General features: G+C 31.0%; 23 protein-coding genes and 1 long non-coding RNA gene across 35 annotated transcripts; 11 read left to right on the forward strand and 13 right to left on the reverse strand.

The window, feature by feature from the left end:
• Positions 1-1,905: 1,905 nt before the first annotated feature.
• Positions 1,906-23,710, reverse strand: LOC130444874 (SET and MYND domain-containing protein 4-like). The gene is made up of 3 exons (XM_056780212.1): positions 23,116-23,710; positions 16,854-17,803; positions 1,906-4,977 (listed from the first exon to the last, which is right to left on the reverse strand). Exons 1-3 carry the CDS (start codon positions 23,497-23,499, stop codon positions 4,656-4,658), a joined length of 1,656 nt encoding a protein of 551 aa, XP_056636190.1. The 5' UTR covers positions 23,500-23,710; the 3' UTR covers positions 1,906-4,655.
• On the forward strand, positions 17,980-49,549 carry LOC130444877 (succinate dehydrogenase assembly factor 3, mitochondrial). 3 transcript variants are annotated; one of them, XM_056780216.1, is made up of 3 exons: positions 17,980-18,469; positions 48,975-49,230; positions 49,312-49,549. In XM_056780216.1, the coding sequence occupies exons 2-3, from the start codon at positions 49,057-49,059 to the stop codon at positions 49,495-49,497; spliced, it is 360 nt and encodes a 119-aa protein (XP_056636194.1). In that variant the 5' UTR covers positions 17,980-18,469; positions 48,975-49,056; the 3' UTR covers positions 49,498-49,549. The 3 variants fall into 3 exon arrangements, with proteins under 3 accessions (XP_056636194.1, XP_056636193.1, XP_056636192.1); XM_056780215.1 differs by lacking the exon at positions 17,980-18,469 and adding an exon at positions 44,213-44,779; XM_056780214.1 differs by lacking the exon at positions 17,980-18,469 and having other exon boundaries at positions 48,705-49,230.
• LOC130444876 (cathepsin B) lies at positions 47,955-51,283 on the reverse strand. The gene is made up of 6 exons (XM_056780213.1): positions 51,138-51,283; positions 50,832-51,075; positions 50,665-50,762; positions 49,598-49,798; positions 48,357-48,621; positions 47,955-48,302 (listed from the first exon to the last, which is right to left on the reverse strand). Exons 2-6 carry the CDS (start codon positions 51,073-51,075, stop codon positions 48,100-48,102), a joined length of 1,011 nt encoding a protein of 336 aa, XP_056636191.1. The 5' UTR covers positions 51,138-51,283; the 3' UTR covers positions 47,955-48,099.
• Positions 51,284-51,397: 114 nt separating this feature from the next.
• On the forward strand, positions 51,398-52,231 carry LOC130445069 (elongin-C). The gene is made up of 2 exons (XM_056780563.1): positions 51,398-51,734; positions 51,834-52,231. The coding sequence occupies exons 1-2, from the start codon at positions 51,520-51,522 to the stop codon at positions 51,973-51,975; spliced, it is 357 nt and encodes a 118-aa protein (XP_056636541.1). The 5' UTR covers positions 51,398-51,519; the 3' UTR covers positions 51,976-52,231.
• Positions 52,232-52,940: 709 nt separating this feature from the next.
• LOC130445070 (RNA-binding protein 34) lies at positions 52,941-55,022 on the reverse strand. Its single transcript, XM_056780564.1, has 5 exons — positions 53,950-55,022; positions 53,693-53,835; positions 53,366-53,607; positions 53,210-53,302; positions 52,941-53,098 (listed from the first exon to the last, which is right to left on the reverse strand). The coding sequence occupies exons 1-5, from the start codon at positions 54,840-54,842 to the stop codon at positions 53,027-53,029; spliced, it is 1,443 nt and encodes a 480-aa protein (XP_056636542.1). The 5' UTR covers positions 54,843-55,022; the 3' UTR covers positions 52,941-53,026.
• Positions 55,023-55,093: 71 nt separating this feature from the next.
• LOC130445695 (reticulon-4-interacting protein 1, mitochondrial-like) lies at positions 55,094-58,222 on the forward strand. Of its 3 annotated transcripts, XM_056781506.1 has the most exons (8): positions 55,094-55,382; positions 55,619-55,856; positions 55,914-56,059; positions 56,127-56,282; positions 56,338-56,627; positions 56,687-56,920; positions 56,981-57,170; positions 57,231-58,222. In XM_056781506.1, exons 1-8 carry the CDS (start codon positions 55,335-55,337, stop codon positions 57,429-57,431), a joined length of 1,503 nt encoding a protein of 500 aa, XP_056637484.1. In that variant the 5' UTR covers positions 55,094-55,334; the 3' UTR covers positions 57,432-58,222. The 3 variants fall into 3 exon arrangements, with proteins under 3 accessions (XP_056637484.1, XP_056637482.1, XP_056637485.1); XM_056781504.1 differs by having other exon boundaries at positions 55,120-55,382; positions 56,981-58,222; XM_056781507.1 differs by having other exon boundaries at positions 55,128-55,382; positions 55,607-55,856; positions 56,981-58,222.
• Positions 58,223-58,411: 189 nt separating this feature from the next.
• On the reverse strand, positions 58,412-75,743 carry LOC130445694 (protein 4.1 homolog). 2 transcript variants are annotated; one of them, XM_056781502.1, is made up of 14 exons: positions 75,325-75,743; positions 73,254-73,404; positions 72,874-73,021; positions 72,499-72,793; positions 72,319-72,434; positions 72,026-72,248; positions 71,687-71,859; positions 71,136-71,281; positions 70,198-70,377; positions 64,004-69,721; positions 63,167-63,388; positions 62,595-62,702; positions 61,669-61,878; positions 58,412-60,094 (listed from the first exon to the last, which is right to left on the reverse strand). In XM_056781502.1, exons 2-14 carry the CDS (start codon positions 73,389-73,391, stop codon positions 59,915-59,917), a joined length of 7,857 nt encoding a protein of 2,618 aa, XP_056637480.1. In that variant the 5' UTR covers positions 73,392-73,404; positions 75,325-75,743; the 3' UTR covers positions 58,412-59,914. The 2 variants fall into 2 exon arrangements, with proteins under 2 accessions (XP_056637480.1, XP_056637481.1); XM_056781503.1 differs by lacking the exon at positions 62,595-62,702 and having other exon boundaries at positions 75,325-75,644.
• A 621-nt stretch (positions 75,744-76,364) lies between these two features.
• Positions 76,365-77,505, forward strand: LOC130445250 (deoxyribonuclease TATDN1). Of its 2 annotated transcripts, XM_056780807.1 has the most exons (2): positions 76,500-77,124; positions 77,182-77,505. In XM_056780807.1, the coding sequence occupies exons 1-2, from the start codon at positions 76,572-76,574 to the stop codon at positions 77,487-77,489; spliced, it is 861 nt and encodes a 286-aa protein (XP_056636785.1). In that variant the 5' UTR covers positions 76,500-76,571; the 3' UTR covers positions 77,490-77,505. The 2 variants fall into 2 exon arrangements, with proteins under 2 accessions (XP_056636784.1, XP_056636785.1); XM_056780806.1 differs by having other exon boundaries at positions 76,365-77,505.
• A 730-nt stretch (positions 77,506-78,235) lies between these two features.
• On the forward strand, positions 78,236-92,952 carry LOC130445255 (uncharacterized). Its single transcript, XM_056780813.1, has 20 exons — positions 78,236-78,547; positions 80,103-80,615; positions 80,677-81,093; positions 81,255-81,527; positions 81,596-81,811; positions 81,871-82,175; positions 82,230-82,420; positions 83,229-83,479; positions 83,584-83,826; positions 84,549-84,636; positions 85,252-85,500; positions 86,714-86,897; positions 86,954-87,148; positions 87,219-87,514; positions 87,572-87,774; positions 87,853-88,036; positions 88,164-89,111; positions 89,773-89,976; positions 90,040-90,405; positions 90,468-92,952. Exons 2-20 carry the CDS (start codon positions 80,112-80,114, stop codon positions 90,665-90,667), a joined length of 5,517 nt encoding a protein of 1,838 aa, XP_056636791.1. The 5' UTR covers positions 78,236-78,547; positions 80,103-80,111; the 3' UTR covers positions 90,668-92,952.
• LOC130445183 (putative transferase CAF17 homolog, mitochondrial) lies at positions 92,790-95,413 on the reverse strand. Its single transcript, XM_056780723.1, has 2 exons — positions 94,200-95,413; positions 92,790-93,468 (listed from the first exon to the last, which is right to left on the reverse strand). Exon 1 carries the CDS (start codon positions 95,247-95,249, stop codon positions 94,215-94,217), a length of 1,035 nt encoding a protein of 344 aa, XP_056636701.1. The 5' UTR covers positions 95,250-95,413; the 3' UTR covers positions 92,790-93,468; positions 94,200-94,214.
• On the reverse strand, positions 93,048-93,449 carry LOC130445262 (cysteine-rich DPF motif domain-containing protein 1). Its single transcript, XM_056780824.1, has one exon. It carries the CDS (start codon positions 93,447-93,449, stop codon positions 93,048-93,050), a length of 402 nt encoding a protein of 133 aa, XP_056636802.1.
• A 7,948-nt stretch (positions 95,414-103,361) lies between the features above and the next one.
• LOC130446049 (uncharacterized) lies at positions 103,362-133,932 on the forward strand. Its single transcript, XR_008910105.1, has 4 exons — positions 103,362-103,756; positions 106,289-106,399; positions 108,114-108,187; positions 133,911-133,932. It is a non-coding gene; the product is annotated as an uncharacterized LOC130446049 (long non-coding RNA).
• A 16,269-nt stretch (positions 133,933-150,201) lies between these two features.
• LOC130446047 (protein fork head) lies at positions 150,202-155,829 on the reverse strand. The gene has a single exon (XM_056782054.1). The coding sequence runs from the start codon at positions 155,470-155,472 to the stop codon at positions 154,180-154,182; it is 1,293 nt and encodes a 430-aa protein (XP_056638032.1). The 5' UTR covers positions 155,473-155,829; the 3' UTR covers positions 150,202-154,179.
• A 12,686-nt stretch (positions 155,830-168,515) lies between these two features.
• On the reverse strand, positions 168,516-171,654 carry LOC130446048 (uncharacterized). The gene is made up of 4 exons (XM_056782055.1): positions 170,524-171,654; positions 170,353-170,447; positions 169,864-170,001; positions 168,516-169,808 (listed from the first exon to the last, which is right to left on the reverse strand). Exons 1-4 carry the CDS (start codon positions 171,217-171,219, stop codon positions 169,625-169,627), a joined length of 1,113 nt encoding a protein of 370 aa, XP_056638033.1. The 5' UTR covers positions 171,220-171,654; the 3' UTR covers positions 168,516-169,624.
• Positions 171,655-171,720: 66 nt separating this feature from the next.
• LOC130446046 (hypoxia-inducible factor 1-alpha-like) lies at positions 171,721-211,142 on the reverse strand. Of its 2 annotated transcripts, none has more exons than XM_056782053.1 (12): positions 210,940-211,142; positions 198,009-198,196; positions 197,334-197,491; positions 196,684-196,869; positions 195,735-195,934; positions 195,524-195,630; positions 195,286-195,430; positions 181,699-182,060; positions 177,839-178,059; positions 177,107-177,455; positions 176,663-177,015; positions 171,721-173,939 (listed from the first exon to the last, which is right to left on the reverse strand). In XM_056782053.1, the coding sequence occupies exons 1-12, from the start codon at positions 210,975-210,977 to the stop codon at positions 173,643-173,645; spliced, it is 2,604 nt and encodes an 867-aa protein (XP_056638031.1). In that variant the 5' UTR covers positions 210,978-211,142; the 3' UTR covers positions 171,721-173,642. The 2 variants fall into 2 exon arrangements, with proteins under 2 accessions (XP_056638031.1, XP_056638030.1); XM_056782052.1 differs by lacking the exon at positions 210,940-211,142 and adding an exon at positions 204,987-205,286.
• A 126-nt stretch (positions 211,143-211,268) lies between these two features.
• Positions 211,269-218,725, forward strand: LOC130446050 (integrin alpha-PS1-like). 2 transcript variants are annotated; one of them, XM_056782058.1, is made up of 4 exons: positions 211,269-212,544; positions 212,888-214,571; positions 216,956-217,346; positions 217,434-218,725. In XM_056782058.1, the coding sequence occupies exons 1-4, from the start codon at positions 211,757-211,759 to the stop codon at positions 217,808-217,810; spliced, it is 3,240 nt and encodes a 1,079-aa protein (XP_056638036.1). In that variant the 5' UTR covers positions 211,269-211,756; the 3' UTR covers positions 217,811-218,725. The 2 variants fall into 2 exon arrangements, with proteins under 2 accessions (XP_056638036.1, XP_056638035.1); XM_056782057.1 differs by having other exon boundaries at positions 216,956-218,725.
• A 2,098-nt stretch (positions 218,726-220,823) lies between these two features.
• Positions 220,824-221,709, reverse strand: LOC130444905 (MIP18 family protein galla-1). Its single transcript, XM_056780269.1, has 4 exons — positions 221,522-221,709; positions 221,385-221,464; positions 221,146-221,329; positions 220,824-221,089 (listed from the first exon to the last, which is right to left on the reverse strand). Exons 1-4 carry the CDS (start codon positions 221,625-221,627, stop codon positions 220,989-220,991), a joined length of 471 nt encoding a protein of 156 aa, XP_056636247.1. The 5' UTR covers positions 221,628-221,709; the 3' UTR covers positions 220,824-220,988.
• A 58-nt stretch (positions 221,710-221,767) lies between these two features.
• On the forward strand, positions 221,768-222,564 carry LOC130444906 (ARL14 effector protein). The gene has a single exon (XM_056780270.1). It carries the CDS (start codon positions 221,918-221,920, stop codon positions 222,383-222,385), a length of 468 nt encoding a protein of 155 aa, XP_056636248.1. The 5' UTR covers positions 221,768-221,917; the 3' UTR covers positions 222,386-222,564.
• An 881-nt stretch (positions 222,565-223,445) lies between these two features.
• LOC130444904 (deoxynucleotidyltransferase terminal-interacting protein 2) lies at positions 223,446-224,816 on the forward strand. The gene is made up of 6 exons (XM_056780268.1): positions 223,446-223,705; positions 223,764-223,802; positions 223,859-223,939; positions 223,996-224,291; positions 224,349-224,513; positions 224,571-224,816. The coding sequence occupies exons 1-6, from the start codon at positions 223,657-223,659 to the stop codon at positions 224,775-224,777; spliced, it is 837 nt and encodes a 278-aa protein (XP_056636246.1). The 5' UTR covers positions 223,446-223,656; the 3' UTR covers positions 224,778-224,816.
• Positions 224,817-225,211: 395 nt separating this feature from the next.
• LOC130444909 (coiled-coil-helix-coiled-coil-helix domain-containing protein 10, mitochondrial) lies at positions 225,212-226,296 on the reverse strand. Its single transcript, XM_056780273.1, has 4 exons — positions 226,056-226,296; positions 225,805-225,971; positions 225,523-225,747; positions 225,212-225,439 (listed from the first exon to the last, which is right to left on the reverse strand). The coding sequence occupies exons 1-4, from the start codon at positions 226,091-226,093 to the stop codon at positions 225,426-225,428; spliced, it is 444 nt and encodes a 147-aa protein (XP_056636251.1). The 5' UTR covers positions 226,094-226,296; the 3' UTR covers positions 225,212-225,425.
• Positions 226,297-226,483: 187 nt separating this feature from the next.
• Positions 226,484-229,929, forward strand: LOC130444908 (40S ribosomal protein S19-like). 2 transcript variants are annotated; one of them, XM_056780271.1, is made up of 4 exons: positions 226,484-226,714; positions 226,934-227,007; positions 227,068-227,207; positions 227,355-229,929. In XM_056780271.1, exons 2-4 carry the CDS (start codon positions 226,937-226,939, stop codon positions 227,606-227,608), a joined length of 465 nt encoding a protein of 154 aa, XP_056636249.1. In that variant the 5' UTR covers positions 226,484-226,714; positions 226,934-226,936; the 3' UTR covers positions 227,609-229,929. The 2 variants fall into 2 exon arrangements, with proteins under 2 accessions (XP_056636249.1, XP_056636250.1); XM_056780272.1 differs by having other exon boundaries at positions 226,691-226,766.
• LOC130444902 (centrosomal protein of 164 kDa) lies at positions 228,264-241,813 on the reverse strand. 2 transcript variants are annotated; one of them, XM_056780264.1, is made up of 13 exons: positions 241,521-241,813; positions 241,212-241,323; positions 237,265-237,500; positions 236,921-237,208; positions 236,436-236,855; positions 235,696-236,276; positions 235,356-235,639; positions 234,619-234,837; positions 234,391-234,552; positions 233,478-233,679; positions 233,231-233,408; positions 232,822-232,995; positions 228,264-232,430 (listed from the first exon to the last, which is right to left on the reverse strand). In XM_056780264.1, exons 1-13 carry the CDS (start codon positions 241,573-241,575, stop codon positions 232,147-232,149), a joined length of 3,195 nt encoding a protein of 1,064 aa, XP_056636242.1. In that variant the 5' UTR covers positions 241,576-241,813; the 3' UTR covers positions 228,264-232,146. The 2 variants fall into 2 exon arrangements, with proteins under 2 accessions (XP_056636242.1, XP_056636241.1); XM_056780263.1 differs by having other exon boundaries at positions 236,436-236,864; positions 241,521-241,674.
• LOC130444903 (pseudouridylate synthase 1 homolog) lies at positions 237,731-239,312 on the forward strand. Of its 2 annotated transcripts, XM_056780267.1 has the most exons (4): positions 237,734-237,837; positions 237,929-238,315; positions 238,376-238,955; positions 239,012-239,312. In XM_056780267.1, exons 2-4 carry the CDS (start codon positions 237,937-237,939, stop codon positions 239,307-239,309), a joined length of 1,257 nt encoding a protein of 418 aa, XP_056636245.1. In that variant the 5' UTR covers positions 237,734-237,837; positions 237,929-237,936; the 3' UTR covers positions 239,310-239,312. The 2 variants fall into 2 exon arrangements, with proteins under 2 accessions (XP_056636243.1, XP_056636245.1); XM_056780265.1 differs by having other exon boundaries at positions 237,731-238,315.
• A 1,338-nt stretch (positions 241,814-243,151) lies between the features above and the next one.
• Positions 243,152-246,484, reverse strand: LOC130445370 (malate dehydrogenase, cytoplasmic). The gene is made up of 6 exons (XM_056780960.1): positions 246,249-246,484; positions 245,606-245,885; positions 245,300-245,547; positions 245,080-245,239; positions 244,803-245,012; positions 243,152-244,333 (listed from the first exon to the last, which is right to left on the reverse strand). The coding sequence occupies exons 1-6, from the start codon at positions 246,252-246,254 to the stop codon at positions 244,236-244,238; spliced, it is 1,002 nt and encodes a 333-aa protein (XP_056636938.1). The 5' UTR covers positions 246,255-246,484; the 3' UTR covers positions 243,152-244,235.
• Positions 246,485-254,681: the final 8,197 nt, after the last annotated feature.

The raw sequence follows: 254,681 nt of genomic DNA on the forward strand, positions 1-254,681 counted from the left end.
GAATTTACTCCTTAAGAATCGATTTGCATATATAAGGGGCCCGGTATGAGAAAAATGTGAGGAGTAAAATCTATCGATGAATGATCTCGTTACGTTTTTGGTGCGCACCCTATGATGCGCAACTTTCTAATTTGTCACTGTCAACATACTTATATTGCTGTTTTTATTATAAATGTCAATGATTAATATTGTTATTGTGAAGTTTTAATTTTTATCATTGTGTTCCGCTAAAGTGAACTGAAAGTATTTTCAAATAACTATGGCAGAAAGAGGTGTAGATGATATTGCCGGAACATCTAACAAACACGTGGTTGCAAGGTACGTTATAATTCATGTATTATATGTATGAGCATGTGCAATTTGTATTTATTAAATATTTTAATAATTATCGATGTAGTTCATATAAATATATATTTGAAAACAGCACATAAAATTAGATAATCAACCCAATATGAATTATCGAGCGCATCCACATAAAATAGAAAATTTCTAACCTAACCAAAAATTAATTTTTTTGTCGATGTCTATAAATTCTTCCACGTTATTATGATTTATTTTATAAATAATTTTTAAATATTAACAACTGTAGTAGATAATTCGATAATATTATCAGAAAAATCGACAATATTTGTTCATTATAATAATGTTTTTATATAATTTTCTTTCGAAAAGTTATTTTTTAGCTTATTTAAATAATTTTCATGTACTATTTATTATTGTATGTAAAAGATTTTATTATTATAATATATAATTATCTTTTTATAACCATTTTTGTTAATTATTAAGATAATATTATATTTTAAATAAAAAATTAATTATAATAATTTTAAAAAAATGTTTATAAAAACCTCTTTTTATCAATTTTCTTAAAGTCGGTTAAAATTTACCCTTTTATACAGTATCAATCTTTTTTAAGTTAAATAAACTCTTTTTGCGTCTGGTTAGACTATCGAACTTAAGGAGTAAACTCCAGTCGTGCATCGGAGCTGACACACACAATTTTTTTCAGAATACCAGATGCAACATTAAGAATAAAGAGAAAGTGGCAGTGAGGAGTGAAAATTCAAAGAAGGGAAAAAGTAAACAGAAAGTTGAGAGTAATAATATTACAAATCTGGTTATATTAATGGATACTTGTTTATGAATTCCACTATTGTTAATATTACTCTTAATCGACAATTTTCCTATTATGGTATGCGGCTCGGAAGCCAATCCACTAGTGCGTAAACACAATGAAAATAAGTCGATTCTGTTTGTAACTTTGCAAGTCTTTCCACATACAATTATGAAACCAGAATTAATAGCTCTTTCACCTTCAATAATACTTCGAGATGACGGAGCTGCATCAGTATAGTTACACAACGTTTTCCAAGACGGTAACAACATTTTTATCACTTTTAATAAATACTAATCAAATATAAATATTAAAATCAACGCTAATCGTCGAAGCCTTGCGGCAGCCATATTTGTTTTGATATAGCAGCGTCCCTTTGCACGCGGTGGACGTTTTCTTTGCCAATATACGATTTCTACGCTACTGCAAACTCTTGCACTATAAACTTCGCCATTGCCGACAGGAAAGCATCATTCTGCGTTATGCTACAGCCATATAAACAGAGCTGCTATTATTTGTTTCTCCCGCCAAATTTGAGTTGCGAAGCGTGATTATTTTCCTGAAAGCAAAAAGGAATAGTGCATCTTAAATTATAGACGATTGAACCAAGTGTATACTGCATGAGTGATGATATGCTTGGATTATGCCGGAAGTTTAAAGATGGCCGAAAAATATGCATGATAAACGCAGCTTAGGATAAAAGTTACAGACTACGTTATTCAACCAGTTGACAGAATGGTTAAAGATTTTCGTAGCCTCAACATAACTACCTTATCTATTGAGTTTCACGATTTTGTACTCTATCATAAGTGAAAATTTAGGCAAGAATTTTCTGCTTATTTGGCCTTAAGAATTTAGACATCATCCCAACATGTTTGGTTCGTCAAACGACGCCGTTTGCATTTGTACTGTTGCCTCGTAGTAAGTACAGAATCGATCAGCCTGCTGACTGTGAGATACGATTAGTGATTCGGCTTTTGACAGCAAAGACGTGGGTTTTCGAAATGTTACAGTTTCACAAACTGTGCACATGCTGGGTGCCAGACTGCTTTTTGAGAACTGTTTCACTGTTAACCCTTCTTTTGATAAAAGAGAAAATGAAAGTGAAGAAAAAGATCTATGGTCCGGGACATTTATCGAGGAAAAGAACAAGAAACAATTTGTTGCAATATGGACGATTTGGGGATCCAGAATAGCATCTTAATTATCTGTTAATGAATAAGGAAACATTTCAACAATTGCTTAGTATAGTAGGATCAAGTAAAGTCAAATTAGACCATAATCGTGGCTGTTAGTCTAAAGTGAATTAGTATATTGTTTGCTATTTTTCATAAAATATATTTGATGCAAAAAATTAATGGATATGGATTTACACTTTATAATGTATGGATTTTAATAAAACGAAATTACATTATTATTTACAGCACAATTAGTAATGTTCCGTTCTTGTTGTGTTGCATTATTGCATAAATACATCATACATTTATTACAACAAAAATAAGCTACATGTAAAAATTTGAACAATTTCGTAAATTTTTGAGGTGGCCTGTTTTCGCTGGCGCGCAGTGTAGCTAAAACGATTCCGGACAGGGCCTGTGCACTGGAATAAGAGAAGCTTAGGACGATTTTCAACGCCATATATGTTATCGGTTTACATCTAAAAGCTTACCAAAGCAACCAAGATTATTGAATGAACAACGTCCATCTTGCACAGGTGTTTGATATTGTTTGTTTATTAGCTATTTGCATTTTTGTGCATTTGAAAGTTATTATTTGTTGCGAATTGTGCTGTCGTGTTTACTTAGTCAATATGAGTAAACGAGAAAAAGCCTGCTGTGTACCAGGATGCACGAATAAGCAAGCGATAAGGTGATTTTTACTATTTATCAACATAAAAATATTTAAATTGAAATCAAGTTCATATCTATACGAGAATAACCCTTTTCTTCTTAACTTCATTAATTTGTATTTAGGAAATCATTTTGTTTAATGATTTTATCCTTATTTTACTTTTTTTATAGACATTCCATTCCTACGAATGAAGACGTTGGCAGAATTTGGTTGCAAAGAATAAATAACCCCAAATTAATGCTTGCAGATACAGTATTATCATCACATAGAATATGTGATATTCGTTTTGAACCAATTGGTACAAACCCCAACGGCAGGTTAGGTTAGGTTGTACAAACAGAAACACTTTTTAAAGACGCCAACATCTCACTGTTGACAGTCCTAAGCCTGCTAAAGTGTGAAGGAAAATTTTTTGTTTGTGGATATAGTTACAAAATGTCAAAAACAAAATAAAAATTAAAATAATCATCCTGTGTTTCAATATTGCATCTACCTATATCTTATATAAACCATTTAATTGCGAAATTTAGATGGTCGTACCTGGTTGTCACATAAATTCTGAATGAAACCAAAATATTTTACAAAATACTTCATTTAAACAGTATTTTTATTTCAGGTACTTATATTTTCTTGTAAACAACAATATTTAAATTTGAAATGTTAGCAAAATGAAAGTAGTTTGCATAATACTTTAGTTTCATTCACAATTTGATGCGACAACTAGCTTCGAGCATTTAAAATTACTCGAGTTATTTTCAAATTTCCCGCGAAATTAGCATGGATATGAACCTTAGATCAAATCTTTGATACGCAGCCAGTCCCTTGAAAAAATCTCAATAATTCATGAAAACGCTATATATTTCTTCAATTTCTTATTTCTTTTGATATATTAAAGCAACTAAATGTTCTTGATTTTAAGTCTCTTCCGTTTTAAAATTAGTTTGTTTAATAATTTTTGGAAGAAAGATAAAATTTGACGTTTCGACTTTTCTGTGATTTTTTATCAAATATCATATTTTGATATTTTGAAGTGAATTGTATCGAAAACTTTGCCAGCTATATTATGAGCGGTTTCTTATTGGGAACGTGACAATGAAATACCAAAGAGTAGACTAATTTTAATGTATTTTCCGAGCTTTCGATTACTCATCGACTCATCGACTGAGAAATAATTAATTAAGATTTGCGGTGGTTTTGAGTTGTATAAATTCTTATAAAAATTTTAGATTCATAGAATTCAAAAGTCAATATTCAAAGTGACGTTGATAGAAATATTGAATAATTGAAATATTTCGAAAGCTCGGAAAATATATTAAAGTTAGTCCACGTTGGTGTTTCATTGCCACGTTCCCAATAAGAAACCGCTCATAATATAGCTGGTAAAGACTTGGTTACAATTCATACACCAAAGTAGATTTTGAATATTGAATTTTGAAAGTTATCGGAGCTGTGATACTAAATTTTCAAGGTAATTGGAGCTGTGAGGGGTAAATGATACAATTACCATTTGTTACAATTATTATTTACCCCTAAAAAACTAAAAATTGTTTTATTTTTTCTATCATTTGGATATCTCCATTTCAATTATTACCGAAACGACTTGAACTGGATGTCATAATTATTACTTTGCCAGACTAATTCTTTTAATTTAATAATTTTAATATGTTTAATAGTTATCCTTTTAGATATTTTATTTTCTTCTAATATTTCCTGATAACGCATAACATTGCTTCAGGACTTCTTGCATTTCAAAAAATAATCTGTTCGGTTGAATTGATTCTAATTGTTTAAATTTCGGTAGAAGTTTTCTAATTATATTCGTCGTTATTGTTTCATCTCCTCTTCTTAGTTGAACGATATCTGTATCAGTTACTCCTGTATCATATTTTAACGCTGGTAAATTGTGAAGTAGGGGCCAATTATTCTCACACACATAACAGTTGCACTCGAAGTAATATTGCTTTTTTAAATTAGTTTTCCGGGTTTCTTTGGGCATCAAGGCAAAATGATACCTATAAATAAATGAAAAAATATTTTATTGAAAAACTCTTTTTACCTTTTCTTCTCTTTACGTTAAACAATAAAACAAAAAAAAACTTCTCTTTGAGTAACACAATAAAAATAATTAATTAATTTAATTGTTTCAAAATGTATTTGTAAAAATCCTTGCACGTCAAATTTTTTGAATTTAATTCTACAACCAACATTTTGGCAACAGTGTCAACATGTTATCTGTTGCGTTCTTTCGTCCATTGCTGACCTAAATAGTTAAGAATTCTGAAAAGCAATCTTGACCTTTCATCGATTTAAAATGGGTTCCATATCATATGTGCTAACAGCTTCTTAAAATCAACTTTTCCTTCGTTAGTGCTCAAAAAACTTGAAATTTTGCAGGTGGTGAAAAACATTTGCTTTCGCAACTTTCGGTATGTAAATGAATACAGATCGAACAACTTTCAGATGGCGTCGTCTAAAAAAGTATTTGCTTAAAATGAATGTTTAATTCGAAGCTAATACTTTTTCGTTCTTCTGTACGTATGTAAAATGTAGCAAATTGAGCCTGCTTGAGCGACCGACTCTCGTCGCCTACGCTCGACCAAGCTCGTTTGCTAAATGTTAAAAGCCGGATAAGCCGGACACCGTTTATTTTGGCCGGACACCATTTATTTTAGCAGGACACCGTTTATTTTGGCTGGACAAGCCGGACACCGTTTATTTTAGCCGGACACCGTTTATTTTAGCCGGACACCGTTTATTTTGGCCGGACACCGTTTATTTTAGCCGGACACCGTTTATTTTGGCCGGACACCGTTTATTTTAGCCGGACACCGTTTATTTTGGCCGGACACCGTTTATTTTGGCCGGACACCGTTTATTTTAGCCGGACACCGTTTATTTTGGCCGGACTCCGTTTATTTTGGCTGGACAAGCCAGACACCGTTTATTTTGGCTGGACACACAAATAAAAAGCCTGCTTTATCCGGACGCCAGGCAAGGCTACACACATTTACCATTCGACACATGCAGTAAAATTGCTTTAAAGATTAAAGAACATCCCGATGTCCTACTCCTTCCCTTAATCAGTTAGAATTGACCAAGTACATCAAATACTTTGCATTTACATGTACCGGGTGAGTAACTAAGAACGGCCGTCGGTCATCTCAGGAATGGTTTATATTATTGTAAATTATTTTTAGGTCTACCACTAAAGGGCGTATTTAAAAATATAAAATTGAATAAGCAAAATGTTTTAAAATATACTCAATTAAGTGGAACTTTATATATTATAAACGGATTTTTCAACAAATTCTGCACAATTTTCATTCCAGAAGTTTTTGTCTATCTCTTTAAATAAGAGGTGGGAGGATGTGGGAACCTTGTTATTAAAAAATTCCTTCAAGTCTAACGACACAAAATGATCTGAATAATTTAATTAACAACGTAAATAATTTAAATTGAAGGTTGAAAATTTTAATTAGGTTATGTCTACTGAATTAAATTAATATTAAAGTAGCGAAAACCCCAAGTCGATTTATTTTTTCTGTCCCGAGATATCTTATGAAATGTGTAAATGGCGAGAATTTTTCTTTCGACGTCTATCAGGCTGATTTGCCCATATGGAAATCAAAAATTATCTACAGATAAGTATCTAAGCATGTAAGGTCTGGAGATCTTAGTGGTCAACTAAATAAACTTCCATGTCCAAGACACATGTCAAGTAACGTTTGATCTAAAAAATGTCGATCAAATATGGAATAATGTTGTAAGTATATATTACGACGAATAGCCAATGGTATGACCTCTAAAAGATGTGTCAATTCGTTTCTTAATAAGTCTAAGTTTATTCGTCCATTAAATGTTTCATTAAAAAAATTGCCCATTTATTTGTCCGCCTAGAAACCCGTACAATATATTTACAGACCAACAGCCCTTATTTTGGACCTCCTGCTTCGAACGGAGATACGTTTCGGACCAGTAGTGCGTATTATGGCGATTTACTAGACCTAGCCACATCTGTTCACAAAATTCGTATATTTCAGAAACGTCCTGTAGCATAATGACGATATCAAAATCTCGAATCTTCAGATTCTGGTGTAGAACTATATGTTATGGGTGCAATTTAAAATAGTATAACAAGTTCAAGACATACATAGGCCGTGAAGCCGGCCCTGTCCCGATATAATGGAATTCTAAAATTTAGCTGCACGTTTGATATACTTTTTATAAAAAGCGGCGAGTTTTTTCTTATTATTTTGTTTAGAACTAATTCCACAATAACTAATATATATGAAACATCGCCTTCTAGCATTCACGTTGCTATTAAATTGCTTAGAATTAATATATTTTATATTGCTGCAAAGAAACTCGTTCAAACATCAAATAAATAATAATCGGTTGAGCAGAACTGTACTTACAAGCTTCTTTTCATAATAAGGTTCCCACTCTTTTTTGAAGAGACTAAAATTAGTGAAATGAAAAATGCGCAAAATTCGATTCTTGTAGTAATGAACTTAAAATTCTGAAAATCATTTCCACGTGTTTTTCGGGGCCACTTTTGCTATAAGTTTTTTCGCCTGAAGCTGTAATATAATCTGTTCATGAGATACGGATTACGGCCGTTCTTAGTTGCCTTAGTTGTTTATGAACAAAGTTAATCACTGAGGGGTCTCAAAAAACCATTCAATTATAAGAAGTCATGTGAAATTGGAGAATGTCGACATTCACCGGTGGATCTATTGGTGTATGTATACGGCTCCACAAATAAATATCTAAGCATGTAAGGTCTGGAGATCTTAGTGGTCAGCTAAATAAACTTCCATGTCGACTTTCAGGTGAATGTCAATAACACCAAATACATCGATAAAAGATCGAATATTTCCTTACATTTCTGTACATTCGGACCCTCTCCGATGTATGGCGACAATCACAGATATTCTCTGCTGGACATCGAAAAGAGAGGTGGTTTCTGTTGAAATTAAAAGCAACATACCTTTGGATTACAAATGCTTTGACCTTTTAAAGATTAAAGGCGGATAGAAGTTAATTGTACCCTTAAAACCAGTAGAAGCGAATATCGGTACGATGTTACCAATGAGGAGTTGTTCAGTACACTATATGAAACTCATACCAGACTAGGCTACGGAGGAAGCTCACGTATGCTTAAAGAGTTGCAACGTCGATTTTATAGATCTGCAGGGGCCTAAGGGAGCTGAAGAAATAGCGTAACACTTTCTTCCAATATTTTTAACATTTGGTGCACCAGCAATATTGTAAACAGATAATGGTAGATAATTTAGTAATCAAGTCATATCCGAAATATGCGCTATGTGAAAAAATGTTAAGATAGTTCATGAAAAGCCTTGTCGCAGTCAAACACAAGGATCACTTGCGAGGACCAACTAGGATATACAGAATATGTTAACTGCATAGTTTTCATTAAAGCGAAAAGAGGAATAGCATCTACTCTTTTTCCTAACGAAGAAATTGCAAATATCTAGATCAGGTATGGGGAAACTTTTTTCTTCGCGTGCCAATTTTTGTTAATGAAATATATGGCGGGCCAAGTAGCATTACATTATATACTAAAATAAGAATATTGTTTTAATTTTTCTGAAACACTAATTTATTATGAAATATTGAAAAATAACATTTTTAATTGCAATTAATTGAACTCAAGTAAGCTGCGGAAGTGACATGTGGAACTGTTTTTGTTTCTACATGACTTCATCACGATCCGGCTCCATTGTGATGATGAATTTTTAACAATGAAAAAAGGAGGTCATCCGAAAGCCTATTACGAAGACAATTTTTTCTTAGTTTCATTACTTAAAACGTTTGTCCGCACAAATAGCTTGTACCAAACATAGCCATTATTTTCTGGGCGTGGGAAACTACATTTGGGTATTGTGTCCTAGATGAGGATAAAATCCAATTTGCTGGTGTTCAGAAATAGTTGCTTCAAATGGGTAGACGCATCTACTCGAGCTTCATTTTCGGTTTTCGCTCATATACCCGTCCGCGCTCGCAATGTTGTTTTATGTGCGACGTGTACTGCCATTACTGCCAATTGATAATAATGTAATTTCGGATAATAAGAAAGCTGTACTTGATTTTTGTTTGATGGTCGCGGGCCGGATTTCAACGCTTTGCGGGCCGGAGACGGCCCGCGGGCCGTACTTTCCCCATCCCTGATCTAGACTGAGGAACGACTAGAAGAAATTGTCAATACTTTTGATACTGAAGAACAGCTTGTATGAAATTGATAATAATTCTGAGAAAAATTTGAGTAGTAGTCATACCGAAAACCATATTAAAATGAAAAATATTAAAGAGTACCCTCAAGCAGATTTACACACATAATTAGTTTGTAATTTGTAAAGAAAAGTACTTTCCATGGATAAGATTTATTTTCAAAAAAATTCGTCGAGAGAAGCAGATGCAGCCAATTCGAGAAGCGGGTAAGACTGTTATTATAAAACGAAGTGGTCCACAAATAAATGTAGTGCTTTTGTACAGTTCAAAGTGTCGTGATGTGTCATTCGATTCGTAATGACATGTAGAAAGTTTTTGAAATAATTGTAGATGCGTTCGCGAATATTACAAAAATTATAAACAATTAAGTTAAAAAGAAGAGGTTTGGTTTTTTGCTTATATCTCAAAAACTATTTGAGATATTCTTCACTTGTCATAGCTCCCGGAACTGTAGGATTAATATTTATAATTTTTATCGAGGGCTGAAAATGCGTCCAAAAACGGGTACTCGGGTTAGCGCAAGCCACACCCTCTTCGAACATTTCAACAAAAAATATTATTTAACCTTTTCACTGCTAGTATTACTTTTTAGATTTATATATTTCTTTAGAATGCGTTTATGGGACTATTTTAATCAGTTGCAGCAGTCAGATGATGAAAATCTTGCGCCCGACTTCAGGTATTGTCTGCAAGCAAAGCCGGGAAAGTTTCACTGGCCCGACTATAGAAGGGCGTCGCAGTGAAAGGTTTTAAACAAAATTAATATTGAAATTGTAATTAGAAGAAATTTAGGAACTAGAAATTTAGTCAATATTTCGGACAAACACCAAACGACTATGAGAATGTTCGGCGAATTCGCGCGGTGCCTGTTTTTTATAAATGGCAGACGAGATTTTGATGAAATTTTTATTATAGAAGGCGGTTTATTACAGTATTTCTTTTAAATAATTCTGTTTATTTATTTCTTGTGTTTCTTTTTCTTTTAGAACTTTGTAGAATTCTATTTGTTGTATATAAATAAGTTTATGCAGCGCAGTAAATTGGTTGGCTATCTAAATATCTGCGTGAAATTACAAACAAAAGAAATGAAAAACCGAAGATTTATGGGCAGAAAAAGGCATGACAATATGCAGATCTTAGACGGTTTTGTCGATAATAGTTTGTAGTTCTTCAGAAACAAAAACAGGTTAAAGGTTACCATTGACTACATGGATGCAAAGGTTTTTAAAGGCTGGTTTGAATAAGTAGTTTGGATGAAAAGGCTTGCAGGGTCAATGCATCCTATCATATTAGGCGATTGCATACATATCCAACGACGGTGGATAAAAAAGCTGTGATTAAAAATGGTTCACCTCGATTAATACAGAATGTGATTTGAAATTGTCGCAAGCAAAACTATTAATTTTAGTTACTAGAGAAACACAACACTCAGTAATACGTTTGCCACCTTACAATTTTGAATTTAACCCTATAAAATCAATATGATCTCAAATGATAAATCCACGTTGAAAATGGAAGATGTTGAGTTATTATTTATGGAAGCTATGCAACGTGTTACGAACTAAAATATTGACGGTGGTTTTTGATTTATAAATAAATGTTCTCTTCAAATGAATGCGGTTAATTATCTAAATATTATTACAAATCCTACCTACAATTACTTTTGATTTCCTTATGAATTAATTTCAGGGAATCTAACTGAGTACTACCTACATAATTCTTTTATCTGTTTTACCATAATGGTATCATAGAGTAGGGGGAGTCCGGGAGAGTTGAACCGCTTTTTACATAAAAAATACATTTATTTTTCGCCATAACTTATGCTAGTGAATTTTATTAGAATTTCAATAAACTTTGAGATATAAGTTAAATATCCTCATCAACTGGGGCACTTGAACCGGGGCATAGAAAGAGTTGAACTTACTAGATTTGGAGGTCATTTTCAGCTTGAATAATAATTTCAAAATAAACAAAACGACAAACAAACATTCTTGTACTTATTTAGTATAATTTGGCATAATTTATTAGTCTCAAAATTATTTTAAATCAAATAAGAATAATAAATTTAATATTGTTCTGAAAACGTAGTAAATGAAATCATCGATATTTCTGTATGCCCTACCTAAAGTTCATAAATATACTCCGTATCTACCACAAAAAAAGACAAAACCGCATTTTACGTTTGATAAACAAAGCAGCAAAGATCTTTCATGTCAGGATTCTCTTTAATGTTATCAAAAGAACTATTAATACATCTTTGTTATAAAATTCTGTATAATTACCGTAATTCTTATTCTTACTTTTCCCTATTTCTTATAGATATATTGGCTTTTCCTATTTTTTTTGTTTCGCATCTTCTATCTGGAAAAGACACTCTGAAACCAATCTTTCCCGGCAGAGTTATTTCTTGTCCAGCTGCTAGGAATGATTTTTGAATTCACTATCGCAGATTAAAATACCAACTGCATTGTTTGTTTCCAGGTCAAACCGAAAGGTATTTTAATGTACAGTAATAAATAATTAACAAGTAGTTTCTTTACGCTTATTGTAAATATCTGCGACGCTATTTACTGACTGTTTTTTCTCAAAATTTATGAATTTTTATTTCATAAATTTTGTATCGAATCAATGTACTTCTTATCTATAGTACGAGATTTGGCTATTTAATAACGAGACTGGTTACGAAACAGGGTTTTATTAGAAAAATTATTCTACATTCGAATGCTCCCCTTCAATATACTTGAATGTACGTTTTCCTCACAAAAATAATCCAAGACCTAAGAAGTTTCGTGTCCAAAAATCTGCTGGAAAAGTTCTTGTTTCAGTTTATTGGGTTTGCCATGGAGTAATCATGATTGATTTTTTGGATAAGGGTAAAACAATAACTGGAGATTACTATTCGACATTACTGACTACTCTACAGGAAAAAATTAAAGAGAAAAGACGCGGAAAGCTATCCAAAGGTGTTTTGTTTTCACAGAACAACGCCACTGCACACAAATCTCATGTTGCCATGAAAAAAATTCGTGATTTAGGGTTTGAAATACTAGAGCACCACCCTTATTTACCAGATCTAGCTCCTTCCGACTATTATCTCTTTCCTCGACTGAAAAAAACTTTAAAAGGTCGTAAATTTTCTTCCAACGAGGAGGTAATAAAAGCTGTGGAGGTCTGGTTTGCAGAACAAGAAGAAACATTTTTTTTCGAAATGTCTAGAGACGTTGCAGGTTCTCTGTAATAAATGTAACCAATTGAGAGAAGAATATGTCGAATACTAAAATATTTTGACATTGAAATTTTGTTTGGTTCTATAGTAGGCTAAGAATTTTTCAATATATCCTCGTATACAAACTTTTTCAATTCTGTCACCCAACCAACAACCTCCATTATTAAAAGAAGAAGAACTGGCACTAAATTAACCGATATTCCAAAAAATATATTTTTTAATTGCGAACTGTTCCTCTGGTAAAATATTAGTAAGGAAAACGCAAAAAGAAAATATGGAAACATGTTGCGGTAAGGTAAAGCCCAACATTTAAATGAAGAAATTGAGGTTCCAGGAAAAATATTATGAATACAGAATTAAAAATGAAATTCCAGAACTTTTACAGGTTTTCTAGAACGCTTAGGAACGATGATACGCAATAAAATTTTTTGAAATAGTATATAATCTGTTACAATTGTCAGGATCGCATAACTCTAGCTTTATATATTCGACTATTATTTAAAAAAAATTACGGGGACGTTTTCCTCACAAAAATAATTAACTTGAATAAATAACTGAAAAAAGTCCGAAAATTTTGCGATTTTATCAGCACCAGCCTATTGGATCTGCAAACTTGTCCACACACTAATGTTACCATTCTGCATACGATATCTCGCTATTAAATAAACAGACTGGATATTCATTATCCTACATTCGAATGCTCCTCTTCGATATACTCCCCTACCCTATTGGTTTCAAACCGTTACTGCACGAAGTACGGAGCTATTTGAGATAAACCTTTGGCTCTGACGGAAAGGTCTCTTGATACAAATTATTTGATCTAACATTAATTTGAATTTAAAAAATCTCAAGGTCCTATTTCCGATAATTAAGTGGGCGCGTCTCGGCACGCTTTCCGTCAGTGATGAGTTCACCTGTGTAGCGGGTAGCCTAACTTCGTGACTTACCTTGTAACTAATTCGTTGTTGATTCCAAGACCGAAAAATTAAACTAACAATCAAAAACGGCATTTTCAAAAAATGTAATTGTGTATATTAATTACGTTAACGATTACTTAAAATCATATACATATTTCACCTTTTTTTATTGTCAATCAAATAAATTTGTTATAGGAAATATAATAAATAAACAACCTTTTAAGTTAAAATTATATTTACAGTTAACAGTAGACTCATTTACTAAAATTAATATAAGAAGATTTATATAAATTGAATTAAAATTATATTTACAAACAATACACTTATGTACCACAATTACAATTCCATATTTTTATGATAGTTTACGAAACAGTCAACTAAGTACAAGGGGGGTTTATTTGCACAGGCCGGGCCGGGGTTTTTCTCTGGATGACATTTAAAAAAAGGCACACTTTCACTTGTCCGATTTTAAAACGGTAAACAGCGTATTGTACACTGTTTCTTCGAAAATCACGGGAGTACAAAGCTGAGTTCTTTGGTCGTAATGGATAGTTTGCAGTTGTATAGTGAAGGGAAACAAGCGCGTCTGCACGCTCTCCGCCATTGCTGAAGGGAAAGGAGAGCGTGCTGGCACGCGCACCGTCAATGGGTAAGGAATCGAAGAGCGCGCCGGCACGCTCTCCGTATTGAATGGGTTAGATACCCAATGCACTACTCGTTTTTTACCCCACCCGTCTAGGGGGCCCTCTAGGCGCGCAGTCTCCTTATTTAATAGACAGATCTCGTATACATGTTTGAAATTTTTCCAATAAGAGCGCCTCCTTCAATTTAATCTCTTGCATTTTTCAATTTTGTTTTTGTATATTTTTTCATGTAGGACGCACCATAATAAAAAATATAAAATTGAGACACTGAAAAACATTTAACTGAAACTACGTTTATAGATGTAAGAAAGGGAAACACGAACACTGAGTATGTCTCCCGCATCCACCATCGTGCAAGGATCCTGCTCACGTTAGTTATACAATTAGCTTATAGCATACAAAAACACTTCAAATTACATTTATCTTATAAAAGAATGATAGTAAAATACAATACGTACCTCAATGAACACGACAGTAATCACAAAAATACTCAGATTTTTTAAAAATCACTCCTCAACACGTAACACACGTTTACATTAGAATTGCCAAATACTCGTAAAACAACCATGATGCAAAATAGTGATTGGCCGATTTAACGTTTCGATCAAATTAATTTAAATACAATTTTGAATGATGGTTCAACTCTCCCACCTCGGTTTTCCCCTATGTTAACAGAGTTAATAGTAGAAAATCATTATAATCGGTTATATTTCTAATTTAGCTTTGACAAACTGGACTAATTTATAATTCTATATAAAACATTTTAATGCATCTAAATGTTTTTGATTTTAGGCCTCTTCTGTTTTAAAATTAGTTGTCTTAAATAATTTTAGAAAGTTAGATAGAAAAAAATTGACGTTTCTACTTTAAGGCTTTATCAAAATATGATATTGACACTGACAATTTGCGTATTGTTGAAAATTGATCAAATTAACAGCTGAACCGACTTATCCCTATCACACACTATTTTGTTTATACTTTATATAGTCAATGTTGGTAACTATGTTTATATTAATTTTTAAATTAGTTAAGTTGGCAGGCGATAAGCACTCTTAGATATGTTTAAGTGATAGTATGACATAAAAATTGTGACAGTAAAACGTGTTCCAATTTGTAATTTTAAGAATTTCTAAGTATTGAGCAACAATCCGACGATTGTTCGACAAGAGTTTTGTTAATCAAAACAAGTATCATTTCTCGACAAAGAACCCAAACCCACTGAAAATAACAACAGGTTATGGACCCAGGGCAGCTGTGAAAGGGTTTCTTTGGAAGTCAGGACAGGATAGCAACCGCAAAGTCGAGAAAAGCAGTCCAGAGAGTCAGAACCAGCACGGTCAACGTAACTTATAAATCAGCGACACCGGAGCAGCCATCGCACAGCAAGATAACGTTGAGCAACGTACACGCAAGTAGCTTTAAGTCAGAAAATCGCCACAAAAGATTGTGAATTCGTTTTTTTTTAATTTAGAAATTGTCAGAAGTCAGTCAAATTGTAAAATATAAAGCACAATAGTAAAAGTGTACCAATTTGTAATTTTAAGAATTTTTAAGTATTGAGCAACAATCCGACGATTGTTCAGCAAGAGTTTTATTAATCAGAACAAGTATCATTTTTCAACAAAGAACCCAAATCCATTGAAAATAACAACACGTATTTATATCAATCAATACTTGCATCGTGAACATCAAGATAAAAATAAAATCAAAATAGAAATTAGTTCGAATAAGCAAAATTCATTTTTCCTTAGTCCTTACATATCAATTATGTAGCAGTAATTAATTAAATTATTTGTAGTTTTATTAGAATTTACAAAATAGAACTATAAATTTTACTTAAATTATTTGAGTCTTTCTTATCATTTATAGCTTTTTCGTTCATATGAATTTGAACCATTTCTAAAAATTCTCTTTTTCGTGTATTAGATTCCGTTCCAAGAATTTCTGAGTCTTTATAATTGAATTTGTTTTTCTGATATTCCATGGTTCGTTAATGCAGTTTTATTTTATATATCGTATTGATGACCTTTTGGTCTATTTTCTAAATACTGAGATGTTTGCCCTATGTAGACAGCGTCAGAATTAGTACAAGGCACTTGATTATAATATTACTTCTTTTGCTTTTTGGTGTTTTAGATTTTAATTTAGTGGAATATTTAGCTAGAGTATTATGTCCTTTATGGATTATACTAATATATTTATTGCAATAATTCGATAATTGTTGGGAAAGTCCTCGTACATATGGCAAGGAAAAATGTTTTATGTTCTGATGATTCGTTTCTGCTTTGCTTTTTAGCTGATTGTAATATCTGTTTATTATTTTTTCACTAAATTAAAATCCTGAAACACCAAAAGATAAGTAATATTATATATCAAGTGCCTTGTACTAATTGTGTCGATGTCTACATAGGGCAGACATCTCAGTATTTAAAAAATAGTCTAAAAGGTCATCAATCCGATATAAAAATAAAACTGCATAAACGAACTATGAGATTCCAAAAAAAAACAAAGAGATAGAATTTTTAGAAATAGTTCTAATTCATAAGAACAAAAAAGCTATAAATGATAAGAAAGATTCAAATAATTTAAGTAAAATTTATAGTTCTATTTTGTAAATTCTAATAAAACTACAAATAATTTAATTAATTACTGTTACATATTTGATATGTAAGGACTAAGGAAAAAATACATTTCTATTTTGATTGATATAAATACGCAAATTGTCAGTGTAAATATCATATTTTGATAAATAAAAGTCTAAACGTCAATTATTAAAAAAAACTAATTTTAAAACAGAAGAGACCTAAAATCAAGAAGATTACGTACTTGTCAAACTAGTGAAAACTTACCCATAATTATCAAAGAGTTGTTCACCTTTGTGGATACTTCTAATAGCTCTTAAAACAACAACATTTCCATAACAGTGTCTAACTACGTTTGGATTACAACTATGATTAAACAGACTCAAAAACGAAAAAGCACCAGCACCTATTTCTTGGGCTTCAAAATAATCGTCTTGATTTTGATGTAACTCTGATATTTCGTGGAAATTACATGGAGCAATTTGCAAATGCCTTAAATATAATTCTTTGAAAATGCTCTCCTCTAGTACTGAATTGAAGAATTTCGTGTGTTTATGTATTAAATTGAAAACAATAGCTGCTGTCGTGGACCTTTCAAATAAATCAGCTACCGTGCGAGACTGAGTATTTGAAATTAAATTGTGAATTTCCTTATATCTGTCGGACCTATAAAAACTTTCCGATTCCTCATTAATATGACTAATTGAACTGTAACTGTTTTTCACCGATATGGCTATTTTTAGAGGCAAAAGCTTCAATTTATCTAAATTCAAATTCCGCAAAGTCTTTAATATTTTACATTCGTATACATGATAGATTTTAGCATTTTTTTGACATTCTATGCTACAATATAGTACCTGCGTGCAATTCGGGCATGGTAACAGGTTGTAGCAAAGTTTTAAGCATTCGTGACAATGAGTGAAAAATTCTGAAGCTAATACATGACAGAACGGTTTTTCAACAGCTAGAACGTCACCGATTTCGATGTTTTCTTTGGCTACTACGTATCTGCCTTGCACGTCTGATATTTCTATTTCTAAAATGTTCGAAGCGCTTTGAATTGAAGTTGATTGGGAATCTTTTGGTATTACAGGAATTTGTTGGAAATAATGTATTTTTTCATTGGTTGTCTTTTTGGATTTAGCGATTTCATTCCTTTTAATGATCTTCGGCTGTAATTCTTTTGGGTAATTGTGGTCTAAAGCTGTTTCAATGTCCTAAAAAAATGTCAGATTCAGTAGACAAAATAAAATTTTCAATTGTGATACAATCATCGATTATTTTTCGATTAATCGATAATTTTGCCCAACACTAACCATAACTCCATAATAAGCTGTCGATAACTCAATGAAATTTAATTTTATACAACTTTAATTTGGAAACATTATTTGGCATTCAGAAAGTAAATATGTTTTCTCTGTGACACTTTGAGACACTAGCGAAATTATCTTGTGTAGCTCTGGGATTTCTTTAGTATCAAATCAGAATCATTAAAACACCCCGATTTTTTCACTTCACGTGCTTTTAATAACGTCATAAATTGCCTTTACAAGCTTGCAATACCTATTGCTACTCAAATGTATGCTTTCGTTTTAAAAATGATTCAATCCAAATTAATTACGAAAACAAATTTACATAAATAAATTAAATGAATCATCATCTTTAATATAATGTGTGTGTGTTGGCAATATATATTATGTTTGCCTCTTGTGAATAGTTTGATGAACTTAACTGTTACAAAACGTCAAAAAAGTAGATAATGATTATAGCGATTTACGTTAATTTAAAAGTGTTTCCATAGGAAATAATTTGAAGAATTCAAGTTGGGCAATCGCGGGGGCCATAAAATAAAATAACACGTTGCAAAACTGCATCTATTGCAGGTAAGTAGTGTTGTTTTGGATATTTTTATTACTTTAAAATTTGAAATAATTAATCTAAAGGCTACTGACAATAAATGAAATAATCGCGTCAATACTATATAGGTGAAATCGTTCAAAAAAGGGGCCAATTATTTATAAACATTGTCCAAGGCGTTTCCGAGTAGTTAGGGCTCTTGATGGTCGAAGCTCACCTTTTATTTATGGATGAATTCCAGAGGTATGAAATAATTATCTAACTGGAATATTAAGAATCCGTGAATGTTTTACTCCATATTATTAATTCTATTTCCTCCTAATGTCTGTCTAATACTGCTTTGATTTATAATACAGTCTGTTTTATCAAGAGCAATGAGAGTTTGGTAGATTTCGCGAATGTTGTGGACTGTGATTGACTGTATGGATGAAAGAAAATCAGTACATATGGCAAAATGTTTATGGAGAGGAGGGATAAATTTTGAAGCTTGAAGGATACTAAATAAATCACCAATGTAAACACTATACGTCGAAAGTCAGTGGTAAGCCACCGTATGAAATAATTATCTAACTGGAATATTAAGAATCCGTGAATGTTTTACTCCATATTATTAATTCTATTTACCCCTAATGTCTGTCTAATACCGCTTTCATGTATAATACCTCTTTCTTCATATCCTGGTAATTATTATTGGATATTATGTCTCTATTACTTTTTATATTGTTTCTTCCATTATCGATTCATTGTAATTCTTTGAAGTATTTATACAAAATGAGTTTTACTCTTAACAAATTCCAGAGAATTATTCAAAACTGGTACGTGACTTGGGGTTCAGAGGAGGTGAAACTAATGTGTGTGAAATCATAATTCATATAATTTCTTGATGACTCATGGATACTTATACGCAGTGCGTGGGTACCTACTTTTATTGTTTTTACTGAATACCGAGATAGAATATAATATATTTTATTCTGGGGTACTGAATTTAGTACTTTGATTATTTACCGTACTAATTCACCAAGCGCATATTACTCTCTTTGTCATCCGAATAATTTTTCATTTTAACTTTGTGCCTCTCGTACGTTTCCTGTATTTGCCAAATTGTACTGTAGTACAGTGGTGCCAGAAAAAGAAAGACAGCAGCATTATTTTGTTAGTTTTTTATACATCAGATAAAAAACTATTAAACAGATAATTTTTAAAAGTCTGAGAAATTTTGGTCTGATATGTTTAAAAATTAGAAATTTTTGCATGGTATTTTTTAATATCCGTTCTAATTCTGATACCTTTATAATTAGAATTCATTATGAAATAATTATATTATCAATCTTTCATCAAAGATGATACGTAAAAAAGATAAAAGTAAGAACCATGCAAAATACTTCTATGAAAGTATTTTGTAAAAATGTAAAAATGTCTCATGGAACAGTGTTTCAGGTTTTGAAAAATATATTGATAATAATTGAAATTATGTATATGTGTTGGACTCTGAGCAAAAATGAATTCTAGTTTTTAAACATTTACTTTATATATTTTTGGTTCTTAGAAATATTTATTTAAAAGGACTATTATATTTTAATTTATTGCTTTTAAGTTTTTAGAAAACACATTTAAGACACATTGGTGCAGTTTGAATGAAAGGCCGGTATAGGCTTGATTTTATGACCTCAGGTACATGACTTGTAAAAACGACTGTTTATCCTTATACCAAAAGTATAACCAAGCACTATGATCTTTGTTCAAGAAAACATGTGTTTTTACTTAATATAGTCTAGAGTTGGACCTTGAAATGAAATATATTTTTAAATAGTTAGTCTACGACTGAACTCTGTCCTGTGACGACTCTTGAAAATTGATCATAAAAATAAAAGATTCATAGTGAATCAATATATCAATCAATATATATATATATATATATATATATATATATATATATATATATATATATATTTATTTCAAGTTAAATTATATATATATATATATATATATATATATATATATATATATATTTATTTCAAGTTAAATTATATAAATCCATATATATAACTTCCTATAATACGTTTAAGCAACCTTCTGTTCTAACAAAAATAAACTTAAATGCTGTAAATCATTTTTTGAAGAATTTTTCTTCGGGTAACAGCACAAAAATCACTGCAAAACTGATTTGATACGAGGATGTATCCATATCTAGTTAGTCTAGACCAGTTTCATGCATAAACAAAATATTGCGTTACCATAGCAACGAACAATAACTTATTAGAAGTGTTAGTGTAAAGTTTGACGTCAAAAAAGTAAACCAGAGTTACGCAATAAATTAAAAGAAAAAAGATGTCCACCGAAATTGTGAAAATCGAAAAATTGGAGTATCGAGCCATCATCAGCCATCAGTACCTGTATTTAAAAGGGTTGAGAAGTAAGCAGATTTACGAAGATATGCTTAATACCCTTGCTCCGTTTGCAACCGTGAAAAATTGGACTACAAGCTTCGAAAGAGTTAAATTTTCCATTGAAGATGATGACCGATCAGGAAGGCCAGTTTCTGTGTCAGTCCCCGAAAATATCGATGCAGTTCTTAACATGATTTTATCAGACCGTCGAATTGGGATAAAACGGATATCTGAAGCACTGAATATTTCATACGAACGCGTTCATCATATAGTTCACGTTAATTTGGACATGAGAAGAAATGCTGCAAAATGGATCCCTAAATGTTTGAATGTTGACCAAAAGCGTGCAAGGGTAGAAGCATCGCGTTCGATCTGTGCTCGATTTGACTTCTTAAACCGAATTGTTGCTATGGATGAGACTTGGGTACATTTCTACGATCCAGAAACAAAGCAACAATCGATTGAATGGCGACACTCTGGTTCTCCAAGACCTAAGAAGTTTCATATCCAAAAATCTGCTGAAAAAGTTCTTGCTTCAGTTATTTGGGATTGCCACGGAGTAATTATGATTGATTTTTTGGATAAGGGAAGAAGACTAACTGGAGGTCACTATTCGACAATACTGACCACTTTACGGGAAAAAAATTAAAGAGAAAAGACGCGGAAAGCTATCCAAAGGTATTTTGTTTTTGCATGACAACTCCCCTGCATACAAATCTCATGTTGCCATGCAAAAAATTCGTGATTTAGGGTTTGAAATACTAGAACACCCCCCTTATTTACCAGATCTAGCTCCTTCCGACTATTATCTCTTTCCTCGACTGAAAAAAACTTTAAAAGGTCGTAAATTTTCTTCCAACGAGGAGGTAATAAAAGCTGTGGAGGTCTGGTTTGCAGAGCAAGAAGGAACATTTTTTTTGAAAGGTCTAGAGACGTTGCAAGTTCGCCGTAATAAATGTAACCAATTCAGAGGAGAATATGTCGAATAATAAAATATTTTGACATTGAAATTTTGTTTGGTTCTATAGTAGGCTAAGAATTTTTCAATATATCCTCGTATACAAAACTTTTTCATTTCTGTCACCCAACCAACAACCTCCATTATTAAAATTAAGAATTGGTTCTAAATTAACTGATATTCCAAAAAATATATTTTTTATTTGAGAATTGTTCCTCTGGTAAAATATTAGTAAGGAAAACACAAAAAGAAAATATGGAAACATGTTGCGGTAAGGTAAAGCCCAACATTTAAACGAAGAAATTGAGGTTCCAGGAAAAATATTATGAATACAGAATTAAAAATGAAATTCCAGAACTTTTACAGGTTTTCTAGAACGCTTAGGAACGATGATACGCAATAAAATTTTTTGAAATAGTATATAATCTGTTACAATTGTCAGGATCGCATAATTCTAGCTTTATATATTCGACTATTATTTAAAAAAAATTACGGGGACGTTTTCCTCACAAAAATAATTAACTTGAATAAATAACTGAAAAAAGTCCGAAAATTTTGCGATTTTATCAGCACCAGCCTATTGGATCTGCAAACTTGTTCATACACTAATGTTACCATCTGGCTATTAAATAACCAGACTGCTTATTCATTATCCTACATTCGAATGCTCCCCTTCAATATACTCCACTCCCCTCGCCACACACCTCTCCATACGTTTTTTCAATTGATCGAAGCAGTGCTGGAAGACAATCATCCGGATGCTCATTCGATGATCTGTATGCACAATTTGGTTGATTTTGGTTACTGTTTCCGAAGTTGGAACAGTCGAAGGGCGATCTGGGTGCTTGTCATCTTCAGGGCTCTCTAGGCCTTTATTTAAACGCTTACACCACTCAAAAACACGCGCACGAGATAGAGAATCGTGTCCATAGGTTTCTTGCAACAATTTATAGCACTCAGTCGAAGCCTTTTTCAATTTAACGAGAAATTTGAGATTGATACGTTGCTCCTGTTTTTCGTCACGGGAAAAATACCGCTATTGCACAAATACCATAATAGTGACGGAAACGTGTTTTGGGACGTGCATAGACAAGATATCTAGATACCCAACGCACTATTCGTTTATTTATCCCACCCGTCATGTAAGCGCGCAGTCTCGTTATTTAATAGCCAGACCTCGTACGTTATTATTTTATGTGAATTTGAACTATTGAATTTATTCTAAATTGGCGACTCCTATATTATATCAAGTCTGTTGTCGCTAATAACATTTTGGTTCAGTGGGGACGATATAAAATTTAATAAAATAACGAAGATAACCACTTACCTTTATACATTCTTCATATAATTCCAGTTCAAATAATACTGCGGATCTGTTTGCTATCGCTTTTGGATAATGCTCAGAATTTTTCTCGGCGTACGCCAAACTACTGGTGTATAAATCTAACGCCTCTTTCAGTTTTTTTTCTTTAAATTTTTGATTTCCATGTTCTCTTAATTTGATAGCAACTTCGTTTCTTTTCTCGTCGACAATTAATCCAGGTAAAAGGTTATATCGTTTTAAAAGCGCGTACACAAAAGATACCTTCTCTGAACAAGAAGATATCTTCGAAAATTCGTCTGATACATGTTTAACTTCGTTGTCTATTTGAATATTTTTTATCAAATCTTGAAATATGCCTTGAATAGTACTATTGTTGTTATCTTTCATACTTTTTCTTGTTACGTATTTATGTTATCAACTATTTTTGTATTTCACACTTCCTAAAATTACGTTGTAGATAAGATAAAATTGAAGTCATATACATTAGGTGTTCAATTATTTGTTTTATTGCTTTTCATTGGAATGTTACACAACATCACAAACTGTTTATAATCACTCGAATAGTTCAACGTCTTGCCTCCAGTCTATTTAAAACTCTATTTCTATTTTAGTCGATCAGTCGTATATCAATACTTTACGTTAATAGCGCTGTTGCCGTTTTATAGATCGCTTAAGCAGAATATTACTTCGCTGCCCGATAGTCTAGTCCTTATATAAAGTTATATTGAAATTTTGCATAGATTCCAAAAATTTAATAAAAACCACAGCATTCCGTTAAAAATAATGAAGTTTGGGTCCACTTTCGGTATAACCGGAAGTTTGAGAAAACCGAAATTATTTTAGCTGAAACGAGCATTTCGGAAAACCCATGAAAAGCTAATTTTCGGAACACTAGTCGTAGTACTTTCCTATATGCATATCGATTCAGCTCGTCGTGAAGGACCCTGTAAACTTGTGGTTACCTTTGCTTTAATCAATTAATTTGTTCTAAAAATGAGAAGAGAAAGTAAAACTAAGAAGAAACTTACAAAAAATATGTAGGGGAATACCATACTGTTGAGAATTGATCAATTGACAGCTGACCCGAACCGAACCCAACCCAACCTTGACCCTATCCAACTTCACACTATACTATTGTTTTATATAGAGTCAAAGTTGGTAATTATGTATTCTAATGTATTCTGATTTTATTAAAAATTAGTAGGCGACAAGCACCTTTTGACAGTTTCATGTAATAGTGACACAAGCAAAAAGAAAGGCGAAAGAAAAACGTGCTCCGAAATTGTTATTCCGTTATTATTGTTATTTGAACGCACTTTGAAATCCTGTTCAATAAATCGAACATTGATCAAGATTGGACTCAATTTATTTGCAACTACAAACCCAAAACCCACTGTAAATTAACAACACATACATTATTCAAATAAATGGAATATGATAAAATATCTTCTTATAAATACTTTAGAGTGTCTCGCGATTAGTTTTATTTGCTACTAGCTTTTACCCGCGGCTTCGCTCGCATCGAATCCATTAAATAAGTATCAGAAATCATTATAATAGAAAAGAACGAACTCCGTAGCTGTAGAATGTAGAAAAATTGCCAAAAACCTACAAAAATCCATAACTCCACATTGAATGAACACGCCTAGCTCCTCTACAACTCAACCGATTTAAGTGTTCAAAAACTCAAAAGAAAGAAGGTGTTTCAGCGAGTGTTCTTAAATCAAAACGAAGTTTTTATCTTGAATAGAATCTGACATATTGAGGATAGAGCGTGTGTATATGAAAAACTCCCATAAGTAATGTACAGGGGGAAATCGCATTTGAGTATAACTTGAGAATGGTGAAAATTAGATGAAATCCGATGGTTGATGGCTGTTCTGTGCATCAATACCTTTCATTGAAAAAAAAAATTAAGCAAATCGGTTGGGTAGAACGTCTGAACGGACTCGAGCACGAAGCACGAAGTCGAGACATACTATCGCGGCGCTGTTCACGTGCAATTTCTTGTTCTTCTTCAGTCCTTTCATTTGCAGTATTTCGTATTCTTCTTGCATCACGGCTTTGTCAGGAAAGATTCGATCGTCTTGGTCGCGGCATTATTAATTAAACTTCACTTCACCTAAAAACTCAAATTTTCAACCATACCGAGTTTTATAGTTCACTTCACTTTTTACGAATGGGCAATGGCACTATCATTACATTATAATTGTTAATTATTTATTTAATAGAAATAGTTTTATTATTGATTTCTTACAAATATCAAATTGTCATCCATACGTCATTACATATCTGTCATTATACGTCAATTACATAGCTGTCATTTGCGTTTTGTTATTCCAAGTCTGATTCTTTTTTGTTATACCACGTTTTATAGTGACTGACGTTTCATGTCAAGTCACACGGGAATGCTGTCGAACGGGATAAAAAGTATCCTATGTCCTTCTCCTGGCTCTAAACTACATCCCTGCCAATTTTCAGCTAAATCGGTTCAGCCGTTCTTGAGTTATAAGTGGAGTAACTAACACGACTTTCTTTTATATATATATATAGATTTGGCCTGAAACGTAAAAAATTAAATTTGATAGAATACTACAATATTTATAGGGGGTAAATTTAGCCTCATCCTATCTACGGATCTGAATAACCCCTGGCAAATAAAATCAACGTTAGACATAAACTAATTTGCAGCTTTTTGGGACCCTGTGTTTCAAGCTGAAAGATTCTAGGAGGCAAAACAATATATCAGAAACAACTTATTGTACAACATAAAACTCGTGGATAATGCTTTGGTTAGCAGGAAGTCTTTAACACTATAAGAACGACCCGACGTAGAAGCCAAGAATCGCAATAATATTGGTCTACTCTTTGTATTATTGTATTGTATTATAATATTGTACTCATTCTGAAGACAGGAAAAAAATATTAGTTAATTTTACAGACCCATATCTTTAATCAGTACCATGTATAAATTACTTTAACAAAATAACCGAAAACAGACTTGTTTGGTAGCTAGAACTCAGAAAATACTAAAATAGACTGAATTTAGAAAACTCACAAATTCAATCGACTATCCTTTTTATCATACAACTAGACATACAGATTTCTCCCATTCTGGAATCAAAGGCTGATATTCCACCGCCAAGGCTGATTAAATTTCCGATAATCGACATACGTTTAACTTTTTCTAACGGAAACCTCCATACTCCATTCAGAACATTCACTCGAAACTCTCTATGTGTTCTAAGATAAAATATACACTTTCAAATGAAGTTAGAAGTACTGTTGTCACCCTTAAACCATCCTTATTATATACATTACCCGACGTGAGCTGTGTACAGTGTACAACAGAAATATATGCCTACAAGCCTTGATACAAATTCAATCGTTAAGCCTACAAAAAAATTTGAAAACAGTCTTTTAAAGATCCCTTAGTTCTTTGAATAATATTTATACAAACAACCCTCTGAAGCTACAAATGAAGAATCAACTGCATCTACTACAAAACAACGTCTTGGATGTTAGATTTATATTATGTGCTCTCTCATCAAGGAATAAAAGGAAACGGAGATGTTAACAAAGATCAAAAGGAGCTTTATTATGTAGAGATGTACGAGGATGTATTGATATCTAGATAACCTAGACCAATTTCATGCATAAACAAAATATTGCGTTACCATAGTAACGAACAATAACTTATTAGAAGTGTCAGTGTAAAGTTTGACGTCAAAAAAGTAAACCAAGAATTACGCAATAAATTAAAAGAAACAAGATGTCCACCGAAATTGTGAAAATCGAAAAATTAGAGTATCGAACCATCATCAAGTACCTGTATTTAAAAAGGTTAACAGGTAAGCAGATTTACGAAGATATGCTTAATACCCTTGGTGATCAATGTCTTTCGTATGCGATCGTGAAAAATTGGACTGCAAGCTTCAAAAGGGGTAAATTTTCCATTGAAGATGATGACCAATCGGGAAGGCCAGTTTTTGTGTCAGTCCCCGAAAATATCAATGCAGTTCATCATATAGTTCACGTCAATTTGGACGTGAGAAAAATTGCTGCAAAATGGATTCCCAAATGTTTGAATGTAGACCAAATGCGTGCGAGGGTAGAAGCATCGCGTTTGATCTGTGCTCGATTTGAAAACGATGTAGACTTCTAAAGCCGAATTGTTACTATGGATGACACCCGGGTACATTTCCACGATCCAGAAACAAAGCAACAATCGATGGAATGACGACACTCTGGTTCTCCAAGAAGTAAGAAGTTCCGTGTCCAAAAATCTGCTGAAATTGAGTAATAATTATTGATTTTTTGGATAAGGGTAGAACAATAAATGGAGATTACTATTCGACATTACTGACCTCTTTAAATTAAAGAGAAAAGACGCGGAAAGCTATCCAAAGGTGTTTTGTTTTTGCAGGACAACGTCCCTGCACACAAATCTCATGTCGCCATGCAAAAAATTCGTGATTTAGGGTTTGAATTACTAGAACACCCCAGATTTGGTTCCGTTCGACTATCATCTCTTTCCTCTACTGAAAAAAAACTTAAAAGGTCGTAAATTTTCTTCCAACGAGGAGGTAATAAAAGCTATGGAGGTCTAGTTTGTAGAACAAGAAGAAACAGTTTTTTTGAAAGGTCTAGAAACGTTGCAGGTTTGCTGTAATAAATTTATCCAATTAAGAAGAGAATATGTTGAGTAATAAAATATTTTGACACTGAAATTTTGTTTGGTTATATAGTAGGCTAAGAATTTTTCAATATATCCTCGTATATATATATATATATATATATATATATATATATATATATATATATATATATGAAGTGAAGTGAAAATTAATATACTCATATCAGTGAAAAGGCAAAATTGAGATATAAAGTGGCCGCATATATGCAATAACCGTCCAAAACTAGATCATACTAAAATAATTATGCACAAGTATTTATTAAGTAAAAATGACAAACCTATAATCATCAGATGTACTAATGAACTTATTATAAACCATATACTATTAGAATACCCATTATACACATCGCAAAGACAACAATAAAACTGATTTTTGTATATTTATGCCTATTTTAAAACTATAAATTTAGTTTTCGTGTATGTTAAAGCATAAGCTCCTTTTTATTCAGCTGTGCTCTACCTATTCGTTCACTTTTTGGTAGTTCTAAATTGTATTTGTATATTTATTTTCCGTAGTTCTATAGCTGCGAGGTTGGAGCTTAGCTACAAACGATGACAGGTGCACCACTTATTATCAACTTAGTCATCATCATTCCGCTGAGCTCTTTTAATGTTTTTGGGACGTGCAATTTTGACAGTAGTATGTCTCTCTTCAGGCTGTCGAAAGCTTGTTTGAAGTCTATAAATAAAATGTGGATATTCATATCTTGATCGTAAGGTTTTTCTATAATTTCATTTAAAATATGAATAGCATCTGTTGTTGATCCCCGGGCGTAAATATTGATAATATTCTCTAAGATGACATACTCGTATTAACTATGGAAGTAAAAATCTTGTAGACCGTATTTAGTAGGGTGACAGGTATGTAATTAGCGCACATTTTTGGATTTCCTTTTTTGAATATGGCTTCACTATTCCATCCGTGTTGCATTTGTTTGTTTTCCCAAACTAACTCTATTAATTGGTGAAGTCTATTCAGTAGTTAATTTTCACCTCATTGGCGATCCCGTCTGGTCCTCCTGCTTTGTTTATTTTCAATCTTTTAATGGTATCCTCTAATTATTTAAGCATTGGTGGTTGTTCTTCTCCGTCTATTACGTCTATAAAAACCCCATCTGTATTCACACAATTTTCTCCTAGTACATTTTTAAATTATTATTCCCAAGCCCTGCTGTCTACCTCCACTGTAGCTTTTCTCCCATTTGGATGATTAATATATTGATAATTTTTTAAGATGTTTTTATTGTTCTTTTTTAATTTTCACATTATTTTGTTGATCCACACTTGTTGATTTTGCTTTTGTTTAGCTTTGTACTTCTCTTACTCAGTATTTTATATTTTTGATAATTTTCCATTTTTTTGTTGCTACCATGTTCTTCTTGCCATTTTCTTTTCACAAATAGCTATTTCGCAGGCTTCATCAAACCATTGATCTTTCTTTTGTCAGTTTTCTAAATTTCGTCGCTTTCCAGTAAAAGTGCTTTACGGTTATGCTTTTCCCAGGCAAAATCCATATTTCTCAAAGTGGTCCATAAAAGTTTTTTAGTTAACAACGGAATACTGTCATCCTGGCCAAGCTCCATTAAAATCTCATCTAGGGTGGGCATTTCTCTATTAAAATCAAAAAAAGAGTGAACTTTTCTTCGAATTACACTTTTGGTGTCTTCATCAAGGACTTTTACTGGTCTGCCTGGACTTGTGAGGTTCCACTTGGCCTGCTATCTTTCTCCCCCGCAATAATTTAAAAACGGTGGACTTTCCAACAGTTTCTTGTACAGTAAATTTCGGGTAATCGTATTTTATGCAATCGTATAAAATTTAAAATAATAAGTTTTTCTTTCACTGATAGAGGAGAATTATTGGAACATCTTTTCGTTGGTGTCGCCACTTTATTACTAATCTTATAATACTGTGAACACTATTTACTGCTTAACAGCAAATACTGATGCGTTAAACTGAACAAATATACTTATAAAGGTCTAAAAATTTTGGGTAAGGTCCCATTGCCCTTACGGCTTACGGCGCATGGTTAAGCCGAATCTGAAATAGGGTTGGAATTAGGCAAAGGTTAAACGGTACATGTTAAACGCAAAACGTAACTGTATAATCTACTACCTAAGTAATCCCTACACAATATTTCAAGACAGACATCGAAATTGAGCCGAAGTGGACGGAATTCCCCATTTTATTGTTCTATACCTTTTTGAAATAGACTATAGTCGAAACGTCAATTTTTATCTATATCTTAAAAATTATTGAAAAAAAACTAATTTTGAAACAGAAGAGACCTAAAATCAATATATGAATAGATTTGTGTGATGATCAGATTTTTACCCTGTAACTTTATATTCAGATCAGTCAAGTGTTTAATCATATCTATCAAAAAGGCACAATCAATCCACCAGTCATTGTCATAATCAATTGGTTTGCCTTTTTATAACATTAGAGCTTGAATAGGGTCACGTAATGCAAAAAATTTCTTTCTATAATTACTCCTCGACTGAGCCATCGGCAACTTTCAACATACAGTTTTTAATAAAATCACCATCAGTGAAAGGTTTTGATCTTTTCGCGATTTCTAATGCACTTGGTTTCAGGGCATCTTCGCACTCTGTATTAACTTAAGTAAACATCGATTGTTAACCTTGAAGTTTGAATTTTAAAGATGACAATATGTCGATTCTTTTTTTTTAGTGTAACAATCGAATTTTGACTTTTGAATCGTATCATAGTGTCTTGCAAATTAAACTCCTTACAAACAGCAACTATTCGATTACAAATCAAACACAGTGGTTTACCTCTTCACCATTCTACGAGAAAATATTCAATTTCCCATTTAGACTGAAAAACTCTGCACTCATTATCAAATTTACGTTTTTGTGACATTATGCGAAAATCGTAACAATTATGAAACTCGACACAACAATTATGAAACGCGACACAACAATTATGGATATCGCACGCACACGACACAAACAAATGCACAATATCTTCACAATCACTACTTCGTAGTACAATTAAAATTCTTCTCCAACCGTATCGCTTCGATTACTCGACTCAACTGACTCAAGTCGCGCCGACGCACTAGTTTTATATCGTTAGGTTAGGAAGGTTCTAGTCTAGACTCGAGGCTCGTGAAAGATTCTATAATTCTCGACAAAAATAATAGGATATTCCGCTTGCTGCTAAAAGATGGCGATAATGTCTTTGAGAGTACGAGTATTTAAAACATTTAAAACATAGAGGAATCGAATGCAGTCTAAAAGTTCTAAAAAACATGATTCTCCTCTCTGTAACACATTGTGATCGCGGGCCTTATTGATACGGCCCAGAGGCCAGAAGCTGCCCGCGGGCCGTATCTTTCACATGACTGCTCTAGAATATAACACCTTAAATTTTATTATATTGTTTCAGAAGAATTTTACTCTTTGTTTGTAACAAAAAACACTCTTTCATAGCCTATGAAACTAAAAAGTGAAAAATACGAGGCATATTTTTTAAGTAAGTACCGTTTTGCGATTCCGCCGCCGCAACTCCAAGGTCGGCGTTCCGCACATGCGCGCTGGTTACCTACACCTCTTGTCTACGCACTGACGCCATAACAGTCTGATTCTTCATTGTGTACGTTGTTTACTGAGTGTTTAAGATGCCTCCGACAATCGTGAGTCCCACCGATTATGAAGTACGGGCTGTTATACGATTTCTTAGTGCTAAAGGCGTAAAACCGATCGATATTCACCGTGAGATCTGTGAAGTTCACGGACAAAACATTATGAGTGATCGTCACCCAAAAAAGTTTAAGCAAACAATTTCTGCCCGGAAAATCATATGCACAGTTTTTTGGGACAGAAAAGGAGTATTGGTAGTGGAGTTTCAGCCTCGTAATGACACAATCAATGCAGCGTCTTATTGTCTTAGATAGTTTTAAAAAATTATAAAACAATAATACAAGTACTTTTCATTTATTATTGGTTTAAACCTATTATAGAAATTATTTTCAACTTTTTAGTTCGATGTGCTTCCAAAGTGTGTTTTTTTGTTTTTGAAACTATATTTATTTTTTTCAGTCTGTTAACGGTATTTATAATTGTCGTAACTTATATAAGTTTTATGAGTTGTTATTAGTAATAAAAGTTTTTAAAAACAAAGTTGTTACTACAACCATTCTATAAAGAATATTCTTTGTACAATGCTACAACATATTTAGCAGGATATAGGTGAAGAATGAAACAACAGGTATTTATTATATAGTTTTGCATTCTATTTATTTGAATTCGATATGTACCAATTATGTTTACATGTTTTAGAGGCTTTGTTATATAAATATTTTTGGAGTTTACTCCTTAAGAATCGATGTGCATATATAAGGGGCCCGGTATGAGAAAAATGTGAGGAGTAAAATCTATCGATGAATGACCTCGTTACGTTTTTGGTGCGCACCCTATGATGCGCAACTTTCTAATTTGTCAGTGTCAACATACTTATATTGCTGTTTTTATTATAAATGTCAATGATTAATATTGTTATTGTGACGTTTTAATTTTTATCATTGTGTCCGCTAAAGTGAACTGAAAGTATTTTCAAATAACTATGGCAGAAAGAGGTGTAGATGATATTGCCGGAACATCTAACAAACACGTGGTTGCAAGGTACTTTATAATTCATGTATTATATGTATGAGCATGTGCAATTTGTATTTATTAAATATTTTAATAATTATCGATGTAGTTCATATAAATATATATTTGAAAACAACACATAAAATTAGATAATCAACCCAATATGAATTATCGAGATTATTGACTATTGTAAAAAGTTTAATGTAAAATATTTCGTCGATTAGTTATAATAAATTTATGAAATGAATAAATTGATTAAATATATATTTATATATGTATATTATTTTCATTAATTAACAAATTTACCCTTTTATACAGTATCAATCTTTTTTAAGTTAAATAAACTCTTTGCGTCTGGTTAGATTATCGAACTTAAGGAGTAAACTCTAGTCGTGCGTCGGAGCTGACACACACAATTTTTTTTTGCTAACATACTGAATCCTAAAAATAATCGTCTATTCATAATTAAAGTGATAGTAGTAGAGATTACTAGTATTAATACAGTATTATCAATTATCACATATCTAGCCGTATAAAATATTTAATTTTAATCAACATAAAACTTTCATTTAACAATATTTATTATCGATAAAAAACTGGCCAGTATTTGAAGGTTGCTAAGAGATGAAAATCACATTTTGGAAAACAATATTTAGTTAACGGCAAAAAATTTTTAAGAATAAATTTTTGTAGTTCATTTGAAAATGAATGTTTGTTACTCAATAGGTATAAAATCATAAATCAATGAGGGAGAATTTCTAAAACAAATTTGTTTCCTAAAATTTATATAAAACTTATGTAAATTCATGTGCCAAATTTCATCAATAAACTAAGGTATCTAATGAGTACAGGTAGAAAAAGAAAATAATTCCAATCAATTTAGTTGTCGCTCAAATTTTTTAAAAACATTAAAATTTCTAATGGGCTGAAAATGTTAGGCTGATATTTTTGGGTCAAATGAATAAATATTGCACAAAGACTTACAATTGGACTGTTTGACGCGCGTTTCGATAACCAAGTTATCGTCTTCAGAGACTGAAGGCAAACATGTAGTTGATCTACGAAGTTGACTGTTTTAACTTCACTCACTGAATACGATAACTTGGTTATCGAAACGCGTAGACAGTGTAGTCTACTGTTGCAGATATTCTAGTCTAGCTGAAGCCTATAATCAATATAATTGTCATTAGAGAATTAACAACAGTTGTAAGACCTATTTTCTAATAAATAACAGATTTTGAAAAGCTAATAGCATATTTGTCAACAGGTTAATAAATATTCTCTGACGAGAATATATGATTTTTATTACAAAATGAACTTTTCCGCATTTACCAAAATGTGCAGAAATAAACCAGACTCTAATAAACTATGATCCTTATCATATTTGAATTAGCACACCTACTAAAATCTTGAATTAAACATAAAACATTTTTAGATTGAGAAATGGAAAGATACACTAACAAATAAATAAGAATAAATCATGAAAGGAAACATATAGTCCAGCATCGACTAATAATTTATTTTTGTCTGTCTTCAGATTGTGCAACCATTTTCTACGTCGCAAGGGTTTTTTTTATATGTGTTTGAAAACTTTCAACAGTGTAGGTTTAGCTGTTTGTGGAAAATGTTGAAAGCCAATAGGAACATCATCTGGCCCTGGGCTGAAGTCATAAAATAAAGTAATGAATCCATAAAACTCATTCTTCACAAGGGGCTCCATATTGTTAATAAAAACTTCTTTTAAAAACAGCATCGCTATATTTTCTAATCTGATTTGTATCCCAATATTCCCCTTTTTTTTCTCCATATAGTACTAATATTAGTAGAGTTATACATGTTTAATATTTGCCCAGGCGAGATAGCCCAAAAATCATCATTTTGCATAATTTTCCACGTGCAAAACTTTGTATTTCGGTGGTGGAAAGTATGTACAATGACATATCTTTATCCGTGGTCTGAAATAATTTTTTTTCATTGTCAAAAACACCTATATATGTCGAATTTTAAGGCGATTTCTCATTTTTTGCTTATAGCTCTGTTGCTGGTGACTTTACATAAAAAAAGTTGAACCCTTTTTTTCTTGACATTAAAAGACCTACAAAAGTAGACGTTGCACGTTTAAAAATATTAATTAGTTCAAGAGACAAACCGAAATAACAATGACTATTGTTGTTTCTAGATAAAAAATTATAAAGGAGTTTAGTTATTGTCATTGAGTCGTGCCATTGTAATCGTGCCAAAATATTCTGCACTATCGGAAAATGGTGTGTGCAAAAGCTGGAGATTGTACGTTCAATGGTTTAATGACTTATAAACAAATTAATAACAATAAAAACAAGTTTGGTATATGCGTTGAACGTGGTTGTACTGATTTTTTGATTAGTAGATTTCATTATTTTATGTAAAAAGTCGACGTTCACTTATAAAAAAAAGCCGTGAGCAGCAGAGCTCCATCACGAAAGTCGAATTTTTCGTCAAATGAAGAATTTAACTAATACACAAACAAATCTTTCCATAAAATGAATTTCTTGGAAATTATATCAATTCTCAATCTTATTTCTTTGTATAGAAAATTTGCTATTCCTCAATAACTTTTCAATTCACAAGTTAACTCTCTCTCTCTCTCTCGAATAAAAATACATAATTTCGATAGACCCGGTGGTCTCGAACCCTCTTGTTCAATTCCAATTGACAACAAAGAAAAAATTGTCATAATGACAAGAAATTTCGAAAATGGGAAGTAAAAAAAATCACCCTAGCAACGATCATATTCGTATTATTCATTAAATAGGAAGCGGTCCAGTTCAACAATTACAACGATCAAAATGATTTCGGGCGTTTTGTGCTAGAAGAACTGAAGAAGAAAACTTTGAACTTGAGAGAGACAATTCTTCAACATCTCCCCTACTTGCATGCGAAGTTCGAACCCTCTAGTTAAACTTTTTCTGGCCAAAAAATAAGAAAATATAACAAAAATGACCATAAAATGGAGAGAGGTGGAGATGGAAAGTTTCGACCTAATTCTCACAACTAATTGAACCTACATGTGAAATTTCATTTTTCAGTCGCTTTTCGTTTGACCTGCAGAGGTGAGCAAAGGTCAAAAACAACTTTTTTTGCACTGCGACCCCTCTAAATATTCATTTGTTTTCAATCAAACTCTAATAACATCAATCCGCCGCCAAAAAAGCCATGTATGCTAATTTTGAACCAAATCGGACCCATAGCAATTGCTCGAAAGACGAAAATAAGAATTGTTGTTTCAACAGATATATAGATATATATATAAACTACAGACATTCGAAAAACCATCATAATCCTGTTCAGGAGGTCTCAAAACATGGGAAAAATGATGTGCCCCCCATTTTTCTTCTAGTCATGCCTACCGTAATAATGGAATTTGGCAATCAAGGGAATTTTTTTATTCGAAATCCCCTCAGTTGCAAAATAAAATCTCGTGCGAATATGTCTTTTTTTCATAACTTTTTGTAACGTAGATCGAAAGTGCATAAAACTAGCTTTCATTTAAAAAAATAAAATTTGAGTTTCGTTGAAAAACCACGGAGATACAGACCGGAAAATTGAAAAATTGACTGTAAAACAAATTTAGCCAGTTAATGAAAAAAAAATAACCCAAAATTTTTTATTTTACTTTTAATTTGATATCTCGCCACGATAAGAATTTATTGCATAGCCAAAAACTACTAAATTTCAATTTGGCTAAGAGTCCAACAAATTTCATTCATTTTCATTTATTTGAATATAAAAATAAAAATAGCATTATATGAGGAATGAAATATGTTTATAACTAATACCCATACATTTGTTAATACAATTATATCTTACTAATATTATTTTTATTAATAAAATTACAGTTAATAACAGCAAATAATAATTCATGCCTTTCATTATACATATCTCAATACCTATTAATTCAACTTAGTTATCTATTTTCGTTAATAAATAAAATCAAGTTGTTTATAAGTCATTAAACCATTGAACGTACAATCTCCAGCTTTTGCACACACCATTTTCCGATAGTGCAGAATATTTTGGCACGATTACAATGGCACGACTCAATGACAATAACTAAACTCCTTTATAATTTTTTATCTAGAAACAACAATAGTCATTGTTATTTCGGTTTGTCTCTTGAACTAATTAATATTTTTAAACGTGCAACGTCTACTTTTGTAGGTCTTTTAATGTCAAGAAAAAAAGGGTTCAACTTTTTTTATGTAAAGTCACCAGCAACAGAGCTATAAGCAAAAAATGAGAAATCGCCTTAAAATTCGACATATATAGGTGTTTTTGATAATGACAAAAAAATTATTTCAGACCACGGATAAAGATATGTCATTGTACATACTTTCCACCACCGAAATAAAAAATTTTACACGTGGAAAACTATGCAAAATGATGATTTTTGGGCTATCTCGCCTGGACAAATATTAAACATGTATAACTCTACTAATATTAGTACTATGTGGAGAAAAAAAGGCGAATATTGGGATACAATCATATTAGAGAATACAGCGATGCTGTTTTTAAAAGAAGTTTTTATCAACAATATGGAACCCCTTGTGGAGAATGAGTTTTATGGAGTCATTACTTTATTTTATGACTCCAACCCAGCGCCAGATGATGTTCCTATTGGCTTTCAGCATTTTCCACAAACAGCTAAAACTCCACTGTTGAAAGTTTTCAATCACATATAAAAAACCGTTGCGACGTAAAAAATGGTTGCACAAACTGAAGACAGACAAAATAGTTATTTTTCTACGACCGTGTGTTTTAACCCACTTTCCCGCACGCATTTTAGTTTTGAAAGTGTCACTTTCCCGCACTAGTGCGGGAAAGTAAATTTATGTAAATTTTGACCTTATAAGACAGTTTTTTACTTTGGAGGTTATAACTATTGTTACTACAAGTAAATAAATATTTACGAAATAGTCCATCAAATAAAATTTAAACCTTTTCTAGCTTTTTGTAGCATTTTTAATTTTTTGAAAATATAAAATAATAAAGATATTTTTTATATAGCCTTGTACATTCTTCAAAGGAGTGTCACAAAACAATTATCAAACCACCGGGGTTTGATATCAGCTGCTATGACAACCCAGGCGTGTAATTGTTACTAAAACGTCAAAGTTGTTCAAAACGTCTTGGAAATGATCGAATATGTGGAATCTTCTTCTAAATTAAACCACATTAAACCAAATAACTCTACTGGACTGGCCATTCTTACTAGTCTACAGAATGCAACAAATTATGTTTTCAATATTATTATTTATAATACTTAGTAGTTTTTAGTTAAAGTTTTGTATATTATTATGTTTGTTGGAAAAAAATAATTTTTGAAAAATGGGTCGTTTTATATACGGTAGTAGAAAAAATAATGTTCCTAACTAATGAGTAAAGTGTCTTTCCGCACTTGACCGCTTGCCCGAACTCCGGTCCGCGTCGTTCGGGACAACTGCAGTCGCGTGCGGGAAAGTATCACTTTCCGCACTTGTTAGGAAAATAAATTATTAGTCGATGCTTATAAACCAATATCTTGAACCTGTAATTGTTACAAAGAGAAATAATTACAAATTTGTTTGGGAACTAGAATGTAGTTATGATAAATTGCTTAATCTTCGACCTCAAAACACGCAAACATGGAACACCGTAGGAATCAGTAATCAGTTCAACTTATCACAGCGGTCAATGTCATCACTAACATACATAAACTAATAAAAGTCAGAGTGTACATGGATTGCCTAGTTATGTTGAAGTTGAAGTATGTTGAGTTCAGTTAAAGTAAAAGTGTACTTATGGCTGAACTGAAAGAGTTAATATTTATGGTTATGTTATGTAAATACTTACCAAATAAATTAATATTGGTAATAGTGCCAACAGATGTCAAGTAAATTTACATAGTTGAAAAATTGCAAAAATTTGTCCCAAGACTTCTATCTTATTTCAATGTAGAAGTGTACATAAAAAGTAAAAATCTACCAATCATAAAATCAATTCCACAATTACGTATAAATATTGCCTGTAGCAAAAACCAAATGCATCATTTTAACTACAACAGAGGTGGAATTAAATCCCAGTATCAAAAGTAACATTTAAAGGAATCAAAATTAAATCTTTATATTGAGCAACTAAGATTGTCCAAGCTACAAACCTTTCATCAGGAAGTTTCTAAATATATCATACAACTAGACATACAGAAGCTTAGAACCCTTTGGAGCTATAAATTAAGATCGAAGTGCATCTACTACAGAACAAGAGCTTGGATGTCAGGTTTTTATTGATGCCTTCCCATTAAGTCATACAAGGAAACGAAACTGCTGACAAACATGTAATGCAGATTATACTGAAGTGAAAGCCTACACCAAAATGAAACTTTTGATGTAGGCTTTAACGTTGGCAACGATCATGTCAACAATTAAGACTGATAGGAAAGGGAGGCTAAAGTTTTGCGTGTGAATAGATCTTAAATGTAAATTGAATGGTTTCCAAATGAACAAGAGTGTATTTTTCATACCAATAGCATATAACTGCATAACTGAATATATTTTCTAATTCTAATCGACTTTCCCCTTCAATTAAATCTGTTTTACACTATAATGTGCCTCCTCCCGTTGGTTTTGACATAGAGATACAAAAAATATTCACATTACCTTCATTATACGAAAATAACTGAACTTTTGCAGTGTTTCTTATTTTGGGATCTGCAGTGTTTCAAATTTTAAGAAACACCCGAATTTCACTACTCAGTTGTCAACTAGTTGGCTGACATAAATCAACAAAATGCATTGCCTTATAAATACAATACCTTTGTAATATTTTTTAACTTTTCTATGGGATAATGAGAACAAAAAATCATCTTCAAGTAAAAATATATTTTTAATTATCTATCTCACTCTTAAACCACAAGGAATACATAAAATTTTTATTAAATAAAGGTACAAATAAAATAAAATTTTAATATACTGAGGAAAACCACAATGAGTAACAAAATTATAGGTAATAGTAATAGGTGATATTAGTATCAAGTCGTATATGAGTCCATAGCAAAAGTTAAACCAGTATGCAGCAAGTTGTTTACAGAGTAGAAGGCACTTTCCAATAAATATTTCCTCAAATTATTGCGGAATGCGGTTAAAGATGATATCGATTTGATTTCAATTGGCAAGTGATTGTACATTTTTTTGCATTGTAAAATATTGAGCCGGTAACTAATTCTGAACATGGAGTAGGTAGGTGAAGGTCGTGCTCCGCGTTCCTAAGTGGATAACCGTGCAACGATCTTTCTGGAGAAACGTGCTTACGAATTAAGCAAACGGATTCAGAGATGAATAAAGAAGAAAGAGACAGAATTTTTAATCTTTCAAAGAAGTGTCTGCAGAGTGCCCTACTGTTTAGCCCTAGTAAATATCTAACAGCTCCCTTCTGTAGTTTGAACATTTGCTTGAATTGAGTCGCACCACACGTAACCCAGGAGACAAGGGCATATCGGAGATGTGACTCAATAAGGGCATAATAGACTGTTAAGGAGCTTAATTTTTTTAATAAGGCGGCAATATTTCCATTTCCATTTCAAGGATTCAAGTGCCCATAACAAGCCCTAAGAATCGGATTAGTCATTTAGAATCACGAAAATTCTAAGCAGCAAATTTCCTTCGAAATTCGTTCGGAAGGGGGGGTTACTGGTAATCTAAATTCAAAAAGTAAAGATACTAGACTTGTTGCTACATCAGCCATCTTGATTGAAAGGAAAACTTTAAATAAAACTTGGAACATAGTACTTAATCGGGAGAATGAAAATTCAATAACCAATACGGATGATTTTATTTCGGAAGATATGATTGAGATAATGTTGAAGATACAAATATGCCAGGATTGTGATAATGATGATATCAAACAGTAGGTCACTTGTGACAGTAATGATCAAGGCTTTCAGATTATGTTGGATGACGAAATCATAGAAAATATACTGCAGATAAATGAATAGCAGGAAATGCAAGAAGATGAAACTGAAGAAAATCTAGACGTGGAAAATGATGTAGGACCACTTCAGGCTATGGAAACAGCTTTCAAATAGTTTGAGAAACAAACTGTGAGTTTACTACAGTTGAAACGATTTCGTTTAATAGCAGCAATGAAGAGAAAATTTAGCTTACGTCAAATGCCAATTACCAAATTAAACTTATTATTAAATTATTATTTTTTTTCTATTTCAGTTTAACGTGCCTCGCCAGCGCTGGTCATTGGCACACAAAAACAATCATAAGTTAAATAGAGGACTGTGACAAAATCTATTACAATGCATAAATTAATTATATTTTCTTTTATAAGCTTGGTAGCTTTAAGAAACTCCACGAGTTTCCTCGTTTCCATCGGGCAGTTAAGTGTCTCCTTGAGGTTGGTTTTCATATCAAACTGTTGATATGCGATAGAATATTCTCTGCAGTCGGTGAGGATGTGTTTAACAGTCACAGGAACTTGACAACTTCGGCAGACAGGACGACTCTCTGACGACATGAAATAGCCATGAGTAAGTTTCGTGTGGTTGATGCGAAAGGCGAGTTTACATCGTGCGAGCTAACGGGTCAGTTGAGACGGCAAGTAACTGTATACCAGCTATTGTTAAGGCGAGTTTACACGGTGCGAGCTAACGGGTCAGTTGAGACGGCAAGTAACTGTATGCCAGCTATTGTTACCGTTTAAATGGATCCGCCGAGCTACTGTCTCTTCAAGGATGGGCAGCTACTGAATGCGAGTAATTGCAAGATTTTTTGATTTAACTGGCTACTTGCCTTCCCCCACGAGACATTAAGCCAGTAGCTCGCATCCTATTCGTTTAATTTGAATGGCGAGTACAGTACCTTGCTAGACAGTAGACGCGACGCGACGCGACGGCGCGCTCGCCGAACTTCTTAAAATGACGCAAGCTCACTGCCTCGCAGAATTTTGATACCGTACAGCTACTTAACTAGGTGTAAACGGGTGAGCAACTGCATATTTTGGTCCCCACTCGCCAAGTACAGCTACTGTTCACTGACCAGCCCAGCAACTGGTACTGTGTAAACTCCCCTTTACCGTTTAAATGGATCCGCCGAGCTACTGTCTCTTCAAGGATGGGCAGCTACTGAATGCGAGTAACTGCAAGATTTTTTGATTTAACTGGCTACTTGCCTTCCCCCACGAGACATTAAGCCAGTAGCTCGCATCCTATTAGTTTAATTTGAATGGCGAGTACAGTACCTTGCTAGACAGTAGACGCGACGCGACGGCGCGCTCGCCGAACTTCTTAAAATGGCGGAACGTTGGAGCAAGCTCACTGCCTCGCAGAATTTTGATACCGTACAGCTACTTAACTAGGTGTAAACGGGTGAGCAACTGCATATTTTGGTCCCCACTCGCCAAGTACAGCTACTGTTCACTGACCAGCCCAGCAACTGGCACTGTGTAAACTCCCCTGAAGTCTTCTTATTGTCACTGCTTCTCTCCTATTCCTGTAGTACTCTTGCTCAATATATTGCTCCAAGATTTTTTAATGAAGTGTTTGAATTTAATCTTCAGATGAGAGAGACTGTTATATCAAAAACAATAAGAGTTTGGTAGATGTCAAGAATATTTTGGACTATTGGATGGTTGGAAAATATGGTTGCGATTGACTGTATGGATGAAAGAGAGTCAGTACATATGGCGATATGTTTATGGGGAGGAGAAATATATTTGAAAGCTTGAAGGATACTCTATAAATCACCAGTGTAAACACTACACGTCGAGGGTAAGCGGAAAGAACTTATGAGCTCGTGATTTGTAGTGACTGCGCAACCCTCACCGGATTCAGCTTCGGAGGCATCCGTATAGAGAATTAGGTCGAAGGATTTTTTATGCAGAATTTTCAAGAATGCTTTCTCTACAAGGACGCTAGGAAATTCATGTTTATTGTAGATGGTTAGTGAGGTATCTACTATGAGAATATTTTTTATCCAAAGGGGAGAAGAAGGCAAAGAAAGTGGAAAGGTCAACGAGAGGTTGGTATTTTGGAGTAGAGGTGTGAGCAATTGAGGGATTGAATATACAGTTGTTCGTGAGTCGTTAGGTACGAAAGTGGTGGTAAGTAGTAAATGGACAGGATTAGAATGATTGGAAGATACTTTAGCAGCATATGACAGGAGTAGAGATTGTCGTCTTAAGAATAGTGGTGGCTCATTAACTTCAACATTGACCAAGACAAAGGCGAAGAGCGATGTTGTGTACAGAGTTCAATAAGTAAGTTTTAGACTTGGAAGCGGACATATAAATAAAACAACCATAGTCAAGCTTTGAGCGTATGAGAGCTCTATAAACTCTTAGCAGTATAGTTTCGTTGGAGCCCCATTGAAGGTGGCTAAGGGTTTTAATTATGTTCAGCCTCTTTAGGCAAATGCCTTTTACATCATGAATATGGTGATTCCAGTTGAGTCGAGAATCAAAAGTCATATCAAGGATTTTCACAATAGTTAGAGGGGAGTTATCAAAGAAAATTTGAGGTGAGTGAATAGATGTTCTTCGAGAGAATGGATTTGTTTCGGGAAAATGATAATCCTAGGTAGGAGGATCTCTCTTGTAGTAGATTTATTGCGTTTTGGAGCAGTTGGCATGTAGAGGGGATGTATTTACCATGGCAATAAATGATTAGGTCATCAGCGTATTGGACATATTTACGGGAGATGGGAAGTTGTCACAGCTCAGTTATTACGAGGATAAATAAAGTAGAGCTTAATACTGAACCGTGAGGGATGCCAGTATTTTGTGGATGAGGAAGGAAGAGCTTACCGTTTGCGGAAACCCTGAAAATTCTATCAGTTAGGAAATTATGGATGGATGATAATATGTTACCATGTAGATTGTATTGAGTAAGTTTATTATGTATTGGATATAGATTCAAAAGCGCCTTCAATGTCTAGAATAGTTGCAATGACGTCCTGATGGTTATTTAAACAGAGGAGATATTTGTTTGCAATCGTATGTCGATCGATTACGTCGAAAACCCGATTGTGCATCGGGAATAAGTTTGTATTTTTCAAGGAACCATAGGAGTCTTCTATTGATTATTTTTTCAAGGAGTTTGCAAGTAGTGCAAGTGAGGAAGATTGGACGGAAAGACTTAGTGGATGATGTGGATTTACCTGCTTTTTTAATTGGAATGATTATAGAGTTGCGCCATGCATCTGGGAACTGGTGAGTATTCCAAATAATGTTATAGATGTCAAGGAGCTTGGAGAGGGACGAGTCGCATAGTTTTTTGAGAAATATATACAGGACATCATCAGGACCGGCAGCAGAATTTTTGCAGGACGATAGCGCGAATTTTAGTTCATTTAAATTAATAGGAGCATTGACAGTCGCAATATGGAGAGGATTTAGCTGGAGTGTGGAGGAGGGCTGAATATGTGAGTTATGGAAATCGGATGCCGGATTATGGATGCTGAAATTTTCCTTAAAATGTTGTGCGAGTTTGTCAGAGATTTTTTGGCTGTCGGTGATAAGCATTTCGTTAGATAATAAAGAAGGAATTTTGATATTAGTTTTTTTGCCTTGGATTTGTGCAATTTTTTTCCAAACTTGACTGGGGTCTGTATTGTGGGTAAGGGATGAAGTATAACTTTGCCAAGCAGATTTCTTACTTTGCTTGACAATAAATTTAGCTTTAGCTTTAAGCTTTTTATGTACAATAAATTTTCTTTGTATTTTGTGACCTCTAAACATATTAAGAGCATGTTTTGATACACGTATGGCATTCGCACAATCCGGACTCCACCATGGAACAACCCTACATGCCGAGGAAAAGACCGTTTTACCAATGTGTGCCTCTGCAGCCGCAAGTATGCTCTTAGTGAACATATCTAGCGTATCGTTTATATTCGTAGAAATGATCATGATGCTTCGGAGAGAGAGGTAAACTCGGGCCAGTTTGCATTTTTTATTTGCCAGAAGCTTTTGGCAACAGTTTCTTTATTATATTTATTGGATATATTAATAGGAAAGTGGTCGCTATCATGTAGGTCATCGGAAACTTGCCAAGAAAGAGAAAGTGCAGTTTTAGGGTCACAGAAGCTGAGGTTAATAGCAGAAAAGGAACCTGAGGGGATGTTAAAGTGAGTTTTGGATCCAGTATTTAACAGACAGATACCAGTTGAATTTATGACTTTTTCTATTGTGTTGCCTCTTGTGCGAGTTCGGGTGGCGCCCCACATGTGCATTAAAGTCTCCAACAAGAATGTATAGTTGGGGAAACTGACGAATTAGGTCTGTTAATTCTTTTTCATCGAGGGGGTGATCCGGTGGAATTTATATACTGCAAATGGTAAGTTTATTGGGGCACAAAGTAGTGACAGCTACTACTTCAAGGTTTGTTTATAATGTCGCTGGATACAAATATTGAAGTACCGCCACTGGCTTTTATGCAGTTGGTACGGATGTAATGATATCCTTCAAAGTTTCTCAAATTGCGTTTATGATCAATTTTGAAGTTGGTTTCTTGGAGACAAAGGAAGTCAGGTTTGTGGGAGGAAATGATTTTCTGAATTCTTTCTAGTCGACGAGGATAAAATCCATCGCAGTTCCACTGTACCAGGGAGAATGTACTTGTTCAGAAGAAAGAAGAGAGAGTGTGTATTTACTGAGATAATGTCAAGGAGTCAGTGGTATTTCCATCATCAGTAATAAACATTTCGTGAGGAGTTTTTTGCTCGGGGTGAAGTTTAAATTTAATTTTATTGATTAGACGTGTAATACGGTTTTTTATATTAGGATAAATTAGAGACAAATCCTTCAGAAGAAGGGTTGTGTCTATTGAAGCCGATTGAAGTCGAATTATATCAATCATTATATATTTGGGTGAGTTTGCATTTACTTTTGTCAGATATTTTCGATTCACATCCATTGAAACCGATTGTCACTTTGTGCTGATTAAAAATTTTTGAAGTCTATTTTCGCCTTAGAAATTTTCAATCAACACAAAGTGACAATCGATCTCAATTGGATATAATGGATGTAAATCTACAATATCCGGAATATCTGGAAAAAAAGTGGGAAAAAAATGTGTGTGTATGCGCATGCATTCTCTATCCACTCAATCACATCCTCCTTTTATATTCCATTGTTTTCAAACGAACATTCTATGTTTGTATTAAGATATTATATTCCTATCATAAATGTTAAATTCTTTGTGGTTCTAAAAATAACCGTTCTACTTATTTATGAAGGAAATAAGAAACAAATGTTTGTTTCGTCGAAACAAATTTTTTTAATTTTCGGTTTAATAATTATAATTATGAATCATTAAATCATTAAGGGGGGAAAAGTGAAGAAAAGTCGTGAAAAATGGATTTCACGAAAACCGTTGCTCAAATTCGAAGCTGATGTGATTTTCGGAATCTCCATGAGAAAAAACATGACACCACGTGTTTTGTTCGATACTTTCCTTTTTCTGATGTGATTAGATAGCTGATTTTAAAAATTTCAAATTTGCTTATAATTGATTTAGTCTCACCCTTAATGAGAGGCAACCAATCATACACAATGTTTAGAACTGGTTGTTGAACACGAAAAAGACTATTAATAATTTCCGGTATCGCGGCAGGCGGCGACAAAATCGAGAAATCATAGAATAAGTAAAAAGATTGAGATTTCATTTCAAAAAATTTTATTTTATCTATGCGTGTCGTATAACGGGTTGCGGATGACAGGCGCTACAAAAGCACGTGCGTCCTCTGTACCAGAATGTCCGAACCACATTTTAAATTCCACACAGTTCTCACCATAGAGAGGAAAGTTTGTGTCTTGTCGGGCAGATGGCGGTAGGTGAATCAAGAAGAGAAAATTAGATTTTCACGAAAACCGTTACTCAAATTCGAAAACTGATGCGATTTTAGGAACTTCCGTGAGAAAATACATGATACCACATGTTTTTTCGATACTTTCTAAGTATGCCATTTTTTCAAATTTTCAAAGGTTAGGTTGATTATAAAATGACAATGACAATGAAAAATTTTTTGTCTCAGATTTTGCTCGAATTTTGCACGGGGGGTATTTTGGTATGAGGATCCCGGAAAAGCTATCAGTTCCCTCGAGAAAAAATCATTAAGCCAGGAAAAGTGAAGAAAATTCATGAAAATTGGATTTTCACAAAAACCATTGCTTCCCCTTCCACTATATAGGTATCCATCTTTCAAATTTTTTGCAGATGACTGAATAATTTATAAAAAAATTCTGACTCAAAAAGCGAAACGACAACTACATCCAAAAAATCATAACTCACAATTCACAATTTTGCAGTAAACTTTGACTTAAATATAATTTAGTATTTTTTATTTGCATTTTGAACATTTTTGGAATATATTAGGTAGGGATTTTTAAAAAATACATAATTCGGATAAATTTATCTTCGAGAGCAGGCAACCAACCATACACCTCATTATCGAACTAGTTGCCCCGAATTACCTAAATAATTATAATTGCTAGATTTTGAACGATTTCATACTCGTTGTTACTATTAAACGCATATAAAATATATATTGAAATAAAAGTTTACATATTACATTATTATTATAGGAACAATTCCGACTGACTGATCAGATGGATAAATTTATTTAAAATTTTTTACCTCATCCTTAAGAGCAGGCGTACACCGTAGTGTAGAATTGGTTGCCGATTTACACGAACATCTAAATAATTATAATGTACTTTAATAATTATTCTATTTTATACTGGTTATTATTGATATTAGAAGTTGATAAAATATATTGAAATGATGATTTAGGCTGATTGACAATTTCGAAAATAACGATTAAAAGTAGGTAGTAAAAGTAGAAAATTTCAGTTTTGCCCTCAAAAAAAAAGAAGAATAATTAAGGGACAACGAAATTAATACAGAATATAATAATAAAAATGTCTTGTGTTAAATATTACAGATCCAGGCAAGGGGCGTTGATTGAAGACATTATTAGAATACGTAAAAACAATAAAGAAAAAATCTAAATACATAAGGAGGCATATAATGGTAGTTAATAACTAAATATTTCAATATTTTTCCGATTTTCAATTAGGATGATGTATGTAGGTATATTTTGGTTTGTCGCATACACTGCGACCCAAACAATTTATTGTATCCCCCTTTCTCTCAGTTCCATTAATGTCACACCTTTTAAAAAATCCACAATGTGGGATGACTTTTCGAGATAATGTGGATAGAGGTTGCAACAAAATATGGCAAATCTAGCGTTTAAATGTGTCCGTTGAATCGGAGAATCTCTCTTGAATTTGGTTTTAATCTTTACAAAAAGAAAGGAATCAATCGAAAATTGAAGCAGCACAATATATATATATATATATATATATATATATATATATATATATATATATATATATATATATATATATTATATATATATATATATATATATATATATATATATATTATATATATATATATATATATATATATTATATATATATTATATATATATATATATATATATATATATATATATATATATATATATATATATATATATATATAATGAGATATTTACTAATATCAAAGATCTACAAAAATTAAAAACACAAGATACATTTGAAAAATGAAAACTATACAGATTAATTTATATAGTTTTAATAAAAATATTATTTGGGTAGTCCGGCGACGATACCATCTTCGATTCCGCAATGATCCTTTCCTCGTAGAATTTTAAAAGTACCACGGTCTCCCCAATCGGAATTCCAAGAATTCGCTACCAACCAATAAGGAGTATTTCTTTCGACTCCCCAGCCAATAATACGAATAGCATGACCTCCCAAAAATGGGCCTGTCGTGTGCTGATAAACTCCTACGAAATTGTCGTCGTAATTCTGAGGAAATCTATTTTATACCGAATACTCACCACTTTTATAATTAACGAAATCGGCGTAAACACTGAATGCTCCTTCTACGGGTCCATTCTTTAAAATTTCAGTTTGGATTTGCTTTTCGTCACTGGATATGGAATAAGCGGAGGCACCGAAATGTTTATCTTTGTTATAATTGATTTTGTACGATCCTTCACATTTCTGTACACACCTCGGCGTTTTGCCTTCAGAAGCATCACAAGCCGGTCGTGATCCGTTAACGTGATGTTCACATGGAGCTATTTCGTATGGTCTGCATCCCTAAAAATCATTTCATCACCCAATCATCAACATTTGGTAATTTAATTTTTATCGCAATATTAATTTTGAAATATTAATGACTTGCATTGTACAAAAGTGTGATTAATTTCCAGGGAATAAATAATATTTGGCGCACACTTTATCATATATATACATATTGCCTACCTTCCATAATCTAATCAAAAAAGTTTGTGCCTTTATGTTATACGGAAACACCGAATGTAATTCTTATATTACACCGGAGCAAAATTTCAACAATCTCCTCTACACCATAGAATTATACCAATAACTACTCTATTTGACAACCGAAGTTAACTGTCATCACATAACCTAAACAATGTTTTATTATGTAGATACATAGGGAAGAGAATTTGAAGAATATTATGTAAAGTTGGAATGTAAATTATTCGTCGAAAATAAAATTTCTCTAAAGGCATGACTTATACGCACGTCCAACGAGTAAGAATTTTATATAAAACTATATTGAAATTACACAGAAGTTTACCAAATGAATTGCAAATTATCGGCACTAACTATGCTAGAGAAGAATTCAAAAGACACAAACGATGCAGTCGGAACGAGGCAAACATTTTTATGAACGAATGGACGGTATGTAAAATTTTTCATCAATTTTAATGCATTAAAAATCAATACTAGTTTTGAAACGATTAAAAGTTGTTACAATTTTAGAATTATGCAATAACTTTGGCTAAACAGTTAGGTCTGAGAGGTCCTCAAACAGGCTCCAAAAAAATCGGTTCTGCTCTGGCTCCATCGGCGCTAGATCAATTACGTGATGATCAGATTATACAATTGTACGAATTGAAGGAGGAATCTTCGAGAGCCAAAAATACGGAAGGAACTGTTGAGACATAATCAAGAAAAATAAATACAATACTGTAGAAACGGAAATAAATTATTAATCGATTATTAATATTTTTTTTCTACTGCATTGCAGATACCAGTCTCTACTTACTTGCTTAGTACCGTATTGCCCACCCGAGACCAAACCTTTCCTGACCCAATAGTGCCACGCTGAACCAGGAAAACCACCATTACAGCCCATTCCACATGTATAGCAACAAGATACTAAGTCATCTGCAGAAAAGTGGAAATTAACGGTACCGTTCGAATGAATACATACTCTATCAGACATTGCTTCTACCGCTCCAAATGCCTAAATTGAAAAAGTAAATAAATATAAAGATCCAATGATTTTCAGGTTACAAGACAAAACAGTCTTTAAATCCTATATGTGAGAATCCTTATAAGGAAAATTATAAATTGCTCTATGTTATAGAGCTTTAAAATATGGTACAATTCTCTCTAAATGATCAATTTTTTTAGAAATTTCTCATTTAATCAAATCTAAATCAAATTAGAATTTAACAAGTCAGAGAAATTGTTAACAGATTAATTGGAAGTTGGTTAAATACAAAATTTCATCAATAATAAGCTGAATTTTTTCGTTTCTTTTTAAATTTAATTATAAACTGGTAATTTAAATGGAATTAAATGGAAAAATATATTTTACATTACATATTTATTACGATTTATATTGTAGTGACAAAAAAAAACAAATAAAGTTTGGTCATTTATAGAGATATTGTTTTGAAGAAGCCGAATTTTTGAACTTTGACTAACAATCAAGAATTGAAACATTTTTGGAGTTTAATTTGAAAAAGTCAGTGACATAAATTATCAAAGTTTTCAATTTTGCTGATTATTCAAACAAAAATAATCTGCGTATTTATTTAAAAGTAATGAAACACTTTATCTTTATAGGCAGTGAAGTAAACAACACATGTTTAATCTTTTGTTGCTGTTTCATTGTTGATAACAAACAGTTAACAACTTGGTAATTGTTACTCATCCTTTTATCAAATTATTTAAAAAATTAATTTGAAACGACTATAAATCTCGATGAATATGATAAAGAAACTTAAATAGTTCGATCTCTAATAACTTTAATGATTTCGAACTATTTTATCCTAAATGAAAGAGTAGAGTTGAATTTCAAACAAAATGCGAAAATACAATTACCCAACAAGAACCGCACGACCCTTGATCTCTTATCTCTTGAATAGTTGGGCAATGAGGCCATTGAAGGCGAGCGTCAAACTGTGAGGGTATCTCAATATCTATAAACAAATAATATTGAATAACGATGGAAACATTTGCGAATCAAATTAATATGAGCATTAGCTAACCTTCCAAATTGTGTACCTTCACTGCAGGCATATAATTTTTGTAATTAGGTAGAACACCCATTAGTTTGGTAATATAGGACATTGGAATGTCTCTAGCGAAATTTCTACCGGCTGTCCATGTTGATTGGGCTTCGTTAATCGAATTGATGAATTTGTCCGATAACGGATGCATGTCCTCTTCGAAAACTGGTAGCATTATCGCAGATGCTATCTGCGGAACCGCCAGAAATAGTATAAATAACATCTGTAAACATGTTTTACATTAACAATAATAGTAAAATTATTCGAGTAAATGCATCTACTTACATTTCTATTACCAAAAATTGACTGGTAATATTCACTTAATTCTTATCAACTATAACAAAGCTTATAGCGATGAACGTTTGATTTTTAAACAGTTAACCTTGACCAACAATTTATATACTTACTACTTAATCAAAACAAATGGTTTTAGTATTACTCCGAATAATGTGTACACGATGTTTACTCCTTCAAACTACGTTATTAATTTTTATTTTTCGAACGCGTCTTCGAAAATATTTGACTTTTGAAATGACAGATCAATTTTAGGTTAGATTTTGGCGTCGACATCTGTCGTCAAATTTCCAACTTCGATATCTGCAAATTTTCAATTTCTTTCACTTGATTCCAAAAAGAAATTATCAATTAATTAACAATTATAAAAAAAATGACAGACCCAGCAACAGAAGTAAATCAAGAAAGAGTCTACGGAGGATGCGAAGGACCCGATGCTATGTACGTAAAATTAATTTCATCAGATGGCCATGAATTTATAGTTAAAAGAGAACATGCCCTTACTTCTGGTACAATTAAAGCAATGTTGAGCGGTCCAGGACAATTCGCCGAAAACGAAGCTAACGAAGTTAATTTTAGAGAGATTCCGTAAGTCTTACAATCTTTCCCAATAGTTTGACCTATATCTCCTATTTCACTTCCTTTTTTTTATTGAATAAACAGCTTCAATGGCTAATTTTATTTCAGGTCTCATGTACTTCAAAAAGTCTGTATGTACTTCACATATAAAGTTCGTTACACCAACAGTTCCACTGAGATACCAGAATTCCCAATAGCTCCTGAGATTGCTCTCGAATTACTTATGGCTGCTAACTTTTTAGACTGTTGAATTTATTTATTTGTAAAAAATAATATCGGGAATTCATAACTCTCAATGATATAAGGATATATTTACTGATGATTATAGGTTATAACATCTTTTCAATTATTTATCTAATTTCTACAATTAAAATGAAAAAATTTTGGTTAGGTTAGTATAATATAATATTTGGTTTTATTATTTCTTGGTTATGATTAACTGAATTCATATTGTATCTTGAAAGTGTACTTTTAAATTTAATAAATTTCCATCAAAAAATCTCAAATTGGTTTTGTTTTCTAAGTAAAAGGAGAGTATAATTTTTTTTCTAATTGTCGTCAAACTAAATAGTAAATGATCATATCTTTTATTAGTAGAATAACATATTTCAACTATTACCTAAATATATAGTTAATATGTATTAACAATTACGAAAATAGTGTTTTGAAAATATTTCCATCAATAAATGAAACACTAGAGTATCATATTATTTTTCTGAATAAACTCACTCCAGGTCAACTAACTGCCATTATAATCACTACATTGAAAACGAGATCCTCTGCAGTGTATTTCTGTTTATTCGTGATTAATTCTAAATGGATTTTCACCAATAAATTGAGTGATTTATGAGATTTTTGTGAATCAATTGAAATTTGGCAATAACAAAGTAAAATTGTTCCTCTTTTATACACTTAAAAACAGTTTTTCTTATCAATTTTTTTATAATATTTTATAATAATAATCTTTAACTGAGACACTATAATTTAAATGTTTATCAAAAGGTTCAAATTTGAAATATCTGAATTTATTTCTACTTTCTCTAGAAACTAAATTTATTATTATAAACACTTAAAACAACTAAAAATACAGAAAATTTGGGACAGACATTTATAATTAAGTCATCCCTATAGAATATATTTTTTTTTGTGTAAGGAGCATTGAAACTGTTACAATTTGTTTTGAATTACCACAGGGACCAAATTAAACTGAGTTACTATAGTATTATCATATATTAAAAAAAAAACGATTTATTAACAAATAAAACACGTCAATAAGAAATATACCTTTTAATATACCAAAATCATTTAGAATTTGGAGCAATTTTCTTCACCTTTAGCTTCTTCTTTAAATCTCCTTTATTCACTTTAAATTTCTGCAATCAGAAAATAAAATATTGTGGATTGATAAATTATATGGCTCTAATTTAATTTTTAGTCTATGCTAGATGAAATATAAACAAGAGTAAACATCAATGGATACTCACCTTATTTTTATTATTTAATCTAATACCTTGGAAATTACTGCCCGTATCATCACCACTTTTCTTTTTTCGCATATCCATACGCCTTGTGGCATTCTGGAAATTGAAAATAAACATTAATTAACAACATAATTAAATCGACATTATTATTTTACTTACAGACTGATTCTCTTTCTTTTTATTTTTCTTTGCGGTATTTACACTTGACAGTTTAATTCTCAATTCCCGATCACCAAGTTTCACATTTTCCAATTCGAGAGCTAATTGTACAGCATCGGCATCTTTGAAATTGACATAGCCAAATCCTTTTCCCATACCGGTACGAGAGTCTCTGACAATTCTAACAGATTCTATCAAACCACAAGGTTCAAATAATTTCCATAACTGCTCTTCTTCAGCTCCTTAGAACCCAAAGGAATAATAAATATAATTAATACTTATTTAATATTCAAAAATATGTATGACATTATAAAAAACAACACTTACGGAAATTCAAATTTCCAACAAATATTGCCTTGCACTCATCATTTTTTGTAGTAGAACCACACCAACGAACACACAAATGGTGTTCTTTGAAAACATTACCATTTTCTTGAACTGCACTTTGAGCATCTTCTTGTTTAACAAATCTGTAAAAAATAAAATTTAAGATGAATTAGTTACCTATGTTGAATCTGTTAACTAATAAATTTAGATAGCATTTGAAATAATATAGTATATCTGATTTGGAAATTAAATATTACCTGATAAAACAAAAGATACTCTTTCTATCGGGATGAAATTCTTTTTTGATGGCAGCCACTTTTTTGGGTATTTTTGGATCAGAAACGGGTATACCTCTAAACCTTAATGTCTCGATTGGTCCATATTTTTTAAAAACACTTTTGATATTTTTCTTTTTACAATCTATAGGAACATTTCCTACATATACTGTTCTCAGCAATTCTTCTGGATCTGGGGTTATTTTAACTTTTTTTTCAACCTGTTTCCCATCACTTACAATTTGATCTCCATTTTCTTGTTCTGCATCACTATCAACTATACTATTTGCAACACTGTTTGTTGATAATTTATCTTTCTTTGCCTTCTTTATTTTCAGATTACGTTCTAAACTACCTTTTCCATTTACTTGTTCTTCTTCTTCGCCATTATCTGATCCATTTAAATGGCTGCTAGTTGATAATTTTGTTTTCTTTACCCTATTTTTTTTTGGACTTGGTTCTGTAGTATCCTCTTCATTAAATTGTTCTTTTTCACTATCAAAAGTATCATTTGATACTTTTCGTTTTTTATCTTTTTTTATATTGGAAATGATTGATGAAATATTCTCTACATTCTCTCCTTGTTGACAATCACTCATACCATTTTTTTCTTTGCGTTTTTTGTTCCTCTTTGTTTTCAAAATAGGTTCCGAGCTACTCACTTTATCATCGTGTTCATTTATATTATTTTTACTAGTTGATAAGCATTTTTTCTTTTGATTAGCGTCTCCCTCGTTTACTTGTTTGATATCCAACTTTTTACCCTTACCTTGTTTCTTTTCGTTTAGTTTGACTGAAATTTTCTTGACTTTAATTTTATCACCAGTGTCGTTGCCCGTTATTAAAGCAGCTATACTTCCTACAGTATAATCCATCACAAAATAAATATTTTGACCCACGTTTTTAAGTTTACACGAGAGAAAATATAAACAGAGGTTAAGTTTTTGAACTATGCACTTCTTCTTTTTTCTTCAATATTAAATTCTTTTTTTTACTCCCCTATAAAGTCTTCTTTTTTATTTATAATATAGTCCTTTTTTATACATTACATAGTCTTCTTTTTTATACATAATATAGTCTTCTTTTTTGATATTATGTTCTTCTTTTTTTAAATAAAATAAAGGTTGGATGTTCATTTGTCAAATATTAATTATCCTCTATGGAATAATAACCTAAATATAAATGAAATATTATAACCCCAAATATAGGAAATGAAATTATTTCAAATATTAAGATTTGTCGGTATATTTATACATGATTATTTATTTAAGGAACACTTATTTGGGTTAATGCATGAGCACACCGATAGTACAAATTTAATTGTGAACGTTATTGTTATGTAATTTTTAAAGTTTAAAGGACAAAAAATGGATGAAATTTTATTTAGAGGTTCACAGAGACTAGAAGCTATACAGGTAGAATAATTACTAGAGATATTCTCTAGTTATATTTGAGGATTTCATTCTATGATTATACTGTAAATATTCTTTTCAATTTTGACTAATATTGGAATCATATAAGAAACTTTGCATAAATTTCCTTTGAGTGACACTCAAACCAAGTTTTGTTGTTGTTTTCTGTTACTTCGAGGTTTATTGGAAAACCCCCCTTTGATTTACAAAAGTAAAATGATGAGTAGTTTTGTTTTTAGATCCAAAGTAGAGTTCTTACTACTAAAGCGAAAGAAATCTTTGAGACATACATAGCCCAAGGAAAATTGTATTTAATTGAAGCTTGGAATAATCCACACATTTCCCACATTAAAGTTGGTGTTACAGAAGGATCTATTAGATTAATTTCAGCTACTAATGAATTTAAAGAGAAAATAATTATGTTCATGAACCCTAAACAAATGTATCTAGCATTTTTAAATATCTTTGGAAAAAAATGTAAGTGTAGTAAGATTCTATGTTTATTTAGAACAACCATTATATTATATTTTGTAGGGACCTCTAGAGATATATATTTTGCTTGTGGAGGATTAATTATTGGGGGAGTTGTAGGATTGTCCATTGGTATAGTGTACCATAAACGAGAACCAATTCTAAGATATATGCAAGCCATCCATTGTACTAATTATTTGGGTGCAGAGGTTTGTATACGCATATGGAAAAACAAACACAAAAGAAATTACAATTATTACCAATCATATTTTCTAGTCAATCACCGTTGCAGAAGATGCGTTTGCTCCATACGAATGTATCAATAATAAAGTTCTAGTTAACGTCAAAGCAGCTTCAATTCAATTAATTGACATTAAAATATGCAAGGGATACGGGAGGAACTTGAGAAGGATTTTACAAAGAATGTATTCAGTAAGTGAACTTATGACGAGAACTGGACAAAAATGCAAATAATTTTACATTGTAGCAATCAAATTCAGACTTACCCATCATCCTTGGGAGAGACTGTACAGGAATAGTTACTGACATCGGTCCAAAAGTTACTAGATTAGAAGTAGGAGATGAAGTATGGTTGACTGTACCTTTTTGGATGCCGGGTACTTTGTGTCAGTCGGTATTAGTGGAAGAAAATAGAATCGGAAGAAAACCAAATAATGTTGGATTTGAAGGAGCTTGCAGTCTTCCTTATGCTGGTAGTTTAGCCCTGTCAGCATTAGTAGAAGCTCGTTTAGATTCAATGAATGCAGGAGGAAAAAAGTATGTTGTTTCATAAAGATCATAAATTTAATAGTTTTTATAATTTGAATATTTTATAGGGTTCTTGTGGAAGGTGGTTGCACACCTGTAGGATGTGTACTCGTCCAATTACTCAGCCAGTGGAAAGCATCAGTTACAGCAACTTGTTATAAAAGGGCACTGCCAGTAGTTAAAGCTCTAGGAGCTACAGACATAATTGTACTTTACGATATCTCCACTCCCACAGACAAATTTGTACCTGATAATAATCGTAAAGAACAGAACAAGGCATTTATTGAACAGTTAGAAAATAGGTGAAAGTTTTTTATTTGCAACTTTTTTTTTCATTCGTCATTTGTGATATTCTATTGTAGGGACGAACGTTTTGACATAATATTCAGAACTGGTGCAGAATGCGAATGTACAGAAGAGGAACTCGGCGCGTTTCTTAAGACTGAAGGTGCCTTTGTATCTACTCTACCTCCTCCCATAGATTCAGATTCCTACGGAATATTTAGAAGATTTTTACTTTATTTATATATCAATATAAAATATAAATTGCAGGTGAGTGATATTTTTAAAATACATCTTGTATTTTTTGCATTTTCATCTCATTTTTTTCAGAATATTCTCAGTTTACCTATAAACACTTACGATGAAACGCATTTGTGTAACATTACTTTAGATAGATTATCCGAATTGGTTGAGGACGGTTACATACAAACGGTCGTAGATAAAATCTATCAACCACAAGATATAGAAATAGCCGTAAATCACATACAGAATCCTAATTCTATAGGCAGTACGATCATAACGTTTAGGTAACAATTAAAAAAAAATGATTTTAGATGTTTGTAGATCCTATTTTACAAAGAAAATGTCCCGAAAAATTAAACCTACCCCTTTCCCGATCTCTTCCATGTGAAATTTTATTGGAAATTTAGTTGCCGAATAAATTAACTATTTCAAAAGGTATTAAATATATACAAGGTGCGATTGAAAGAAATGAAACGATTTATTCTATTTAAAATAAAGTAAATCTGTAATATCAAATTAAAATTAATTTCAAAGACTCTCATCTGTTCTGTCGAGGGCTTTTCAATTTCGGGAGTGCTATAAAAATGTCTCCCTTGTAGTACGTGTTTTATTTCCTGGATGATCTAAAAATTGATGTCACAGTTATTCCTTTTGGAAATGTTTTTGAAGTGGAATGACTCACTTCTATTTTTAAACCACTCATGAACAGTTTTAAAATTTTGATATTTCATGAGAGTCTGGCATATTTTTTTTATCAATTTATGTATTTTTTTATCACACCTCACAACAAATTTGAACTCAGTCGTTCTTACTCTTCTCTTCTTCACCAATATTTTCACTTTTTCTACTTTTTGTAATTATTAAACGTATTTATTTAATAGATAATGTTAAAACAAATACTGAGTGTTTCATTAATAGTGTGAAATATTACAATTGTTGAATAATTGTGAATACAAAATATTAACATAAATAATTAAAATGTGGCTCCTTACTGAATTTTATTTAAAATTTAAAAATTTATTTATATGGTGCTATTTTGTTGTTTACTGTACACGACAATAAAGTTTTATGAAATGATATTTTACTTGTTTAATATTTTCCAAAATCATCCCACAAACGATTAATTTGGAGATTATGCTGACCACAATATATTGAAAGAATGTTAACAAACAGATTAATCTTCATTATTCACACACACTGTGTATATATGTGAACAAATCCAGTTTTTGATGGAATGGACGTGGCAAGAAGTACAAGGAACGTGTGATTTATTCAAACATCTTTATTCAAATAAAATTAAAAAATAAAACAAATGTGATTTATGTATGAACAACTATAGCTAAAAAATGATGAAGCAAAACACTATCATAAGAAAAAAATGCTATTCATAATCAAAGAAAATACAATATGATATAAAAGTAAATAAGTGCATCTACTTTGAATAATAATAATAATACCACAAAGACATTTATTTATATAAGTATATAAAAAAAATAATAATAATATAAACTTAAAAGTATATTTTTTTCCAATATCAGCAATGAAAATATCAATAATTTTGACAATAAAAAAAGGACCACCTCGTCCATTAAAAATGATTTAATTGGACAATTAAATAAATCAAAAACCACATCGACACATCAATCTGAATGGACAATTAGTCTCGAGGCAATAAAAAATGTCATGGTTAATAAACGTTTTCAAACATTTACAGCTCAACAAAGTTCCTTTAAAAAAAAAGTATGATCCAGGCCGGTATTTGCGATTTGCAAAAATTACAAAATGTTATAAACCATCCGAACAATGTTCTTTAAATCGGTTTCTTTGGTAGGATGAACGTTTTGATAGCTGAGTTATCATCAACAGAGGTATCCCGAATTTATCAGTTTCTGAAGATGATTTAATAATACCAAAGATAGTTTTTGAAATTGTAAAATCCGGCCTGAAATCGATTCAAAAAAGAAAACGAAATACAAAATATCAGACTTAATTTTGTCGCACTTGTCATTAGCTATGAAATTGTGAAACAAAAGAGGTCCCTTATCATTCTAGTCCTAGCTGAAAAATATAGCTACCGCAAGTTTTTTTATAAATAAAAATTTTTTCAAATATTAACATCTTATTGATAAACACTTTATTATCAATAATATTATGGAATGTGGTTAGACATAGAAATTTTTTAAGCATATATTTATACATATATATATATATTATTTTTTTTATTAGTTGAACACATTTTGTTGTTACTGTTTTGAGATTCGTAAAATTTGTTTAAGCACCTTACATATTTTGCCGTAGTATGCACGTATTTTTTTTGTTTAAATTGATCAGCAAAGCATCTCTTAGCGGTGCGAGTGTCTTTAATGACTCGATATCTATTTTTAAATAAAACACACATTTAATATTAGAATTAAATAAGTTAATAATATAAATTAAAAAGAAAAGTGTTTGACACGAATAAAAACAAAAATCTTATCTATTATACCTGCCCAAATCGAAATATACACAATAATTAAAAGAGCAACTTGTATGATAAAAAAAGAGCTCAAATGTTAAAAGAAGCAGATGCTCTACAAATAGATCAGTTTTCGGATATAATATTTTACCGGTTTGACCATCATAAATGTTCTCAATCCGAAAAATGTTCTATTACAATTTTATTACATTTAGTTGTGCTAATCATTTGGGAATAAAAAATATTTAATAAAAAGTGTACACTATATATATATTATAATAATAATAATAATATAAAAAATATTGCTACACACGCATTACTGTGTAGTTTGTTGTTGAATCTCGATTTTCTCCACCGTCATATCGGGATTCATAGCTGTCGCTTCTTGTATAGCTTCCGCTAAAGCCTTATCGTGATCGATTGGATCGCCATCAGATTGAATCGTTATCTTTTGTTCTACTCTAGTCTCGACCACTCCATCTCTTTCGGTTTTATACTAAAAAAAAAGAAAATAATGTAAATTCAACATTCAATTTGGACAATTTTCATTTCTATCATTATTAGCATTTAACTAAAACCAATCCATTAAGAAAAAATAGAGAATAAAACTTATGAATAGTTAATGAATGAATAATATATTTATATATATATATATATATATATATATATATATATATATATATATATATATATATATATATATATACATTATTATGGTATGATAATGTGTAATGTTTATTTTTATAAATTTTTTTTTTTAAATAAAATCAGATTTTAATTTGGGCGCCATTAATAATTATTTGAATTTCTTTATTTTATTATGTTATTATTATTTTTTTGTTATTCTCAGGGTATTATATTGTGAGGTCAAATTAAAAAATTTTATTGCGATAAATTGTTATGGTTATAAGGTCAGATGATAATAGTCTTAAGACCGGGTCTGTTCTTTATAATGAATAAAATATTCAAAATATACAATTTCTTAACTAGCTATTACAATTATTTTATTTTACAAACATTCATTCATTCATTCATACTCGTAATTACATTCATAAAACTAAATTATATGGAAATGTGAACTCAAATATTATATACTAAAAGAAATACTTAAGCTTAATAGGACAGTACCTTAAGTGTTTGTTATGTTGTATTTTTTTTTTAAATTGGAAATTGTTACGGCCTTGCAGAATAAACGGATACTCCGCTGTAGTTCCACTCCTGTTCTTTTCCTTTTCACAACTTCTTTATCTTGGAAATTGTCCCTTTGTGAGTATTCTCACTTATTTCACTTTATTTACTTTATTTAATTGTTTTCACTAATTTCTTATTACTACACTTATACAATTATTAATTATCAATCCTTTGAATATTTTATGCCTTTTTTATCAAGATTTTAATATTTTAAATTTCAATTAAAATTATTTTTACTCTTTTCTTATCTTGCCAAAAAAAATTTCTTTTTTTCCCATTGTTGATTCTTTTCTTATTTGTTTTTTTTTTAACCAATGATATTTATTTTAAAAGTTAGTTACTAAATTGTCATTTCTAAATTTTTAAATTATTGTGACTTTATTCAAATAATATTATTCTATAATTTCTTTGTTGTATTTATTTAATTCCTATGTTATTAATTTTATTATTGCAGTTGTCAAAATTTTTATATTTTATCATTTATAACCTTAAAATTTATGTTGGTATGTCACACAAATTTTTGAAGTTGGTGCTCCTGTTTTTATCTGTCAATTTATGGATTAAATTCTTTGATTATACAGGATTTGTCAAAATTAAATAATTATTTAGAATATAGTGTTGGCCAAAACTTAATATAAAGAATGTTATTTATTTTATTGTGATAAACTGCTCTAAGTTGGATATATTCATACCATAACAATATATATATATATATATATATATATATATATATATATATATATATATATATATATATATATTAATAGAAGAAAAAATAACTCAAAATTGCTTCTTCATTTGATTCAATTTCGTAAAAAGGGGGAACATTATATCAAAATATATAATTTTTTCTTTATTAAAAATACATGTTGTACTCACGGTTATTGTTTCCACAGTTCTAGTTTTGGAACTGATTGTTTGCGAACTTATTATTTCACCCGTAGCGCTGTAGGTTCCATCTTCAGAAGTCAAATTAACTTTGCGTGCTTCCGTTGCCACCACGGGTACGTTGGTCGTTGAATGAATAATTGTGGGATCTCCCCGATAAACGATACTTTCAGTTTGTACTATACCTTCAGGTATGTTATCCTAAAAATTCGGTTTTTTAATAATAATTACAAAAAATCATTGTACATTGTTTTTTTTTAATTACACCCTATAAGTATGATTCATTTAGAGTGATGTGATATATTCAAAAAATAATGTAATTTAATGATTAATAAATGGGGTGGATTTTTATAAAGCGATTTATAAGTGTAAAGTATTTTATAGAAAAAATTAATATAACGAATTTGACATAATATTAACGGCGAATATCATACATATAGGGTTAAACAAGTATATCAAATAATGTTTTTATATGTACACGAAGAAATGTGACTGAATTAATTAAAATTATGAATGCAATTGCAAAACATTAATGGAAAATGATACTGAAAGGTGATTTGATTGATTAATATTTGAATTTATTGATTACTACAATTAAGTATGAATAATAAATTCTGAAACATAGAAATATCAAATTTTATAACAAGATTTGAATGCTAACGACTAAACTATTATACTAATACTCTAATTCAAGCCAGGATATGCCAGAAAAAAAATCATGCTGCTTTCCAAACGAAAATAAAAAATCACGCAAAACATGCTTACTTACACTTTTTACAATTGTTAAAATTTATAAGAAACTTCTGATATCGTTGTAAACGCCATTAGATGATTATTTTTTTAATTAGAAAGGGATTTTTTTTCTCAAAAACATCAGAAGTTTATTGATATCGTTAGGTATGACGTATATACTCTACCTTGTATATGGGACTGTTGTAATAGGGATGATTCGGATCATCTGGTGGATCGATGGGTGTGCCTGAGTCACCTGAACTAGTCGAACTAACGCTGTCTCGTCTGCCCAGCTATATGATGTACGTATAAGCCATGCAATTTGTTAGAAAATGAACGAAATAAGAGAAAAAGTTTCGGTTAAATCGATTGTAGACGTTGCCTAGTGTTTATGAATGTACTAACAGCTATAAATAATTGTTATTAATAAAGTTTCGATTGATTCCCTAATGGAAATTTAAATAGATTAGATTATTTCCACAAATTATAATTACACATCAGAAAATGAAAATAAAAAACTACCTATAAAATGGTATGAAAGCTGCTCTTCGTATTCTCAATTAACTGTTTCCGGGTATTAAAGGAAACGTAGAATTTTGTGCGAAGAAGAAAATTTATCGAAATAATGTCAACATCAATTGAATTCAAATTTCAGCAACGTATCAACGAAATTTTAAATCTCAAATCCAAATAAAAAGTTATTGAATTTTCTTTCTTTCCTCAATCAAAAATAAAAAAAAATAAAAAAAATATTAACCTGATCTCCACTAACAACCGTACTGGTAGTTTTGACTTCTTGTGTGACGGTTCTTTGTTCTTGTCGCGTCGCACTCGATGTCATGGAATGTGCCACGGTTTTTTCTTCTAGTTGTTGGGTACGAGCGTTCGTACCCAAATCTTCGTGGGTGGTTGCCGTTCTGGTTGTGACAGCTCGAGCTGTCACGAATGGCGATTTACCATCGTCACCAGGAACGTCCGCCTTAATTTCGATCGAAAAATAAAAATAAATAAAACAAAATAGGGAAACAAAAAAGGAACATAAAAAAAATTAAACGAAACAAATTAAATAATAATAGCGTGAGTTTATGTTAAAGCCTCTGGACCTTTTGTATGCATATCGAAGTCTACTATAACAAAGAAAATATAAATTTTTTGTTATCAATATTTTAAAAATATATAGGGTGTTTTGATAATTGGCACCAAAAAAATTGAACTTATTTTAATTTTGACAACTATATATCCTCATTAATTTTGGAATAAAGGCTTTGTGGTGACAAAGAAAATTTAAAACAAAAAGCAACTAAAATCTTGACCATTCAAAGAAAAAATAAAGGAAAATATAACAATTAACAATGATAATATTAACAACTGAAAAAGAAAAAAAAATAAATTTAAGTACAAGCTGAAATTATTTAGTAACAGAATTTGTGTTAATTTTTTTTATTTTGTACGTTTGCAGTTAAAATTAAACTAGTCCGAAAAAAAAGGCTCCAACTTGTAAAAAGGACCATTTGAGACAAAAAAAAAAAGAAAAAAAAAACAAATTCTGTTACAAATTAAATCGCGAAATTATCCTTTCGTACGAAGTACTGACCTTATTAACTTGTGTCGAATAAGTGACTTCTCCAGTTCTTCCGTCTTCGACTTTTTCTTCGACGTTATGCGTAAGGCCGTCCTTATCTTTGGTGACGGTCTGTTTGGTCGTCGTTTTCACTATAACCGGAGTGCTCGGTCCTCCTTTTCTAGCGCCTTTCGGTATTTTCAAATTGGCGATATCTTCCAAATTATCCGCCGCGTATTCGTTCAAATCGTCGTCGCTACTATCATCTCCCGAAGAACCGTCGTCGTCGCCGCCGGTTCGATCGTAAGTTTTTACTTTGACTTTCGTATCTTTGAGATCTTTGAAATGAGTCGGATCTATTTGGGCGTAATTTAAAATAAGTTGCCCCGTAACGGGATCCCTTTTAGCCGTTTTGGGATCGATATCGCCGGTTCGTGGATCGATGTGACCCCATTCCGTATGTATTTTACCGGTAACGGGATCGATTTCGCCGGTAAGGGTTAAGACTTGCGTTACTTTGGTGGTGGCGCTCTTAACTAGAGGATCGTCGGGATCTACTTGAACGATTTTTCCCGTTTTCGGATCGACCATGCTATAAATGTATACAGTTTGAGTCGAAACGTTTATAATTCTTCCGGTCTTTTCGTCGAATTGACAATCTTTCGGATCGATTTCTTTAACTTTACCTTGGGGATCGTTTTGCGCTATAAGGTAGATTCTAACTATGACGAATTTTCCGGTTTTCGGATCGATTTTTCCGTATTTCGTATAAATTTGTCCGTTTTTCGGATCGATTTCCGAAGCCGAATATAATGGTTCGCCGGTCGTATCATCGATTCGAGACGTTTTAGTGAAAACTTGATTAGTTTCCGAATCGATTTTTACGTTATTCGGATCTATTTTATTTATTTTGGCGATAGTACCGGATTTCGGATCGGAATGACCGTACACCGAAACTATATAACCGGTAACGGGATCTACGTGACCGGTAACGTAGACTTCTTCTTTCGTAACGGGATCGTCGTAATCGTAAATCCATACTTGATTACTCTTCGGATCGATTCGGACTTTTTTGTCGTCTTTTCTAACGATTTCTCCCTTTTCGTCGATTTTCGGATCGTTAATAAGTACGGCGACTATACGACCATAATTCTGATCCGGTTTTCCGGTTTTAGGATTGACGTAACCCCTAAACGAAATATGCCCGGTGGAATGATCTATCGCGCCTTGTTTAACTTCCGAACGTCCTGTTTTCGGATCGGTATAAGTTAAAGTAGCTTTTACCGGATCGATCTGACCGTATTTGGAATCGATTTTATGAGTTACGGGATTGTAAAGTCCGTTCGATATATCCGGTACGAGATTTTTCGTATCGGCGACGGTGTTCTTTTTGGGATCTAATTTTCCGGCGAACGTTACTATTTGAACTTCGGGTTCGATTTCGGATCCTAATTTGATAATTTGACACAGATCCGGATTAACGGTATCGCTTTTGGGATCTTTTACTCCGGATAAAACGATTACGTTACCTTCTTCGTCTACTTGAATCGGTCTAATAATTTGAGTTTTACCGCTTTTTGGATCCGACGAAATGATTTGTAATTTTTTAATATTAATCGTACCGTATTTGGTTACGATATCTCCGGTAGCCGATATTTTTTGAGCTTTAGAATTATCCATGTGGCCGTTGTTTACATCGATTTTTCCGGTAAGCGGATCCTTTTTCGCCGTTACTGTAGTAATTTCTATAATCGGATCGTTGTGACCGGCTATACTGATTATTTGTCCCAAGGAATTATCGATTTTTCCCGTTTTCGGATCGCCGACGCCGCTCGAAACGATAATTTGACCTTGTACTTCGTTAACATGCGCCGATTTAGCGTCGACTTTACCGGATTTGGGATCGTTGATGATTATTTTACCGTTTTTAGGATCGATTAGTCCATATTTGGATTCGATAAGACCGGTATCGGGATTGAGCAAGGCGGTCGTTTGTTCGATTTGTCCTTTATCGTTATCGATCTTACCAGTTTTCGGATCTATTTTAGTTGTAATAACGGTGATCCTTATAATCTTTTTCTTCGGAACGGGGGCCAAATTCGGTTCTTGCGCTTGTTTTAAACCGACTATCGAAAATATTTGTCCCATATCGGGATCCGTTTTGCCGGTATTCGGATCGGTTACCGGACCGCCGTTTACGATTATTTGACTCGTAATCGGATCTACTTTTCCTTCGACGATTCGACTATTTCCGGATGAATCTTTTGTTATTAACGAACCTGTCGTCGGATCCAATTGACCGTATTTAGTTTCGACGAGACCGGTTTTAGGATCCAAGATTCCGGTTATGTGTTCGACGTTACCGTTTTCGGTATCGACGCCACCCGTTCTCGGATCTTTCTTTCCGGTGATTACCATAATTTTGACTATCCTGTGTTTGGCTATGGGGTGAAGAATACCCTTAGTTACGATTTCTTTAACGGGAGAAGCGGGGGACGCTTCGATTTGTCGATAATAATCTTTTTCGGAAGGTTGTTGAGACGTTACAGAATCTACGATCGGTTCGGTTATTTGAACCGACATCAATCTACCAAAATCTTTTTCCATTTTTCCGGTTTTGGGATTGTTGAAACCGCCTTTGAATAATAATTCGCCGGTATTAGATTCGACGTTACCCTGTCTAATTTCGTATTTGCCTGTTTTCGGATCGATAATAGTTAGAGTTTCCGATATTGGATCTAGATGTCCGTATTTAGTGTAAATTTTGTTTTTGTCGGGATCGTAAAGTCCCGGCGTTGTATCACATTCGGAATTTTTCAAATCGATACTATTTTTCTTGATATCGATTTTACCAACGTAAGTTTTTATTTGAATTTCCGGATCGACCTCGGGACCGACTTGAATGACGTGTACTTTGTTGTTATTACCGTCGGCAGTAGAAGGAACGATGATATTATCGTCTTTATCTATTCGAATGGGACGTTCTTGTACCATACCCAATTTGGGATCCCTCCAAGTTATTCTCATCGATTTCAAATTGACGGTACCCAATTTGGTAAGGATTTCCCCGGTTTGCGGTATAATTTTTCCGTTGGATATTTCGGTGCGACCGTTTTTCAAATCGATTATCTCACCGGTTTTCGGATCTCTCGTCGCGGTGATTGTAGTTATTATTACGGCCGGATGTTGCGGATCGACGACGTTGATCACTCGAGATAAACCCCGATCGATTTTACCAGTTTTACTATCTACGACGTTATCGTCTATATAAATTTGTCCGGTATTTTCGTCGACTTTAATAGGTGTAACTACGGATTTTCCGGATTTTTCCTTGGAAACGAATTTCTTATTTTGCATATCGATTTTTCCGTATTTGGATTCGATTATGCCGCTGATCGGATCCGCCGTGGCGGTCAATTTTTCCACCGTTCCTTTATCTGTATCGATTTTACCGGTAGCGGCGTCTTTTCTTCCAGTTATAATCAAAATTTTGACGATTCTCTTTTTAGGTATCGGATGAGTGGCGAGTAGATTTTTAACGGGAGTCGCCTCTTTCGGTTCGTACGAAGCGATATGAATTATTTGGCCCTGCGTTTGATCCTTTTTACCAGTTCTCGGATCTATAATCGGCCCGTTCACGAATAGCAAATGTCCGGTGATCGGATCTGTTTGTCCTTGAACGATTTCCTGTTTACCGGTGGCCGGATCCAAAATGGTGATTGTGGCTTTTTTTGGATCGATCAAACCGTATTTTGATTCGATTTGTCCGTTCGGCGTTAAAATTCCCGCCGATTGATCCACGTGACCACGTTCAACATCCAATTGATTTGTTTTCGGATCTTTTTTGGCGGTTACCGTTAAAATTTTGATAACTTTATTTCGTCCTTTATTAGTAGTCGGTATCGGTGCTTTGACCGGAGTTATTGGCGCGCTTCTTTTATCCGGTTTATAAGGCGCGGTACTAACGGAAGGATCCACTTTAGGTTCGCTAAGTTCGAATTTTATTACTCTGCCGTAGTCTTTATCGATTTTTCCCGTTTTCGGGTTGACTAAACCTTTAAAAAGTATATCGCCGGAAGGTTCTCTGTGTCCTTGCCTAATTTCGGTTTTTCCGGTTTTCGGATCGATAAACGACAAAGTTTCGTGTATGACGTTAACGATACCGTATTTGGTGTAAACTTTGTTGCCTTCTTGATCGTATAAACCGATCGATTTATCCGGCGCCGAAACGAATTTCGGATCTAGTCCTTTTTTATCGAGTTTACCACCTTGCGACGTAACCACTATATCCGGTTCGATTTCAGATTCGATTTGAAGGATCTGACTCAAGGTATCGTCTCTAATGCCGGTTCTCGGATCTACAACTCCGTTTAATATAATTACGTTATCGTTGACGTCGAATTGTACGGGATGTTCTTCGACTTTACCGGTCTTCGGTTCGCGACTTATAATCTTTTTATCTTTAACGTTAACGGATCCGTATTTCGTAACGATAAGATCGTGTTTTGGATCGATTTTGCCGTTGGTGGTTTCTTTGTGCGCTTTTGCGGGATCCAATTGTCCCGTTTTGGGATCCCGCGGTGCCGTTAATGCCGTTACCGGTACGACGGAATCGCCTTGTTCGGATATTTTGATCAATTGTCCCAAACTGTTATCGATTTTGTTCGATTTCGGATCGATGACGCCTTGCCTGACTACGAAATGGCCCAAATTACTATCGATTTCCACGGGGTATTGTTCGATTTTACCGCTTTTCGGATCCTTGCTAGTGATAGTACTATTAAAGGGATCGATTATTCCGTATTTGGAATCGATTCTACCGGTAGCTGGTTCTAATATGGCGTCCAAAGTTTCCGTGTGACCTTTTTCTGCTTCGACGCGTCCCGTTTTAGGATCTTTCTTCGCCGTAGTCACCGTAATTTTTATTAATCTCTTATTCGGCGGCGCGGTAAGTTTATCGGTAGTACCTCTTGTTTTCGGTTCGTAAATGGTTATAATTTGACCTAAATTCGAACTCTTCTTACCGGTTTTTGGATCTATAACCGAGCCCGAAGTTATTACAATTTGTTTCGTGATTGGGTCTATGTGTCCTTGTACTACTTCCTTTTGACCGTTTGCAGGATCGGTTATAATAATGGTACCGTTAGATGGATCGATTAAACCGTATTTGCAATCGATCAATCCGGTATCGACGTTTTGTTCGCCCACCGTTTTATCGACCGTCGCCGTGGTAACGTCAATGTAACCGGTTTTGGGATCCCTAGTACCCGTAACGACGTACAAAGTAACCGGTTTCGTTTTTTTGGGTGTCGCGACCGAACCCAATTTGGGTGCTTTTTGCGTCGAAGGCGGAGCTTGGTGAGAATATTGCTCGCCTTCGATAAAAGCGGCGCTATCCGCTTTGGGATCTTTAAAAAGTTCTTTTTTAAGTTTGCCCACGTCTCCGGGAGCGTAATTGAATGCGGTCGCTGTCGCTCTTTTGGTAGGGGAATGAGGCGTTTCGTTCGAACCCGTAGGACTCGAAGGGGAACCCGGTTTTTCGTAACTGAAACCTTGCGCGAAAGGTTTTTTCGGCGTTACTTGATCTTCCGTAGTTTCGTAATCGTATTCTCTAGTATATCCCGGCAATTGCGGCGAACCGACAGGAGGACCGCCACTTTTTTCTTTATCGGGAGTAGCTGCGATTTTTTCTTTCTCTTTTTTCTCTTTCGGAGATTTTTCTTTTTTGGAACCAAACAGAAAACCGGGACTCTAATACCATACGAAAAAAAAATACATGCACATTAATAATAACACATGCAAAAAATTAAATAAGGAATATTCCATTTGAACAATTGGAATTTAAAAAAAAAATTTACAAATCATAAACAATATTTAAACTTGTACATTTTATAAAATACAGAATTACCATGCTTTCTACTAAAATAATAATAATGAAAAGGTTATTTTAAAAAAACCCTTGGTATGTATGTTTCGACTTTTTGATATCCTAAGTATATAAATGTTTCACATCTTTATAAGTATTCCAATATTATAGCGAATGAAATTTTTTCAAATATAATAACTACTAACATAAATATTTCTAGTATAAAAAAAAAGTACAAAGATTATTTTTAACTAAGTATACAATTAAATAACAATACTTAATAAACTTTCAATAATCAATTTAAATGTTTTACAACCCCGGATTTTAATAAATCTAAATCTCTTACAACAAATTTCCGTACCTTTCCTTTGTCCTTTTTGTCTCGAGGTGATTTATCGCTTTCATTGCTGGTATTCAATTGGGAATCGTCTCCGTTTTGTTGTGGAGCATTCAAATCTCTATTTTCTTTGTCTTTATCATTCTTTTTGCCGAACAAACCGCCGGCGGGTAGTACGGCGACACCGCCCACGGGCTTCCCTTTCTAATCGAAAAATAATATCAAACACACAAATGTAGCTAAGCGAAAAGTATTTTAAAATATCTATTATACGCTACACAGAAGCTCAAGTACTAAATTACTCAAAAACAAACGTTTTTCAAAAAAAGCTTTCGAAGTAATCCAACAGTTATAAACTTGATTCGAATTCTAAACAAAACAAGTTAAGTTCTTATATTTTATTTCCTCGAGGTTACGAGTAAACCAAATTTATTCCAATCAAGTTTAACCACAATACCATTAACCAAAAAAACAGAAGGTTTTGTAAGCGTACGTTTAGGAAGCTAACAAAGCCAATAAACTACGCGAAAAAATTAAAATGTATGCCGCAGTTAAAAACAAAAATGTTCAGCGTAAAAGTGAAGAGACCTTTTCATTTTTCGCTGCCTCATATTCTCCTTCTAAAGAACTAGCCGAACTTCCAGATTTTACAGATCCCGAACTTCTGTTCCTAGCAAGCTAAGTGCAAATTGTTAAGGGGAAAATAGATAACAAATTGTCTATTCATTAAATCAAAAATAATCCAATATCCGGATGGGTTTTCAATTAAAACAGAACCGGATCCGAATTATTTTTAAATCGTGAATAATCTCGATAAAATTATTCACGCCTTACGAGGGTTGTACTATCGTTTTTTGTTATTGATACAAATAAATTTATTAAAAATAGGATTAATTAAATTGAAATAAACAAAAAGTGCAACTTTTGTGTAAAGTACTCTCAACATATAAAAATATCTGTACCTTTTCTTTTTCTTTTTTCTCTTTAGGTGACTTAACGGTCGCCGGTGTTTGATTGTCTATATCCGGTATGTATTCGGGTGGATGAGACATAGTGTGTCGTTTATTTGATTCATTAAAATCGTCTTCGGGTCGTAATCCACCTAATGCTGAATTAAAAACACAAATCCACACATTAATTAACTAATCTCTCAAGATAATCGAGAAAAATAACTTTTTTTAATGAATTATTAAAATTTTCCTATAATTTTCAGTCTGAAATTTGAGAAGAAGCCTTACGTGAAAATTCAAAGAAATCCTATTTATATTCAATCAATTATAAGCTGCTTTCCTTCCATACAGTTGCAACTTCTTGACTTGTTTGATTTCATAAAATTGCACTAATGTTGTCTTTTTTTTTGATCATTATTACTTTCTCAATAAATTTAATTTCAGAAATTTTAATACATAAATAAAATAATGATTATCAATAAAGTTTTTGATATAATTTTCTGGATATTATGGTGAAAAGTTTAACAAAAAAAAAATAGACAAAAGGACATTTTACTACTTACGATCCATGCTGCGAGAAGTCAATCGTTTTCCAGTTAAAGAGCGTTCGAATTGTGGCGCCGGACGATCTATTGGAGTTTTTCGGGTCTCATAATGAGTCCGACCGGAATATCTGAATTTCGAGCCTAATTTCGGAAACAGAGACGGTTTTTGATTAGTTTCTGGTGACATCAACCTAAAAAGGAATATTATATATTTGTTTTGATTTCTTAGAACGTGAAATTTAGTACGTATTTTACCATTAAAATCAAAAAATTGATCTAGTTGTTCAAATCAAAAGACATCTACGAAATAATTGATTGAGATCCGCTTCAAATAATAGTAGAAATTAAAATTGTTACCTGAAAAATGTATGATGTTCCACGCAAGTTTTCCAAAGTTTTTTAGCTGCTCTATGATTGGCCAATTTGAAACCTATCGTCGATTCGAATTGCTCGAAATCACCCGGACGTATCTTGATGTAGAAATTGTGGCGTTTGTAACTGATTTTTATAATTTTCGGCCAAGCGAACCGATTTATACGGAGCCTGTCTCTATAGACCAACAATCCAGAAGCGCAGACACCTGTAATATACCCATTTAGTAAATACTCACTAAAATTTAAAAATATAATCAATAAAAACCGGAAACTTACCCAACATAATGTCAACACCTTCCGAATCTTTGGCAGGATGTAAATCAACTCCGTACATGGCTAATTTCTTAGCATTCTCTAAATAATGTAATTCAGCTTCAGCTGGAGTTTGACCTCTATAATCAAAAAATTATTTACTCATATTCAAAGAAAAATTAAACAAAAGGATAATATACTCACTTGTGAGTCCTGTGCAACTCCATAACTTTTTGTTCCAAGTCCTGATTTTGATTTGGTGCAAATTTGAATTCGCTCAAATAATTCTTACCCATATTTTCGGGATCGTAATCCCCCAATTCGGATTGGACGAGGTATGATCCCAACAGCGCGTGGGTGACAAATGAACACGGTAAACGATTATTTAAAATATCATTTCTGATTTGAAGACACAAATGGTAACGGGTAATGTCCTCTTGTAATTGCGCCGGATCCGGTGGATAAAATTTAACTTCAAAACTGAACATCCATGGTTCAACTAGAAATTATAAAATTGTAGTTGAATAAAAGCTTCAATAATTGGAAATTAAAAAAAAATATGAGGAAAGGAATGGTTACCTCTCATAAATTTGCTTATTCTTTTTTCCAAATCAAGCCAATTTCTAGGATCATGTCTGTCTGAATAAACCAATCCAAAATAATCTTTTTCTATTAAATTGATAGATTCACATACTTTATCCAGTAACTCTTTTCCTTTTGCTTTCCTCTGAAAATAAAATTTTTATTCAACTGTACATGATAATAGCTAGAAGGATGAAACTCCAGTAGGCCTAATACTAGAAGCCTTCCCAACATACATAAAAATGCTTCAGAGATGAAACTTGTGGAAGTAAAGAAAAACTTTTCAACTGTAATTAGTGTGATATAAAAAAATATTGCCACTAACTATTAAGTTCAATAAAATAAAAATGTTTCTTCTTATATAACTTATCACTTACATCAATAACTATGGGCAAAATGGAACCATCAAGCATTGTAACTTGCGCTGTTGTGCTTCCACTACTACGGGTAATAGTGGAAGACTTTTTTGTAGAGAGAGTATCATTATCAACTGCCATTTTTTTATCCTCAGGCATCGTAGCCTTTTAACTGTAAAAAATATTTAAATTTGAAATTTTATATATTAACCATAAAATATAGTTATGTCTAATAATAGTTAGAGCTCCATTGAAACTTCTTATATAATATAGTTAAAATAAAACTGAATTAAATGCTCATCCTAAAAATGAACATGACTAATCCAATGTTCTGTTACAATGATTATAAAAGGTCATAGGATCTCATTAGAAACGTGAATTATATAAATCAACAATGATTGTACATGTTTTGATCTAAATAATCTGATATTTTACAATAAAAATTTAAATTTTTATATGTTTTTATTATTTCTTAAATAAGCCCTTTGAAAATTAATGAGCTCAAATTTCTCCTTGACATTAATATGTGATTTTAAAGACAATTATCTCATTTAGAATTTGCTTTACACCAATTCTAAACTGTGATGTTGTAAACAAATTACTGTTACACTATTATTATTCCTCGTCCTCGTATATTTTATGTCAGATTCATAAAGTGGACTAATAATGATATAGACAAACACACTTTCAAATTTATTACACTCTTTTTCAAGCATATAAGTTGTCAAACTAACCCCACGATACACAATTGTTTTTGGTTTTAATTTAATTTGCCATATTCACATTTATTCTAATATTCCTGCTTTTACTACTACCCGTCACCAAATCTCAACTTTATTATCCAATTTAACATGCTAAAGCTGCAAATAGAATTACCTTAGTTAAAGTGATATTGGTTCAATTTAATATTTACCGGCTCTATTGTTTTCTCCCATCTTTTGAAACCAAATTTCATAACATTTAAAATTGAATTACATCATCGAAAAACATACGAATTTTATTATAAACTATGATAATTTTTAATGTCATCGTCTCCCAATTACTCACCAAGACTACAGGAATTTATAAATATGTAATTTGAAGATAACTTTCAACAATTAGTAACAAATTAATTCATATCTATATTTAGATATAAGTATAATGTTTATTTAATGTTCTTTTACATTCTTTTGCACACAAGGTGTCTCATCAATAATGAAATTTAGGTGTCTTTAATCACTGGCAAATTAATTCACATAAATTATTCCCATCAAATATTTAAATAAATCTCGGTGTACTGCATGCAGATAATGCAAGTGTTTTTGTGAAAAGTGGAAAATAACACACTAGGAATTAACTACCTGGGAGGCTAAAAACACGATAATTTGTTTTTTGTCCACTAATAATCACACTATTTCCTATGAAAGAGAATCAAATCTCAGTAAAATTAATAACAAAATTACTTTAAATAGTTTTCTATATTTTATATGACCCATATATTGAAATGACAATAATCAAGTGCCAACACCCATTTACAAGCATTTAAAATCAATGTTATATATTAAAACTAAATAAACGGAATTCCAACTTAGATTATTTAAAAAAATTAATGAGTTAAAGGCCTCACCAGATTTCCTCCTCGGTAAGAATAGAGCGTTTAAAAGGGCATTTGCTTCATTGACAAGTAACTTGAATCACCATGTATAAAAAGCTTTACTATGACCTACTTGTAATCAAAACTAACTGGTATTGAAGAAAAAAAAGAAAACTGTCTATTTCTTACAATAACACTAAATCTATTTGGATAGTTAGTGAGAAAATGGAAAGTGACTTCTAACTACATTGTAGATTACCTACCTCTAAATTAATTAACGGGATTGAATGGTTAGTGAATAATTTTCGAGAAACTTGTACTTTTCCAACGTAATCTACTTACAAAGAATCACTAAATTCCGAATCAGCAGATTATTTAAGATAAATGCAAACAACAATTATCTTTCGATGAAAAATATTGTAGACTAACAACTAATTGTTTTGTTTTGATTTAAAGGTTATATATTTTCGTTAATTCTTCTAGTTTTTATTATCCGTATGATATCAATGGAATGCTTACCTATCAAAAAGAGATGTTATCCATAAATTTATCGTTATTTTATTATGGAAACGGCACACACATTCACAGCGAACTGGGATGGGCCACAAACCATAAACAACAAACGAACAAACGTTCAACGAAGTTAAAACTGACTCTCAACAACACTGAATACCCAATCGTTACTACATGAATGTATTTTTAAAAAATAATGAAGATTTAAAAATGTAATATTTAATAATAATTGCGTGCATAATCTCTATTAGAAAAATAATAATCACGTTTTTATTGCAAAAATTGCTTTTACATTACGATCTACTTTTCGATCGCATACTCAAGGCGTAGGAATATATTTTATTAGAGGATAAAAAGCAGAAAAATTACGTCATGTATATATATAAAGAAATGATGGTGTCACACCCATGAATATGGTTTTTATTATGTTGTATTCTTTTTCTAGATTATAATATACCTATGTTTATATTAATATGATATCCCTAGTAATTAACAGTCGGAATTTCAAAACAAACAAAAGAAAAACGTGCTTTTATGTTATAATTCCGCAAAGTCTAAATGAATTACAGGGCGATTCATCTGAAATATTAAATAGCGATTTGTTATAGTAATGATATAATACGCAAAATATAAATGATACTGCTAAATTACCAGCTATTCAAAATTTTTATACGAAAAGATTAAATTAACAGATACAAACAATAAATATTTAAAGAAACACTGTATTTTCCTTTGTATTTAATAACATTGTTAACGAGCAAAATAATTAAAGGGAGATTAATGATAAAGTAAACAAAAGATACATAATTAACCGCCAAACACCTGAAATAGCAAATAATTATCAAAATAATACAATGAACCCATCTGAGTACTGAAAATTTACTCTATGTTATGAGATTTATCTATGGTGCTTGATTCGGATAAGACACTAATAAAAAAGAAGAAGAGTTTATCAATTATCTAATTTCTTGAGGTACACCCATAGTGATATTGCCAATAATAAAGTAATATTTCTATGGGTATTTCGAGCTGCTTTGTGTATTTCATTAATATTAACCGAAATAGCTTAGTCTCAGCTACTGCATGAACTAGGCTTTCTAAATAATTTCTCTATACTCCTTAATTTGTCTATGTTGTCTAACTTTATTTTATGTCAATAAAAAAGTAGAAGAAAGATAATTATGTCTAGCCTCAAATTTAGTTAAGCCGTAAAAAAATCGTTTTAATTAATTACATATTTAATTTTGAAAACAATGTCAAAACTAAGAAAATATATTGATATCGGAGCCAACTTAACGGATACTATGTATTCGGGAATATATAACGGCAACAAAAAACACGAACCAGATTTATTGCAAGTATTAAAACGAAGTTGGCAGTCTGGATTGGATAAAATTATAATAACCGGTGGAAACTTAGAAGAAAGTAGAAAAGCATTAGAATTAGCGATTACTAGTGAACATTTGTATACCACAGTAGGGTGTCATCCTACAAGATGTAAAGAATTTGAAGAGCACAGAGAAGGAGCAAATTCATATTTAGAAAAACTCAAAGATATTATAATTACAGGAGGTAATAAAGTTGTAGCCGTAGGAGAATGTGGTCTTGATTACGATCGATTAAATTTTTGTCCCAAAGACATTCAACTGAAATATTTCAACCTTCAACTCTCTCTAACAAAAACATTCAATTTACCCCTATTTTTACATTGTCGGAATGCAGCTGAGGATTTATACGCAGTGTTAGTAAATTATCCAGGCGTGAAAGGAGTTGTACATAGTTTCGATGGATCTTACGAAGAAGCCTGTAAGTTTTTAGATTTGGGTTTATATATTGGTTTAAATGGATGTTCTTTAAAGACAGATCAAAACTTGGAAACTGTGAAACTATTACCTAGTAATCGAATTTTATTAGAAACAGATTGTCCTTGGTGTGAAGTTAGACCTTCTCACGCTGGGTATAAATTTATTTCTAAAGAGAATTTAGTGATGCCTACAGTAAAAAAGGAAAAATGGAATCCGGAGCAAATGGTAAAGAGCAGAAATGAACCATGTAATATAAGACAAATATTAGATATTGTAGCAAGTATTCGAAATGCAAACATAGATTTATTGTGTGAACAGGTATTTGATAACACTATGGAATTATTTTTTAAAAAGGATAATAAATGATTGTGAATATTTCGAATCTATGTCTTTCATTTTAAATGCAACAAACAGATCAATTAAAATAAACCAATAATCCTAATAATAGAATGTGGATAAGTCATCAATAGAAGAATCGAATGCAAAATAGAATTTCACTAAGAAAATAGAACACTGTGATAAGTATGAAATCTTTTTTTAACTATCTTCAAATTTACTTGTTCTGTCGATGGAAATATTGTCTACATGATAGTAAATTCAAAACCTCACTATATTTGAAGGTATAGCAATATTTCGAATTTATCCAAGGTATTACCTTTTAATGACATTACTTCTGGGATCAATATATTAGTAATTAAATTAACAATTCCAACTACTAAATTGACATGTTTTAGAGATTTGTTGTTATTATAACGAATTTAATAATATATTTAAATATTGCAAGTGACAAATAACAATAAACTCTAACCCTATTTATAGTTATCGGCCTCTAGTACTACAAGTCAACAGTCCCAAGCTGTTCACATTGACATTTGACAAGACTAATAATTTCCCGCTTACAAAGAGGGATAAATTGGAATTTTTAAGGATGTGAAAATCTAAATACATATTAATAATAATCACTACAAATTATCCTGTTTTCTTTGCTGTAAAGAGTGGAGAGCGACATCTATCGACTCAACTAGTTAACTTTGTGAGGTTGCACCGTTGCCAATATAAGTGAGTCTTTGAATTTTTTGACTACTGCTTTTAATTTGGTTGGTAAAAATGTGTGCTGTGTTGCTGTGCATTGTTGGAACAAAATTTTTATAAAATGGCTGGTTATCATGCAAAAATTATATGTAATTTGTGATCTACATTTCGGAAACAAGTTGCTTATATTATTTTTGTATGCTTAAACTCTCAGTGCGGGTTTTATAAATGTTTTACTTCGTTCAGATGTCGCCTAGATGGGTTGTGTAATGTAGAATCCGAATAGGTTTAGACTGGTAGTGATAAGAACGTCTAATGTTTTTAGTTTAAAATCTCAAATCAATTCTCTGGATGTAGCTTTCAATCATTTAGATATTCCATTTTTTTATTTTGTAAGTATCCTTTGAAAATGTATTATGCATTGAAATCCATACTGGGTTGGTTAAGTATCAGCTATTTCAACCTTTTACGGTTGTCAAGATAGAAGTTTAGACGATTTTTTCAATGTTTTTAATAATTAGAAATAGTTCACAGATACTACCAGTTTTATTTATTTTAACGAGTTATTTATTGAATCTAAAAATAAATTTTTTATCTGTAGTTTTGATTCCAATATTTCCAGCAATATTGTTAATAACTATATTTTGATTACGCTATATATCTTGAATAAATGTTCCTGATTTTCATCTATTTTAATAAATTTACGTGTTTCACCTCAATTTCGGCGAGTATGATACAGTCCGAAATAGAGCCGAAACGAAAAAATATTGCTATGAACAAACAACTTATTTTTCAAATTACACCATAAATGAAAATCTTTAATTGAAGATTATGTATATCATTGAAGGCTGTAATAGTAGAAAATTTGAAAAGAAATTATTGTCTGGGAATCAAAAGATTATGTTGAAAGTATTTTTGTTTCTCTCTAAATTTATTTGTTTTCTTTTCTTCCTGTTCCTTCCTCTAGACTATAACCTTGTTAAAAGCTATTAGCTTTCATAATGCTTCCTTTTCCTTTCCTTCTAATATGCCAGATAACAAAAGTATCAACTCAAGAATTATTTATTTTTTACATTCAATTCAGTATGATATAATATTATCATTAAGTGTGAGTTGATCCCCTAATTGAGTCTACCTACTATTGGACAATAATTTATATGTAACTTGTCATTTTTTTCTTAGTTTGTGTCAAAGGATGGGCTCTCATATATATATATATATATATATATATATATATATATATATATATATATATATATATATATATATATATATAAATATATTTTACTGAAAATGTGGTTTGTTGATAGAATTTTGAATTTTACTGTTCTCTTTTGAACTGTAGAACCGTCCTGACAATCGAAAGGATTTTGGAGTGAAATTACAACATTAATTGTCGATTTTTGAAAATATGTGTAAGATAAAAATTACTTGCTAATAATCCATAATCAAATAAAAATCAAAACTAATGACACTGTGAAAAATTATCTAGACAATTATTTATCAAAAAAATCACTGTTTCACTAACACCTTTAATATTAATGATTTTTAAATGACAATTCATTAATAATCTTTGTTATTAACTATAATAAGCTGTTCCACAAAATTTTGTATTTGTTTATTGAAAATGGAAAATTTTGGAACTATTTAATGTGTGTAGTGATAAAAATGTTGATCTATTAGTTAATAATTCCAACAATTCCTTTATTAAGAATGATGAATCGTAAATTATGTTTAGTATTGTTTATATCATTAAGCAATTCAGTTTACTTAAATAATGTGAACAAATATATCAAGAGTACAGGGTATTGTAAAAAGATTTATTGTACTACTGCATACCAAAAAAGGTAATCCTATAAAATTTCATGTATCTTGTGAAATCTTATTCAGTTATAACAAAAAGTAGGAATGAAATATAGCCTTAATATAAGAGATTTGTTTTTACAGACACAAGGTATGCAGACTATGGACAAAATACCATTGAAAAATGAGCCTTCGTCTGAAGTTAATCATCCAACAAAATTACATCAAGCACTGGAAATATGTTTTGTTTGCGGCAACAGAAATCAACCGTACATATACTATTTAAACTCCAGGCCCATACCAGACAAACCTAAAGAACCGTATTTTCCATTTTTGGAGTCCCACGAACCTCCATTAGGGCACATATCGAAAAATGAGTATTCCGTTCCAGCATGTTACTTGTGTTATAAATTATTGATCGAACAATGGGATACTCACGAGATGACCTCAAGACCTCATTCAGAAAGACTGTATTGGCTAAAGAGGGCAGACAATGGACCATATACCGGAGCCGATATGGGAATGCAAGGGGAATATGCTGCCCAGGTTCTAGGTTTAAATAACGAAGGTATACCACCACAGGTTCCTCAACAAAGGCCTACTACTACCATCGTTAAAGAGGAGGGCAAGCTAAAGATGGGAGGAAAACAAATACAGGTAATTCTCACAACATCGCCAAACTCTGTTCAATGACCTAATTTAATTACACACATCACAGACATCAACAATATCCAGAAATAACATCGATACAACATCATCGGAAATCGCTTTGGATTTGACTCATTCTAACCCTTTACCGTCGTCGTCGTCGTCGTCATCGGTGATTCAATCGGTGCCTGTTTACGCTCACAGTCAAAATTCAAATTCGTCCTCCGGCACGGATATTTTGGATTTGAGCATGCCCGACAAGAATTCCATGACAGAAGTATGTTATGTGTGCGGAGACGAATTTAAGAAAGGCAGTCTCGACTATGTGGCGTCAAAAAAAGATTTCGATTCGCCGCTTAAACCTTTTTTTCCCAGTCTAATCGAACATCCGAGACCGAGCAGGAGTCGGCCCATCGATTCCGCCGGTAGAGTACAGGCGTGTTTTGATTGTCAACAACATCTCCTCAAACAATGGCAAACATTTCAGGTAAATTAAATCATGATTACTCATTTTTGTTTTTGAATTTTTTTTTAATGAAATAAAACGGGATATAATTTTAATTTTGAATTGTGCAAATTTTTCTTGAGGAATTCATTATATAAACATCGAATGATTAAATTGAATAAATATTTGTGGTTCGATTGTAGGCTCAAGGTTTACCTCATGTTGAAAGAAACTACACTTTAAGGAAAAGACAGAGCTCTACTTTAGATACCACGACGTTTATATGTTATACATGTTCGTTGGAGTATCCTTCTAGCAGTATCCGTCTCTTATATTGTTGTCAAAATTCTGAAAAGGAACCGTATTTTCCGTTTATTTTAACCTTGAAAGCGCCACCCGGAGCAAGTCCCATCAGCCCTCAAGGGATGGTCCAAGTCTGTTCTATTTGTTACAAGTCAATTCCGCATAAACACCAGGTAAATATATATTTTTGTACGTGATTTAATATACAGCTTGTCCCGATTCCAACGTGTGTTTTATGTAGGTATTCGGAGGTGATCCGGCTGCCATAACCGGTAACCACGTGTCCGTCAGCGATATCATTTTACATAACAACAATACCTCGAGGCCCAGTACTGTAAAATCGCCAGCAAACAGTGCAGGATCTGACATTAGATATAAACCGTATGACATCAGTTCCACAACTACAGTCGCCAATAAGAAAAAACAAGCAGTTTTAGAAAGTCGACAAAACGCTAAAGTAAGTAGAATTAAAAATTAAAAATTTGCGGATTTATTGAAATTTGTTCATTTTAGCAGGTAGTTTCAACTCGAACTACGTCTCCTTCGCCAGATCTAAATGGTCAATCAGGCAATCAAAATTATCGTTGTTACATTTGTATGAGTCTCTATCCTCGTACCCAGATGGAATGGGTCAGTACATCGGCGGAAGGTATGAATTCGCACGCCATGCATTTCCCTTGCTTAACTAGAGTATCGAGATCGTCGGAAAACAGTTGCATGGATTCGCATGGCAGAGTTTTGAGTTGTACGAAATGCGTCAAACATTTATCCCAACAATGGGACACTTTCGAAGCCGATAGAGTACCGCTCGAACGAAGAAGGTACTCGTGAGTGTGTGTTTAATGTAGTGCTTAATATAAAATCACTTTTTTTAGATACGATATTCCCGTACAGGAAACTGCGTCAAACGGAGATCAAGGTATTCCGACCCCGCCCAGTACGAATAGTGATAGAACGGTTTGTAGTAATAGTAACCCGGCAACATCGGGAAGTAGCATATATTGTTTTTTGTGTGGATTACATTCAGAATTTACATTAGCAAGAGTTATATACGGTAAACCGCAAGGTAAGTTCGATCTACTAAAGAAAAATCAAGTTTTAAGCTATCTTTTGTTTTATTCTTCAATCCACTCCGATTTTTCTTTTTTTTTTTCTTTATGTTTCAGTGGAGACTTCTTCATTTGATTGACATTTCTTTACTTAGACCAGTAGTCCCCGGAAAACAGAATTGAAGAATATTTTAGGTGCAGTAGCAACTTGAAATTCAATAATCGATTTTTGAACGTCGATTTTATGGGAATATGAATTGTTTTCTTCTTCCTCAATTAATCAAATAAAATACAATAACAGTCACAGTTAATTATTTTTCCCTTAACAAAACAAGTTATGTAGTCACAAAAAATGTTTTCTATTTTGCCAAAACTACGTTCTGATTCATAAATTTCTGTTATTTTATTATTGTCTTGTTAATTGTGAGCTTTAACCTTTGTGAGAGCCCTCTAAACATGAGCTCTTAAACTCTGGACTGTCCAGAAGCATCTGTTCCCCGCAGTAACTTTTTTTGTTACGTAATTATCTTGAATTATCAAGATATTTGAATTTATGGCACACAGGAGAGCGATGTTCTCAAACTTGGAACGTGGTTTGGGAGGTCTAATTTGATTCCTCTTGCTTTAGCTACTCGCTCGAACTCCTCAACTGCTCCAGATAAATCTCCAGAAACGCAACAAAATTCTAATTTTTAGTGACAAGTACATTCTGTAGCTTCTTCTAGATCATTCAAAAGAGCTTCTGAAATCCAGCAATTGACTGGGTCTATAATCCAAATAGGAGAGGACGTTATATTGGAATTTAAATTTGATTTTTTTTCGCAGGCCGTAATGCTCCATATTTTCCAATATTGTTGAGTCACAAAAGTCATCCGAACGCCGAGCAATTGAGGGAAGACGGTTCCGCTCTAGTGTGTACTTTCTGTTATCACAGTTTCGTCAATCAATGGAGAAATTATGAAGCGCAAGGATCGCCAGCACCGGCGGATAAACGAGAATACAACACGCACGATTATAGGTGTTACGTATGCGGTATTTTTACTTATAGGAAGAGAGTAAGGGCTCTACTAATAAAGGTAAAAGCATTTAATCGAATTATAAAACATACATCACTACAAATACCTACGACATTTAACAGAATTCTATTGTATTTTTACTTTACTTGATGGTATTTTTCTAGGATTTTCCTTTCTTGAAATTCCATCCGCAGCCGGAACATTCGTTATTATTGGAAAATAGTGAATACGCCGTCGTTTGTTTGGATTGTTATGAAACGCTTAGAACTCAGAGTTTGGAATACGAACGATGGGGTTTACCTGTAGATAAACGTCAATATAATTGGATAACGCAACCTCCACCTCCAGAAGATAGTCCCGAAGCTATGGTCGCGAGATTACCGAGCGGCCAACGGTGCGACAAAGTAGTAAGTTTTCTTGTCAATTTCATTGAATATTCATAAGAACAATAAATCAACACATAACCTATCCTTTTTTTCATTAAATCAATCGATTATAAAAATATTGAATTATATATCGTCGATAAATAATTTCTATTTTTTAAACTATAATCTCATTTGTTTAAGTCGGTCCTGTTTACCGGCAGCTTCATTGACAATCTGAACGTTTTATGGTGAAAAAATGTTTTTCGACCTTATATACTGTATACATAAAGTCTAAAGTTTGAAAATTTTCCTCCCTTGAACTGTGACGTATGTAAATGTAGCTTTATCATGTTTTTAGTCCTTATTGCACGTATACATATCAACTAAAACTTGAAAATTTTAAAGATGGGAGTTCATTAGCAGTGGCTTTCTCCCACCCAATTAGTACAGGTCCGGTTCTAAAGTAGTATTGTTCTTGAACATAATTTTTCTAATAAACATTTTTTATATTTGGATTTGTGAAATATTGTTAAATAATGAATTATAAGAATAAAAAAAACAAAGAATTTATTGAGTTCAATGGATAAATCAAATGAATATTTATCCATTACCGAACGGTAATTATAAGAAAAAAATGCCTCACAGCCGTACCAAAAAGTAGTCCACGGATATGAATAACAATATTTTGAACACAAAATGATTGGAATAAGGCTTAGGGAATATTTTTAACAAGATCACCGACTATGAGTGTCTTATTTCTTTAGGTACCTCCGACGTTTGTAGTTAAACCAAATAAAAGAAACCATTCTCCAAAAACGGTAGAAAAGAAAATGAAATCTGAAGTACGACCAGGTAAGTTTTTTATTTAATTCAGTTTTTTTGTTATAATTTTCTTCTCGATATATTTTTCATTGAAAAACTTTGAATCTACGAATGTTTTGCCTAACAACTGGCCTAACTCGATACCCTCACCCTCGCATATTTCACCCTTTCTCCCCTTTTCGGAACAACGGGGAGAGTTTATCGATAATGCGCAAACGACTAACACGCCCAAAATTTTTACAGAATTGAATGCATTCAAATATGCGGTTATCGCGCGACAGATCGACCTTTTATTTTTCTTTATAAATATTAAATATTTCCGAATCGAATCGGAACATTCTGTTAAAAATATATGGAAGTAAAGTGTTTATCTTTTCTCGATTATTACCGAATTGAAGGTATTTACTTACACAATATTTTTAATCGAATCAAAATTGATTCTTGACAATATTTTATATTAATAATAACGAATTTTTTGTTTAAAGTATAAAATTTAATTGTATCTTAATTTTATATGAATGTAGAGATAAAAATAGGATCGAATTTAATTTACAGAATTATACATTAGCAGTTTTTTTTCTTTATGAATGTATACATATACGTATCGGTGCGTGAATGACACACATCTTACATGTTAATTTTCAGGGGTAGCGAGCAGTCCGAAACTTTCATCTGCCAATAGTTCGACGAAACCTCGAACGACGACCGGGCACGCGGTATCCGGTCCCGGACCGGGTAATCCGAATCAGTACTCTCATTCGTTTGCCGCGGCTTTGCGCAATTTAGCGCAACAGACTGTACCGAATAGTACCGCATCCATAGACCAGTCCACCTCTGCCGCTTCCGCAGCAACTAATCAGACCAATTCTTCCGAAACTCTAAGAAGAAATTCAGGTAATTTGGATTTTCCTTCATTCTCCTTCTTTTTTTTCGTTTATCGTTTATCCTATCCATGACTTTCTGTTGTTCTTAACTTTGTTGTTAATTTTTTTGCATGTTTATATATTTTGAATTCTTCTCCGAATCGTGAACGTGTACTATTTCGAATGGAAAATACCATAGAAGTCGACGATTGTTGCAATTTCTAAATAATTTTGGTTACGGGCTGAAAATATAAAGGAAAATTCTTATATTTTCTTTCGAACAATCAAATTAAATCGACAGTGAGAGAAATAAAAAAATAAAGATATAGAAAATGAGATAAACTTAACAACTCGAATTGAAACTTCTTTTATCTGTAGTATCAGAAATGGTTTCTTTCGTCTTGTGGAATGACACATTTGTGCTGGAGTTGGCCCTTAATCAGCTGTCTTGTCTACCCTTTTAGGGCCAAGTAACAAGTCCAGTAACAATTCCATGCGAATACGATTTTCTTTTTGTCTAACAATTAAATTTGGAGCTTTAACCCCATCTCATTTGCAAAATATTTGTCGTAATGACTTAGAATGAACAAAATTTGTCCACTTTTCGTACATTTTTATCTTTTTCGATATGAAATTACGTCCATTCACTTCCTTCTGCTTAATGTAGTCAATTACTCTTTTATACTATTCGGAAACATTTTTTAATGTTAACAAAATCAGATTTTAACATTTTGCGAGCTTCTCTACTACTTTTTTCAAGTTAAATTTAAACTAATGCTATGTTCAAGTGATTCCTGCTATAAAAATTGATTTACTGTATTTTTTTTCACACCTATGACACATAAAAGCATAATTATTTGTTGGCGCTTGATAATCGATTTTTTTTCAATATTCTGGAAAATTTCAGTACGTTTCTTTTCTATTTTCTCCATTTTTCTCAACATAATTTGTACAACTACTCAATTTTTTTTGACCTTCTTGATCATAATCTCGTATTTTTTTTCAGACATTTGCTCTTATCCATTTTTCCAACCGCATCTTTTAAATTTTCTGTCTCTCGCTTTATGATATTGGTTCTTTATTTCTCATTAAATCTTATGCTTATCTGACTTTCAAAATTGTTTCTTGTGTTTCGGTTCCATTAGCAAACGAATGAGAGTCCTCTAAAATAAAATTTTCATTTATGGCCATTAAAACGTGCTACTATCGAGTGTATTTTACATTATTTTAAATTAATTTTCTAGGCGGTGTTCAATTATCTGACAAAACGAAGGGATCCATGGACGTACCTCCGTTTGCTTCTCCGAGCAGTTCGACGTTACGCAGTTTCGAACCCCGTTTACCGACTAACCACGTCGATAGGTATCCAGCTACCTCTATACCAGATTTAAATCGAAGTGGCTTTCAACCGTATCGACCAGAAGATAGGTAAGTCGTGATATATATAATTTATTACATATTTAGCATCTTGTTATTTATTTTAGGTTACCGCATCCTCCCCTTGGTTTAGATATGGCGGGATATCCCATGTATCCCGGTATGTCCTTACCTTCTTTAGAAGAACAAATGTATTACGAAAGATTGGGAGTGTTGAGATCACCTTGGCCTCCGATAGGTCATCCCTACATGCCCGTATATGCCCTTCCCGGAGCAGGAATGCCAATATATATGCACGAAAGGTAATTTCGGTTTTTATTTTGTTGGTTGGAAATTTCGATTTAATTAAACAATCTTTTGAATATGTGAAAGGTTGAAAATGGAAGAAGAACATCGTAGATTGAGCGTACAACAACAAAAGGACGATTACGTGGATCGCGAAATACTCGAGAGAGATATGCAGCTACAAAGAGAAATAGAACAAAGAGAAAAAGAGAGAGTTCATAGGGAAAGAGAAAAAGCGCAAGCTCGTATACCTCCGCATCTTTCGACGCCGCACATTTCGCCACAAGGACTGATGATACCGTTACTTCATCCTACCTCGATGCTACCGCCGCCTTCTTCGCTCGGTATGTCCGCCGCCGCCACTCGACAATCTCCTTTGATAGGTCAGTATAATAATCATTCGAAAAATGATTTTCATTGTATTAATCATTTAATTTTAGGTTCGGCTTTCGTAGCCCCGCCGAATCCTACACAGGGTTATTCGATACCTCGTTCGAGTCCTTCTTTACAGAGACATTCGCCTATGAGTTCCAATTATACGCTTAACCTCAGTCAACGACAAAGCCCCGTGATACAACCTTCAGGACCTATGATCAATAGTATGAATTTAACGTCGGCCGCTCGAAGCAGCACCCCTACGAAGGTACTTCTTATTTGTATTTCAACATATTTTATCTTTTATTTTGTTTTGTTTATATAAAGTCACTTTTTTGATAATCAGGTATCTCCGAAGTCGAATACGCCGACGCCTAAATCGAAAAGTCCGGCTGCTGTCGGTGAAATGACGGGACACGTTAAAGAAGCGACGACAACACCAACCCCCACCTCATTCGGTAATAGTAATAAAAATTTAGAAGAAAATACAGATACGAAAATGACTGAGACGACGATTAGGGACGTCGGGGGTACTGCCTGACCTTCTGCTACTGTCGTACAAAACTACCGGAATAATTCAACTTTAGGTGAAGTTGTCTTTTTTTTTTTCTTTTGTGATTATACGAGATATTAAAACTGTTTTCGTATTTGTTTTAGTTAGGAAGTCAACGATTACGTCTTTGAGAAAACCCGAATTGAATAAAAGTACGGAAGAAAATAAAAAATTGATGAATTTCAGTATAGAAACTATCGTCGGAGAGGAAAATTTATCGAAAAAACTTCGTCTCGATAACGATAATATAGAAGACGATAGAAGTACGAAAAACGATCGGCTGATGACGAACGATTTAAATAAGAAAGACGTAGCGACGACGACGACTAATGTTGTAATTGGTAGAAATGATTTCGAGTTTCACGATAATAATGATTCCAAAGTGAAACACGGTCTCGCTCCAATCGCCGATGTGAACAAAGTACCGAATCACACGTGTAGTCCTCAATTGCCGATACCGTCGCCTAATTATCCGGTACAATCGAGTACTATTACTATTACCGCTGCGGCTGTCGCTCTAGTACCAGATAGTCACAGCACTTCCTTACCTCAAAACGCTAGTCAAAACAAACTTGAAATAATCGAAAAAAACGGCACTGAATTCACTAATAATAATAATAAATTGTCGATACGTTCTATTCGACGAGAAAAAATAAAAGAATGCACTTTTACAGTACTAAATATACCGAACGTAACTATTACTTATAATAATAATAATAATAATAATTCAAAAACCATTGCAGCTAAACGTCAAAGACTGAGTAAGATCGATTTAGCTATTTTAAAAAGGAACAGAAAGAAGAAAATCAAGAAAACGAAAAAAATTAGGAATAGCGATAAGATAACGACCACCGAATACGGCGTTACAATTTACGGTTATTCAGATTGGTCGGATAGCGATAGTTCTTTTTTTAGTTCGGATAGTGATGATGATAAAGACGTACATGTCGATCTTTTAATTAAGAGCGGTCCTCCCCTTCGCTTGGACGCCAATTTGGAAAAGATGAAATTCTTTAAAACCATCAATTTGACTACACACACCATGAATAATTGTAAGTATACAATTTTCGGTCCTCATATACTTTATTTTGTAGTTTACTGACGTTGTTTTGAACACAGGTTCCAGTTGATACAACTTTCAATTTCAGTAGTTTGTTGAATTTATTTTAATCCTTTCACCTACATTATGAAACTAGAAAGTTTGATGCTCTGGCTACGCCTCGTTTTTTTTTAACACGCTTAGGAATCAACTGTCTGACATTGGGTGGATATATATTTCCCTAATTTTCCACATTTTCATTGAAAAATAATTTTCTATTAACGATTTTTTTATTTACTTTTGATTCACAACTAGATCATTGATTTCAGTTTTTGTTTCTTGTTTTTAGTATTTTTTTTCTCCCACTATTATTTAGGTAAAAGCATCTCTAGAACTCCGTTTGTCCTTTGTTTTCATTCTCCTTTTATCCATTTTTTCTACTCTTTCTGATCCTTTACTACTGTATTTATTTGTCGTTTTGTTTTTCATCTCTTCCTCCTTCCTGTGCTACTTGCTCGAGCAAATTTTTCCTGTGTCTTCCTTTCCTTTTCTTACTTCTTCCGATTCTGCCACTTCTCCTATTAGGCTTTGTGGTATTCCTCTCTTTACATATCTGTACCTGTTCATCTTCGTTTTTCCTGTCTATCTGATTAACTATTGATTTAATTTTTCAGTTTTAGAATTACGAAAATTGGAAAGGAGAAAATGGCTCGATCCCAGTTTAATTGAAGAGATAAATAAAGAAGAGATTGCGTCCTTAAATTTGCCAGTACCTTTGAAATCAACATTGACTGTGAATATGTTGCAAAATTACAAAGCTAAAAAGGGTTTCTTTCAATTGCTCGGCTTGAAAACAACCACCCGAGAAGACAAACAAGGTAAATTCTGATTATTTTTGAACCAGTTTTTAAAAAAATCTTCAACCAAATCGTCAATTTTAGCACTGGAGAAAAATTGGGCGGAAGTGATAAAGGATCGCTTAAAGAGGAATTGTGAATCGTCAGTTACGAAATACGCAGAAAAACTAAATAAAAAAATGTCGGGATCCGCGAAAGAAAAAATATTTGACGATTTAATATCGAAATTGCCTCTGGTACATCAATATAAAACCGAGAAACGAGAAGAGACGATTCACTATAACAACACCCTTACGTTGTCGAAAATATTATCCCAAAATCAAAATTCTCCTAAAAATGATAAGTTCGAAGGTTCAAAAGAAAATATATGGCTAAAGAAAGAAGATTGTAATAGATTTAAATGGCCCGGAGTGTTGGAGATCATCGAAGCCTATAAAAGGTATTCTAAAGGTAAAAGATGAGAATGTTTTAACAAATTAAAAATGACTTTGTATATATAAATATGTATTTAGATCGAAGCGTCCAAGCGAATTATCTGAAAAAGCGACGAACCTATGTGACGGAAGAAAACTTAAAGAGACAACGCGAAGTGAAATTCCTCGAAAGGAGACAGCGAGAATTACGATCAATTTTGTTCAGGAGAGAAAACGATAAAAAAGAACTACAACGTAACATCGACCAATTAAAGAATTGCATAAATTCCTTTCGGTAACATATGTTGGGGGAAAACAAAGTCAAAAAAAACGATTGAAATTCTCTTTTATTTTTTCTATTTTAATAAAGAAAATTTTTCGTTATTTTCGAAAAAGTCGACCAAAAGAAGAAGGTAAAAAAAATAATGAACAGTTTCGATTTTTGTACAATTTACATTCCGATATAATTTTTTGTTAGTTAATTATGTTTAATTATTTGAATTGTACAAAATTTGTTGGAAAAAAAATCTTTTTTTCACTGTTCATTCTACTTATGTTGAAAAATGTGATACATTGATTTATTCTGTTGTTCAGTATTTTAATTATTGGGTGACATTTTTTTTTGTAAATTTGTTATTGAGTAGTAGTGAGTGTATATTGTAAACTGTAGGATTTTTTCTGTGTGATTTTCACATTTAATTTTTACATAAAAAAATATAATTTGCAATTTATTTTTGGGTAAAATCATTTGGGATCTTAAATTTAAACAATTTTCATTGTATATCAGCGAGAAAATCTCGTATTATCTTAAATTTTTATTTATTTATACTCCATTACATTACACGTGGATAGTGAAGGATAAAGTTGTTTAATTCTCTCACAACTAATGTTTTTATTAAAATGAATCAATAAATAGCCAAAAAGACGTTGATTAAATAATTCAACACACTATATTTAACAACGTACATCAAAATTATTGGATTATTTTGTTTTGATTTGATTTGTACCAATGGTTCTGATTTTAAAATTCTTAGTTGAAAAATTGACAAATTAGTTCAAATTAACCTGTCAAAGTTTTCAATTATTGAACATTTTTGTTTTCAAGTGCATCGATTAGTAAATCTTTGAACATATTATTCTTCTACTAAATCCTAACATTGACGTTACATTGTTCCTGGTGGAGACTTATCAATATGGTGGATGTAAATTTGAACAACTTTATCCTATCAGCATAACTAATCGTTTTTTCATTAATTATTTAAAAAATAAGGAAAATTATTGACCAAACACTCGATTGGTTATTTTTTGTATGATATGTAAATATACGTTTCACAATTTTACTACATACTGACATACGTATTAAAAAAAGATTTTACGTACTATTTTTATGTGTACATATTTATTTTATACATATGATATAAATAGTGTAAAAAATGCTGCGAATGCTATAATAAGGATAGAATTATTGTTATTTTGTTCCCGAAGATAACAGAAATATTGTTCCTATTGAAACTAATTGGAAATTTAATTTTTATGTTTCAATTATTTAATTTAAACAATTCGTTTGGAAAGCACAAATTTTTTTATGTGCGGTAAGACTTCTCTACAAAGAGATTGTTTGTTATAATTGTATCTACAAGATTTATTGTTAATAACCGGTTACGAACCTAGTCTTTACCTCAAAACCAAAATTTTTATTTTAACAAGTTTACATAAAAAACGTCAATATACATTTTCTTATTATCCTTAATATAGCATATATTAACTTTTAAATGTAAATTATTACCTTGGCTGTCAAATAGCATATACATACTTACTGTTTTCCTTTTTTTTGTTACCTTATTTTATAGGATGTTTAAATTATTTTGTCGCGTATTATCGACCACCGGAATAATATTCAAATTCACAAACTGTTCTTGTAGCTCTTGTAACGCTTTAGTAAAAAAAATCATTTCGAGGTTTCGTATCTTTGCCAATACAGAATTTTTGTGAAACCATGCAATTTTCATATCTCCCTGATAGCTCAACAAATAAATTCTTATTCTTTCCATTAAAAAATCATTTTAAATTGAGAAAAGACAACAATATTTTTTGATATCCTCCACCCCGAGGCTCTTTTTGATAACCAAGTTATAATCTTTGGACACCTATAAACACGGTTCACCTCTGAAGATGATAATTTGGTTAATGAAACGGCCGTGGTAAATAAAGTGAATGTGTTCGATTTGAAATATCGATTGGAATTGTTGTACCACGGATGGAAAATCGTTAATTTTTTTCTTTTCTACATAGGGAAAAATGAAAATTGGTACTTATAACTTTAACATTAGGTGGTACTTATATTTATTATTTTTGTTTTCTGTATAAACGATTTGGAGAGACGAAACTTACAATGCAATGTGTTTAATGGAAAAAGTCGAATTTAACGTTTCAAAAGCTGTTTATTATATTATTTTACGGGTGTTTTAGTTAAGCGCAAGTGAAAGTGGTGTTCACTTATTCTGTGATAATGAAGTAATTTTAACATAAACACTGTTTCTAGCATGACAAACTAAATAAAATAAAAAAACATACTTAAAGTAAATTTGTCATTTTTTTCTCTTTATTTCATCTACATTCGACGATACAATTTAATCAAGTCCAACTTTTGATTACAAATAAAAATTTCAAATACAACCGTTAAATGATTTTATTCAACTTTTCTCGAACACTAATTGGAAAATTTTTAATATCTTGTTTAGCGCATTTAAGGCACAATGTCCCCTCGAAATAAAAACTGCATTTATTATCTTTACAAACTGCTTTTCTACATTTGATACAGTGAGCACCCAATATAATGATTTTCCCTTGTTTAGGTGGTGAAAATGGATCTTCTATAGTATAACTATCTTCTAATAACAGATAATTCTTAAAACAAGACGGGTTTCGGCCGAAATACTCGTAGGGTGTTCTAAAGGAACAACTAAAACACTGGAAATATTGGGGTTCCTCCATTTCGGTGGTACTGCCAGCTTCAGTCTTGAAAGTACCTGAAGTTGACGGCCCTCCTTCATTTTTTTCGGTAGCTAATTTTGTATCCATTATAGAACTTTACTAACATCTAAAAATTAAATTTATTAAATATTTTTTATAATTATTAAAATTATTTTCGTTGTATAATAAAAAAAATCTGCCGTGCATTTATCAATAAATAAGTCAGTTTGGTTAAAAGTTAAAACTGGGGTTTTGAAAAAATTACTAAACTACATCTACAAAAATATTCTAAAACATCCACGCAAACTGCTCAATATCCATTAAGGGGCAAATACAAGCTGCATTCAGGGACTATGATGCAAAAGTCTACCGAATAACAAACTTCTAATCCACACCCCCAAAATGCAGGTTTAAAAAACTCTTAATTGTCCAGTAGTCTCATATGGGGGTGAAACGTGGATATACAACAAAGAAAAATTGAAAGAATTGAAACTAAAGAATCTGAGCAACATCCTACAAAATCGATATATTGTGTTCATTTCTTCTGAGTTTGAACAATCCAGTGGTTTGGGCATATTCAAAGTATGGAAGACTCCAAAATGCCAAAAAAGTTCTGAATGGTGAAGTGTACAATACAAGAAGAGGGAGACCAAAAATGAGATGATCTCCAGTAAGGGAAGGCTACATGTGCCACAATGTAAGGTAAGATACAATACCAGGCTCAAACCACCAACATAAAAACGTAATAAAACTGAAGTGAACAAAAATGTTTATTTTTAAATTAGTGTAGAGTCCATCAATCTTATTTTAAAACGGAACTTTTAATTCTTATTCTCATGATACCGTACAATAACTCACCTAAAAGTTATATTTTCAAGTCTTCTGTGCTCCAAATTTTTCTTTGGGTAGTTCTAAAGGCCACCAATGAGGTCTCCAAACTTTAGCTAATTCATCGCCGACTTTAAATTCTCTAATTTCTAATACAGTTTCGATTTTTAACAACGCCAATCCTAAATTTTGTTCAATACCTCTTAATTTTCCTAAATTTATTTTATCAATTTTGATAGTATTTTCATTTGGTAACAAACTTGGTGCCCTTTCAAATAATAATGGCATTAAACGCTTCCTAGTTACACCGGTGTGATGTGTCCTAGCCGTTAGTTCTTGTCCGAGGTAACATCCTTTATGAAAACTAATGCCGTGTAAATAATCGCAATTCGATTCTAGAGGAAAACAATTCCCTACCGGTAAATCTTCAACACCTTCACCTACACCTAAAGAATAGCGAAGTACTTTATAATTTTCTGAACAATTAGGTGAACTAATTTGTGTTGAAACAGATAGATCTTTTTCAAGTTTTACATCCAACTTTGATATTATTCTACAGCCTAGATCAGTTATTCTGGGATCTTTGAACATCAATATATCATTACCCTTTTTAATCAGTGTCGATTTTAGAGGCAGGTCTAATTCGGTATTATATTCGGATTGTTCTCGTGTCTTTCTAATGCAATCACTTTTAAATAAAATGTGCATTTTATATTCATTATTTAAACTTACAATATCAATCTTTTTTCTAACTCGATACATTCTTAAATGTTTCATTAATTGTTCTTCAATTTTCGTATCACATTCTATTAGGTACACGTCGCTATTATCAGTTTTATATACAATGGCGTCGAATAAAACCCTACCTTTGGTATTTAGAAATAATGTGTACATTGAACCACCAGTACATTCACTCAAATGGGCTAAATCATTTGTTATAAGACCTTGTAGAAATTCTTTCGTTTCGTTACCTTTTACTTGAAGGAGGCCTCTATTTTTTAATGGTTCTAAAATAATCTTACTGGCGATATTAGAACACCGACGAGCATTGATATTTAACGACTTTGATAATTTCAACATTTTCTAATGACATACCAAATGAAAGTCTATATTAACAAAAAAATGTTATTGAAAAAAACACTAGAGATCTATTTTAATTACAATTCGTAGATTGAATTAAGAAATTTACTCACGTATAAATCAATTCTAACCTATTAAAAATAGTACTTCTTCTCTTTTAATATTATTCGGATACGTTTATTTAGCAAGTCAAAAGTATCTTACAAAATAGATATTACGTTTGTATTTTTAATAAAATCAAGTTATTTTACTAATAAATTAAATAAACTATCCCTCTATAGGTAATTGTTAGTAATGGTTGCGGCATTTCAATCCTGTATTATGAAAATTGTGTATATGATGTTGCCTATTTATTAGGCGTTACCGCCGCATCTTTTATTGTTTTATTAATTTTTTTGTATTAAAAACGTTGACAACGGAAGTAGAAATCGAATTATCGCCTACTCTCAATGATATATACACTCTTTGACCAAAGTAATGTAAATCGTTGAAATCAGCCGCCTCCGTTTATCTTTATTTTCATCTGTAATATTTGATAATTGTCACAACAGACATCACTCTTTAAAATTTTTGAAATAGATTCGAAATGCGAAACGCCAGCGATATTTTTTGTTTAAATGAAGATCTCACGGACGGTAACGAGATGTTTTCCATTAACGGGTCATGTCCTATGAGATTAAGACGACGACCGATACCACAACAAAACGACTGCTTCGAATACGGCCGTTCGAATATCGATAAATACGAAGGCGGTGATGCTGAAACCGAGCGAAAAGTTATAGAAACTTTAGATTTGTCAGAAGGATGCCCCGATCAAGATATCGATAAATCTGATACACCGAGGAGTGTACTGAATAGTACGAGACCTCCTAGTGAATGTAGTGCTGTTACCGATAATAATAATCCGGATATACCGGAAAGTATACAACAAGATAGAACTCCGAGTGAGTTCAGTGTAATCACCAATCGAAATGAAAAACGAAATGGCGGTAATAGAAAAACGAAAAATGTTCGAAAAAACGAACCAGATAATGTATCGATTTCCAATATGTCTCGTAATCCACTCACCGGTGCCGGAATGGAAATAAAACAACACCGAAAACCGAAAAAAGGACTTGGAAATAAAAATGATAAATGGGTTTGGTGATTACACTTTATTTATTCTATGCTATTTTATTGTACGTATATTAAATATTATTTTGATTGTATCGAGTTGTTTATATTTCATTTCGAATAAACAAAAGAAACGAGCTCGGAATTTTAGCCAGGGCTCCAAATTCCCTGATACTTTATACGTCATTTTCTGTTTTCCGTTCTGACGCGCAAACATTTTCGATATCACCGATAAGATATATCGTGTGTCGTTTTTAGAACTAGATTGTGGTTAGAATATATCTATATAGGTAATATCCAGAACGTAAATTTTTCAGTAATATCCATTTGACACGTGACCTCTGTTTAATGGACGCGTACACGTGGCAACATTATGTATACCGGAAGTGATACTTGCGATATTCATTCCTTTTGTTTTCCGGTCAAATGACAAACTACTTTTTTTTTAATTATTTATCGAATTCAAGTAATTTTCATATCTAATAATACAGAGTAAATTAAAAGAAATAACGTTGAAATTCGATTTTATAATAACATAATTAAAATAACGTTTTTCCTTTTCCCCGTAGATCTCGAGTTTATCTGTTAGGTAGTAATAGTTAATAAATTCTCCAAATGATAATTTACATATATGTGTACTTTTTTGATTAGCATATTAGAACAAATACGTTTGTATAAATAATTAACATTTTCAGTTAAAGATAATTATTGACATAGATCGAATTATGACTCAATTTGCAACTCGGTATACTTACATACAACAATATCGTGTGCCCCCCCTTTTTTTACTTTCATCTGATTATTTTTTGAAAATTGATTTATTCGTTCAACGCTCTGTATAATATATTGTACAATTTGCGATGGTTATACATCTATTTTAACGTAATGCCTTTGCAAATACGAGATAAAAATTTTATTGTATTGAATATTCTTAGTTATCCTTCGTTCCTTTCAGCAACATAATCCAGTTTGCGCTGGAGATTAGCGAATCCTTAAGCGGTACCCGAAGGTACCGAACTCTATACAAGGATATGTGAACGTCTTGATACTTTTTGTTACTGTATCTAAATAGATATTCATAGCGGTGGATGAAAAATTTTGAATTCGCCACGGGGAATTTGCGATTTATGTTTTTTTTTTCTTTTACATTTATTTGGATCCTTTCGTTGAACGATTTTCGTTACATTTTATTTTCGCCGAACCGGATCATTTATAAATACGATTAATTGTATACGAGGGTTGCTGCTTAAGTTATAGGATAGACAAACGAAAACAAATATTTAAAAGGTGTAGAAAAACGTCGATTTCTCAATTTATTTTTGATCTACGGGATTAAGAAGAAATCATTGGGTGCCAAACAAGGACTTTACAGCAGATGATCCATCAATTCGATGTTTTAACTGTTCAAAAACGTTTTTATTTGAACTGAAACAACTTTTTTGGATTTGACTGGTCTTGAAAGATCCATACAATCGATTGTTGTTTAGTTTCGGGTCCGTTTGTATAAATCTATAATTTGTCGCCTGTTTCGGCATTTTTTTCAAGAGCTTTTTTGTCAAATTATGACATGATGATCTTGCAACATCAGTTTACGATGTTTTTTGGCACAATGGCCGATTTTGGACGCGACGTACACCACAAAATTTTTTCAATTACACCGAGGAAAGAAAATAAATAATAGAGAAATATAAACATTTTAAACTGTCAACATTGAGGTGTGAAAGAGTCACTACAAAGTCACTCCAGAGCGTCCCTAAAGTGTTTTGCAGTCACTTTCACTACATGGAACACTCAAAACGCAAATTTCGGTATGTAAATGAATACAGAACGGACAACAATCAGATGGCGTTGTCTAAAAAACAATTTTGTACTTATGAGACACGTTCGAAATGTATTTAAAAGTTTTTGGCATCGATTCTGTTATTGTTGGCGAAATGGAGTCGTAAATAAACGACACGTTGGAAATTAACCAACGGAATAATGCAAACAAAGAGGCACACATACGTACACACAACTTTATGATTAATTTGTGATTTTATAAAGGATGTTAGTTGAAAAATAAATTACCTTATCATTGATCAAACATAGTAGAGAAGATATACTTATACCTACCAACGAACATTCTCTTGTAAACAACTGATACCCACCGCTATCTCGAATAATAAACTGAATTTTTTTTGGTACATACTTTTCCAATGTTATGACCCTGAAATTACAATAAAATTGACACGACTACGATTTCCGTGGCGTTTGGATTCGACTATGCTGTTGTAAATCGACCCAAAATAAGTCGAAAATGAAGAATAAAATTTTTCGATATCTCGCTTCCTTTTCGAGATATTCATACTTGAATTTGGAAAAATTTATATATATCAACCTAACCTAACATTTTCGTGGTGCACATTGAGTGTAAAAAGTTCAAAAATCGTGAATTTTTTATAGCCCAAATTGTCTAAAAAAATTTTATTTGCCTGAGGATTATTATAGTTTTATTTTATTATAATTTTTTTTCTTATGGGGGGCTTCGCTTCAATTATAAAACAAACGAAAATAAATAACTTTTGAAAGCATTCAGAACGGAAGAAGGGATATTTTTACATTAAATTACTAATTAAATCTTCAAATTATCATCAAAAATTTTTTTTATTTCATAAATAATGAAAAACAACGGACAATTCTTAATGAAAAACATCAAATTATTCATATATTTATCGTATGTTAAGTTCTATTCATCACTTGATAAAAGTTATTAAAAATGCCTCATTTTGTTATAGAAATTTGTTTTTTTTTTCAATATTGAAGTAAATAATATAAAAATTAAATAAAAAATCTTTTTTTTTTATTGAATTACAAGATCCATATTGAATTTTAAGTGAACGCCATCTGTTGTATATATAAAGCGAATTTTGAACCAACGTTTGATTATAACTTTAAGTATCGATATCTTGAAAACGAAGCGAGATTTCAAAAAATTTCATTCAACATTTTCGATTTATTTTGACCTAATTAAGCAAAATCTGCTGTTAAATGGCCACGGAAATCCTATTCTCCCCATAAAATTGTTATAAAAACTACACTAGAATTTCCGTTGAGAAGCGTGTTGTTCGAGAGAAATATGCCAATATGGATCCTCATTACGCGATTTCCTTTCGTTTCTCGTTGCCACGTCCATCGTCTGCCTTTATCCAAGTGCAAATCGCTCCGCACATTCCTCATAGTTCATACACGTCCTGGTTGAAACTTTCCTACTAGAAAGTATAGTAAAACGTTTTTCCCAAGGGCTTTTACACTAATTCACTGTGATATTCCATCGCGTTTCTCCCTCGGAGAGCCCTACTTCCATCATGAACATCCCCCGCCAACTTATTGATATCACAGTCTTAGTTGCGATGCTACACCTGCAGAACTTCCAGACGACACAAATAGGTTTACCTATAGGACGTTCCTATATCCACAAGAAATAAACAATAGTTGCTATAACTGATGTACCGCATTTTGAATATTCTCGGGGTGAGATAAAAATTAAAAATTACCCTTCCAGATTGTCTATATTTCTATCTAATCATTACCATGTCAGCCCTTTTTGTATCTAGAATACAAAGTTGTAACTAACGTATATATTAAAACTGTATTTTCACTTTCCAAACCATTTTTTCTTTTATAAATCGCTGAGATTGTCAAACTTGATAAATTTTTGGTTGTTAAAACTTTGCAGAGAGTTGGAAGAGATTCTAATAAATCAAAATTTCTGGTAGTCGTTTCATTTTTTGTAATTCCTTTATATAGGTGTCAACCATATCAAAACATCGACCACGACATTCAATATTTAAGCCATTAATCGATGTTTTTGTAAGTTCTTAATGTATTCTCGTGTCATTATTGCGATTGAAAATCCATAAAACTGAGTGTTCCATGTAGTGAAAGTGACTACAAAACACTTTTGGAACGCTCTGGAGTGACTTCAACCACTTTAATGTTGACAGTTTAATTTCGATGATATAAATATTAATAACATTATTTTTTGAAACTAATTAATAGATTAATATCGACATTGCAAATATCATTAAGTACCTAATATGTAGTGTTCAATAAATAAAATATTTATAATTCCTTATTATTTATTTTCTTTCCTCGGTATAATTCAAAAAGTTTTGGATCTTACGCGTCGTCTAAAAAATGTTGTGTACGCCGCGGCTGAAATAGTACCTTGTTGGACTCGTATGTTGCTCGTCTCGCAATTTTAAGACTCGACCAACAAAGCAGCACTTTCAGTCCTTGGCATACAAATTAATTGTCCAAGAATTGTCTAGGTGTGTACGATTTTTGGGCCGTCGTTGACACGAGCGGTTGGCATCTTCAGAAACAAGAATCAGTTTGAGACTATTAGCGAACAACTTGTAGTTGTGTGACCCTTTTTGTAAGGGCATTGCAGTGTTTATGCCTTGAGAACGAAGGATCGGTCTCACCTAGAGTAGAAACTAGTTCAGCTTTCGTTTTGGTTGAGCTAAAGCCTTTCAAATAAAAATATTCCATCACATAACGATGTTTAATTTTTTCCATATTGGTTGCCAAACAAATACCAAATCAATACGGAGTTTTCAAACTTGAAACATATTCTGTATAGATCGTGTACGTTCTAAGACAAAAGTGGAATTTTTCAAGCTGCTACTGTCATTTTTAGATCGGGTTAAGTACTTCTGGAACCATCCTCGTATGTTGAAACGAAATAAATTACTAGGTGCGAAAACGTGCAAATATTTATGCGAAATATTGTTGGTAATGAGTCAATCATAGAAAATCAATAGTTTTTATATACATAGATGTATAAACAAAATTACCTGTCTCAATAAAATGACACAGACCCCTCTTTGTGTGCGCGTCAAATGTTGACCAATCTTATTTATACACATAAAAACTCGTGTAGTTTCTGTTTGGAATTTCTCTCTCCTCGTTATTATGTACATCAGATGGAATTTATTCGGTTCGGTAGGTAAATTTGCGTATGGTAAACTGTGTTAAATAACAATAATAATAATAATAAAAGTCAAATATGCGCCACAAACTATGATTTGTTTAAATAAAATATATATTTATGTTTATAAATTTAACACAAATATTTGATTATTTTCTGTTATATCGAACAATATACGTTGTTATCAATGATTTTACTGTTAAAATATACGGGCGCGGGTATTTTTAAACACATTTAGTTAATTTTTTACCAGTTTTCATATTAAAAAATCTTTGCCTTCCGTCATTTCTTATCAACGGTAAAAGATTAGGTAGAAGAGTTTAAACGAGACCGAAGACTGCATCGTACTGGTCGACCAAATGAGGTTAAGAATCGAGAAATGTTAAAAAAATGCACCAAGCGGAACTGGGTAATCGTCGACTGAAAGTGCGCGAGGTAGCAAACATATTAACAGAAAATTTAGACATGAGACAGCTGTAGACAAGATGGATGCCGCGTTTGCTCAGAATGGAACAAAAACAAGCTTCGCGAAGATGTTTCCATCGAGTGTTTGCCAATGTTTTACAGTAATAAATCCGTTTCATAACCATAGATTGAATGAGGGTTCATCACATAGAAAATAATAATCAAAACAATGGACTGAAAAGGGAGAACCGGCTCCAAAGAAGACAAAGATCGTTCCATCTGCAGGCCAAATTATAGCGTCGGTTTTTTAGGATAATTTCTATTGACTATATTGAAAAAGCAAAAACTATCAACGGTGAGTATTATGCGAACTTATTGAACGAAAAAATCAAGCCAAAACGACCGCATTTGACTAAAAAGAAAGAGTTGTTTGTACCAGCTCCATATCCTTTATTGCAATGGCCAAAATTAACGAATTAAAGTTTGAATTGCTACCTCATGCTCCCTATTCGCCAGATTTATCCCCTAAGGATTATTTTCAATGATCAACAATGATTACGTTTCAAATTAAATATATTTTTTCCCAAAATTTTCGTGTTTCTTTGTTGTGCCGGGTACTTCTGGGACCACCCTCGTAAAAATTTGCGCACTCGTAATACAATTATGAACAAACATGATAAAAACATCAGAAGATTATTATCTTTTGATCTGCCTACTTTTTATAACACCCTGTATTTCTAAAAATAGTTTTATTTATACAAGTTGCAATAATGACATTCGATGATCAATATTTTGAAAAAAAATTACGACTGACGATATATTTTTAATGAAATCAACGTGTGTACGTACGTACTTTAATGTATCGAACGATTTTGCGTGTAGATTTATAATTTGTACCCTCTGCTATTTCCCTGTCTCATAATACTGAGTAATAAGAAAGTCAAATAGAAATGGGAAGAAGTAGTGCCATTAAGGCAGCACCAGTGTCTTAGATCTTTAGATATATCATATTTAATCGGCTTACCTATGGAAATAATGCTAAAATGAAAGTTACTATTTGCGCTTAATATTCCTAGAACAAACTTTCGGTTCTATTCTGCAACTGCTTCGAGTAAAATTATCTTAGAACTAGCAAACATTCCGACCACTTAAGTTTCTTTCGAGTATATTCTAGTTCCTAAATAACTTTGCTATTATGATTTTATTGCAATCAGATATTTTTAAATAATGTAATTTTTTGTTTTCCAAACATTTTATCCCGATGACCTATTTACTCAAATGTGTTGTGAGTTGTCTATCTCGAATTATTTTAGAGCCAATGAGATCATTGCATGTAAATCATCAACTGTATCATCCTAGATCTATGAAATCGATTGAGACAACTGGTTATTTCAATAAAAAAATGTGGATATCGAGAGTTTTTTTCAATAATATTAATCAAAGACTTTTATGAGTGAATTTTTTATAGTAACAGTGGATTACATCGTTTTATTGGAATAAAATTCGACAATTAGATCTTTTATAACCTGTTCGTGGATAAGTACGATATGTAAACATTCCTTTTTAATGTGTGAACTATATTGATTTATTTTTCTTAACATACGAATTAACAAATAAGTTTTGTTGCTAAAATAGGATAAATTCGTAATATCAGTTGACTTTGAAAGTATAAGCTTAAAAAATGAAAGTTTTTTAATATATAATTTTATTTTATTGATCTAAATAACGTTTTAATTATTTTGTGTAGGAATAAAAACAAATTCGTGCAGATTTAAATTTTTTTTAATTTTATTTATAATTTCCACTAAATCAAGATCGCAGGCGATAGATCGATAACCCTATTGGTCGATATTAAAATCAATTGTCATTTGAATTTCCTTTGTTCCTTAGTGGGTGCTTTGTGTAGTTAGGTAGTGGTTGTGCAAATATGGCTGTACTTGATTAATTAATTATTGTTATTACTTGTTTATTAGTGTTAAAGTGTGTGGTTTGGTTAAACAACAATGAATTATCTTTGGTAAGTTTTTATTTTATTTATTTAGACTTTTTAATCATAATGATCTTTTTTATTCTTAAATAAAAAGTGCAGTGACGTCCATTTTGATAATTTCTTACTTGCTTCTAGAAATTCCTAAATTACTTATACTGCGGTTAATGTAGTGTAGTTTTTATATTTTATCGTGTAAACAAGAGAATATTTACAGATATTTATATATAAATATAATTAAGTTCAATTGTTAGGAAATTTCATTTTTTTATTTCATAGTTTGGATATGAGATTTTGAAATTAATTTTTTGCTATATACATATTACTGTTGTGTACAAATTAGTAGTCTTACATTGTATTATATGTTTAATTTCGGATAGGGGATAGCCCTACCGATGGATAAAGTAGCAGATTGATACCCCTTAAGGACGTTATTGTCCATATATTTTGATTATCATTTGTTTCTCAGTAGGTGTAGTTATTTAATGGTCATACAAATATGCTAGTTTTCGATTCTCATCAATTAAACATCAATTTCTTTTTATTTTTAAACCGCACTCATCTTTTTATGATTTTTTATTTGCTGCTTTCTTGATATTCTACTTTTTGCGTTTAAAAATTTGTAAATATCACTCATACCTACTGTGCTATTTACTATAAACAGGCTTGATTGATTTAAATTATCAATCATTGTATTTTTGATTGAATTTTATGTTTTATGACTTCTAAATTAAGATCGTCCTGCCGACGGCGACAGGTGCTAATTGTATCTTGTGCTTTTAAAAATTTGTAAATTACTCATACTTCCGTTTATTTATCATAGTTTTATATTATATTTCGTAAACAAGTTAATAATAGGAGATATTCATATATAAATTTTATTAAAAGGTGCAATTTTTAGAATTTTTCTTTTATAGTTTTTATATTAGATTTCATATTTAATTTATTGCTATATATATATAATGTTTTTGATTAAACTTTAGCGGTTAATTAAAATGTAGCGCTCGAATATAAATTTTTTCATCTTTTTTATTTAGTTTCGTTTTTTGTGTCATGAAAACCAAGGTGGCTGTGCCGATTGCGGATGTGATTGTTGTTAGGTACAATTATCGATAACCCTATTGGTCAATAATGACAACTGTCAATTGAACTTCCTTTGTCTTCTATTTGATGTTGGATCTAGTTATTTGGTGGTTGTGCAAATATGGAAGTGCTCGTTTTTTACTAATTAAAATCAGTTTTTTCCTTTATAAATTAATTTTAAAGTGAAATTAATAATTAAAATAACAGTGAATTACTATTGGTAAGTTTTTATTTAATTTATTTTCATTCCTTAATTGCAATATCTAATCTTTTTTTAATTCGAAATGAACTGTGCAGTGGCGGCCATTATGATAATTCACTTTGCGTTTCTAAAAATTTGTAAATTACTCATTGTTGATTATTTACTGAGGTTTTTTATTTTATTTCGTAAATAGGAAAGTAATGGGAGATATTCATATATAAATTCAATTATCAGACTTAATTTTTAGAATTTTTCGATATTTTTCTTTTATAGTTTTGATATTAGATTTCATATTTAATATATAGTGTTGTTAATTAAAATGTAGCGCTCGAATATAAATTTTTTCATATTTTTTATTTAATTTCATTTTTTGTAATTTATGAAAACTAAGGTGGCTGTGCATATTGCGAATGTCATTGTTGTTAGGTACAATTAGGTCAATTGAACTTCCTTTGTTCTTTAGTCGATGTTTGATCTAGTTATGTGGTGGTTGTGCAAATATAGCTGTGTTCGTATTTTACTAATTAAAATCAGTTTTTTTTTATAAATTAATTTTTAAGTTTTTATTCAATTTATCTCCATTCCTTAATTGCAATAATCTTTTTTTACTTCGAAATGAGATGTGCAGTGGCGGCCATTATGATAATTCACTTTGTCTTTCTTAAAATTTGTAAATTATTTATACTTCTGCTCATTTTACTGAAGTTTTTTAATTTTATTTCGTGAACAGAGTAGTAATTAGAGATATTTATATCTATATTTAATCCATAGGTTCAATTTTTAGAATTTTCCATTCTTTTTATTTCATAGTTTTCATGTAATATTTCAAAATTAATTTATTGCTTTATACTTAGCGCTGTTAATTACACCTTTGTAGTGGAACAACGAATTTTGATTCTCTTTTTTTAATTGTCAGTAAGTATTGTGGGTATTAAAGTTGTGATTGTGCAAATATAGTAGCAGTTTTGATTTCCACTAATTAAATATCAATTATTTTCCGTTGTTTTTCAATTTCAAAATGAATATATAATTCAAAAACTGTAGATTACCCTCGGTACTTTTACAAATTAATTTAATTGATAAGTTCAGTTTATTAAATTGTATGAAATGTTTGAGTTATGATAGTTCATGTTAGAATTTGCTAATGGTCTAGGAGCTTTTTCACATTTACGAGAAAATTTTTTCAAAATATTTCAAGTTTATTTTCGATACCATTTTATTTGAAACAATAAAATAATTTTTCAAAATAGATATTTGATTTGATGTTTTTGTTACAGCTCGCGTAATAAGTGATCGTATCGATCGTATAATTAATTTTTTAATTCGAACTTAAACGAAACGAAAAGTGTATAACGCGCGATTCGATAAAATTTGCGGTATGTCGAAAGGTAGGTGAAAAATATTTCAATTTATTTGGAAAGTGATTAAATTCTTTATATATTTTCCAAAAATTAAAACAAAACATATAAAATACTAATAAGTGTCAAATTTTTGAAAAATTCAAACTTATTTCGTTTTCTATATTTTGATGAATATTTTTTGAGTTTTTGTTATTTATTGGGTGTGCTGTTGCAGTGATCAGTTGCTTTTGTCTATTATAGGTTGTTTCAATAGTTTCAGGATTCCCAGGACGAGATATTTTTTTTTCAGGAATTACACATCAAAAACATTAATAATGTTATTTAAATTAAAAAAGTTAAATTTGATAATAATTACTTAGAATATTCAGTAAATTAACTTTTTTTCAAAATTATTATGTTTAATTATGTTATGTTAAACAGTTAGGGCATTGTGGACATAATTTATTTGAGAATCAAATCATTCAAATAAACGAATTTTAGTGAAAGTAATAAAAATAATTTGCATTTAAAATTCATTTTTTAATCCTTCAATAAATTTAATCAAATCAATTTTTTGTTCCAAAAGTACAAAATCTATTTGAGAATATTTAGTTGACATTTTTTTTTGAAAATTTTTTGGTTTTCAAATCAAATTAATTTCCGAATTTTTCATTAATTTTCGTCAAACACTGATAAAATTTGGTTTAATTATTCTAGAAATATATAATCAAAATAGAAATAACATTTATGAGCCATTCAAAATTAACTTTACACATGTTTAATTTTTTTTTTAAATAATCAGGAAGTTGAAGAATTTTTGAAATTTTCTCTGATATATTTCGAGTTTCCAAATAAATTTATTAAGAAATTAATTAATTATAAAATGAAATTACTATGAACACCAGGTGCAATAATATACGTAAATTTGCATGTACAATGAGGAGGAGGAGAAGAAGAAGATCTTGTATTTTTTTCTAGGTACAACGGAGATTTGACAGTCCATGATCGTTGATTTTTTTCTATATTTATGTGTGTCTGATTGATATGATAAAATGAGATCACATGGTTATCCCTAGGTACAATAAGGACTCGTAGTTTTTAGAAAATCTCCTTCAACTTTTCATCATTTTAGTAATTTTTTTGCCAAATCGCAGATCACTCAGAACAGCTCGCATATTTGGGGTACTCGGTTTAACAAGTTTTACTATAAATTAGATACGCGTTCAAAAAATTATTTTTTTTTCTAAATTTAATCAAAATTAGATATTTAAGCTGCTCTCTCTTTCAGATCAGGGAGTAGGCAGATTGAGGCTCTGACACCTCAATTAGACTTTGATTCGGGGATTTAGCACTTGAAGTTTTTTAATTAAAACAAATTATTTTCAATAGAAACATCAAATTTATTCAACTTTTCACTTTTTCGCGATTATTTATCATGATTTTATGTCTTATTTCCGTGAAAATCTTATTTTTCAGTAACTTGTAGACTCGATTATCATTCAAATGACTTTCTGAGTAATCTGTTGAGATTTTCTTTACCTATGAGGACGAGGCTGTTGGGTTAAGCTAATTTTTTTCGGAAAATTAGTTCCTTAGAAACGAGTAACGAGAAACAAGTACAGGCTTGAGGTTACTGTAACGTAGTGGACTAACAAGTCTGTGCTATGGGGATGATTGTGTGACGTATGCCTTAATGTAAGTGATAAATGTAGTACGGCAAACCGCCGCGAAGTGAAAAGTGATTCGTAATTTTCGGTTTCAGTGTGTCGCGAATCGGTTTCAAAGTGATAGTGATGGAAAATGGAAATGGAAAGTCTCCTCTGCGCATGATAATATGTGAGTACAAATTATTGTTATCTATATCATGCTAAAGTGATTTTTACCTCGTTTATAAATATAGGGATTTGAAATAACTATGATCTGATGGTGTTAAATCTGGATAATACGATTGTTAATTCTTTTAGTTCGATGTAGCACCGAATATTTGATATCGATCAATTTTAGTTTTTTCTGTTCTAATGAATTTGTAGTCGCAATTTGAATTATGAATTTTCATTAAACAAAAATAAGTTTCCTTTTCCTTTTAAATATACTATAAGGTATATTTTCTACTTTTTTTTTTGAATAATCTTCAAAGTTAGTTCAGTTACCAAGTAGATAATTATCAACAAATTATGAACCGGATCCGGAACGTACCATTCAAAACGCCCCTCGTAGTTTAATAGACGTGTGTAAACACGTATTCATTAATTTGGGGTATTTTATAAAATGCGCGTTTTCATTATAGAAAAGTGTGTCAAATAATGAATTAAAGTGCTTCATATTACGTATCTAATTATAGCAAACTCACGAAAAATTAAATATGTACAAAAGGTAAACGGAATCTTTGGGATGCGGTGGTGGTGTATAGGTACGTGGAATAAGGAAAATTGTACGAGAACCTGTATTTGTAGAGTATACAAAACAAAAGTATTTCTACCTACCACCCGACAGCCGCGCTCTTTCACTCTCTCTCTATCTCTAAGTTTGGCTTGGAAATATTTGCCGACAGTAATACATTTTCTTGCTAAATAAATTATTTCAGTAAATGTTGGCGTTGTAGAGTGAAGAGGGAGCAAAAGTCAATGTTTGATAAATACCGAAGTGGGATTTTTAAATATTTTCATAACTCTAGCTCCTTTTTTCCTAATTTTATTTGTTAATTCATTTTCTATTCAATCCAATTCATAATGAACGCGAATACAAAATTTACACGTTTCACGTTATACTGTATACCGCGAATTTCAAAAAAATTTTTATTTACGAGGGTCATCTGAAAACTTTCCGTTGTATATTTGCGAATACGTTGAGAGTGTGAGACATTTTGGAAGTTTAGTTTCTGCTTCGTAATCGTATACATGAAGATTTTTCTTAAAATGGAAACAGTCATTAAATAATTGTTTTCTAAAGGCGATTGGTTGACCACCCACTGTATACACCAGATTTAACCTCGAGCGTCTTTTTACTATTTCCTAACCTCGATGTTTCACGTGTATAGTAAACGCCTATTTGAGGAGAAAGGGTTAAAAAGATTAGAGGAAAAATTGTATATATTTAAAAGAAAAAAATAATAACTCTTATATTTTTATTAGATCGGAAACTTTTCAGACAACCCTCGTATCTCTTATTCTCACTATATGCATACGTTTAATCTTTTCTGAGTCTATCGGATTTAATTTTAATAATCTTATCGACAAATCAGCTTCTAGAAAATTGTACGAACATTTTTTTGATTTTCAAATATTCAAAAATCCAACGATCAATTTGAAATTTGTTGATACACACCCTGTAGGGTTCATTCCATTATAAAATTCATTCAGTGGTACTACCTTCTTAACAATTTGACACGCAGCTTATCCTAAATCGTTCTTTTTGTATAATACAAAAGGATACGTTGTAGTCTCGTTTTTATACGGGTATCGGTAATAAATCTTCAATGAAACGAGTACTTCCTGTTGTATTTTATCGTTGTTACCGAATTTATCTTTTTTATTACAATGGAATTTGCATTTTTATTTTCTGCGATAGTTTTTGAAAATTCGATATCTTATAATTTGTCATTAAAATAATAAGTAACAGGTTTCTGCAGCTGGAATTTTTCATTTTGAATTCGTTCTTATAAGATGTGCATGTATCCGCTTACGATATATCTTTGGCATTCTCCTCGTAGACTTTGCTTCAGCACTAAAAATATCACGAGCCATTCGCTATTTAATTTATAAAATTTGTGGTTTTTATTGACTAATTTTTTCGATTTCATGATTTTTTTCTAAAATCGATCCAATACTGTATCATAATAGTCACGGTTTCCACTTCAAACTATCAAAAGCTGATCGATGCCCCTTTACTTGCACCTTTTGACGAATTAGGAAGAGACTGCAGATTCGATCGTCACTCCGATTTCGCGTACCTAGCACCAGGTCCTACTCCTATTTCTTCTGGAGTCAACTCGTAGGACCAGACTCTCTTGGTGTCTTCACAGGTTTTACCTGAACCTCCGGGTTAGTGGAGGACGGCTGGAGGTGGATTCCTTGGCCGCCCCTGCTTGCTAAGAGCCATCAGCTTGGAAGCTCGTCAGGTTTTGTTGTTATTTTTGATCCATTGTTGGGAGAAATTATTTTGTTTAAATATTCACGTGAATTGTTTCAAATTCCGGTTTTCCGTAATGATTTTCAAAATTTATCGAATTGCAACTGCTTCTTTTGGACGTCTTGATCATCAAGCACCATCCGTGCTTATATAGTAACGTTTGAGCTTCTAACTAGTCATTTATGCTCGATTTTCCCGGGGGAAAATTTCTTATAATACTTTTCAACGGCTATTCTGAACGAAATTATCGGGAGGATGAACACTAAATTTAACAGCTGTCGGAAATGTGGTGTTTTTTAAGGGAAAATAAAAATAAGTGATTTGTGGTGACCTCTATTTGTCAGACTGGAAATCAATGCGGAAATTTTGTGATAATCGATAGTTTAATTTTTTTTTTCGAGAATATTAAAAATATTATAAATAATAACTAGATTTGCGCGAAAAGAAAAAGTATATACCGAAGGAAAAGACAAAAGTGAATTGGGGTGTGTTTGTTTAAGAACAATAAATTACGTATGAAAATTATCTTTGTATTTATATTTAAACAGCCACCTCGATATGAAGTCGAGAGAAACTCGACTTTTCGACAAATATCTCAGGAACAATGAAATGAATCATCGGTGTTTACACACGTAAAACCGACTACATTTTATCTCTGAATTTCAGAAATATCAAAAAGTTTTTAGTCCGGTAAAAATAAATTTCTTTTTGTCGAAATATTTCTAATCAGAAAACGAAAAATTATTTTCATGCTATTACACACATACGTTGGATCAAATATCGATTATACCATTTACTATTCGTTTTCAGCTACTAGTCATTATTTAAAATGTCCACTCTTGGTGGTGTGTAGCTATTTTTTCATAATAAATTATCGATTGATTTTTTACATTCAATTATCTACCTCTTTCCCCAATAAATTAACGTCGCGATGAATTGTTAATAATTTGTTGAAGTTGCTTGGTTAAATTGAGTGAATTAATTGTATCAATTATGGCCACAAATTATAAACTTTTTTGTTATCGCTAACCTCCCAATTTTGAAAATTTGAATCGCGAAAATACTGAAATTCTTCGTTAGAATTCGTGGTAATTATCTAAATATCATCCCCCACCCCCTATCGACTTGAGGTTATGGAGGGTAATAAAGAAAAGTGTACTGAGTACAAAAAAATTATTCCAGCCATCGGTCATCCCTTATTAAAAAAATAGAGAGGGTTAAAGGATAAAAATTTGACATTTTCAAAATTACGCGTGTACAAATTATAAATTATAAATTTTATTTTATCATAGAAAAATACATATGGAAAAATCGAAAATTCAATAACTTTTTGTTTATGGTAAAACAGGGTAAAAAAGGATCAAGGGGTTTGACGGGCGATAGGGGTTAACTTAAAAACAATCACCACCTACAAATTCTACCTTCCATAAATTGCAATTACCTCCCTCTAATACTCCCCGCAACCCCAAGGCGATAGGGGGCGGGGGATGATTTTTAGATAATTACTAGCGCCTTTTGTAGTTGATATAATAAATTTCGTATTTTATAACAACGTGACAATTCAACTTTCATTTCAATAAGAAAATTTAATCTGGTCTAAATCGTAAGACTAAAAGTCGGACTTATTTTTTGTTTCTTTAATGACGTCTGCGTCTTTCGAGAACAATGGAAGGGTAACGAACAAAAGAACGTGATACGCGATAACAAACTCGTTGGTTTCAATTGTTTTAACAGTTATCTTTAGCTTCTATTTATTCAAATAAGCACTCAATTAACAGTCTTCGTAAACAATTTCTAATCTATATGTTATTAAAAATTAAATCTCGTTGTTAATTAAATGACGTTGCTATGGAATTCAATTCAATTTTTATTTAGGTTGCGAAACGTGTGCCCATTAATAGGTATATTTTCCAATTATAAAAAAGAACTTATTGATATCGTGTCTTATGTCATTTTTCTCCATTATGATAATTAACTTTTGGAATTACTCCCCTAATAGTCCAGATTTGGTATCGAGTGATTATTCTATTCAAACTAACATGGATCTGATTTATACTTGAAAAAAAATTTCTATTTAGTTATTCAACTTGGTTTTCCAACCACCAAGATCTGCTCCAATCGACTTTTTCCTATTTCCTAACCTTAAAGTTTCACTATGTTTCACTTGTTGGAAAACTAAAATGTCTTCGTTCGTTTGTTCGGTCGGAAACTATTCAGACAACCCTCGTATATATTGTAATAATTGGTTATAAAGTTTGTTTATAATTAATTTTTCATTTTTCTAAAGTAATTATTTACTTAATTAATGCTAGTTACTGGAAAATAATCTCGTATATTAAATTAAATTCACGTGTTGATAATTTACGTGGTTGTTTTGTTCTACACCGTATATTACTAACAAGTAAATCATAATAGTAATTACAATATTATCTTATACTACTAAATACTATAATAAACAAGTCTTTAGATATAAATATATCACAAACAAATCATTAAGTGCTTATATCTACATAGTAAACTTATTGACAAAGTATCTCGTTATTAATAGAGACTCTGTTGAAATTAGCCCTCTCTCGCTAGGTTTATATAACATAGAAGAGAAAAAGAAGAAGAGAAAAAAAAGTGGAAACAATGGCAGTGGTTATTTACGTAGTCAACAATTTGTGTGCTCGGGCAAATAACTAAATATTGGCCCGTCGCCGTTGCCGGTCGCGTATATATACGTACATACATACATACACCGTTTGATCTGTTCAAATTTGAATTTAAGATTAAATTTGTTAGATCCACAACCCACCTGTCAACACTACATGGAAATAACTCAAATATTATTATTTTTACAAGTAAATGTTTATGTTTGCCCAATAGTTCGTGTGTGTTGTGTGTGTGTATATATATATATATACACCTACTTATTTGTCTAAATATTTGATACTCTTTATACTTATTTATTAGTAGTTTTTTTCATTCTATTCATTTATTAATTTATATAAATTATAAACTTTTATTGATTACGACGACGTCAATTTTATATTTTACGTTTTTAATTATTTTAAATATGAAAATATCTATCGGAAAAACTTTTTCATTTTCACTCTAGTTGATAATTTAAAAAAATAACCTTGAAACAAAGTATTTCACTTCGGTGTATAGTTAAATTCGAAAAAAAAATAAAAAAATTTTTTTTGTTAGTATAGAAGCGTTAATGATTTCGGTTCTCGTTGTCGTCATACTTCTAATTGGATGTTTCTCATTCAAGGTAATTATGTAAATTTCAAAGTTTGCTTTTATCATCAACATACCAACATCGCGACTGTTGTTCGATATTATACACCTATGTATATATAGGTACCTACGTTTCTCTCCAAACGAAGTGCTAAATAAAGAACTTATAGCGGCCATCATGACTTGAGGCCTTTTAACCTGAAATAAAGTATATGTATTTCAAATTGGAGATAATTATCACTTCAATAAAAACGCACCACCGCGTCGTACCACGTACCCTCGGGATATAACTTATCGGGTTAACAAACTGTTGAAATTAGTACTGAAAAAAAATTGCATACTACAGTTATCACTTATTTATTTAAAGTGTTGCTTTTTAGTAATTGCTCAACGCGTCGCGTCGTCCGTAACTTCAATATTTCAAGGACAATTATTAAGCCATCTTCAGATGCTGCTTCCTGATAGAAATACCAATCGAACGAATCAAGTAACAAAAGTTATTTGCTATGACGACCTAATAGCCCAAGAATCATTTAAGCATTGTTGCATTTTAATCAAAATTTCTTTGAAAAATAGATATTCGTCAAATATTTCTATTTTTCTTTTGGTCTATTTTAAAAATATTCCATGACAGTTAAATACACTCACAAGCAACAATCCAATACACTCCAGAGCAACTACCGCCATTTCTTGGTCAGGCCATCCTCGTAGATTTTTTAAAATATGGAATTGTTAAAAGAGGGGGTGTGATATTTAAATAGTTTTTAGAATAGAAATTTGAAAGGAAAAATTCATTTCACAATTACCATGTTTTAATTTTAACCACATATCGTAATGTTGGTCAAATCGTAATTATGCGTTAATTTTGTTAAGCAGTGTATTTCCAATTTTTCCAATTTCACTATTTTTCTTTCATTTCAATCTTACACATAAAAAAAAATCAAAAATTTTGTTTCAAATAATGAATATTTCCATTGTTGTTTCTTATCCCAATTTCATATAAATACTTAATTTTCTTTTTCACAGGAAAATTCAATTTTATTATGTTTGTTTTTAAAATTTTTTTTCAATTAAAAGATATACAAAAACACACCTAATAATCGTATTGTTTGATATTTGCAAACGTTTACAAAAATGTTTGCTCGACAATCACCGCATACTAAACCAGATTGATAACTGTACGGCTATTTTTCTTCCTATTTTTTTTTCATTCTTTCTTTGAAAAAAGTCCTTCGTCGTTTAGTCCGACCGCTAACAATGTAACCCCCGTCGCTAAACACATCTAAAATCGCAGATAAATTGGCATCGGAAATGCTGTTAGGATGTTGAAAGTCAACAGTGGTTGAATGGAAAAGCAGGCCCCCGTTAAAAAGGTAGGGTAGGCCAGGTGTCAAAAATACAAAAGCCCGTGAAATCGACCCCACGCCCCATGAATCTTGTCCTCATAATCGTACCGAAGATAAATTGACCTTATGTTAAAAAGCCCATAGATTATGTAATCTCTCTTATATAAACATTTCCGTAGTTTTCAATTATATACAAGGAATTATTATTATTATTACCAGGAATAATTTTTTTACGAGAAAAACCTTTAAAACGTCTACTTTGGTTGTTTTCATTTTTGAAATTCCGTCTACTCGTCGCGAAAATATGAAATTTTGACGTGATACTCATGTCTCATTACATATTTTTTTTCGAAATAATAAGTTACGAGGTGATCCTCATATTAACTCCCAAACCATTAAGAAAAATTGTAAAACTGGAATCATTTTCTTAAATCTAAACAATCCGTCATCAATTTTTTAATACACTCAAAATAAACATTATCGAGTAAAAGAAATGAACAATAAAAAAACCATGCATGAACGGCTTTGACCAGAAGCTAAAGTTCAGACGGGCATGCAGAAATTTGTATTGTATTCATACATCGTTCAATAAAACGCTCAAATGCTCCATTGAACTGATAAAACCGAGAAGGGCGGTACGGCGGTTATAGTGGTATGTATAGAAAAATAAAAAAATATTGTTTTATACTATAGGAAACAAATTATATAGTATAGTAGATTCGTAAATATGTTAGCTTCAAGTCTCTTGAATTAGCCCAAACAAAATTATTCGTTTCAAATATTATTGATTAAATTTGAATATAAATTATGCTGGTATATAACCAATAATGGCGATAAATCAAACTGACCTGTTTGTATCAAGGTGTAGGTACACGTTATATATATACGAGGAAACGTAATATATTAGCATCGAATTGCGTGTATCCCCCCATAAACAGGCCGGGAACATTGTTTGACAAAGCACAATACATGACAATAATCTGTGACAAATTGCCAAGTTGAATGGTTATTCATGGGCCCTTCGTACGTCCGTTCCCATCGATATTACATATATTTCGTAAAACGCAAAATTGGGTGAAACATATCATATACAAGGGTAAAATGAAAAACTAAATAAAAATCGATAATAAGTAGAGAGATTTGGCGAATGAGTAAAATACTTTCATTATCACTTTTTTTTGTGTATACAGGTACCTAAATGGTTTCCTTTTTATAAATATATTTCATATTTGTCACAATAGTTGAATCGCATCTATTTACATCTCGTGTTCTTTGTTAAAAAGCGTGTAGGTGATGTTGTGTTTTGGAATGTTGACTTTAGAATTTCTACGGTGTATTTCAAAAGGACTATGCGCATTTACCGGAAATGTAAAAGATGACACCTACGTCCAACAAACCTTTTGTGATATTTTGAAAAACGTGTGTTTGTGTGACTCTTTTCTCGTATTTACCGATCGTTTCTTTCGAATGATGACATGTGTATTTAGAAAGATTTACGATTTAGAAAACTGAATCTTCATTCATTTAATAAACAATTATAATGTTCTGTATAAGTGAATAACTGTATATTTTGAATGTCAAAAACATGACTCAATTAGTCGTGTGACTGATACACAGATGGCGTTGCCAATGTCAAATTCATATGACGTTTATGATGTACCAAATTTAACATTTCGATTAGTCAGAAAAAAGTGACAGTTTTCAAAACAATTTCTTGTGTTAATTGTTCATGATTTCAAAAGTATTATCCGGACTCTGCTCCTTTGAAAAGAACCGTTTGTTATTGGTTTGCTGAATTTAAACGTAGTCGTACAGACACCGATAATGGTGAACGTTCTGATCGTCCAATTGAGGTAGTTATATCTAATTGTAAATTCAAAATGCGTGAAATAGCTGAGAACCCAAAGAAATCAGAAGGCATGCATGAAGATTTGACCATGAGGAAGTTTTTTTCAAAGTTGGTTCCGCAGTTACTCACAGTCGATCAAAACCAACAACGTGTCGATGATTCAGATCAGTGTTTGGTCATGTTTACACGTCTTACAACAGATTTTTGCGAAAGTGGATCATCATCTGAGTCAATTTCAGCCGGTGAACCACGTCCGAAGCGTCCAAAGGTATAACCATTGTATAAAGAATAGGATAGTAGAACAGTGACAATGTTACGCCATCTAGTAACTTTTACGCTCGTTCTTCATAAAAATGACCCGAAGCTTAGTGCCATCTGAAATAAACAGCACTATTTTCAACAACTAAATTTTTTTGGAAAGATCCGAACTAAATGTGAAGTTTTGTTTATCTTCGAAATTCGAACCGACAGTACATTGTTGCCGATTTTACTTTTTATTGCGAAAGTGACACAAATTACCTATTCGATAGAAATCTTTACAATAGATAGATAGGGCGTATTTTGAAATATCATGTTTCTAATAATGTTATAGCATGTATTGATCTCGAACCGAAAATAAACTTAATCTCAGTACTAATTATTTATCACCAATTTCAATGTATAAAAAAAGATTTTTGTAATGAGTTCGTGTAGCACTAGCAAATGAAACAAATAATTTTTCATTAATCTGTTAATCACTTAAATTTGGGATAGAAAAAAGGATCCATGCACAAAGGTATATAAAATATATATACTTTCGTTTGGTGACTGAAAATATGAATTTGCTATTTCAGAACCTCGGTCACGAATGTATTTTTGAAACATTCATATTTTGATGATATTTTGAAGAGGCGAAAAAATAAGTCCTGGCTATTTTGTATGTTTTTTTTTAACTTTCAGTTGATTTATGTGATTTATCCATTTTCCCCTTTCATCCCCGGAAAAATATTTTTGATTTTGTTCCGCTTTCGTAATATATTAATATATTTGATAAAATCAAAAACAATAACTTATAAAAAATTCTAACTTTACAAATATTTTAAACGTAACGAGATGAAATGTACTAAATGTATCATAATACAATATCGCACTAATAATTGTTGAATTCTTCAATTGTGCAAGATGTCCTTTCTTGAAGAAATGCCGTCGTCGATATTCGGAACTTACTAAATCTATTTGTTGCTTATAATTCTAAAGATACCTAGATGATAATTTTTTAGCATAAAGGTTCTAACAGGTCAGAGGTCGGTTGGGTAATAAAAATCTTATTGCATTACCTAATGCTTGGACTTTCAGTTAAAATTTTGTAAAAATGTTAGATTTTGACATAAACGTCAGGAATCAGGGATTTTTGCTCTGAGGTAATTGGAGCCTTCATATTAGATAACTAAATAAAACACTTAAGTTTTAGTAAATGAATTTATTAGAAAATATCGAACAGGAATATTAAATAAAGTAACAATAATAGACTGAAAGTTTGAAGTTTATATATATTCCTTGCGCATTTTATAGCTATAACATTGTTAGTGAGAAATTCGAATGGCCAACAAATTGAAGTAAAATTATTGTAATTTTAAAACTCTTTCAAATTCTCAAAAAGTTTGTTAAAAAATATGATAGTGTTGCTTCCGAACATTATTCACATTCTAATATTTTTGTTTTCTGGAAATTATTTTTTTTATAACCAGTACCCGACCCATTTGGACTACGAGTTATCAAGAAAATATATACAAAGTAGTTCTTAATTTTGATCACAGAAAGAAATGGACAACATCCACTAAACAACCTGAATCTCCGTTAAAAGACTGTAAAACCCCAAAAATGTAGTACAACATGTAGAATCTACTCGCCATGACCTCTAGATATTCTTGGGTCAAGTTGGGTCACATTTATTATTGAAACACCTACTATAAATAAAAACGTTGATTATTATTGGTTATTCGTTAATGTTTTTGTTGTTGAATATTGGAAATCAAACCACAATCCACACAAATATTTCAATATTCACCTTTTGTCGAAAATATAATCTGTGAATGGACCTTGAAAAATGTACGACAATTTTTTGCATCGGTCTTAAACCATCTTATTATATATAGTTTGTCTAGTTTTTAATGAATGAATTGATAATATTTGAATAATATCTGAGTTCGCATAATAAATTGAAAATGTATTGCCTATAACAACAACAAATTGGATTTGTTGCATCCCACTCGGGAAGAATTTTTTCTATTTTTCCAACAATTTTCTTCTTCAAATTTAATATTTTATTATCTGAAATTTTCCCCGAAGCTATTAAGTACTATCATGGTGAAATTTTTCAATAATGTTGTTTGAGTTTTCAATGCACACTTATCATTTAAATAATAATTTTAAACAATAAATAAACATTTTTTAATTAAATAACCCCCAAAATATACTACAGAACAATTTCCTTGAATGTACCTCGGAAGAAATTGAATTGGTGGATGAATCCGTTTGTTAGGATGATGATTCTTCTTCAACATTTAATGAAGCGAGTGCTTCATTGTCATCTGTTGGTAAAAGCAGTATATTATCATCATCATCCAGTTGACTGTCTGCATTAGCACTTTTAGGTGGCTGGCCTCATTAAATCGGCGACAATATTTATTTTAAATGCAGCTCGGAATGCTTTCACTGTGAATAAATAATTGAAACTTGAGTTAATGATGAGAAGAAAACCATCAAAACTATCAGGTCTGGTCAAATTTCCCATTTTTCAATCTTTGTATAGATTTTCCAATAAAGCATATACTGAGCTTAAAGCTGCTAGCAATTATGGATTCGTATCGCTCAGAACACGATTACAGGGTTTTGTTGAATGTAAACGTTTACTATTCAGGCCATCAAATAAATTGTTCACGGTTAGAACAAAGTTGGCTGTACTTGAAATAAGTTCACCAGTTTCCAAAGATGTCATTAAGGCAAAATAAATACTGTGACTCAACAATTGGGCAGCTAATTTAACCTTCATTTTTTTGAAAGAATTCGGATTGATGTGCTTATCAGTCAGTTTCAATAAGGCCTTTTCTGTTTTGCTCTTTTTATCATTCGTAAACTTTTCGAATGTCACAAAAATATATGAGCGCCCATTAAATATGAAACTATTGTTCGAAAAATTGTTTCTAACGCATTTCAACAGATGGGGAGCATCAAAAAAAGCATATTTTTTCTCATTACGAATAAAATAAGGTTGGTTTTTGTTAACCCCCAAATGCTTTATGAGTTTCTGATTGGTAGTTGATAAATCACATACTATGCTTATAGTGTCTAGTTTTTCCAATGCCTTGGTAATTATACACCATAAAGAAGCATATGACACCACAGCATTCGATACAGTAGGCAATAGGAATTTTCCAGTTGCTATAGATTCCTCTGATCATGAGAACTATAGCTTCACTGGCAGGGAAAGGCTTTCTTCCAAACTCGCCCAGACCTTCGAAACCCTCAATTAAATCTGTTTTCATGTTGTACTCAAGATTCCTCTTAATAGACATTTTATCGAATATCAGAATACATTTCTTCTCGTAAGGCAGCATCGTATCCGCCTTTAAAGTAGGGTGCATAAAAATTTTTTTATCGAATCAAGGTTTGCAACGGAAATTGGCAATCCATGATTTCATTGTTGATATTTCTGGTAAAACAAACCCTTTTTGTCGCAAATATCTGTACGTCTTAGGTCCTTTATAAAATAATGACAAGGCAGTTTTCTTTTCAGATAGTAACCATGGGGATTTCATCTTATGTTGTAATTGCATATTTCACAAGAGATTTTGTAAAATTCGTGAGAGTTCCTTCTCCATACAAAACGTTCACAGAGAGTTGCGCTTTCCTAATCCTTTTTTTTGTAGCTCTCAATTGAGTAATCAGGTTATTGACTTTTTTCCTAGCATTGGTTAGTTCCTTTCTCAACCGTTTATTTTCTTCTTGCAATGACTGCTTCCTATCTCCAATTCCCATAGAACAAGATAGAAGGTTCTGTAATTCTTTCAACCACTCTTCATCTTCATGGTTACTGATAGAACTTTCTGTCATGTCAATGTTTCCGGAATGAATCGGGGCAATAAAATCACTATTTGAATATGTTTGTGGATGTGAGGAAACATTCAATTAGATTATTTGTTCATCCAAATTTTCCATATCCGATTCGCTTTCTTCATCATTTTTGTAGCGGAATAGTACAGCAGTAGTAGGCAATCTTTTAGATTGACTAATATTTTTACTGAAATGTTTGCTTCAGATCAGCTTATTTCTTAGTGATTTCTGGCTTAAGTTTGCCAAAACAGCATTACCTGAAATAAGGAACATCAATATTAACATACATATTTATTGTAATGGTTATAGTAAAATAGTATTTTTTATGTTCAAAAACTTGAATTTATTTAATTTCAATAACGGGCATAAATGGAATAGCGACTAGTAGTACCCTTATTTGGAATTTTCGTCAGAATTATAAAATTTTCCCGAATTGCGTTAAGATAATTTCATACCTGTGTATCATTCTCAAAAACAACTACATATCATTGAAATTTCTTGGTATGCTCACCACAACGGTAAAAACACTCTCATACTTATCTTTGATAAGGATTTTTAAAATCAAACAAAAAAGACCATTCGAAAGAATTGTAACAAAATCAAAAATAAAAAATATACAAATAAGTATATACGTACCGAAGATATTTAAATAATCTGATTTTAATATAAATACTATATTTATTGGCTTTGTATTGAAAGTTACGGATCAATGCGAAAATTTGGATAAGACCAATAAATAAAAAAACTCTTTCTAATAAAGAAAAAAACTTTGTCCTATCAACTACTACTAAAATACCTACTTATAATCGTTTTGTCAGTTTTATCATTGTGTAAAGATATTTATACAATGGTCTCATCCTTACCGATAAGTGTACCAACTAACCCAGGACCGGTCTTGGTTTCACATTGGAGAGCCAAAAGTTATAATAATGGAAAATATTATTTATTGTATTATCTATTTATTCTTTTTGGATTGACCACAAAATAATATAGAAATGATAAAACTGAGCTCATTGTTGAGTTAAATATATTTATATTACTACTGGTACTAATTTAACAAAATGATTTTATTCACAAATCTGTTATAGGCAAATCAAGCATGAGTCATATATTTTTGAAATTAAAACTCATTAAAGTGCAATACAAAAATATATACCATTAAAAATATATCCAAGGCGTCATATTTAATATAGTTATAACATTACAAAAAAGACACCAACTACTACAGTTGAAAATCTAAATTGCTCTTCTCCAGGATTTTTTATACGTAACATTGTTTAAAAATAATTAATTTGTTCTATAGTTTTGAATAGGCTGTCTCTATTATCACTGAAGGAAGTTATGGATAGGTAAATCGTGAAATAAATAACTAACAAATATTTGTTGGGATGATAAATTCATTCATAATGTGCGACTGAAAAAATGTACTTGAGGAGCTTGCTGCTACCTTCAATTTTCAGAAATTATATTTTACAATGAGACCATAAATGCTTACAAAACCATCTGTTTGTTTAATGGTATAATAAAAGCACGCAAAAGGTCTACTTATCTAAACCAAGTATGTATGGTCATAAAAACGGGTACTTACTAGCAAATAAAATTATCTCTTGTTAAATGTGTTTTTTGCAATATATATAATAAAATTGAAACTAAAATTCATTTTTATTGAATGTATTCAACAATCGTAAGATGGTATATGGCATTACTATATTCTTACCCTTAATAGAAACGAGGACAAAAATGGTGATTATATTATGGGGGGACATTACATTGGTTCAAAAAGTCCTTTTTTATATCGAAAACACTTGGTTATGTTTAAAGTAAAGCTCTCAGTACATTTTTTGACAAAATCAAAACGAGTATCTACGACAGAAACGTATTAAGAATAATCATTAGTGATGTTAGTTATTCGAGATAAAAGTGTGCTATATCGCTTAAATTGACTAATAATTATAATAAATAAGCATATCCTCATTAAAAACCTATATGTTTGCCTCGTGAAGGCACGAAACGTCGTATCGAAGATTTGTTGGTACCTACATGTCTATACTAAACTAGTATTTGATATTATTTCATTCAAACATTCTATACTGGATAAAACAAAAGCATAATTTTCATGTATAACTTGAGAATGGAGGAAATTATAATTTTCTCCCTAACTGTTACTATTTTGTCAATCTGTTATGGCATAGAATATAGTATATTATAACCATATTATGATATGTGATAAAAAAACAGTCTATATACATTTGAACAGGTGAAATTTTTGCCTCATTGACAGGATAATTTCCAAATATAAACACACAGACCTTATTATTATGTGCTTAGTTCATAAACATAAAAAATAACAAAAAATACTATTTCAATTTTTGTGAAATATTAAAGTTCAGTCCTTTGTATTCGGTTAGTTGTGTTTAGGTATAAGTTTGAAATATTTTCAAAAATGTTTTATTCTATTCTGTTTGTCTTTACTATAAAGGTAGCTTCTAAGGTTAAATTTAGGTATGATTCAAGTACTTTGGATAGGCTTATAAAATTGAATGAATTTGTAGTAAATCATTGTACTCGTTCAATATGCAATGCGACCATAATACAAATAAACTCATTATCAGAAAAAACTATTGGACGAATTATATTTTATTTGACAATAATTAAATACCTACTTATATTTAGTATTAAACATTTGTAAATAGTCATTTATTCACATTCACTATTTTTTATTCCTTTATGAAAAATAATTCTCTATTAAGAATAACTCACCCGAGTGTAGGTGTCATTCACAGGAAATCAGTACATTTTAATTGTAGGATCTGATCTCTTACTTAGTCCACATTGGAAATAAACCCACTTATTTCCAGCCATTTTTAAAAAAATTAAAAGAAGAAGTGATTATTTGTTATATAAATACATTTTAGTAAGTAGTTCGCTATATATACAGATTTTTTTCGAAAATGTAAGCTGTAGCATTTATATATCTAGCGCGTCTTATAATTTGAATATATTAACTAAAAGAGTAGTGATGTATATTAATTGTAATAATATTCACTTACCTTAAAAATGAAATATATATCCAAGTTCAAAGATTCTCAAATAAAAAAATAATCCAAATGCACAACCAACGAAACTAAACAATAACACAACGAACACAATACAATAATGAACTCAAATTGCAACTTTGCTATAGGCATCCAAAATAAGAAACTTTACAACATAGCTTAAGGGTTGAATATAATATTTTAAATAATTTTGGCGCCATCGGTTAATGGGTTAATTCGGCAACCAAAGCTAAGAAAACACGTAATTCACGCTACGACGTACAGTAAGAAAAGACGTGCTGTGGACGCCAACTCTCCACTGCCATCTATTGGCGGCGTCCACCTCGTCAAATGATATCCTCATAAGGTTAACCTACTATCCTATTCTTTATGCAATGGTATAACAGTCAGCTGAGAAGGTTATGGATTCAATTGTTGGATCGTTTGAATGCAAAATCAAGGAAAAACGACCGCATATACCGAAGGAAAATCCACTGTTTCACAAGTCGATGGCAACGATGATTAGATTGAAGTAATTATACTTCGAATTGCTTCTTCATCCACCGTCTAGTCCAGATCTGGCCCCCAGTGAGTACTGGTTATTCGCTGCTTCCAAAAAAATGCTCCCTGATAAGAAATTCAGCAAAATGAAGAAGCAATTGCTAAAACTGAAGCATATTTTAAGGCAAAAAACAAAGCAGGCTATCGAAAATTTGGTGAAGCGTTGGAATGATTGAATAAAATCGATTTTTGATCAAAAATGTGTTTTTCTTAGTTAGTCACACGATTTATTGAATGATTTGTTAGTTTGGTTTTTCAAAAATTTGAAGCGTATCACAAAAATGAAATATTTCGGTTCCCCAAATGAGGTCGGTGTGTTTATCGTATCTTTGTAGCAGGTACTTCAATTATAGGGACATTTTTATATTTTCTTGACATAATCCATAAAATCTAATATAATAATGGACGGGCGAGGGTTGAGACGAGTAAGCAATAACGGGATAGACGAGCAAAAGTCGACAGGAAATTACCTTTTCGCCATTCGCAATATGTCAGACAAAACAAACATTGACATGGAGGCATGTAAACAATGTATTCATTATTACAGGTATGTGTTTGAGAAATATAGAGAGAGACACGTGCGTTCTTTCTTTTATAACGAAAAACAATTTATATATTTTATTATTATTATTACTAATTTATGAAAAACTTGAACGTGTAAAACTTTTCTTTAAAGTGTCGTAGAAAGACTAATAGAGACGGGAGAGAATGAGGGAGGAGTGAGTGTACAGTGGTAGGCTGAAATTAATTATTTCTTTCATTAGTAGAAGTTTATTAATTAAGGAAGCGCTTTAGATTCGTCTTCTTGTTTATTCAACGTCATCTCAACCCTTTGGCACGGATGAGAGCAACTTTAAAATGGAAACTTATATAAGAACGCGTCTTGTAGCTTGAAACAAAATTAATTATGTATTATGTAAATTTACCGAGGACGTGGAAAAGATACCAAGTGATTAAAATTTTAGGTGAAAATATTTCTCTCCCATTTTCTTTCTTTCTTTCTTATAAAACTTACATTAAATATCGATCTTTCCCAACAAAATATACTATATTAAAATTAGGATTATTTGGGATTTTCGGGGAACTTTTTCGACTAGTGCTTGGTATACGAGGGTTATCTGACAAAATTTCTACCTCAACCTAAAGATGCCAATAGGTACTTATCGTGTGATTAGTTCCGAAAATTTTTTTGAGAATAAAAAAAATTAAGCTGTCTTTAAATATTTTGAAAAACTAAAGCTTTACAACCGTAAAATTTCAAAAAGCCGAATTCAAACGTGGTGGTATCTATGTAAACGGGAAAATTGGAAAATTTGAAGAAAAAGTCCATCAGACTGGGATTCACAATAGATTGCACACTGCACCTTGCAAGTTGCAACTGAACTAATTTGTTAAAAATATACAACTAGAACATCTTTACTTTTATTGTAAAATTTTACTATAATATATTTAGTCACGAATTTGCAATTGATAAGATTGTGTACATATTCATAATTTCTATTTCCGGTTATTTCGGTTCGGTAGTTTAGTCAAGATGACCGTAAGCTGCCATCATTTATCATCGACCATTTAGACAAGGGGTGATCGATTGGTTCTGTCCGCTCAGTTTATTGGAAATTTTCTGTTACAATAACAGATAAAGTTCGATGTAGAAATGGAAAAGTCAAATTAGACGCGTTGAGGTCAATCCAAAAACGAATTGCAATTGAGAAAATACGAAATAAAAGATGAGCATTTTTAATGAAATCTGTCGCCAAACTTTTCATATTTTTCGGTTTAATTACCCCTATAAATAAAGTTTACTTTGCCTGAACGGATAGACACATACCTACCTTAGCTAGACGCAACGATGAACAATGGAAAAGCTAATATTAATAAAGTCTCACTTTTGAGTTTCCTCGTACATAATCGACCTAATCTGTAGACCAGTATGGACTAAGCAAACACGCATGAACATGCATAGCTTTATGGTCCCATGATTTTATCAGGCCACTCTCTGATTGGTTGTTTACACAAGAGGGAGGGCCATCGGCAAACCCCAGTCCTCTTCAGGGGTCACAAAATATATAAGCGCGGTTGCCGGCGTTCTTTTTTTTACACATATTTAACTTTATTTATTATTTTCACCATATATCGTTATATACATGATACTGTCTATTATTATGATTATGAATTCTGTTTTTATTACTAGATTTATTTTCCATTCTATATAACCCATTATTGGATTCAATAGGATTAGAAATTGAAAAATTTGCAAAAATTTCTCTCTAACGTAGTAAATATTCTATATTAGTCTATCTTTGGCTGTCATACAAATTTTTTTTTTCGTTTTCTAAACTTTCAGTACGTTTTATTTTCAAATATTTTCGTCCAAATTGCTGAAATAATTGGATAAAAGCGTTTTTATTAATTACTACTTGCACTGGTGTAAATGGAGGTCTCCAAAATGGAATGTCAAATGTCACTGTTTGTTTGGGACTTTGATATGGAATCTTCAAAATTTCACTATTTTTCACAAAAATTCCATCACTTGTCCCTGCTTTACGAAATTTTATTTTCGGAAAATTACGTCATTAGAAAATGTTTTCATACATATGAAATTTTGACAGCTATACGTCGAAACCTGATTTGCCGGAGTCCTCGTATTATATATTCCAAACCTACATTCTAAATCAATATTGGAATTTATGAAATGCACTTAATAAAATTGGCAACGCCGAATTCGTACAATATCCGCTGGTATATAAGGAAGGGGAATTATATGCCCCTTAGAGTATGCTGTATTAGGAATCTAGTTTGCAGGTATTCTCCTATCTTTTGTTTTTATCTGTTATATATAATATCCAAATGTTTGATACAATTACTTGTGTCGTTGTGTCAAATTTTCAATTAATGTTGTTTAAATACGAAATTGCATATCTAAATGTTGAAGGTATAGTTTCATTCCATCATAAAAAGAAAACGCAAAAAAATAACAAAACACATCTAATGGAGTTTATTTTCACAATTTGATAAAACCCAATAGATTTTTGTTTGCTCGCATTAAGTTACACAAATCGACTTACCTACAACCCCATTTTTGATGTTTTATCTCACGGTAGCAGTCATTCCAATATTGATTCCCTAGTATGTGGTTTTCGTTAGTTCGTTACTTAGCTCGACCCTTCAATTCAATTTTTTTTTCATAGACCAGTCAATTATCCAAAATTACGAGGTATAGTCACAAAATACAGTAAAAGTCCTTTGCAGCACTACCATTGGCTATTAATGTCTTTCTTTTTTCTATGTCATGGGCTTTTTAGTACCACGAATGGTCTTTTAAACGTTTCTCTTAGGACCGACATCTTACTATGTCCTTACAATGACTTTGATGATGAAAACAATGTTTGTAGTGATACCTCTGATTTCTGCAGATATTTTCCACATAAACGGTCAAGCAAATACCTCATCCATTACATTTAGAATCCTCGATGTTTTCCTGGATCACTAAGAAGGATAGTTGTAAGAACTTTCCTATGTTGGTCCATTCTTGTTATTACTAGGATATTTTAATAAATTATTCCAAAATAGTCTGTATGTTAACCGATTTCAGATAAACGAATTTAGTTTCAACGATTTTCTTTATCTATTGACATGGCTGTTTTTAGATATCTTAAGATAGTACAAAAATATTTAAAATACTGGTGTTCAATAAAATCTGAAATCAGTTTGGTCTCGCTGTAATTTTAGAATAACATAATACAGTTTTTAACTAAATAAGTTTCATATTATATATATTTCAAAATTTTGAGATTTCATTAAAATTTTTCTACAAAAAACCAGAAAAAATTAATCTCCTAAGCTTACGTAAAGTGTTAATTACAAATTACCGAAATATCCCAAAAATTTTGATTATATTTTGAAATTTAATAGCCTATAATTCCTTTGAATAAAACCATTTTCTTTCGTATGTATCGAAAAATAATATTTAAGTCTGATTAGAAAAAATATTGAATCAAAACTTACCCCTGTGTTATGAACATTATTAAAACTACAACAGATCAACTAATAAATAAATTTATAAATAAAAATAACACTTGTAATTTATACCGTTTAACTGGAACGTTGTCACCAGTAACTGGTGAGTGGTTGATGTAATGAAGAAAGCCCCCCATGAACGAACAAAACCACCCTTCCACTGGATCTTTTGAGTAAACATCAGGGACAGGGGGTAGCTACCCTTCGATGTTCGTAATACACGCTCATGAAAAGTAAAGAGTCGAAGGTACAAATTCATCATACTCTGAAAATTCGGATGGATTTCTAATCAGTTTATCGCGTATTATTCGAAACGTCGCAATATTTGGAAATTTCCAATCGTATAATGTGAAAAAATTAGGACACACTATGGCAAATTGGGAAAATTTAAGTTTCCTCTTAGGTAAACGTACGATGCAGACGAAACCACCCTCGATGTTACTACACTGCTGCTATTTTTAATGTTGATATTAGTCTAACTAGACAAATAAATATAAAATGGTTTTTGAGTTAAGGATCGCTTAATGGGTGGTCTACCACAATCTTACCACTTTTTTATGTGTATTGGCTATACAAAGAAATATTTTTTGTTTGAAATGAAAAATTAGCGAAAAAGGCTTTAGATCGACATATATAAAAAGGATGGATATACAATAGTATAAAGAAAAGATGAATTATCAGAGTTAATACGAAAAATTGGCTACTAGCGGCTAGATTGGGGAAATTAAATGAAAAGGGATGAAACAGGGCTATAGAGAAATTATATACGTAATTCGTATCATAAATAAATAATCGTTTTCACCCTATATATACATATATAATACGTATATTATGTAGAAATATTAAGACTCGTTCACCTTGAACACCAATTACTTTTAAGAAATCGATATGTTGTGACATGATTTTTAAATTTCTATTACACAATGTCAGTGAATCGAGCCCAACAAAACAGCACCATCCCACTAATGCAGTCTGTCCCCCTTAAAATTATCCATGTACACTTAGTCGCGATATCTCTCTCGTACATAGTACGATTTTCCTAAAGTAGATCGAGATGGAACTATAGCACACGTGGGGTAAAACGTCGAAAATTCTTCGCGAGTAAAATGTGTTTACTTTTCTGTCCTATGTACACATCCTTTGTCCGGACTCACCGATATCGTATTTACTAGACATCTGCTCTCTCTCTGTACGTATGTACGTATGTGAGTAAGAGCCAAGTGGATCAAAAATTGAAGCTGGCATCGCGTACTATCTACTTAATAACCGTCTAATACCAGTAAACTATGCATTAGAATCTACATATACACAGTGTCGAGTAAATAAAAGTTGATACTTCATTTTTTTTAGTTTTTTCAATTGTCTATTCTCGCACAATACGAAGTTTGATAGAAAAAACGACGCATTACGCAGTATGAACAATGCTTCAACCGATACGAGAGGCGTCTGAGAAGTTTCTGATCTAAAAATAAACGAGACATTTTGTTTCTATAATTATTTTCATGTTCCACCTTTTTAACCTGACCTAGAAAATTTTATACGAATGCGCCCTTGGACTTTCTTATTGTGAGAAAGTGCTGATCTCTTCAGGTCGGAAACTTTCCGGACAACCTTCATAACTGCGTTTCTGGACATGGATGGTGTTTAGAATTTCTATCGTGAAATATGTATTGAATTGACCATAGTACCAAAGAATATTATGAAATTTCACGGTTACGGATGAGAAACAGTCTTGATCCCAAAAATAGAGTACGTCTAGAACGGATTTTTTCTTTTTTATTACAACGCGACGTATCATAAGTCGTTCACGAATCCACACCCACCTCGTTGAATAAATTTAGTATCATGCGATTTATGTTGTACTCCAAAAATAAAAATTTGTCGAAAAGGAAAATTTTTGACAATCATTTCTGATATTGAAACTAGACTACTTCCAAAACTTGAAGTAAATTCGACGTTGGGGTAGTAGTTCAAAAGATATTAAATGTTTTTACTCTGTTTTTAAAAAAATTATTTTTTATTTATCATTATTTGATGTAGTGACCCCTTATTTCGTTCAATTTATAAATATTTCCCTCGTATAAATATTAAATTTTTTTAATTTCTTATTTCTTAGACTTTTTGATATATTAATGCATCTAAATGTTCTTGATTTTAGGTCTCTTCTGTTTCAAAATTTTTTTCGATAATTTGTTAAAAGAATTGACGTTTCGACTAATTTTAAGCTTTTATCAAAATATTAATACTGACAATTTGCGTATTTATATTAATCAAAAGATCACTTGATGTTAAATTTAAAAAAATAATCCCCTCTAAACAGAGAACAAAATATTTTCTTTTTCTGTAAACGCCGAAAAAAAATTCGATAATTAGATTTAATAATTTTGTGGAAATCGACAACATCTGGGAAAATTGAACTGTTCAAATTTACTTAATATATTTCGGTTAATATCGGCTCAAAACTAAAAGTCAACAATGTATTAAGCAATGTGTACAGAGTTTTTAAAAAATCTCGGCCTGCAGTGATGAAAGAGCAGTAAAATTCATAATATAAACTTTGCTCGATCAACAAACCAGAGGGCTTTAGGCGAATTTTTAATAACGGTTGCATTTAAAAACGGATTTGTGATGTGATTATTTCAATATTTACTGATGCCAAATCAGGGTATTAAATATTTTTCACAAATAAGATTCTTCTTATTCTTTTTTTTTTTTCGTTTGTAAATTATTTTTTGTCGTTGTTCTTTTACGATTTCCGACAAGTCGAAGTAGGTCAAGTATGTATATTTATTTATGTACATCGAAAAATTTATAATTTTAAAATCTCGAACAAGTTACGTACAATATTAATTATAAATTAGCAATTCGTTTCATTTACAAACGACAAAAGATTTCGTTAATCTTCTCACTTAATATAGAGTAAATCCTATCTCTTTGTAAATGTTGTGTCTGTATCTGTGTGTTAATGTTTGATCGCCAGATTAAAACTAGTTTGCCATATTTGAGTTCGAGTTGGCAAACATGCGGTCTCACACACACTCACATACAGGTAATAAGCGATATATTCATTTATTTATTTATTTATTGTATGTAGTCAATAAACATTTCGCATTATAATATTGAGAGATGCCTCGGAATAATGAAATCGTTAATCTAACTAGTTACCGATTTTTGTTTTGACTAAATATTTGCGCGGTTAAATATTTACTTTTTTAGTTGAAACTTCTTGCCGCAACTAATACTACTAATGAGATTATTCGGTAGATTATATATACTGCCCCACAAAATTTTTGAATTTTGTACTTGTTTAGAAAATCACATTGTTTATAATAATTACGAAACGTGTCATCTTTGACTCGAATGTACTGTATCCAGAGCACTAAAAAATACCGCGACTAATTGCGTTTTTATGACGACTTCCTGGTGGTTCATACGACAAATGCAAAATTGATGGAAGAATAAACGTGTGTTGGTTGTGACTTGGAGAGGTGTGCTACTATTCGATAAGTAACAGTCGTTGACGTGTCGGAATTTGGTAATATACATCCCCTAAACTAAAACCAGTATAAAACTACCGCTAGAAAGTGGATATTGTATCTAGCAAGGTCCACAATAAGTACCTAACTCCAACACTTGTGGGACGATGGGTAGTAAGTCACACCAAATACCTCGTATTTTTAATAAATTGAAATAGTTTGAAAATGACTTTTCTGGTCAATTGGCATCAGTTTAAGAAGAATTTATAATTATGTTATTTGACAATGTTACACCTAAATGACTGATATTCCAGGATCTTTTGTCGATTTTATTAAAAATGTTTTATGTCCTTGCAAAGAGATTTAAATCTTCCACCGTATCTCGATTGATTCAACTCGATGAACAGATAAAACGCAGCTTTGCACTCAAATTATTCTACGTAGGTGTCTTGTACGTCTGTTCCATTAGTTTTTTTTATTCAAATTTGAAATCTTTTGAACTGTACATTTGTGTATAACTACAATCTATTGCTTAGTTTTGATTTTTTAAAAGTTCTTTCTGATAAATTGTGTATATATTAGTTTTAATGAAATTTTTTTATACAACTTATCTCGAAATATTATAAACATTTCGTAGATAGTCGCCGTGGTATAATAAATCCCCAAAATATGACAATACGCTGTTCATCGACAAAAGAACGTCTTCTTTTTAAACCACCACATTCATTGATCTATGTGTGTGTGTGTGTGTGTGCGAGATGTCACACGCATATTTTGCTCATTTTCCCCACAATTATTATTTTTGTTATTCGACAGTGTATCAAAACGACCGTGGCACTGACAGAGTGCACTAGATTAAGACTAGTGCCATTGTTAGAAGTGTCAGGGTGGGCACTCCATCAAAGTAACCAAACTATTCGGAAGACACGTACTCTAACTACAAACGTCATTCATGCTTAAGACCTTTATTGAAGAGTTGTAACTAAATTTTTTTATTATTATGGAAATAACTTTAAGAAATAACCGTACGAATATTTTTCGTATTAACAAAATTTCTGAATTATTAAAATTATATTATACTTTTAGAATGAGAAACGTTCGCAATTAAAAGAAAATTTAGATTTAGTAGATAATTAGTTAATTATCTTGTTGTGGAGGCGGCGGCAAACATAATGAATATCTCCCCTCTACATATAGAGGTTTCCGTTCTATACGCCATTGGCTAATGTTTGTATCAAGTAAACACTTTGGTCTGGAGAAGAGATGCTGTAATTTATTGGGTACACGGTATACCTGGTCTTATCGTTGCACATATAGATAACACACAAGCCGCCATCTTTGGTAAACAATAAGACTGGTTTATGGTCACGGATGATGGAATGTGTGCGTTTAGGTATATATAAGTATGTGTATCTCTCTCTTTCGTTCTCTTATCTTATTGCCTACCTTGAGAAAATTTCCGGGAACTCATTATGGCCATCATGATGGCCGTGTAAGGGGAAAATGAGTACAAAGTTTTATTTAGCCGACACTTCGTGGTGTACAAGTCGTTAACGACATAGGCAAATAACAAGAATACGTTTTATTGCGTTATTTGTAGTTGTTATAAAAGAAATATAATTTTATGAGTTGTATTCATATCATCATCAACATATAGTATTGAAAAGAAATATATATATATATATATATATATATATATATATATATATATATAAACATATTTTTTAATTTTTATAATACCCCTAATTAACTCTATCCGTCACATCGATTTTTCGTATTTTATATAAATTATTTTTCGTTATTATTAATATAATGATATTTTTGTTTCAGATGGCGGAGAGATTACCACAAGGTAAGATTGATTTTCACTTACATCGACATAAAAGCTTGTGATGGTTTTTTGGCCGAAATTTCGTTATAAATCCTTGATACGAATCATCAGAATTATAAAATTTACAAAATATTTCTTCGAATACCTCCAAATAAAAATATGATTAGATTTCCAAAATAAAAAATCGAAATATCTCGAAACTTTATTTTTACTTAAATATTAATCATACAAAATTATTAATTGTATAAATAGTTGGCGCGATGAAAATATAGAACCGTTCGGCGTAAGTCTTTCAACCAGACAATAAACACTAATAAAGAGCTAAAGAGCATAGTGACGAACAGAGCGAAGTGAGGGGCTCAAAAGCAGCGGCACACGCGTCCCCTCAAGCGCGCCGCTCGCCCACATAGCCACGTCAATCAAAGTTGGCTTTAATTTAATATATGAGTTTCGGGATACTCGGGGGGTATAGAGAAGGGTGGCGGCGGGTGTTAGCGTCCTTTTAATAATTCAAAAACCGCACATGGACCTCCAAAGGAACTTGTAGGAAATTAGTTTTTCTATCTAGATTTATTAATCAAGTTTAGAGGTGTTTTTGCTTAAACGATCGGTCCCTATATATATATATATATATATATATATATATATATATATATATATATATATATATAGATTTTGATCATCACATACGTAGTATAATGTTGGTACTTTTGTAAATAATGTCTATTTTACTGGAACTTTCGAATTTTATTAATAATCTTATATCTATTTGTAATGGCTTTTGGAATTCGATTAAACTCGTAAATTCACTTTGTCAAAAAATTTCTTGTTGAATAGAGAAAATAAAATATCGGAAAACGATTTGAAACTGTAGGAATCGATAACAAAATTTCCACGCAGAAGCTTAAAGTTTCCAAGAGGATTATCTTTGAAACAATATCAAATTTTCTTAACGTCACGACTATATAATAGAAACTTTTTACAAAAATAAACATTTCAAAAATTGAAATGTGTACAGACTGATTCATTAAGAATGTCCAATCTCTGAACTGTAGATTCTAGACCTCAAAATATGATGATTCTGCTCAACATGCCTTATGCAAATATTGCTAGTTTCCGAGATACGGGGGTTCAAAGTTTAAATTTAAATTTTGATTTATGCAATAATTTTCTATGTTTTCACAATTTCTCTTTGAAAATTGGAAATTTTACGTTTTTTGGCATGAGGAATCATAATTTGCACTCTAATTTAACATTGCTAATAGAGGGCGCTAGTTACACTTGTTTGTATTAATTAAATAAAAGTAAACTTTTTTTGGGCTAAACTTACAACTAAAATAAAAAAAAATATTAAAAAGCGTAAAATTTTACAAAAAAAAGTTACTCTTCTTTGATTCGTGTAACTCAATAGGTTATCGAGTTATTTGCTTCTAAAATGTTCAATAAATTTGAATTGTTTCATAAAAAAATTTTATTATTCATTAAATATGTAACAATAACAAATTTGTAAACAAAAATAAAAAACTTCAAAGCAAATGCTCAAAATGCCCATCATTTACTTCAATACACTTTATGATCCGCTTTCGTAGAGATCTCTTAATGTCAAATAATCCTTGTCTATTATTTTTAATCACATCCGCGGCTTCTTCTAATATTTTCCGTCGCAGTTGTGGAAGAGAAGTATTTTTTTCTTTGTAAACTAATGCCTTCATTTGCGACCAAAGTGAAAAATCCAAAGGATTTAAATCAGGGCCTCTTGGTGGCCAAGCAAACTCACTTCCACGACCAATCCATCGATACGGAAACTGTTCGTTTAAGTATTGACGAACTTGTAAAGAATAATGTGGTGGTGCTCACCACATATTTTATCTTAAAGCGAGAGGTATATCCTCTAGTGATTCGTGTAAATGTTCTTGAAGAAAACCTAAATAAAGAGGTCCATTTAAATTGGTTGGCAGTTCAAAAGGACCTATTAAATACTCACATATTACACCACACCAAATATTAACCGTAAACTCGTGCTGAAAATGTGTTTCCCTTATAGCATGTGGATTTTCAAAATCCCACAAATGATTATTTTTATAATTAAATATTCCTCGTATGGTAAATATTGCGTTATCAGTAAAAAGAATTGTATCCAGAAAATCTGGGTTAACATTTTGTTTATCTTGCAAAAAATGGGCAAATTGTAGACGCTTAGGTAAATCTTGAGGTAATAAATTCTGAACAGGAGTGTAATGATATGGATGCATTTTTTCCATCTTCAGTAATCTAAAGATAGACGATTGACTTATACATACATGTTTGCAGACTTAATCGGCGAGTACTGTTATCTGGATTCTCCGTAACACAAATTAAAATTTCATCTTCTTCATCGGCAGTGATTTTTTTTGTAGCACCGTGCTCAGTTTTAGAGCGTAAAGACCCCGTTTCAGCTAAGCGGCTGTAAAGATTTCGGTACAGTTTGTAATTGGGTTGCCTTCGATTTGGGTATAATTGTGAATATCTTCGAGCCGCAGCTGGACCACTATAATTTGACTGAGCAAACATACAAATCATATCGCGCATCTCATTGTCGGAAAAATCGTTATGCCTAGGCATTATTTGATAAATAACTATAACACATGATAAATCATAAATTGTTAATAAATGGTATACTAATGTATTACTTATTCTTATTATTATCCAATTTTTGCTTGTACACAAACTGTCTAAAAGTGACACAAACCTTCTTGAAAAGAAAACGAAAAATTAAACCACTGCTTAATTCACGAATGTGATTTTAATATTAAGAGATCTTTACGAAAGCGGATCATTTTCAATTTAAGGAATAATAAAATTTTTTTATGAAAAAATTAAAATTTATTGAACTTTTTAGAAGCAAATAAATCGATAACCGATTGAATTACACGAATCAAAGAAGAGTAACTTTTTTGATAGAATTTAATGCTTTTTAATATTTTTTTATAATTTTAGTTGTAAGCTTAGCCCAAAAAAGTTTACTTTGAACATCCCGTATCTCGGAAACTAGCAATATTTGCATAAGGCATGTTCAGCAGAATCATCATATTTTGAGGTCTAGAATCTACAGTTCAGAGATTGAACATTTTTAATTAATCACTCTGTATAATAGAAACATTTTACAAAAATAAAAATTGAAATGTATATAAGAAAGTTGATAAAATCCATTGGGATCTTCAAAATTGGACAATACTAAATAAAATAATAGGAGATAAAATCTGTAAAATCAGCACTGGGAAAACATGCAATTATTATTAATTATAGAATGTTTTAAATAATAGAAGAACGTTTATATTAATAAACCGAACGAATAAAATTTACCGCCTCGAGGCGCAATTTTGGTAACAGTTTCGAAAAATAAAATACATCGTCTAAGAGGCATTCAGCATCGTCGTCTGTTAGTGGATAAGCTCCTGGTGCAGTCGGTGGGACACGCGCTTATGTTTTCGGTATCCACGTGCCGGGAAATAGAGCCCCTTTGTACGGACGTGATTTCAACGTTGTTAAATCAAATCCCTTAGTAATGTTCTTAATTGAAATCGTATTCTCTCACATTCGCGAGAGCAAGGGATTTTTAAGGCATGTGTAAGACTGTTTAAGAATACGTTTTTCGGATTATTTATTTATCTATTACACAGTATAAAATATAGGGATACATATACAGAGGATTTGTTAAAAAATTTAAGCTAACAAACCAAACAACTTTTAAATAAGTAGATTCAATATTATTTTTATAGCTTAAATCTACAATTTTCTTTTTTATTTTCGAAATTATAGATATTCAAATGACGAGAGAGAGATATTTCGATTTTCTTTTGGTATATTAGAATGTCAAATAATATTTTCTATGAAAATTCACTTCATACTTTTGATTTTGTTGTAAAAATTTTATTTTCAATAGTAAAATGATCCCTCATAACATTCCAAATAAGTCTTTAGAGATATTTTCACGGTTTTCACACAAACCAATAAACAAATTCTCTAGTGAATATCGAACTCATTAAAATAAATTAAATATAGGCACGTTTCTACTAATCTCAATGACCAACAAAAACTTTTCAATTATCCGATCTCTTTCTCCCCATAATACCGTTTTCCTCCGACTCTGTCTACTCTCCCATAAAAATCAAAACATTGGCGCAACGTTCGGAACGCAGGATGCACGCAAGAGGTCCCCGAGGATGCTGTTAGTTGTGGAGTGTTTCGGTTTTTATATGCGTAAACGAAAAGAAGGGGATATAAGAACGACGACGAAGGGAAATGAGAAATTTCAATGGAAACTTTTTTTGGCGAGATGGAAAAATGTTGAATAGATTAACTGAATTGCATTTTAAACGGTATAACAATATGTAATGTATATGCATTATAGATTTTTCAGATTCATTTCATTTTTCATATTCTGGCCTCGAAATTTTATAGGTACGTTTTTAATAAAACGCCATATGGGTGTACGTACGTAAAAACGTGATAATTTCTCTTTTTGTTGTGGGTGGGACGGAAATTAAACGATGTTGATTTTTACCCCGTGACGTTATCGATGTTTACACGGAATTAAGAACTAATTTCAGGCTTTTCAAAACATATGTTTACCATAAATCAATAACAAAAAAGAAATATTTTTCACGATTATACGTATATCTCAGCGTCTCGACGCGACGCTTTGTATATACGAAGTGATTTGAATATTTTCAATGACATATATTTACAACACAATCTCCTTTCAACAAGTTCTGGGTTTGTCTATGTCTTTATCTTTCCATTAGGTCTTTTTTTTTCAAGATTCTGAAAATAAAATCATCGAAGGGAACCAGATCAGGTGAATAGGTAGGCATAAAAGATTGATACATAAATTTTTCGAATGGAGATATGACCTTTTTGTTCAAAATTCTTTTTCTTTCCTTATTTTAAGTAACATCGAAAACAATTTACCTTATATCAATATTATAACTAATCTACCTGTCGGATTTATGTAACATTTTGACAAATGATAGAAAGAAAACGGTGGAAAATCTCAATATAATCACTGTCATATATTCTCTTTTGCTGTTTATTGTACCTACTTCTAACTATAATAGAATTAAAATCTACAAAATTTTCGTGTAAAACAGAGGCAGGTAAAAAGTTTAATGTAGTTTTAATAAAACTATTTGGTTTGAGGCGGAACTTATTCGATTTATGAATATTAGAATAACTTTTAAACTAGTAAATGAACTGAACACGGGCTAATTTACTAGCTTTCACTTGTTTAATTTCCATCGCTTAAAATTTTTTTAATCTTTTCATCCAATATAATTCTTATTTCATTTATATTAAAAAAATAAGGGCTCAAAATCATGTTTTAAAAGTTATTATGTTCGAAATAAATATAAAAATATACTCTAGTAGATCTATGTTTGATTGAACGTTATTTATAATCAATTTAAAAAACAATTAAACGGAATAATAAAAATTTTTGGCCTCATCTAATTCTCTTCGAACGCATATTATGCATTCCTGGTGGCAAAAGTTGCGAGATTCTAAAGATATATATATATATATATATATATATATATATATATATATATATATATATATATATATATATATATATATATATATATATATATATGTATATACGGGGTGGCATTCACGTTTACAAAGAGAGGGCGGCAAACTCGTAAACGGGGTGATCATCCGACGGATATAATTTGTATTGGCCAGATTTACGCCCCGGGCAGTGTAATGAACACACAATTGTCGGCTTAAGTTTGATTGCGCCCCCAGGGTTGAAGGATTTCGTTTCCTCGTATTTTGTGAGGGGGATGAAAAGAATCACTTATTCGATATTAAACGGTGGGTTTATAGTTATAAAGAGAACAATAAAAAAAGAAAGAAAGAAGGGCAGAGATATAACTTTCGAAATTCTTAAAGATTTATTAAAGAATCTATCGATCGTATTTGAAAATAAAATTCATAGAGAATTTATTCGTTGATACAAGATTTTAAATTTTAGTTGTAGTTTTAGAAAATCTTTTTTAAAAAATTTGCAAAAACACAGTCGAAATATGTTAGTTTTTATAAAACGACTATATTTGAGTTTGTAGAAAAAAATATTACGAAATTTAATCAAATTTTCTAAATCTATATGAATATGGCAAATATTATCATTTGAACAAAAAATATATTAAACTAGAGTTGAACAAAATGTTGGTTTATTCGAGATTCAATATTTCATTGCGCGCCGTTCTATATCTCGTTCCTCTCTTTTTCTCTTCTTTCTAACTGTAAACAAACTGCCGATATTAGAATATTCCAATCTCGGTGCTACCAGATTTCATCCCCTGTCTGGATCTTATGATGTCACTGTCGAACTCCCTTTCCAATTCAACCTTTTCCACTATATGTTTCCTTGGAAGATGTAAAAAATATCATCGACTCGTATACTTGTATAAATTCATTCAAAACCTAATCAATATTAAAATTTATTTAACTCATGACTGTTTGCAATAAAAATGACGTGATAACATTTGAGAGATTTTGTAAAAAAAAATTAAACACCATATTGTTAAAGAAATAATGGAATAAGGGTAATTCAAATATCTCGCTCACACCTGTCATGCATGTTTAACTGACCACCGTGGAACGATTGCATGACTTTCGTAGCGGGTATCAAACATTTAACCCCCACTAAATTACGTGAACAATACTTAATAATTAATTGCGTAATTTGACCAAAAGGTAGTTACATTTGGGTCGAAAGCAGGAAAAAAATCTTTTTCGATTTACCAGTTTTCCTTTTCAAAATTTTGTTTATTTCATATCTCAAGAATTTCTTGATACAACAACAATCAAAAGTATTCTATTGATACTGTTTGAGCTCTATAATATGTTGAAATTGTACGTCGATTTGAATTTTACTTTAGTTGAAGGATTTTCCTATAAACTACACCAAAACATTGATTCAACTTTCGAGTTCCAATTCTATCTATCTTCATTTTTTTCTGTAATCTTCAAGTTATAATGATCGAAGCAGTCACTAAATAAGGGAGATCAATGTTTCCAGGAGATGTAAATATATTAAAATATCATCCCCTTATCAATAATACCTAAAACACTGTTTTTCTCTTTGTGAGTTTGATCAATCCATTCAGATCGAATGTGTTAAAGCATAATCGAATGATGATTCCTATACTATAACCACACGACTTTCAATTTTTCTTTATAATGAATGTTATTTCATTATTCCACCCCAACTTTTTCATATGAATAAAATTGACATTGAGAAGATTAAAATGTGTATTCGAGTTCATCTGAAAACCGAACGACATAATATTGAAAGTACTTTTGCTACGTACTACGCACACGTATTATTTATAGGAGAGGATCTTAACACAAATAATGCTTGATCATCTGTCGTCGATAAAAACATAGCGTGCTCTGACGCGAATAACAAGTGAATTTTATCAAGGGGCGATGTACATATATATATTATATATGAGAGAAAAGAAGAGAATATTCTTTTGTTCGTCGTTATTGAACGCAACGGCCCAAATAATAAACCGCTTATTTCGAGTTTTGTTCTAAAGCCTACTCGAGATCAATTCTTGTCTGCGAGTTTTGATGGGAGAAAAAATGAGACAGAGGAGCGATTTCAATTGGCTAGTTTTTGGTAACGCATCTGCGGTTAAACGGAATATTAATTTATGCATAAGCCGTGTTTGAATCATTAAATTAACTTTGAATTTTAACTGTTGTTTTGTTGACCGCAAACATTCTGTAGATTTATCAAAAAATACGACGTACCTTGATCTGATACCTTGATAAATATACCAAAATTGCTCTTTTTAGGATTTTCCTTATTTTTTGTTAACGTTTTTGCCATATTTCTTCTCTTTTAAAAAAACTAATCACATAATTTCCTTTATAAACAGTTAATTACCTTTTTCAATTCCGATACTAAACAATATTTGGTTGGTTGTTTAATAGATTACAGTTTTGTTTAAACAAATACTTCATTTTGTACCAATTTATATGTACTTTTCTACTAAAAGGTAAATAAAAATATTTGAGTTAAAAATATTTACAATTAATTATTTAAACTATACGTATACTGTGAACGAAGGATTTAGATAATGTTTATAGATTGAATAATATTTTGGAAATTTGCTTTTTGAAATTATTTCCGAATTATACCGGAATTAAAACAATTCATTTTTATTCGATTTTCATGGAAAAATAAATATTTTCCCAAATTTATTTTCGTTTTTTCATATTTATTCAAATAAGTAGAGAATTGTCCAAAATAATACATAAATTCTTCATCATATGTTATCATCATGAAGTAAGGCTTTAATCGTAATTATTTTTTTCTGTTTTTTTCCGAATACATATCAATGAACGAATTTCTTTCATTTTCTAAAAAATTCTCGTTCTAAAATATACAAAGCATCCGATTTTTTTCCCAATTAATTTATGGTTAATTAACAATGTTATACATTAAAATCGATTGTAAATTAATTCGATCATCACGATTAAAATGAAATTATTCCGACGAAAATGATTTTAATTCGTATTCATTTCCACCGATAGAAGTAATTTGAATAGGAACTAAAGTATTTAGTCTGTTGAAATTGCTAATGGAATGTAAAAAAGTTGTTAATTTTTTCGAAACTTAACGAACTGGAATAGATTCTGTTTCTCAATTTGAACTGATAGAATGAAAATTACAATGGAAAAGTAACGAACGCTTACGTAAAAAAAAGGAATTTTTCGAAAAAGTAAAAAAATCTTCTGTCCATCCAACTAGCTTAAATCTATATATACAAGGATTAACTTTAAAATTTTTACTTTCGAACAATAGGTGGCGTTAATGAGTTGTAGCAACACTGTATTTGTGAACATTGAAATAAACTACAATATAATAGATTTTGCATGAAGAGGTGTCGTATTCCCCCGATTTATCGCCTAATGATTTTTTATGGTTCCCCAGTTCAGAGATAAAATAGAAATTTCTAGAATTGGTTTGAATACAAGCAAAAATTGTGTAAAATGCCGCATATTTCGAAAAATGAGTTGTATTTGCCACATAAAAGGCACGTGACTGTAGAGAAAAATTTTTCACAACTATAATGATATGGGAAATTAGTCTTTAACCATGCAGGATTGAACTCTGACGAATGAAAATTTAAATTTTTTATATTTAACAAGAATCGTTTCACGTTTACGAGATACGGGGTATAAAACTATTAATCGACCAATTTCCACTTTTGTATGTGTAGATATCCTGGATTTTTACAAAAAACTATAAACTATAAAAATGAAATACCGCAGAAAATTGTTGAGATTAAATAGATGGAAAATTCGAGAATAAAACAAAAACCAAGTAATTTGCAAGGCAGAAACGTAACCCTAGGAAGAGGCAACAAGCATTAGCAGAAAAGTTATACATAAATGAAAATTCAATGTAAATCCAAATAAGGTAGTATATAAAATGATATATTGTATTTTATTATTATTTTTACTTGAAGGAGAGAAACACGATATATTTTGCCGAAACTGTACAGTAATATATAGAGATAACCATAATCTACTCTCGTTATCTACAGCGTACCTTATACCAATGACGCAACGTTCTGTATCGTAAAAACGAGAGAATGTTGAAAAACAACATAAAATATTATTTATGGTTTTATGAAATTCCACACTGTGTGCCGCATTTTATGAAAAGGCGCGAACGTTCTATTTATAGTTATACATATTATGGCTTTTGTGTAAATAAATTCGGTATATATATATTTTAAAGGACAAATCTAGCCAGGATACTGTATAAAATTTTTAAATAATCTTTAAATAAATAAGGGCGAGGTACACTATCAAAATTTTCCTTGCTTCGTTCGTTTAATTTTCCACACTAGATCCGTTGGATAACAACTTAAGTATTAATACGATAGATTTCATAAAAACACCTACTCCTTCCAAGATTAATTTTCGTAGTCTTTGTGATATCTTGATTTTTAACCTCAATTGGTCGAACATTGCGATGCTGGTTACCGCAGGTCGTACGGTCTCGTCTAAACTCTACTACCCCATATTTTACTGTTGATAGAAAAGTACTAGTCTCGTCCCGAGTAGAATCTAGATCAAATTTTATATTAGTTAGTCAAGTATTTTCGGGACCATCCTCGTAAACCAATTAAGAGTCGGTATTTTCGTTTATTTAATATTTAAGATTTTAATTCCAATTAATAAGAATCATTAGAAATATTCGTTTTTTTTATTATAATTAAAGTACCACGTCATTCATGAAATGTATTCTATATTTCTTCTGTATAATTTTGATTCATCAAAAACGATTTTCTGTTCTCTTATTTTACACCAGTTGATTATCAAAATATGTTACTGCAGCCGTAATAATTGCAACTGTCAAATGAAAAAATAAAATTAGCAGCGCCATCTCCCGTAACAAACTGAATTACAATCACAATGAAATGCAAACAGACTGGCGAAATCGACAATTGATAATAACGTTATCATGGCTGACTTGTTTTCGGGATAAGAACGGCGAGAAGTAGGTGAGAGAATTCTAGGAAATCTGCAACATTGTAAACATTTACTATCGTCGTAACAATTCACATATTTGCCTTTGCGATTGGTTTTAGAACCATATTTCCGTATACCGTCAACTTTCTTGGAAGTATATGTAGGTATGTGTCTTGTTTTCCTTTCCTCTGGTTAGTTTTTTTTGTCGAAAAGTTTTAAGGAACCGCGTCACGTTTATATTTATTTTCACTTCGGAAATACCTATTCGATAAAAATTTGTTTCGCGAAATAATTTTTTATTGAGATTGATGGATTTAGATATAAATTTGGAGAGAATGAAAACTTAAATATTTATTTTTATAAAGTTGTAATGATATTCCGATCCTGCTAGTCCTGCGTTATCTCAACAACAACTCAATTTACCGCCTGGATAAAAGCCTCCGCATTAGGACTCATTTATTGCCATATGTTGAAATCACACACACACACATATACATGTATACAGCAACACACAACACCCACCGACAGACCATGACCAGAAAATACGACGACAGATTGAATCTTTATCTTGTAAAGGGTGGATTTGCACCCCTACTTTATCCCCGACACAACTATTACCGCTATTGTTACGTTATTAGTCAAATTAATGCCATTTAAAATAAAACGCCGGATAAGGATAAACGAAAAATTGGCAGGATCATTTAAAAGGGATACGACGTTTGTTTTGTATATAAATGTATTGCGATGAGGAATCTGCATAATTAATTATTTAAAGTTCAAGTTTAGTTTTGTAAACGATTTATAAATGTTTATAAATATTATTTCCAAAATATATATTTGTTTCTTGTTAATTTCATTTTGTTTTTTGTTCACCTAGTGCTTCGATAAATATTACCAGATGAAGCTACCCATATATTCAATATGGTGACCAATGAATTTCGTTCCTAATAAAATCAATAGAGAGAAGTATGTGGGGACTATTATTATTAAACGGAAAATGCAGTAGATGCCTTAACACACGCTTAATTATCAGTAAATATATAAACATCACAATAATAATAATAATATATAACACTAACAATCGTAATTCGAATTCAATCACTGCATGTCAAATGTTTACTCAAATCATTGACTTAGGTCATGGAAGAGATGCTTTCGTCTAATCTACAATTAATAGTAATAATAATTGATGATACATAACCGACGATATAATTAATAATTATTAATGTTTACTTACTAAACTTTCAGATATAATATTATATTATTGCCAATTATAAATAAAAAATAATACGTGTAGCTAATCCCAAAAGCAAATAGAACCAAATCGTTTTTTCAAAATTACATATTTACTTTCAAATATTTATCTTATTAATGTTTATATTTATTTGTTTTTTTTTTGTCTCCTGATTTCCTCAATTTATATTTATTAGATTTACTTGAATTATCACAAAAAAATATATCGGGACCGATCAAAATATTCGTCGAAAATTTAATTATATTTTAATAATCACCAAATTCTGATCTCTTTGAGAATTTTATCCATAATTTTCAAACAAACTATTTTTAATTTGTATTAATGAAAAAGAAAACGCGTCGATTCACATAGAATTAATCATTTTCATAATATCTATTAAATATATTTCCTATCGAACGAATTTGACCTAAAAATCGACGTAACGGATAAAAAACTTTTCGATTCGTCCTCGTATCTATGATTAGTATTCAAAATGGGATTTCACACGATTATCCGGCCATTTTGTTAAATGAAATTTGAGATAGATAGTAGGCGCACCAACCAACGCAACGTAGGTTAGTAAGTACCGATCTTTTCTCGGCTTAGCGGCCGCAAAGTATGCCGCCTCAACCGGAAAACGGTTCCAAGGCCGACTGGATTATATTCAGATACACATTATATTATACCGACGGGTTTGTTATTTTGTTCTAGCAACGGCGGCGATTGGTGACGGTATTGACGAAAAGTCGGAAGACATGCGCTCTAACAACTCCGATAAAACCGCTTTGTTGGTATATACGAGCTAAACGGAATCGAAACTTCTAGTGTACAGAATCTAATAGAAATTTACGAAATCCGAAAACTTAAGCATAAAATCTGCAAATGTTTCTAAATTCTAAAATATCCAATCGAAAATCCTCAACTCAAACAACTCTATTCATAATTGCTTTAATAAAAAAAATCCAATACGCTCTGAATAAACAGCTAATTTAGCAGGTTTTTCAAGTAATTGTTGGAACTCTGTCAAGTTCGTATTCGAGAATATACACCATGGAGCCTTTCCCAGCGATCTGAGTACTTTAGTTTCAAAACGCTGTATCTTTAAGAAATTCGTTTTGTATACAAACAATTTGTTCGAAAGAGATAATTGGGGTGAACCGTCCATCGTCCAGTACATTTTCCTTCAAGTCAGGTTAAATTTACTCTAGGTTAGGCGCTTGTCTAGTCTAGATAGATATTGAGTTTTTTATTGTAAAAATAGGTCCAGTATCTCTCTTAAGAGTGGAAGTCACAGGTATTCGCTCTGATGCACCAGGATGTCTACAGATATCTGAAGGAAGTGTCAGCGAAAAACATTTTTAAAAGTGAGTGTTTATCAATTTCCACTGAATTCCTAGTTCTTTCACATTCTGTTCTACGTTGTCGTGTAACCTTATGCGTGGTCGTCTTGGAAATCTGCGGCTTTCGTTTACGTGACTGTAAAACCTTGTTGACGAAAAAAGAGATTGAATCACATCTATCGTTAAAAAAATTGAATTTTTCAACATGTTTTCCAAATAACTATTTAATTTTCGCAAACCATTACGTAAAATTCGCAATTACACTGTTTCTGAAGGTAAAAGGACTTTTGCTTTCGTTTTTCAGTCTTGAATTGGTCTCTCTTAGGTCTTCCATCACCTCTGCATACTATATTTTCTTTGGTCTTTCTTTTTTTCTTGTTCCTCCTTGTTCTATGTCCATCAATTTTTTTGTTGCTTTAAAATCAGACAAGTGACTCTATTCTTTTGGATCTTTGTTTAGTCCTGCTTCTCCAAATGACTTTCATATTTCGTTATTTGTTCTTCTTAGCTATAATTCTCCCTCTTTTTTACCCCCTTTATCACCTAATTTCTTCTAATTCTATTAAGAATCCATATCTATCAACAGAACAACAGAAAATTGAACATACTGATTTCACTACCACTACACAGTGCGTTCAGTACGAATATCACCAACGGTTCCAGAAATTCCGATTTAGAAATTAAACGCTTAAAATGGCTGATTACTAAATAATAATTTAAACCACTTAATTATCGATAGATAACAATGATTTGTAAAAGAAACAATTTATACAGAACGTCTTGAACACACTATTAATTCTACTGTTTGACGCGCGTTTCGATAACCAAATTTTCGTCTTCAGAAACTGTTGATTATGATAGGAAAATCTCGATGTATCTCGGTCTCTCCATTTCAGTTTCAGAATTTCTCAATTTTGTTTGTTTGTGAGGTATAAAAGAAAAAAAGTTATTGCGTTCCTTGAAGAAATCTCTCAAAATATATAAAAAAAAATACTATAACGAGTAATTATTCTCTTGCGGTCACATAGATTCTATATCTGTAGACGCGATAATAACGTTCAGCAGTTACACAAACGAAACAAATTATTATCTAAAAGTATAAAGATCATTAGTTGGGTGTTTACATTCGCGTTTATTTAAATAAGGATTTTTGAAAGTCTGGTATCTGTTATTTATGATTGATTATAAAGTTAATAAAGTTATTTATTATTCAATATATGACTAGATTATGATAACGTTCGAAATCTGAAGAAGAAAAAAAATTAATATTAGGTATCTCACATATATGTATGGAAATGGAAAAACCTCGTTTGTTCATTCACATTTATTTCCCAGAAAAAATGCAATCATTGTTACTTAGATTAGATATTTAACGTAAGTAATTATCTATGATATAGATAAGAAATTTCCAAGCCGAAAGATTAATTTTAATTGTTGTATAAGTATAAAATAGATCATATAAAATTAATGTACATTTCTACCTAAATTGATTCATACTTAAATAAGAATTTTCCCTATGGAATCACTATATTTGTGATATGTGATACACGAATCCAACTTATACCAATTTTTTCCATATCAATTCAAATTAAACTGCCGATTAATTGATAATTGATACATCATGAAATGGAATAGAGAACGTTCTCGTTTGTACTCACCAATAAGTATTTTCTTCAATTCCTTAATCGATATCGTTTATATTTTACTTGAAGCAAATTTATCTTGGTTTATTTACTACCTAGAACGTTGTTTTGCTGCTTCCTTTGTCTATTTATCGTTTGGTATTGATAATATCCAGTAAAACTGCGTCTAAATTTCAATAATATTGTAATTTGTTACCAAAACGATAATACAATCAATTTATTATCTGTAATATTGTGTCAATATTTTTATAGATCAATAACCTCCGAGAAATATGACAATATCAATAATGAGATGCGACTTCCCTACAATAGATATTATGTATTCCCTTCATTATATCTCTTTATATTGGTAAGCTACGAACTGAAGGAAAAAATAACACATGACACAATAAAGATCTCCGAATAAAATGGAAATGACATAAAAAAATCACGTTTATGAACGAAAGATAGATAAATATAGATGATGTGAGACTGAGACACGTATCAATCTCCGATTGAATGCTATAAATTGTTGAAAAAGGCATATGGGGACAATTCTCTATCGCGTACGCGTGTTTTTAAGTGTTATAAGCGCTTTAGTGAGTGCCGAAAGAGCAAATCAAAATTTAAGGCAATGTTGATCTTATCGATGCTATCGTAATGACTGAATGAATTTTCAAAAGGTCAGACTATCAACCAGACTAATTGTCAGTTTTGGCAAAACTGCACGATTTTGCACACCAAGACAACGCACCTGTCCATAACGCGCTGTCTGTGATGCAGTATTTTTCCAGTGAGCGTGCTCGAACACCCGCCGTACTCACCAGATTTGGCACCGTGTGACTTTTTTGTTTTCGAAGATCAAATCTGCTCTGTAAGTCATGGTAGCGGCAAAGCAAAAACGGCAGAGTTTCTAAAGACATTCACCAAATAAGACTTCGATCAATGGAAAAAACGTATGGAAAGGTGTGTGACGAGGGAAGTTATTGAAAACAGACAATAACGTGGAAGAAATATGTGATGGACAAAATAAAGAATTTCTATCTTCAGAAATTGTTGGAAAACTACTGACTAATATAATTGGGTATGGCTTGTATAATTGTTTTTCAAAATTTTCTCCATTAAGGAGTCCACAAGGACTGTACGGCGGATGACCCATCAATTCGATGTTTTGCCTGGTCAAAAACGTTTTTGTTTGAACTAGTCTGTGAGGCGAAAATTTGCTTTATGGGTGAATAACTTTTGTTGGTTTTGTTGGATATTGAAAGACTGATTGTTGTAGTGTAGTTTGACCAGGATTGAATTTCGGAAAGCAAGCAAAACTCGGTAGCTGGAGAAGGTGCTTGATCGCGAGAAGTCGAAGCTGATTGATCGGTACATTGCTGTTTGGTTTAATGCACATCGAAAGTCATATAATGTTTTAAGTATATGGAACCAATTCAAATTGCACTCGTAGCAGATTAGACATATCCCAAAATTAATATAGCAACCCTCGTAGTAGCGAAATTATTAGGGTGGGGTTGAATAAATATGAAAGTCTATTTGAAGAGATCGAAACATTTATTTATGACAAAAAAAAATCGATATACATACATCATATACATTTTTTTTCTATTTACTATATACAAATTTTGGTTCATAGTTGCACATTAATTAAAAATGTTTTTTTTCTTTCGAAGTTAGGTACTATTTTTAATTAAATATTAATAATATTTAAAAACATCACAAATGTATTGATCAAGGTACACCGTTTCGTCGTCGGTACCTTTTGTTTTATTAAATTTACATACAACTTTTTACAATAAAGAAAAACTCATAAGCGTTTTAAAACCCATTAGACTTATTTTTATACACAACACAAAAACAGACAGATCCAAGTCAATCTTTGAGATTTTTCAAAAATTGTATATATTTTATTGGTTACTAAGTACATCTACCACCTCGAATTAAAACTAATTTGTTGTTAAATTTAGTTTTCGTATATCCGTCTATACCCTGTTGCTCAAAAAGTTGTAACTTTACTAAAAACTGAGAAAATATATATATATATATATATATATATATATATATATATATATATAAAAATCCAAAATATTTCGATTAAAGCTTTTCTTAAAATTTATTTTTTTTTTGATATTAGTCGTAATTCAATCCAAAATTAACAGGAACTATAGGAATCACGTTTTTTTTTCGACGTAATAAAATTTTATGGACCATCAAAAAATTAGTATAGGTGTCAGAAGTTTGATACTCGAATAGGAAAAGATTGCAGTTAGCTTTTAGTTTGAAGAGCTCCCACACATAATAAAAATTTTATAGTTGATTGATTCTTTCTCTTTTCGTTTCATTGCCATATCAGATTTTAGTTGGAAATATTGTGAGAAAATTTCATCTTTTTCAATGGAAATAAAAGATTTTTTTCATAATCAAATTCGTAAATCAAATGTGCCAATAGTAAAGAAAATATATTTCTCGAAATGTACTTTTATTATTCCAACGAGTTTTTTAAATGACGATTTTGAATCAAATTATTGTTAAACAAAAAAAAATTACTGAAAAATCTCACTCATGGTGCGGAAAACTTCGAAGAGTAGGTACGTCGAATAACTAAAAGTTGTTATAGATAAGAATTAAACTTTGTATTTATTTGTATTATGTCTGCAACCAATAACTATCATCATTGTATCATACCATTGTCATTAACACGATTTACTTTGATATTCTAAATCACCTAATCGATATCCAAAGTTCAAAAACGATACTTATTTTATTTTTCTTAAATGACGATTATTACATGCTGTTGATTTGCTTGATAAAATGTCAAAAAAATCTTTAGATTTTGCCTTTTTTGAAATATTCTAGTTCATTATTAAGAAAAAAAAAGGGGCAATCGTGCATTAGTCTTAATTTATTAATATATAATAAGTAATTGAAATTTTACGAAACGTTTTGGATTATTTCGAAATAATTCAAATATACAATTCGAAAATGACGAAATCAAAATATGCAATGGAAATTTTATGAAAGTGTAGAAAATAAAGGAACCAAAAGTGGTAACTGCAGGTAAAACGGACCTTCTCGACTATTAGCAGATCATAAAAATAAACATCAAAGGCAAAACTTGTAAAGTGACCCTAAAATTATATGAGGTGACCACACAAATATTCGACATAGTAGGTATAAGGGATATCAAAATAAAAACTTGGTCTTCGGATTGCGTTAGATATACTTTTTGACATAAAAAAAATATATATACAATTTTTTGATTTGATTTTATACAATTTAATAGGATATTTTATATTGCAACGTAATATAGATTATAAAAAATATATATGTACAGAAAAAACGATATTTACATTTATACATATCATACAAAATTAACAAACTTTGATTTTTATTAATCGTGCCGATTAAATTCGATACTACATTCATATTATTCAAATTTTATAAGAGTACAAAGAAATAATTCAACACAACATTATGATGAACAAAACAAAAAAGAAACAAAGAATGGAATCCAAACAATTTATATTATAAAACCATTCTACAAAAGATACAATAAATAACTGATACTTTCTGGAATAAATGATATTTTTTTATATTAATTTGATGATAAATACTCTTTTTTACACGATAATCATCCAAACAAACGGCAAACCTTGAATTAAAACCACATTTACGCTATTTCAATTTTAATATAATTAATTAACAGGAGATTGAAAAAAATAATTACTCTATAAACAAGAACCATATTGCATACGTCGAAATATTCTAAAGAGACTTTTGAAAATAACGCGATGAGTCAAGCTGTGTGTGTGTGTATAGGACGGAGACTAGTGGAAATTCGATACTTTATTAGGGCTAATGCTGAGTATAGAATAACGAGTGGCTTTTATTGGCTCTTTCCATTTTCTGAACTCTACCATGACCTTACAATACCCGAAATTCACTTATACATCATAAAATGGCGCTAATTAAACACATTATTGGCTTTGTCCTATCTATTGTTGAAGATGGACACAAAAAAAGGTCAGAACATTTATATAACTGATTTTTTCCAAATTTTTCGATAGCAAAACTATTTTTCATACAAAAATCTACATATTCAAATGATGACACTATATTATGATTACAAACGAAAATTAACATTTAAAATTGATAATAGTTTATCATCGTAAAAATATTAAGTATTGGTTAAAAAAATTATATCCTACGGAGAAAAATAAATGATGATGTGAGATGAGACATGTCTTAAATATTTAGTTCCTCTCGTAAAAATTTTATCTTTCCAAAGATAAAAAATATCGATTTCCACACGATAAATTATGTACGTATAAACCGAATATTAATTGAGAGGTTATGGACTTTCTTATAACAAAATTTCTTTAGCCCACCCGTTTCCGAAATATCACACTTAAGATGGATGAGTAAATGACTGATTTTTTCTCTAAAATAGAAAATAGAAACTTGCGTACTGCACTCGCGAAGGAGGAAATTAGCAACCCTTACTTTATTTCGTATAAAAACAAGATGAAGTTTTATAAAATGAAATAACTTGTCTTATTTAGTAATACTTTTATTATTAAATTTTTTTAAAAATTGAGTGGAAAACACTAAAGATGTAAAATTTGATACGATTCATAATAAAATCTGAATAGGTCCACCTCTAGTCGTACACGTTTAGAAAAAAAAATGAAATCTCAATCTTATTCACCACCTTTTAAGGGTAATATCTCGGAAAGGGGTGTTATATGAAAGACTCATCTTACTTTCATACGAGCAATCACCTCCCGAATTTTGTGGCACGAATTTAGAAGCACCCTGTATATATACAGAATGATGAAATATATAATAATTGTATGAGTTGTGAAAAATGAAATATTTATTGAAATACCAGCATTTATTTTTCTTTTTTTTTTCTTCAAATATATATCAAATTTTGTAGTAGGAAACTCATATCCACATTGAAATTTGAGTAATTTATTGTAACGATTTTAATTTTTTGAATAGAAATGTTCGTGATATTTTCTTTGTACTCTTTACTTTTTGAAACTCGAATTGCTTTTTAAAGATTCGATCGAAACAAATAATAATTGTTGAAAATATCTACATTTTTCAAAAAGGATATTTGTACCAATTTCAAAAAGAATTTGTACACAATAATTTATTAAAGAATATTTACCCTGTATTAATAAACAAAAGTACTAATAAATTTTCATAACAAAATATTACGATAAAAGTTTCGAAAAGTGAAATTGTTATTATAATAATAATTTAGCTAATATTTTCTAGATTACTAATTAGGTAGTTTTTTAGGTATTTTCATTTCTTGAACCGCATTTTAAGTGAGATTTTTACTTAAATTAAATTTTCATTTCAAATGCTTCCTCAAAAATATACCTATCTTCATATACATATAAATTAGTATATTATTATTATCCGACGAAAATCCGTCTGTAGATAATAGATACCTAATAGAAAAAAAAATATTCGAGGAAAAGATAAATATACATTTTTAAGCTAAAGGATACTGTCACAAGGAAGTCGTACCCGACGAGCTATGATATAAAGAAGGACTATTATAATAATCGTTACCTATAGTACTATGAGAATGGATTGGATTCGGCAAAGGGCTGAGCGTGTTGTAACTTCCATATTGCATATCGGCGTACATCTTGATATCCGATTTACATTCGGCGGGTAAAAGTCTCGTTATCGAAAAGGGATGATTCGAAGGGGTATAACCGGTGGGTTCTTGCTTCAGGTGATGGTTCATAGGCGAATGATGTAACATCGATTGATGTTCACTAGACAAAGCTAAATGATTACTTCTATTTATCATGGCCGATAATTCTTCGTGAGACATATTTTGATGGTGATGATGTTGTTGCATATTATGTAAATCGTTGGCGTTTAAAAGATTCATTTGATCGACGTCTAATTTCGTCGGATGTAAACTTAACATCGAACCCAAATTTTCGTTGGTTTTATCTAAATGATGCGATTTATCTTCGCTTCCGTGTTGTACGGGAGTTTTTTTACCGGAACTGCTACTGCTGTCGACGCTGTGCGATGGACTTTTATGCGCCGATCGAATTAATTCTTTTTTCTCGTCCTTAAAACGTTTTTGTCTTCTCAAATAACAGCCGTTTTCGAACATATTACCGGAATCCGGATGTAAACTCCAAAACGATCCTTTACCGGGTTTATCGGGTGTTCTAGGAACTTTTATGAAACAATCGTTGAACGAAAGCGAATGCCTTATCGAATTCTGCCATCTCTGTTGATTTTGTCGATAAAACGGAAATAGATCCATAATAAATTGATAAATTTCGGATAAGGTTAACATCTTTTGAGGACTATTTTGTATGGCCATTGTTATAAGCGAGATGTAAGAATAGGGCGGTTTAGCGTGCGTATAAGATCTTCTATAAGTTTTATCCGCCCTGGCTCTTTGCAAAGCGCTATTAGGAGAAGTATCGCCGCCGCCTATATCACCTCTACCGACGGTATTGTAATTATTTATGGAAGTCATGGCGGCTCCCATGCAAGCGTTCATATTAGAAATCGGCGAACCTATCGTAGTATATCCTAATTGGGGTGTTTCGTTAATTGTTTGATCCATCCTAGTTGGTATTCTGTTCATCGGCATTGTCGACGTCATTCCGGTATTCAACATACTAGTACCGAACATCGGCGCTTGCGGTGAACAATTCATTTGAGCCATCGCCATCGAATTCATCGAATAAGTCGTCGTCATCGGAGACATCGCGTTAGCTCCCGTCGACATACTATTTACGTCTGGATATAGTTTTTGCGTCAACATATTGCACTCCACTTTATTTATTTTTTATATTATTGCACACTATTAAATTGGTCTCTGTTATTTTTAGTTCGTTCGGGTTATTCACTCACTCGACACTATTTTTAATACAAAATAAAAAAAATGCGTTTTAGAGAAAAATAGGCGGTAAGTAAATGCGTTTGTTTTATGTGTATTTTTATTCGACGATTCCGTTTCTATCGATACCTAATTGATTCTATCTCGAACGACGTCGGTTTTGTTTCATTGTTTACATCACGATCAAATTCACAAACAACTTAACACTTTAGGTATTCCAAAACCTACACTGATTGGAAAAACAAATACCTCTGGCAGCCTGTTTACTTAGATACTACAAGCTAGTCTGAAGTACCCAGAGCGTTGGATAGTCAAATACAAAAACGTAGAGAGGGAGCATCGCCATAGCAACGCCAGGACTAATCACGCGCATCCTTGACTCGTTGCTATGGAAATGGGTGGACGATAACAGGAGACGATTGGAGGAAACGTCGGGGCCGGCGGTAGAATGTGTCGAGGGGAAGATCGCGACCACTCCCATTTAATTTCGATGACGCCACGAAACGAGTGATGTATGAACTAATGATTTCTTCTTCTGAAAGACGAGAAACATCGAGTTGGAAATTTTGCCTTTATAGTGTGTTGAAATTTTATTTTTTTATCTACTACTTAGTTTGACGACAATAATATTAATAATTATTGTGTTGTGTTGATCGTATACAACATTTACACCTTAATATGTAGGTATATAACATATATTTACTAGGTACGTACTATGTATCTCTATTAAAATGCGTTGTTTATTGAATAAAATTTCAAAAATACGCTACTACTTATTTTTGCAAAGATAATTTTCGATATTACCTCTCTCGTTAGTTTTTTAGTTGAGACTGTTATAAAAATTATACAAGAATTAGTTTTTGTCATAATTAGAAATGAATTTCGTATTTTTACTAATTTTTCACTATATTAAGTAAATTTTTTTTGTTTTTTAGCATTCTACTGATTTCTTACTTTTATAACTATTTTCATTGCTTTCAAAATTTTCACTTAGATTATTATTTCGATAATTGGATGTAGTAGTAAGTACATATTTTGTAGCCGTCGCTTCTATATTATACGTACAACGATCATAAAGAAACTCGAATTGCGTATTCAATGTAGCTACAAAATTCACAGTTATTAAAATTCTTCCGTGTCATTATTAATTATTAATACAAAAAGGAAATAAAATGATGAAAAGCTCAAAAAATTGACCAATATAGCAAAAATGACATGACATTAGTTCACATCCAGTAAAAAAACCTGTTTATATTCATTTTGTTTATTTCTAATAGGCGTTAAATAAACAATAATTTGCTGTTGAGATTTCCGAAGCAACAATATTGTGTTTTTTCGAATTAAAAACGTATCATTTTCAGAAAAATCAAACTTTTCGACGAGATTTTCACTTGGAATGAGATGAAAATCATGTTATTATCAAAACCTCTGTTTTTTTTTAGATACGTCGTGTCGGCTTTTTCATTTTTTATCAGATTTGTTCCGATCATTTCGAATAAGACCCAAACAAGTTCAAGACGTGAAAACTTAGTTGAAAGATGTGGCCTTTGAACTCTCTTTGTTTTGTTCGAAGCATTTCTTACAAAAAATTTTATTTCTTGTATACCTATTAACTGACATTTATGTATATGTTGAAACGGAAAAATCTCAAACTTCTATAGTTACTTTTTCATTGGTTATTATTAAACCAGGTACTACTGTTAATTTTCATGTTGATGAATGTCTATTTTGTCCATAAAATAATTATCTCCAGGTATTTTCTTATTATGTTGTAATTTGTGATTTGACGTTTTCAAAATGAATATACATTGTTAAATATCTACCAATTTAATAGAGTCCAAAAATTCATAAATTATTTTAAATACAACCACCATTGTAGGTATAGAAAATATTCCGAAATTTTAGAATCCATTTGTTTCTGTGTAGATAATTTTTTTCTATTTCGCAAATTTTATTTATTTTTCCCATTTTATTGGTTTTTGTTTAGAATATGGCGAAAGTACAAATATCTCCGCCAAAATTTCAAGTTTTGCTTTATAATAATTTTCGCTCGAAAATATTTATTCTAAACGATAATTGAATCATAAGTCACAAGTTCACCTTTACAATAGCTCAAACACCCTACGGAATAATTGAAGAACCATCTTATTCTCCAGATTCAACTCCCAGCGATGTCTAAAATTTAAAGAACGAGGTAAAAACGATTTTTTTCGAATAACTCTTTAGGAAATTTTAGAATATTGGCACTTGAGGGTGAAGCAAGGGGATCAGTATTCGTAGCCGTCTAAAGCTGCTAATCTAGGAAATGAAAAAATAACTGTAATTTGAAGAACAATGTATATTTTTATATTTATTTATCAATGTTGTTTTCGTACACCCGGTATAATTATCAAAATGAAATATTCTACTAAATATTCCCAATATTCTTGTTTATTTCAAATATTTACCAAAATTATCTTAAGATTGTTGACAAATTACCAATTTTATTTGTCGTGTCCAGATTTAATGATTTTATAATGAATTCTTATCTTATAAATATTTGTTAATTTACAGAACAATGATTTTCTAATTATCATTAAAAATCTCATTTATTCGATATGTTTATTTCAAATAATTAACATTGGTTATTATTTTTTTAATATTACTTATATAATTAGTTGCCTTTTAATATTGCTTTGGGGTGTTTATTATTCAACGTGTATTGTATTATTATTAATTTGACCACGTAACGTGGTGTTGGTCAATATTTAATAGTTTTAATTTGATTATATTAATCAACAAAATTTATTTCTGCATATTCATTATCAAAATTTCATAACCACATTGTGTGAATTACCTAGTGTTTGCTTAATAATAAAATATTGTTTGCTCCAATTTTTCTCAAATATTCAATTGTCTACCAAAGATTTCATTAAAAAAGATTGAAGTTGCTAACATCGACAGCAATTTATCGGGAAAAAATAAAAAGTTTATCAAAAGATCGACTAAGTTTTCTAAAATATATAATCAAAAACTCTCAAATTTTTTTGATTCATATCTAATACTTCTACAATTTATATGAAGTTGAAAATAATTCAATTAAATTGAAAAAACTACTTTTTATTTTACTTTCTTTTGTGAAATGGATCGAATTAATATAAAATAACTCATAGTTAAGTTTTTTCGAAATCGATAATTCTCTTTCTATAATATTTTTTACATTCATAATGAGGCCGAAAACAAATATTTGTTTATGTATTTAGGGAACATTATCGAACGTGACACCAAGAATAACAAAAAAATCGACTGATTCCATAATAATGAGGAAGGTATTTTTTTTTTCTAATTAATTCCTACAACTTTTTGTTATTGAAATTCAGAATATCCTCTCAGACGTACAAGTAAATATTATTGTTTGTCAAACACTCGTATCAATATTATCAAGTTCTTTACAATTAAACTAAGTTAATTATAAATAATCATATTCATTGGCATTAAAATCACATTTAAGTGAATACCAAAACGGCGTTATTAACCATTCTGTTTACAATGTATATTATTGTGTACATATCATTTATTCGTAACGGCTTCCAACAATTTCATTTTTAAAAATCGTTTCAAGGTTTGCTATTGAAAACATTGTACTCTTCTTCTCCGTTTGTCCTTCATTTGAAATTATGCTCGACATGATTAAATATATCCTCCTATGTTTACAAAAAATTGAATTTTTAATGTTTTATTTTCAAATTAGTTACTTTCCTTCTAATAGGTATCTATCATCAATGTTTCATAGAATACCCAATAAAAAAATCAAAAATTCTCTCTAGGTTTTGATTAGCATTAATTTAATACTATAATTCCTTTATATTCGTTTACCATCTTATAAGCATAAATATTAATTATTATAACTAATTAATTACCTTTTAATATAATATAATGAATTCAAAGTCGTGAATATTAAATAAGTGAGAATATAAATTTTAATATGAAAAGGCGGAAATCCAAAAGTTGTTCGTTTAGATAAACCTTTTACCAGTAGTTGCATATTCATGAGTTTCAACGTAAAGAGAGACCCACAGCCATACATCATCTGGCGAGTGTAGGCTATTAAAACATAGTTAGTGCACGATATCTTTCAGACACACTTGGCGAAGACAATCTGCAAACTTGACTAAAAATCACGAACTGAGTTCCCTTTTGCCCTTTTTAGGATGGTCACCCTCACACTCAAAATGGTTTCGCCGATACCAGTCGACACACATACACACACACACACACAAACTTAGATTAAGCACAATACTTTGTTTCTACGACTTTTCATAAATCGTGTTTTCTTAATCAAATACGTGGTTCATTCAAAAAAATATAGAAATATCTACGCCCCAAGTCAGATTGTAATAAATAATTTTCAAATATTATATTAAAATTATTATACACCATGAAAATTGTATATGCCGTTTGGCATTGACCTATCAAAACAAAACCTTCTTACGTATCTACTACCTTCATGTATTATGTGAAACTATTTGAAAAAAAAACTGTCAAGTCATTAGATACGTGGGTATATAACTACTGAAGATGGGAGTTCTTCATTCACACTTTAAACTCGAAATTATTATGCATAGTAGGTACCACTCGTCTGGGAACATTCATTATAAACACCTGAAGATACGGTGTGTATTATTTTCTTTTAATAGGTATACGTATATCTCATAAAACATATGGCTTGTTGTTATACTAAAAAATAAACCTAAAAACACTATACTTAAAAACGCCTTGATTTATAATATATTTCCATGTAATTACAAAATGTTTTACGACGAGTAAAAACGAAAAATCATTAATGTTTTTGAAGTGAATTTTAAAGGAAATTGCATCGACAAATAGCAGGAAATAAAACAATACTCGTATGAATAAATTTGCCGAAAATATATAAAATATTTCCGAAACACAATTAAAAATCATATATATATATATATATATATATATATATATATATATATATATATATATATATATATATATATATATATATATATCCATTTAACTGTAGGTTTGACACGACATGCTTCGTCTACCATTCCATATTCATTTACAACATAAATTCAATCGAAATAAAATTACAAACGAATAGAATAGATAAGTTACCGTGACGATGGGCTTTAGTGGAAATCCCTCGAAAGAAATTTAGGCCGATCTTTGTACCTCAATTAAGAAACTATCCAGAAATTATTTTATAAACACAAAAATATAAATCTACAAAAATACTTGTGGTGTTTGAATTGAACCAATTATTTAAATACGCATCGATAACTGCTAAAAAGACTCGAGATAAGTTGATTCTTACTTACCTTTGAAGTAAATCGATGACTGGCCTAAATTATTGTTTCTAAAATGTTTTTTTGTGAAAAATCCCCTTCGGAAAGTGACAATCAAATAGGGAAGCAGTTAACCAGGTGCTCGTCAATAAAATAATTGGTCGATGACTTAACGAAAAAATAAAATAACTTGCGCTATCAGTTGATGTTAACAAAAATGTCAACGATCATCAGGATGCGTTGGTAATAAGTGGTTATATATGGAAGGGAACGTGTGCCGAAATGTATTTTTTTCGAGGGGCGTTTTATATGCTCATTTAATTAAAACGATAGATAAATTTTTATTTAATCCAAAAACACATTCTCGCATAAAAATCTAGTAGTACAAGCTACAGTTTCATTTCAACCCCTAAAGTTTTTTCAATTCGAAAGATATTCAATCATTAAGAAATTAATGTTTGATTCTATTATTTTTACCGAGGTCTTTTGAAATAAAAAATTTATATATATATATATATATATATATATATGTAGGGATTAATTCTCCCTTCGCTAATTTAGCGTTGTGTTATTTTTAGTTCGTCATAAGTGTTGTGAATCTATCTCTTATCATCCCTGTTTACATAAGCTTAGTCACTGTTTCACTGTAGTCTGCATAAGGGTAGAAACAAGTTCAGAGTACGAGTTATAATGAAAAGGGGAAATATTGGACGTATTTGATATATACGTTAATCGACGCGTTGGCGATTCCAATAAACCGATGTACTCAAATTTCTGATAATTTAAAAAAAAAAGAAAAAGAATTTTTAATGGAAATAGATGAATATTTGTTTTTAATTCGATTAATCGATGGCTCCAATACGTTATTGTTTATCATATTAAGTTAGGTTAGGCTCCGAACAATGGGTAGTTGTAATTTGCTAATCATATCAATTATAAAATGGCACACAACCCCAATTAGTACTATTCTAGAATAGTGCATAATCATAGTAATAAATGCACTTATCAGAGTTTAGCTGATTTCCAGTGTAATATAATTGCCAAATGTCATTAACTAGAAAATGTATTTAAAACAGTCGGATCGTAACGAAGATTACACAGGCCTACAAAAAAAATGTTTTTTGGGTACCTAGTATTTTTCAGCTGATTTTATTGTGAATCTAAATATGAAAGCAGTTTTTCTGTATCAGCTCTAGATTTTTAGATAAATTCACTTATCTATCAATGCTTTTTTCTATTTAATACTTTTAAGTATGAGTGTTGTAAAATTTATACAGGGATAGATTCTTGAATATTTTTCTTATTGTCAGTCTTCTTTTATAACAAATTGAATTTAAAATAATAATATTTATGAAATATCTCATTATTATTTTAAAAAATAATCATTTTGATATTTATTACAAAAAGAAGACTAACAATATGAGATATATATATATATATATATATATATATATATATATATATATATATATATATAACTGATTGGTTGACAAACTGTTAACAAGTGGGATTTAATCCTACTTATTAGTGTCATTCAATTAGTTCCATAGAAATCCGATAGATGGAGCTGTCCAGTATCTGAAGTGACCTTCAAAACTTTAACTGCAGTTAAGAGTTGAGGTTAGTTTGTGAATTCCCGCGGTGCAGATAGATAGAAGTTAGCGTCGTATGAAATTTCTCTTTAACGAGTTGTTGAAAAGTAAATCTAAAACGTAGATTGTTAATGTGAATTACTGTATTTGTGTCCTTGAATAGAAATAAAATGAGTTCAAGTAGAAGATGCTGTGTACATCATCCTAATATTTTTTGCTAAATATGCGGAGAATACACGTTACTGGAAAACAGAAAAACTATTAGTGACTTTGTATCTTGGATATTTTAGTGTTAAGCTAAAAATAAAACCTGGACACCACATATTGTCTGTAAAACTTGTACAGAGCATTTATGACAGTGGAGTACCGGGAATAGGAAAAGTCTGAAATTCGGAGTACCAATGGTTTGGAGAGAACCAAAAAATCACTTCGATGACTGTTATTTCTGCCTAATAAATATTACTGGGATCAACAACAAATGGACTTATCCAGATTTAGTCTCTGCAAGACGCCCTATCCCTCACTCAGAAGTGCCAATTCCAACTTTTTACCAGCTACCAGAACTCTGTGAGGACACATATTGTCTCTCTGATCAGAATTCTGACACTACTGAAGGTGACAGTGATTTTGAAACGATATCATCAATTTCTCAATGTTTCAACCAAGATGAGTTAAATGACCTCACTAGAGATCCCAACATGTCGAAAGAAGCTTCTGAATTACTGCCTTCCAGGTTAAAGGAAAAAAATTTACTTGAACCAGGAACGAAAATTACATTTTATCGCACAAGGGAGAAAGATCTGCTACCTTTTTTCTCAGAGGAACAAAATCTTGTATTTTGCCATGCTATTAAGGAACTCCTGGTAAAAGTGGGTCTTCCTGAATATTTTCCGGACATTCAAGAATGTCACGTAAAAGAAGTTTCGGAAATGTTTAATGAGTAATTGGTTTAAATTACGACTTTTTATGTTTTCTATTGTATATAATATCTATAATATCTGAGTAATATAATAAAAATTCCTTATTTCATTTGTTTCTTTAAACCATAGTTTTTCTTTTAAAATAGTGTAATGTATAATTCACAAAAATGTTGATATCTTTAAAATTCGAGCTGATAGGCAAAAACTAATAACATATTTGAATTCAGGGCATCAAATTCATAAGAAATCACCTCCAAAATCTTCGGCAGCAAAACCACTGTTGACCAGTGTTATAAAAGTTCATGAAGATCCTGATCCTAATTTATTGAGAAAAAAAAAATAGTAACGGGAACTAATTTCGGAAACATTTTGGAGATTTGTCGTATCCACAGGCTTCAAGTTAAACTTACCGCTCCGGGAAGCTAATAATTGTAATGGAACTACAGTAATACGAATTAATTTACTCAAGAGCAAAGAAAAATTATTCTATCTATATCATAATCATCATGTATTCATTCGTTCTTACTCATTTTGTTGTTAGCACGTAGAACGAACCTTTCAGGTAGACAGAACGGACGAAGGATAAGTATTATTCAATTCATAAGTACAGAAGAAGAAAAAAAAGGTTCTTTTAGGAAAAACACTAGAAATTCCTCGAATTGTTACAATATGCCATATAACCCACTTCCTTCGACACTCGAATGTAACTGCCAGAATAGAGTTGGATGTTAACAAATCTATTGAGATATAATTTTCTTATTGGCATAAGAATGCATCAAAAAGTCAATATGATATGAATAATTTTGTTATATTCAATATATTTAGTGCATTAAATATTTAATTGAGTAAAATTCACCTTTATTTTAAGATGTACTATAATACACGTGTTAGTTATGAAAGTTAAACGTTCCCAAGTAACTTATCCGTCAAAAAGTTTTCACCTCTGGTCTATTGAGTATCCAAAAAGAGTTTTTGGCGCAATACCTGAGATGACGTACTATTCTTTTTCATCATGCGTGTGGTCTAGAGATACGGAAGAGCACTTGTGATTGTCTCTTTTAAGTGCCATTTAACTTTTCACCTTACCGTATACGTAAAATAAAAATAGAAGAAAAGAAGATTGAGATACAGTAGGAATCGTTCATTCTCGTTCGGTGCTACTTCTAAAATAAACAATTTATGCATTCATAGGTTTTATCATTCAAATTAATAGATTCGTTTTTTTATCTACCAATCAATCGTATATACAATGTGCTCAAAAAAATACTACGAAATAACAATAACATAATTTTCTAAACAGTATACCTTGTATGTATTTTAAATTACAGTTTCAACCGCCAAAACCACATTAAATGAAAATCAAAATTTTACAAATTACGTTATTCTATTAATTAGATTCGTCGTCATTTAAAAATAAAATCACATCGTTTCAAATTTTGTATATTTCATTCGTTTGTCCTCTTTTTATTTAAAAAATTTTGAAGAATCGTTGATATTTATATACAAAGATAACATATACTAGCAAAATAATAATTATTTTTTATACAAAATGTTCCTTAACCATTTGCAATATTCTAATAAGTCCTTATTGTACGTTTATTTCCAAAATCCTGTGCCAGTTTACAATTTTAACAGATTAATAAATGAGAACGTCCGAAATTTATAACTTCAATTCTTCATTTTCCTCTAATTAATCATTATTTGAAATAATACTGTTCAGATTAACCTAATTTTAGAATATTTTCGATAACTGATTCATCTTACTTCTACGAGTATTCATTATTATCTATCAGAAAAGGTACGAATTACACTGTTCGATGCTACGGTTATCACTTAGATCATTTCTTTGGTTTAACTTTACACTATTTTTAAGATAAATATCCATTATATATAGTAAATTTTACGAAAAAATATTAGGAAAGTAAACTATCCTCGGAAATGTCTATAGACAGGAAGATTTATAATCAAAATATCTATATATAAGTGGAGAGCTGCATTCCTCGATATCTACTTTAAATATTTACTTTTATTTTTCATGTTCTGTCTAAATGAGTTTGGAAAAGGAACATTGACAAACAAATATTTATTTGAATTCAATTGTAAACTTTGGACATTTGATTGTAAGTAAAATCCTTCAACGATTACTGGAAATTTATATATAGTCTCGAAATCATATAAAAAGTCTATTTATTTGTATTTTGAGTATTCTACTTTACTGAATCTGAATCAATAATTCAAACTTTGAAATTATTTAGTATTTAATTAAATTTCAGATGTAATAATTATTTTATTTTCGATAGTATAACAAACACTTTTCGAATTGTTTTTTTGTATTTTCATCTTCGCACGCATCTCTACTTTTGCTTGCCCATTTTCTAGGATCAATATTGATAATAATCAAGAAAATGTTTTAAGGAATTTATTATTTTTTTCTAATTTTATCATTCACGAGCACACTTTTATACATATAAAAAATGAAACAATTTATATTCGACAAGCTCTTAATAGAAATTTTAATGATTAACTTTCCGCTATATTCAATTAATAAAATTGTATTGTATTGAAAAACTTGAAAGGTACTTGAAATTTTTATTGTGTAGGTGCTTATTATGCAATCAAATTTACGTCTAGTAGATATGCGTACAAATAACAAACATTATTGGTGTGTTGTGATGATAAAGTCTTTTTAATAGGACGATTGATGAATCGTTTTTTTTTTCAATCAGGTTACCTTTAATACGACCTACCATTCATTCATTCAAGTTTTAACGAAATAATATTTGTCGATTGGTGGTTTACCCTAAATATTTTACGTAAACGTTAAAAGGATATATAAGTATATCGCATATAGTCCGGCAATAAATGAATTAGAAGTCTTGCGACAAACACAATAAAAGTGTAAACGTGTTAATGCACGTAAAAATTTTCTCCGTTGCCGCAACAACATAGGAAATTATGAGAACGATGACGAAGAAAAAGAGAAGGATGTTGGTTAACACCTTAAACGAGGCTCTAGACAAAAACGGTCGTAATGGTATGTGTGTTGCCAAATCGATTGTTAGATATCGTGAATCTCCAAAGTACCACTCTTCACTAATGTCTTCTCATCTTCATCGTACTTGTTTTCAACTTTTGTCACCTTTTTCTATGAATTTTTATTTATAATTTCTATTTTCGATCTCGTTAATTTTGATATTTATTAATCTAATCCCGTATTCTAAAACATCAGTTTTAATTGAAAATAAAATCGAAAGAAATATAATTTATTAACATCTCAAGCAGAAAATAATAAAAACGGAATGATCGGCAACCTTGCATATTTAATTCGTGACTAAAGTTTTACAGATCCATTAAACACCTCATCGCTATGGGTGGTCCAACCTTGATAGAAGGGAGAGATGGACAGAGGTGTGTCAATATTTGACAATTTCATTTCACCTGGGTACTTAAGTAACCACTAAAAACAATGTCCCGCTGGGTGGGTTGTTGATTTTAGTATATACAAAGTCGGTATATTTCGTTTGAAGTTATCGAGAGTTTGCCAAAACATTATGACAGAAGAGTAATAAAAATATAAAACTCATTTATTATTGATCCCTTAAATTTTTACTATAAACACGAAAAAAAATAATTTTGCTCATCTCATTAAAACTATAGAAACCATTATTTAACTTTGGTGAGAGCTTATAAAAAGAAATTAATAATGAGAAAAACTTATAATCCTGTCAGATTACCCCTTGTACAAATTAGAAATTCGGAAGTAAAATCACCATTTAATTAACTAAATTGCAACAACACCCACAAACAGCGTCTCAACATTCTGTCTAATGTTAGGAATAGGCCACAATGACCGCAATATAATAATCCATTTGGGAAGGGTTGCAAGCAGGGATGTAACTATTATAATACCAATAAAAGAAGCGATTTTTTTCAACATATTTACTTCTATTTTGCTTTGATCAAAATTAAGAAATTCCATCTCCAATGGGAATTTATTATCATATAGGTACCCTGATCAATGAAACTTTTTATTTTCTATTTCATATACATATTATAACATATATATGTAGATATAAATTGATCCTCAACCAATTTCGTATTGGTAAATAGAGGTATCTACCCCATAACTTGAATGGTAAAATAATAACGCAATTAAATAAATTATTTGAAGAATATTTAATGACGCCTCGGGCTTTTTGGTGGCGCTTCCGATAAAAAATACAGGAAGTGGATAGTTGAACCAACACACCGACGCGTGTCCCAACGCGTGTATCGGGGTTATCAATAAAAACTTACCTCTTTTGTTTTGTTTCAATTTGAAAAGAGGGTCCCGCTTAAACGTAATGAATAGGGTGAAATAAAAAGAGAAGAGAACTAGTTATAATAAGTTTGATATTATGTATCAATTCGAAGAGCGACGAAGTTTTTATATTTGGAAAACGTTTATCGGCACTATCCAGATAGGTAATGTAAATTAATTAATATCAAACGAGGAAATGATAGATTCAAATTCGAATAAAAAGGTACCATGGTCTTGGTACAACGTAGAGAAACGGGGCTCTGAAGACTAAAAATTAGTTATCGAAACGCGCGTTGGAGTGCTAACAAGTAGTAAATTTGCTGCCAATAAACGATTTGGAGACCAAAAATTTTGATCAAAGCTAAAACAATTTTCGTGGAAACGTCGTATATTTATTTATTCGTCTATCAACGAACGACTCTTATTTGTTGATAATGATGATACCCAAACATATTTCCTTTGATATCTATCATCGAGGTACAAGATTTTTATCCCTACGAAAAACTTTTGCAAGTAGATACGCTGTGTGAAAATTCACACTTGCCACAACACACAAATTATTTATAGTGTTAGTTTTGTCGATGTCTTAAGGAATATTATCGTGGAAATTTAATGTGACTTGAACGAGATATAATATGGGGAAAATCGAAAAATTAGGGCCCAATGAGTAAATATGTATCTATAGGGTGAATGTTTAAATGTTATGTTGTTCAATAATTTGCACTTGCTGTTTAATATTTCTAGAATATTTTTCTATCGAATATAAATAGGAAAAAAATAGTTTCATAGAATATTCAATTTTAAGCAGATGCGTCTAAGAAAAAAGAACTAAGAACTAGGTCCACAATTAAAACAGATATTATGTAGTATTGCATCATAAAGTATTTATTTAGTAAAAATAAACATAAAAATATATAAAATAAATTCGATATACTAGTCACAATACACCCTATAACCCTATAATTATATAAGGAATGAAATAAATAGAAAATTTGTTGTTCCGTACCCTTGGCAAATGAACAAAATAATATTTAAATTTGTAACTTAAATTTTACAAAATTCTATTAGAAAATCTGTTCAATTTTTCTATGACGTTACATTAAATAATTTTGAGAACCTGTATCTGAATTGAAAAATATTTTGTATAAACAAAGGTATCGAACAATCAGTAATAAGATTTATAAAAAATATATAAAGTATTAAACAAAATCAGTACTATTCACATAATATTTTTGTTTATGTGTGTATATATATAATCAATTTTTTCAACTTTTTACTTCTTGAAAATTTTTGATTTTAGGTCTCTTTTGTTTGAAAATTAGTTTTTGAAAAAGGTAAAAATATTGACGTTTAAAACTATATTTTAATATAATCGAAAATAGGTCCTAAATTAAGTATTATCATCTTTTTTATAAACGAATTTTCAATCAAAAGAGGCCTGAAATTATTATATGAAGGCACATAATGATGTGTATAAAAATTCCAAAACTTTGGGCTCAAACTCAATTGAAATAAAGTTATTACCTAAATGAGTATTTATCTGTAGAAAAAAATATATAATGCTATTGAGCAATTCTGGACAGAAAGTGGAAAAATGGATAGATCGAATCAAAATAATAAATATATGAAAATGTAATGTAATGAAGCAAATTATTAAACCCTAAAAAAAGGGATTACTCAAATAAATATTATTTATATAGATAATTAAGAAAAAAAAACATATTCATATTAAACAGTTCAAACAAAATATAGTTTTTGCAAAAAAATAGAATGAGAGGTTACATAAAATAGTATAGTATTAAAAAAATAACTCTCAGCTGCTAAGAAAAAAGATGATATCTTGAGTATTTAATGAATTTCAAAATTCATAGATCTCTTAAAATTAATATTAGGAATGTTTATTTCGTTTGTTAATAATTAAACAAAGCTTTGAGTGGGAATGTTATTAAAAAGATCGTTTTTTATTATCTATAAATCAGTTACAGGACCTGTAAGTGTAATTCTAGAATTACCGTGCGATACCGACACTGACGAGGCATTTGTAATTACACTGTTGCTGAGACTTTCTATCGACGCAGATTTGGTATCATCCGATGCATCCGAAATAGTCATATTGCCATTGCGTATAAGGTTCGAAAGTTCCTTTTCTAACCTACAAACATAAAAAAATCAAGAATTTCTCCTTTCTTATAAAATCAATTATTTACTGAAGCAATTTATATTCTGAAGCTTCTTTCTTTGCTCTGGTATCTTGGAGTTCGCGTCTCAATTCAATCGCTTCTCTTTCTAATTCCATCACTTGCCCGGTGTTGGAAACGTTTCCATTTAACGGTTTGTCTTCTTGCCTGAAAAAGAATTTTTGAATCAAGTTAGATAGATGTACAGTTGAATCAATTTTTATTATCAGTTATTTGAAAAATTCTTGCCAAGAGAATTAACATAATTCAAATAATAATAATAAATTTGACAAAAGATATTAAACATACAAGACAAACTCTTTGATTATCAATTCAGGATGGTACCAACATTCCAAATATCATAATGTTAAGCTGTACTTGGTATTTTAATTATTCCAAAAGTGATGAAAGTTTATTAGTATAAAATCTTTTCAATGTTGTTAATAATTATTGAACAATCATTATGAGACAATTAATCCTTTCAAAATGATATTTTTGATACAAAAAATAATGACTTACCTTTTATTATTTATGGTTAATAATTTCAATTGTTCTTCTAGTTTGGAAATCCTTTCGTTATTTTTATGTTTATCAGATAAATAATGCATATGGTTCTAAAAATCAATTCGGATGATACTTAATTATGTGAATAATTCATTTACAAGATTATCATTTTTAATAACAACTTACCAAACCTAATCGTTGCTGTTGTTCTTCTAATAGATGTTTTACTTTAGCTAAAAACGCATCTTCTCTTACTCTAGCAGCATCTCTAACTTCTCTAATAACATCTGCCAATATTCCTGGTTCGTATTCCCTATCATGGTGTTTAAAATTACTTTGCTGCTTTAATATGTTAACTTCTATTTTCAAATCCATAATTTCCTTTGATAATCGATGATTGCTTTCTTTTAAAGAATTAATTTGAGATTTCAATTTATGTAGAATACCATCATCTGCAGAATTTACACTCGAATCACTGTCATTTGGTATACCCGGATCTGAAAAACGTCTTTTTGTCGCGGCTTCATCCGGTCCCATATGTACCACGGGTAAGCTCGAAAATTCTATATCTTCGGAAAAGTCGGGTATATGATTTTTGAAAGTATTCATATTGGAGAGACAACTGCCACAATTTAAAGAATGATTCGATAAAGACATCAAATGTTGTCTATTGTGACCGTTTGTCATTGAAGAACAACTCGGAACTTGATTTGGTAAATTCAAGTAGTACGCGTGGGAAGAAGGTATTGGAAAATAGTCACAATGAGTAGTAGTTGAATCGAGTTCAAAACAATCATCTCCATTTTGGTTAACCTTTTTTTTAATATTCTTCTTACGCCTTACGACACTTGGCGGATTATTACCACTCGTTTCGGGAGACATTTTATTCGAAACTTTAGGAAAATACAGTGTTTCAAAGATAATCAAAATAAACAAACTTTCAAAAGATACTTTATATTACATCTAACCTTCTTTCACTTGTCTTCTTTTTTAATCTCCACCTAGTCCATGGATATCACGTTTTTCTAGGTTGACAGCCAAGTACACTTTAGAACACTTCGTGTAGAGTCTTTTTTCGTACTCTAGTTCATAGATGTAATTTTGTTACTATAGAACTTTTATTCACCCATTGATTTTCTTGGTGTTACGAATTATTACATATATATTATATACAACTCGTACTTTATATCTAATCTACGATATAAAGATAAATATCGATACGAATAATTCTTAAATAAAAATAATGTCACATTTTTTTCATGTTTTACCTACTTTATTATTTTGTAACTATTTCAAATTATTTTTATATTGTGATGGATGATAATGCTCGTACCAAAACCTACTTTTTATTCGAATGATGTTGAATAAAACAATATAATTGTGTTAATCCAATGTTTTATTATACCAATTATAAGTAACTGATAACACAAAACATTTTATATTTATATAAACTTACACAAATATTAGTCGAAACAATATATAATTATGTTTGGAATATCCATATATCATAATTGATATTTATAACAGCGCTTTTAGAAAACGTAAATTATAATTGTAAAAATGATAAAAATATAATTAAATTTATAACTACATAAAAATAAAATGGCAGTAATTTCTTCAACATTGACAAAAATTCACTTAAAAAGTGATATGATTATGTTTCAATTATTCGATATTAGATATTTCTGCATTTCTCTTTTTGTATTAATAGTATATTATATTATAAGGATTAAAAGTGCATATTTACGAGCAATATTTGCAGTTGCGAGGCGGAGCGTAGCGCAGCCGAGTGAATGCAAAATTGCGAGTAAAAATAGGCACTTTTAATCCGTATGATATATGCTATTTTTTCTCCAACCAAGTCAAAATTAAAATAAAGTTAGTTTTATTCAAAAATCGTTAATAATTTGATAATAAATTTGAACACCTATTAATTATAACAGCGATAGCAAGTCGGTAGTCATGGATACCTGGTATTGTTGGTAAATATCGATTGTCAAGTAGACGTACTAATCATATAATTTTTGTAGTTTTTACGCTGCTTTCAAAATGAATCCCTAACACGATGAAAATATATAGTTGCCCAATTAGTTTGTTTTACTAAGTTCGTAAGATTCAATGTTTTTTCTTCAAATTTCAATTAGAGAGCTCAAATGCAATTACTTTTAGTCCTAGGATTAAAAGTAGGGTTTTTAATCCTAGGATTAAAAGTGTTGCTAAGCAACGAGCAAATTTTTGTACGGTAAGGGAATTGATGGCTTTTGCACCTGAAAATAGTACAAAAATGTCAACATTTTTTGATGATTGGAGAAAAAAATATATTATGTACCAATAGGCGTACACGGAAAATAGAAATATAAAACGTTTATTGCCACACCCATCTGATTCACTTTATACACCCTATATATTAAAATAACTTGTCATATAACATAGTAACAAAAAGTTTGCTATATTCAAAAGGGAAAAATAAAACTCAGTTTTTTTAAAAAAAATCGGCACAAATACTTGTGATATAAAAATAAAAGTTGGATTTTAAAATCAAAAAGATATTTTCTCCCTTTTCTTAAACAGATTTCACATTCTAAAAGATAATGCTAATTTTGTTACTCTCGATTCAGTTATTTATTGATATTCATTATAAATTCACCATTTAAAATGAGTATATTCAGTATTCCAAACAATTTAATACCCATTCTTCCAAAAAAAACTTTCAAGTAAAAAATTACAACGCGAATTTTGGATTAAATTCAATGATATTTCTCTTTTTTTGGGGACATCTTGTATATTGAAAATGTATCATCATATTTCGATATGAATATTTCCAATTTGCTAATCCGGTTTTCACATAATTATATGTCTGAAGTAATACTCGGAAAAATTTTTTGACGGTACAAATTTGTGTCGGTTGATCGGCTTTTCTTTCAAGTATAAAATATTTTATATAGAAAATTATTCAAAACGATTTGGGTTACGTCATAATGTTGAAAAAGGGATTCCTTCCTTTCATTATTAAAATAGCCCCCAAAAATAATAATACTAATAATTTGTTTTCAAATTCTCGAAACAATAAATTAATTAAACCCTAGATTATTTATATATAGATTTTTATTTGTAAAATAATATGTCTATATCCAAAACTACAAATATAAAAGTTTTTATAATTAAAATATTCATTTAAATGTTATAAAAATCTTGTTACAATTGATGAACAGCATCGTTGTTGTTATTTTGACAAATTCCCCAAATGAGTAGGTGTACACATCGTCCAATAATGATTGATTGTTGATAATAAAATATGGTGCTGGCTAAATAGCGACCAAGTTTGTATCTAAGGCCGATAATAAATCTTTTCCTTGTAACATATTGTTACTAACGGGAGCGTTAACGTCCAAATCGTGTTGGGTTAGATCCATCAACGAAGCGAACGACGTATTTTCGGGATATAAAAGACTTTGACAATTTCTTATAAACTGAGATCTCTTGTCAGATTCTGTATCTTCCAACATCTTCAAGTTGTCTAATACGGGAACAAGATCGGACATCAGCGGTTGGTCAGTAGTAGTACTATTACTTCTACTAGTAGTAGTTGGAGAAGAAACATCCTAAAAACAAAGATTTAATTAATATCGTTGATATGAAAATATAAAAATTCTTGATATACAACTAGATAAGAAAAATTGATCAAACTAAATGGGTATTTATTTTCAAAAGCCTTGATTGTTGTAGAATGTACGTAATGCTAACGAAATAGATCTATTTCAGTTTAAATGTATGATACCATATATTTTGAGATATATATTTCATATTTTAATACAGAATTGTATCAACTTAATAAACTAGTAAAACAAAGCATATGTTTAAATAAATCTTTTACGTAGATTATTGTCATTTCTATTTTTTTTTGGCAACAATACTTTTTTCACATTGTATATGTGAAAATAGAATAGTCACTAATATTTCTAAACTCTATTTACTCGCTTTTTTCTATCGAACAGAAATAACCATATAATTATTATGACTCATTCTTACATAAGATAGCTGAAATAGGATAATAAAAAATTGGATTTTTTTTGATAATGAATAATTTTGAAAGTATACACAAGTGTATTTGAAAGCTACTCCAATATAATATGATGAGTAAACAATTTCATGAAAACTAACATGTTTTCTAGATATGATGTGAAATGTAAAGTGGAAAATGTTTTTGAACAATTCGAGATTTTGCTCAATGTTCTTCTCGATCGTTTGTCCGCAAAATTTGTAACGATAAAACTTTCTGTTTCTGCTTTATTCGATATTCCATCAAGATGATCTTTTCTCTTAATTTCCAAAATAGCATCGGCAAATTCTCAATTGAGTATCGAGTTTCATTCTGCCGATTATTAGATTAATGTTTCACCATTTCATACTTCTGGGACTAATTCGTAGGGGATAATGTGAAAGAAATAATGGGATTAATAACAACAATTTTATTCAAATTTTTATTAACAATCGCATATGTTCAAAAATAAATAAACACATTTTAAATAATCTTTATAAAAGATCATCCCTATCGAATTTATTGCTCCAACTAGTCCTGGACGACCATAACAGATTCTATTCATCAATAATTTTTTTTTCAAATTTTTTAATAGATTAGGGAGTTACGGGGTTATTACATTGTTTTGGGAATATTTCCTCCAAGATATTTGTATTCAAAATATTATCTGTGGAATGAATAGAAACAAACATTTTGGACGTTGTTTGTTCAACAATTACATCGACAACACATTCCGAAAACGAAATTTTTTAGGAAATATTTCCATAAAATAAAAATCTCTAAATAATCCACTAATCGATGAACCTAAACTATACGAAGCGCGATTAATTATAATTTCAATAATCCTAGTGATATTTAGAATCCAATTCACAATAAACTTTGTTACGCATTTTAATAATGACATATTATTTAAAATAACACTATTTTTAGAATATATATATTCAACATTTAGACGTTTTTCGAGAGTTAATTTTTATTTAATTTATTCAATTGTAAGATGAACTACTTCGATTATTGAACTCGACACCTTGTTGATGACATTAGCCATATAAACATCATAATTAAATAGTGAATCATTGATAAAAGAGAAAGAAAAAGGAAGAATAAGATACACTTATTTTTTCGGACAAATGGAAACCTACTAAAAAATGGTAAATTCGATTTGGAATTACTACCGTAAGGAGATGAACAAATCATGATCTGTTAAAATGATAAAATAGTTGGGACAATTCATTACAACCAATAATAGTAGTAGTCAATGTATAAATAAGGCATATTATTCATATTAGACTCGATCAAGTTTATGTGAAAATACGCATTTAAGACATTTCACTTTAAAATTTTTGTAAACTAGTGAATATACTACTACATTGCATTTTTTGGCTATAATTTAATTGAGTTGCATAGAAATCTAAATGAGGGTTATTGTTTATTCGGTTCATTGATATGATTATGAGCAAAACGTTTTCAATACTATTTTATTTATTTGAATGTGTCTAATCGATAGAGAAAAAAATAGGTATCCTCGTATTTAATTAGGACTTTTAGATAACAACGACAAAGCATTTTATTCAAAAAAATAATAATCATTATATTACCACGATATTAAATGGCTAGAAAAAGATGTGAATCGACCCCGAGATATGTATGTGTGACATTTCAAACGGTTTAATAATTCATTTTTATTTTTGGTCCAAAACTCTATGGATTAATAATGGGGGAAAATAATAATTGAGAATGTTGTTTCTATAAATAATTCAAATTAATAATATGATTACTTGTCGTAACTGGAATTTTGATAGTAGAGTGAGCCACAAACATTCAAACATTTTAAGCGGGAATTAAAAAAATTACTTTTTCCAATTTTATAACGATCAATTGTATTCACAGATTCGAAATTAAAAAAAAATTAAAACTTCGTCGGGCATATGGCAATTTATATATATATATATAGTTTTATATAAAACTTAATTGACACAAGATGCGTGCGTACAGTCTTTTTTATTTACTGCTTTCTTAATTTTAGAACGATCACGTTTAATTAATGTAAAAAGACATCGATAAAACACTTTTACAAATTTTAGGCAAAATGAACCCCTCCCCCTCTCTCTTCTATGTCTCGGTCTCCTCGATATCGGGAAGATTTTGGCATATATTTCGTTTTTCGCTATTTTTTTTTAATTAGCAGCGCACATTTTCCCAATCAAGGCTTTACTCTTTTTCTTATCTTTTCGACTTGTTCGGAGCCAGACAAATATATCCGGCTCTAATATCGAAACCGCTTACCAATAAATTCATTAAAACGCTATCGCTCGGCTGCGAAATGCACGCGGCCTTTTGAGAATTTCTATTTAATAACCAAGTATTTTTATCCCTCGATCGGCCTCTATTATGATGATTATTATTATTGGAAATTAACTGTTGTAATAATTCAGATGACATTTTTTCTTTAGGTTCGCTTCGAGTCTTTTTACTAACTTGCTCGTAACTTGCACTACAATTTGAACGTTTCGTACTCGGCGTACGTTGATCGTCGACTGTCTTATTCGTATTATTATTATTATTATTATTATTATTATTTATAAGGTTTGATTTAGATGAAAGGCAGTTTTGATCGTTCCACGGCGATTTACGAATACCTAAAACAAATAGATTTTATATTAATTAATTGATATCTGAAAAGTATCCAAATATTTTATTAAAAAAAATGCGACCCCTTCCTCAACTTACATTTGACAGTGTACGTATCATCGATATCATTCTTGTACATCATTCCCCCTCCACCGTGATCTTTTTGCGTCAATTGGTGTTTGCTCAACGAATTCGATAACAATTGGGCCAAACTCGAATTATTATTATCAGAGTGATGGTGGTTGTGTATCTTTTTGTCGCTCGTACTCCACATTAAATCGTTAGAAACTAACAACGGTAAATCGTCAGTTATGTTCATCGATATGTAGGGGGGTTTGAGCAATTCAACGTCTTCCTCCATTTGGAGGTTCATAAAAGACGAAGTGTGTTCGTCATCTATAAGAGAGTCGGTTGGACTATTGAGAGAGGGTAAACTACAATCTGAATGCTGAAAAAAAAAAATTGAATCAATACAAATTGGAGCAGACCAAAATACGTATGTGGGATTGCAGTCGTAAAAAACGTTTTTCCTCGCCAAGTTTTTTAATAAAGACTCAACGTCCTTTTTTTACAGTGTTTATAAATAAAATTTTCTACTGATTTACCAACAAAATCGCAATAAAGTAAGTATGTTTGTTTTTGTCGTAAACGAAAACTTGGAAGATAAACATTCTTTTTCTGTTATTCTATCTTTATACATACATAATTCGATAACGTAATAAAAAGCGTGACGTATATAAATTTTAGATTCGGTATAATCAAAGCTACTTTATATTTATTTTGTACATTGGAGAAACGAAAATGAATATAATAATTATAGAAAAAGCTAACCTTCGACAAATTTGGCGACAATAATTGCGGGGAAGTATCTTGGAAATCTCTATACGATATAAACGGATCTGTCGGTTCTTCGGTTAATAAAGGACCAAAGTTATCTCTTAAAAGGATATCGTCCAACATATCGGGAAGAAAATTGTGATCTTCCAACGGAACACAAACATCACCCGCTACTGGTGCCAAATGTGTCAGATCCTCTGGTTCGTCTTTCAACACTATAACAAAAGAGAAAGAATTTTTTTTAATAGCAATTCACAGCACAGTTGTAATTAAACGCTAATCTATTAGCGAACTAAACTTGTATGATCCAGGGACGTACAAATATAGAATGTCTACCAAAATAAAAAGAATCGTGAATAAATGGTCATTTTTCTTTAAATATATGTCGTTCGCCATTTCTCCTTCCTCAGAAAATTAAAACGCTAACAAAGTTAAATTTTTTCAACGTAACTGTACACGAAGGAAGGAAATATAAATAAAATACGGTCCCGATAGATGGATTCTAAGAAACATAAAAATCAGCTTATGATTCAGAAACTATTAAAGACGTGCAAAATTACACGGTAAACGCTAGTATTGGAAAAATTGCATAAGCAGTATACACAATATTACACAATCAAATTTTATATCAATTTTCGAAAATTTTATTCCAATTTAAGAAATTTACAATTACTCTAATACATAAAAGTAGTTGGTAATATTTCGGAATTGAAACTGACCAAAATAATTATAAAATATCAAAACAATAATTATTTAATAAGAGATCCATTTTGGAAATGATTTCCAAAATAGTACAGCCATGATTGTGAAAAAGACGTGACAGGAAGTGTGAACAAATTAAACAACTGTCTTTGATTCCTAATTGAAATTAATCATCACCTGCAGAATTTCTTTGTCGTCAATACGAGAAAGGGGCATACATTGTTTCGGAATAGATATTATTTTAAAAATATTTATTGGGAAATTTTAAATTTCATCAAGTTATTATATACATACCAAATCAACTGAGGTCGTATAGACGATAAGGATAAATAATTAATATTCTCAAACAAAACACTATAAATCAAAAGTGAGACAATATTTTATCGATTAATGTAATATAAAATAAGAGTAGAGTTTTAAAAGGACACAACCCTCCTATTCATCCGTTGATACAATACTAAATTAATATATTCGTATTATATTTTTTTCTGTTAATCCATTAACAAGAAATTAAATTGCCAACTTGAAAATATAAAATTCAGACGACTGAATCTATTTTGTTGATACCGAACAACTTTTTCTGCACTTGTGATTTACTAATTGATAGGCACTCTTGATTTTTTTTTTCAAACTATTTCGAATTATACCATGATATGTCAAAATTTATACAGCGGGGAAAATGTAGCTTGAACAAATTCTATTAACTCTTAAAAATAAAAAAGACATTTTGTTACACCAACATTTTTATTTGTTTTATGGCAAGTTTACATCGCGCAACAGTAATTGTTTTAGCACGATTTTTTTTCTGTTGTGATAAGTGCGAATGCATAATTTAAATTGTGGATCTAACTAACAAAAAAAACCTCATTGAAAATTAACCTTGACCAGTAATATTCATAAGTTTTGTCGTCAACTTTTAATAGTAAAAGTTCAAATCGCCAGTTAATTTCAATTTTTTTCACTTTGTTTAACGGCAAAAAAAATGAGAATTAATTTGAAAATATGTAATAATAAGGAAAATACAAAACTAATCAATGATGACACTCACGTCTGTACCGTACAAAACTAGTTTTCATTATGTTACAGCTTCAAAGTAGGTTGTGAAAAATTTCAATTTGTTAAAAAAATTCCTATTTACTCATTAGCAGTAATCATGATGATGTGCGTTATTTTCTGGTTTAAATTGATGTAGGTATTAAATAATTATGTAACGTAGAATAAGTGAAGTTATTTTCGTATATATATATATATATATATATATATATATATATATATATATATATATATATATATATATACATATATATATATATTAAATTCGAGGTTAGTTATTTGGATTCTACCCAACAAACATGTCGTATACCGCGTATATCTGTTAGGTGGTTATGTAAATAATCAACAACACTGAAGCAAAATATTCGAAATCCTGACAAAAATTTTTGGTGATTTTTTAGATACGTTCAACTCGTTTGTATTATCAAATTTATTCCGTTGATATGTTGTATGAAACTCGGATAATGTATAACCGCGTTTCCGCCTCACTAAATCTTAAACGATAGAAGGAAAATGATGAAAATATCCGGGATACGACAATTTGTTAGAGTAGAAGAATGTAATAAGAAAGAAAATCATAAAAGGAAATATCAGAATAAACCAAGTATCTATTTAAATTTGAACAGAAACTAAAACTCGTTATTCCCTCCAACACCTTATGAAATTTTGTTCGGAATTTTATACTCGTGTCGAATTTTCATTTATCTCTATTTGATTTTAATTAAGGTGAATAATAAAAAAGATTTCTCATTAAATAAAAAATGCAAATTCTTGGAAAAACTACGCATCTCTGCCTGTTTGACATTTTTATTTCTCTCTCTATATATTTTTGTGTTGTGGTCCTACGAATCTCTACATTTATAAATCAAGCTTTTTTATTTCGAACTAAACAGCTAGGACAGATTTATGCTTTTATTTTTTTCTTCGTTCTTCCTCAATATCAGAAACGAAATTTGTGAACGTCTATAAATACATATTTAAAACGGTTTTTTTTTGAGTGGCCATCCCAAAAGATAAACATAAAACTCTAACTAGCCCTATAAATCAATAACCTGTTCATTACATATCAAATGAGAAAGATAATCACTTTTTTGTTTGGTAATCTTTATCTATTCATTTGACGTCAATAATACGAATTTCTAAAACCAATCAATTATATAATTATTTTTCTAATAATTTTAATACTGAATTACTATTAGTACCAAATAATTAATTGGCATCTATTTATATAATAAAAATAATGAAATCTTTTAATTTGACCAATAATAGTATTTCTTCAACATTCGCAATTTGTCTATTTATACTATGAGTATCAGTCTGTGTGTTCTTGAACTTCTTTATTTAATTAACCTATCAATTTATAAAGTTTTATAATTCTACTATACAACATGTTAAATTTGTTGTATCTGTCTAATCAGCTTTCATATGTTAAATTAGTATGAAATACCACTGACGTTTATAAATGTAATTTATTATTTTTCATTCGGTTCAAGTATTAAGCGAAAAATCTGACATATTTATTCAACTTGAAATATATTGAAAACTCAAATGAAGGCCACTTGCAACTCTGAAACTAGTGATAATTATATTAGTAACACTTATACGTACTATACGTATTTAATGTAATTTTTAATATAATGTATTAAAATCAAAGACACGAATTATCATTTATCTTTAGACGAATAAAAAATGAAGACGCCGTATGGAATAATAAAATCTAACCTACAACGAGATACTGACTTTGGTTTCGGAAACCGCTTGGAATTTTTGTTGCGGTGAAAAATTAAGATGCTACTTTATACAAACAGTCTATTGGCTATAAGAGAATATAAAATATTACTACGAGATGCTGTATCAATGCCATATTATACAAAGTCGTTTGCTTTTTCAATAAATACAATTACCAACTCGGGTACAATTTTTTAACAAGTAAGATTTAAATGCCGAAAAGGCACGTGAACAAAAAAAAAATAGAAAAGGACCGGTTTGGAAAATAAGTGATATGAATATTCAACGACAAGTAAAAACAAATGTGCGAATTCCATTGAATTATTATTTCTTAAAACTTTATTAAAATAATTATTAATAATACAACTTACTTGTAAGACCGGGCTCTTCATCTGAAAACGTCAAAAAGCCTCTACTCATATCCTTAGTCCTCGGTCCGAATATCTTGCTAGTGGCACTTATCGGTCTAACGATAGAACCTTCAACTTCTTGAAGATTACCAAACAATTTCCTCGTACTCGAAATGGGTTTCTTTTCGTCCACTCTTTTAATCACTTCGTCATTTTCGTCATCTCTGTTACTGCTTTCGTCAGTAATTACAATTTCGGGTACGATTGCCAATCGACAATTGTTATTGTTTATTTCAGATTTAACGGAGGACGAGGAGGAGGAGGAGGAGGAGGTGGTAGTATATTGTAAGGAGGAATATAATTGATCCTCGCATTCCAGTCCACTGAAAAAAATTAAATAATAGGGTGTTCCATGCAACGGCGCTTTTTCTAATCAATTCGGCTCATAACACTAAATAAGGAAGTATATCATATGTATTTATAAATTTTTTTAATAATAATTCTTAATCGGTTAAACGTTAACGAACGGACACACATACGCACAAAAACACATATACACTAATATATGTATATTTAATAATACACAGACGATCGTTCGATCGGTGTAATATACAATATGGAGAGACGTTACACAACTTTACGAACCAAATAATAGGCGTGCGATTGCCTGTAGACAGTTCATTACTGATTCTTTGGTCGCGAGATCCAGTGTACAGAATTTTTTGCGGTACGCTACGATACGACGTCGCGTCGTGACAATCGCCACGTGATAATATATATATCAATGCACATTAAGATTGTATTAAATCAATCTTATAATAGAACACGTGATTTTATAAGAAATATGTACTATTAAAAACAGAGGCGTACAATATTCTTTCTTTTTTATTATATATACATAAATAGATTTCACTTAAACTCCCGACAAGTTAATAAATACTACATACTTTATATACAAACATCTTTTGGCAATTTACGTACAAAATACACGAAAAAAATAAAGGTATGATTTGCAAATTATTATTCTCGTACGGTATAAATTTCATTATTAAATTATATGAGAGTATAGTATAAGGTCGATTTATCGAGATTATAATAAATAACCTTAAATTAGCTCAAACTAATACAAAATATAATATTTGAATATCAGTATGTAAAATATTACATTTGACGCCTCTATTACGAATACATAATACAATACGATTGCGCCTTCTTCAAATCGGTTTAACGATTGGATGATTCTCAAGTGGTACATTGAAAGAAATTATCCACGTCTATTTATCTATAAATCCTACTGGTGGTAGGTACATCAAGTGGATTAAATATATTATTAAGGATAATAAACGTGTCGCAAGATATCGAATTGAGGATTTTTATTAAATAATATTTATTATTATCCCGATCATTGTGCAAAGAAAGTGTGGCGTGATTCGAGATATAATTAGTAAATGAGATAAAAAAATATCGTATAAATAAAAAATATGTGATAAATATTTTCGAATAGTTAAGTAACAAGTGTAACAAGGAGCGTGCACGCAATCTCGCAAATTTATATTTGGAGTTATGTAATATAATAATATACTGTTTTGATCCGTTAGTAACGTTTATAGATGATAGTCGTAGCAAACGAAAGTAGAGCATTTACTAAATTACGTTATTTAGTTAACTAGTATCTATATTTCAATCTTATTTTTTCATATTTTCATTAAGAAAAATCTGTGTTTGGCTAACAAATTTGATTATTACAATCATATGTTGTTTTAATAGTACAATGCGACATCCACACAATTCTCTTCTCTATTGATTTAACGAAAGCGTTTTTCCAACAATACCCAATTATTCTAGACTATGGTTGAGAAAATGTATCCATCCGATACTAAAATGCACTACGCAAAAGGTTTAGTAGAAACTACTCCTCGCATACAAATTGTTTCTATTCCAAAAAGGACCATAGGATCATTGAGTAAATTTATTTTCAACCGGGAATCGGCCAGCAACTGAAAGAAAAAGTGGCCTTTGCTACAATTTTATATACACGATGACGCAATACTCGATGAGTTGGATGGAAAGTATTGCCCAACATTGCATCATCGAAATCTCATTTATTTCTATCTTTACAACATTTTCCAATAAATATTCTACTCAAAAATCAATTAAATATTATTATCGAACAGATAATGAAAATTTGCACACCATATAATGATGATAATAATAAGGTTTCTGCAGAAATTAAATACTTGAATTGTAAATGTAGGGAAAAGACATTAGTTCGAATGATAGGCAAGTGAAAGGAAAAAAAATATACATTTGCTTATAGAATGATGACCTCTAAAACAAAAATTAAATTCCGTACTTATTCGTTTATTGACACGAAATAATTACACCAAACGCGGCCTTAATTATAAAAATCTTTGGAAACCACTATATCATCGATAGTTTTTTTTTGTTGTAATACACACATACTGTGTGTACAACTTTTATATTATTGACGATAATAAAATCTTCCCATTTTAATTGAAAGTCGACAGATCGATTTTAGATAACGTTAACTCGAGAGTCATTTCCGTCTCCCATAAAGTGTAATCTCTTAAGAGTATACATAGTATTACCAAGGCAGTGGGAGAAGTAGAACATTCAAGCCTCGCTACAATTCAAAGAATCATAATGACGTAATCGAATGATGAAAATGATTTCAAAACTATTTAATGTTAGGAGCCTATCAATTTTTGATTTGACATGTAAAAAAATAAATAAGTTCGAATGAATTTTTTTGCAGCATTTTGCAAATAGGTATTCGTTGTTCTTCTAATACATTCCATATATTTTTCAAACACTTGGATCGTCACCACTACTTTTATTACAAATATCCAATGAAAAAATTTTTATCTACATCTACTGATTGTGCGCAACGATTTTTAGATAACCTCCGTGTTTTAAGAGTATTGAATAATATACGTATGTATCTATAACCGGCTAGACTGGAATCTTAATCTCAATGGACCGCAGCATTTTTAATCTTATTCCAATTTAATGTGGTTATTCTTCTAATATATTTCTATTTATTCGTCCGATAATAATGAGTGTCTTTGTACTAATCGTAAGTAATATATCAAAAAATAAACAAATACGAAACGAAATATTATTCTTCTCATCCCCTATTTCGATTTCAGTAAAACTATAAAGAAAATAACAAAGACGATTGGATTGGACGATCGCATATCAGACAGAAATAAAAGTAAAATATCTGTATTATACATCTTGGGAAAACTTTATCTTCTTAATGCTATATAATAAAATCCGGAGCGTTGTCTTCTTGTCTTCTTTCGCATCCTTTTGAGGTCGGAACTTCTCCTTACACTATACAATAATGAAACTCTTGGAAAAAATCAAATAAGAAACTTTGGTTGACAAATTTGTTTGCGAGTTATATCTATCATTTTCTCGAAATGTCACGAATTTTTCATATGAAATATCCAATATTCTCTTCTAATCTCATTACTTACAAAAAGTACATACACTCATATTTTTTACGGCTAATAAATTTCCCTATTTGTTTTTTTCGTATAAAATAGAGATTTAAAATTGCAAATATTTTTAGAAAGAAAACGACAATTCCAAAAATTTTCGAAAACAAATAACAATAACTTGATATACGAATTCAAAAAATTTAATTTGCTCAAATTTTCACAATTAATCATATAGATTACTAAATTATAATTATCTACACATTGTATAATACAACAATGAGTACTGATTATAGAAGAAAATTGGAATACCTATCTTCAAAATACTGGCAAATAATTCAATCAAGTTTTTAGGAAATACCTTTATTGTCCCAAAGAATTAATATTTCTCAAGTAGTAAATCCAATGTTTACCCATTTTTTATTTTCATCAGATTAAATTTAATTTATCGCACAAAGATTCTTGTAGAAAACACCACCTATTCTTTCCACCACTCTGAGGAAAATAACTTTAATCCACGTGACTGGTAATATTATTTGGTTGAAATTTGAAAGACCTTTTCACCGATTGGTGGTTGTCAAGGTCGGGCATGCGAATTTCGGCTACTACAAAGGGAGGCTATTTTCAAGATCGATACCCAGCACGCAATTTAGAAAGGGAAAGTCGATCCGGAGTTTAGAAGGAACTCCTCTAATTCTTTCCTTCTCACTTAATGTTACATTTAATTAATTTTCAACCTCTTTGTCATCCATATTATCGTTCCGTTCCATTTAAATAGATTCGTAAGTACATATGCCTAAATGATTCCGATTAAACAACAATGTTTTATATAATAAAAAACATTTCAACTTTATTACCAATTTCAAATTCTCCTACAACAAATTTGGTGTTTTATAAAATTCTACCAACATCACCAATCTCGCAAATTGGCCCATTACCGAAATTATTTTGTAAAAATAGTCGGTTTCCGTGACATAGGATAATAATAGAAAACCTTCACGATTCCAAAATTTAAAAAAAAATAATAAGTCTTTGAGAATGTTATTTCCAATACAAAACATTGAAAAATAATACAGTAAATGTTGTATTTAAGAATATCGTTTAAATACAACATTTATTGTTATATTTTAAAAGGGTGGGTATTAGTTCGAAAGTTTTAATTTTTCTTGACGAGTTACGAGTTTCTTTTTTATAATAATTTATATTTATGAAATACTCATTGATTGTATGTTTAGCCAGTTCAAGACTATTAATACAATATTTCAAATCAAAACTGTTTGTTTTTCAATACGATAAACTACTCACATTTTATATCGATTAACCTATATGAACCCAATTTTTTTTCCAACAGCACTTCATAATAAAGTCGAGCGATTAGACGAAACGTTAAAAGAAATATAGATTTTTTTTTATATTATTATGCCCCTTATAATGAACATATTTAATAAAACTATATATCAATAGAATGGAAACTTTCTTCTAAAATAAATCTAATCATTTCTCGATTCAAATTCATTTTTTAACGTTCCTACTTATTTTATCAACAAATTTCGGTTAGGTCTGGAATATTTCCTTTATACAAACTATACATGTTGATATGAATTAGTAATTTTCTGCTAGGTATATTATAAAATTGTATTTCAGATATTTTTGATAACGTTATACTTCTTTTTATTTATTACTTGGCCGACTTCCATCAATAAGCTTTTATTAATACTTTCATCTATTAAATAGTGTTACATAAGCTGAGAGTAGCCACCCATAATTTGCGATTTACAAATCGACGCCATCGAGAAACGGACTTATTTGAATTTGAAATAACCGTAAAAACATTCTCCGCCTGTTATGTTTATGTCGTAAATCCCTAATACCAAGTTAAAACGGGTATTCCATTTTTGAGTATTTAATTTATGATAAGAAATATTTCAGAAAAAGGTTGGTAATGTCGTAATTAGATCCTAAGACTAAGAGATACTGTTTTCTTTGTGCACCTAACAATAGAACGTGTGCGATTTAGTCTTTTTCAGTTAATTTTCAGTTTACAGTTTACACATTCGGGTTTGAGTTTAGTATCGCGTTTTTTCCAAGCAAACCCCATTAGAAGAATTTCGTCTTTACGATTTCTGGATAGCACCGATCATTATTGTTGTATGATATTCGCCCGAGCAGTATTGGTAGCCTTTTTATCCAACTCTTGCCTTATTCTAATGAAGGAGGTTATCCAAAGAAAAACTCCGCGTTGACTTGAGCCAAGAGGATCTGTGAGTAAAATTATATTCATCTGAAATATTATCGATACGAGTAGCTGCATATTTTGCATATAATTCAGCATCTTGGAACTGTTTGTAAAAATAATTTTGGGTTGTAGGATTATGAGATGGTTGAATTTTAATGGAGTTTGTTTTATAGTGACTGCTGTCCAAATCCAAATGAAGCTATAATCGGGCGCGCAGGGCTGGGTTGTAAAAACCGTTCAGTTTATTTCGAAGCGTTCGGTACATTGTTAGTTATTGTCACAAGTTTTCAATAGGTTCATTAATTGTAGCCAAATGAATCAGGCCGTATATTTCAATGATGCTTCCGATTTTGCTTCGTTACGCCGTTTTAAAATCAGTACCAGGTGTATATAACGTGTCTTTTTTGGTATAGGAATTAAAGTCCATCTGTTGTGGACATAGTTCTGATTCATTAACGACAGCCTAAATTTGCAACAAGAGATTTTTAGTATCTAATAATAATACTTATATCTTTCGAACCAGTTTATGAAATCTAACAATACTTTCTCGATTCTATATCACAGTGCACGGGCATTTCACATTTTAAATGAATTCTCTCAGGTATTTTCAATTTTTGATTCTTATTTGCACTTTTTTTCTATAAAAACATTTTTAAACAAAGCGGATTGAGAATGTAGGAAGCGGAGTCTCGGTATATTTAAACCCCCATTTCTTTTGATCAATTTTTTTATATAACAAAACGTTGCAAATTATTGTAGTTTCGTTATTTCAACTGATCCAATTTAAGATTCATGAAGTGTCCAACAAAATACCTTTTTTTACATTTTTAATCTGCATATTCTTGCAATTATGAATAATCTCGTATTTCCTAATTACAAAAATATAACATTGTTAAGCATTACTTTACTACATTATTCAATGATTCATTGCACTTTTATAGGAATAATCAAGGTCATTTCTTGAAAAAAAATCAAATACTTTAACTTAGATAAATATCTTCCCAGTTCTTAGAGTACCGGTAATATTTTGTAGGACAAAATATTTTTATTTCTTTATTTTTTCCATACATGGCGAATATATATGTATATATCTACTTAGTCACTTGCAATATAACACTGTACAAAATGACAGCTTTCATAATAAATTAACAATTATTGTAAAATATTTTTTATATGCCTTTAAATAATGAATGTTTGTATTGGGAAATATGGGGTTATGTAAATTTGGACAAATATTCTGAATAAAAATGTCGAAATTGTATTTTATTTATCAATCTTTGTATATTGAAACCAGAGCTTTTATTTTAATTTTTTGTTTTTCTAATCATGGAATTATTGTATATAAAGTAAAATGGAAAAACATTTTGTATCGTTGTCTATCTAAAAAATTCTATAAACCGTTTCACAATGTCGTTTATATATATTATGTAGGTTGAACCTCGTTGTATTATTTTAAATTCTCGACGTTCCTGTTTCAACTTTTCCACAGCTTTTATTCAGTCGGCGACAGGTTGAGGCAATGGAATCGACCAAAAAAAAGGCGAATCGTTGCGGAAGTAGGCAGATTGAGACCAAGGATCACTTCTTATCAATAACCAATGACATGACCACCCTACCCTCACCCCTCTCTTGACAATTGCTTTAAAGTAGGAGCCGAAACGTTGAGAATATTCAAAATTCCAACCAGGTTCAACCAGTGAACGTGTAGTAATCGTTTTGTTCGTAATCCTGACCGCGGAAACCGTTTATGATATGACATTCGTTATCAAATGGATCAAACATAATTTCCAAGTTATAGTAACATAGTAACATAACGAGAGGTCTACCTGTTGGTAAATTAACGTTCAAATTCAAAGTATGCATCAGAAAATCCTGTGAAATTTGAAGACAAATCTTCAGATATTTGAGTGATCAGTAAATTAGGAACGTTAAAAATGTAACAAATAAAGTCCAAACCTTTGGAGCAGTTGTTTAAAATGTCTTATTTATTTAGGTACAACAAGCCATTGTACGAGGCATATTTTTTAAGTAAGTACCGTTTTGGAATTAAAAAAAGGAGTGCAAAGATATCGCAATAATTTTATTTTTACATGAAAGCATGTACCTTAATCTACTTTTCTACATAATTTCCGTGAATATTGAGGCACTTGTCATAACGTGGCACCAGTTTTTGAATACCCTCCTCATAAAATTCTGCCGCCTGACTTGTTAACCACTGCATCACAACTGTTTTGACTTCGTTATCGTCTTGAAGACGCTGACCGCCCAGGTGTTTCTTCAAGTGCAGGAACAAATGGCAGTCGCTGGGCGCCAGATCAGGGATATAGGGAGGATGATCTAGAGTTTCCCACTGAAAAGATTTGATGAGACCTTTGGTCCGATTAGCCACATGTGGACGGGCATTGTCATGCAGCAAAACGATACCCTTACTCAACTTGCCACGTCTTTTGTTCTGGATTGCACGACGCAGATTGTTCAATGTCTCACAATAAGACGCTGCATTGATTGTCTCATTACGAGGCCGAAACTCCACTAGCAATACTCCTTTTCTGTCCCAAAAAACTGTGCACATGATTTTCCGGGCAGAAATTGTTTGCTTAAACTTCCCTTTTTTGGTGATGATGAATGTCGCCATTCCAGGGATTCGATTCTGGTGTGACGTAGGCCACCCATGTTTCGTCACCAGTAACAATTTGGTCTAAAAAATATTCACCTTCATTGTGGTACCGCTCAAGAAAAGTCAATGCACTGCCTAAACGTTGGGTTTTGTGCAAATCCGTCAACATTTTTGGAACCCAACGTGAACACAATTTCCGGTATTTAAAGTTCTCGGTCGCAATGCGATACAAAACACTACGAGAATATTGAGGAAAGTAGTCGCAAAATGATGAAATTGTAAAGTGTCTGTTTTCTCTCACCTTTTCGTCCACTTTCTGCACCAAATCTTCATTAACGACCGAAGGACACCCACTCCGTTTCTTCATCATGCACATTTGTGCGGCCATCTTCAAATGCTCTCAACCATTTCCTTACCATTCCATAACTCATAATGTTTTGTCCGTAAACTTCACAGATCATTCACGATGAATATAGATCGGTTTTACGCCTTTAGCACTAAGAAATCGTATAACAGCCCGTACTTCATAATCGACGGGACTCACGATTGTCGGAGGCATCTTAAACACTCAGTAAACAACGTAAACAATGAAGAATCAGACTGTAATGGCGTCAGTGCGTAGACAAGAGATGTAGGTAACCAGCGCGCATGTGCGGAAGGCCGACCTTAGGGTTGCGGCGGCGGAATCGCAAAACGGTACTTACTTAAAAAATATGCCTCGTATATCTGCAAAAGGCAAATATTTGATTTTGATTTAAAATTTTGAACACCCTATATCTCAGCAATTAGGCCCCCGTAACACGGTTCGTATTCCTATATCAAAATGAATCATTTTTTGAGATCTCTCTGTGATAGAGCGTTGGAGCGTAGGAGTTTATCCTGTTACACTTTCAAATAATAGTATGTATATTAAGATTAAATTAATAAACTAGTTTGTTTTGTATAATTTTTAATAATTTAATAGAAAGAAATCTGACAACAAAGTCGGCTGAAAGTAAATTAGTAAAATGACCCAGAAAACATGCAACAACGGTAGACGACAATTTTTTAGAAATGTCCGTATTAAAACAAAGTCTACTTATGAGTTGTCGAGAAATTATGACATTTCGAAACCCACTTAAATACAAACGTGTCAATGGCCTTTTGTATCACTGACTACTCAAATATCTGAAGATTTGTGTTCAAATTTTACAGGGTTTTCTGATGCATACTTTGAACTTGAACGTTAATTTACTAACAGGTAGACCTCTCGAAATGATTTTAGTACATTATTAAAAAATTAAAGATTATTAAAATGAAAGTTTTCATTAAACTTAATAACCTCAGCGAAAATAATGAAATTTGTAACTATAACTTGGAAAATGTTTGATCCATTTGATAAACAAAGTATTATCATAAAAAGAAATTTCCAAATTTATTGGAAATTTTCCAGGTATTATCTAGGTAATTTTTTTCAGGATAGATGGACGACGTTACATGAGAAGAGGAGTGTCGCCATAACGAACATGAGAAGAGGAGAGGATTGTGTCGCCATAAAAAAAGCCCTTTTCAAGGCTAGCAATGAACTATTTTAACGCCCCCTGGTGACCAACCGTTGAACTAATTAGTTAATAGTTTCTCCCCCAGATGGCGCTCTTGGAAAAAATACGCCCCCTGGCGGACAACTGCTGAACTAATTAGTTAATCGTTTATCCCCCAGAGGGCGCTCTTGGGAAAAAATACGCCCCCTGGCGTAAAACCGCTGAACTAATTAATTCATCGTTTATCCCCCAGAGGGCGCTCTTGAAAAATACTATTTAGTTCAGCGTTTGTCTGCTAGGGCGCGCTACATTTGCAATCTTTTATCAGTTAAAAAGTTAACAAAAAGCCGCTCCGATTCCAGGGTATTTCGAATCCCCTCCTCCGGCCGATTCGAGGCAAGAACTAGACGTGTAGGATCCTTTCCACGGGTCTCCTCCACGTCTGGAGCCGCGAACCGGTTGACCCCATGAAGGGCCAACTTTGGTTCATAACCATTTGTTCAAGACGCTTTTTTGAAGTTGTTTCAAAAAGGCAACGAAGAAATGTCATCATGGCGTATCATTGAAGGGAAAAGGGGGGTTGTTGTTGTTAATCATAAAAATATGAAGATATTTGTAATATCTCCATATTTTTATGATTTATGTTGTTGTAAATTATAAAAACATAAATAATATGACAGAAGCGTGCGTAGTAGTTAATGAATAAAGGGGGGGCACATGTTACAGAAAGTATTTGAAAATAGTCACAATTCAGGTAAGGGGCTTTGCATCAAGTCCCCCTTTAAATAGTAACCACCCACAAATACCAGGTAGATATTAAAACAGGGGCGTCCTGACAATTGTTTGTTTTGGACGCCGAAAACAGTGGCGTGTAAAAAAGATTTGAATAGTAATATGAATTGAATGTTGAGAAACAACCTGTACAGGACGTCTCAGAAATAAATAACATACGTACGCTTCTGTCTTCTATTCTTTTATCTGCTATCCAAAAATAAGCAGGTTCTTAAGATGTATAAATATTGTTAATTAAAATAAATCATAACTAACCTTAAAATCCAATATTAACGGATTATATTGAGATAGTTTGATTTACTTTTGACTAAAAACATCCTGAAACTTTGTCCTTTTCAAATAACTGTTAAGAGAATGTATTTGTAAGACATTGCTAAGCGTTGAAGAAATGGTTTCCAGTTTAACGAAAATCACGAAAAGCATATATAAAGAGGAAATAAGAAAAATACACAATGAACATGAACTAATACAATTATTTTCTAAGGGGTTTATTTTGAGTACATCGTAATAATATAAAATATAACAAACAAATAAATTGTGGAAATTATAAGCACCTTAAACATGATAACATTTTCTGTCAAAAGAAAATGTTTATAACCATATATATTTACATCGGGTGCAGTGACTATAGATTAAGGTAGATAAGAAAACTGAAAGTAAATATTGAAGATAGATAGAGAGAGATAGAGAGAGAGAGAGAGAGAGAGAAAGCGAGCGAACGATATGTAATTGGAATTATTCTATTGGAAGACAGAGAAAGAACATCGTTTTACCATTCCCTATCCCTTTCTACTAAATATTAGTATGAAAATAGTCGGCCGTCATGTCCATCCGTTCAGAATAGAGATAGATAGAAAGTAGTATACCGATTTTCTTTCTCTCTTTTCAATGGCTTTTCGGGCATACTTGAGCTTGAGGCTTCCATACCTTTCTCTTTAGCTACAACTTTAAATCAACTATTATATTATTAGGGTTCACACAAGCAATGAAAATTTAGTGGTCCAAAAGGACCACCTAAGTTATGATTTAGTGGTCCAAAAATATAACGTGGTAGACAAAAGTAAAAAAATTAACATATGCATGCTACACATACTTTTATACATATTTTTGCGGCATATATAAATTCTTTTATGCAAAAACAGCACAGTAAATATAAAACAGGTTTTTTTAAAAATGTGTATGATTTTGGCGACATTTCTTGATGATTTGGCGACAATTGTTGCTATGTCGCCATGCTGGCGTGAGCCCTATATATTATTATAATTAATCAGAGAAAAGAATGATTTATTTAATAGGAAAAATTTGATAAAATTATGGAAAAGAGGTTGGCTGTCATAAGAAATGATACAGAGCAGAGGAGGTATAGAGAGCCCAAAATATAACGATCGGGGGTAATATACCTCTATATCAAGTTGCATTTCTGAGGAGTTACAAGGTCTCAAACGAGGGCTCAACTGTTTAAATAAAATTGTTCAAATATTTTTCAAGAAAATGACAAAGTTTTATGAAAAATTACAAGAAAAAAAGAGTTTTAGAATAAAATTATCCTTGACATGAAAATCAACCGACAGATAAAAAACTTGTGTGAAATTTTAAGGCTAGGTCAGCCCACAGTGTACCAAATTAGCTCTTTTCAAGTTCATACTTTGAAACCCTGTAACTCGTCAGGGACGCAACTTGATATAGAGATAAATTACCCCCAATCGTCATATTTTGAGCTTCCCTAAAGAACGAATCTTATATGGAACACCTTGTATATACGATACTCAATAGAACTCACTGCACAAACCCATATAATTAGAATATAAAAATGTTCACATTAATTCATTCATTATGGATTCTGGGTCGAAATATTAAAGTTTTTCCTTCATTTCTGTTGTGGATCAAACTATTATGTGACATTGACAATACTGACTTAGTAATTTTTTTTCTATTTTAGATAATTGAAATATTAATTTTAATATTGGATCATACATGATTGATAAAATATGAGAAAGTTCTCGTTCACATATGGTATATAATTTTTTTATAACATTTCAAACGTAACCCCATTCTTTTAATACCTTGTAAATTATATGAGCCCAAAAAAATTTTACAGAAACCTTTGATTTTGATTGTATCAATTATTTAAACCTCATATTACCTTATATCATCAAAATAAAAAGGATACGCCAGAGATCCTAAATACTTCATTCACCATATATAATTATATACCATATATATTTCTCAAAAATTAGACATCAAGACAAAATAGATATAAAGAGAAAAATGCAAAGTTGGAAAAACTATAAAGATGTAAAAAAATGATGAAACAGCAATTTGATCAACATTTTATAAATAAATAGATAAAACTATTAATTACCTTTTTACACTTGGAAAATGAAATTTTCATTATCTTATTTCAATTAAATTTTTGTCAATGTCAGAAAATATTTTGGATAAGAGCCAAAACTTCAATAATCATTTCTATTAAAAACAATGAAATTAGATGTGAGCGCCTACAATTTTCATTTAATGAGGAAAATTCATAACGAGTATGTAGAAGTATATGAATGATAATTAATTAATGAAACTATCAATTTTCAGTTGAATATTATGGGTTTCTATAGTTTTTATAATTAGTACCCTAAGATTTTTTTCGTTTTCGAATTTCAGAATATTTTAGAGTTGTCTTTGTTGAAGCTTTTTGATAACAACTTCAGAAGATAACAGAAGAAGTTGTTCATATAACAATAAAATTATAAGATGAAATTTGTAAAAATTATAAACATCCACACTTTTGGGTTTAATTTCTATGAAATGGAAATTGTAAGTAAACGAATCGGTGGGGGTTTATAACAAGTTCTCTCTATTGGAAGTTATCCGTCCAACATATTTTCTCTTTCAATGACCACTTTAAGAATATACCAATAGTTAATAATGTCTAGTGCTTGGAACAATTGAATAGAACGGAGAAAAAATATATGTGCAAACACTTACCTTATGACGTAATTAACGCATACGACGCTCTGCGGTTTGTAATTTTTGTCATGGATCAAAGTAGCTTGCGTCACTAACCAGACGTAACCGCCGGATTTTCCCAAGAAACGATACTGGCCCGTTTGACACTGCCCTTTCGAAAATACTAAAATACAAATTAGAAATGATGAATTATTTATCATCTTAATAACATTTATCTAATAGATACATATTAATTAAACGACAAAACGACACTTACGGCATTTATATGAAGACAATATGGCATCGCTGTCTAAAGCATGATGGAATTCGTAAGCCGATTTTCCCAAAAGATCCGTTGGTTCGTATCCTAAGAGTTCCTTCATGCTGAAAATTCGAAAAATATTTAGAATTGCAAATGATTTTTGGGAGGAATGTACGAAGTAAATAAAAAAATTCACAATGACAGGGATTTTTGATAATATACTTACAAATCATCGTCGGCGTGCGTAAATTTCATATCCAAACTGTGTTTCGTTAAAAACGTTTGTTTTGGAAGAGGAGACTCGATATTGGAAGGATGCGGAATCGGTTGATTTACCGAAATGAAACAACTCTTCATTTCAGATGCATCTTCATGGTCTTTATCTAAATTTCGATATTTCATTACGTGACCGGTACAATGAATTACCTAAAAAATATAAATACATATTGAAAATGAAAAAATAAAATAAACAGATCAGCGTAACGAATAGGAAAACTTTTATAAAAGATATATGACAAATAAAGTGAATTTACTAAATTTTTTCTTCTGTCAACTAGAATATTCTCCAAAAACCTAATCAAAAATTAACTATTTCTCTTACGGAAAAAATAAATATAAAATAAAAATATTCTTCATTTAATGAAGTGCCACCAAGCAAGAAGCTGCGTGACTATTATGTGGAAAGTAATCAGTATGAAAAATAAAATTGGGTGATAAGTAGATATCAAGTTCCGTTACAAATTTTTAAAAAATGTTTACAACTGGTACACATGTAGAAAGCCAGACATAACAAGAGAACGACGACTGAAACTCTGATTGATGGCGTTTGAATTGAGCATTAGAGAACATAACTTCCGCTAAAATTTCATTGAAGACTTAGACGTGTTCCAGATACAACCTATCAAACAATCAGAAAGCAGAATGGGCATATATGGGATTAGACCTGATACTATCAAGATTTCAAAAGGAAACAAAAGGCCCAAAACTGTTGGAAATCCAAAATCCAATTTACTTATATCTTCTCCGTTGTTTCTTTTCTAATACCATTCAACAAACTTTCTAACCACACTTCATTTAATTTTCAACTTGAAACAATAAAAAGACGAGGATGAATCAAAGAAAATTTTAAGTACAATAAAATGAAGGTAAACGGTTTAAAATATAAATAAACTCACTTTGTATACAGCAGATTTCAAAGTGACAGATCTTCCTTTATTTGTAAGCGTACATTTCATTCTGACGAATAGGGATTTGTTCAAATTCGCTTCGTCTTCGACAACTTTGCCGGACAAAATTTCTTTGATTTCTTCGTGATCGCAGGGATGACTGTATTCATATACATTTTGCCCCATCAGATCAATCTAAAATAATAATAATAATAATTACAAGTTGAAATACAAATTATTAACATATAGTTCAACGTTATTCGTTAGGATCTAATCTAACTTTCAGTTAACCTAGAAGAGACTAACTAAATAAAATCTACTTTTGAGATCAAATTTTTCTGAAATTATTCAAAGATTCGAAAAATGATTTATGATGAGTAATCAATTGAACGTTACTCTTTAATAAAGTGTTGTGATAATTTTTTTCGTCGCGATATTTCTCGTTTGTATAATTATAATTTTCAAATACCACTCCAAATAATTTTAATCTAATATCAATGATACATAAGTTTATTACAAACTTTATGATAAAGCATCTAATAATAGTTGAAATTTATTTAACGATCTTGGTATTTTAATCTATTATTTTTTTTAACAATTTTCATTTCTATTAAATTTTGCGGAAATTGTGTATTGGAAAAATGAAATAAAATATTTACCTGATTAATTCCCAAATACTCGTTAACGTTTTCAGATACGTAAATAAAGTCTCCTTCTTCCGATAAAATCATGACGAAACCGTCTAGGGTTTTCAGAAATGTTGAACTGTCCATATTTTCGTTTTCTTCGTCTTCGTCCAAAGCATCAAACTCCGGTACTAAACAAACAAATTGATTATTCAAACTGTGATTAAAAATAAATTGCAAGGTTTTATATATAAACAAAAAATTTGATCGATTCCACAAATTGAATCTTGATAGTTAGAAAATACGTGAAAAAAGGTGTCCAGTTCAAAAAATTCCTCAGTCTTCAGATGCAGAGGAGGCAACTAACATACTACAGAACCACCAAGAACAATGAGACCAATATGGTCTAACTTCATACTTAGAAAATATAGCACCAAAATCAACTAAAAAATACCTAGAGATAATAAACTCCTTGTATATATGGATTACAAAAATACTAAGAATGGTAATAATTACACCTTGGTATATATACACGAAAGAAAAAACAGAAATTCATAATAATAGAAGAATATTCAAAAAGAAAAACCCTTTAGACCTGATAGAATGTTAAAAATTATTTTTCATCGGAGAAGACCTCATTAGTTTGTGGTACAATAATTATTAGAAAAAGAAATGTAATGAAAAAAAGTAATTTGTATAACAACTTACCGGCTCCGAGGACATTTCTAATTTTCAGATAAGAAATGGCCAATCGCATTACAGAAGCTTTATCCAATTGTGAAATTTGTTCTGTCGTAAAAGGCAAAGCACTAGCCAAATCGTAATAGAGTTCTGTTTCTTTTGATCTCCGACAACGGGCGGCATTTCGAGATTTCTCTTTTCGTTTTTCATTGTTCCTATAACAAATTGATATCATATAACAGAAAGTTTTTCGATTTTCTTACATTTTTATGGACTATATTATAAAATAAAAAAATCGTGTATGTAAGCGGGGAGTTTGGAGACATCAAATGTCTTTGCTGGGGAACATAAAAGAAAGAAGAAGAGAAATATAAGAGATCTGGTTCACACAGCTGTGGACAGAGAAGTCTACGAAAATAAATGAAATCTCCAACATTAAATAATAGTGAATAAGTAGTAGAAGAGAAGAATGTTTAATGCGGTGACAGATTCTGCGAGGCCAAAAAATTAATTTAGTTTAATATAGGTGTGGCTCATATAATATCAGATTTATTATGGCACATTTTCTAACCAGTGCGATTCAATTCCAATATCGTGAAAATCCATTAAAAATTAACAAATACATTACAAGTTTTTATCACCCCCCGTATCTATGTTACAATTTCGATACACGATTGCTTAGATATTAAAATTTATTGATTTCGCCTTTAATTCCGCACATATTTCGAATGTTTTGAAAACATAATGTAATCATTTTTTTAGTAACGGTTTATAATACACACAGACGCGAAGTTATTTTTGAAAAAAATCATTACTATTGAAATAAAATTTACAATATAGATAAGTAAGATATAATAAATAAATCGAAATGAAATGGATCTGGATGAATTCAATCAAGTAAATAGAAAAAGAATGCAATGTCACAATTACCAATAACTCCAATCAAGTTTTGAATAATGTTTGTTTAAAATATGAAAAAGACCCCGTGGAATTATCAACTCAAAATTGGTAGTAAACCTTTTTTAAGATTTCAAATTTCAAGTTGTAAATTACTAAAGTCAATTATCAAAAGAGAATTGAATAACGAGCGATTTAGACAAACAATATACATATTTTAATATTAACAAAAGAATAAAAAAGATCTAGAACTATGAAGCACGGGCATCAAAAATAATTTTCAAAGAAATTGTGTTTAAAACTCTGTTTAAACAATTATTTTCAGTCTAGAAAAAATTGACCCATTCATACCGATATACCTATAGACAAAATAATAATACGACTGGTTTCAGACTACCTGATACGACGCTGTTATATAAACCGCTTTGTTAGATTTCCGATATGGAAGAACCTCTTTCGATATCACGTCACACGATCTTGTTACCGTCTCCGATTCAATATAAAATATAAACATTTGTTTATTTAAATATTCCGAATATCCTGATAGGATGTGGTTTCGATTATAAATTATAAACACAATGTAAATCTCATTAATTCTACCAATTGGTAATGTGTAAGTAAATAACACTACGTCGAATTAATATTAAATATTTTTAATTCTACAAAACGATTCACCTTTCCATTCGTACCTTCAAAAAATTCAAAAACCGGTTTTTGTTAAGCGATTAGTTTAAAGAATTTTCCAATTTCATTTCAAAATGTTTTTACGTATATAAGAACAGCAGAGATGAAAATATTGGGAAATATTAAAGGAGGAAGCCTAAGAGATCAAATTTATACGAGAATATCTGCAAATTGAGGATATCAAGACGATAACGTTGAAAAAACCAACTTCAAGGACACACATAAGCCGTATACCTACTTTTCAAGAGACTGAATATACACCGCAACTGCTTCTAATCTGGACAAGGTCCAGATTCGTCCATATATAGATTACTAGCACGGTTGAAACTCGGCTCCCAAGCATACTCTGAAGATGCTAGACTCTTATACAGCTTGAAGCATAGAAGAAAGGACTCGGTTTTACTGACAATACCACTGACCTGTCTGTCACAATCCCGCCAAGAATAGTTTTTGCAAAACCTACTGGACGTGACCTGAAGACGTCCAGAATTTCAAACAAGGTGTTATTAGATCGGAGATATCATCCCTATAAAGTAGTGAGTAAAATGAATTTTTTTTTGAAGCCTAACCAAAGAAAGAATGAAGAGTATATAGAATTACCCTGTACAAACATATTATGACGAACAAAAGTATACTTAGCATTCATTACACAAATAATGATGTGTACATCTTGTCGATTCTTTCGTCATTAATAGTTTATTAAATAAAAAAATTCTTGTCACGTTTACTACAACTAGAAATATATGATTCGACTTTTTCAAAAAATATTTACAAAATAAAGAGATCCATATTATATTTTTTTAATTACGACTGAATGTTCACATATTAACTTGTAAATACAAAATGTGTTTTAAAAAAGATGTAGATCGAAATAAAACCTCCAGTTTATTTTAAATTTTATCTAAAGTGTGTATATTTTAAGCGTAGAAGGTCCATCTAAATTATGTCGTAATGACGGCTTATTGACGTCACACAAAACAATCAAAAACATTTAAACTAATTAGTATTTATCGCCAAAAAGAGATTACTAAAAAAAGTGCTATAATAACTTGACGGGTTTATTTATTTAAGAGAATCAGATTATTAATATTATGTCCAACAAAAAATATATCTTGACCGAAGACATTTATAGTCGTTGGTAGACACGTCAACAATCTGTTATTGAATTTTAACAATCAATCAACGATAAAACTATTAAATGCTATTTTATTGAGTCTAACATCGTTGATTTGTTTGTCAACAGATTAAGGAATTTACATTAATTTACAATTCTAATGAGAATTACGCAAATCTCGTTGCAGTTCATATAACAAATACTCTAAAAATGACCGTGTCACGATTCTCTAATGTCTTATAATAATATGAGAACTAATTTAAAACCTATCATTAATATTTAGTTATTTATACGTCAATAGTATTTTGCAATTATTTATAATGGTAACTTATGAAAGAAACCCAAAGGTTCGTCATAGAATTTTATTATATTTCAAAATAATAGTAGTAAAAGTTATTGTTGCAATTCTAGGGAAAAATCTAGTTATTTTTGATTTAGTAACAAACCTGTCAATTAGGTTCCGAAAACAAGACAGCAGCTTGTGATCCACCGACCACTTTTTTTGTTTACTTAACTTAGTTATTTCCATTTTTAAACCGATCACAAAATATTGCATAAAATTGGAGGTTAGGAATTTTTACTAATGTAATTTTTTGTACGCCACAGATCTAATTTTCAGGAAGCGACCATTGTAGCGGTAACTTCCTGTATAAAACTGTTTTGGTTATTTTTATTATGAACGTAATCAACAACAAATTATATTGTGCATAATTCACACAACTCGTAAATATATTTTTTACTGTTACGATGGATTTTGTTATTTTTTTTTTTGGAAAAGTATGTTGATCTTCTATAAAACGGGGTCAATTCTATAAATATTTTTCGGTGTTTCGTTTGCGTTGTATCTATGTAGAAAAAATCTGGTTATAATCATGTACCGGTTTCGTCGGTACGTTTTATAAATGTAATACGAATCGATTTGAAATTCCGTTTTTACTATATAAATTATTTGAAAATAAGATAATTCAGAGGTGAAAAAATAAAATATATTTCAAAAGGAATATTAAATTGTTAATTGACTTCCAAGAAGAAATAGATACAAGTTCCCTTCGTTAAAAAGGAAAGTAAGATCTTTTGTTTTTATAAAAGAGGAAGCAACTTTGCTCTTACAAGCAACATAATTCTGCAACCAATTATACCACGTCTGGCAAATTTCGAATAATGATTGCCTCCTTTAGACCAAGACTTAACTTCAAAAGAAAATAAACCAAACATTCAATTTGTTTAAATTAAAATAGTACAACAAAAAGCCAAATTAAACTGTGCTAAATAACTTAAATTCCTGGAACCCAGTATGTCACCAACAAGTACATACAAAACTACAAAAGAGGTATGAAATATAATATGTAAATATTTCTACTCAAAGATAATATGGCAAAATATCTTATAAAGAAAATTATTTACAAAAAGAAGTTGGTGGGTTTATATCGCATAATGTTTATAACAACGAAAGTAACGGAAGCTGTGAGCAGTGAAAACGTTACAATGTTTACCATCCGTATTTCTAGTAAAGTTTTTTCCTATTTCACGGTAGGTATTTTAAATTGTTGATTATGTATATACCGTATCGTTCATTATAATTTGAAATTTAATTTAAACTGATTATTTATCTAGATAATCGATTTGATTTTACTTGCTGTTATAAATAATCGTTAGTTTGCCTTGAAGATATGATCAAATATTTATCAAAAGATTAATTGAAACTGTAAAAATACAATGACTATCAATATTAACAATGTTTTTTTTTTAAATTATAGTCTAAACACCAAAAAAATCCGCAAATTTAAAAATAGATCTTAATTCAATGCGACCCAAAGATTTGTTGCGTTTCCTTTTCTTGCTGTCGCGCTTGGAATCCTCAGTGTTTACAGCTAATCTATTAATACCACTCCTCTTAGATATTATGTAATGTGGGGCTGCTCTAACTGCCAGATGTCTTCATATTTTATTTTCAGACCATCCCAGGTGTGATGCTCTGGAGTTTCGTAGTCTCCCACACTTCGAGAAAATGTGAATAGAGCTTTCGTCCTCTACGTAATAGAATCTTTACGTTGCTCTATCTACTAAACCTGACAGGTGTCAATTGAAGGGGGAATGTTTCGAATTTAGACTTAGTATTTGTCTTCCTCGCTCAAAAAGAGTTATTGATTTGCTTGTTGAGGAATTTAATACAATACAAAGATTCACGTAAATTAATAAAAACGAAATACAACATTTTAAGTGGGAGAAAAAAATAAAAAAAAAAGTCAATTTCCAGGCCTTTCTATCGAAAAATTCCAAATATTAGCGAATCCCGACGTATACAAATAAAAAATTAACAATACGTGGCAACGTGGATATTAATTTTAACCGTTAAACTGATGTCAGTCAAAATAAAAAAAATATTACAAAATAAATTATGTACTTTCTATTTATTGAAATCATGTGATTCGAAATGCTGTGGTCTTGTGACGGTAACGTGCTCGTTAACGACGAATTTAATAGAAACTCGCCGCTCCCCATTTTTGAAATATACCAAGGTAGCCAAAAGTAATGACACAACAACATTTTAATAATTTTCAATAGTTATTATACATTTTAGGTATAAAAAAAATGGAAAGACTGTAATTAGATTCAACATCGATATTATTGTAACCGGTTTAACAAACAACAAACGAAGAAGAGATAATAGATAGATATCAAAATGATTGACTAGACATAAAAATTGCAAGGATTTATTTTTTTACAATAATTTATTTATGAAAGACTAATTGTTATTATAGAACGTTTTAATTTCACGGGTCAGCAAAAATGGATCAAAACATTCGAAAAGGATATTAAAAAAGTAATGCAAATATCACGGAGAAATTATTAAATGAAAATTAGTATTAAATATACAGTGTGGACATAAATGTTGAGGATATCGATTAAATATGAAAACATTCGGGTATTGACGATATCACGGGATCAAATTTGATCCGGACTTGTCAAATTGTATAGAATAATAAGTAAGAGATCACGTCAAAGAGTAAGAAAACAAAAAACACACACACACAAGGGATGGGTATATATAATATTAGTTTATATATTTTTTGAAAAACCGACAGTGAAATTCTATTCATATTTCTAATAATTAGTAGATATCCATAGTCGTTCGAATACAGTGAATGGAGTAGAAAAAAGTTTCTCAAAAAAATTGCACCCTTTTTGTTTTATTTCAATCTATATTTGCCAAATTTTTTTTTTTTTGAAAATAATTAAAAGTTTTTTATATAGTCAAAATACTCGAATTCAACTCGCTTCTTATAACAAATATTTTCAATCCATAATATCGAACAGAAATACAAATTTTTATTTGGTAATTATAGCGATAATTCATAAGAAGATTCGACAAATATTTAATCAATTGAATATACAGTGAGTATCTAGAGTAACAAATTACAATTACAAAGTCCACAAAAACAACAGATAATTCGAAATTAGATATTTCTATTCTTCTAATTTATATTATGAAAAAATACTTGCGAGAAAAAGGAAAAAAGTTATTATGTGAATAATGAAATAACAAAGAAACTAGAGAGTTGGAAAGATAATCAAGAAGAAATTGAAACATGACAGATTTTAAATTGGAATAGTGAACTTTGAAATAACCAAAATTTGCTCGTCGATTGTAATTGATAAATTGTTTATTATTCGCAGAATAATTGTTATGTAATTCGTACGTCGCGTATTTTCCATTCTCGCATAGATTTATAAATGGGGCAGCGGCCTTGTAAACGTTGAGTTTAACATCCATTCAATATATCATTTAGGATGATTCGATATAACAAGAGACAGAACGTCACTAATTAACATTTATATTTATGCTGTTTTGTTTCAACGAACCGACGCGACAGGAAGTGTCTCTTTTTGTTGAGCGGATTCTTTTTTTTTTTTCAAAGACAAACACCACAACCTCAACAATAAATAAATAATGACAAATTTTTTGAAATAATATACTACTTCAAAACTTGTTGATTCCGGGTAGTTCCTTTGCTGTTTCCTTTTGTCTTTTTGAAACCATCTGTTGCTACTTCTTCTTCACACGCAGAAGAATGAAGGTTTTAATTTGAAAAGATGCAATAACCAAATACTGATAAATTGGAAAGAGATGACGTAATTTTCAGATCACATACGATGACCAACAAACTAATAATCCAATATCACTCAAAGGCGTTACAACATCCAATCATGGAATGATTGGAAATAAGATTTCGGCACGCGAATATACACGACGTCCTAGTTCAAAATGTAGAGGATTATATAGATATTTATGTTTATATACAACTTACATGAAATCTTCAATATCACCAACTTCGACAAATCGACAAACGTTGTAAACGCCGTTTTGATAATAATCGAAACAACGACCGTAATCGTAATGGTTGTCATTTTGACACGGCACACCTAATTTCGCCAATAATCCCGTTGGTCGAATTTTCGAACCGAACGAATTGTGAGAATCAATCGAAATATTCGTACAATTTTTATTGAAAATCGGCGAATTTTGCGACACGTGAAACATTTAGTCGAATATTGTCGAATCTCACTTTACAATTAAATGATTTCGTTACTCTTTACACCTGGCAACTAAGATGTATTTTTGTATGTACAAATTTTTATCTAATCTGATACTCATAAGAGAAATGACAGACTTGAAAGCGCGAATAATATGTAGTATTTTTTTATAATTCAAATCATTGATACAATGTATAATATCTCGAAATTTTCCGGTATCTATCGAAAATTATCTACTGACAGTTATTAACAAGTAGTTATCGAAATGAAAGATTTTCTTTAGCAACATACGTGGGTTGTCTACAAATTAAAGTTTCCCAAGAAGCTGCGGACGCTAGGGATGCTATTAGGCAGTATTCGGACTGTATGTTGATTCCCAGCCTACAAAATTTATTTTTGGTAGTCGTCCATTTCATTCTCACTATTTCCAACTGTCATGTGGATGAAAAAAAGTGTAAGAGTGAGCAAAATGTACGCAAAGATGGACGTACAACGTTGCGAAAGAGGAAGAGTGACAGTTCGGGATCTCAGTGAAATGTCAGCATTCACAACATGGATATGCCAAGATTTGTACAATGTGGGTCTGGAAAATGCTTCCAGATGACAAGAAACGGCTAGTAAGAGCTGAAAAAACAGGTTTTAACCATCTTCTTGGCATAAAGAATATGTATTATTCAATACTTGTTTTTCATTGTAAAAATTCGTTGGGCAAGCCTCGTACATGTTGAAATAATAATTCCAATTATTTAAAAAAAATACAATAAAAAGCGGTAGCAAGGTTTTCTATTTAATTTCATATCAATCATATCATTTTTTCATTCATTCTTGTATATATTTAAAAAATAAAAAATATTATTTTGAATCGTAGAAGACTATACTAAGAATAATTTTATAAAAACGGTTTTTTACAAAGTTTATTTCGTTTGCGGGAATCTGTGGATTTGAACCGGGCATTATTCATACTAAAAGTGATAGTACTTCGAAGACAAACATAAAAGGAGATTGCGGTTTTTAAATTCATAAAATTTTCTGTCTTCAGCGTCTAGATTTAATTCCGCGAATGTTTTACGACTTTTTTTTAATTCCGAAAACAATCGTTTTAACTAAACATTCTCTAGTACACTTACTATAAAATTTAATCAATGGCGAATTTCATTGATTGAAGTCTAAACCTCGAAACTTTCCAGACACGTAACTCAGTTGGAGATATTATCAAGTAAATATGATTTGGTGAAATTATTAAATGACATTATCGTAGTTTTTGGTCATTGATAGTGCAAAGAGTCTGCGTACACAAAGTCTATTTCCTTTTTCATTTGTCTTGACGTATTGCCTTTCAAAAAGAAACATTTAAATGCAATTCGATACTCAATTTTTTCCATTTCCAACACAAAATAAAATAATAAAATTTAACTAAAACGTCGACCTTAGAATTATTAGTCATAAGTGCTTTTTAGATTTGCTAGACGTACAAGAAAAGATTTCTAGTTTAAAGAATAAAAAAATATCAACAATTATGTATTTAAATATTGGTTATATCGACAATCTTTCATAAGTTATCAGTTATTCATATGTAAATCGAATATCGATTTTGTATAAACATTTAAACTTTGTCTTTCTCCAATAAACCATTTTGATAATTTCATTTAAAAAAGTATCGAAAATTATCTTTAGATATAATCTCTATTACGTTTACCGAAAAACAATTTATCAGGAGCAAGACTATAAAATTATTTAATAGTTGGTATAACTGTTGATGTAAAATAATTCTAAAATACGTTTAAGTTAATTTAATTACTGAGAACTCATATTTATATTTAAGCTTAAAAGAGTGCGTAATTCCTATAATGGTTGTTGTAAAAATGAATAACGGTACCAAAAAAATTAAAACTGACATGGTTCTACGAGATTATTCCACTATCCAACTAATAAAAGGATAAACAAAAAAATCGTTTTTTCGATTCGAAACAGGTTTTATATTTGTAACGTAAAATTTTTTTCGTGTCTAAGCTGTTTGTCTGGTATAAATATCGGATGGGTTACATATCTCGGAACTGATACTTTTTAATTTAATTTAACGTTTTTCCAAAAATAAATAAAACGTAAGCTCAACGTGTTGAATCAACTATGAAATATTCAATTTTTTTACGACAATCTGTTAATATTCGATTCATATTTTTTTTAATAGTCAACTTTCAAGGTTTCGCAAATAATAATATTTATATACCTCAACTTAAAAGGGAAACCCTATATATATATACAACGGATAATGGAAATTACCCCAAGGCAACAATAAAAAGCCACTTATTCTGTGGTATTATGATAGAGCTTACACGGTCTTGACTTTAATAGCTTAAGCCATCAAATTCTAAACTCCAACAATATCCCGAAATAAAATCCTTCACGAGACTATGTTGATAATCCGAGGATATCGCAAAATACTCCGAAAGTTCTAGTCATAAATTCGAGAATAATTGGAATGCTTCCACGCCAACGAGCAATTTCATTATCCTTGACCCCTTCCATAATGCTCAACACGAAATAAAATAAATGACATGGAAAATATACAGACCAGCAAATAAAAAATAAACATCCAATTGTGGGAATTTATAATTAAAATAAATAGTAATTATAATGGATGGGAATAAACTGTCATATAGCAGGGGATGTGTCATAGAAACTAGACTCAAACGTCTCGACGGAAGGATTCTTACCGGCCATTACGGAAAAAAGCTTGACGAGAGTGGGAAAACTTGAAAGTTCTAATCTCAATCGGTCAATACAAATTCAACATCATTTTCCCACTAATTCAATCCTTTTAAATCCCTATGATACACCCTGTTTACTTTTATTACTTTCCCGTGAATTTTTAACCAAAAACAACACTTTAATGACCTTTATAATTGTCAAACATGGCGCCGTGTGATTTTTTCCTACTTTCCAAAATAAAATAATAACTTGAAGGTGTTTCAAATACTGGAAGGAGCACTTGCACAACGAGGACCATTTTGACCCTTACAAACTCCTGGACAATATTGTATTGCTATTATCTGCTATCGACTCAATATGTTTTGAGTATGAAGACTGTCAACGTCAATTAGAATTTGGAAAAGACATGTTGAAGACCCTATATACATCAAAACCATCATTACTGGTCACGTGACCACAAAATGGCCCTCAAAAAATGAGCCACAGCCGAAAAACTCGCATCAAAGTCGGTCAAAAATCAAGGTGATGCTTATCGTTTCAAAATTTGTATAAAAATACATTTTTGATCACTCCGGGTCAAATTTGAACACATGGTAAAATAAAGTATGAACTTTTTATAAAAAGATAACGTTTTATCTATTTATGTTAATGTATCTGTTTGTTTTGTTGTAACAGAATTTTGAAGCTCAAGAGGAACAATAATAAATTCTTCGGCTAATTCTGGCGGCATCTAACAACAAAACGTAACGACGCATGCTACGCACACATGTTGCTTCAATGGAAATGTACTCGCAACAATTTTATGTATTATTAACTAGCTTGTAAATGAAAATATTTTATTGTTTAATTTTTATCAGTGAAATGAACAAATGACTGTCGTCGGTGAAGGGAACGATTTCAACTGCTATCATTTATTTTAAAAGTAGGTTAACTAATGAGTATAATTATTGTTTTCTAAGAAGGCGGCTACGATAATCATATCCAAATTACATTTTAATATACTTTTCTTCATTAATGAAAAATACATTTTTAATGTTTGTAAAACGACATTTTTAATAATTTTGAATAATTTATATTTGTGTCTAAAAATAAATATATACTTGATCAATTTATAGCCAAAAATATTTATCTAAGCTAAACCATAAACAGTGGAATTTTATCAATTTGGAAAATTACTAGAATAATCAAAAAATTGTTCCAAAAGTAGTTAAAATAGATCGGAATTTATAAAATTTTTATAACAAATATTCTAGGAACATCCTGATCCTTATTTTAGTTCCAAGTAATTTTATCCATACAAAATATCCAAATTAAGATCCTTCAACTATTTATTCTAATCTGATGTTATTTTGTCTACAATAATTGACATTGACTTCTTCACAATAATAATTAATTTCCTCCAGCTTTGTCAAATTGGAGATGCACTTCCAAGCAAACATATGATGTCCTGTTTGTCTAAATAAAACAATTTACTTTATCAGTTCTACTGTGTCCTCATGAGATGCCTCATAAATAACGAACAAATGACTGAAGAATCAGATCCTCAAAATCACGCCAATAATCCAAAAGATTCATAGCAATATCTCAAAAATCGTTTGAGAAACGTTCAGAAATAACATTAAACTAGTGGTCAATCTTAAGACAATAGGTATAGCAGAGTAAGTAAACCATAGAGACAGCAGACTCTGCTAATGTACTGTCCATTCCATCAAAAGGCTTAGGTACCTCGAAGTAGTAGTGGGAAGTGGGGCGAAACCCCAGCAAAATTGCCCCCTTTGGAAGGTATCTACATATTTTGGAAGGAGAATAATGAGATGCGGAGTCTTCCATAAAATATCCTCTAGGCATAGTGGCTGAAGAGCAAAACAATTCTACAATTTTAAGTTTCCTCAAATCCCATCTTACTGTTTATTCTCCTTATCAATTGGGAGTGCATTTCCAAACAAACACTGTTTGAGTAAACCAGTTTGCTTTATCAGTTCTGTTTTTCTTTCAATCACTTCTTTCCAATTTTCCTATGTCTATTGATACTCTTCCAATATATTCAAACAGTATTCTAATTCCTTTTAAATATAAATAAATAGCTTCTTGTCTACTATTTACCTCTTACGACTTTTAGATATTTGAAAGTTCTCTTTAATGAAGTACCAAACTCTCAATCTCTATCAACACTATTCATTATTTAATATCAAGCTTTAAAAGAAATTAGCGATAAGCTGCTAATATGATATTAAAGATTACGTATATAGAGTTGTTTCAAGTTATTAAGTAATGTTTAAAAAATTTATAAAGTGTATAAAAAATATCCAAAAACGAAATAAGTCTTTTCATAGTTATGTATGTATAAGATTTTCCATCAATTTTCTTTTACAGACGTACTGCCGAATTTATATAAAAATTGTTTTAAAAACAATTGAAAAATTCAATTGAATAGTTCAATGAACTCTTCTATTCGATAGTTGAGTGTTTTTAGTACAATATTACTTCAAGCACTATTTAATAAAGTATAAAATATAAAAAAATGTTCCAATGATCTAGTTTTATAAGAGATATACACCAGTGTATAAACCATATGGTAAAATTCTCTCTTTCAATTCCTAAAATATCGAAAAATATTTTCGAAAGTTGATGGAGATCAAAAATAACTTTCCAAATATATTAAATTACATTATACATAATCTGAATTAAATTTTTGTATCTATGATGTGCTTACGTATTACTTTTGAAACGCATACTTTCATCACCTACATTATTTGAAATAATCTGAATATTTTAAATTAGGGATTAAATTGTTATTAAAATTGAAAATAACGGTGTGATAATAAATCGAATCAATCATGTTTTTAATAATATGTAAGTATTAGAAAATCTGTTCATTATTATAGGAAGTTTTGATTGAATTAAACAAATTAACGTGCCTTCACTATTAACTTAATTATAAGGACGGACCATTTATAACCGTAAATGAAATTTCATAACAGCCCTTAATTAGGCATGTGAAAATAACAATGCACTAACCTTCGCTTTTCCTTCGGGGGTTTCGATTTTCTATCCATTATAACAATATGGTGTATTTCTTAGTCACTGCTAAGGAAATGCACTATGAAAAAAATGTATCAAACTAGTACAAACAATTTTATATTCACTTGTGAAATCAATGTACCTAAAGGTAACATGAATAGACACACACTCAAGTTCGTTTGATCACTGTCTGTCATAAATGTCATTGAAATGAAACTGATCGGATCTACTGATATATCCGCAAAAAGCTGCGTTAGTGTGATGATTGGACCATAGAGTTAACGTAAAATGTCAAACAATTTCGTTGTCATCATTTATTTGGAAATGTTCAAAATACTATTTTAATATATAATAATATCCGGATAAGACGTAATTACACATCAAAATAGTTTTATTGATTTTTGATAAAAGAATAAATTTCAAATTAAAAAATTTCGGAATACACAATGCACTTCAGATCATAGAAGAACAGCGCACTTTTTTACTCGAACTGACAGTGATATTTCATAGAGAAGCGCACTTTTTTACTCGAATTGAGGAGTGACATTTCATAGAGGAAAAGTACAATTTTTTACTTGATTTGACAGTAACATTTCATAGAGGTAGAGCGCACTTTTTTACTTGAACTGACAGTGACATTTCTTGGGAGTAGATTGAAAAACGTTGTTTTCTCAAGATCTCGAGTACGAGATCATGAATGTTTTTCAGTTTATTTTTTAATTTAGATTTTGTATGTAATATGGATGTGCATTACCACCTGTGACTTTAATTTGTTAATATTTCATTATTCGTGAATTGAAAAAAAAAATCGAAAATGTTTATTACACGAGGAACTTTAATTTTAACTTTAATTTTCTGCAGTGAATATATTTCGTGTTTTAATTTTGAAGATAGGGATCCGCTAGTTAAAAAAGCTCCCGAAGACCAAAAAGGTTCTTACTTTGGTTTCAGCGTTGCCCAACACAGCACCCTAAATTTACCGAGCAACCAGTCGGATAATGAATTTTGGATACTTGTAGGAGCACCCCTCGGAAAAAATTTGCAACCATACACGAATCAATCCGGAGCTTTATTCAAGTGTCCAATTTCTAATTATGACGATGACTGCATTCAAGTAGAAACAGATGGTAAAAGATTTGCCGATTTCGATTACGACGATACAGAAACAGATTCCTCAGTTTTAAAACCTCACGAAGCTAATGAAATTAAAGAAGGGCAATGGTTAGGAGTCACCGTCAAATCGCAAAAACCCGGTGGTATTGTAATAGTTTGTGCACACAGATATATAAAAAGTGAAAATTTAGAAGAATTTCATTATGGTCAAGGTCTCTGCTACCTTTTAGATAAAGATCTGAATACCTATGAGAGTTTGTTATTATGTAAAGGTAGACCTATGGAAAAACTCCATCAGCAGTTTGGATTTTGCCAAGTAGGTACTAGTGCATCATTTGTTGGGGATGAGTTTGCTTTGTTAGGTGCTCCCGGTCCTTATACTTGGAGAGGTACTGTCTTTGGACAGATTGTTGTTGGAGAATACCTCAATAGAGACAAGACTACATATCACGGGCCGTTTGGAGACATTGATATAATTGATAAATACAGGTAAATGTGTAATTGTTTGAAAGTAGGTCAAGTCGATATATACATTTTTGTAAACAAAAAAAGTAAAATTGGAAACTTAATTTGTTTATAAAGAATTTGACTCTTGCTTACTATAGCAAAAATTGCTTTGTTGTCTTTTTCTTAAGTGGGGTTGAATAAATTCATTTTAAAATTGAAAATAATAAGAAAATAGAAATATTGGTAGAGTTGATTGTTTTTGAAAGGGGGGTTGTGGGGATAATGTACCATTCTTTACGTTATAAGGAAAATTCAAGATATGATCTTAGAAGTAAATAATTATGGTATGAGACGTCAAAATTGTTGAAATACAATTTTTTTACAGTTATTTGGGCATGAGCGTCGGCGGAGGGCATTTTTTCAGCAAAACTGAATATACTTACATAGCCGGAGCACCTAGGTCTAAAATGGTCGGACAGGTGTATTTTTTCAAAAAATACAGTCTCAACGAAGATTTGAATATATCATTAATATTAACAGGCGAACAATTCGCGGCTAGTTATGGTTACGAAATACTCGCGGTCGATGTTAACAACGACGGTTACGACGATTTATTAGTAGGCGCCCCCTTTTATTATAGCAGTGAAGAAAAAGGTGGAGCAGTATATATTTATTACAATATAAGAAATTGTGTTGACGACAACCACTGTCATTATGATAACGTATTGTATGGAAAATTAGAATCTAGATTCGGATTCGCGATGACCTCGTTGGGTGACATAAATAAAGACGGTTACAAAGACGTCGCCATAGGAGCCCCTTACGAGAACGATTACGGAGCCGTTTATATATATTTGGGTTCAGCTAATGGTTTAAGTAACGAACCTTCACAAATAATTAGAGAAAAAAATATAAGAGCACTGGGATATTCTTTGAGCGGCGGTCTCGATATGGATAATAACGGTTATCCCGATTTATTAGTGGGAGCGTTCGAATCCGACAGGGTACTTTTATTTAAAGCCAGACCAATTATAGATATCAAAATAACAGTGGAAAGCACGGAATTATTGAATATAAATGCTTCGAAAAAAGGTTGCCACAACATACCCGACAATAACCATACGTGTTTCTCGTTTAAAACTTGTTTTAAGGTTATAGGAGATATTAAAAAAGACGCCAAGTTCGACGTAATTTACAATATAGCTGAAGAAAAGAAAATCGTCAATAGAATTTGGTTCGTCGATGAATTACATCATGATAAACGATCACCGTATAAATCGGCAGTTGTACCGGTTAGCGGATATTCAAAATTATACTGTCAAGAAGAAACGGTCAATTTAAAAGACGGCGTAAGCGATATATTGACACCTATCGAATTTAGAGTGAATTATACTTTAGAAAATAACACCTACCACACGCCGATCTTGAATAAAACTTCCGTTAAAATAATTAGGGCTAGTTTTCAAAAAGAATGCGGCTCCGACGATATTTGCGAAAGTAATTTGACGTTAACGGCGAGTACCGATTTGGATTTGGACGAAACCGGAGCTTATAAAGTGCAAATCATAAACGAAGATTTCGTTTTGGAAGTAAACGTTTCTAATAGCGGCGAATCCGCATACGAAGCCAAACTTTTCGTCGTACATCCCAAAACTATAAGTTACGTAACGTTGAAAAACGACCGTAACGTATCGGACGGCATCAAATGTTTGTTTAATAACGAAACCTTGGTAATTTGTAATATAGGCAATCCCTTACAAAAAAATACGAAAATTAACCTCAAATTGCGTTTCGAAATATCGAGGGATATCAAAGATCCGAAATTGCAATTAAATATGTTCGTCAATTCTACGTCCAAGGAATTATCTAAACATACGTCAGAGACGTTGGTTGCGGTTTTAATGAAAATAGCAAAGTTCCAGATAACTGGCAAGGCGTCCTCGAATTTGTTTTATGGTGGAAAAGTGATTGGAGAATCGGCGGTTAAATATTTGGATGATATCGGCGCTAAAGTTATTCACAAATACCAAATTGATAATAACGGACAATGGGATTTGGCAGATGTAAAGGTAACATTTCTTTTTTTTGTACTCATATAAGCTCTAATTTCCAAAAAATAAAAACTGCAAATTTATATCATTTTATATCATATCAAGTACCTTCCATTTTGTCAATAACTTTCCGATTACTTTTTATCGCCCCCTGTAGAATATGTTTAAAAAAAATGTTTTACTTCTGTTTTGATATTTTTTTTTTCATGATTTGTACTTTGAAATCACGAAAATCTTTGTTTTGATACTGATCGATTTCGATTTTAATAAATAGGGTGCTTACTGGAAAAAGTTTTTACATTGAAATTCCTATTTTTAATTAAAAAAATATCCGTTACTGTATAATATTTGAATAAATACGGTTTTATCATTGAAAATACATTAATTTTTTTTAAAAATATTCTAATCTGTTTTCAAAAGGTATTATTTTCTTTCAACAAAGAAATTATTGAGAATATGATATGTATAAAAAAACTGGGTCGTAGTTTCCGAAAAGGGCTTTCTTAATGTATTATTATCTGCTTTTTATTTACATATTTTCTTTATCTTTCTAAATATAAAGAGATACTGTCTGTAGACGATAATTTAGGGTATATTGTGTGTTCCGGTGGTGATATCTAAATGCGATATACTCGAAACAACAAGATATTGTGAAAATTTTAACCAAACTAGAAAAAAAATCATTTTTAGAACCGGCACGTGTCGTTTATTAATTGAGGGAATCGATTGTGCTACACAATTAATTAAAAAATGTGACTTGATACCTATTATTGATAAATTAAAGTAAAGTAGTTTAAAAATACCGAATCATTCCTTTCAAACTCATTCTATAAAATTTTTCTGTTCAAAAATACAGGTGATTTTAATAACTCCAAAAAAATTACTAGATGGTAAAGAAAAAGTACATCACTCAATAAGTCGTGTGATTGACATACAGATGGCGCTGTAACTGTCAAATCCATATGACATTTATGAAGTACCAACTTTCAAAAGACTTTGTGTCAAATGTCAGACGTTTCGATTTCACAAGTCGATGGTTAAATTGATCGAATTATACTTCGAATTGTTTCCTAATCCAATCTAAAGTCCAAAACTGGCTGTTCAAATTGTTGAAACTGATGCCTATTTTGAGGCAAATGACAAATCCTTCTACAAATGATTGTATTGCTGTTATAGGAGATTTCATCGATTAATAATCACACGACTTATTGGGTGTTATCTAAAGAACACATTGAAAAGTGATAACGAGTTATGAATGTTTTTGAAAGGTATCAACAATAAAAATATAATTTTTTTAACTAAAAATCGTGTAGGCCAATGGACATTCTGTATGTTTTTATTTAAAAATTTTTGTGAAAAAATGTCGCGTGCAAACAAAAATAAAGTGATCTAGAAATGAGAGAAATATTGATAAATCGCCAAAAAATTTAACACTGGAAAATTTGTTTTTGTCGGTCGAGTTTAAAACGATGCTTAACGTACAATATCGGATTTTTTTATCTGAACACATAGTATGTTTTCAAGTGAATCATTCTCTTATTTTATTATAAAAATAATGAAATCACGAATTTACTTGAATTCGTGCTCTTAAGATTTAAAACAGATACGACGTAAATTGATGAATCATTTTAACTGAAATTTGTTAAAATAAAATCGCAACATAATTTAAAGTTTGATTATTTAACATGCAACGATTAAAATATATACTGACTGATAAAAATTCGAAGTAATTAGAATCGTTATATATATAAAAAGAAAAGTTCGTACCAGGGCAGGATTAAGCTAGCGGCTTGGGGGGGCTATAGCCCCGGGCCCCAGGTCCAAGAGGGACCCATCATTTGGAAATCATTCTGTATTTTTTCATGTGTTGATACCACAAATCTAACGTATTGATACTATTTTATGAATTTTTCCGGGTTTCCGAATTCCTTAAGGGGGCCCCTTCATTATTTTAGCCCCGGGCCTTATAAATCTTAATACGGCCCTGGTTTGTACACTCAGGAATGTAAATAATTTTTTAGCAGCACTTTTAAATTATTCGTGATAAAAATAATGTAATTAAACGTTAATTACGACCTTGTTAATCATATATTTGTTTAATAAACGGTTTAAGGATGATGTCTGCGTGTTGTATTAGATAATTTTTTATTTTAATAACTGAAATATCATGGAAGACGTACTTTCAATATATTTGACAGTTTAATTTCTATTTTAAATGTATCAAACTGGACTTACTAATTCAAAATGTCGACTTACCTGTAATAAAAGAAAACAATTAGAACTTTTCAGTATAGTACAGGTAAAATAGGATTAGACCAGAAATTAAATTGGGCGCTACTGAATAAGCCTCTAAAAATATTGAAATTTTTCTTTCGTTCGTTTATTTATTCTTTTTTTTTTAGGTTTTCATAAAATGGCCTTTACAAGTATCGCCAGGTCCGGATTATCCAGATAGACCCGGTAAATGGCTTCTGTATCTCGAAAATAATGCGAAATTGTACGGAGTCGACGGTTTCTGCGCTCCGCTAGGAACCGCAAGACCCAACGAATTACAACTAAATACCTCAAAATTCGAACCGGACGAACCGGAAAATTTAATGCTACCCAGCGATTTCGAACAAATACTTAATATGAGCAAATCACATTCTCGAAGCAAAAGAAGTACGAACTATATTGTCCCGTACGAAGTGACTGAAAAAGGTGGGAAAAGAAGAAAAATCGTGATTATGGATTGCTTTTCCGGAAGTGCAAAATGCATCGACATATTATGTACGATAAGAAAACTTAACAAAGGTATTGAAATAAATTCAATTTACTTCGTATCCACACACACACACACACACACACACACACACATCTTTATTTTATATCGTTCTCTAGGTAACCAGGCTGAAATAGACATCCAATCCCGTATCTGGAATTCGACCCTAGTTGAAGATTACAGCAATTTGGATTGGGTCGTGATAAAATCGACGGCAACGGTATTAATCGAAGATGGGTCTTTCAACATTAGCTCCGATACTATTTCCGAATATTCAGCAGAAACGATCGCGTATCCGGCAATAGTTTCGGCGGATACAGAATTGAATTGGTTGATAATAGGCGGTGCCGTATTCGTAGGATTGCTACTTCTCATTCTACTCATATTCGTTTTATATAAATGCGGTTTCTTCAAAAGGAAACGTATCAGTGACGATCCTACGTTATCGGGAAATTTACAAAAAAAAAGCGAAGCCGATCATTTACTTACAGAATAAAAAAAACGTCGTGTCGCCATTGACATAAGTTATTTAAGAAGTTTTAAAAGTAAATGTGCCCGAAATACATGTCATTTTCACCTAAATTGTTCTAATAAAACATTTTAACAAATACATCGAAAAATATGACTGAAAATATCTACCGAAAACACTGTCCTATCATATTAAATAATTAGATTAGTAAATATTAAGACGGGGGCGGCTTTAAGGGGATATTAAAATATTTTTATCAATTTAATTTTTGATTGTAATGGAAATTGAAAATTATTTTGGAATTATTAATTAACTTATTAGTGCCATTGGACGCTAAAATATTTATTTGCTTTTTGAATGTTTAGATTTAAAAAAATGTTTAAATTAGTGATTGATTTGTGCCTTTCACTCCAAGTAGACTCTAAGATTTACTCTTTTTAACTCGGATTTTTAATTAGAATTATTATTGAAACACCCTGTAACGTTAAATCAAATGATGACTGGAACGTGATTTATAAAATCTTTTTCTAGAACAACATCCGGAACGATATGATCGTATTCGATACAAACGGAAATATTGAAAAACTTTGTACTTATTTCTAGTGAAATATTTATGTAAACCCGTTATTAGCTGTACTTAACAATGACTCAGGATTAATGGGAAATTCATTAGTAAAACTTAATTTTGAGTTGTTTCATAATATATTGGTAAATGATTTAACATAAAAGTAACTACATAATACATTATATTTGGAATTAATTTGAAATTTCTGACAAGTTAAATCCATGATTATTCCAACTTCAAAATTCAAGTTTTGCCAAAAAAATTTTGAAACATCTTATAAAAGGACTCGATTATGTTTTTATAGCCTCAAATTATCATACACTGGGTATATTCTTTGTGCTTCGCCATTTATTTTAATAATAATATATAAATACATATATATTTAGTATTTATTATAAATATTTCCTATTTATTTATCAGTATAAACAAAATTGAAATCTACTTCATTTTAAAATAAAAAAATTTTTGTCTCTTTTGGCAGTTATATTTTTTAATTATGAAACAAGTTTGTAATTTATGAAATTACGTGCAGCTTAATATGTAAAGTAATTTTAGGCAGCTAATGTGAAATTTCAAAAATTTTATTGAGTAGATTTCATTTTTACTGTCACTTCATACATCGTTCTGCCATTCCAAAATACTGGATGATCTGTAGTTTTGATCTCTCACAATCACACCATTTTTTATATGATCAACAAAAAAAATTTAAAAATCATTCATAGAATAATGAATCATATATTTGTGGTAATTTTTGTGGTCCCCTCGTTTTTTTTACAGTAGTAACTAGAAAAATCCATTAACGGGCTTAAAACAATAACAAATTTAGAATATGATGTAGGGTGAATTTTCTTTGTTTTTATCTTTATAACATCTGAAATATCACCTATTTTTAAATACAAATTTGAAAATATCAAATTTCGAAATCATTAGTTAGGTTCAAATTAAACTGATTTTAAAAAACTATAACAAAATTTCATTTGTAAAAAATTAAGTTTCTCATATTAGTTTTCTGGGTATAAAGTTTGTTCAATGTTTTGTGTTACATAATTTTTCTCAATAAATTTAAAACCGGATGATTTTTCGATTTCCTATGGCAAAAGAAACAAATAGACCATGATAGTAGAGAATTACAAAATTGTTATGTATAATATTTTCCACTATAACTTATTCTGACAGAGATAAAAACAATTACTTTCATACTATCTAAATGCTTCAACTTCTGCTCTAAAGAGTTGACTGGTTTCATTTTCTTTGGATCTCCTCAGAATAGTGTACATTGTACCCCATTGTTATTAAAATTTTTAAATCATAACTAGGGAACATCTGGTATAAATAAATATAGTTTATTTATCCTGGTTTTTTCCTTGTGTGGAAAACATTTGCTGTTAAATCTGATATTGAGCATGAAATGGAAATATTTTTCTGTTCATGTTTAATTGTAATTGAAATAAAAATATTCAATTTTCTAAAATGTTTTCAAATTAACAGATTTAATGCGAATGTATTCCAGGAATGTTGAGATGAATACAGCCTATGCATTTGCTATATTCACACTATGTCGTTTGAATCAAAAGTTTTTAGCTTTAAGTATGCTGAACGGTGCGAAAAATTTACTAGCATTTATTGTGAAAATTTAATTTTCAACATCTTAATATGCAAGTAAATATTTTTAATATATATTTTTTTATAATAAAAATGTTGGCTATTATTTTTGTACTCCTATACATATATATATATATTTAAAAATAAAATAGATTTTCTCTTAGCAGTTTCAAATTTTCTTCCCAAAGTATCCTATAAAAGTTCACTACGCTTATTTAATGTTTGTAATGCCACATTTTGTCCTAAGAGTCTCCAAGCTATGCAAAATTCATGTTTTTTGCCATAATTTGAAAAATTTTTGACAATATTTTCGCATACGCAAAGTTTTAAAATTAGGACTTTTTCAAATTCTATCTATCCAAATCTTTCTACATATCTGTGCTGTATCTTGTCTGTATCCTAAATTTCTAACCCACCAATGGGCCCAGAACCCATCCTTGGAGTGGCCAAAAGTGCTGTTATCACATATCTCAACAACCTTCTCGCAAGATGGATGGAGACGCCTGGTATGAGACGAGCATATAGACAGACCCTGCTTGTCTCTCATTAAACAACTGCTCCTGCCAGCTCCAGACGTCACCTTTACACCATGGGCATCACGGACGTTCCGGAGTGCCGCTGGTGCATGGAGGAGGACGAAACTGCAGACCATGTTATCTGTGAGTGCCTTAAACACCTTGGCACACCCTAACGACATCAAAGGGTTCAAGCCAAAGCGCTCGAAAAGCTTCTCAAAGGACATCTGACTTTGGTCAAATGGGGCACGACGAGCCTACCTGAAGGCCTACAAACTATGAACTAGATAGACATTGAATTGATAATAATAAATACAAATGATGGGAGCTCAGATTTAGAAAGTAACAAAACAAAAAATAAGATTTTTTGTGGTTTTTATTTCAGTTATATGAAATTTGTTAATAGATAATAAAGAATAATAAACATTTATTTGTTTTCACTGATGAATATAGTTGACGACTTATTAATTACTGTCTTAAAGATTCAGCATTTATGTACATTTTCATATATATTTTTAAAAATCTAGCAGTCTTCTTCTAGAATACAATTTTCTACCATTTCCTTCAAATTAGGATTTTCCATTGCAGCAGCAATTCTTTCTTTGTCATTTATTTGTTTATTAACTACAATAAATAAACATTATCCATTCGCAAATAGAACAAGTTTTAAATGAGATTACTTTCATGTTCTGTTGTATGTGCCCCACTTTTAATATAAATATCCAATTTAATAGGATCCGGAATAGATCTTTCAACTTTAACCCTGATACACAGACCTATTAATGTGGCAAGAGAGCAATGTGGGATTGTAGGATTAAACTCAATTCGTACTACATTTAGATTGCTTACAACCGATTTTTTAACCTAAAATGATCAACAGAATGTGTATTTTAACTTCTAGCAACGCTTATGATTTTACCGTTATCCCTTCTTCGTATACGACTTCGAGTTGTTCTAAAGTGTTGGGTTTTTCCGGATCTTTTATTGTACGTATCAAATCTTAAAAACAAAAACACCTGAATAATTCGTCGAAAATTTTATTTTTCTATTATTTACCGTAAATGGAATCTTTAAGTTCGGCGGCATCTTTATTATTATTTGATTCTTTAGATTTTTCTGAATTTCCTTTATCATTAGATATTTTCTTGAAAAAACTTAACATGATCCCCGTTCGTAATAAAATTTAAATCACAAGTTCACTTTATAGTTGAGGTTATATTTTGATTCTCAAATCATTAAAACCACAAAACTATAACAGTTCAGACATTCGTACCGAACAGTGCTAAATAAAAGAACGTACTATACAAGCAAAAATGTTACACATAACCTGTGGTATTGTATTCCAAATAAATAAAGTGAAATGAAATAAAATTTGTGTTATAACTAAACAAAAGAAAAAAAAACGTAAAAACATGCTGTAAATATCTCAAATTCATAATTTAATATTTGGAAATGAGTTCCGAAAGTAGTGAAGACGAATACAATCCGAGCGTTTCTAGAGAAAATAGAACTGCAAGAAAATCAGTTTCTCAACCGGCTTCACAAACGTACGTAACTAGAAGACAAGCAGCCAGAAATGCTAATAAATTATTAAAAGCCAATTCTGATTTGTTTATGGCAAATTTCAATCCGGAAACCAGCACTAGAGAAAAAAGAAAATTAAACAGAAAAATCAATCCGCCCAGTAACGTACGCAGACCATCGGGAGCTTTATACGATGAAAATGGTATACACATACAGACAGGAGTGGATTTGTGCGACTGTCTGAATGAAGATTGCGCGGGGTGTTTCTTCGAATGTTCCAAATGCGGATCACAAAAATGTGGTACTGACTGTAGAGTACATAGAAAATATATGGTAGAACAAGTTGAATATCATGGGTACGATCACATTATCAAGAATCCTTTTATAAAACATTAGATAATAGCAAAACGCATTTGCAGATTATGTTCTAAATTATACTGGAGCCTAATTTAATAGTATTTGAAATTCTTTTTATATGATACTTTATTGATTATTATTGATCATGTACACTCGTAATTTTTCATTATTAAAGATTATTATTTTCTAATTTAAATCAATAAAAATTTAATTAATAAGTTGTTTTATTCATGCAAAATATTCATTTAAAGTTCTAGATGATATTGCTTTAAACGAATCATTTTTTTTTTGTTAAATGAACCCTAATACTGTGATTTCTCATTCTCATAAGTTTATTCTATAATATACAAAAAAATAAATTTAGAGTCGTATTAACATAGTACTTAGTGAGGTCCTAGAAATACTAAAAAGCAGTGAATCGCCTAATACAATTAAAAAACATAAATCCTTAATAAGACATAAAACTATATTAAATAGAGGGGCAAGGAAAGTTGAGTAATTCAATAGATGAAAAAATATAATCAAATTTAAAATATATATATATATATATATATATATATATATATATATATATATATATATATATATATATATATATATATATATATATATATATATAAATACACTCACCTGTTGATTTTGCAATTTCTATTCTGTTTTGATGTCACTAGCACTTTTAATCATTATAAAACTTGTATATCACAAATAATTTTGCACTTCAACTTCACTTGCAAATGTAAATCAAGTTCACTTCATCACTAAATCATGTTAAGTGTCTATTTCTAGTAAAATTGTGGAGAAGCCATTTGTTAACGTATTTTCAACTATTTTTGTAATCACAACGCGGAATTTTTTCTAAAAACCGAAAATCCCTTAAAAAATTGCACATCAAAATAAAATAAAAGTACATTCCGCGAATAAATATAAAAAAACTAAATATTTTATAAAATACAGTTATCTAGAATTTTAAATATTTATATGAAAACATTTAAATATATGTATGAATCCGTTGCTTGTTGTCAGGTGAATCGAATTATAAGCTTGTGAATACTTTTGAATATAGAATTGTACAAAACAAAATTCTTAACATATTATATACAGTGTTATATTTGAAAATTTTTCCTGTGTCGATTTTTCTGAAAATATCTGATTCTACAGGAATAAAATATTACAATCGTCGTTTTACATTTGTCTGTCATTACGACTAATTTCAGACGACGATCGTAAAGAAAGAAGAAAATATTGTCATATTTAAAGGTTATGTGTGATCTTAAACTTGTTTTATTTAAACAATAATTTAAGAGATTATTATGGAATTAAATGAGGATTTCATAAAGACTAATGGTGAAAGTATTTTAGGTAATTTTCAATATATTTCGAGTAAAACCGTGTTAATATACTTTCTATTATATTGCAGGATTTTTAAATGACGATGAAGAGGATCAAGAAAAGTTAGGTAAGTTAATCACAGTTATATAAACATTAGTTTTTAATTTATGATATTTGTTTTAGATTTCGTAATAGATACAACAGGTAATTCATTCGGTTTTGAAGAAAATGATTCAGACGATTCGACATCGGGAGAAATATCAAGTAAGAATAGTATATAATTTTTTTTTGAAATAAATTTAAAAACGAATTTTTCTTAGGTCAAAAATTGTATAACAATCTATTCAGCGATTGCAAAATTGCATTGAAAAGTGAAAAGTCAACAAATAAACCCGAAAAAGTAATTAATCCGGTGGTAAAAGAAGTATTAGCAGATTTAGGATTCAACGATAATGGTACATTAAAAAAGAAACCTATAAAAACGAAAAATGTTATAACAGATAAACAAGACATAAAAAAAGTACTAGAGAAATCAATTTTAAACCCAGAAGTTGAGAAAAATAATTTAGTACCACCTCTAACTGTATCTGATAAACTTTTACGAAAGCAAAGAAAAGTAAGTAATTTCGCATTACATTCAAACTGTTTTTTTTAAAATTATTTCTAATTTCAGAAAGAGAGGCAGTTAACAAAGGGTGCAAAATGGTATGGATTACCTGCTACTGAGCTAACCGATGAAGTTAAAAGAGATCTGGAAATACTGCAAATGAGATCAGTTTTAGACCCAAAACATTTTTACAAGAAAAACGATTTAAAAGTGCTGCCCAAATACTTTCAAGTAAGATTTATCATTTGAAACATTGTTATGTGTGTATAACGATTTCTCATATAATAGATTGGGACCGTCATGGATTCACCTTTGGACTATTACAACAACAGATTACCAAAGAAAGAACGCAAGAAGACGCTCGTCGATGAGCTCATGGCAGATATGGAATTTAACAAGTACAACAAACGGAAATACAAAGAAATCATAGAAGAGAAGAAACACACAAATTATAAAGCTTGGAGACAGGCTAAGAGATTCAAAAACAAAAAATAAAGAATGTAGATTTGAATAAACATTAATATGTTATTCTTCTTTTTGTCTTTCTTTCTCTTTCTGTCATGGATTCACCTTTGGACAATTATGACAAGAGAGACACTTGTCGATAAGCTTTAGAATACAAGAACCAAAAATGTAAAGAAATTATTGAAGAAAAACAACATAAAAATTAAATGATAAAAGCTTTAAGATGTGCCACTTTTTTCTGTCCACATAGAGGAAAAGTACTTTTCCACACTGGATAGTTCTGGAACCATTGGTGATATCTAAACAAATTCCAGGACAATAGTTGAATTTCAAAGCTAAATAAACCTAAAAAAAAATCATATAAACATTTTGTCGTATGAAAAACCGTAAATACCAACATTTGAATGGACGAAAAAAAATTCTGGGATAAATATTGTAATCCTAGAATAAAAAATATAATTCCAGGACGCACAAGACCTTCAGGTGAAAGTGTATTAAAAAAAAACAAAAATTAACAGTTGCAGTTCATTTAAAACAAAACTCTTTTATTCAACAATGTCACAAAACATTCAAAACAACACAAATAATGGACGCTATGAATGAATGTCTAAAAGTTTGTATTTTGTAATTTATTTAATACTAGAATTTAAAATTTGTCTACAATCTTCATTTCCCATCTTAAACCGATAGATCTGAAACAGAAAAAGATTATGCGGTATAATTGTTAGCAATCAATAAATAATACGGGGCTGAAATCATTACAATCGATACTTACTGTTTCTGATTTTGCATTGTTGAATAGCCTCGTTAAATCCTTGACATAGCGACAAATCGGATTGAGTAGCTGCACATTCTAAAAATTGTTTAATTTCCCAGCCACAAGGTCCGTCAGTGTCTAGAGAAGCTGCACCACGTCCATATTGTTGTGGTGGCTGTTGTAGTTGTTGAGGTGGTGCTTGTTGTGTGGGTGCTTCACTAGATCCACCGCCACTAAACATTCCTAAAAAATAAAATAATTAATACAAATATAAATCGTTATATTTTGGAAATATAATACCTGTTACTGCGTGTCCTACCGTGTGACCTATGGCTGAACCGACTGCGACACCACCAGCAGTAGCTGCCATTTGTCCGAACAGTCCCGGTCCTTGTGACGTAGCTGGGGGTGATTGTACGTGTGCTGGCGGAGCTGGAGCTGGGGCAGGTGCCCTTGCGGGAAGGTTACTAAAAATATATAATAAGAAATTAGTAAATAACTAACAAATAAATTCACATTTTAATTGCACATAAATTACAAATTATACTTACCGGGAAGGAGCCGGGGCCGATCTTCCTCTTCGTGGCATTTTCTTTTATGTCAACGAAACTTTTTTAATTTCACTCGCGTTATGTAAACTACCGTAAATTGCTTTTATGGATTCAAGTTGCTTGCACAATTTTTGTATGAAATGGAATGACGTTTGAAGTAAAATGTGCCGATTCCAGAATTTCTGCGATGTGACTACCGAAACGAGTCACGTTTATAAAAAAAAAATAAACTATAAAATTGCGGTACGAATATGTATTATAAAATCTAAAAGTAAATGATAGATTTATTGTCATCGTGGAAAGTTTTTACGTAAATCAACGTCTTTTAGTGAAAACTTTTTATGTGAAATTTATGTATGAGTCCGTGCACGTAGTAGTAATCATATCATTTTCCAGAAACTTCTCATTCGCAAAGATCACGTGAAGATATTAATAACAAAGGTAAAAGTCGAAATTGCTAAATATTAACGTCTAACAAAAAAATCATGTGATCTATATTTATAAATAGAACAAGAGAATAATAATGCACATAACACGTGAATTATTTGAAAAATTGACGTTTTAGAAATACGCACATTGAGTTGGCTACACTGTTTCCATTTTCAAAATGTAAAAGCGAGATTTCCGTTTCCTTTTCCGCCGACGTTTGACAGCTACAGGTTAGCAGAAGTGTTTATTAATAATTTTTATTAAAATTTAACTTAAAATAAGGTATTTGTCACAAATTAATCATATAAATTGATGTAGTAAACATCAATATTGTATACAGCAATAAATGTGATATTTTTAATATTAAAATTTCAAATACTCGAATTATATTCACCACATGGTGGATTTATGGAATCAAACAATATATTAAAATATATTTATTTTTCCAGAAAATGCCATCTGTAACGTTAAAAGACGTTGATCAACACAAATTTGTGACGGCTTTCGCCTCATTCTTGAAAAAGTAAGTAATTATTATAATCCGTTGAGGTTATGTATTCATTGTTGTACTATTTTCTTTTAGATCTGGAAAACTCCGTGTTCCAGAATGGGTAGACCTCGTAAAAACCTCAAGAGCTAAAGAATTAGCTCCCTATGATCCTGATTGGTACTATATCAGATGTGCAGCAATTGCCAGGCACATCTACATCAGATCACCAGTAGGTTAGTACAAAGTATTAATATGTGTAAAGTCAATAATTTAATAAAATTTATAAATTTCGTTTTTTATATGTTGTACGATTTATCAACGAAAACAAGTTTATATTGTCATTTATATAAATATATTTACGAATTTATTTAATTTTTCAGGTGTAGGGACTGTAACTAAAATTTTCGGTTCTCGTAAACGCAATGGTACCAAACCTTCACATTTCTGCAGATCTGCCGGTAGCATCGCCCGTAAAGCTCTGCAAAGTTTAGAATCAGTCAAATTGATTGAAAAATCAGCAGATGGTGGCAGAAAAATCACCCAACAAGGAAGGAGAGATTTGGATCGAATTGCGGCCCAAGTCAAAGCAAAAGAACGTAAAGCACTTAAAGCTTCTGCTGTACTCGCTTTGTAAACCATTAAGATTAAATAAATAATTATTTAATATGTTTGTATTTTGTTGTATGGGTGGTTATGTTATGGAAAAAATAAACTCAGTTAATTTTAAAATTGTATTAACATTAATCGATTTGTATATTTAAAGTCTTTGTGGTGCATTTAATTAATAGAAAAATACCAAAAACGTATATACGAGGTATGTAGTGGTACAGGGTGAACTACAATGAACTGAATTTATACAAAAAATTGGTGGTAATATTGTACCAGAATTTTCATAGTACCATTCCCAAAGGGGCTAGTTTCAGTTGCCTATGTTTTTCAGGCGTAACAAAAGTAGATTCCATTTTATTTTGAAGTTACACCTTTTCCAAAATTAATTGAGTAGGAGAGGAAAGAAGCTCTGTGTACAAAATTCTTTTAATATGTAACAAGTGGGGATTGGATCTTCCACGTTTAGATATAGGAAGGGTAGTCGTAAAGACGAGAGTATGTATATACCAAAAATTCAAATTTCGAACAACTGCCCCAAGGGAATCAATAAAGTCTTTTATAGCTCCTCAAATTTGCCAACCTTTACCAAAAAAATATAATTTATATATTGTAACAGTTTTGTGCCCTTTATGTGATATTTTATGTTTTTTTTTTGACAACTACCAGCGCCATCGAGGTACATTAAACTGAATTGAAAAAATTTTTTTTGGAAATTTTAATTTAATTAATTTTATTCGTGGTGATATGATGTCCTCAGAGAGTCGTACCCCACCGAGATAAAAAAAGTCTTCAAAGTTACTAAGAAAGAAGACTCATTTTTTGATCACATCAAACTTATTCATTGAGATTTGATGTTTTCAGAGAGTCTGCATGATGAGGTGTGTATGACTAGGTCTAATATTAAAGACACAGTCAACTGCTTCATAGAGATCAACAAAGCCTTGAAATTCCAGTTGAAAAAAATATAATTTATATATGTTATAATGGTCTCTTTAATGAGATTCTTTTTTTTTTGTATTTGTACCAATGACAACGTTAAAGTGGATTTGGAAAAAAAATTTTGGAAATTTTGACAAACGTAGTTTTTGAAGTGAGAAATTAATTTTTTGGATACGAAAATAATCCGGTGCAAAATAATGAAAATGTATTTAAATAAAACTTGAAGCTTCTTAAATTAATGGAAATTTTTCGTAAAAATCATATAGTGGGTTTAGAAATTAGCGAAAAAAAGAGTAGGTTTAAATGATAACACTTTCTTTTCTTAACGTCAGGGGATTATTTACTGGAAAATGGGGGTTGTACAAAACTGTTTGGAAAAATTTGAAACAATTAAAATTTCTGTGCGATTATTCAGAAAAAAGTCTTTAATAACCATACGATTTATTTCGATACAGGGTTATAAGCATAAACTACCCCTGTTATTTGGTATATAATCTACTTTTGTTTTGAAATAATTGTTGTACTACGTATTAATTCATCGTAGATTTTTAAAAAACATTGAAAAATGAAAAAAAAATGTTGAGATCCACTTTTGATATAACAGGGGGTTGGTATTAAATTCAAATTATATTCCCTGGAAACTCGGTTCAGTTCATTTTAGTATACCCAGTATTTATAACTTTCGTTATATTCACAAGGAAAATATAAAAAAAATGACAAGAATATATGGAATGTGTAAAAATATGATACTTTTAATGTAATATCATGCTAGCGCCGACCCCTCGTTTTTATTAGTCCTAGAAAATGAAAAATTATTCAATTTCAATGAATATTTTTGAAAAATTATCGTTTTTACGGCAGATTTATGGAAAAAATCTCACTAGAAGATTTCATATCAAAAGCATTAAACTCTTGGAGAGTTGAGTTCTCAACCTGCAACACCATTCGAAATTACCCTTTACCGTATACAAGAAATTTAGTGAAATCTAATTTCAAACAGTCAGCTGCTCCACAGAAATCAATAAAGTTTCGTATAGTTCCCCAAAGTTACCGACTTATATATAGCATTAAACGGAGTTTATATATTTTTTTAAGAATCTATACAAAAAGAGACATTTTGAAAATTTTATTAATGGTTTACAAATAAAAATTGTTAAATGATAGTTTTTTTAAACCTCGCATAATCTAATTGTTTATTTGATTTAAAAATTTTTAACAAAAAATCGATTTTTGAAAAAACTATTATTTTAAGATGTAAATACATGAAAAATCAACATTTTCATGTGAATTTTTGTAAATAAAGAGTAGAAAAATCCGGACTACTTTAGAAATTAAAATTCAGTACTTATTCAACATTTGTCAACTTGTAACTTATTTTTATTTGAATAAAGTTTTTTAAAAATAAAATTTAAAATTTTCGTTATTTTTTTGTGTATATGTTAAAGAAAAAATATAAAAACTTGATTATATTACATGTAAAAAAGTTGTCAACAATTATATGTGAATAAGTGAGATTACACAAATATTTTAAGACCTGAAACTATTATTTTTTCATATGTTTTCTATTCCAATGATGTTTTTCATAAAAAAGAAGATTTTTTAGAAAAATTAATTGAAATCTGATGATTTTTTAATTTCATAGCGTCAAAATAAAAACGAGGGGACCGCGATAGTATAAAATTATCCTTCTTTTTGTACTTGGAAACTATATTAATAAGTGCACAGGATAGTATCCTTATAAAACATACTACATACAGGGTGCAGCATTAGTGTAATTATGCATAAAAAAGATACACTGTAGGGAATAATACGATACCGAAGAAGAGGATCAAGTAATTGCTTTAGATAATTCAAACGAGTCATATTTGATCAAAGAATATTCATATTTGAGGTACAAATGGATTAATCTATAGAAAATAAACAATAATTTATGCAACTTACTAATATCGCACCTTGTATTTTTTATTTATTCAATTAAATAAGAAAAATATGTTTGTAACTGAAAAAAAAATGACAATTTTGCGGAATGAAATGTTAGTTTCGAATTTTTCATTTTGAAATTCAATATTACGATTTCAAATTTAAATATACAAGTTGTATTGTGTGTTTTTTGTTTTAAATAAAGGAAATCTATATTTAAATATATTGGCACTATGTTGTACTAAAATGCTTGGCAAAAGAAGTTTTTTTTGTTAAATATTTTTATATATATATATAGTTCGATATTACAATTATTTATTCTTAACAAATATCTTTGGTTAAAGAGGACAAGAAACGGTTCGAAAAGACAGCCTTCTTAACAGTGTTGCAACATCCGAAATATGTATCACATCTTAAAAAAATTCAGTCAGACCTTCAGACTTAAGGCAAGGTATATATTTTTGATAACAACTATCGAGATCTTTATTAAAGAAATGTTTTGGAATGTGATTATGTAAATGTGGTTCTAAATATTATATTTAAATCACTAGTGAGTAACAAGAAACTAGTAAATCGAAATAAGAGAGACGAAGGAAAAAAATATGAAGAGGGAAAACGAGGAAATGATAGACTTGGAGGTAAAATGTACAAATAGGAAGATGGATATATCATCATTAAATTACCTGATATATATAGAACACAATTTAAATACAGATACATTAATCTACGTACAATAAGAATTTAAAGAATATAATGAGATCATTTTTTAAATTAATACCTGTAGATAAAATTGCATATTTAATAACGACTAGAAATCGGAGTTTAAAGTAAAATTTGATTTTCTTTTACTAAATAAATCACAAAATAAAAAAAAAACACGAAAAATAAAGAAAAGAAAAAGCCAAAACAATGAAAACGTTCCGCCCTGTAACAATTTTAAAAATCTTTTGTTTTTTTATAATACTCGAATAAATACGATTATGAACATTATTTATATTCAGGGTTTCTCAAAAAATAAAAATTTTGATAATTATAAAAGTTTTTCTTTGTCAATAAATCAAAAATTTGAAATTTCAACACGTTCACTGCCAAATATATCGAAATCGAGTCGTATTTATTCGTGTCACCAACGTCATTCAATATTTAACTGACAGTTCGAGAGTTTCAAGTTTCCAAACAGTTAATTTGAGAAAAGTAACGAAAATCTAGTAGCCACCTCGATCTACGGATCTTACACCACTTCATTTTCTATTTGAAGAAAATACCGAAATCACTGAAGATGTATATCATATGGTTAAAAACTTTACGTTTTTTTTGAGAAACCCCGTATATGAATTCTAATCACAAAATAAATGAATCGGAATATACAATATAAACATCGTACATGAATAATTTCCATGTGATTTCGTTCAACGAGGGATCGAAAATGAAAACCACCCTCATGTTATAAAATTGGAAAAAAAAATAAACTTCCACTTGGAGAAAATGTTTTTTCCTTATAATGAATTCGAAAATATTTGTTATTTGAAACTTTCAGTTTGTACGAGATTTTTTTGAAATTTTTCAACAATCACGTCGAATTTTGATAATATCTCTCGATGTAAGTAAGAATTTTAACAAATTGAAATTTAATACCAAAAAAACTAAGAGAATAAATATTTAGCTACATTAAAAAAAATTCCACATCTGATTCGTTTTTCCATTTCACAGCGTGGCTTGTTGGGCGTTAGTATCGCTTCCTCCGGCTTCCATACTGGTAGTTTTCAGCCAGTGTCTCAAGTTCCTCGTTCTTTCAACTAAAGTCGTAGTTGCTCCTTGAGTAGCGTGAGTGACGACGGTGCTTTGAGCGTTCGCCAACGCCAAATGTTGCCGGTAATTATGAAGACGATCAGCCAAAGTCGGTATCGACGGCGGCGCCGGTTGTACGTTCGTCGCGGATCCGGCCAAAACCGGCCAACCCAAGTCCGGATATACCAAAGGTGGAATCACTATAAACATCATATTTAATTAAATGAATTATGAAACATAAAAACAACGTCAGAAACGAAAACTCGAATCGCGAACAATGAATATCTTTTAATATATGAATTAAGGGTGAGAAAATATACCCCACCAATCAGGATACACCGTTTAAATGATGAATGTTTATTTAATATAAAAGATGATGATCGGATAGCGTTGAAGTTTTAGATATTTCTGTAAGATAACTGTAATTTAGAAAGTTTCTACACCGTTCTAGAATTATTGCAAAAAGTAGAACGGTTAGTTGAGTATTGAACGATCCGAGGACTTTGAGTGGTGATGCAGTGAAATTTTAATTTTTTTTACGTACAAATGTACAACTTTGGAAAAAAGTACAAATTTTATATTTGAAATCACCTTGTTGGATGTTTGTTTGTTGCTGTTGTTTCCTTAGGACGTCCCATATTTCTCTGATTTCCGAATTCAAATTTTCCAAGCTTTGTATTATTTCAGAGGATTCTTGAAATTTTTCTTTGTTCAAAATGCCTTTGGCGACGTAATCGGCGGTGGCAAATTCCGTCGAACTTATACCTAAATTTTAAAAAATCCAACAATTTATATTTTCGAGGATTTTTTTTCTTCGTTGTACAGCAATAAATCAGTTACACCTCAACAGGAATTAGTTAAAAGAAAACCTGTTGAAAGTAAACTGAAAAAAAAACAACTATACCTCGAACTAAGTGTCTCGTCGCTCATTGAATTGTATAATATCACAAATAAAATTTGTATAAATGGAAAAATTAAAAAGTTAACGATTATTTGATACCTGAACTGGCGCTATGAGATGATATGTCACTTAAAGTGGCATCTTCGTGATTTTGATCGTTTTGCATGTTGGCCCTTTGAAGTGATTGTTCAAGATGACGTAAACGAATCACTTTTTCCCCAAGAAGACTACGAGTCCTGTGTAAATTGACTTCCATGTCTGTCAGTTCTTTTTCTTCCTAAGAATTTTGAAAAAAATATCCGATTGATCGATTAAATACGAAAAAAAAATCGATTTGTTTTTGTACCTGGCACAGTTGTTGTAACGTATGCCTGGCCATCGATCCGTGTTTCAATTTCAATTCTTTCTGTCTTTGTTGAAACAAACTTTTCTGACTTCTCAAACTCTCTTTGGCTCTTTTGATCGAATCGCGCTCCAAATGGATGCGGTGTCGGAAAAATTCCAACTCCGAACTACCTTCGAATTTTTGACCGTCAGAAAACGGGTATCTGCAAAAAAAGATCGCTACAACCGAATCGAATCGAAATATTAACATTTATGTATATACATTATTTCGTTCAGTAAGATTCCACAACCTTTTGAATCATCCCCGATATTATTTCTCCCTCGCCTGATGAAAATTTTTCTCATGTAGGTGAAACTTTAAGGTTAGGAAATAGTCAATCAGTCAGTTTTTGGAGACAACTTGTTTAAAATTTGTAATTGTTGTGGTATTGTACAACTGATAAGTCTGATCTTCAGGTTAAGATCGAAAACTTTTCAGACAACCCTCGTAATGAATTGTTAAATTAAAGTTTCTAGTACAAAGCGGATCATTTCCAAATTTCACGCTTCTTAATGTTAGTTTAAAACTATTATTTAACATATAATGTAGTTTACATCCCCCAAAGAACGTCAAAAATAAGTAAAATAGTTTTAATTTCAAAATTTTTCCAATATATTTAAACTTCGGTCGTGTATGTTTCTTTCGATAGGATTGCTAATTACGCACGAAAAAAACAAAACTTCTATGGGGTTGTTAATCGCTCCAAAATTAAAAATGGTGGTAGTAGGTGAATCAAGGAACAAGCAAAAGGAAACGAAGCAAAGGATTGATTAGGTAGAAGAGATATAAGGATAAAAAAATGTGTAAAAGAAGATGAAAAGTTATAAAATAGATGTGAAAGGATTATAGAATTTTTTTTTAAGAAATGACTCACCTCAAATGGTAAGTATCGGCTTGGGCGTTTTCAGGAAATTGATCTTCTAAATCTTCCAATTTTTGTAATTGCCTACGAAGATTTTCTACTGGTGAACAAGATCTTTGAGGTTTCCGGACTTTCGTATTATTGTTAATTCTAGATGTGGAAGAACTTTTTAATCTAAAATTTTAGAAATACAAAATCCTCGAACCCCATTTTTTTTCTCAAATTACATAACAAACTAACCTGGAAAATATTTTTTTTCGACTCCTACCCGGATTTGTGCTATCGGAACTATCGTTTTGATTGGTTTTGTCGTCGCTGTGATAACAATTATCACTCACGGAGGTATCAATATCGTGAATAAGAACTTGCGTCGCGTTCCTAGTTTCCGATTTCGGTCTAGGTTCTTCGGCGGTTGAGTTTTTTGTATGTTTCGGAGTTGGTGGTTTATCGACCACTTTTCTACGTATATATCATAAAAATATATTTTCTTACAAGTGTCAAATTATTCAATTGAATAAGTGAGATAATTAATAATTTAAAGATCACTATCGACGATTTTTGAATAAAAAAAATTAAAGTAGTAGGATGAAACCCATCGGAAAAGGAAGAGGATATACGAAAAATTTAAGGAAAGGGCGATTTTTTATTTGTATCTTGAAAAAAAATTATTTTTTCATATCATTTTGAAGGAAAACGAAGGAATTTTCAGTCGAAAACTTTCCCATCAACATATCTGCTGATGACGAGAATTTCGGATTGAAAAATTATGGTGAATATTTCAAATCACAAACTTATTATTTGGATTTTTCACGTAAATTTCAATGTTATGTGAAAATCTATTACTCAGACATCGTTAATTTACCCTTAAAATCTCACCAAAATTTGCTTTCCAACTATAGAACGCCCGTTAATTATTTTTCCTTCCTTCCTTCCATGGGTTTCATTATTATTACTTACGTTTAAAAGTTAGAACTTACTTTTCCTTATTGTTCGAATGACTTTGTTCGGTTTCGGATCCGGTAGTATTAGTGGTTGTGCTTTGTTCTTTTCGTTTACTTCTCTTTTCCATCGTCATTCTAACTTCAGTTTTCAATTTAATGTATTTTTCCTTCAAACATCTGTATTTGTCTTCGAGTAATCTTTTTTCGCATCTTAACTTTTCATCGGTCGTACTACGATTTTTGTCTTGTTCCAATTCCGCCTGAAATTTGCTTCGTAATTCCGACATTTTCGCCTGATGAGTTTTCCTTAAGACCTGTTCCTATAATTCAGACAAATAAATGATGCGATTATCGAGAGGTAGGTGAAAAATCTCACCTCGGCGTCGAATTGCCTCTTCAATTCGTCTATAATAATCGTATGATTCTGTTTTAATTGATCCACGTCTGCGTTATGGTTAAAAATTAATTCGTCGCGACTCTTTTCAACTTTTTCCGCCAATTCCTTTTCGACGTCCGCCAATTTTTCTTCGTAATACTTTTCCAATTCCTCCTTCTTTATTTCGAACTTCTCTTTCATTTTATCTTCCTCAATTACAATGTTATTGTCTAATTCCGTCTTCAAATATCTCAATTTATCTTCTATTTTATTCTTTTCGTCTTCTATCGCCGTCTGATGTTCCAAGTTTAACGCCAATTTCAACTTTTCTATTTCTTCTTCGAGTATAATATCTTGCTTGGATTTTTCATCTTCGAGGATTCGTTTTAATTCCCGTTTGTGCGATGTTTCCAAATCCTCTTTAAATTTCATCATTTCCTTATTTTTTTCTTCCCATATTGTTTGTTTCAACAATTCAACTTTCTTCTCGGCCTTCGCTTCCAATTGTTTCGTACTTTTCGCTATTCGTTCGCTAATCGAATCTGAATTATCCGATTCGAATATATTTACATTTTCCAAACCTAAAAACTCATTCGAAACTACTAGAAAATTATCGATTCATCAAATTACGATCGATTTATAACACAATTTTAATTAAAAATTCTAAATTTACGTAAAAATTTTGTCAATCGATCTGTTACGTTTATTTATTTACCATTTCATAAATAAATGATGTTTACCTTCTTTTTCCAAACTGTGGGTCTCGTCGTCACTGTCTGAAACCTTGCTGAGAGTTAGCTTCGGTTTGATGCAGTCCTTGGGATTCGGTTTGATCAGTTTCAACGTATTGTTCGTTTTGATGGGTTCCAATACCGGATGGACAGAAAATCTACTTTTGATTGGCGTAAGTTTCACGTTAATGACGTCGTCGAGTTTGTGTTTATCGCTATTGGCGTATTCTTCTTCGCTCGAACTTTTATCCGAGAAAGTGATACCGATATCGGTGTTATTTTCCAAATTGAACCTGACACTTTTTTTATCCTCTTCATCCTTTTCCGACTTATCCATAATAGCGAGTCTATCGAATTCTAGACTTTTCGAATGTTCCATTATATTTTTTTCACGTAAAATGCTTCTCGGTTGTTGTGAATCCCCTTGATCTATAACCCCTTATACATATTTAAAAAATATATAAAAAATATTTGTTGTATAATTAATTACAAACCTTGGTTGTTTTCAGTCTTGGTATTGACAGGACTCGTGCCTGTATCGATGTTTTTCTTCATGGTGTTCGATTTTAGAAACATCGATCCACCACCCGCTACTTTCAGATCCATATTTCTAGGATGGCGATCAAATACCGAATCTTTTTCGTCATCTAAACTGCTAAAGCCCAAAGATAATTTCTTAGGACCTGTCGTTGAGTCCTCGGATTTTTGTTTGAATAATTTAAAGTCCTTTTTAGGACTGGCATTCGGACTGAGTTTAATCGGCGATAATCTCTTCTTGGTAACTATAAAACGATTGTTCTACGTACAAAAATTTCAATTCAATATTCAATTCTTTTACCTATAGGAAGTGGATCTAATTTTTTTGAAGGTGTATTGGAAACCGGTTCCTCCAAACTTAGAATATCGTCAGTAACGTAAGTAGCGTCTTCTCTGTTGTCCTGAAGACTGAGCGATTGACTTTCTGTGCGCGCTTTTTTTACTAATCCCCGATAAATATTATCCAAAGGATGTTCCCATTGCGTTTTCTTTGTTAAATTATTGTAATAATAGTAACATTTTGATTTATCATCGTAACTAAAAATAATTTACGATGAGGCTTCCAAAAATAATAATTTCTTTACTTTACTTATACAATAGTCATCAATTTTTTTAAAGGACATCGATATATTAAAATATAGATCAATATAATTAAAAACTACATTTAACAAGTGTATTAATCTATTGAATAATAATATAAATATTTAAATAGACCGCCTATTTTCAAACCTAAACTATCTGAAGTAAGAAACAAATACGTCAAACGAATTGTCAAATTAAGACAGTTGACAGTTAACCTTAAAAATAAGTTTAAAAATGCATGTTGATTTACCAATGTCCTTTTAATAATTACGATAAATTTTAATAAACCAAGGTAATGCTTCTAAGAACAAATAATTGCATTAGAAGATTCTTGTCACAAGCTGAACTGATTACAAATAAAGGGCATTTATCGAATATTTTAGTTTCAACAATGGGAGATTCTAAAGTGCTTGGTGAATCGAAACCTTTGAAAAAGATTAAATACGACGGACGATCTAAAAAACGGCAGTGGGAAGAAAGAAGGAGAGATAAAGGAGAAAGTTTGCGAGACAATTCTAAAGAATCCAAAATACCAAAATTAGAAGGAGAAACTGAAAGTTTAGTGGAGAAAGATAAAGTGAAACGAAGAAAATTCTGTCTGTTGCTCGGTTATTCCGGTAGTGATTATTTCGGAATGCAAAGAAACCCGCATACAAGAACGATCGAAGAAGACTTATTGAATGCGTTATTTAAAATAAAGTTAATAGACAAAGAAGGTTATGATCAGGTGCAAACTATGCACTTTCAGCGAGCCGCTAGAACAGATAAAGGTAAATGAATTTTTTTTTAATTCAGCGTTTACAAACATTATTATCTTGAAATTATCGTAGGCGTATCTGCGGCTCGACAAGTAGTATCATTAAAGTTGAGAGATAAAATTGATTTAGCACAAATCAATGAAGAACTTCCAGAAGTAATCAGAGTGTTTGCATACAAGAGAGTAACTAAAGGATTTAACAGTAAATCTCAATGCGATAGTAGAACTTACACTTATCTAATTCCAACTGTCGCGTTCGCTCCTCACGATAAAGACGTTTTACAAAAGGATTTTCGTTTAGACGAAGAAACATTCGCAAAAGTCAACGATCTGTTGAAACACTATTTGGGAACGAAAAATTTCCACAACTACACTTCCAAGAAGAAACACAACGATCCTAGCGCTAATAGATATATGAAATCATTCGTTTGTGAAAAACCTTTTGTTAAAAATGATGTGGAATTTGCTATTTTGAAAGTGCAAGGACAAAGTTTCATGTTGCACCAAATTAGAAAAATGATCGGGTGTCTTTTAGCCGTCGTCCGAGGACTTGCGACTGAAGATCTTATACAGAATTCATTCAAATCTGATAAAGTTATTATACCAAGAGCTCCCGGATTAGGTCTCGTTTTAGAATATGTCCATTACGATAGGTAAATGTATTTATTTCTTTCAAAATTTACAATTTATGAATTCAATTTTTTTGTAGATACAATTATAGATATGGTACAGATGGAATACACGAAAAATTGACGTGGGAAGAAGTGGAAGATCGAGTGGCGGAATTCAAAGAAAAATACATTTTTCCAACGATAATTAACAAGGAAATAGAAGAAGAAAGTATGTTGTGGTGGTTAAATAATAAACTGAGCAGACATTCGTACGATTTGGAAGAAGAGAATGAAAGTGATGATGAATGCGATGGGGATGATGATGATGATTGCGAACATAGTCAAAAAGCTTGTAACAGTATTGAGAATAAAAATAAAGAAAAAATTGAAAAATAAAAACCTGATTTTATTTACTATCATCTTTAAATTAAAAAAAATCAATGAAACAATTTTGAAAATAAATAAAATTTGTAAATATTATTTATAGTATAAATTTTGTTAAAAAATATTTATAATTCATTTTATACAGGGTGGTACAGAAATGTGAATTTTAAAATCGCATCATATGTTCAAAGATATGGTTATTATTTGGAAGTGGAGGCCACCCTATTTTTGGACCTTCTCTTTATTATGTTTATTTTTTCGAGTAAAAATGTGGCTTAATTTCTAAAACCAAAATTTCAACACTTTTTCAGGCACTAAAATATAGCAGGGAAAAGGAGGATGGATAGAATTAGAAATGAATTAATTTTAGAGAAGTTCAAATAGAGACCAATAAGTTGAATGATGCTTAAAAAGAAAAGTGAGACAAACAAAAAGACATAAAAGAAAGAGAGGAAAACTTTGCTAGAACAAGCAGCACAGGAAGGAAAAAGAAAGGGAAAACAGTATGGTGAATAAATGTAGAAAAGGATAGGAAAAGTGGATAAAAGGAGAATGAAAACTAAAAAAAAACAATTTTGATTCAAACAATTTTCATAAATTATTGAAAATGTTAAAATATTTGTTGATTGAGACAAATCCTAACTTGACTTTTTCAAATTTTTCATTTTTGTATGCTGTTATCAAAAATAACAATATTTGTTGAAAAGAAATTTCCAGCTACAGTTTTTGGAGACAAATCGAAGAATTTATAGTTTTTTAATTTTTTTATAAGCCAAAAAAGTATTAAAATTTCGGTTTTCTATCTGAAACGTACAGAAAAAATGAAAAAAAAAGGAATTATTAAAAACATTATTGAAAAATAGGATGTTTTTAAACATTTACCGTTTATATACATTATCTCTAAATCTGAATAATAAGAAAAATACCCCTTTAAGGGGAATTCTTGTCTAGAAATTTGAAAAAATCGATATTTGGACCCTTAGGAATATGTCTTTAAACGGATTTCTAGAAATTCGCATTATTTCAGGAGAAACAGTAGATTTTGTGACATCTAAGCCAGTCGAATGGAATGTTCCTTTTCTTCAAAAGGGGTTTTTCTTGTAACTATTTTTTTAAAGTTTGATGTGATATCTCGTGTTCTATTTCATTCTATTACAGATTAAAAATATTTCAATTTTTTTTTGTTCCAGATCACTAAAGGGCTGGAAACATATCAACCAGGGTGCACCCTCACTTTACCAACCTTCATTTTGTGATTTTTTTTGGTACCTTCAACATCATATACCAAAAGGTTGCACAAGTACTCTTGAGTTTTATAATTTTTTGCTTTTCCTAATTGATATATTCAGATTAGTTTTATCATTTAGGGGGTAGGTGCACTCTCTCCGAGTCCAGTTTCCTCTTCTTCATGATATAGAGACAATTTTTTGGCCGATTTGATGTATATGTCCACCATACACTGTTATTTGGTGTTAAAAAATTTTATCTATATTTTCATTTACTTTTAATGATACGTTTGAACTAATATTATCATTAACTTTCCTGTGAAAGGTATTACGGTCTGTGTTTTCTCTCATTATGTTGACAAGTTTCAAATTTAACTATATTTGAGTACAAAGATTTATTTGTACAGGAAATTTTGAGAAAATAGAACTCTCCTCATGTAACTAATCAAAATCCAATGAAATTAGAACGTGTTATATTCATTTAGTACTACAAATTCATAAAATCTTCGGAAAATTCAATATGAAATTTATTGGAAATATTTTTAACTCTTCCTTTGTTAATATCTACAGAATTTATTAAATAATGTTATTTCCAATGATAATTATTTGTTTGTATTGAACATATTAATTGTATAATTGAACAAAATTTCAATAAAAATGAGTTTTTATTTGGTTTATGATTACGTACCATGGTTTCCAACCGGCTGGTAAAGCTTTCATCAACCCTTCTGCAGCTAGTGGTAGTAACTGCGGTTCTGATACGGGGTCTATACCGATTCTTAGAGCGTATTCTTTCACTTCTAAAAATAATTCATTACCAGTTTTTTTCATATTTTGAATTTACCCTTTCATTATCAAGTATCAAATAATAGTGAGGATAAAATAAATTTTGTTTATCACCAAATAAAAAATCAAATTTTGAAATTAAATTTCGTAAATGCATATATTTGCCCCAATTTCATAAAAATATATATTCAGTTATATAAATTTAACAAACCTTCTTCGGAGGGATGACTGATTTCATCGAAGATTTCTTCACAGATTATTGACATTTTCACCACGTATTTTAATATTAAAATACAAATATTTTTAATAACTACATTGTTAACACTTCACAGCTGATCCTCCTTGTGACATTTGGAATGGAGCAGGTGAAGGGTTATCGAAATTTTAGGGGTAAAAATAAACAAATCCTCAATCGGTTAATCAGTGCCATCTGTCGCAGATAAGATCAGTTATAGAAATAATACAGAAACCTTTAACCGCGATTGACTAAATGTAGTATACAAAGATAGCGCTACTGTTTTAACGATTATTTTTCTTGTAAAACAATTTTATTGATCAAATTTCATTAAAAATGATTAATTGATACGAATTATATGACATAAGTTTCCATTCCTGATATGGAAACATAATTTTTTCGCAATTTACTTATATCCAGTTGAACAACGATATTTTCAGTGTTTTTTACAAGGGGTTTCAAGAAACAATTTTGTAAAGCGGAGTTGTTCCACATAGAAAAGATGGTGAACTGTATTCATAGGACACATAAATTTTGTTCTTGGTAGCTGCACTTGTAGAACTAGTTCAGGAAGTGTATACTAAAGCGTTCTTTCTAGCAGGACCAGCGCTAGTGTCACTGTTCTTAGTGGCAGTGCAAGAGAACCTAGTTTCTATTTCCAGCCAAAAAATTCTAAATGTAAATTTGCAAAATATGTGTAATCACACTAGGGAGGGGGAAATCTCACAAATATGACCTACTTTGACAAGGACGGGGGGAAGGGCAAAAAATCATGAAATTCGTGTGACATAATTTATGGATGATCATCAGGGGTCTTGACCCCCTTGAAACCGCACCTGCTGTGAAAATGAGTTTACAAAGTGCAAAAGTACAAGTACAAAAAAATTGGGGCACTAGAAAACAAAAATCAATCATATACACGTATGGTGAAAAATTCATAGAGTTCAAACTAAAGATAGAGATATTTTTTGTATGGTTTTTGATTGGATAAGGGAGTTGGCCCTGATATAGGAGTTGTTCTTCTGCGGGGCTGAGGTTTTGTGGTCTTAATTGAAGAAGGAAAAGCGATCGAACATTAAAATCTACAGCACTTCTGGTAAATCCACGATTGCTGTCTGAGCATATATTATGCTGCGAAACTGTTTCTTTTGAAGTGTTCGATTGGGACGACTCAGTTTTCGAAACTAGATCTTTTATTTCTGGTCCTTAAATACATTTTAGAACCACTACCAGTTTCAGTTTCCACCAATGTACTTCCAGATGTTGAGCTTCGAGATTCTATTCTATTCACAGCAGCTGCATGTACGACCAAATGCTTTCGTGCCTTCGTGCCCCACTAGACGTTGCCAAAGTCCGACGGGGCGCTTTGATGTCATTAGGCAAGTTGTGGGGGGTTGAAATGGTTCTCTGGATGACCGCCTCCGCTAAGAGTCCAGTCAGTAGTCGGATTTTGAATTAGAGCAGTTGTTTTGTAAGAGACTCATCTAAGGAGCTTCTAGATTGTATCTTCTGTTAGTTTTACTTGTTGTACCTTCCATATTGAATATCCATCCACTGTTTTATCCTGTTTTTGAATTAGTTGAGACATTTTTAAATGAAATATGGGAGACGCACCAAAAAAAATTGCAAAAATAATTTTATTTTTAATTGGAACCAAAATACCTGTGAACCTGTAAGGAATATACACATTCAATATCGCTAATTAATAAAATGCTGTATAAACATAAATATTTACATTAACAATTTTTTTTATTCTTCTTCTGTGTGAAATTAATCGAAATGTGGTAGAAACGCAAGCTTCAAAATATTAAAAATGAAAAAATTAAATAAATGCAATTCTGCTACTATTTTTTCCTACTTTTTTTTTTAAATTATATATCAGAGTATAAATTGTTGCAAATGAAATATATCGAGCTAATATAGAGTTTGATAATATTTTTCGAAATTTTAGATTCAAAAAGAAAAAAAATTAATGAAATTAACGAAAAATTTGGAAAAAGTACGAAAATTACTTCAGCTGCTTCATTTAGTACACTGAGAATCATAGACCATTATCAATATGTATCGCATACAGGGTATATCCCGAAAATGATGCATCAATTTTTTTTCTTAATATGTTCCAACATGGTAGTTGGTTCGAAATCGGATTGAAGCCTAGATACCTGATCAACTTCAGCAAGAAAATGTCAATGCTAGTTTTTATAATACTTCAAAAGACATTTGAAGATAACTGTCTTTCGAAATTCCAGTTGGGACAGGTAAAAAGTTGATTCGCAAGGATTAAAACGCGTCTGGAGTTTTGTAAACTTCGCCATGACAACGAACTCGTTCATTCGGTCTTTTGTCTTACTCAGTGAGTCGCTGAATGACCAACTTTAGAGCCGCTACAACCTCGTTGAAATTTTTCAGGAATTTTTTATTGCATAGAAATCACAATTGTGGAACTGTACTGATGTAGAAAGTTCGTATTCTACTATTCTGATTAATAAATGAAACTTTGATGCATTACTTTGCGGATATACTCTATAATATAGAAATTTGATCAATATTTTTTATAATTTTCGTCTAATATTGGAACAAACTGTTTTTTGTATTTTATCAAACTCCTAAAAAATAAAATGTACTTTTTACACTATTTTGATACTCCGGATATATTTTTTCATGTTCAATATTTCAAAGCTTATTAACTAGTCATGCTTCAATGATGGAAATCGCTTCTACTTTTTCTTCTTCCAATTCTTTTCCTGTTATTTTCAACATTTCTTTGGCGAAATCGTCGTTTTGTAGACCTGAAGCAAAATTATTTCCACTAAAGATCAAAATCGAAATTAAACATTTTATTAAAAACAAAAAAAAATAAATCAATTACATAAATGTGATTGTAATTGAAAAAAATCTTTTAAATCGTTCAAGGAAAATAAATACATTAATTTTGGATTTGAAAAAAACTTATCATCTTGACATTTTAACACAGGATATACAAAAAGGCTTTTGACTCTGTTTATCATGAAGGTTTTTACTAAAACTACATAAATTGAATTATTCCCACCCTCTACTATGATTTTATAAATGACAGACTCAATAATATATTGTTTTGAAATTTTTGTTTTCCCAAAATTTGATTAAATCACAAGTTTTCGTAGAGAAAAAATTAAATCGCTGTGCCCTTTTCAATGGTAAACAACTCCTAATGATATTTCCATTAAAAAAGGAAAATTGATTATTATATAGGTGGGAATATTGATTTAAGGAACTAACCTTGTACAATTTCCCATTTACCATTCTTGATGGTAACCGGGAACGAAAAGACAACACCCTTTGGTGCTCCGTAACTACCGTCACTAACTACACCCATGGAAACAAATTGATTGGGGGGTGTACCTTGGAACCAATCGCGCATGTGATCTGCCGCCGCTTTAGCTGCCGACATTGCAGAAGACATTTTCCTAGCTGCGATAACTGCGGCACCTGAAGATTTAATATTTGAATTATAAGTTTAGTTATTCTCATTCTGAAAGTATATTTTATGTTTTACCTCTTTTTTGTACGGTAGAAACGAAAACGTTTCTCAGCCAATCGCCATCTTTAACAGCTTCTATAGCTGGCTGGGGCTTACCATCTACAATTACTGTAGCGTGAGAAGCATCGGGGAATTGTGTGGATGAATGATTTCCCCAAATAATCACGTTACTTACCTAAAAAAACACCATTTTAATTAAAAAAACATCATTTTTTTCAAATTACGAGTGACTTACGTTCGCGATTGGAACATTAACTTTAGCGGCGATCTGAGCTTGAGCTCTGTTCTGATCTAACCTAGTCATTGCGGTAAAGTTTTCTTTTGGAATGGAGGGAGCGTACTTTGAGCAAATTAGAGCGTTCGTATTAGCCGGATTACCGACTACTAATACTTTTACATCTTTTTTGGCATATTTATCCAAAGCTTCACCTTGTACTTTGAATATTTTTACGTTGGCTGAAAGTAAATCTTTACGTTCCATACCTAAATAAAATTTTATATGAGTACATGAACGCCACATAACCAACTATTTGTTTCCGACCTTGTTTTCTCGGCATAGCACCGACGAGGAAAGCCGCCGAAACGTCTTTGAAAGCGACGATAGGATCGGCAGTCGGGATAACTTCTTTAAGAAGAGGAAGAGCGCAATCGGCGAGTTCCATGACGACTCCTTCCAAAACACCCATCATGGGTGGTATATCCAAAAGACGTAAAATTATCGGTTGAGAGGGCCCGAAAACGTCTCCCTTTGCTACCATATAGAGTAGGGAGTACGCAATTTGGCCGGCTGCCCCAGTGACAACGACATTAATTGGTTCATTCTTAAATAACAAAAATAAACTTCTTTAAGAGACTAGATTTTATAGTTAAATCCTGAGATAAGGTCATAATTATTTATAATTTATATCAAACACAATTTGGATGTACTACAAAAAGCAATTTAAATGAGCGTCAATGTTTATGACTTGCAGTAATTAACTTAAAATGAAAACGAATTTCAATATTTCAAACGTGGACGAATAAAACATATAACGAATTTATCAAATTCATTATATAAGAAATGAATTAAATACTTTCTCATAGAGAAACAAGTAATAATCAAAGATATTAACGTATTATGTAATAGTATAAAAAGTAAAATTTCTGTACAACATTAAAAAAAATTAATTAAAATTTGTACTTACCATCATTGTTAATAATAAATTAAATAACAGGAAAGTTGGACTAAATTAATTTCAGCTTCAAAGAGAAAATCACTAACACTATTTAATAGCAAGTGATAAGGAATTAAAGAAAAAAGTCGATTAGGACGTCCTTTGACCTCTAAAAATCATTCCACTGTTGACATAAAGTCAACACCCACTTGACGTTTCGATGTGCGTTCGACTAAGTACACCGATAACTTTTACACCACAAAACTAAATCAATGGAACGCGAGTGAATTAAAATCAATAAACGTCGTATACAAATAAACATACAAAAAATAAAGTTTGTTGTATTAATTTCTTTTAAACGATAAAATTTAAAAAAAGTAATTCCATTTATCGGTTGGTCATAATTTTGATGATATTAATAGAGTGCGCGAATCATTTCATTAAATTCGATTTGATAAAGCAGAAGATTCTAAACTTTTTTCCTCGTAAACCATTTTGAAAACTTGTCGAAAAATCAGAACTAAGTATGGATATTCAAGTACACTCCAGTTGTAGTGGACCCCTGGGGGTTCACCTGAACCATTTTGGGAATTACAATAAAACTTTAAAATGTTCAAGATTGATGCTTAAAAACGTTCAATTTACATTACGATTTATACTGCGAAAAGAACTAAAAAAACTATTACTTTAAATGCACGTTTTTTCATAATAATTCTTTCAAGTTCTTCTTTGTCCCTTAAGAGATACTCCTTTCTACTATCTACCCTCTATATTCATTACAAAAGGGATAAGGAGCTACTCCAAACAATAATGCGAACACGGAGTGCTATAAACGAACATAGCTTAGAAGAGAAGTTGGTTAATAATACTATGGCTTCTCCAAATTTCTCCATTTGTTCGAATCCTGTGTTTTTTCTCATCTTTCTATACCCAACTTTCTTATATATTCGTCTTCTATTCATTTCTTTCTCGGTTTTTCATTTTTTCTTTCTCCCTTTTCCTTGCTTTTTAGTATTTTACCTCATTTTATCCAAATACTTTTTCAGATGTATCTTATAGCATCAATTTTGTTTTTTCGAGATTCGATCGCTTCGATGTCCTGAGACAGAATGAATGTCTTCTCGATTTTAAACGTCTCGCCTATGTTAGTATAAGTAAGAAAATGTTATATTGATTAAAAAGAAGCAGTTCAAAGACGTGACTTCTTCTAAAGCTGCTTTTAGTTTTAAATTGACGTTGTCGACCCTTTTATTGGTACATTGCACTTTCGATTAGTAAACAGACTTTATATTATTTCGTGCTATGTTTGCATGTATAATTCACATCATTTAATAATCCAATTAACTATTAGAAATGTGTCATTCTCGTAAAATATCTCGTTTAAAAATAATTAAAGAGATTGAATACAACAGTCTAAAATATTTATTAGTCCACTTTTAAAATTTTTTGACGACCACACTATATTTCTCTTTATATCTGTTTTTTCCGAAATACATTTCAGTACCTAAATCGATTAGATTTACAACAAATTTTTGATCTGTGATTAGATTTTTGATCAGTCAAATGTGGCATTTTTAAGCTACTTAATCTTGAAAATTTCCTATAGTCTTTATCTTCTTTGTCTCTGTTTTCTTGTCATTCTAGAATCTTCTTAGTATTACGTGGTTTAGATGTTGGAAATTCATTTGAATGTGGAAATATTATAGCGCTTTTAGATTTTCTTTGAAATTCAAAAGCTCAAAATTTTACGTAAAAGTCAGACCTCTAAATACACCAGAGACCCTAAAACATTTTTCCACGTGACCACTTTGGTTTGAATTTGTTTAGGTCACTGGGAATTACTGTTCAAAGCCAATTTAGGTGGCGAACATCCAAATTCAAACAAACATTACAACAATTTTCAAGCAATAGTTTAATTGCTTCTTTGTTTTGATTTTTTGATTTGTTTAAATCAAAAATTGTATAAACGCAAGAATTTTTTGTAGCTTAGATACTACTAACAACAATTCTCACAACCCCCGTAAAAAGATATCCTAGTGGGTAAGCGTGCTAGTTTTAGGAGCGATTCGGAATTTGTGTTAGTATCGTCTCTACGCAGGACTCCGAAAGGATACGTGTCGTTTGTGAGAGGACATTTACCCAGTGCCTGTGCAAGGACTCGTACCGCTCATATAACTCCTTTATATTTTGATCCCTTTTATAAAGTCACATGATTGTTATTTAATTGGTTATCGCGACGATTGTTTTTTTTCTCTCGTGGATATGTGCTATTCGTTTACTGTTTACTACGAAAAAAAAATTACGGTAATTCAATGCTTTCTTTTTCTTTATTTTTCGCTTTTTCTTTCTTATTTTTATTTTGCTTTTAGTATAAGTTGTAGGATTGCATTTTGGAATCAGTAAGAAAGCGTTTAGACTGAATTAGTAGAGAAAAAATTATCTAATTATGAAATTATAATTTAGCCATGAATTAACTGAAAACACGCATGTTAATAAAGAAAGAAATTTTGGGTATTTTTTCGAAATAAACGTATAAAATTATGATTCATTAAATAAAGAAAAAGTACTTGAATCTACATTATATAAATCGATTTTTTTTGTTCGAATGGTTGAAGGAAAAAACACGTTTCATTAACTCCATGTTGACAAAGTTGAAACGACGAAAATTGTTTACATCCATCACAACAAACTTTTCATCGTAAACAATATATCTCAAGCTTTCCCTAATTCACTATTTTTTTTTAATTACAATGTTTTATGAATATTTAATAAAATTGTTTGATTCTAAATAGTCACCCACAATTATTTCAAAAATTTTTAGTCGATAGAATATTTTATGAAATATGGAAAGTAGTAAATTTATTTTCTTCAAAAAAGTCATATGAAACGTACGACGAAACTTCTCAATTGTCACTTTTGGTTTGGAAACATTCATATTAATATCGAAATTAAACTATTTCGAAAAATAAAAGGAAAAAAGCGTGAGGTAAATTATTATATAACTTGAGTCAAATAAAGTTTTCTACCATCTGCTCTTATCGATTTTTATGTCAATCTCGATTTCCAAGCTTTCGTTTCATTTATCAAAGTCTCCACGTAGCAAAGATTGAAAGAAGCTGAAACTTATTAATAATTAGGTACAATCAAGTTGGCTTTTTAACAAAAAAATGTAAATTAGAAATTCGAAAAGAAAACCTCAATACGTGTATTCATTAATAATAAATATAACAATGATATTACAATATCGATTTTCGGTTTCTAAATTGGAAGAATTAAATTTACATAAACGATGGGTTTTCTAAAGAAATTTTATCAAAAATTCGGATTATAATAACAAAACCTCATCATTATTTTGAATATATAAGACAAGATATTGTTGAAAAATTCAAAAATCTTCAGATGCCGAGGAATAAAAAGACTTTTCGAAAATTATTATCAGTGGGTAAATGCGGTAAACTGACGTATTATTTTTTGGATTTGCAAAAATTATATATTTTTAAATAAAAATTCTTTCTACGATTCATCCTTGGAAATCAACTGTTGAACAAACAAGATCTTAGTATGTATTGGCGAGTTCGGAAAGAAGTTTTGTAGGTGGTAGTTCCAGAATTGCGCAGACACTGCTAAAGACCAGTTTGCATGAAGCAAGACAACGTGCACGTCGCATCACGTATCATGGTGATATCATGGTGACCATCAATCAAAATTTTATAAGGAAAACTAGACAATTTCCCGTGAAGAGGTTCAAAAATGAAAATAACAAATTTAGGTAAAGTTAAAAATAAAAAGTGGTCAGCTGTTGTTTTGCTTTTGGAGTCTGATGGACAGAAAAGAACACCTAGAAGATGGTGAGCCAAGACTTGGGTACATAGAACATGAATTTAGTTATAGAATTAGAGAAAACATTTGAGAATAGATGAAGAAACATTTAATATAACTTCTAAGGAAAATAATGTTCCTTTGAGGTAAAAAAATATTTGTCATATCACAATGATTTAGTGATAAGAATACGGAAAGCAAAATTTTTGACGTACTCCAACGAGCGCTTCGCCAATTATTAATAGTCACTGATGATTAAATTTTAAAGATGCGTTGACATTTCTTTACTTTCTTCATTGCTGCAGTTGTTTTTAGAACTTCTTTGCCCATTGGTAGATGAAGAATTCAACATTTTTCAAAAATTATTTATCAAACGTTTTTTTATTATTTTTTTAATAACACATGTTTTTACCCCTAAGAGCTGACATTAAAGCATAAAGGTATTTCTCGTTATGCTTTTGTAAGCGTTCAAACATAATCGGTTATACATTTTGTGTTTTCTATTGAAACAATTGTCAATTGATTGCATTACCCGCATACAAACAATTGGAATTTAATAGAAGGTAAATGAATGGTCTATATATGATTCGCGGTTGTATCTCCAACTTTTTGGACTATCGGTTTATTCGTTGTTCAATCACACAAGTTGATATGATAATACACAACAAAAGAATTCAACAGAGAGAGAATTTTTATATTTTGATTTCCAACTAAATCGATTTGGCCGTTTGAAGACGATATTCCGGGTAATGTACGTTACCGGATCATTAATAATTAAAATAGATTATACTCAAATAAAACATCGGGATAAACATGACAATAGAATAGAATAATTGTTTTACAAAAAAGATAAAATTCAAATTATTAGTGGAAATCAATTATTTTCGTATGATATTTAATGACATAGAACACCCAGTATTTGATAAAATTACAACTTTAAGATTAGAGATGATTTTATTAATTTCGTATGTCGCCCGGAGTTATCAGCTCTTGGTTTAATTGGTATGACAAACTATTTAGAAGCAGGTGGTTTTTTTTAAATACATTTTAATTTCTAACTATCTATTTCCGGTTCATTTCTCGACAATATCTACTATATGAGCTGTTTTTTTATTTGTCTCAAAACTTGAGTAACGGCCCTCGTCTATTACTAATTTTAATATCTGGTTAGTTCGTTTTTACTTTCGACTTTTCTTTTTGGATTTTGCTGTAGTTAGAGTTGAATGATTAAAATTGTTTATTTTTTTTTGTATTCGACATGTGTATTAAAACAAAATGGATACCTGCAAATTGAACAGCAAACGTTTTAAGAGAAAATTCTCACGTATTTAAGCATACTTAATGAAAATGTTTCCATATTTTCAATCGAAATTATTCGAACGACACGACTGGTAATAAATATTCTTTAGAAATGACGTAATATCTGAAAATAGTATTTTCATTATTGTAATGAATGGATTCCATTAGGGTTCTTTTGATAACCATAATTAATAATTTTCCTTCAAGCCAAGTTTACGCAACAACTACGAAATAAACGGATGGTCGTTTGTTACTTTTGAAAGTTCTCGCTTTCAACAGGAACAATCCTGTACGACTACGAGAAATATTGAATTTAATGACTTTGAAAAAACGAAGAAAAAATAATTTAGATCACTCGTTGATGATAAAACCTTCCGATACGAAAAAAGCATTCGAAGAAGTTAAGTAAAAGTTAACAAGCTTGTACTTCCCCAAAGATATGAGTTCTGATGAATTGAAGTTCTGGGACTTTTAGATTGAATGACAATTTAAGAATTTTCAGCAACGAAAAAGATGGAAGGTTCCACGAAAGTATCAGAAGAAAAGAAATTTAGTAGCAAGAGCCATTCTGGTTTTTGGTGAGAGGAACAAAAGAAAAATTGAAACAATGGACTGAAAAGGGAGAACCGGTTCCAAAGAAGGCAAAGACCGTTCCATTTGCAGGCAAGGTTTTGTGAGATTGGAAAAAGGAAAAACTATGAACAACAACAACTCAATCAGCGAAGAAATCAAGCAAAAACGGCGGCATTTGTCTAAGTGTTGTTTGTTAAATCATACACCCTATTTGCCAGATTTAGCTTCCCTCGGATTATTTCCTACTCCCGAGACAAAATGGTTCGGTGATCAAAGATTTTCCAACAATGAAAAGGTGATCAGTAATTAGTAGTTGTTTTGAAAAACTTGGAGATTCTTATTATGAAAAAGCTAATTTTCGTATTTCCTTTGTTGGGCCAGATACTTTTGAGACATTCCTCATATAATAGTCTTTTCCTAGTTCTAATTTCTTCAGTATACGCCCTTTTTTCATGCAGATATGATTCGTCACACGTTATTACAAGTTTGAGTCATTTTAAATTGATTTTGCGAGCTTCTTGTTTATATGAGAGTATTTCAGACACTTTTCGGAAATCGATATTTTCCGGTTTTGACGTGAACACGTCATACAATTGTTTGAATTGCAGTTTTTTCAAGTTTTATGTGAAGTATCACAACAATCCGTTGATTTATTTTACAACTATTCTTTTTATGGTAAAACATAACAAAAAAACAGTCTATATATAAACGGCTACACTGGTTTGTCGACATACACGGTAGACAGTGCATTCGAAAAATTTCCCACGTAATCGTTTTTCCGTCAAGTTTTTTCTCTTATGGAATTGTATCACTGTTTGATACTGAATCCTTATGCATTATGAACTTCAATTTCATTTTGTCCTTATTTATGTCACGTAAAATTACTCGATGCACTTATAGTAGAGTTGTTTCTTCAGGGATTACAAGTCTTAGGTAGGGCTTCTGTTTAAATTCATTCACTAACACGACCAGTTTATCTACAAACAACGTTATTAATCACTGTCCTCGATGATAAATATAATAAATCAAACGAAGTTTATTATTAAATTTCAGTTGTACTTCACATGATAATTTCAGTTTACTTACTAGATTTCTAATTGGAATTTATACCGTGAACATACGCATACTTTCGCTTGTCTCCCAATAATTTACCTATCCGAGTAATTACTCTCGTTTCTCAAAGAGAACCGCGGTTTATAAAGAGTAGCAGAAGGTTAACAAAAATCTTTAGCTCGTAGGGCTTTGTATTTTCCACATAATAGACCGTGCAAATAATTATTCTTTAGTTTGAAAGAAGAAAGAATTACAATTTTTTTATATTCGCGAACCAAAATTTTTAATAATATTTACGTATGTAATGATACAAAGAAAAATTTGGATGAAAATTTTGAAATTATGTCAATTATATTATGTCTTCCATTTTCTATAGTCCAGTTCTACAGACCTTCTAGACACTTAGCTTCGATCTTCTACACTTTCCATTCGTTGGGTGTTTTCTCGTACCTCTAATACCTATGCTGTGACAATCTTGCTCTTTATCTATTTAGGCCCCTCATGAAAATCATCATGAGTTCTTTTTCTATATGATTAAAGAATGATTTTAGTTTTGAAAAATCGAGAATTTAATTTTTTATCTTCAGAAAAATTCGTTTTTAGTGGCAAATAGTGAATAACGCTGAATATTTTGAACACACTGTATACCCTACCACTACACCAACACTCACGATTAAACTGCGTGACGCGCGTTTCGTTAACAAAATTTTCGTCTTCAGTGAGTTGAAGGTAAAAACGCTGGACATTGACATACTTTAACTGTTGGCACATGGAGGTCACGAGTTATGACAAGTTTTTGATAATTCGTAGTATTTTCGATTGGAATTGTTTCGATATTGTATTTGACTATTGCTTCGACTCCATAGGTCCATATTGGCTTGAAGATTGCTTTGTAGATAAGTACTTTGTTTGATAATTTCCGACCTTTTAGCCTGTATAAATCTTTTAGTTTTAGTTTGCGTTTCCTGGATATTAACCTGAAGGTTAATCGCTTGTCCATGTGCTTGCCGAGATATTTAACATCATTATGGTAGGGTTTGATTGTTTATAATGACTTTTGGGCATTTCTTTTGCGGTTGGTGAATGTTAACTGGACTGATTTTGAATATTTCATTAAATTTTGATTACTGAAAATATTCTCATAGTCTGAAACATGATCTTTTCTCCTTTTTGCGTTCAATCAGTTGTTTTTTCTATCTCTTATATTCCTGTCACTGCAGGATTACAAAAAAACCAACTTTGATAGCTGAGCTGGACTCCTAGCACGTTTTCCAATTAAAGTTTTGTGGAAAAACCACCGTAAATCTGGTTTTTCATTAGTTTTAACTAATTTTCCTTTAGTATTCTTGATTTAGTTATATCTAAAAGTTCTAACGATAAAAAAGGCATTCAATAGGATGTTTTTTATAAATTAATCCCCATTACTAAGTTTTTACTTGCCGGAGATATAATCAAAATTAGTTTTACGAATTTCTTTTTTCTTGATACAGAATTCGGTTGTAAAATTTGAAAATTATCTTTAATATGCGTTTTATATAGATAAATATTGCAGGATTCTAAATTTTGTTTCTTCAATATTCTATGAACATTGTCGAACAGTACCTGAATTTTTTGTCTCAAAAGATGCTCGTAATTGTTCTGGATTTATTTTTCTAATCCTTCTCTTCCTTATTTAAAACTAATGTTGAATGTTGGCGACATTTCCAAAAAACTTTTAAA

Source organism: Diorhabda sublineata, chromosome 6, assembly GCF_026230105.1.
Source record: "Diorhabda sublineata isolate icDioSubl1.1 chromosome 6, icDioSubl1.1, whole genome shotgun sequence".
Taxonomy (NCBI): domain Eukaryota; kingdom Metazoa; phylum Arthropoda; class Insecta; order Coleoptera; family Chrysomelidae; genus Diorhabda; species Diorhabda sublineata.

Bases quoted from the DNA above. Each gene is read 5' to 3' on its own strand.
- LOC130445370 (XM_056780960.1), bottom strand. The intron at 245,240-245,299 runs GTAAGTCACTCG...GTGTTTTTTTAG, and splicing joins TTAATGTTCCAATCGCGAAC to GTAAGTAACGTGATTATTTG. The intron at 244,334-244,802 runs GTTAGTTCCTTA...ATTTTGCTTCAG, and splicing joins TAAATGGGAAATTGTACAAG to GTCTACAAAACGACGATTTC.
- LOC130446050 (XM_056782057.1), top strand. From the start codon at position 211,757: ATGTTTATTACACGAGGAACTTTAATTTTAACTTTAATTTTCTGCAGT. The intron at 212,545-212,887 runs GTAAATGTGTAA...ATTTTTTTACAG, and splicing joins GATATAATTGATAAATACAG to TTATTTGGGCATGAGCGTCG. The intron at 214,572-216,955 runs GTAACATTTCTT...TTTTTTTTTTAG, and splicing joins GGGATTTGGCAGATGTAAAG to GTTTTCATAAAATGGCCTTT.
- LOC130444874 (XM_056780212.1), bottom strand. From the start codon at position 23,499: ATGAAAGATAACAACAATAGTACTATTCAAGGCATATTTCAAGATTTG. The intron at 17,804-23,115 runs GTAAGTGGTTAT...ACATTTTTTTAG, and splicing joins TATATGAAGAATGTATAAAG to GACATTGAAACAGCTTTAGA. The intron at 4,978-16,853 runs GTAAGTTTTCAC...ATTTATTTATAG, and splicing joins CAACTCTTTGATAATTATGG to GTATCATTTTGCCTTGATGC.
- LOC130446048 (XM_056782055.1), bottom strand. From the start codon at position 171,219: ATGTCTCCCGAAACGAGTGGTAATAATCCGCCAAGTGTCGTAAGGCGT. The intron at 170,448-170,523 runs GTAAGTTGTTAT...ATTGATTTTTAG, and splicing joins AACAGCAACGATTAGGTTTG to AACCATATGCATTATTTATC. The intron at 169,809-169,863 runs GTAAATAATTGA...TTATGTTTGTAG, and splicing joins TCAGAATATAAATTGCTTCA to GTTAGAAAAGGAACTTTCGA.
- LOC130445183 (XM_056780723.1), bottom strand. From the start codon at position 95,249: ATGTTGAAATTATCAAAGTCGTTAAATATCAATGCTCGTCGGTGTTCT.
- LOC130446046 (XM_056782052.1), bottom strand. From the start codon at position 205,219: ATGTTTCACGTGTCGCAAAATTCGCCGATTTTCAATAAAAATTGTACG. The intron at 198,197-204,986 runs GTAAGTTGTATA...AATTTGTTATAG, and splicing joins GGTGATATTGAAGATTTCAT to GAACAATGAAAAACGAAAAG. The intron at 177,456-177,838 runs GTTAGCTTTTTC...TTTTTTTTTCAG, and splicing joins TGTCGCCAAATTTGTCGAAG to CATTCAGATTGTAGTTTACC.
- LOC130445694 (XM_056781502.1), bottom strand. From the start codon at position 73,391: ATGCCTGAGGATAAAAAAATGGCAGTTGATAATGATACTCTCTCTACA. The intron at 72,249-72,318 runs GTAAGTTTCCGG...GGTATATTACAG, and splicing joins AGGTGTTGACATTATGTTGG to GTGTCTGCGCTTCTGGATTG. The intron at 63,389-64,003 runs GTCAGTACTTCG...ATCGAAATTAAG, and splicing joins ATTCGACACAAGTTAATAAG to GCGGACGTTCCTGGTGACGA.
- LOC130444905 (XM_056780269.1), bottom strand. From the start codon at position 221,627: ATGTTAAGTTTTTTCAAGAAAATATCTAATGATAAAGGAAATTCAGAA. The intron at 221,330-221,384 runs GTAAAATCATAA...TGATCATTTTAG, and splicing joins TATACGAAGAAGGGATAACG to GTTAAAAAATCGGTTGTAAG. The intron at 221,090-221,145 runs GTAATCTCATTT...TATTTATTGTAG, and splicing joins ACATACAACAGAACATGAAA to TTAATAAACAAATAAATGAC.
- LOC130444902 (XM_056780263.1), bottom strand. From the start codon at position 241,575: ATGTCAATAATCTGTGAAGAAATCTTCGATGAAATCAGTCATCCCTCC. The intron at 237,501-241,211 runs GTACGTAATCAT...AATTATTTTTAG, and splicing joins CCAGCCGGTTGGAAACCATG to TTACGATGATAAATCAAAAT. The intron at 237,209-237,264 runs GTAAAAGAATTG...ATCGTTTTATAG, and splicing joins ATTAGATCCACTTCCTATAG to TTACCAAGAAGAGATTATCG.
- LOC130444877 (XM_056780216.1), top strand. From the start codon at position 49,057: ATGACTTATACGCACGTCCAACGAGTAAGAATTTTATATAAAACTATA. The intron at 49,231-49,311 runs GTATGTAAAATT...TTACAATTTTAG, and splicing joins TTTTTATGAACGAATGGACG to AATTATGCAATAACTTTGGC.
- LOC130444906 (XM_056780270.1), top strand. From the start codon at position 221,918: ATGAGTTCCGAAAGTAGTGAAGACGAATACAATCCGAGCGTTTCTAGA.
- LOC130444903 (XM_056780265.1), top strand. From the start codon at position 237,841: ATGCTTCTAAGAACAAATAATTGCATTAGAAGATTCTTGTCACAAGCT. The intron at 238,316-238,375 runs GTAAATGAATTT...AAATTATCGTAG, and splicing joins AGCCGCTAGAACAGATAAAG to GCGTATCTGCGGCTCGACAA. The intron at 238,956-239,011 runs GTAAATGTATTT...ATTTTTTTGTAG, and splicing joins GAATATGTCCATTACGATAG to ATACAATTATAGATATGGTA.
- LOC130445695 (XM_056781504.1), top strand. From the start codon at position 55,335: ATGGATGAAATTTTATTTAGAGGTTCACAGAGACTAGAAGCTATACAG. The intron at 55,857-55,913 runs GTAAGTGTAGTA...TATATTTTGTAG, and splicing joins AAATATCTTTGGAAAAAAAT to GGACCTCTAGAGATATATAT. The intron at 56,921-56,980 runs GTGAAAGTTTTT...ATTCTATTGTAG, and splicing joins ATTGAACAGTTAGAAAATAG to GGACGAACGTTTTGACATAA.
- LOC130444876 (XM_056780213.1), bottom strand. From the start codon at position 51,075: ATGTTATTTATACTATTTCTGGCGGTTCCGCAGATAGCATCTGCGATA. The intron at 49,799-50,664 runs GTAATTGTATTT...TTTTCAATTTAG, and splicing joins GGTCGTGCGGTTCTTGTTGG to GCATTTGGAGCGGTAGAAGC. The intron at 48,622-49,597 runs GTAAGTAGAGAC...AATGATTTTTAG, and splicing joins GGCAATACGGTACTAAGCAA to GGATGCAGACCATACGAAAT.
- LOC130446047 (XM_056782054.1), bottom strand. From the start codon at position 155,472: ATGTTGACGCAAAAACTATATCCAGACGTAAATAGTATGTCGACGGGA.
- LOC130444909 (XM_056780273.1), bottom strand. From the start codon at position 226,093: ATGCCACGAAGAGGAAGATCGGCCCCGGCTCCTTCCCG. The intron at 225,972-226,055 runs GTAAGTATAATT...ATATATTTTTAG, and splicing joins TCGGCCCCGGCTCCTTCCCG to TAACCTTCCCGCAAGGGCAC. The intron at 225,748-225,804 runs GTATTATATTTC...TTTATTTTTTAG, and splicing joins GGTAGGACACGCAGTAACAG to GAATGTTTAGTGGCGGTGGA.
- LOC130445069 (XM_056780563.1), top strand. From the start codon at position 51,520: ATGACAGACCCAGCAACAGAAGTAAATCAAGAAAGAGTCTACGGAGGA. The intron at 51,735-51,833 runs GTAAGTCTTACA...ATTTTATTTCAG, and splicing joins GTTAATTTTAGAGAGATTCC to GTCTCATGTACTTCAAAAAG.
- LOC130445255 (XM_056780813.1), top strand. From the start codon at position 80,112: ATGCAGACTATGGACAAAATACCATTGAAAAATGAGCCTTCGTCTGAA. The intron at 80,616-80,676 runs GTAATTCTCACA...CACACATCACAG, and splicing joins TGGGAGGAAAACAAATACAG to ACATCAACAATATCCAGAAA. The intron at 89,977-90,039 runs GTAAATTCTGAT...CGTCAATTTTAG, and splicing joins CACCCGAGAAGACAAACAAG to CACTGGAGAAAAATTGGGCG.
- LOC130444908 (XM_056780271.1), top strand. From the start codon at position 226,937: ATGCCATCTGTAACGTTAAAAGACGTTGATCAACACAAATTTGTGACG. The intron at 227,008-227,067 runs GTAAGTAATTAT...ATTTTCTTTTAG, and splicing joins TTCGCCTCATTCTTGAAAAA to ATCTGGAAAACTCCGTGTTC. The intron at 227,208-227,354 runs GTTAGTACAAAG...TTAATTTTTCAG, and splicing joins CTACATCAGATCACCAGTAG to GTGTAGGGACTGTAACTAAA.
- LOC130445250 (XM_056780806.1), top strand. From the start codon at position 76,572: ATGTCAAAACTAAGAAAATATATTGATATCGGAGCCAACTTAACGGAT.
- LOC130444904 (XM_056780268.1), top strand. From the start codon at position 223,657: ATGGAATTAAATGAGGATTTCATAAAGACTAATGGTGAAAGTATTTTA. The intron at 223,706-223,763 runs GTAATTTTCAAT...ATTATATTGCAG, and splicing joins TAATGGTGAAAGTATTTTAG to GATTTTTAAATGACGATGAA. The intron at 223,940-223,995 runs GTAAGAATAGTA...AATTTTTCTTAG, and splicing joins GACATCGGGAGAAATATCAA to GTCAAAAATTGTATAACAAT.
- LOC130445070 (XM_056780564.1), bottom strand. From the start codon at position 54,842: ATGGATTATACTGTAGGAAGTATAGCTGCTTTAATAACGGGCAACGAC. The intron at 53,836-53,949 runs GTAATATTTAAT...TATTTTTTACAG, and splicing joins AGTATCTTTTGTTTTATCAG to ATTTGTTAAACAAGAAGATG. The intron at 53,099-53,209 runs GTGAGTATCCAT...TTCTGATTGCAG, and splicing joins GATTAAATAATAAAAATAAG to AAATTTAAAGTGAATAAAGG.
- LOC130445262 (XM_056780824.1), bottom strand. From the start codon at position 93,449: ATGGATACAAAATTAGCTACCGAAAAAAATGAAGGAGGGCCGTCAACT.